We start from the raw sequence: 264,095 nt of genomic DNA, 5'->3' as shown, positions 1-264,095 counted from the left end.
CGTTGCCTGGGTTACGTATGTGTGGGGCAGAGTTATCTAAATAGGGCCGAGACCCTTTTTGGGGGTATGTTTGTTTTGGTGATTTGAAATATCAACAACGGCTTCCAGATAGCACTTACCCCAGTAAAGGTTCACAAAACAGACCTGACACTTTTCTCCACCCATTCCAACCTGCCTGCACACGCTTCTTCACCTCTTTTCCACACTCCCCATTGCTCTGGACTGTTGACCTCTTCTCCCTGTAACCTCACTGTTCCACTTGGTTCTCTCTCATTCACACACATGTATTCTGTCTTGCTGCGACTAACCTTCATTCCTCTTCTCTCCAGAGCAAACCTCCACCTCTAGACTTTCCTCCACCTGCTCCCTGCTCTCACTACAGATCAGAATGTCATGCGCAAACATCATAGTCCATGGAGATTCCTTTCTGACCTCATCTGTCAGCCTGTCCATCACCACCACAAACAAGATGGGGCTTAGAGCCGATCCTTAATGCAGTCCCATGACCGTGAAGTCCTCTGTCTCACCTACGGCACACCTTACCACTGTCCTACTGCTCTCATACCCTGTACCACTGTAACATATACTTCTCTGCCACTCCAGACCTCCTCATACAATACCACAGCTCCTCTCTTGGTACTCTGTCATTCTCTAAATCTACAAAGACACAGTGCAGCTCTTTCCGACCATCTCTGTACTTCTCCTTTAACATTCTCAAAGCAAATAATGCATCTGTACTGCTCTTTCTTGGCATGAAACCATACTGCTGCTCACAAAATGTCCACTTCTCCCCTTAGCCTTGCTTCTACTACTCTTTCCCACAAATTCATTGTATGGTTCATCAGCTTAATACCTCTGTAGTTTCCACAACTCTGCACATCTCCCTTGTTCTTAAAAATCAGCACCAAAACACTTCTTCCCCATTCCTCAGGCATCCTCTCACTCTCTAAAACCTTGTTGAACAACCTAGTTAAAAACTCTACTGCCATCTCTCCTAGACACTTCCATACTTCCACTGGTCTGTCATCAGGACCAACTGCCTTTTCTCTCTTCATCCTCTTCAAAGGAAGCTCTACTAAGTTCACCCTTGCTAATACTTTCTACTTCCTGCTCAACAATATTTGCCTCTACAACTCTTCTCTCCCTGTCATTTTCCTCATTCATCAGTTTCTCAAAGTACTCCTTCCATCTTTCCCTCACCCTCCTGTCACCTGTCAAAACATTTCCATCTCTATCTTTTATCACTCTAACCTGCTGCACATAGTGGACCTATGTTGGTATAAATCTGAAATAAATCTAAAATATCAATAGCCACTAGATGGCAATACTGCCATACAAAAGCAAGAAGGCAGTAAATACACAGAGTGCAGAAAGAGAAAAAATACTTTAAAGTTATCCTGTCAATTACTGGACACATGGCTGTCTTGTTACTTTATATTAGCTTATTCTTTGTACATATCAATTATCATTTATAATTTGATATTTTACCCCTATTTTGCAGGGAAAAGGCAGTTACTACAGATTATTTGCCACAACTTGGGCTCTGGGTGTGTTAGATACCCTTCATTTGAAATAATTGGAACCATTTGTTTTCCTGAACATGGACATACCAAACCCAAACTAATTTGACAATTTTAGGTCAATATTTTTTACTCTGATCAATATATGTATATTGGTGTCTGCACTGTAAAAAAATATGTTCAATAAGTTATGACAACATATGTTTTTACATTGTTTTAACTCATCAAAATAAGTTAAGCAATGTTAAACTTGTTTTTATTAGTTATACAAGATGTAACTCATTTTTTAAAGTCAGTTTAACATAATTTAAGTTGAAATAACTTAAACATCCAAGTTCAAAATTTGCCTTTTTTTACAGTGTGTATATCCTAATATTTCATTGTACAGGGAATAATAAAATAGGTCCATGACAAAATAATCCAATAATCCATTTTGCATCCTTAATGAAAATGGAGAAAGAAAAGCCAAAACACAAAAACACAGCCTGGCTTTATAAGTTAGGCCTTCAATAATGGGATAAAACATAGAAGCTTGCAGTCATGCAGAGTGACAACATTTTCATAGGTTAATGTAATTAAGGGGAATCCAAATTAAATATATAAATGCTCTGCAGAAGTTTGTTTTTGTTGAAAGAATGGATGCTTACAGTAAAGAGAAAGATGTCAGTTTTGCTCACAACTTGCTAACTTCTCTAAAGAGCGGACATAGACTTTAATGTTACACCGATAGTTGTGATTATGGACAGTTCTATTCTATTCTATTCTATTCTATTCTATTCTATTCTATTCTATTCTATTCTATTCTATTCTATTCTATTGAACATTGTAGCCGGAGCTCTGTTTATGTCTATGGCGAGTCACGCAGGGACTGTGCTCCTCCGCAGTGGCACCTACCAGTCTGGCCTGAAATAGTACCAATATAAAAACTTATTATAAGTGTACCATAATTATTCAGGGTAAGGCAAAAACGGATTTGGAAAACGGACTCATGTTGTACATTCTCAGTATATAATCTTTGTAAATCTTGAACAAAAATTTTTTTTATTAAAATTATTATTAATTAAAATACTGAATGCATCTCATCTACAAATTTCTAATCAATGAATATCTATTGCACTACTCGCACAGGATTAGTATTATGTAAGGACCTCTGTGATTTAGAAATTACTCCCCCACATCCGTTTTGTGTGGCGCATTCGCACGGGATAAGCAAAGCTTGTGATTTTACTCAAATTTACTGACTTCTCCCGGATATTATGTCAAGACTTCGTTATAGATATATAGCTGTATGAAATCATAAACAGGCATCGATATCGTTTTGATTATTTTATAGTAATAAATAAACATAATTTTGTTCAGTTAGCGAACAGACCAGCGGCAGGAATCAGATTTCATTTTTCACGAGTGATCAGCTGACAATATACGGCGGAAGATTCATTTTCAAAACTAAATGTAAAAGCGCCCATTTAAACGAGCTTGTCATTGTCATAGACAGTAAAAGAAATGGACCGAGCGATCCCATTACGTCAACGGCTAAATAATGAAGTCAACCTAGGGGCACTCACTTCCTGATGGCTGAGCGAACTGCGCAGGCTCAGACGGAGCTTGAGGACGTAGATGTGACGTGAGCCTCCTGTCTGACAGCTGTGAGTCTTCTAGTAGATGTGGAAAGTGAAAGCTGAATCACGTTGTTTAAATATTTTCTCCCGTTGCTTTTGGTTCACTATGGGCTTCTCCCCATTCTTCCCCCTTGACTTTATCAGACTTCATGTCTCCACGTCCCCCCGACTGTTTCATAGACAGTAAAAGATTGCCTGCGAGCGTCTCCTCAGGTCTATACGGTAATTTCTCAACTGTGCGACAGAGTCACGTTGGTTATGACGCAATAGTTAGCCTATTTTTACAAAAACAGCTTCTGCGGGGCAATAGTGTAAGATACAAGGTAATGGAGCCTTTTATGCATTGTCGTGTTTCTTTAGAAATAAACAATGGACAAATGGAGTCTTTAAATGTCTCAGATGTAAAGTTATTCAATGCCAAAGTGACTCAAAAATGAATGGGAGTCAATGGGATGCTAACAGCAGGTGATGGCTTGGTTAGCAATGGCAGCCCCTAGGGGTGGAACGCTTTCCGAGCGCTAGATTACCCCCTTGGTCATTGTACTGTTCTGTTCTTCATTAAAGGGTTAGTTCACCCAAAAATGAAATCGATGTCATTAATGACTCACTAATGTCGTTCCACACCCGTAAGACCTTCGTTCATCATCGAAACACAGTTTAAGATATTTTATATTTTAGTCCCAGAGGATAATGCAGTCAATGCCCACTTCACTGTCCATGTCCAGAAAGCTAATAAAAACATCATCAAAGTAGTCCATATGTGACATCAGTTGATTAGAGTCTCATGGAGCATCGAAAATTCATTTTGGTCCAAAAATATCAAAAACTATGATTTTATTCAGCATTGTCTTCTGCCTCCACAAAGAATCAAACGGTTCATGAATCAGTGAATCGATCAATGATTCGGGTCGCCAATGTCACGTGATTTCAGCAGTTCGGTTTGCATCAAACTGCCAAACTGCTGAAATCACGTGGCATTGGCGACCCGAATCATTGATTTTTACTTTACAAAACACTGACATGGCCGATTCGCACGGGATTAAGATCACAGACGTTCTCTGCAATTATTACAAATCACCAGAGGTCCCTAGATAATACTAATTCCGTGCGAATGGGGCTTTATTAGACATATCAAATCTTACTCAGAAACACTTTCACTTCAAATCAGTCACACAGTAAACTTCTGTCTGGTCAGATACTCAAAACTGTTACATATTAGCCGAATTCTGTGCCATGATGTCTGGGACTAACCTGACATGGAAATGTGTAAAATTATTAAACAATTATGCAAACTAAACAATTATGTAATACTGGAGATGGAAGTCACATTTTTGGGGTTATTAAATCGACAGCAAAAACTGTGAGAGCCGAGACGAGAAAAAATGGAAAAGAGGATTAGTAACCTACTTGGTGTGGTCTATATTTGTCAGAATCATATACTATTTACAGTCTTTGTTTGTTATCCCTAAATTAACTCAGATTCTGAACTACTGTCTGAAACGAGTCGGTAATTCCAGTCTTGCTTCCTGCATGAACCGATGTACTGTAGGTTTGAAACAAATTTGCATAATGCCAAAATGTCTTCACTGGCCATGTTGAGAAGATGCTGTTTTCTGCTCTGGGAGAGCAAATCTTACTTTGAATGATATCTACTTTCAAAGGATGAGGACTTCAATTTCATGAGGATGAGGTTTTAAATTGATACGGTAAAACCGATGTCATCATTAGTTGTATCATTGTGAAGCCTATACAATTGCTGAAGAAGCTTTTGGAGCTGAAATTCAGGTATGATAATGGGTGTTTAGTTTCTGACACACACTATTCGTTGGAAAGGAAGGGTTTAAAGAGACATTATCCTTTATCAACCCATTTCAGACACTGTGAGAAACGAGGCAATGCTGCATTGAATAGTGTGTAAAAAGTGCTTTTATTATTACTTTGGATGCATGTAAACCTATTGTAGGTGACCTTTAAAAAAAAAAAAGTAATCTCTTTAAAACACTTTAACCCCTTCTGCTATAAGCATCATGAAGAAAGCTGCAAGTCCTCAATAGACAACCTGATATCTGGTGGTCAAGATCTCTTCAACTGAGACCAAACAATATGCCCCCCAATTTTTGGACACAAACATATTCATGCATGAATGCCTGTATTAGTCATTTTAAATGCCACACGCCTGGTGCGCAATTCTTCAATTTATAAGAAGCTTCAGTTTTGAATATTTATTAAATCATTTATAAGAAATTAAATCAAGACAAAAACAAAAAGGATTATGTTTAAAGGGGGGGTGAAATGCTGTTTCATGCATACTGAGCTTTTTACACTGTTAAAGACTTGGATTCCCATCCTAAACATAGACAAAGTTTCAAAAACTAATGTTGGACGTTTGATGGAGTATTTCTGTTTTAAAAATACTCCTTCCGGTTTCTCACAAGTTTCGGAGAGTTTTTTTCGAGTATGGGTCTACTTGACGTTAAAAGATCGGAAGGTCCTTGTATGGGCCGTACGGGCTCTTCTCCCGGTAGGGTGCGCGCGCGCGTCACTAGCGCGAGAGAGGAAATGCACGCTGTAAACAGTAAACTGCTCTCAGCTGCAGATCCAGTCGTCCGTGAACACTAATGTCGGTTATAGTCCGTGCCGCGCTCCACTTCCCCAGCTAACAATTTTAGGTTATAAGAACGTTTCCCTAACGTTCCCATTAAGTTCTAAAAACGTTTTTGAATGTTCTAGGAATGTTGAAATGTCCAGTTTGTGGAACGTTGTATTAACGTTTTCATTAGGGTCTAAGAACGTTAAATAACATTCTTATAAGGGTGTGAAGTATGATCAAATAAAATATTCCTGTTAATGTCCTTTAATGTACTTGCTTTTGTTTATTGACATCTTATTCTTTCTTAAAAAAGCTAAAACCACTTTTATAATTGACTTTTATATTTATATTACGTTTATATTTAATACATAGTTTAGTAGATTTTTCTTCTGATTGTAAAAAAATAATTATATACACGAAAAAAGCATTTAAGTGTCATTAAGTTGTCTCTGGATATACAAATTATGTATCTGAAGTTTGAGAAAAAAGCTCTATGACTAATTTATAATTATACTTTTTTAATGTAGTAACGTTTTTAAAACGTTTCACTAACAATGTAAGAATAACGTCTTATAGCTAACGTTTTTAGAACGTTACTCAATAGCAAATAACGTTGGCACAACGTTCTAATAACGTTACTGCAAGAACATTTTTTGATAACTTTGAGAGAACTTTTAGAGAACGTTAGCCAACGTTCTGAGAACGTTCCCTGTTAGCTGGGTCATTCCTCCACTTTGACATTAAGGCGACTTCAATGCTTCAGCACAGCATTCCGGGAAGGCAGCGCTGCATTTGAACCGTTTTGAACGCAGAAATGCTTCAGTCGCATCGCAAAGTGGATCTCCACACTCCAAGAAGTGTGTTTTTGACGGAGCCGTCCCAGCGATAAAGGTTCGGTCCTGCTTTGGAAGCAGCCGGTAAGTAAAACTGCTTCAAATGTCTGTGCTGTGCTTATCGTCGCGTATGTAAACATCAGTAAACGACACGATCGCGTGCTTCGTCATTCAAATGCACTAACGGACTTCATTGCTGTTCTATGTAACTTATAACGTTACACTACTCTGACGTGCAAAACCGTTTTGCTTGCTACTAAGGTTTGGTCGCATACAATAGTCCATAAACCGAATCATGTCATGTTGACAGGCCTCTAAATACAGTACATACCACAGAGACGGACGTCCTGCTGTTGCTGTTTCTATTTCAGCCTCCGAATTTGATTCTGTATCATATCTATTAGCTGAGATAGCCATGGGTTTCTCCACGCTTGAGGACGTCACCGCTTTGCGCATATGTCATTCTTTAGCTCCGCCCACACAATACGCCTCCAAGCGCTCGGTTTTTTCCGGAAAGACTCGGTACAGCCCATATTTCTTTTACAAATATAATAAAACGAAAGACTTTTCGGAGATATGAAGGATGCAATACTACTCTACAGGTACTCAAGATTGACATGAGATTGACTGAAACTGAGTGTTTCACCCCCCCTTTAATTTCAGTGATTGTAAAATCAATCAAACTAAACAGGTCACATTAAAAAAATTCAAAGTTCAACAAATTGTTTGTGGGCGAAATCCAGTTATTTCTAGGAATCCAATTTCTTGTGTAGAAATGAAATATTTCCCCATGTTGATTTTTTCAAGCTGCTTTAATATTCACAGGTGTTCCTTGTTGGTCATTAGTGTGTGTGTGTGTGTGTGTGTGTGTGTGTGTGTGTGTGTGTGTGTGTGTGTGTGTGTGTGTGTGTGAGAGCCTGTTTATGTGGTTTATGAGGACACAAATTTGTATAACTACATGGGTATTACACTGGTATTACACTATAAATGTGGTTTATGAGTACATATCACATGTCCTCATAAATCAAATGGCCTTAAAAACATACTAAATGATGTTTTTTTGAGAAAGTAAAAATGCAGAATGTTTCCTGTGATGGGTAGGTTTAGGGGCAGGGGCAGTGTAAGGGGATAGAAAATACGGTTTGTACAGTATAAAAACCATTACGCCTATGGAGAGTCCCATTAAACCACATAGACCAACATGTGTGTGTGTGTGTGTGTGTGTGTGTGTGTGTGTGTGTGTGTGTGTGTGTGTGTGTGTGTGTGTATATATATATATATATATATATATATATATATATATATATATATATATATATATATATATTAGAGATGGGCATAGATAATTTTTTTAAATCTAGATTCATTTTGATATTAATCTAGATTAAAAGGGCTCATCTGAATTCTCCCGAAGGCTTTCAGAATGTGTGTGCTAAACTCTCACATACATTACGTTAGTAGTCTGAAGTACGGGCGGCAATATTTGAAATTTGATGTGTTCATGATCTTCGGCGGATGGAGATGCTGATCGCTTTTGGGGATTTTCTTCATGCAATCAATCGTTTGATCTCGAAAATCTTGGATTATTTAACTTTTTTGAATAACTCGTGGATGCAGTCGTATGTTATATCCTGTGTTTTATATCATGTTCACACAAATGGGTAGGTTTAGGGATGGGGTGGGGTTGGGTTACATGTTAAAATGTGTCTAAATAGCGTAAATAAAATAAATGTTAATGAAATCATGTTAAAGTGTGTCTAAATAGCGTAAATAAAATAAATGTAAATGAAATTATGTTAAAATGTGTCTAAATAGCGTAAATAAAATAAATGTAAATGAAATCATGTTAAAATGTGTCTAAATAGCGTAAATAAAATAAATGTAAATGAAATTATGCTTGCTGATTAATAAATTTCACCATGACGATCCCATTCCCAGTGCGTCTGTGTATGACGCCAAAGGTTTCTCATTGAAATGAATGGAGCACCCAGCGCGTCGAAAATTGACGATAAAGGTAAGCCCAGTTCGTTGAAAAGTGACGACAAGGGGTCCTGGTCAAGCGTCCATATGTGACGAGTTGGGTGTGAGAATGTGTTGGTTGGGGGTGTAACGGTACAGATTGCTCACAGTTCGGTTTGTATCACGGTTTTAGGTTCATGGTTTCGGTACGGCTCTGTATTTACTATGTTCAGGGAAAAAAGAAAGAAAGAAAGAAAGAAAGAAAGAAAGAAAGAAAGAAAGAAAGAAAGAAAGAAAGAAAGAAAGAAAGAAAGAAAAATTAAGAAAATAAGAACAAATAACTTCAAGCAGTAGCACAAATAAATACTATTGAGCAAAGATACTAATAAAATAAACAATGCTTTTCAGGTTTTTCAGGTAGGTCTGAGAAAATGAATAAAGTAATCAAATGTAAAATAATTGCATATTTCACTGTTTAAATTAAAGATGAATCCTTATTAAACTTACACAAGCAAACTCAAGAGTTTTTGTTTGACATTAAACAAAGTAAAGGTTACTGCCCCTTTAAGATAATGCAGGAATAAGCGTTGTCTTTCTCAACTGTTTAAAGTTCACTTAAGGCATATTCAGACTATGTCTGCTTGGATACTCATCAAGATGGACTTGTTGACATACTTTTTGTGTGAGTTTGTCTGTTCAAGTGAAAGACTTGAAAGATAACTCAATATTTGCGCACTGTGAGACGTTTGCACGCTCTCGGATGATGCGCAGAGGCAGATCTTCTCACAGCTTGCGTGAGTCCTCATTCACGTCTTCTGGCTCTATACACACGGGTGATGACGGAAAAATGACTTGTCATATATATGACTTGTCATATATATATATATATATATATATATATATATATATATATATATATATATATATATATATATATATATATATATATATATATATATATATATATGACAAGCCAAGCCTTTGTTTATTTGTTCACATTAATGTTAATAAAGCTAGACCGATAATAATTTATCCAGCAGGTTGTTTACTGCGAATTGTCCCCTGGAAGGTTACTTGGAGGAATTTTGTGGACTGTGTCCACGTGATGGGCTTAATTTAACTTTAATTGAAGTGGCTCTGAGGCTATGTTTACTCGTAGCCTCAGAGTCTATTTTAATAAATGTTTCAACCTCTCCGTTTTCAAAAATTACATTGTGCACACATGTCAGTTTTCAGAAAAGTGTTCATTTACACATACCATTACACGTTACATGCAATCAAGAGCATGCCAAACCTGTAGATGGCGGTGTAACGAGAAGCTCAAGCCCATTTAAGCCAGTCAGAATCCCAAAAATAGCTGCGGGGCTGGCGGTGACACAGACAGCTTTGGGAGTAGATATAGGGAGGAGATATAGACTATAGCCAAGGGGGTAATCTAGCGCTCGGAAAGCGTTCCACCCCTAGGGCCTGCCATTGCTAACCAAGCCATCACCTGCTGTTAGCATCCCATTGACTCCCATTCATTTTTGAGTCACTTTGACAGTGAATAACTTTACATCTGAGACGTTTAAAGACTCCATTTGTCCATTGTTTATTTCTAAAGAAACACGACAATGTATAAAAGGCTCCATTACCTTGTATCTTACACTATCGCCCCGCAGAAGCTGTTTTTGTAAAAATAGGCTAATGATTGCGTCATAACCAACGCGACTCTGTCGCACAGTTGAGAAATTACCGTATAGACCTGAGGAGACGCTCGCAGGCAATCTTTTACTGTCTATGAGACAGTCGGGGGGACGTGGAGACATGAAGTCTGATAAAGTCAAGGGGGAAGAATGGGGAGAAGCCCATAGTGAGCCAAAAGCAACGGGAGAAAATATTTAAACAACGTGATTCAGATTTCGCTTTCCACATCTACTAGAAGACTCACAGCTGTCAGACAGGAGGCTCACGTCACATCTACGTCCTCAAGCTCCGTCTGAGCCTGCGCAGTTCGCTCAGCCATCAGGAAGTGAGTGCCCCTAGGTTGACTTCATTATTTCGCCGTTGACGTCAATGGGAACGCTCCGTCCATTTCTTTTACTGTCTATGACTATAGCCCTATTTGGACGGTAATTGTTTCTCATGTTTTTTTCCCCCATTGTTTACAGAGGCTAGTCTGTGATTTTATTGCCGTCTGAAACCAGAATGTCAGTGTTTTTCTCCCACCACCCACGTAAAAATCCCCAACCGAATTACCTACTGTTTTTAGACAAACACCAAGGTTGTGTGGTGATTTAAGTTTTTAAGAAGAGATGGCTTCAAAATTAACTGTTTATATGCCTTTTGACCTCAGCGGAGCACCATATTGTTGCGCTTCACTGTAATTTGGATGCATTTTAAAGATATATAGCCACTTTTATTTCTGAAATGCTGTAAATTTTTTTTTTACAAGAATAATCTCTCATCACCGCTCAAAAGAAAGAGAAAAAAGTAAACATTTGAAATGAGCCGTTATTATGGCAGTAATTATTAACGTTATATAGGTTACATTTGCAGCATTATATTAACTTATTTCAGCTTATTTACACATTTTTCTAAAATTACATATTTCCTAATCCATCATCAGCTGTAACTGAATGCTGCCCCAGATAGTCATGCAGTGTGAAAAGAACTGTGATCTGATCTGATCGTGCAGTCTGAACTCTGCTGTAAAGTATTTACAAGAATAATCTCTCATCACCGCTCAAAAGAAAGAGAAGAAAAAAGTAAACATTTGAAATGCGCCGTTATTATGGCAGTAATTAACGTTATATAGGTTACATTTGCAGCATTATATTAACTTATTTCAGCTCATTTTCACATTTTTCTAAAATTACATATTTCCTAATATTAAATTAAATATGATTTTATTCTTATTATTCCAAGCATATTACATTTTTAGACCAGACAATCATTCGACTGACCACATGAGCAGTGTTCCAGGGTGCGGAGGATCACAAAACTCACTCTTCCACCTTAAAATAAATCCCCATCCGAACGCACATGTTTTATCACTGAGGTGGCATGCAAATGTATTTTTACAGACATCCACATGAGAAACAATTACCGTCGGAACAGGGCTTATCATTTTTTTAATAGATATTTATACAACTATATAAAAATATAAAAAAATAAAGCACAAACATTTACTTGACCAGCTGCAAAAGCAGCACATTGCAAAATTATTTCCAACTCTTTGCAGAACACAATCCTTGATCCCTTAGTCTACCCAACCATTTCCTCCTCCAACTTTTTTCTCATTTTCACTGCAAATCAGCACACAGACAATTTGGATCGCAAGCTTTCTGGAGACTTTATTTTTAATAACAATTTCAGTCTTGCGTGAGAACTACGGTTTGATGCACGCGTGATCTTGCATTGTTTCCTTGATGCTTCTTGTATGTGTTTGGTTGTGAAACATAATTTGTGGACATGACATGGTCGTCAGCGATTCTTCCTCTTTTACAGTCATGCAATGTGAAACCCCCTGTTGCCGATCCATCATACAGCTGTAACTCAATGCTGCCCCAGATAGTCATGCATTGTGAAAAGAACTGTGATCTGATCTGATCGTGCAGTCTGAACTCTGCATCAATGTCGGAATTGCGGATGAAGGGCCCCGCAATCCCTTAGTACCAGCCCCACCAGAGCCTGTTCTCATCATGCCTGCCACATCAGAGACTGTTCATGTCATGCCTTTCATCCCAGTCTGTTCACGTCATCTCAGCCACGCCGCCACACCGTTCCACGGCCCAAGTCTGCCACCGTTACATGGTCCATGCTATGCTCAAGGTCTTTGTCCTCTGCAACTAAAAGCGTATTTCTCACAATTCAGACTTTTTCCTCCTAATATTTTGCAGAATTTTGATAACTCGCAACTACGATTAAAGTCAGAATTGTGAGGAGATCACGTGACCCACTGACAGGAATGGCCGCTTGAGTCTTGAGCTCCGCTACTCGGCGTCAATTAATCATCCGTTCTCGGCACTACCACGATATATTTGCTTCCTGTGTTCATTTATTAGTGGATGATGGCTAAACGTCAGCTTTTACCAGCCTCTCCGGAGAAGAAACGGCTGAAAGATCCTGATAACGAAGCGCTGCGCGTCATGATGGCCGACGAGCTAAAACTACAGCTTGGCGTCGTCAGGGAAATTTTTAAAGAGGAATTTCAACCGATTGCTGAAAGAATTGGTTCCCTGGAGAAAGAGATACGAGTAATCAGCAACAACTTCGATAATATTCAGACGGCAGTTCGGAAAGTTAAGCAAGAGTCGGCAGAAGTTAAGCTGGCCGTGGACGCACTTCAAGACAAGATGGCGAGACTTGAAGACAAGAGCCGTCAATGCAACATACGTCTCGTTGGTCTTAAAGAAGGGGAAGAGGGCAGTGACCCCGTGGGTTTTATGCAAACTCAACTACCCATCTGGATCCCTTCCCTTAAAAATGGACCGATAGAGATATAAAGGGCACATCGCATCTATACCGGTGACAACAGCAGAAAGGGTCCGCGAACATTTATCTTTAAACTGCTACGTTTTCAGGACCGAAACGCGATCCTAAAAGGAGCCCGCGCCGCAGGTCAGATACTTCATAAAAACAGCTCTCTTCTCTTCTTCCCGGATAACAGTAACCAAACTGCCATGAAAAGACGTGCGATGAACCAGTCGAGGAAAAAACTCACGCAGCTTGGAATATCTTCCTTCTTGATTTACCCCGCTACGATCAAGGTGACGGATCGCGGATCGACTTCTCTGCTCGAAGTGGATTCTTATGTGGACCAACACCAGGCATTCGCTACACCTCTGCCCACAGGAGATGAAACGCCAGCCGGAATGTTCATAGACGCCAGCAGCCCGTGACCGCTATAAAAGGATATAGAGGAGGCTCGTCTATCGCCGCAACAACGCCTAGCACTACTTTTGAAACTGTGATGCTGAGTTGGCTTTAGCCTTTAGGACTCGAGTGATCGACTGTTACTATGGCCACGTATCCAGACGAGTTTATTGTTCTGGCAGGCAGGAGAGTTCGTTCTAACTCTCTGCTTTCTGCCTTCTCTTTTATTTTTTCTTGTTGTTGTTCATTTAAAGTTCTAGATGCCATGAATTATCCATGTGAGTCCACAAATTTTGTTTTATATTCAGAATGCATGTTACGACTGATTTATGGCTCTTAATATAGTATCTTGGAATGTCAATGGTTTAAATGGTGCCATTAAGAGAACCAAATGTTTAGATTATTTAAGATCTAAACGCGCATCTGTTGTATTAATACAAGAATCTCACTTAAAAGCCTGTGACGTACATCGTTTTCAGAATAGGCACTATAAATTAGTCTCTTTTTCTTCATCTGCTAATAAATCTAAAGGGGTCCTGGTTTTGATAGCGCGCCACCTCCCCTTTTCCATACATTGTTCTAAAAGTGATGCAGATGGGCGCATTACTTGCGTATTCGGCACATGGTCAAATATTAAATGCGCATTTATTTCAGTATATGCCTCCAATGAATATGATAACGAGTTCTATCAACAGCTTATCCGTATCATTCTAAGTATTAATGAATACCATCTAGTGATAGGCGGGGATTTTAATACTGTGCATAATCCCCTACTTGACAGGTCTCAAATATCTTACTCTGATTCTGCCTCTTCAAAGTTATTTAATGATTTTATAAAACAGACCAATGTGTGTGACATTTGGCGACTGAGGAATGATAGTGCCAAAAACTATACGTTCTTTTCGGCCCGCCACAAATCCTATTCACGCATTGATTATCTGCTTATATCCCCTGCTTATATCCCCTTTATCGATAACGCTGATATATTACCCCTTCTTCTTTCAGACCACTCCCCGGTAACTTTATGTCTTCTTCCATTTTCTGCTCCCTCTGGGCGTAAACGTTGGAGGTTTAATACATCCCTACTGCATGATCAAGATTTCCTATCACAACTCCGTACCTCCCTATTAGAGTTTATTGAACTAAATAGGGGTTCTACGAATAATCCCCAATCTTTATGGGAGGTAACAAAATGCTTTATCAGAGGGAAATGCATTGGGTTCTCTTCTTTTCGTCAGAAATCTAGGAATAGCCGTAGAAATGAGTTGGAAAGACAAATTCAAGAGTTGGAGCAGAATCTTTAAAAAAACACCTATTGTCAAAAGAAGGTCAAAGAACTAAATGCACTTAAATCGGAGTTAAAGGGATTTCTTTTTCACAGAGCTGCATTTATTATGCATCGAACAAAGCAAAGTTATTATTTCAACGGTGAAAGACCAAGTAAATTATTAGCATTACGAATCAAACAGATGGAATCTAGAGCAAACATAAATGCTGTAAAGAATGACGGTATTTTATGCACCCAACCTGAAGATATAAACCAATTTTTTAAAAATTATTATGAACAATTGTACACTTCTAATTCTTCTATAAACTATGAGCGACAAAAATCTTTTCTGCAAAAGTTTCACCTTCCTAAAATTGATGAACACCATGAGATGATGCTAAATTGTCCCGTGTCGCTTGAAGAGCTAAAACTGGCCCTTGACACTATGCCAAAAAACAAAGCTCCAGGTAGTGACAGAATTCCCCCTGAATTAATTTCTGCTATCTGGGATATAGTATCACCACTTATTCTAAACTCTTTTAATTTTGCAATTGAAAATGGAGCCCTGCATAGGGACCAAAACACAGCTCTCATTACCCTTTTACTTAAGAAGGGCAAGGATCCCACAGAATGTGCTAGCTACCGACCTATTACCACCGATGCAAAACTTTTTGCCAAAACTCTAGCTCTTCGATTGGGTAAATGCATAGATAAGATCATTAACTACGATCAGTCCGGTTTTCTTAAAAATCGCTTCGCATCCGATAACATTAGGAGACTGTTACACATCATTCATAGATCTAATTCTTATACGGCCTCCTCCGCAGTCATTTCACTGGACGCGGAGAAGACCTTTGATAGAATCGAATGGAGCTTTCTTTGGTCGGTCCTGGAACATGTAGGGGCTGGACAAGGCTTTATTAAAATGATTAGAACTCTTTATAATAGCTGCTCAGCCCGTGTTCTTACCGGCTCCTTAGTATCTCTACCTTTTCCTCTTGGTCGGGGTACCCGCCAAGGATGTCCACTATCGCCTTTACTTTTTACTTTATCAATAGAGCCGTTGGCTCAAGCAGTACGTCAGTGGTCAACTATTAAACCCATTATTTGTGTAAACACTTTGCATAAAATCTCTCTTTGTGCTGATGACATTTTGCTCTATGTTTCCAATATTTCCACGTCCGATCCTGAATGTTTAAAACTTTTTGAAATATTTGGTTCTCTCTCGGGTTACAAAATTAATTGGAATAAATCAGCCTTAATACCTCTTAATGACTCAGCGAGACAGGAATCTAATAGCCTGCCTCCCGTGATCCCCATTTTTAAACAGTTTACATATTTGGGAATCACCATATCTCATCCAATTCATCTTATTCCTAAATTTAATTATCAAACCCTTCTGAATAAGATCAAAGAAGATTTAGAGAGGTGGTCCCCCTTATGTTTAGCTCTTCACGGAAGAATATCCACTATTAAAAGGAATGTGCTTCCTAGGGTTAATTTTTTATTCTCCATGTTACCGTTAGCACCTCCTGAGTGTTTTTTCAAAGAGCTCAGCACGGCTATTTCTAGATTTATCTGGAATAAGAAGAGACCCAGAATCCGACTCAAGACAATGCAGCGTAAGAAACTGGATGGGGGTCTGTCATTTCCTGATTTCAAATTATATAACTTGGCGTTTCAAATAAGACCAATCAAGACCTGGGTCAATCTTGATTCTCTGGTTCCTTGGCGAGATTTAGAAGTGAATATTACCCATCCTGTTCGCCTACAAGATCTACCCTTTTCAGGTATCTCCAAATGCTCTAAGAAAAACTATGGACCAATTGTCGTATACTCCCTTGATGTGTGGAAAAAGATTGAGAAAATTATGGGAGGCCCCTTTTTATACACCAAATTAACACCATTATGGCCTAATACTGCTTTACGTACTGGTAACAAACCCTTTGTTTTTAAAGCTTGGTCCAATCTAGGTGTTCACACCCTGAATGATATTTTCGGTGACGAGGGCATCAAATCATTTCAGGACTTAAACATAGAGTTCTCCTTACCTGGATTTTCTTTCTTTTTATATTTAAGATTGAGGTCAGCCTTGAAAGCTTATGGCGTCCCTTGGGTCACTGGCGTCTTGCCACATCCTCTGTGGGAGTGGCTAGACCCTGATACCCCCTATAGTGGCTTAGTTTCCAAGGTCTATAATTCAACTCTTTCATTGCAATACTCTTATATTCCAGCCGTCTACTCTTGGGAAAAGGAAGGTTTAGCTAAACCTGATTGGGCTGTGGTATGGGCCAGATGTTTCACAGCATCTAAGAACCTGGCACACCAAATGATTCATTACAAATGTATTAACAGAGCTTATATCACTCCTAGTATATTATATAAGATGCATTTTAGACCTAATCCATACTGTCATTTATGTACGACATCTACAGTAGGTTCTTATTTGCACATGTTTTGGGAATGCCCAACAGTGGTTCCTTTCTGGACTTTTGTTTGTACGACTCTTTCTGACATTCTACACGTTAATATACCTCAGGACCCTGTGATATTTCTGCTTTTAGACGATTCTGCTCTCTAACTAAACGCTCACCAAAACAGGACCATATTGGCAGCAAGCACTGCTGCCAAAAAGACTATTCTAAAACTATGGATAGAACCATCCATCCCAACAACTTTCCTTTGGCTATCCTCTTCAGAGACATTGTCTTACTAGAAAGTACCACTGCCAAGCTCAACGGCGCAAAGGAAAAAACTATTCAGAGTTGGACAGAAATAGCAATGATATTATTAGACAAGCTGAAATGTTGACATTCTACTTTTTCTTTTCTTTCCTTCTTTTCATATATGTGTATACATATGTATATGTACTATTTATTATTTATAATTACTTATCTACCTAGTTTATTACTTACTATTATTATTATTTTTATTTTATTTTTATTTTTTATTTTTCTTCTCAATGTGGACTGTTTTCATGGCATCTGTCTGTATATAGTTCATTGGAGCTTTGATATGTTCCTGGAATATGAATAAATGTTAAAAATTTTGATCCAAAAAAAAAAAAAAAGTCAGAATTGTGAGATAAAATGTCCCAATTATCTTGTTTATTTTTTTATTCCATGACAGAAACAAGCATGCAACAGACTTTATTTGATTCTCTCATAATGTATTAATTTTGTACGTTCTGGTGCCCGTTGTGTGCAATGTATTTCCCCCCTCAGGGATTGCCGTATTGGTTTGTTCATGCACACTTTTTTACTGGAGTGTCACAGTTTTTTTTAGGTTGGTTGTTACATATGTGACAGAGAATAAAGTGAAGGGAAGTTCGGATGGCTGTCGTTTATTGTTTTCTTATTTCTAAGTATTTTAGGCGAACCCTACATGAATGCTCGTTCACATTGGTGGTAGAAGAAAAGAAGAAAATGCCAGTGACTCAAGAAGGTTACATGCCTGTTAATGCTGCCTACAGTAATTATGAGGGAGGAGCAGTGGCTGCTGTTCACTCTTTGTTAGATAACGGAGGGCTATACAAAGTAGTGGACAGATTAATGGACGAAATGAGAGATATGAGAATGGAACTGATGCGCTTGGGTGACCAGAACCAAAGTCTGAGAGCCAGAGCAAGTCCTAGAACAATGGATGAGTGGAGTGGAGCTCGCTCTCAGTCTAGTGGAATGTTCCAGTGGGGGCCGTGGATGCCAGACACGTGTCTTTGCCGCATGTTCACCTTAGAGAAAATCGTTCCATCAGTATGATGAGCACACATCAGGTAATAATAATAATAATAATAATAATAATAATAATAATAATAATTCATTACATTTATATAGTGCTTTTCTAGACACCCAAAGCGCTTTACATATAGAAGGGGCGAATCTCCTCAGCCACCACCAATGTGCAGCATCCACCTGGATGATGCGACGGCAGCCATTTTGCGCCAGAACGCCCACCGCACACCAGCTGATTGGTGGAGAGGAGACAGAGTGATTAAGCCAATCAGGAGAGGGGGATTATTAGGTGGCCATGATGGACTGGGGCCAGTGGGCAAATTTGGCCAAGATGCCGGGGTTACACCCCTTTATCGAAGGACATCCTGGGATTTTTAACGACCACAGAGAGTCAGGACCTCGGTTTAACGTCTCATCCGAAGGACGGTGCTCTTTGACAGTATCGTGTCCCGATCACTATAATGGGGTGTTAGGACCCACACAGACCACAGGGTGAGCACCCCCTGATGGCCTCACTAACACCGCTACCAGCAGCTACCTGGTTTTCCCAGTTGGTCTCCCATCCAGGTACTGACCAGGCTCTGCCCTGCTTAGCTTCAGTGGGAAACCAGTCTTGGGCTACCGGGTGATATGGCTGCTGGTATATGGTATGGATGATTGTGGGTATCAAGACTCAAACTCTGTTTGGTCCCCTCCTAAACGCAGCCCTAGCCCCAGTCCTCGCAGATGGAACAGCTATGAGAATGACTCCAGAAAGCGGGATGTGTGCTTCATGTCTTTTGGTGGAGCAGAGCACCATAATGTGCTGGGAAACGTGTTTTAGCTGATAAATGGACCATGTTGTTGATATTGACTCCATTTCAAGAGACATTAATGTGGTTTCAGACACAAGCCAGTATGTCCTAGTGTCGTATGTGTGAGGGCTGATCGAAGGTGTGGAGGTTCAAATGTTAGTCAAGTCTGGTTCCAGTGTATCTCTTATAAGTGCAGACTTTCATAGGTCAGTTCCAACACGTTGTAATCATCCACTGAAAAGGACTATGTATCAGCCCGTGCTGTGAATGGACAATTTCTAGATACGCTGAGCACCATAACTATAAAATTTTAGCTGGGTACTGAGTTGTGGCAGCATGTATTTCATGTGCTCGGAGAAACCACACACAGACTGTGTTGCTGGGCTGGGACTTTCTGTTGAAAAATCATACTTTGATGGATCTCAGCCATGCTAAGCTACAACTGTGGGACATCTCAGTTCCTCTCCTTACCAGCAAAGATTTTGTTCCAATGTGCTGCAATGTGTCGCTGGCCACCACTATGAACTTGCCACCCCTCAGTGAGTCAGTTGTGGCACTGTGTTCACCCATTGAAGCCCATTTGGAGAGTGAATTTGTTGGTTATCTGGAACCCAATTTGATGGATTCTTTTGGTTGCTCACACAGTGGCCATGGTTCACAATGGACTGACAAAACCCTGCACAAATGCTCAGTCACACTAACAACCCCAATACTGACAATAAATAATAGATGCATGTCAAATAACCATTACATTTGTCACTTATTTTATTTTTGAGATTCAATAAAAAAAAATCACAATGGCAGTATAATACAATTAACACAAGGCCATCCTTAAAAATATTTTGGTTTGCAGTAACAGTAATAAAAAAAAAAAAAAAAGGTCGGTAGGTAGGTCAAATGTTTTTTTTTTTTTAAATTTTAATGTAAAAAAAAGTAATTTTTTGGTGATGGTAATTCAGTAGGTATGAATTTAAACAAATTAGCATATGTGACGTCACTGACTGGGTCTTCAAGCCGTGCCTTCGGGCACATAGGCTAATTGCAGGTTATATAGACCACAAACAAATTGAATTATTTGTCAAAAACATGTTTATTGCATAAATTTCAGGTGCATTCATTAAGAAAAGGTTCCAACCACCGCTAGCTGTCATTGACTCAAAGCTGTCAACCCTCCCTTTTTTCCCGGGTTTCTCAGGTATTTTAGCTCTTTTCCCGCTGTCTTCCCGTTTTAGTATTTTCCAGTGATATGTTCCATTGGTATTTTTACGCTCGATTGTGTTAACTCAGAACACGCAACTTTCTGTGTCTCTGAAGTGGCTTGTACTTGTTGCTAGACCAACGCATATGGTGATATAGACTAGTGTATTTTAATATTAAAAAGCAAAAAGTTGTTTTTGTGAATTCAATTAATTAAGTAGCTATAACCCACTCTTTACTGGTAAATATTACAATAAACAAACATCACAGACAATGGCAGACCATTTTTTTCAGATGTTATTTTATTTTTGTAATATTATGTATTGTCTCTCAGTTTTTTTGAAGAGACACTGCCCCTCTTTCCTCCTTCTTGACAGCCTACATTTAGAATAATAGCTTTGATTAACATTAATGATGAAAAAGGTTTAAAAATCGTGATTGTTTGTATTGTTTTTCCTGCCGTCGAGCCACAGGCGTTCACTAAATCAGTGTTTCCTAAACTTTTTTCAGTCATGGCACCCTTTGAAAATGTTCTAATTTTGTGACACCCCCATACATATGTTACGCTAGGGGGTGTAACAGTACAGATTGCTCACGGTTCGGTTTGTATCACGGTTTTAGGTTCACGGTTTTAGGTTCACGGTTTCAGTACAGTTTGGTATTTGGTGGTGGTGTCTGAGGAGATTCCCCCCTTCTATATGTAAAGCGCTTTGGGTGTCTAGAAAAGCGCTATAAAAATGTAATGAATTATTATTATTTGCCATGCTCAGGGAAAGAAAGAACTACTGTCAAAAAAAAAAAACAAAAAAAAAAAAAAACTTAAATACAAGCAGCACAAACAATGCTTTTCAGATTTTTCAGGTAGGTCTAACATTAGTTGTTAGGTAGAGAAATTGAATAAATTAATCAAATGTAAAATAACTGCACCTGTTTACTACTGTTTAAATTAAAGATTAATCCTTATTAAACTTACAAAAGCTATATCAAGAGCAGTGAGGACGAGCGCACAGAGACAGATCTTCTACACTGCAGAGAGTTCTCATTCGCGTCTTCTGGCGAATATACTGGGTGATGATGGTGAAAATGACTGGTCATACGGCAGCACTTGCATGCATTGAACACAGTTTACAAAGATAGACCGTTTTGCCCACGTTTTTCTTTTATTATCGCTGTTGTAGTGTAGCCTATCACTGAGGAGCCAGCACGTGTATCCATCGACAGAACCATACATAAAGCATTATTTTTCAAGTTACAACCAGTGCCGCCGCTCGCACCACGCGCTGCGCGTAGTCGAGCAAAACGCACGCTACCCATAGCAACGCGTTACGACAACGACATTTCAGACTGACAGATACAGGATAAACGGCTTTTCCGCCATTTGTTACTGTTTTGTACACGTTGTTATATTAATTATAATTCAAATTCTGTTTTATTGGCCACAATATAGTAATGATGAATGTTGAGAGGGGCACATTTGATTAACTTTCAAAAAGGGCAGGGGCTCAAACCCCCAAAGCCCTCCCCTCTGCAGTGCACTTGCCTGGTGTGTGTAACGTGTCCATGGTCCTGACTCCTGTCACAAAATGCGGCGAAATCTCCGATAGGGCTTTAATAGTCCAACGTTACAGTGAATGAGATATGAGCCGAAACGAACGAACAGGCCATTGATATCCGTTAACCATAGTGTAAACATAGATGATGTCACAGGTTTTTCTATAAAAGAAAGAACGTAGCCTATGTAGGCCTAGGCAATTTATATATTTATAATACTTCCTAAAATATAATTCATATTATTTTATTAGTTTGTATTAGTTGTTTGAAGAGTAAAAAAATAAAGTGGTCGTTCTTTAAGCAAATTTACAACCGGCAAGTCGGTCGGACTAAAAGAAAAAAAATAATAATTTGAGTCAGCCCTAAATTGAAATGGTCGGTCGGGTTACGACAAACAAGAATATTTTTAAGGATGGCCCAACTGGTATCAGAGAACTCAAAAAGGCTACTTTCAATTAAGAAGATAAATAGAAAAATAAATAAAACAATCATCTACCTCTCAAATATTATTAACTTGGGTGGTGGTGGATTAATAAAAAGTGCACTGCAGACAAAGCTCTGTATTTATTTTGCTCATCTGAGTAGTCCAGTGAGCACCTCATTTAACACAATCCCCCCAGCTAGTATAAGCAGCATGAAGAAAACTGCAAGTCCTCGACGAACAACCAGCTGTTTGGTGGACAAAACCACACCAACTGTAACTTTTGTGCTAGCGTCTGTTATTCCTCCTTCTCCTTTACTGAGTCCTTCCAGGTCTGTGTTTGTGTCTGTCTGGCCATCTTCAGTGTGCTTGGACTCTTCTGGCACTTCTGTACAATAATTGGTCAACATAAAACCATGATAAAATATATTTTTTTGTTCATCATTAAGTTCATCATATACAACAGACAGAAAGTACCTTCTGTACAGCCCTTATTTTCCATAGCATAAGAATCATCTTTGGTCTCAGGGGCTTGGACTCCTGCTCTGATCAAGGCCTGAAAATAAGAAGATTACAATAGATCATGTGTCCAAAATAGACTATATATGGATGAGGAAAAATGACCCACCTCTTGAGTCACTTTTTTCCAATCTAGTTTGCAAATGAGGATGATGAAGAACAAAGACTGTAGGAAAACACACCCAAAAAACCCAATCCACAGACCTAACAACAGAGAGAAGAGACATTGATGGAGGTGTTTAGTGGGGTCTGAGTTGTTTTGGTTATTTCAACAAAGCTGCTGTCAAAATTTTCATTTCTTTGTAAGTCACCTACCGATTATGCCCATGCTGAGAGCAAACATCAATGACACTCCAATTGGGAATCCCACAAAATAATATCCCACAATATTACAAAGAGCACCAATCAGCTGCTTTCCTGCACCTCTGACAATGCCACCTGTAATGCCCTGCAGACAGAAAAAAACGTCTTTGTTATGTCTATAACCCTTATTCCTTCAGAAGGGAATGAGACACTGCGTCTTTCGATGCTTTAGGAACCCCCTCTAGCATAGCTTCATCTGAAGCATGAATGAAATCTGTTTCCAATCCTGATTGATGCTAAGGAAGGTCACCGTGGAGGCCATGCCCCTGGTGGAATGAGCCTTTTACAGCCATCGGTGAAGGCAAATTGTGAACTCCTTATCTCGATGACAAACTGCCACCTCACGCAACTGGGCCAATATGAGCCAGTCATCGTTATAATTGAGTACATGGATGCCCTGGACTCTGAGAGGATCCAGTGCTGCATTTATGCACTTGGTGAAGTTGGGAGTGGAAAGAACTAGGCCTAAAAGCGAACCTCAGAAACTTCCTTTGACATGGAAGTATGCGTCCTTTAGATCTATCATAATAAAACAGTCCTCAAACTGAGCGGCCTGGCCGAAGCTAGAATCGTTTGCCAGAAGCCATCTTAGCCTCAAGGACAGTCCTCAGATTGACCTTCGGTTCGGTAGCCTTCTGGCGAGAGTGCCGCCTCCTTTACCAAGCCCCCTTGGGAGGGGCTCGGGAAGCGACACTCTCTTTTTGCTCCTGCCGCTGCGAGGAGCTGGTAGAGGGCCAAAGCTGCCCACTCAAGGCAGCCTTCCCCGAAGAGCCAGCACGGCGAGGGAGGCACTGCTGGAAGGCCGCTGACTGTTGACCGTGCCACCAAAAAGCCCAGGAGGTGCTACCGGAGAATCCAGAAGAAAGGATTTCTCCCTCTCCTTCATCCTGACAGGTTCAGCCACAAATGTCTCTCCATGCACAACATACCATACTTGGTAACGTGGAGAGAGAGAGATCAGTGGCCTTCCACAGCTCCGTAATGTCATCTGGGAACGGACCCTCGTCCTCAACCAACTCTTTCGGGTGCTCAGCTTGGTATGCCTGCAGAACTGCCATAGTGTGCAGACAACTACCAGAGGGCCCAGCCGCCATATAAGCTCTGCCCACCAGCGTTGATGTATTTCTTTGGCTTTGTGGACAGTACTGGGGCTTTGAGGGACGACGCAGTGTCTTGCGAAATATAACTCACAAGAGTTTCCTCCACCTGCGGCATCGTCCAATAGCCATAGTCAGACCCCCCTGCACATTACTGAAGTCCAGCACTGGAGGATTAGACAAACTTGCTGAATATGGCTTTTCCCATGACTTGCACAACTCATTGTGGAGGTTGAGCCCCCCGCTTGAAAAAGCATTCATCCAGCTTACTTTTTGGGAAGCTGGTCTTAAAGCTTTTCCTGTGGCCAGTCAATACTATGCTTGGCCACAGCGTGGGTCAAAACCTCCACCAGCTCCTCTTGAGCAGGAGAGTGAAGAGGCAATTCAGCCTGCTCTTCACCCACCTCAATACTGAGTGCAGCTGACACCTCAGAGCCGGACAACTGCAGCATCAGATTCTCCATCCCCCAGGAAGAAGCTGCTTCGCGGGCTTCCACACGGGGCAGGAGAGCATCTGAATCATCAGACGAGGACTGGGAAGATGCCTTGGCAGTCCCATCTGCCGCTGACAGATCCATCGGTGAGCCCCTTGATCTGCATCATCGCGTTGCCTCAACAGACGTGGGACCAGAACCACGGGGCTTGCAAGCCTGGCCGGCCTCATCAAACAGCCATGAGCATAACACTCTGAGTGGCAGCTTTTCACATTCACTGGCAGCCCCCTCGAGAGCTGCCAGAGCATGCTGCACATCCAGACAATACAGTTGGTGTGTGTCTGTGCCCGTAATAAAGCGCAGACACAGATGCACACATCTACTGTACTGCTCGCTCGCCATTATATTTCGGATGACAAATAACACCAAATAGACAAACAATTCACAGAGTGCCTCGCTGAAGAGCAAATCTCTCTGTACTATGTGCTGCCATTACATACTACGTCATGACACAGCACCAATCAGGATTGGAGACAGATTTCATTCATGCTTCAGATGCGGTATGATAGAGGGCGTTAGTCGAAAGATGCAGTGTGAGTTCCCTCGAAAGGGAACAAACCTCATTATTATTTTCAAACATTAACAATATCTGAAGTGATTTGAAATGAAAAAAAAAAAGATTTTGCTTCTAAAAGTAAAGATATATATATATATATACATATGTTCATATATTTTTACTGTAAAATTGTCAATCTTTTTTATGCTTTTTTTTAATAAAAAATACATAACTCTGTAACAGTTTATTTTGATGGCCCCTTTTGAACATTCCATTGACTATAAGTACCTTTCCAACTACATGTCAACTAACTCCCAGAAGACTATAAGTAGAAAAAAGAAACTTTGCAACTACATGTCAAATTATTCTATCCCTAACTCTACCAATCTACTAATACTCTACTAACCCTCTAATAAGAGAAGACATGTAGATGCAACATTACTTATAGTCAAAAGAATGTATTAAAGGGACTATCAAAATGAAGTGAAACCAAAAAATCTTACCGCAATGGCATCAAATAGATGAAAGAAGCCATACATGATCATGACCTCTGATACTCTGAGCACTATTTCCCTGTGTGTGAGAGAGCAAGAGTTCAGAACACAGATCAGATGTTAATGGTTTTAAAGCTTCAATAGCCATCGATGACACTCTATGTTTACATGCACCCAATGCAATTATAAAGCGATCAATATTTATTTAGCCCTATTATTTATACAGCCTTTTATTTATACAGCATATGGCAGTTTCTCCCATTCATATTGATAAGTGAAATTTTGTAAATAACAAAACCCAAACGTTATAATGTTATATTGCTTTTTAGTAAAGTAGATCTCTTACTCTTCTGTGGTAAATATGTATCCGATAACATCTTTTGTACTTCCCATAATGGTTGCAACCACACAAGAAACAAGTACTAAAATAAAACAATAATAAAAACAGTTATAAGTTATATTATAATTATTGATTTTATAATTAATATTCAGCAAATATTCATAGAAACTATTAGACATCTTATAGCAAAGCTGCTGATGAATAGACTACATACGTCCACAGATTAAAGACACTTTGGCAGATAGCTTGGCTTGTTCTATGTTTCCAGCTCCAAGAGCATTTCCCACCCTCACACTGGCTGCCACTGCAAATCCCAGAGGAAACTGAAAGACAGTGTGAAAGACAGAAGTGAAAACACTTGTGTTGAAGTTAATTGATCTTCTTTGCCCAAAGGATTCAAATATAATTGATCGCATACAGTGTTTCCAGAAACAGAACTTTTGACTGCTTTTGACATGTTTTTTTTTTTTTTTTTTACTTCCATTTACAAAAAACAAAGCAAAACAGAAACATTTTTTGCTCAAACTTGGCAACTTTTACATTTTAATGTATTTATAGGGTTAGATTTAATAATCTCAATTATATAATAGATCAAGGCTATAGTTACTTAATTTCACCTCAAACAACATTCTTCCCTATGAGAAAAAAATTGCATCACACAGCTGCATTCCTGTGCAAGTTCTTCATGCAAATATGCAAGATTACAACTATCAAGATCTAATACTTTGTATACTTGCTCAATTTATTAGAGTGAGTTGTCAAAGAAAATGTATTTGAAAATTAAAGGCTGATGTATTTAGTTACATGTGTGATTTGGTTTTCACCACCCATGCAGAGGATAACAAAATACTATTTGCTAATGAAAAATTATACTCTAAGTACTGAATGTAGAATAACAGAAATGCAACACAGTCCTGTCAGCAGGTTTCAATTTCAGTTTATATTTTGTAATGCTTGACCCATTGACCATCAAACAGCTGGTGCTGTTGGGTTGAGAAGATCCTCAAACCAGTACAAGTGTAGAGTTTCGTTTTTGTTTCAGGTTAGACCGAATAACCTCTGTAAACCTACCATATATGCAATAGTGGCCAGCTCATACACAACAGACTGGGCTCCCAGCTCAACCTCACTGATGAGCCCTACAGTGACAAAATACATGAAGATTGCAAATATATTCATGCTACAATGCAAATTGATTGACATAAAAAGACATAGTTTGCAAACCTGCCAGGAATCCACCAATCTCATATGTCCACCACTCCACACAAAGCATGAGCATGCTGGGAAAAGCTAAGCGAATGAAGGGGCCCCATTCCTGCAGGCAGTCACGAGACCAACCTAATGTGAGACAGATGAAAATCAGCAAGAAAAATATGATGGTTTCAATATTGAGTATAAAGGTAGTATAACATGAACCATGACTCATCAGAAACATTTCAGTGAACTCTCCTCCACACTATCTTAAAGAGTCACATAGTAAACTACTTTCTGGTCACATATTAAAAAAGAAAACAGCATGCTTTTCACCAGGACATAAAACAGTTACATATTACTCATGTGAATGATGTAATCATCTTTTAAATATAATGCTAAGACAATTTTCAAATAAAATAACATAAGTCTTTGTGTAACGGAGTTGGCCGTAACGCATTAAAAGTAACTTGAGTTTCGTAATAAGATTACATTTTTCAAGTAACTAGTTAAGTAACACATTACTTTTACAGCAAAATATATGAGTACATTTAAAAAATAACGCAAGTTACTTTGTTTTCCCATTTATTGACTGACAGCTCTAGACTAAATGAGTATGCATTTATTCATCTAACTTGCACAAAAAAGATTCAATATTCCTCAAAAATTGAATAAATGCAAGAATACTATGCAAACCTCCAATAATTAAATGTAAAATAAAACAAATATTTGTATGCAATTAATCTCACTTTCTTGACCAATTAACTTGCTGCTGAGCTTCAATGGTTTAGTTAAACTACGAGCAACCAATTACTTCAAATGTTTTGTTTTTATTGGTGAAGTAAGTTCAACTTTCTTCCCTTGCATTATATTCTTCTGCCATTCAGAATGGCAGCACCGCTGAAAGGTTTGTTTGAGCTGCGTCCTCTACTGTGCAGGAGTGAATTGGCATTTCCTTCAGCCTTATTATTTAAATTTTGGTGTGAAAGGGCCTTCACATTTTCCCCAAAATATAATTATTTTGTTGGAACACGCCCAGCCCAGGTAAGAAAAGGCATAATGCAAAAGTGACGTAACATTACTGTTCTTAAATAAAATACTTTTCTTAATATGTTACATTTTTAAGGGAGTAACGTGATATTGTAATGCTTTAGTTTTCAAAGTAACTTTCCCCAACACTGATAAACTGTATCCAAACCAAAGGGTTCTGGTGATAACACAGATAGACACTCACCATCCCATGTGGCTTTATGCAGGCCCTTCCAGCGGATGTAGACATAGAGAAACACAGCCAAAGAATACTGGGAAATGGTGTTTGCAGCAGCAGATCCACTGTTTAGAAAGAAAGAATGACACCATGAAGTCATTTTGATCTTGTAATTATTTTAAGTCTTGGGTTCTTTAAAAAAGGTGTGTCCCAATTTGCATACTTATGCACTTTATGCCATTTTGTAGTATAAATGTGTGTTTAGACTAATCAGGGTGATTTACTCCATTAACTGAAGAAAAAATGGAGAAAAATGTTTAGAATGGACATTTCATGCACTCAGTTGTTAGATTTCTTTACGATGTGGCTATCAGACGCCGAAGCAGGGTAACAAAATAGCATTATAAACTTCATACACTAGATGGTAGAGTACATTGTGCGTAGTATGAGTGCAAAGTGTATAGCATGTAATTTGGGACACAACCTAAGATCCTATGAAATGTGATGAATTGAATCTAGACAGCTTCTTACGCCACACCAAGATCAAGCAGATTTAGGAAGATGTAGTTTATTAAAGCGTTGATGATGTTCCCAGCTGCTCCTGTGATGACCTGAGGCCAAATAATACCCTAAACCAAAAACAGATCCTTGAATATGTTATACATAAACAATAAGCTTAGGCAAAATAATAATGGAGACACATTGTTTGGGTTTACCTGATTTTGAAGATACTTTCCCTGCAGTTGATACATAAAGGCAGCCTGAAAAAAAAGAGTTATTACGTATCGGAATAGTTCTTTTTACTGTGTAGTTACTTATAGTTACAGACAATAAATGCATGTGATGCTTAATATGTCACTCACAGGCAGAGCAGGCATGAATATTTTTACATAAAGCTGTGACAGACTGTTGAGAGAGAGAGAGACAACAATCACACGCAGTTAAAGAAACTCCACAGACAATGTCCTTTAAATCCATGTGACTGCGACATGTCCAAGTGATATAACATCATGTCATTTAATAATCATTTACTTCTATCACAATATGTTGACAAGAGACTTTGTTAGTTGATTCGGGTAAGTTTTACTAAACAAGACCATTATTTAAAGGGTTAGTTCACCCAAAAATGAAATTTCTTTCATTAATGACTCACCCCAATGTCATTCCACACCAGTTAGACCTATGCTCATACTCGGAGCACAGTTTAAGATATTTTAGATATAGTCCGAGGGCTTTCTGTGCTTTGAATGTAAGTGTATGCCCACTTGCTGTCCATGTCTAGACGGTAATGAAAACATTATCAAAGTAGTCCATTTGTGACATCAGTTGGTTAGTTAGACTCTTTTGAAGCGTCGACAATACATTTTGGTCCAAAAATAACAAAAAATACGACTTTATTCAGCATTGTCTTCTCTTCCGTGTTCCTCAAATAAAGAATCAAACGGTCATGAATCATGATTCGGGTCGCGTGTTAAACTGGCAAACTACTGAAATCACGGGACGTTGGCGATATGAATCACGAATCAATCTGCTGATTCGCGACCGTTTGATTCTTTATTAGAGGTTTGAAAGAATCAGAAGACAAGACTGCTGAATAAAGTCGTATTTTTTGTTATTTTTGGACCAAAATGTATTGTCGAGGCTTCAAAAGAGTCTAACTAACCAAGTGATGTCACATATGGACTACTTTGATGATGTTTTCATTACCGTTTAGACGTGGACAGCAAGGACAGAAAGGCCTCAGACTATATCTAAAATATCTTAAACTGTGCTCCGAGGATGAACGGAGGTCTTACGGGTGTGGAGTCATTAATGACAGAATTTTCATTTTTGGGTGAACTAACACTTTAATGTGTGTTGAATGTGTCAGACCTGGCCACACGGGGACTTTGTTGTACAGCCAGCAGGATTGACTCTGTGTTGATCAGCAGCGCCCAGCAGGGGAAACAGGCCAACAGGAGGATGAGAATCCCTCTCTGCAGTATCACTCCCACCCGCTTCAGATTATTACCCCCAAACGTCTGCAGGACATAAATCAATTCAAATGACACCTGAGCACAAATGATACTCACATTACTGAACATTGACAATCATACCTGAGAGATGAGTGTATCACACGCAGACGCCAATCCAAAGCCGATGGAGATGCCGGACACATTAATAACCTGAGAGCAAAAATAACTTATTTATAAAGCATGTTGCATGTTTTAATGAACACAACTAAAGTTGAATTTTGTGAACTTACAGCAATAGCAAGAGCCACACCGGCCAGTTCAGTTTTCCCCAAGTGTCCACAGAACACAGTGCTGACAATGCTGATCAGAAAGATCATCAGCTGAGACATAAACTGCAAAAAAGGTTCAGGATCCAATAAAAGCCACAAGACTTTTCAATGTTCAGTGTTAAGTGTCGTCCAGTAAATGTCCAGTGTTCGTGAGACAAAACTGACCAGAGAACTAAGAAGTTGACAATTCATTATTTTAGATTATTCTGCTAAACTATATATTTTTTAAAAATTCATTCAACTAGATTTTGGTGCAACCTCCAGATTTATTTCTTCTTTTTCCCAGAAGTCTCAGAAAGTGTCAATAATTATAGGTCAAATATCCTCTGTCTGTAAATAATGTTTCTTTTAAAGATGTTCATGTGTTCTGTTATATTTTACTTTTTCTATTTTTAATCACCAGTGAAATAAAATAATCAAATTAGTTGGTTATATGATTGCATATAAGCAGTTTAAATTCACCTTAGTAAATCAATTAACACTATTCAAACTTACCACTGGTCCAGCCAGTTTTAGCAGCTCTACAATTTCTTCTTTATAATTCACTGGTAACAAACTCCGAAGTTTCTTTCGACACTCTCCACACACAACCTGTGTACTTGACGTTGACTGAGCATCATCGGTTTTCTCCTGTTTTGAGCCTCCATTGATCTGATTCACGGTGGTAATAATTATACTGTCCATTTTCGTTATTTCTAAAGTCTTAATTCCCACAACACAGCTTATATGTAAATAAAGTACAGGGCTACATCTGCATGAAAGACATTGTGCTAAAGGTCCATTGCAGGGAGAAGTCTGGGAGAATCTCAAAGGGAGACACTTAGAAAAGTGTCTGGTATAAGTTTAGCCCTGCCTGCTGCTGTACTCCACGAGGTTATTGCATAAACAGAAGTCACTTTGAGCTCGGGTCAGGTTTCATTAAAGGAACCCCAGCATTCAAGCAGAAATGTCAAAAGAGACAATATAAACTGTGCAACTTCACTCATATCTTTTTAAATGTGCTGTAAAACCTTTTAACAAGGTCTCTGTAGTAAATGAGTCATGTGAGATTCATCTAAATATACTACTGATTTAATTTACTGCTGTTTTATGATTACACAAATCTTTCTTACCAGGAATATCCATGAGGGCAAACATCAGGGAAACTAGGGAATCCCACAAAGTATTACCCATAATTTGCACAATTTAAAGATAAAAAAAAACAAAAAAAAACAAAAAAAAAAAACAGGAACAATTATAAAGAATCTGAAACAAATACTGTTATTTTTACACCTTTTGCATAATATTTATTTATTCTGTAGTTAATATAGCTTTTGGGGTAAGATAACTCCCTTTTATGAATGTGGATTTACTTTTAAATTGCAACATATTTAGATATAAGTTTAGCATGTGTGTGATGATGATGCATCAGACAACGTGTTATCAGAAAAAATAAATACAAAACCTGATTCCAAGATGGGACACTGTACAAATTTTGAATAAAAAAGGAATGTAATAATTTACAAATCTCATAAACGTAATATTACATATCAAAACATATCTAAATATGACATATCAAATGTTAAAAAGTGAGAAATTTTGAAATGTAATGCCAAATATTTGGGATTTCATGAGAGCTACACATTCCAAAAAAGTTGGAACAGGTAGCAAATAAAAGGCTGATAAAGTTAAATGAACATGTAAAGGAACAGCTGGTGGACCAATTTGCAACTTATTAGGTCAATTGGCAACATGATTGGGTATAAAAATGCCTCTCAAGATTGGCAGTGTCTCTAAGAAGTCAAGATGGGCAAAGGATCGCCAATTCCCCCAATGCTGTGGCGAAAAATAATGGAGCAATACCAGAAAGGACTTTCTCAGAGAAAAATTGCAAAGAGTTTGAAGTTATCATCATCTACAGTGCATAATATCATCCAAAGATTCAGAGAATCTGGAACAATATCTGCATTAGGGGCAAGGCCAGAAAACCATACTGGATACTCGTGATGTTTGGGCCCTTAGACGGCACTGCATCACATACTGGAATACTACTGTAATGTAAATCACAACATGGGCTCCGAATATTTCCAGAAAATATTGTCGGTGTTGGTGAACACAATCCACTGTGCCATTCGCCATTGCCGGCTAAAACTCTATAGGTCAAAAAAGAATCTAAACATGATCCAGAAGCGCAGGAAGTTCTTTTTGCAAAACTGGGATGCCATGTCACCTGGACTAAAGAGGACAAGGACAACTCAAGTTGTTATCAGCGCTCAGTTCAGAAGCCTGCATCTCTGATGGTATGGGGTTGCATGAGTGTGTGTGTCATGGGTATCTTACACATCTAGAAAGGCATCATCAATGCTGAAAGGTTCAGGTTCAGCAAGTTTTAGAACAATATATGCTCCCATCCAGACATTGTCTCTTTCCTGGAAGACCTTGCATTTTTCAACATGACAATGCCAGACCACATACTGCATCAATTATAACATCATGGCTGTGCATAAGAAGGATCCGGGTACTGAAATGGCCAGCCTGCAGTCCACAACTACATTTTGGTGCAGCCTCCAGATTTATTTCTTCTTTTTCCCAGAAGTCTCAGAAAGTGTCAATAATTATAGGTCAAATATCTGTAAATAATGTTTCTTTTAAAGATGTTCATGTGTTCTGTTATATTTTACTTTTTCTATTTTTAATCAACAGTGAAATAAAATAATCAAATCAGTTGGTTATATGATTGCATATAAGCAGTTTAAATTCACCTTAGTAAATCAATTAACACTATTCAAACTTACCACTGGTCCACAATTTATACAAAGCTCTACAATTTCTTCTTTATAATTCACTGGTAACAAACTCTGAAGTTTCTTTTGACACTCTCCACACACAACCTGTGTACTTGACGTTGACTGAGCATCATCGTTTTTTCCTGTTCCATTCATCCTGTTTTGAGCCTCCATTTATCTGATTTACTGTGGTAATAATTATACTTATCCATTTTCGTTATTTCTAAAGCCTTAATTCCCACAACACAGCTTATATGTAGTTAAAGTTCAGGGCTACATCTGCATGAAAGACATTGCGCTAAAGGTCCATTGCAGGGAGAAGTCTGGGAGAATCTCAAAGAATGCTTTCTATTGTTTCACCAATAGAAAACATTTGGCGCATCATAAAGAGGAAGATGCAACAATGAAGACCTAAGACAGTTGAGCAACTAGAAGCCTGTATTAGACAATAATGGGACAACATTCCTATTCCTAAACTTGAGCAACTCTCCTCAGTCCCCAGACCTTTTCAGACTGTTATAAAAAGAAGAGGGGATGCCACACAGTGGTAAACATGGCCTTGTATTGCAAAAAAGATCATGTTTTTATATTAAATCTTATAATATTACGTGGTAGTCTACATACACAATTCCAAATATCACTAATCATCACTATCACTAATTTCAAAGCGTCCATTAAGATTTATTTCGAAACTTTACAAGACCTCTCAAACCGCAAAGCAAGATGAACTATATGGACATTTACAAATAATTAAATTCCTCTTCTTTAATTTGAGTGCACACGTATACCCTTTTTTGTTATTTCGCTTCTTCCCTTTGGCTTCAGTCTTCAATATCTTTGATATGAATATTATCCTTAAAGTTCATCTTACTATACCTGATGTTAATCATTTTATTAATGTTTCATGATATTATGGAATTCTTCAAAGCATTATATGTGAAACATTTGTACCTTCTGAAATGTTAACAGTGCTAATGTCTCAGGTTACATAACCATGATTCTCTCTGAGAGATTACTCTCACTGTGTCAAAGCGCAGCAGGAACACCTCTGTGATTGCCTCGTGACAGAATATCATAGGTGGGTGACGTCATTGAGAAAGCGCCGCAGCATCTCGTTTATATCTCAAACCATAGTTATATGTAACCAAATACCCACGCCGCCAAAATACCAAGTGCCTGTCGCAGCACAAACTTAGAAACAAGCACTCGAGACCCCGGGGTCGATGCCACATCAAGGTTATAAATCCTCACAAACGTGTGTGGCGAGGACCAACCTGCCACATCACACACTTCTTGAAGAGATACCCAGAAAGCAAAGCCCTAGAGGCAGCCATACTCTGAGATGAATGGGCTCGGACCCTTAAAGTTGAAGGTTAACCAGCTGACTATCCACTTACTTAATGTCTGCTTAGATGCAGGGTTTCCCTTGTGAGGGGACCCAATACACACAAACAGTTGATCAGTTTTACACCACAGGGCAACTCTGTGAACATAAGCATCTAAATAAGAATGCTTGCACCATGCCTGGTGCAAACTCAAGACAAGAGGGAGAAATTGACAAAGCTTGCAAATCCCCAACTTTTTTAAGAGACAAAATAGCCAAGAGGAACTTGGCTCTTGAGAGTGAGAAATCTCTCTGGAACCTCCTCAATAGGCTCGAACTGAGCTAGAGATAGGTCTTCCAAAACCATGGGCAAAATCCAGGTCGATACCTTCAAATGTGCCACAAGCCCTCAACCTCAGAGTACCACGAAGGAAGCAAGTAACCCATGTCTACCCCGAGATGCACCCTCCAACGGAATGTGGTAAGCAGAAATAGCCACCAAATACACCTTCAAGGTGGATGCAGATAACCCTGAAGAGAATCTGTCTTGCAAAAACACAAAAACACTGTCTTTCTGGGTTCTACATATGGCCCGCCAATATACCATGTAACAAATACTCTCTATTTAAGGGCAAATAGCCTCCTCGAAAAAGGAGCTCTGGAATGGAGTATGGTCTCTATTACCTCAATAGAGAGACCTGAATCTACAACTGGGCCCCCTCAGAGGCCAAGTCCACAGCTTCGACAACTCCGGGCGTGGGAGAAGAATTGAGCTCACCACCTGAGAGAGAAGGTCTTTCCTGACAGGAATCTCCCATGGAGTGCCATCAAGGAGATATACTATGTCCGAAAAACATACTCGGCCCAGCCAGAACGGGGCTATTAATAACAGACATGCCAGCGTACCTTCTCCAAACTCCTGGGAACAGCACAACCGGGGGGTAAATGATAAAGTATCTTACAAGCTTTCTAATTTATAAAAATGTAATTAAAATTAATTAAAACTAATTCCATAAAATTATCCCATGATGGCAACCCCCAAAATTGATCTATATGTAGTGCCTGAGAGAGCCCTTTAAGGTTCTATAAAACCTTTTCTATTAAGAAAAGAGTGCAAGCATGTCAAATAAAGTGTTCTCATTATGACTCATCAAAATCACTTTTACTCGAATCAGTGAATTACTGTTGGTCAAAGATTTCAAAAACAGAGATCATACTGTGTATGGGGACATAAAATGGTTACATATTATTCTTGGGCTAGTGTCTGGACTTTGCTGACAAAATAATAATTTGCAAAATATGTAAATAATTAAGTCAAAAAGTAAATAAATGAACACCATAAACGGATGTCTAATCCCTTATGTAATTATGTTTCCGCAGTTTAATTAATTGTGAAAATGATAAGATGCAAGAGAGGCAGGGACAAGGTATCTTCTTTTAATGTTATACTGGGAAATGTGTTTGCTGCAGAATATCCTGTTAACATGCATGGGGAGATTGAACAAATAAGAGTTGTCTATCTGTCCGTCCGTCCGCCCGCCCGCACGCCCGCCCGCCCGTCCGTCCGTCCGTCCGTCCGTCCGTCCGTCCGTCCGTCCGTCCGTCCGTCCGTCCGTCCGTCCATCTATCTATCTATCTATCTATCTATCTATCTATCTATCTATCTATCTATCTATCTATCTATCTATCTATCTATCGAGTCCATTTTATCTGTCTTTCTGTCTGTAATCAGTCAAATATAATTTACATCACACCAAGATCAAGCAGATGATACAAAAAAGCAGCCTGTAGTCTCTAACAAAATGCTCAAGAGTAATCATTAATATGCACAAATGAACTTGAATCCTGAAAAAATATGTGGTGAAGAGAAATTGCTGTCTTATCACATTTCTTTTTTTGCAGGACATTTTTCATGTAAAATAAACTTTTTCACCCTTATTACTAAATGATCATTTATTCTCTATTTAGTCTTTTACTTGCATTGTGAAAACAGCTAACAGTAATGTTCTCATTATATATAAATGTGTCATAGTGAACAATGGGGAAAGCTAATCACAAATCATTTGCTTAAAGAATGCTCTTTGCATTCATATTATATTGTCTAAGCCACCCCCACACATCCCATTTTTTCTGTATTTTGTATTAAAAATGTGGGATGCATTTTGAAGAGTGGACCCTTGCACTGAGAGGTATGCTATTGTTTCTTGGATTTATCCAATCTTATCTGCACGATAGGAGATAAAAGATGAGTACTGCATTTATTATGCTAATGCTTAAATAGCTAGTGCTTCAGCATATCATTTAACCATTTCCTCTCTGGCGTATTTATAGCAAAAACAAGTTCAGAACATGAATTTTGAGTGTTGTAGCTTTAAAATGATGCATCGTTTGTGATGGTTGATTTTGTATAAAACAAAATTAGATAAAAGTTAAAACACGCCCACTTCCGTCACCCATTTACATTTTCCATTAACACTGATGCTTTAAATAAAAATAGAAACATAAACATAAATGTCTTAAATAAAACAGAAATGTCAAACAAAATAGATGCAGTGGAACTCTTCATTCATTCATTTTTATTTATTTTTTAACAAAGTGTTTATAGCTTAATATTTAAATGTTACATTTTAAAGTTATTTAAAGGCAAAACATTTTAAAAGCACAGATTGTGATGAGAACAATCATCCACATCAAATACTATTATATTTGCATTGATGACCTGGGCAGTGGCAAAGTTTAAACATTTTAAGAGTAGACAAATCTCTGTTTTTATTGTTCAGTGAGCACGACATTTAACACAATACCTCCAGCTAGTATAAGCAGCATGAAGAAAACTGCAAGTCCTCGACGAACAACCAGCTGTTTGGTGGTCAATATCGCACCAACTGTGACATTTGTTCTAGTATCTGTTATTCCTCCTTCTTCTTTACGGAGTCCTTCCAGGTCTGTGGTTGTGTCTGTCTGGCCATCTTCAGTGTGCTGGTACTCTTCTGTACAATAATTCGTCAGCATAAGGAAAAAGTACATGATGAAAGAAACATATATATTTATTTTTGTTAGTTAATCATTGAAGTCATCATATACAACAGACAGAAAGTACCTTCTGTACAGCCCTTATTTTCCATTGCATAAGATTCCTCTTTGGTCTCAGGGGCTTGGACTCCTGCTCTGATCAAGGCCTGAAAATAAGAAGATAAAGACTAGAGTCATCTGATTTATCATCTGTCAGAAATAAATAAATAAAATAAATAGCAGTGTCAGTGCATTCTGAGGTGCACAGTGTGCAGAAGTCGCCAACTTTCTGCAGAGTCAATAGCTACAGACCTCCAAACTATGTGTGGCCTTCAGATTAGCTCAAGTTCATATGTTTCTATCGCTAAGCAGCTACATCCAAGTCTTACATCACCAAGTGCAATGCAAACGCTGAATGTAGTGGTGTAGGACGACGCCATTGGACTCTACAGCAGTGGAGATGTGTTCTCTGGAGTGACTATGTGGTAATCCAATGGACAAATCTGGGTTTGGCAGTCGCCAGGAGAATGGTACTTGCCTGACTGCATTGTGCCAAGTGTAAAGTTTGGTTGGGCTTGGCACCTTAGTTCCAGTGAAAACAACTTTTAATGATTCAGCATACCAAGATATTTTGGACAATTTCATGCCCCCAACTTTATGGGAACAGTTTAAGAATGGCCCCTTGCTGTTTTAACATGACTGTACATCAAGCAAGGTCCATAAAAACATGGAAGAGCGAGTTTGGTGTGGAGGAACTTGTCAGGCCTGAAAAGAATCCTGACCGCAACCCGACAGAACACCTTTGGGATGAATTAGAGCGGAGACTGCGAGCCAGACCTTCTCGTCCAACATCAGTGCCTGATCTCACAAAATCACTTCTAGAAGAAACACACTACTCAACCTTGTGGAAAGGTTTCCCAGAAGTGCTGAAGCTGTTATAGCTGCAAAGTGTGAGCCAAATCCTGATTAAACCATCCAGATTAAAAATGGGATGTCATTAAATATGGCTATGTGGTGTGGCCAGCATCTACTTTAAGTATTACAGTGCATCTCATCCTCATGGACTGACAGATTTGCCAGATTTTGCTCTGAGATGTAAGGCCATATTTTTATTAATTTAATTAAATAATTAAAGGGTTAAAGGGGATTTAATACAAAGAATAAATAAATAAGAATGGTAAAAGGAGTTTCATTTCGAATTTTAGCCTGTATGGTTCTGAAGTAATCCATTGAACTTTCAAGAATAATATTTTATTTAAAAATATGCACACATTAACTCTTGTTTGTGTCTAATATGTCAAAAAATGTCAAAACCTTTTGAGACAAAACTGAGACAAACAGACACAGTTATTTATTCATTATATTTATGAATGACTTATGAATGATCCAGCAAGCTCACTCTCCCAACAAAGGCTGTGAACCATTTCCCAAAACTGCAACTAACATCCCTAGTGTAGCTTATCCCTAGGCCCTAACACCGGGCCTCTGGTTTCAGGACACATGAGCCCCTTTCACACTGCACGTCGGACCCGCAATATTCCCGGAACATTGTCGGGTCGCCTTCTGTGTGAAAGCAACCATGTCCCGGGATTGATTACCGAATTCGACCCGGGTCGGGGACCTAGTAATATTGCGGTATTCGACCCAGGACGAGCGCTGTGTGAGCAAAAGCCGAAACTAATGCCGCAACGTGTACGTAGTTATCGTGCGACTCCTAGAGCTTGTTTTTTCAATAATACAACCCTGCAGTGCCAGAAGAGCTAGTCGGTGTTTTAAACGCAGAGAGTGTTCGTATACAAAAGAAACAAAAATTAAACAAGCAGAAATGAGCGCAAACTGGACACAAGTCGAGACCACGGAGCTCCTTACTATCCACGCTGAAGCTGAGATCGCTCGCCATTATACGTCACATCAGGATGTCACGTGTCAACTCGACCCGGGACCGTTAAGCGTTGTGTGTGAAAGCGCACATATTACGGTATTTCGCTGGCAGTGTGAATGGACCAAATCTAGCGGCCCGGGAACAAATGCCGGGTCGCATTATCTGTGTATTTGCCGGAATCGCAGTGTGAAAGGGGCTATGGAGTAGAATTTGAAGGAATTTGCAGAGTTGTCACTCTCACTTAATTATTTTTTACAATGACAAATGAACCTTCTTAAAACAATAGTCTATTTATAACCTCTTGAGAAATCTATAAGCATAAACCCATCTCATTAATTTGGCCTAAGTATTAATTTAATCTCTGTTGGATTTATGTTTCAGAATTGCATACTATGTTTAACAGAAAAAAAGGCTAACTCTGTGTCACATTAGTATTATAGGAATCTTAAAGGTTCTTCTCTTTAGTACCCAATCAAATTACATATTCAAATTCCCTTCTGGATGACAAAGGATTGTAAAACTTTCCTTCCAAAAGCCTAAGTGTGATTGGCTCACAGACCCCTTAGAGGAGAGACTATCCTCAGAGGTTAAAAGACCCCCCACACAGATCTTGCTCTCTTCTTCTTTCTACTGCTGCTCCTGTTGGTTGATGGGCATGGATGGACCAGCAGGGCCCACTGGCTCCTGCAGGCCTCAACCACAGCCTGTTATGTCTTCACTTTCCACACAGGAGAGAGGACTCTTCCAACATAGTCAGACTGAAATTTCCTCATTCCAACGCAGAAGGAAATTGCAACTTCGCCATCACTGCACTGAGAAAACATCACCGCTCTTCCTGCCTCTCCTGGTTGCCGTGCATGTGTGGGACAGAAAACCAGCCCGATCACATGGGCTGGCAAGCCAACACATCAAGCCATGTGCAACTTCCTTGACCATGACAGAGTCAAAACTAAGCATGCAAGTTCATCATATCTTCAGTCGAGGTAGAAGAAATCGATTGCAACTTCAACACCATCGACTCACAGAACCATCAAATCAGGTGCAACTTCTTCAATTATTTTAACTAATCAGAGTGTTAAGATAAGCAGAAAAAATAGTTAAATAAGTTGCTTTGAAAATAACAAGCTTTCTTAACTATGTATGTGTGATTTGTGTGTATGCGTTTCTGTTAGTTTAGTCGTGTTTGTGATTTAGTTAATACAAATTGTGCATAATACATATCTGGTTCTGACTCCCTGCCTACAAACAAATTGTCACTTAAATTATTAATTTTGTTACACGCTCCAAGTGCTGTAAATTCTGGCCATGAAAAATACCCTTCTCTTAGAAATAATTAATAATCAATACTGAGTGTTCACAGGATGGACTGATTGATTGATTGATTGATTGATTGATTGATTGATTGATTGATTGATTGATTGATTGATTTATTATAGTGTTAGTGTAACTACAAGTTAATCTCATTAATTGATTCAAATATTCATAATTAATTGTAATTAATAATCGTTATGAGTTATGAATAATTATTACAATTTCCCCTTTGAGCTAACTCACTACAGCACTTTTCGTTTTTCACTGTAAAAACGAAAATCGTTGTGTTGGAATTCACACTCGTCTTCAGTGAACATTAAGCCCCGCCTTCTTTGAGCTGACTGGCCATCATTTTGACATTGTCTAGTGCTGTTAGACCCCTCAGGCACACCAGCCCACACACACACACACACACACACACACACACACACACACACACACACACACACACACACACACACACACACACACACACACACACACACACACACACACACACACACACACATTTGTCTTACTTGATTGTATATTAAAATACCATATATGGTACAGTTTAATTTTAATCAGCATGATTGGATGCTCAAGACATCCTAAAGAAAATGTTTCTTACACCTTTATGACCTTTTTTTATTCATAAATTTGAGAATTTTATAGTAGCCTACTGCACTGTGCCTGTGTCTCCTTGAGCATTCTCCCAATATATCTCGCGCTGCAGCTGCCACACATCACAGGGGTTGAAATATTGGTGTGTACTGTGTACTGTGATGATTGGGAATATTGAGGCTACAGATAATCTACCTAAAAGTTAATCCTAACAGTGTGTGTGTGTGTGTGTGTGTGTGTGTGTGTGTGTGTGTGTGTGTGTGTGTGTGTGTGTGTGTGTGTGTGTGTGTGTGTGTGTGTGTGTGTGTGTGTGTAAAAATGGTCCACCTCTTGAGTCGCTTTTTCCCAGTCCAGTTTGTAAATGAGGATGATGAAAAACAAAGACTGTAGGAAGACACACCCAAAAAACCCAATCCACAGACCTAACAACAGAGAGAAAAATACATGAGGAGACCGATGGACATGTTTAGTGTTAAACTTTAGTTTATTGGCTCACTTTCATAACTTAAAAAAGAAAGAGAAAGAAGCTGCATTCACATAAAAAACAAACAAAAAAAAAACATATTTTGTGTTCTATAAGAAAATCCCAGCTTACTATATTCAATATTTCAAAATTAAAAAATAGTATAGCCAGCCACTTTCTTACCGATTATGCCCATGTTGAAAGTAAACATCAGAGACACTCCAATTGGTAATCCCACAAAAGAATATCCCACAATGTTACAAAGAGCACCAAGCAGCTGCTTTCCTACACCTTTGACAATGCCACCTGTAATAGCCTACAACCACACACACATTTGGGTGACTATTAAAAGGAAAATATCAAAGTGGATTCACAATGTGTGAAATAAAAATAGCAGGCCAATTCAAATTAATAATTTTAAGCGTTGTTTTTTTCAACTCATTTATCTCTAAGCAAGAGGTTTAAAACTAATATACTTACGGAAGTGGCATCGAATATATAAACAAAGCCATACATGATCATGACCTGTGAAACTCTGAGGACAATTTCCCTGCAAGACAGAGAGTTATTTAAACCAGTTATAATGCTATTCTTCATAATCTGATCCTCATTTGATGAAAAACTGCTGACGTAATATAAAAAAACAGTACATAACATAATCAACAGTTGTTAAATGTTGATGCTCTTCAGAATAATAATAAAAAAGCCTTTTGAGATAATAAAAGTTGACTACTATGCAGTGTTCAGCAGCAAATCTCTTTGTCAACTTACTCATCTTTGCTAAAGATGTATCCAATAATGTTGTTAGTACCTCCAATTATTATTGCAATCACACAGGAAACAAGTACTGCAGCAGAGAAAAGAAACAGATATTGAAGGAAAATGACTGCAAAACATCATATGAGCAACAATAATTATAGTGATTATTTTATGTTTAATTTCGACAATACTTGAATTAACGTCCTGATATCTTATATCAACGGGTTTCCAAAAAAATTGCATGTTCAGTATCAGTTAAATCTGTTGAAATTAAAACATACGTCCACAGACTAAAGATACTTTAGCAGACAGCCTGGCTTGTTCTGTTTTTCCAGCTCCAAGAGCATTTCCCACCCTCACACTGGCTGCCACTGCAAATCCCAGAGGAAACTAAATGACAGAGGAAACAAAGATTTGTGTTCAAATTCTACCCAATGGATTCCAATAATACATTTCATCTTTATGTCAAAAAACAGCAACTAGATTATATTAGGCTCAGTGAAAATAGCATATTTTCTTAGCAATAATTGCTATTTACACTAAGTGGAAAATAAGGATAGGTGCTATTTACACTAAGTGAAAATAGCAAATAGATTATATCTACACAAAGTGAAAATAACATTTTAGTTACATATGTAACCATCATTCCCTGAAGGAAGGGAGCGAAGACGTTACATCAGTTACTGACGGAATGGGGGTTTCGCTTAGAAGCCAATCGCCTTCGAGATCTACAAAACAAGCCAATGGCATAAACATGCCATGGGTCTGTGGAATTTGCATAATGCAACTCTGCCCCACCATGTGAGTATATAAGGAGTTGCATTGCAACCTCACATTATGTTTACCTGCTGAGGCTGAGCGCCCCGGCGGTTGTGGCATGGGAATGTAACGTCTCCTTTCCCTTCCTTCAGGGAACAAGGGTTTCATATGTAACCGAGATGTTCCCTTTCAGTCAGTACACTGGCATGGGAATGTAACGTCTCCTTTCCCTTCCTTCAGGGAACAAGGGTTTCATATGTAACCGAGATGTTCCCTTTCAGTCAGTACACTATGAGTTATGTCAGTTACTGACTGAATGGGAGTTCCCAATTCGATCTCGCCACAGCAGCTGTCTTCCAGCAACCTGCACAGACTGGAGATCCTGCCGTGAGTCTTAGCACTACCAAGGTAAACTGGGAAGCATATCCCACATGGAGAAATGCAACACAATGCCTACCCGGACGGTTAGGACTTACTAAACGGTATCCCGGTTAGGGATACTCCACCGTTTTATCATATTAAATTATGTTAATCCCTTAACTAAGACGACTTAATACATACTTCTCTCGTCTCAGTGTGTGCACTTAATCACTATGACATTTTGCTAGCACTTAACTTAGCCCACTAACCCCAGTTCATTCATTCGGTACCAAAGAGAGATCAAGTTAGAAGTCTCCACGTTTTCCCTATTTAAATACAGTTACACAAGTAGTTGAACAACCAAGTATGGTGATACAAAATAAAATGTGGCGCTTCTCTAAGTGGGTTAACAAGGATAACTATAATTTATGGAAGAACTTCGATTTGGTAGATCAACACCCACGTGTAGATTGCATATGGAACACTCTGGCGTATCCAACTTCAGGTGGAATCTTTCAACCCCAGGAGTGGCAAGGGTCTTGCCAAGGGAAGACATATGCTAAGAGAGTCATACCATGGAAATACACATGTGGGGTTGCCCAATGGGGTAACCATGCACATGGAGGCACCTAGTCTAACACAAGAGCTGACCATCTGGGCATGCACTCTGGTGTCAGTATCAACAGTGCTGGAGGAACTCAGGGCTTACTGAAAAGCTCACCTGAGTAGATATGCGCACGTATCCAGTCCGTGGAGTAGAATGCTGCAGCAAGCGAAGACACCTGAGTCTGTCCAGTTACTGGCCACTTGGAGCGAGTACACGGGAGGACACTGGCTACACTCAGACATTATAGAATCTTGTGAATGTGTTAGGTGTCACCCAGCCTGCAGCTCTACAAATGTCTGTTAGCGAGGCACCATGTGCTAAAGCCCAAGAGGAAGCAACACTCCTAGTAGAGTGTAATTTGAACCTGATATCCCAGGGCAATGGCATCCACTATCCAGTGGGACAACCTCTGATTGGAGAGAGCTTTCCCTTTCTGCTGCCCTCCGTAACAGACAAAGAGCTGGTCTGAGGTCCTAAAATACTACATCCTGTCTACGTAAACACAAAGGCCCTCATTTATCAAAAGTGCGTACACCAAATTTCCAGCGTACACCTTGCGTACACCCAAACCCACGGTGACTTTGAGATTTATCAATATGGACGTTGGCGTACGGCACGCTCAAATCCTACGCCAGCTCAGGAGGTGGTGTACGCACGTTTGAGTTAGTGGGAAAATGCGCAGAAAAGCAATTCCTAACACCACAAAACGCACTGACAAGATATGCTATATGACCCACTGTTAAAAACCACAACAACAACATTCGGTGTTTATTTTTGTGCAACATGAACGTCAATGTTTAATTTTTGTGACTTTACCAAAGCGTTTGATTTGTAAGCATATGTATTCCTCCAGTCGCGAGCCTGTGCGCGCTTTATCTGACGTTTCAGGCCCGCCTGGCCCGGCAGCTGCGCACGGACTGGGACTAAAATAATTCAGACTGACAAAATAATAAAAATGACCTTCTTCTTTTAAATAATAATAAAATCAATAAAAACGGCATTCTTCTTCTAAATAACAAGCGTCATTAAGAATAATAATCATAATAATTAGAATCTTACAAATTGTCATGTAATTAATAATGTGAATGAATCTTACTCCACATCACATCATCATCACTATTGTACACCCCAATACATGTGCCGTGATACGAAATTAAATGCTATTTTTTTCAAAACGTGCTGTAAAATAATGCAGTGATGGTAATTTATCATCCAAACAGCTATTTAAACTGCTGGAGTGCGCTTCTCAACCTCCACACTATTAACAGTACTCGTTATTTGTGTCCATATTTTGTTTTTGTAGGTGCCTTTAATTCCACTCTTTAAACTCCCAAATAAAACAATTTCGGGGTTTTTTTTCCACTTCCCTGGTGATCTCGACGGGTGCGTCTCAATCATCTCACTAGTCCACTAGTCAGAGCACTGATCAGGGAGTCAGCCCATTGACTTATGTCCTAATCAGTGCCCTAAATAGTGGACTAGTGAGATGATTGAGCGCGCCCGATCTCCACATCGGAGAAGTTACGCTTCTTTGCCGTCTTCTGTTTGTCCATGGCGTAAAATGAGGGCGTGGGAGAGGCGGAGACTTGAATATATAGGGGCGTGTTATTCTATTGACGATCGTTTTCAGCCGTGGCATTTATCAAGGGCAGGTATTGCGTACACCTGGATTGCATAGGTACGCACAGCTTCATAAATCAGGCGATGAGAGGAGTGTAAGCATAATCTTACGCCAACATATACACCAGTTTCTACGCAAGATTGATAAATGAGGGCCAAAGGGCGTGTACAAGACTGTGCAGTGCCGAGGCTGGGTCTGCCTCCTCCAAAGGCAGCACTTGCAAGTTCACTATCTGATCCCTGAAGGGAGTGGTGGGGACCTTGGGCACGTATCGAGGTCGGAGTCTCAGGATCACATGAGTTAGCTGGCCATAAATACAGGCACACTTCGTCAACCAAAAGTGCCTGCAGGTCTCCTACCCTCTTGATGGAAGCCAGGGCAACCAAGAGTACCACTTTCATTGAAAAGAACTTCAACTCTATGGATTTCAGGATTTCCCGATCGGGAGTTTCCTGGGGTCTTCTCGCCGAGAAGATCATCAGGTGGCATAGAGTTTACACTTTAACAAAAAGTCCTGTCTCATAGACAAGACCCTAGTTGAAGTAATGGTAGCCATCACCTGTGGTGAAAGGGTAGTCAAACCTGCCAGTTCCGTCCAGGGCCCACACATGTAGGTTCCATAGTACGGGACATGGGTGCCATAGGGTGCCCCGTCTCTGAGTAAGAGGTCCTTCCTCTGAGGGATCGACCAGTGAGGTTCAGAAGGAGTATGAGTTCAGAAAGCTCTGAACTGGCCGGGCCAGTATAAGGCGACTAAAAGGACCTTCTCCCTGTCCTCCCTGATCTTGCACAGGACCTGTACGAGAAGGCTCTCTGGGGGAAACGCATACTTGCATGGGCCCCAAGGCCAGCTGTGCACCAGTGCATTCATGCTGAGGGTCCCCTCAGAGGAATAATACTAGCCTGGATGCCAGCCGAATTTAGCCCCGCCCACAACATTTTTTAGGACGGGCAGTTCGGTCTGGCATCGCTCCATAGAGGAGTACATTTACATTTAATCATTTAGCAGACGCTTTTATCCAAAGCGACTTACAAAAAAGGGTAGAGCAATAGTGTAACAAGTTCGATATAGTGAGGAAGGAAGAGGACACGGGGGTCGGCAGGACTGTTGATGCTCTTTATTTTCTCAATAACTCAAATCACAACGTGCACGCTTCAGCGTGTGTTTGTCTCTGTATACACTCAGTTTCGCTTCCGGGTCACGCACTTCCGGGTTCCGGATATCTCGGGGTCTCGCAACAACAGTCCGACTCTCTCTCTCCTCGGTCTCCGGTTCCGCTGGTGTTTTATCCCGTCTCCGCGCTCATTACTAGAACAAGAGACAGGTGTTATTAATCTGCGTCCAACCCACTCACTTACCGCTCGTCCCGTGGCCCTCTCTCCCGCTGCAGACCTCGCTGAACCACGCCCCCCTTGCCACATACCCCCACCGCCCGACCCAGGCCGGGGAGCCGTCCGGCCTGCAGCCCCCCCCCCCCCCATTTCTGGAGAGGAAATCGGCCACAGCCATCTGAGCACCCGGCCTGTGGACCACCTTGAACTTAAACGGCTGAAGAGCCAGATACCAACGGGTGATCCGCGCGTTGGTATCCTTCATGCGGTGGAGCCATTGGAGAGGAGCGTGGTCCGAACAGAGAGTGAACTCCCGCCCCAGGAGGTAATAGCGGAGGGTGAGAACGGCCCATCTGATGGCCAAACACTCCTTTTCTATGGTGCTGTACTTAGCTTCTCTCTTGGAGAGCTTACGGCTAATGTACAGCACCGGCCGCTCTCCCCCCTCCACCTCCTGGGCCAGGACTGCGCCCAGCCCCCTGTCCGACGCGTCAGTCTGCAACAAGAAAGGGAGAGAAAAGTCAGGGGAGTGTAACAGCGGCCCGCCACATAGGGCAGCCTTTACTTGGGTAAAAGCCTGTTGACACGGCTCCGTCCACTGGACCGTATCTGGTAGCCCCTTTCTAGTAAGATCAGTCAAAGGGCTGGTGAGGTCCGAATAATTTGGTATAAACCGTCTATAATATCCCGCCAGCCCCAAGAACTGTCTTACCTCCTTTTTGGTCTTGGGCCTCGGACAGGTTGCAATTGCGGCAGTCTTATCAATTTGGGGACGCACCTGCCCATGACCCAAGTGGAAGCCCAGATACCTTACTTCCACCCGCCCAATCGCACACTTCTTCGGATTGGCCGTGAGCCCCGCTCTCCTCAGCGACCTCAGGACCGCCCTCACATGCTGCATATGCCGCTGCCAGTCGTGACTATAAATCACTATGTCATCTAGGTACGCAGCAGCATATGCAGCATGGGGACGCAAAATCCTATCCATGAGTCGCTGGAAGGTTGCGGGCGCCCCGAACAAGCCGAAAGGAAGCGTGACAAATTGGTGTAATCCGAACGGCGTGGTGAAAGCTGTTTTTTCTTTGGACAATGGAGACAAGGGGATCTGCCAATAGCCCTTTGTTAAGTCCAGTGTCGAATAAAATCGAGCCGAGCCTAACCGATCAAGCAATTCGTCAACCCGTGGCATTGGATACGCGTCGAACTTCGACACAGCGTTCACCTTGCGGTAGTCCACACAGAACCTGACCGAGCCGTCCGTTTTGGGGACCAAAACTATCGGGCTCGCCCAGTCACTGTTGGACTCCTCGATTACTCCCATGTCGAGCATTGCGCCTAATTCGTCCTGAACTACTTTTTTCTTGTGTTCAGGCAAGCGATACGGCCGGCTGCGAACTACCACGCCCGGCTCGGTCTCGATATGGTGCTGAATCAAGTCGGTACGTCCCGGTAGGGGCGAGAACACGTCAGCGAACTCCGCTTGTAACTTCGATAAATCAGCGAGTTGTAACGGTGAGAGGTGGTCTCCCCCAGGGGCCAGCGCGACTGATTGCGCCTTAATGCTCGCCTCTGGCCCGAGATCATCCTCTCCCCCGATCACCGTTGCCAACAACACCGATTCCACCTCATTCCATTTTTTCAGCAGATTGAGGTGGTATATTTGACGTGCCCCGTTCCTATCGGATCGTATCACTTCATAATCGAGCTCTCCTATCTGTCGTGCGACCTCAAACGGCCCCTGCCACTTCGACATTAATTTTGAGCTCGAGGTTGGGAGTAGAACGAGCACTTTCTCTCCCGGTGTGAATTTGCGCAGTTTAGTACCCCTGTTATATGACCGGCTCTGGCGGTCCTGGGCTTGCAACAAATTCTCCCTAGATAGCCGCCCCAATGTGTGGAGTTTTGTTCGCAAGTCCAGCACATATTGAATTTCGTTTTTGGCCAACGACGGCCCCTCCTCCCAAGTTTCTCGTAGGACGTCCAGCACCCCCCGTGGCTGACGCCCGTAGAGAAGCTCGAAGGGGGAAAACCCCGTGGAGGCTTGCGGGACCTCGCGCACAGCAAATAAGAGGGGTTCTAACCACCGATCCCAATTTTTGGCGTCTTCTTGTACGAATTTACGGATCATGGATTTAAGAGTGCGATTAAATCGTTCGACCAAACCGTCTGTTTGTGGGTGATAGACGCTGGTTCTGGTATTGGGATTTAATGCCCAATAATCCGTACAATTCGCTTAACGTGCGTGACATAAACGCCGTGCCTTGATCAGTGAGGATTTCTTTCGGAATCCCCACCCGGGAGATTAAACGAAACAGTGCGTCCGCAACACTCTTCGCCGAGATGTTGCGGAGAGCCACTGCTTCCGGGTATCGTGTTGCGTAGTCCACGATAACTAGCGCAAAACGATGCCCGCGTGCGGATCGTTCTAATGGCCCGATGAGGTCCATCGCAATTCTCTCGAAGGGGACCTGCATTAATGGAAGAGGGCGCAATGGCGCCTTTTGGGGCGGCCAGTGGGTTCACCAACTGACATTCAGGACAAGACGCGCACCACCTGCGCACATTGTCATAAATGCCTGGCCAAAAGAATCGGGTCATTAAACGATTCAGCGTGGCCGCCTGTCCCAGGTGGCCCGCCATCGGGTTCGAATGAGCCGCCTGGAAAAGCATTTCCCGGCGGTTCTTTGGTACTAACAATTGGGTTGTATCCATTTTTGTCTGAGCGTCTTGGGTCACTCGATACAACCTATCTTTAATTATGGCAAAATAAGGATACGTGACGGGCAATGCGGGTTGGAGGGACTGACCGTCGATAGTGCGGACCTGTTGAAACGCATGTTTTAGCGTCTCGTCTTGAGACTGCTCCAGAGGGAAGTCATCGCGGTCCGAGAGAATCAGTCTCTCAACCCCGCTCGGTTCCTCTGAAGCCGTTCCCAAGGGCCCCGTATCAGCCTCGCCAGCCTGCACTCGCACCACCCCGTTCCTAGCCTTGTTTTCCCAAGCGGCATCCGCGCACAACGACCCCAATAACGCCGAAAAGGCGGGCCAATTCGTCCCCAGAATTAGCGGATGCCGGAGGTGGGGACTAACCGCCACCTCAACACTATGCTTTTTTCCCCTAAACTGTATCGTGACTGGGACAACCGGATATTCCACCACATCCCCGTGCACACACCGCACCTTAACCACGCGGCTTGTATCCAACGCCCCAGGCTGAATCAGGCTTTGATGGATCGAGGTTTGGTTACATCCTGAATCCACCAAGGCCTGATATGTACCCCCCTTGATACTTACAGGAATTTGGTACTCTCCTGCTTGATCGGGGGTGGTCCGCTGGACGTCCGGGATCCGGATCATTGTTCCGATGTCCATCATCGGACATCGGTCCACAAAATGATCCGGATCACCGCACCGCCAGCAGGCCAGCCCAGGCCTACCCGCCGCCCCGGCGGCGGGGAGTGGGTTGGAGGCTGAGCGCGGATAGGGGGCGGAACCGGATCCATAGTCACTACCCGTCCCCAGCGGCCCCGCCCCCCTGGGCGGGACCCGCGAACTCCCAGACGGTCCAAGGCCCATCCCACCCCGGCCTCTGGGGGGAACGCGAGGAGGGCCTGGAGGGCGGGACCTGGGGAGAGGGACAGGTCGAGAGAGAGAGAGAGAAGGGGGAGAGAGAGAGGGAGAAGTTAGTGGGGGTGCGCCGACCCCCGGGCACGCCACCAGGTGGTCCTCCGCCAAATTGATGGCCGTCTCCAGCGACGTGGGCCGGTGGCACTGGACCCACTCGGCGGTCTTCCTGGGGAGCCGAGTGATAAACTGCTCCAGCACCACCAGATCGACGACATGGTCCACGTCGCTGCCGCCGGCCAGCAGCCATCTGCGGCACTCGTCCCGGAGCTGTTGGGCCAATGCGAAGGGTCGACCGGACTCGCCCCACTCCAGGGAGCGGAAACGCTGGCGGTGTTGTTCTGGGGTCCGGCCGACCCGCTGAAGTATGGCCCGCTTCAGATCGTCGTAGTCCAGGAGGTTCGCAACCGGTAGATGTTGCGCGGCCGCCTGGGCTTCGCCTGATAGAAGAGGGATGAGGCGCACCGGCCACTGTGCCCGGGGCCACCCGCAGGCCTCCGCGGCTTTTTGGAAGAGATCCACGAAGGCCTCGGGGTCGTCTTCCGGCCCCATCTTCTGTAGGGGCACGTGCACCGGTGCGCTGGCCCGCCCAGCGGCCTCGGCGCGAACCTCCCGGTCCATCCAGCTCCGGAACTGCTCGCGGTCCTCTTGCTGGCCTTGGACTATGGCCGCGAAGCGGCTCTCCTGTTCAGTCCGAAGGTCCAGCAACGCCTTATGATGTTCCTGGTGGAGGACCGCGAGGGAGGTGATGATCTCCGCAAATGGCGAGGCGGAGGGCGTTGTCATGGCGGCGGCTCTGTCCTGCTTCCTTCCCGGGTTTCGGCACCAGTGTAACAAGTTCGATATAGTGAGGAAGGAAGAGGACACGGGGGTCGGCAGGACTGTTGATGCTCTTTATTTTCTCAATAACTCAAATCACAACGTGCACGCTTCAGCGTGTGTTTGTCTCTGTATACACTCAGTTTCGCTTCCGGGTCACGCACTTCCGGGTTCCGGATATCTCGGGGTCTCGCAACAACAGTCCGACTCTCTCTCTCCTCGGTCTCCGGTTCCGCTGGTGTTTTATCCCGTCTCCGCGCTCATTACTAGAACAAGAGACAGGTGTTATTAATCTGCGTCCAACCCACTCACTTACCGCTCGTCCCGTGGCCCTCTCTCCCGCTGCAGACCTCGCTGAACCACGCCCCCCTTGCCACAAATAGAAGCAATGAAACAAACAAGGCCAACAACCTGTAAGAGCTGTAAGAAATCTCAATTAATTAGCACAGTACACAACATTTTTTTTATATAGCCAGCTACAACAAATACTCACGTATGGAAAATACAGAACACTGGATTTTGATAGCTATGATAACAACCCATTAGGACTAAGGCTGATGCCCCAACTGTTGTCGTTAATGCGGATTCAGTGGCCCAATGGGTTGGTTTTGTATGGCATTCTAGCTAAACGCGCAGCAATAGCCATCGACAGCAAAAACTCACGTACGCAAAATACAGAACACTGGATTTTGGTAGCTATGATAACTATGTAACATACCCGCCTGAAGGCACAAATCCGGATGAGAGACGTAGATATGATCCAGGAGTGTGCGCTTTTTGGTCGTTGCTGTGGTGATCAGTAAGTGCTATTCTGTATTGGTCAAGTGCAATAGGAAAAGTGCAATTGGAAAAGATGTGTCTTAAGATGTTTTTTAAAAATGGCTACAGACTCGGCAGCACGAATTGAGATCGGCAGGTCATTCCACCAGGTGGGAACGGTCCAGGAAAATGTCCGTGAGAGCGATTTCATGCCTCTTTGGGATGGAACCACGAGGCGCCGCTCATTCGCAGAACGCAAGCTTCTGGAGGGTGTGTAAGTCTGAACAAGTGAGTTTAGGTATATTGGTGCAGAGCCAGTGGTTGTTTTGTAAGCGAGAACTAGTGCCTTGAATTTGATGCGAGCAGCCATTGGCAACCAGTGAAGTTTGATGAAGAGAGGCGTAACATGCGTTCTCTTCGGCTCATTAAAGACCACTCTCGCTGCTGCATTCTGGATCAGCTGCAAGGGTTTGATAGTGCATGCTGGAAGCCCAGCCAGAAGAGCATTACAATAGTCCAGTCTGGAGAGAACAAGAGCTTGAACCAGGAGTTGTGCAGCCTGTTCTGATAGGAAGGGTCTAATCTTTCTAATGTTGTATAAAGCAAATCTGCAGGACCGGGCTGTTGCAGTAATGTGGTCAGTGAAGTTTAACTGGTCATCAATCACAACTCCAAGGTTCCTGGCTGTCCTTGATGGAGTTATGGTCGATGAACCAAGCTGAATGGAGACATTTTGATGAAGTGCTGGGTTGGTTGAGAAAACAAGTAATTCTGTCTTTGCAAGATTGAGTTTAAGATGATGCTCTTTCATCCAGTCAGAAATGTCTGTCAGACAGGCAGCGATACGAACACTGACTGTAGGATCATCTGGTTGAAATGAGAAGTAGAGTTGAGTGTCATCAGCATAGCAGTGATAGGAAAAGCCATGTTTCTGAATGACGGAACCTAATGATGACATGTAGATGGAGAAAAGAAGTGGTCCAAGGACTGAGCCCTGGGGAACCCCAGTAGCTAGATGATGTGACTTAGACACTACACCTCTCCATGACACCCTGTAGGACCTACCAGAGAGGTAAGACCTGAACCACTGGAGGGCAGTTCCTGAGATCCCCATCTTCTTAAGTGTTGACAGGAGGATCTGGTGGTTAACTGTGTCAAAAGCAGCAGACAGATCCAGCAGGATGACCACTGAGGATTTGGAAGCTGCTTTTGTCAGTCTCAGTGCCTATGTTACTGAGAGCAAGGCAGTCTCAGTCGAGTGGCCGCTTTTGAAGCCGGACTGGTTGTTGTCCAGGGGGTTGTTCTATTCAAGAAACATAGAGAGTTGATTGAACACAACTCGCTCAAATGTCTTTGTAATGAAAGGCAGAAGGGTAACCGGTCTGTGGTTTTCTAAAAGTGCTGGATTCAAGGAGGGTTTCTTAAGCAGTGGGGTTACCCGAGCCTGCTTAAATGCTGTGGGAAAGGTTCCCGTGTGAAGAAAAGTGTTGACAATGTGAGTGAGTGCAGGAGTGATTGAAGAAGAAATGGCCCGAAGGAGGTGAGTGGGTATAGGATCAAGTGGAAAGGTAGTAGGGTGATTGGAAAGGATGAGTTTAGAAATATCTGCCTCGGAGAGCGGAAAGAAGGATGGAAGCATGTTCGTGTTAGTTGTTGAGATGTGCATTTCATTTTGTGGTGAGGAGAACTGGTTGCTGATGAGAGATGTTTTGTTTGTGAAAAATGATGCAGTCATCAGCTGTAAGAGTTTTAGCACTTTGAGATTTTGTTTAATATAAAGTGCATTATAAATAAAATGTATTATTATTATTATAATTATTATTATTATTTTATTATTATTATTATTATTATTATTATTATTATTATTATTATTATTATTATTAAGGAGGGGGAGGAGGAGGACAAAGAAGAGAGGAGAAAGTTTTAAAGAGTGTGCGAGAGTCAGAGCAATTGTTGATTTTGTTGTGGTAGTATGTTGTTTTAGCCGTGGAGACATTTGTAAAGAAAGAAGAGAGAAAAGACTGATAAAAGGTAAGGTCAGTATAGTTTTTAGATTTCCACCATTTCCTCTCTGCCGCCCTGAGTCCAGAGTGATGTTCACGGAGAACATCAGACAGCCAGGGGGCAGATGGGGTGGGGCGGGCTGGTCTGGATGAAAGGGGACAAAAACTGTCTAAGGAGGATGTAGAGTGGAGCAAAGAGTATCAGTAGCACTGTTAGTGTCCAGTACTGAGAACTGAGAAGGTGGAGGGAGTGAAGATGAAACCATAGTCGAGAGGGAGAGAGTGAGCGTAGATTATGCTGAAAGGTAATCTGTGTAGGAGTACGTGTTGTATCAGGAGTCAGTATGAGGTTAAGAGTGATAAGAAAGTTGTCTGAGGTGTGTAATGGAGTAACTAAAGTGTTGTCCGTGGAGCAGTTGCGTGTGTAGACCAGGTCTAATTGGTTACCTGATTTGTGAGTAGCCGTAGTAGATACTGACTTAAGGTCAAATGAAGTCAGTAGAGTGCTGAAGTCTGTGGCTAGGTGTTTAACCAGATGGATGTTGAAGTCATCAAGCAGAATCAGAGGAGTGCCATCCTCAGAGAAGCTAGAAAGTAACACATCCAACTCCTCCACAAAGTTATCGAGGTTACCTGGAGGACGATAGACCACTACCACATGGATTTTAACAGGGTGAGCAATAGTGATTGAGTGTGATTTAAATGAACTGGCCGATAGAGATGGTAAGGGATCAAATTTCCAATCATTTGAAATAAGCAAGCCAGTAGCCCCACCCCTCCCAATTGGCCAAGGGGTGTGTGAAAAAGTTAAATTGGTTGAGAGGGCTGCAGGAGTGGCAGTGTCCTCTGGTTTGATCCAAGTCTCAGTTAGGGCTATGAGGCTGAGCTGAGAATGAGTCCCAATAGATGAAATAGCGTCTGCGTTGTTTACAGCAGACTGGCAATTCCAGAGACCAATTGGAATAGGGAGTAAAGTAACAGAGGATTTCTGTAGACTGCGCAAATTATTAGGATTGCGGCGTCTCGCACGTACAGAGCGTGATTTACGAGTGCTAGTAGTAATAGTTGAGATTTGAAAGCACATGGTGAATACAGATCAAAGAAAAGTCCAGATAGAAATTAGGAAAACCGAACACAAATAATGAAAAGGAAAATGATACTCAAGTGCCTTGTCGGGGTCCTTGCTCGGGAGGAGTTGCACAGGGAAGAATTGAGGTCTTTACTAGGGGTGACCCCGAATAGTCGAAGATTCGATGCATCGATATGCGGAGCCTGATTCGACCACCGATCTCACGGTCGAATCTTCGCGGGTGTTATGAAACGAGGATCATACCATTTTGGCAATATGGGCGTGCTCAATATTTTAAAGACGTGTCGCGGCACTGAGCTGAGCATCGGTGTGCGACCCCTTTAAGGGCGCTGAGCTTCGCACCGCGCCTTTAAAATTAGAACACGTTCAATGAGTGTACACGCACCGGCGGCAGCATTCAGCGTGTGTCCGCGACTCCGCGGCCGCTCAGGAAGTTGTTTAAAATCCTGCCGCACCGAGCGCTTTCGTGCAGCTAATCTGTCAGTCAGTTCAAAATTGAGCTTGCGTGTATAATGTGCGCGTCAGGTGGCGGTGTGAGTGAGATCCTGAGGCGCGTGGGGCTGAGCTTCACGTACGTCTTCACAATCGGCGAACGTGCATGTAAACGCACTCAAAGTGTTCTTTTCCTCTCTAGGCAGGTATTTTTTTAGGTTTATTTATCAAAATGTTGTTTTATATATTTGTGTGATGATCTGTATTTCGATTGCGGCTTTAACATGTTATGAGAAAATGGTTTATCAATGTTTATCCACCACATTACCTTTTATTTAAACCTAAATAAGAAAGCCATTGTCAGTTCGTCTGTCAGTTGGCAGGCAGTTCTGGTCGCTTTATTAAAAGTTGTTGCTGTGTGCAGTGTGTAAAGGAAAATAAAAATAGTTTTACCCTTCTGCTGACAGTGTCGTGCCCCTCCCAACCCATTCACACAAATAGATGAATCGACTATCAGTCGACCATAGAGAGATTCGACAATTCTGAATCGATTGTCTAAATCCTTAGTAGAGGACAGCCCTAGTCTTTACACTCGTAGGTCTTCACACAAGGAGGGCTTCACTCTGCCGCTTCCGCGGACTATCACGCTATTTACACTCACCTGAGTGTCGTTATTGAAAGCAGCTGGGAACGCCCCCAACTAGCGCATTCACTCACAAATGTGGCAATGACCAAACAAATGCTAACTCCCCCACACACACACCGCGAGAATACACCAAAACTAATAATACACACCACTGCACTACACAGACACACTTATCCAACAACAAATGAACAATCAAATGAGAAAAGTTACAAACACTTACAGAGTAGTTGTCTATCAGTCAATCGATGCCTCACCTCACCCGTTGTTTTAAAAAGCTTTATTCTGTCAATATTTTATCATTCAAAGGTATATTGCCAAAAGTATTGGGAAACCCCTCCAAATCATTGAATTCAGGGTTTCTAATCACTTCCATGGCCGCAGGTGTATAAAATCAAGCACCTAAGCATGCAGACTGCTACTACAAACATTTGTGTGAGAATGTCTCACTCTCAGGAGCTCAGTGAATTCAAGCTTGATATCGTGATAGGTTTCCACCTGTGCAATTTTTTTTTTTTCTGTGAAATGTCCTCACTGCTAAATATTCTACAGTCAACTATTAGTGGTATAGTGAGATGTCATCTTTGCTCACATCAGGTGCTTGGGCTTGAGACTAAACTCCAAGAAGAATGTGCCTTCTGACATGGGACTTGACTACAATGCAGGCACACCTGTCTATATATCCACGATCAGGCTAGGCCAAGCCATCACTCTAAAATAGTTTCAAAGACTGTGACAGTTGCATCCAACATGACTACTTTGGGCCATCTTCAAATGAGGTTTTCTTCAAAAGGGTTTTCCCAAGAACAAGGTGCAGGAACATTCCTTTATACCCTAGTGATGTGGAAGAAGCCTTGGTTCTTGGCCCATGGTCCTGTGCTGGGGGCATCCTGTCATCACAAAAAACGAATGACATATACTTCCCTCATGGGCTGGAGTGGAGTCCTAGATGGCCACTCAATCCAGGGTTAAAAGGAGAGGTTATCCTCTTTAATGGCACATCAATTATCTGGAGATGATGGTTGTATTTGTATTTTACTGAGATGTGGCTACCATGTCCTTTTACACTATACAACATTAATAGTCTCATGCATGAACAACTATGGGATCTGCGGTCATGCTGTCTTTGCAGATCTGGCGCATCCCATCGACTTCTGGGTCCAGGGAAGGTTCTCTCTTTGACCAGTTTACATCCCTGGGCACCTGAATTAGGGAAGACATCCTGTCGAGGCAGGGAATGGAGACACCACCCAGAAATGTAGGTGGTTTGGCCAGGCAGAAGTTTATTTGTTTGCATCAGTAAAAATTACACTATCCGCTCTATATCTTCTTTACACACCCAGTTCTGTTGGGTTTGGATGCCATGGTTCAGACATGGTTCAGATCTTCTGTCTCAAGCCTAATTTATCATCCCTGCCTGGATATATGGAAATTGAGGGTTTGGCCCCTGAAGGGGGTTAACTGTTGAACTCTGGTCTCTCAACTGGGAAAAAAATAATATCTGCAAGAGACATCCAAAATGTACAGAGTCCCAGAAACCCAATGATGTGTGTAAAAACAACAATAGTAGTAGTAATCTCTCAGATAGGAAACAGTAGATGGTTAAAAATAATTTAAGGACTATCTCTGATCCCAGCAGAGCAGTCCTATCAAATAAACAGATTTCTCTTCTTTAAAATATACATAGTGTGGCTTAAGATGGAAAATAGGGAATTTAACATTATTTTTATCAACACATTTTAAAGCACTAAAGACGTCGTTACAAAGTCTCACTACAGTGGTACGGCAACTACAATGCGACGAAAATAGTTATTTTGCACACAAAAATCGAAATAACGACATTATTCGCCATGTTATTGACATGAACTCAACGCATGTGCGAGAATATGATGCAGCTCCACCGTTCGAATACATGACCCAGAAGAGGAGAAGCGCCGCTATCGTGTGAGTTCACGTCCGAGACCTACACAGAAAACAATAACTTGGCGGATAAAATCATTATTTAGATTTTTTTTTAGCACAAAAACTATTCTCGTCGCTTGGTAAAATTATTGTACAGCCACTGTAGTGAGTTGGACTTTATAAGGACATCTCTAGTGCCTTTTATGGGTCTTGTGAGTGGGTCTGTGAAATATACTGAATGCCAATGGAGGCCTTTCTGAAGCCTTTCTCAGCCATCTGCTTTCAACAAAAATATCTTCATTTGTGTTCCGAAGATGAACGAAAGGTCTTACGGGTGTCCAACGACATGAGGGTGAGCAATCAATTAAATAATTTTCATTTTTGGGTGAACTAACCCTTTAAGATGGAAAATAGGGAAATTAACATTACTTTTATCAACACATTTTTTCCCTTCTGATTTTAGAAGTAGTTTATGGATAAAGTTAATCATAGAGTTTGTTTTCAGGGCAAAAAAGGTTTATTAAGGAAGACATTCTACTATGCAAAATTAGACAAATCAGACCATGTAATGCTGTTAGTACCATACACATAACACTGGCCAGTTCATAGACGACAGTCTGAGCGTCCAGCTCAACCTCACTTATGAGTCCTGCAATAAAAGTGGGGGGTGGCATAAAATACACCAATATTCATTATATATGTCCAATATTGTTATGACATGAAAGAAATCAATTAAATAAATAAATAAATAAATTGATAGTTTACAAACCTGCCAGGAATCCACCAATCTCATATGTCCACAAATCCACACAAAGCATGAGCATGCTGGGAAAAGCTAAACAAAGGAAGGCGCCCCATTCCTGCAGACAGTCAAGAGACCAACCTAATGGTGTGTGTGAGGCAGACAAATATCAGCAGGATACATGGGACAAATAACATTTCAGACACAAAAACAGACATAATTAAATTAATAATTAAATACTTGAATTTAAGCTAATTTTATTATATTGTTGGTGTCATATGATATCAAATGAATATGACCACACTAGTTAGATTGCTCAATAAAACAATAAAAATAAAATAAAATAAAAATTATAACAGTTGTGCTGTCAGGCTTTTTTTGAATGCACAATGAGTAAACAGAACTCTGCAGAACTGAACAGCAGAGACTCACCGTCCCAGGTGGCATTATGCAGGCCCGAACACTGGATGTACACATAGAGAATCACAGCCAAGGAATACTGGGATATTGAATTTGCAGCAGCAGATCCTCTGTAAACACATCAGGGTAACATACAAATGTGAGGTGAATGGAGAAAACAATAAAATAAGGTCTCAAATATGAGATAAATTAAATCTAGACAGCTTCTTACGCCACACCAAGATCAAGCATATGAAGGAATATGTAGTTTATTAAAGCATTGAGGATATTTCCTGCTGCTCCTGTGATGACCTGAGGCCAAATAATACCCTAAACAAATATACAAACAAAAACAGACCCTCAGCACCACAGCAATATATACTCAAACAGCAGAGCATGATGCTAACACAAAGGTCATGAGTTTGATTCCCGAGGGAAGCATAAATCATTAAATCTGCAACCTAAATACAATATAATATAATATGGATAAATTTAAGAACTGTAACAAAATCGAGTTTACCTGATTTTGAAGATACAATCCTTGCAACTGATACATAAAGGCAGCCTGAAGATAAAACAGGAAATAAGAAAAAAGTTGTTGGAAAATGGAAATAAGAAAACTCACTCTCATTTCATTACAAATCAGATTTTTGTTTCATGTGTTTTTTCGTGTGTAAGGAACAGAGTGAAATTTAAGTTTTAACTGAAAACCACATAGGTATAATGCAGCATTAGCTTTGATGATGTAAGAATCCAAAATTATCAAAGATATTTTGATATTTAACTTTGAACAAAGACATTTGTTTTACTGTGTTCCACCCCCCTCTCTCTTATCAGTGGGACGGTTTGGGATTCCTAAAGACAAAGAGATGTTGAGGGCCTGTAGGCCAAATGTGTGCCACACCTGCACTCAACATTTTTTTTAGGCCCAATAAATAAGATTTATGTATTTTGATTGCATATAAATTTTCCATCCATTTCGATTGCATATTTTTAACATAAAAGAAAGTAATAAACATTATGTGATATGTATGTGTAAGTGATATATAAATCAGACGTTTAAGAATGAGATTTATGTAAAAGTTTCAATAAATCCAATTTGTTTTAAATAAATAAGAAACAGGATTTTGGATTATGTAATAACCCCTATATACTTAAAATGCTTCCCATGTATGTAATTTTAATCATAAACCCAATGTATTTTGTACATTATATTTTATTTTATATGTATATTTTTTATATTTATTCACCCCCCCCCCCCCCTCACCACCACCACCACAACATACAACATACAAAAATGGCCGGACCACCTTTTTTATATTTATTTATTTATTTATTGCTTCAAGGCTGAATACTTTAAACAGTTTTTTTGTGCCACAAACAAACTCATTTCACAAATATATGCAAAGCAAATTACAAAGTACAGAAATAAGACATTTGCTTAAGAACTGTGCTTGAGGTAGACAGATAACAGAGAAAGACAAATAAATCAGATCACATCTGATTCAGTGATAATATTTGTTTACATTACACAAACATTTTTACAAATCTGTGACATGCAATATTTTTGAATTGCAATTAAGGGCATACATCAGTCCAGAAAGCTTCCAAGCGTGACACTTTGCAGGTTTTGCAGAACTTGAATCCCTTCCAGAACGCCCCGAATGGCATATTTTCCTGTTGTTGTCTGTGCAATCCCAGATTCAGCCTCTTCACTTTCACAGTCCTGGAGAATAGACAAAGAGATTGAATCAAATGTATACATGTAAAATAAACGGAACACTTTTCAAAACTCACAAATACAGCCAGAAAGACCTGAACACAGATCAGACCAAATACAGACCAGTTTTCAAAAGCACTCATCACCTTAGGGGAAAAAAACTCAGACAGCTAGTCCTTCCCCTTAAAATGTTCCACCAATATAATAAGACAATTTTGTCAACCTGCAAGCCAACCAATCAAAGTTGTTTCATTGTTGCAAATTTCAAAATTAACATTAAAGGGATAGTTCACCCACAAATACACCCATATATTCCTTCTGTTGAACACAAAATATATTTTTAAGAATGCTGGTAGCCAGACAGTTGACTTTAACCATTTTCCTGCTATACAGTCAACCATTCGGTTACTACAATTCTTTGAAATATCTTCTTTTGTGTTCAACAGAAGAAGTTCATACAGGTTTGGAACAACTTGGGGGTGAGTAAATCATGACAAAATTTAGGCAAACTAACCATTTATATTTACATTTATAACAAAGAGAGAAGGTTGACACACACTTACCACATATTCATGCACCTCACGATACAGTCACACTTGGTGTGGTCTTTATTCTCAGATAAGCATAAGAAAAAACAAAACATGAAATTAGTCATCAACTTGGATTAAATAAGGCTGAATTTTAAAATGATAGTTAAAATTCTGTCATCTTCAGAACGCAAATTAAGATATTTTTAAGGAAATCAAAGATTTCTGTCACTCTGTAGCCAGTCTACATAACTACTTTTTGATGCTTCAAAAAGTTCATAAAGAAATTGTAAAACTAATCCATATGAATTGAGTGGTTTAGTCCAAAGTTTCTGAAAAGACTTTTGTAAAGGGGCTTTTATTTGCATATTAACATTCATCAGCGAATATTAACAGAAGCTTAACCATACTTGCTTGACACATGATAACAAACCTCATTGGTTCTCGCTAAAGCTGCATAACATGAGAATGAACCTCATTGGTTCTCACACTTCAAGCTAACAGGCTTGAGTTTCTGTTTACCACAACAGATGTGTACATTTTTGAATGAATATATGTGAATAAAATCTTCAGAAAATTTAGCATGATTCATTTGAATTAGTTTAACGATCTCATTACAAACTTTTTGTGCATCAAAGTGGTAGTTGCATAGCAGTCTATGGAGGGACAGAAATTTCTCATTTAAAAAAAAATCTTAATTTGTGTTTTAAAGATAAATTAAAGTTTTAGGGGTTGGAGAGACATAAGTGGTAGTAACTGACAGAGTTTATTTTTTTTACTAACTCCAAGTATACACACATAATTATAAATGGTTTATTAAAAATATATATTATATCGTAAATAAGGCAAAAGGGTAACCAGTAGCACATATGCTGCAATACATTAAAACACACTTACTTTAGCTGTCAGTGCCATTATGTGAGGAAAATCTTTCCTGGATATCCTCCTTTGCGACGGAAAACCTGTCAATCAGAAAATCAAGTCATCTGTGTATTTGTCCAGATGTCAGCAGAACCATAGTTATACGCATGAACTCCAAACCTGAAATAAAGATGAAAAAGGACACAACAGAATAAACTTCTCATTAAACAAGATCACGTGTTACTTTTTGTTAAATCATAAACAGAGATTTATTAATAGTAATAATGTATTGAATTTTCTATTTATTGTAAATACATTTTTGTAGCGTACATACAAGGTCAAGGAGGTAGTCCACCATACATTTGTGCCATGTGTATCTGTAAAAGAAAAATAGTTGTAGTTTAAAACAAAATGCATACTTTTGCTTATTAAATAACAAAGCCAGCATTAATTTTTAGAGAATTATTAGTACTCTAATATAGGCTACCACCACCATTATGTTTGGTCTACAATGTGACTCCTCATGTTTTGCCGCAGGACAACAATGCGAGGAGTGTACATTTTCAAAACGTTATAAAGAGAAAAAATGACATACGATCATATCGATAGTATATAGCAAACAATAATCTCAGACAGCTAGTATAAGATTAGTTCAGAGTAAAATCATGCACCCATGGAAAAAAATACGGAAATTCATATAAGCTAAATACAAAACAAATCACACTGGGTTTGATTTAAAGGGTTACTTCAGCGATTAGCATATGGCTTTGTATCAGTAGAAACCCTGGGGTATATTCAAATTATTGTGCTTTCCCACCTCATATCTCCCTGAGACGAGAGATTTATGCATTTTATTTCTGGAAAAATTCCTCCTATGATGCAAATTGACGATTTTTGCATCATAGGAGGAATGTTTGCACAGAGGCTAAAGAGTACAGCCAGCAGAGGGAGCCATTTCCGCATGTTTTGAATCCGCGCATGGGGGATGGGCGATTACACTCAGCTTGCAGGGAGAGCTCAGCTTGCAGACAGGATCATTTAAACAGAGCTATGGTGAGCAATGTACGTCTTTTAACTTCTCAAATTCATTTCTATGAAAGTTAAGCTTGCAAAGGCATGAACTGAAACGCGCCAGACTGAACTTGCGTTGTGAATGTATGCCGCGAGTGTAGTCGCGATTACCTCAGCTCTCATCACTCGTGCAGTTAGTGCTCAGTGCTGTGATACTCGCGCGGTGACTCACTCATTATATTGAACAGACACGTTCAGTTTTTAATGTAGTGTCTCCTCTAACTCAGTCACATTAATAAAGTTGGTGGTGTTGGGAATGGCCTCACAGGGCAGCGAAGCATTCTGGGAATTGTAGTCTTTAATCCCCATGGGACAAAAATACATTTTCTGTCTTTTCTCAGTCTAGAAGGCACCAAATTCAAAAATAATTTCACATTTCTACTGCATTGATGACCCAGTTTAAATACAGATTCATCTTCCCAGCGCTGAAGTACCCCTTTAATTAGTTATATGTGTAATACTGTCCAATGACGAGGGACTTGTAGCTAAAAAAGATGCTAACATTAGCTATCTAGTGGACTAAATTAAAATTTGATAGTCAGCGCAATGGTATTAGTAAAATACGATTTCAACAGCACTATTTACACATATATAAACACTGAAAACAGTCAAATAATATACGATGGATACAGATGTAACTTACCTTACAATCAGGTCCATGAGTTCCATCTGCTCCTGCTGCTTTTTCTTTGTAAGTGCATAACCATAGAAACGTCTATGCGCAGTACTGCCACCTACCTACTGGAGTATGGATCGAGTATGGATCACTTTTCCATAAACTAAACTTTATGCAAACCAATCTCATACAATTTAACTAATTGAATATGGCTCGTTCCACAGCTAGCTCTATTTAAACCATATTCTTAATTTTTAACTGATTAAAAATTATGGGGACCATGTCTATCTTAAGCCGGGTGCACACTGTGCGATTTTGGCCACGATTTGGCCGTCTGGGACAAATTTAGCAAATCCTAAAAGATTCCTCTGATCCTAGGCTAAAATCTGACGTCTTTGGTCTTTGGTTTGACATGTTTACCGGCAACCGATTAATGAGCGCTGCGATCAAATTTTACCTCAGACAAAATTCTGGCAGTGTCAGAAGATTTGGCACACAATCCTGCAGTGTGACTTCTCCTACGTCGACAGTCAAATATCTCCGTTTTTCAAGACAAACTATGACCAAAACGAGAGCTAGAGATTTCTTTGTAGCCAGCATTTCAGCCCCGCGTGTAAAGCAGCTCACTGTCACTGAACGCGTCATTCATTGATGATATAAAACTCCGGGTGAGTTTTCTTGCGCGCATCCGTTTTTAGCGCGCCTTCACTATCGTGCAGTCTGACATTACTGTCAACTGAGATCTTACAGTGTGACATGGCAATCATGTTTGTACAGTCTGACAAGGGACATTCGCAAAGGATTTTGAAAAATCGCACAGTGTACAGGACCCTTTAGGGATGTCTGTTGGGTACACACAATTCTCCTCTATGGATGTCAACACTGCAACAGACACTTTATGTTCCACTTTAACCACTTGTCTAGATACTATCTGCCCTCTGTCTTCTAGGCCAGCTCGCGCTACTCCCTCTAACCCATGGTTATCTGATGTTCTTTGTGAACACCGGACCAAACTTAGGGCAGCAGAGAGAAAATGGCGCAAATCAAACGACCCATCTGACCTGAGTAAGTACCAATCTCTGCTCATTTCCTTCTCACAGGACGTCCATACAGCTAAATCCGCATATTTCCACAACAAAATCAACAGCACCTCAGACTCACGCACACTTTTCAGAACTTTCACCTCTCTCCTCTGTCCCCCTCCACCACCTCCCACCACCTCTCTTTCTGCAGACGATCTTGCCAATTTTTTCACAAACAAAACCACACTCATCAGTAGTCAGTTCACACCTCCACACACACACACACACACACACACACACACACACACACTTCTGAATCAGCCACATCCACAGCCAAACATCTTCTCTCCTCCTTCTCTACAATCACTGAGGATGAAGTATCTAAACTTCTCCTCTCCAGCCATCCCACTACCTGCCCTCTAGATCCCATCCCCTCACATCTCCTACAAGCCATCTCCCCTACACTCTTACCAGCACTCACACACATCATCAACACATCTCTCTCCACCGGCATCTTCCCCACCACATTCAAGCAGGCTCGGGTAACCCCACTGCTTAAAAAACTCACATTAGACACATCACTTGCAGAGAACTACAGACCTGTTTCTCTCCTACCATTCATTGCGAAAACACTTGAAAGAGTTGTTTTCAACCAGATCTCATCTTTCCTCTCACAGTCTAATCAACTGAACGTAAACCAGTCAGGCTTCAAAAAGGGCCACTCAACTGAGACGGCATTACTGTCAGTTACTGAAGCCCTGCGGCTGGCTAAAGCTGCATCCAAATCATCAGTCCTCATCCTCCTTGATCTGTCTGCTGCCTTTGACACTGAGAATCATCAGATTCTTCTGTCCACCCTCTCATCACTGGGCATCACAGGGACTCCTCTCCATTGGTTTGAGTCCTATCTCACAGGTAGGTCTTTTAAGGTTGCCTGGAGAGGAGAGGTATCCAAAACACATCAACTGACCACGGGGGTTCCTCAGGGCTCAGTGCTTGGACCTCTCCTCTTCTCCATTTACACTACATCACTGGGACCCATCATTCAGGCACATGGTCTCTCATATCATTGCTATGCTGATGACACACAGCTCTACCTCTCATTTCAACCAGATGATCCCACAGTAGCTGCACGAATCTCAAGCTGTCTGGCGGACATCTCGGCATGGATGAAAAAACATCACCTGCAGCTCAATCTAGCAAAGACTGAGCTGCTTGTTTTCCCTGCTAACCCCACCATACAACACGATTTTACCATCCAGCTAGGTTCATCTCTGATTACTCCTTCGGGGTCGGTCAGAAATCTTGGAGTAATCTTTGATGACCAGCTGTCCTTCAAAGACCACATCTCGAAGATGGCTCGGTCATGCAGGTTAGCATTGCACAATATCAGGAAAATCAGACCATTCCTTACGGAGCATGCAACACAGCTTCTTGTCCAAGCCCTGGTCATTTCTAGACTTGACTATTGCAATGCGCTTCTGGCTGGACTTCCATCTTGTGCAATCAAACCGCTGCAAATGATCCAGAACGATGCAGCACGTCTTGTATTCAATGAGCCCAAAAGGGCTCATGTCACACCTCTATTCATCTCTCTGCATTGGCTACCACTCGCTGCCCGGATCAAATTCAAAGCCCTGACTCTTGCCCATGGATCTTCCACAAGCGCAGCACCCGCATACTTCGACTCACTCCTACGCGTCTACACACCCACCAGAAGCCTTCGCTCAGCTTATGAGCGAAGGCTTGTGGTACCATCACAGAGAGGCATGAAATCCCTCTCTCGAACTTTTTCTTTCATTGTTCCGGGTTGGTGGAACGATCTTCCGTCCTCCATACGCACAACAGAATCACTCGCTTCATTCAAAAGACAGGTGAAAACTCATCTCTTCCATGAGCACTTAATCTTACATAAAAAAAAAAAAAAAATTCTTTCCCCCTCTATTTCTCCTTTCTTCTTTCCTTTTCTGGTCTTTGCTACTCTGAGCAGTGTATAAATCTTAGTATTTAGGGCACTTTTTGTGTTTCGTTGCCTCTTCTTAACGGATCGCTTCCTGTTCTCCTGAGTTGTAAGTCGCTTTGGATAAAAGCGTCTGCTAAATGCATAAATGTAAATGTAAATGTATGCTCACTGGCAATTGTGGAGTCGTTCCCAGACCTATAAAATAAAATTAAATAGTGTATATCTACAATAACGTTACTGACTATTCTAAAGTTATTATTCTTATTATTGTAACTAATAATATTACTGTTATTATATATTACTAGTACTACCACTACTGCTATTATTATAATCATGAATACTACTATACTTATACTTGTCATTACTACCTCTATCACAACAACTACAACAACTACTACTACAACTATTATTATTATTATTACTAATACTATTATTGTTATTATAATTCACAGATGATACAGCTACTCTTACGATTGTTAAAGGGTTACTTCAGCGATTAGCATATGGCTTTGTATCAGTAGAAACCCTGGAGTATATTCAAATGATTGTGCTTTCCCCCCTCATATCCCCCTGAGACAAGAGATTTATGCATTTTATTTCTGGAAAAATTCCTCCTATGATGGAAATTGACGATATTTGCATCATAGGAGGAATGTTTGGAATAAGGCTAAAGACTACAGCCAGCAGAGGGAGCCATTTCCACATGTTTTGAACCCGCGCATGGGAGATGGGAGATTACACTCAGCTCGCAGGGAGAGCTCAGCTCACAGCTGCAGGCACTCATTTAAACTGAGCTGGCCTTCTGACTAAGGAATGGGTAAGTCTGTTTTCATTGTTTATGAATTGCATGAAACAGAACTTCATCCAAGAAGAAGGTTTTAAACAGCTGTAATAGTCCCATTACTGTACAATCAGAATATCACCTCGGAATGGAAGGGAACATTTCTAATAACAGTGACGTATTGTTTGCTTTATGGAGCGAAAAAGTTGAGCCCACCTTGGCCAAACTCAAGAAAGAGTATATTGGAATTAAAAGTTCAGATGAGGAAATGCTTAGATGGTGGGACATAATTGGCAAACACCAAAAGAAATTAAAACATGGTGAAATAATTGAGGCTTTAAACTTCATAAGTTGTAAAAGGCTACAAAATGTTGTGACACCATTTCTATTATCAAGTCTAGAGGCTAAATGTCAAGAAATGGATTCTAAAATTGCTGAAGTAGAAAAGTCTGAGGCAAAGATTCAAGATCTTCAAGCACAGGATCTTTATACATCTATAAAGAAAATAACGTTTCTTTAGTCGTTCAGCAACCCTGCAGTCAGAACCACTGTCGGCGATCCACCCTTACAATGACGACAGAATTTTCTTTTCTTTTTTTTTCTTTTTGGTAAACTGTCCTATTAAAAACATTTGAAATGTTTAAAAGATGTTTCTTATGTTCACAAATGCAGCATATATATTGTGAAATATTTTTATATTTAAAATAACTATTTTCTATGATAAAATAATTTAAAATGTAATTTATTCCTGTGATGACAGGACTGCTGAATTTTCAACATCATTACAATCTTCAGTGTCACACAATCCTTCAGATAATTCTAATACTGATTTGGTGCTGAAAAAACATTTAGTGTTATTATTAATGCTGAAAACAGTCTAATAGCTGCTTAATATTTTGGTGGAAACCATTATGCATTTTAAGGATTGTTTGATGAATAGAAATGTCAAAAGAAATCGTTGTAAATGTAACATTATAAATGTTTTTAATATGACATTTGATCAGTTCATTGTGTCCTTGGTGAATAAGTGTACATTTCTCATAAATAAATAATTATATTTGAGATAAGGTCCTGAAGCTACGAAAGCTTTTGAATGTTTCAGTGGTATATAATATATAATTATATATATATACAGGTCATTCTCAAAAAATTAGCATATTGTGATAAAGTTCATTATTTTCCATAATGTAATGATAAAAATTAAACTTTCATATATTTTAGATTCATTGCACACCAACTGAAATATTTCAGGTCTTTAATTGTTTTAATAGTGATTTTGGCATACAGCTCATGAAAACCCAAAATTCCTATCTCAAAAAATTAGCATATCATGAAAAGGTTCATAAGAGGCTTTTAAAAACTCCCAGCCTGGTTCATTACTCAAAACCGCAATCATGGGTAAGACTGCCGACCCGAGGTGACATTCCCAAGGTCACGCCACTTTTGAACCAGAAACAGCGGCAGAAGCGCCTGACCTTTGCGCCATTGACAAAATGGCGCCGCCGTGTTCGATCGCCGTTCAGGTCGCTCCTCTGAGACATTGCTTTTATTTATTATTCTACACTCTTTTGTTCTCGATTTTTACTAATCTATCATCAGCCTTGGTCTGCTATGATAGCAAAACACTTTTGGATATAGGTTATCGCTACACTGACCTGGTTCAAGACGCTTTCATCAATCCTCTGTGGCCACCTGAGATTCTTCGGAACGCCAAGTTGAACAAAGGCCACCCAACTCGTAGGCGAAGATTCAAAAAACACAGCGGGAAACGCGCTGGGATCCGCAACAGACTGAGGAAGAGAGCATTCAGTCCTCCTCTCCCGAGCATTCTGCTCGCAAATGTCCAATCCTTGGAGAATAAGATGGACGATCTTAGAGCCAGGATAAGTTTTCAACGAGACATGAGAGACTGCAACATCTATTGTTTGTCCGAAACATGGCTCACGCCCGCGGTCCCGGACACAGCTGTAACGCCGTCTGAGAACTTCTCTGTTTTCCGGATGGACAGAACAGCCGAGGCCGGGAAAACCAAAGGTGGTGGAGTGTGTTTCATGATCAACAAGAAATGGTGCGATCCCAGAAACATCTCCATCCTTTCGCGATCCTGCTCGCCTCACCTGGAACATTTATCAATCATTTGCCGCCCATTCTATCTGCCTAGGGAGTTTTCTTCGGTCATCGCCACTGTGGTTTATATTCCACCACAGGCAGACACGGGACTGGCTTTATCTGGCCTCCATGATGCCATCAGCGGCTCCACAAACAGCCACCCCGATGCGGCTTTCGTCGTCGCGGGTGATTTTAACAAAGCCAACCTTAAGAAAGTATTGCCTAACTTTCACCAACATGTCTCCTGTCCCACACGAGGAGCAAACACACTGGATCACTGCTATTCTCTGTTTAAGAATGCCTACAAGGCTCGTTCACTACCAGCCTTTGGTCTGCTATGATAGCAAAACACTTTTGGATATAGGTTATCGCTACACTGACCTGGTTCAAGACGCTTTCATCAATCCTCTGTGGCCACCTGAGATTCTTCGGAACGCCAAGTTGAACAAAGGCCACCCAACTCGTAGGCGAAGATTCAAAAAACACAGCGGGAAACGCGCTGGGATCCGCAACAGACTGAGGAAGAGAGCATTCAGTCCTCCTCTCCCGAGCATTCTGCTCGCAAATGTCCAATCCTTGGAGAATAAGATGGACGATCTTAGAGCCAGGATAAGTTTTCAACGAGACATGAGAGACTGCAACATCTATTGTTTGTCCGAAACATGGCTCACGCCCGCGGTCCCGGACACAGCTGTAACGCCGTCTGAGAACTTCTCTGTTTTCCGGATGGACAGAACAGCCGAGGCCGGGAAAACCAAAGGTGGTGGAGTGTGTTTCATGATCAACAAGAAATGGTGCGATCCCAGAAACATCTCCATCCTTTCGCGATCCTGCTCGCCTCACCTGGAACATTTATCAATCATTTGCCGCCCATTCTATCTGCCTAGGGAGTTTTCTTCGGTCATCGCCACTGTGGTTTATATTCCACCACAGGCAGACACGGGACTGGCTTTATCTGGCCTCCATGATGCCATCAGCGGCTCCACAAACAGCCACCCCGATGCGGCTTTCGTCGTCGCGGGTGATTTTAACAAAGCCAACCTTAAGAAAGTATTGCCTAACTTTCACCAACATGTCTCCTGTCCCACACGAGGAGCAAACACACTGGATCACTGCTATTCTCTGTTTAAGAATGCCTACAAGGCTCGTTCACTACCAGCCTTTGGTAAATCGGACCATGCCGCCATTTTCCTTACACCTGAGTACAAACAAAGGCTCGTTCAGGAACCCCCCGGTGAGGCGGGAAGTTAAACGCTGGTCGCCTCATTCAGAGATCACGCTACAGGCAGCTCTTGATGACGTTGACTGGGACATGTTCTGGGCGAGTTCATCGGACGTCAGCGAGTTCACTGATGTGGCGCTCTGCTTCATCAACACACTGACAGAGCAAGCCACACAAACAATAACTATAACGTCCTTCTCTAATCAGAAACCGTGGGTGGACAGTTCAATCCGCGCTGCAGTGAACGCCCGCACTGCCGTCCTGTGCTGATCAGCTCGCTGGACTCCTCACATCCATCTTCAATGAGTCCCTTGCTACATCTGTGGTCCCAACCTCATTCAAAAAATCCACCATCATCCCTGTCCCCAAGAACAGTAAACCCTCTTGCCTAAATGACTATCGCCCAGTGGCTCTCACGTCTTTAGTCATGAAGGTCTTTGAGAGACTCATCAAAAACAACATTTGCTCCTCCATCCCTGACACCTTGGACCCTCTTCAGTTCGCCTATCGTCCCAATAGATCGACTGAAGATGCCATCTCTCACGTCCTCCACTCCTCCCTCACATACAACGACAGCAAGAATGGGAACTATGTAAGACTGCTATTTATTGACTATAGTTCAGCCTTTAACACCATAGTTCCCATTAAGCTAACTAACAAACTCCTGGATCTCGGACTGAACTCTTCTCTCTGTCACTGGATTGAAGATTTCCTCACTGGCAGACCTCAGGTGGTGAGAGTAGGACAGTTCACCTCCACCTCCATCACCGTGAGTGTAGGAGCTCCACAGGGCTGTGTCCTCAGTCCCCTGCTCTACTCTCTCTACACGCATGACTGTTTGTCCACACACAGCTCCACCTCTGTCATCAAGTTTGCGGATGATACTGTTGTCCTGGGCCTCATTTCCAACAACAATGAGACCGCATACTTGGACGAGGTGGAGCAACTGACATCATGGTGCCAAGACAACTGTCTCCTTCTGAATGTGAACAAGACCAAAGAACTGATTGTGGACTTCAGGAAGAGACAGCAACGGTCATATTCCCCTCTCATGATCAGCGGGACACCAGTAGAGAGAGTGAGCAGCTTCAAATACCTGGGTGTGAACATCTCCGAGGACCTGACCTGGACTGCACATATCCAGTCTCAGGTGAAAAAGGCCAGGCAAAGACTGTACCACCTGCGCCAGCTGAGGAAATTCCGGGTCTAACCAGCTATCCTGAAAACGTTCTATTCAGGGGCGATAGAAAGTTTACTGACTCAGTGCATCACAGCGTGGTATGGTAACAGCACCAGTCACGACTGCAAAGCCCTGCAAAGAGTGGTGCGCTTGTCCGAGCGCATCTCAGGGTCAGCTCTCCTGTCTCTGCAGGACATCTACATCAAACGATGCAGAGGCAGAGCTACAAAAATCATCAAAGACACATTACACATTACACTCCTGCACTTCTTTTATCCACGTATTTATTTTTATAGTCTCCAGTTTACTTTATCTCACTTATTTTATTCCACATCTCTTATTTCTTTTACTTGATTTATTCATAATTCTACATATGTATATATATAGCACCTTATCCTATTCCTATTTTATCCTATTCCTATTTTATAATTTATAGTGCTTTTTTTGTTAATAGTTATTTGCTGTCCATGGAGTCGACCTGTTTACATTTCACTGCCGGTTGTATTCTGTATAACTGTGTATGTGACAAATAAAACTCTTGAACTTGAACTTGAACTTGAACCTGGGCTACAGAGAAAAAGCACTGGACTGTTGCTCAAATTTTGCATGTCATTTGAAAATCAAGGTGCCAGAGTCTGGAGGAAGACTGGGGAGAAGGAAATGCCAAAATGCCTGAAGTCCACTGTCAAGTACCCACAGTCAGTGATGGTCTGGGGTGCCATGTCAGCTGCTGGTGTTGGTCCACTGTGTTTTATCAAGGGCAGGGTCAATGCTAGCTATCAGGTGATTTTGGAGCACTTCGTGCTTCCATCTGCTGAAAAGCTTAATGGAGATGAAGATTTGGTTTTTCAGCACGACCTGGCACCTGCGCACAGTGCCAAAACCACTGGTAAATGGTTTACTGACCATGGTATTACTGTGCTCAATTGGCCTGCCAACTCTCCTGACCTGAACCCCATAGAGAATCTGTGGGATATTGTGAAGAGAAAGTTGAGAGACGCAAGACCCAACACTCTGGATGAGCTTAAGGCTGCTAGATAGCATCTTGCAGTTGATGGAGATTTGTGGGATGCACATCCAGGGCACAAAGCTCCTGTTCCACCACATCCCAAAGATGCTCTATTGGGTTGAGATCTGGTGACTGTGGGAGACATTTTAGTACAGTGAACTCATTGTCATGTTCAAGAAACCAATTTGAAATGATTTGAGCTTTGTGACATATTGCATTATTCTGCTGGAAGTGGCCATCAGAGGATGGGAACATGGTGGCCATAAAGGGATGGATATGGTCAGAAACAATGCTCAGGTAGGCTGTGGCATTTAAACAATGCTTAGCAAATACTAAGGGGCCTAAAGTGTGCAAAAAAAAAACCATCCCCCACACCATTACACCACCAGCCTGTACTGTGGTAACAAGGCATGAAGGATCCAGGTTCTCATTTTGTTTAGGCCAAATTCTGACTCTACCATCTGAATGTCTAAACAGAAATCGAGACTCGTCAGACCAGGCAACATTTTTCCAGTCTTTAACTGTCCAATTTTGGTGAGCTCATACAAATTGTAGCCTCTTTTTCTTATTTGTAGTGGAGATGAGTGGTACCCGGTGGTACAACCTGGTGGTACAACCTTGAGGTGGATGGGCTACAACAGCAAAAGGGGTCTTCTGCTGTTGTAGCCCATCCGCCTCAAGGTTGTGCGTGTTGTGGCTTCACAAATGCTTTGCTGCATACCTCGGTTGTAACGAATGGTTATTTCAGTCAAAGTTGCTCTTCTATCAGCTTGAATCAGTCGGCCCATTCTCCTCTGACCTCTAGCATCAACAAGGCATTTTCGCCCTCAGGACTGCTGCATACTAGGTTTTTCCTTTTTACACCATTCTTTGTAAACCCTAGAAATGATTGTGTGTGAAAATCCCAGTAACTGAGCATATTGGGAAATACTCAAACCCGGCCCGTCTGGCACCAACAACTATGCCACACTCAAAACTGCTTAAATCACCTTTCTTTCCCATTCTGACATTTAGTTTGCAGTTCGGGAGATTGTCTTGACCAGGACCACACCCCTAAATGCATTGAAGCAACTGCCATGTGATTGGTTGATTGGTTGATAATTGCATTAATGAGAAATTGAACAGGTGTTCCTAATAATCCTTTACGTGAGTATATATATGTAAGATTCTTTTGGGTGTGCAAAAAGGTGTAACTCACAGGCAAAGCAGGCATGAATATTTTTACATAGAGTTGTGACAGACTGTTGAGAGAGAAAAACAATTATAGGTTATACACAGTTAAAGAAACTCCACAGACACATGTCCAAATGATATGGCATTATGTCATTTCACAATACTTACCTCATTTACTTGATATCTCTTCATTTACTCATATACTTCATATTGCAATATAATTACAACAGACTTTGTCCACAGACTCAGGTAAGTTTTACTAAACAGGAGCATTATTTAAAGTGTGTTGAATGTGTCAGACCTGGCCACACGGGGATTCTGTCGAAGAGCCAGCAGGATTGACTTTGTGTTGATCAGCAGCGCCCAGCAGGGGAAACAGGCCAACAGGAGGATGAGAATCCCTCTCTGCAGTATCACTCCTACCCGCTTCAGATTATTACCCCCAAATGTCTGCAGGACATAATTCAATTCAAATGACACCTGAGCACAAATGATACTCACATTACTGAACATTGACAATCATACCTGAGAGATGAGTGTATCACATGCAGACGCCAATCCAGAGCCGATGGAGATGCCGGACACATTAATAACCTGAGCAAAAATAACTCATTTATAAAGGCAATGGGTGTTTTAATGAACACCACTATAATAAAGTTATTTTGTGAACTTGCTCACAGCAATAGCGAGAGCCACACTGGCCAGTTCAGTTTTCCCCAAGTGTCCACAGAACACAGTGCTGACGAAGCTGATCAGAAAGATCATCAGCTGAGATATAAACTGCATTGAGAGAGAGAGAGAGAGAGAGAGAGAGAGAGAGAGAGAGAGAGAGAGAGAGAGAGAGAGAGAAAACATTTAACAGTATACATCAACAACTACACGTTTGCCAAAACTAGTTCAAATTAATTTTCCATTCATCTTTGGAACACAAATGACCGATTTCTCTCCATTGACAGTCAATGCAACTACCACTATGACACTTCAAAAAGTTTATAGAGATTGTAAAAGTTATCCATATGAATTGAGAAGTTTAGCCAAAATTTTATGAAGAGACTTAATTGCTTTATATGATTAACAGATTTATTTAAGCTTTTATTAACATTTAAACATTGATCAGCGATCATAAAAAGCTCACCCGAACCTGCTTGACATGCAAGAATGAACCTCATTGTTTTTTGTGGAAGCTCAAAGGTGCTGCGTCACACGCAAACAATCCTCATTGATGAACGAAAGTCTTGGAACGACACGAGTTGACAGAATTTCACACACACGCACGCACGCACGCATTTTTATTTTTTATTAACATGTACTTAAGTTTCACAGCCTTCACTCAATACTTTGTTGAATCACCTTTGGCACCAATTATAGCCTCAATTCTTTTTGAGTATGATGCTACAAACTTGGCACACCTTTTTTTGGTCAGTTTCTCTCATCGTTCTTTGAAGGACCCCTCAAGCTCCATCAGGTTGGATGGGGAGTGTCGGTGCACATGGGGAGTGTCATATCCATCTAGAGATGTTCAATCGGGTTCAAGCCCGGGCTCTGGCTGGGCCATTCAAGGACATCCACAGAGTTGTTCTGTAGCCACTCCTTTGTTATCTTGGCTGTGTGCTTAGGGTCATTGTCCTGTTGGAAGATGAACTTTCACCCCAGCCTGAGGTCCAAAGTGCTGTGGAGCAGGTTTTCATCAAGGATGTCTGTGTACAATGCTGCTTTCATCTTTCCATCGATCCTGACTAGTCTCCCAGTACCTGCTGCTGAAAAACATCCCCCACAGCATGATGCTGCCACCATCATATTTCACTGTAGGGATGGTATTGTCCAGGTGATGAGTGATGCCAGGTTTCCTCCAGACATGACATTTTCCATTCAGGCCAAAGAGTTCAATCTTTGTTTCATCAGACTAGAGAATTTTGTTTCTTCAGGTGCCTTTTGGCAAACTCTGGGCTGTCGTGGCCTTTTACTGAGGAGTGGCTTCTGTTGGGCCAATCTACCATACAGGCATGATTGGTGGAGTTCTGCAGATATGGTTGTTCTTCTGGATGGTTCTCCTCTCTCCACAGATACCCCTTTTCAACAGAATGAACTTGGGTGATAGTTCAGAGCCAGTGCTATTGTCAGTTGGTTCGACTGACGAGCCTTTAAGAACGGGGTTGTCTTTCCACAGGCTAGAGAGCCACCACAGACCCAGTTCTTACGTCACTGTATATGTCTCATCTTTCTCAGCAACGCTAGCAAGGCAGCGGGAAATAAAAACCAGGGCCGTGCACAGGGGGGTGGCCCGGAGGCTAGAGCCACTGCCCCTATGCCCTCATCGGCTAAGGTGCCCTTCTTGCCCCCTTCCCTCCCTCCCTCACCCTCAGAGGATTCCCATAAAAGCGTTCTGTTCCGCCACTAATTACATTAATCCGTTCCGTGTTTTCCCGCTCGCTCCGCAGCATCGCGGGGCTGTGTCCTCTCTCTGTGGAGACGGCAGTTCCAGAATGTAACAGGTATATTACAAACTACAATCAACATTACAGACAGTGGTTGATCCGCGGAATTAGTAGTTTGTTTCAACAGTGCAAACATGGATTCAAAGCTCCATGCCAGCAGGTAAATCGTCATATACTGAATACTGAATATTTAGCTGACAGTTTGTCAGTCTTTAACTTCTGTAAAATAGATTTCCAATTATAATCCATTTTACGAGTTTATACTAGTATCTATAACATACGTCATATTTATTATATTTTATTTAGAGCATATTAATCGTATACACAATAAAAAAGGTAATACAGGCTATTATATAAATGAGTTGTATCAGGGTACAACGGGGCAAAAGCACACCCTAATAATAACAAATGCATAAGAAAAGTTTTTCTTATGCATTTTTTAGCCCTATTTTAATTCCTTTCTATGTAAAGCACTTTGAATTGCCATTGTGTATGAAATGTGCTATATAAATAAACTTGCCTTGCCTAATAATGTGCTCATTTTTCAAAAAGTTCATACTTGTGCAAAAAATCTCTAGCAACGTTTGCAGCATTTTCTGTTTATTCTGATGAATAAAATAATTAATTATTGTTCAGTAAATATTAAAATGTTAATATAAAAATATTTTTAAAATACAGACACAAATGTTTAAATAAATAATCTGAAAACATTGAATGTATGAGATCCCATAATAATTTAATAAAGTTTTATCGTTGTAACAACTAATTTTTGTATTATATGATATGATTATTATCATATTTTTATTATAAATATGATGTTGCCTCTAAGATGGACACCCAACTTAAGATATTTACCAGCTGAATCTTAACCATGTCATGTCAACAAATGGAAGTCAGTCAGCTGTTTATTATCATGTTAAATATGCCTTTTACCCCAAATACCATACTTTTATATACTCTGTTATTAAAAAACTGTTGTGTATGATTTACATAAATGATAAACAAGACCTTTGTCTCAAAATATATTCAATAATTTTAGTGATTCTCATTTGCTACTTAAATCTCCAATAAAAAATAAAAATAGAAGAGATCAAATTACCACGGAATCAACTTTTTGGAAGAATAATTAGAACAACATAAATTTAATTAACACGAAAGCCTAACAATTGTATTTACAGTATGATTGTAAAAGGTTTGTTATTCATTCTCTATATTAAGATGATACTCAACCCCCTTATAATGCCCCTTTTTTTTGGTTTGGGCCACTGCCCCTCAAAATGTCTGTGCACGGCCCTGATAAAAACACACAAGGCTTGTCTGATCCGTTGACCGATCCGCATATGAGATAGCAAAATACAGCGTGAGCGACTCAAGAGCATAAGGAGTCGCTTGCTCTCGCTGTACTTTGATGTCATACGGCGATCGGTCTGCACAGCGCGCGCCAATGCATCTCAAACAAGCCTTCCATCAACAATGGCTCATGGCTTTATGAAGCTACATCGGCATCAAAACACCGCGAATCCAACTCATTCGTGCAGTTCACCATGATTTGTATAGATGGAGATTACAATCGAGCAACTGTTAGCTTGATTAGCTGCTATTTAAAAAACGGTGGTCTCAAGTTTGTGTTCGTCTTGTTGGTCATGATAACCCTGCCCCAGCCACTGACACAAGCGGTTCTTACTTCTAGCCCAGTAATGTTTTGGTGCTATTAAGAACCACTTTTCCTGGTTCGGAGCTGGTGCTTTGGCTGTGGAAAGACAAAGAACCGATTTTAAAACTAGGCTCTGGCTCCGAACCAGCATCAGCACTGCCTTGGAGGAAAAGGGGTAAGAGAAATGTTGGAGCTCTGTCAGAGTGACCAGCAGGTTCTTGGTGGTTCCAGCCTTCTTCTATTAATGAATAATGGAGGCCATTATGCTCATTGGGACCTTCAATGCTGCAGACATTTTGATATAATCCTGTCTCTGAGGTCTACAGACAATTATTTGAACTTCATGCCTTGGTTTGTCCTCTGGCATGCACTATTAACTGTGTGACCTTATATAGACAGGTGTGTGCCTTCCAGATCATGTCTAATCAAATTAATTTACCACATGACTCCAATCAAGTTGTAGAAACATCTCAAGGATATGTAGAAACAGGATGCATTTGAAGTAAATTCCATGTCATGTGATTGTATTTTTATTTATTTTATTTGTATTTTTCATGTTGTCATTATGGGGTATTATTTGTAGAATTTTGAGGAAAATAATGAATCGAAGTGAAGCACTGTGAATACTTTCAGATCTTGGTCTGAGCAAACAGACGAGCTACTATAGCTCAAACTGCTCAAGATATTGCTAATATAACGCTCTGGAAAAAAAATAAGAGACCACTTAAAGGACAACTCCGGGGAACTTTTACATTTATTTTGATCGCTATACCTTTGTGAGTACAGTCTATAGAGAGAGAGAAAAAAAAAAAAACTAACCAGATTGTTGCCTTCAACACGGAGTTATTACAGTTAATGCCCAGAGCATAAACATAAAGGGTGTCTTTGTGCTTCTTAACAGACACAAAATGTAATTAATATGTCTGTTCAACATGAACAGGTCCCTTACATGACAACGAGATGCGTTTAGCCACTCAGCCATTGTTTAAATGCACCTAAACAGTTTTTAGATGATAGTTTTATTACTGAACATCTTTCCTCAAGCCGTGGGTGCCCAAATGGAAGGATAAATAAAGTTTGCATTACCTCAACAGTGGTTGCATCCGTGGTTGCAACATGACATCATGACTTTGCGTAAACATACACGCCACTTTCTAAAGGCTAGTGGCGTGTTATTTATACCCATTTTGAGCTATCCGCGTGTATGTCTACGCCGTGTGATTCCGCCTGTATGTGTACGCCTAAACGAAGCATAATTTTCGCGTGTATGTCTACACCATGTGATTCTGCCACCCAGATCTCACAGAATTAATATTTATAGCCTAATTTTATATTTTGGAGCAACTAACTCCACTCCTACCCTAAACTTACCCACTCTCAACAATATAAAACACGTAACAGGCAAATACATGTACAGTCACATGTATTTATTGCAAAAACTCTAAAGTATTAACTCATGTTGCACTCCCGGTCTTCTGAAGTCACACGATATCTTCATGTGAAGAACAGAGTTGATAATGTTTTAGTCGTTGAAATGATGATCGCGCCCCTTTGCAAACAGAACACACGCACTCGTTAATATTTTTCATTCAAATGATACACGAGATCGATCACGGGACACACGAGAGCCAATGGCATTTTACAATCAAAGCTGACGTAATGATGCATTTGGTCACGAGACACACGACAGCCAATGCTGTCAAAGCTGAAGTGACGTTTCTTCTGGCGGCAATATTTAAAATGTATTATTAATCTTTGGCGGATGGACTCGACGTTCTGATCGCTTTTGGGGATTTACTTCACACAAATTAACCGTTTTGCCTCGGAACACTTGGAGTATTTGTACTTTCTGAATAAATTGTGCCTGCAGTCATATCTGCCTGTTATCCTGTTTTTTATAATACACAAATGGGTAGGTTTAGGGAAGAGTTTGAGTTACATGATCAAAATGTGTCTGAATATGTGTGTGTGTGTGTGTGTCCACGAGGTAAATGGATTTATAAACATACTAAATTATGTTTTTTTTGAAAATGTAAAAATGCAGAATGTTTCTTGTGATGGGTAGGTTTAGGGGCTGTGTGTGTGTGATGGGTAGGTTTAGGGGCTGTGTGTGTGTTATGGGTAGGTTTAGGGGCTGTGTGGTGTGTGTGGGTAGGTTTAGGGGTAGGGGCAGTGTAGGGGGGTAGAATGAAACAGTGTTGATAAACACGCTAAAAAGGGATTATGCGTCTTTATAGCACGCCAAAATGGCATACGAATTGGCATGTCATACATACGCCATTTCATGAGATCAGTCTGACGACGGAATGGCATTTTTCTTCAACTGGCCCTGCTGTGTCTATGTCCTCCTTGTCAAAGTGTTCGCTGCAAATTTTCGCATTCTGGTGCCACAATACGGAAAGGCACAAATGCGAACAGTTTCTTCTTCACTTGTGAGTCCGATCAGATTATAACTCTAGTGATGTCCGGTTCACAAACGAATCGCTCTTTTGAACCGGTTCTTTTTAGTGAACCGGGCGAACCAGTTCACCAAATCGGACTGAATCGTTCAAAACAGTTCACGTCTCTAACCAGCACTGATCCCACAAGATACTTTAGTTACTCAATTTCTGACATGAGTGACAGTCCCTCCGAATAGAAATAAACTAATGTCTTGAATTATATGTGTAACTCCAACCGTTCACTGAACTGAGACACATTTTGCTGAGAGAACTGATGGACTCACGAGCATGCATGTGTAACTGAACGTGCCGGATCAGCAGTACAAAATCGAAAACCGTTTCTTTCGGACATGTTCAATACTGAGAACCGACGAGCCGATGAGCAGAGCCTCTTCATACATACGACGCTCTTCCCAACTGGACTATTTGCCTTTTTCCAGCTAGAACGGAGTTCTCACTGGACTTCAGCGCGAGACTACAGCTAGCTGTCTAAAACAGGTGAATTTAAACAATGGCTGAGTGGCTAAACGCATCTCATTGTCATGTAAGGGACCTGTTCATGTTGAACAGACATTTTAGTTGCATTTTGTGTCTCTTAAGAGGCACAAAGACACCCTTTATGTTTATGCCCCATAACTGCCGTTTTAGCTGAGTGGAGGCTCTGGGCATTAACCGAAACAGCTCTGTGTTGCAAGAACCAATCTGGTTTGTTTTTTTGTCTATAGACTGTACTCACAAAGATATAACGTTCAAGATAAACTTAAAAATTCGCCGAAATTGTCCTTTAACATTGAGAAATCAAGTTAAGTGGTCTCTTAATTATCCAGAGCTGTATATCGTTTCAAACTAAAAAGTTTGACTTTCTTAGTTTATTCTTAGCTAAAAACACTTATGTGCACAAAATGTGCAAAAAAATATGTGCTCATTAATGTATATTTACTTCTTTCAAGTAATAAAAATATTCTCGTAAGTTTATAATATGCCATTGAAAATACATATGGGTGAGGGGTCCTCCATCTTGAGGACATACCCATAAATGCAAGCTTCGACTTTCGCATTTTCAGGGCTCTCAAGTTTTGAACTGAGTTCAGAGTGAGATTTCGGCCGTGGGTTTGGCTGGGTACGGGGGTCTGATATGAAAAATGACAAATTCGTACAAATAAAATAAATATGTATTTAATTAGTGTGTGTGTGTGTGTTTGTGAGAGAGAGAGAGAGAGAGTGAGTGAGAGAGAATGGTTAGTGTTGTTTATTGGTGTTGGTAGCAGGTTTTTGAGGCCTTCAGCCCAGGGGTTGGTGGCACCTTAACATGAGCACGGTCGCGCTGAAGTGAGCTGTGGTTTACAACAGAGATTATTTTACTCTCAAATAATCTTAGACAAGCTGCCTATGATTATTGTTTGCTATATCAGTATGGTTGTATGTTTTCCTCTCTTTATGACAGCGGAAACAACTCCCACACCAATACACCATCATTTTTTAGCCATACAGAAATAACAACAAAGGCTGTGGATTCAGGGGACGGAGCACCCAACTCCAAACAGTCTTTATTTCAAATATGTATTTTGTTTATTAAAAGCAAAGTTTTTAATTTCAAAAGCATTTCTGAATTCAGTTAAAATAACAAAATGTAAAAAAAAAAAAAATGTTTTGCCACCATGCAAAATGTAATTAATGCTTGAATAACACCTATGTCTCCTTTCCATTAAAAATAATGGCTAGTGCGGTGATGTGGCATAATTTTTGGAATTGCTTGAACATGTTAAACACATCTAATTATTTCTGTAATACATTTTAATTTTAATTTTGCAACTTATATAAAGTATTAGCCTACAATATACAATTTATGTTTAAATTTTATGTTAAAACTAGTGTAGGAAATAGCAAATGTAAATTATATTATTCAATTTGAATTATTATTTTGCTCCAAATGTTGCACACATGATATGGAAAATGTTAATGTAAATTTTGAAATGCATTGCCATTTTACATATTGCATTGTAAATTTTATATCGCTACACTTCAGATTCCATAAATAGGGGTGAGCACGAATATATTTGATCTGTAATTAATGTTAGTAAAATTTCAATATTATTTTTATTTTTCGATATTGCTTCGCAGGCCTAAATGCAGTGAATCCATTATACATCCCTCTAAATCTCGCAGTTTTAACTAAATCCACTGATCACTAGTGTCGTCTGCCTCGTGATGTTTGGAATTACTTAAATGAAAATGATCTTACAAAATGGAGTTACTTTTAATAAATAAATTAATGAAAGTGAGTTTTAAAAAAATCCCATCCAAACACCAGTCGAATGAGGACAGCTGTCCATCACCGCATTCACGAGTGCAGGTGAGCACAGATGTTCACTGAGTGAGAGCGCAATAACGTACAGCAAAATGCATTTCATGCAAATCATGATTGAGATAAGGCTTCCTTTAAGTTTTGTTGAGGGATTAAGAACAGAAAACAAAGTGCTGTCAGAAACTTAACTTAACACCGTTATCTTTGTGTCTCTGCGCCTGTCATCGGGGTTTGTAGTTGCCAACTAACGGTTAGAGGTGGGCAGATCGATACTAATATCGATAATATCGATACCAACGTTGGTATCGGTATTGATCGATACCAATGTGAAAATATCGATACTTAAGTTTCAGTTTCTCTCGTTTTGCAACCTGGCCGTGTTTGTCAAAATGCTTCTGCTGTCACAGAGTAGAGGAAGCTCTCAAAAGAGTGCTGCTCGTGCTCGACACTGCTCTCCTCCCCCTCTCCTGTTTTGTACCGTCACGTGACTCACCACTAGCGCTACCACCAGCAGTCATGGCGCGCGCGCAGCTCAGCCAAGCATTTAAATTTTCAGCATTATATCGTATGACAAGGAGAATTTGTTTTACATGTTTTATATTTATTGTGAATTAAAACTTTGTGACTTTGTTTATTTAAGAAAAAAATCCTGAAAAGAAGTGCACTAAAGAGATTTTTTTTGTTAACATGCTACTTGAAAAGAGTAATCATTTTGTAACTTTGTTTATTTAAATAAAACAGAAGTAACCAAAAGTTGTTTCTGAACAAAAGCTTTTGTAGTACTGATTAATAAGCCAAAATGCAAATCACAAAAACATATTAAAAGTCATGAAAATTCATTTATTTAGGTTGAAGACGCATCCACCTTAATTATTAAAAAGTATCGGTATTGGTATCGATATCGGCAAAACTGGCCCTGTATTTACTTGGTATTGGATCGATACCAAATCTAGCGGTATCGCACACCTCTACTAACGGTAGGCTACTTCAGCGAGCATTTGATTCAATGAGTGAGGCCTTGGCGTGAATCACAGAATGTGACGTTGGAATCAGAACGTAAACATTCTTGGGTGGAGGGAGGAATATCTATATCTTACCCAGATACAGCAAATCTATTTTATGATTGGCTGTTCGGTCTCTATATATTTTATATTAGATTAACTGGTGCGTGGCAGGGCCGTCAGAACTCTATGGGGAACTCGCTTGATTCCTCTAATAGCGGGCGTGTTACCCTGGCAATGTCTCGATTTCTCTGCGTGAGAAATAAGGTGTGGCGTGTGAGCGTGTTGAAATGCGTGTTTCTCACGCCCAATGCGTGAAAATTGAGAGCCCTGCATTTTAACAGCTCTCCCTCGCACCTCCGCCACATCAACTGATCTCTGCTTACGGAGAAAATTATATGGCCTACTTTGCCTTACACTAGTGATGTCGTACAATTTACAGAATAACGATAGCACTGATAAAAGTTACTTTACTAAGATTACCTTGCATTCGTCGGGGAACCTGATAGGTGATGTTAGCAATGAAATGGTACAATAATAACAAAAACTTAAAACTATTATTCATTTTTACGTAGATGTCATTAACTGACACATTAAATAACTGCAAATTATAATAGTTTTCTAAGGTAACCTCATCACTTGAAGGAACACTCATGGACGAGGTCGAACTGGAAGCCATGTTAATCTTGAGCCCCGTTTCCACCAAAATTACCCGGAACAATTTGTACCAGGAACTTTTTTACAGGAACTTTTCTCCCCCCCAGACCTGCAGCTGTCTGCGTTTCGACCGCGATAAAGTTCCGAGAAGATTAGGCAAATTAGTCCGGTGATGTAGGACTGCACGCGACTGTTCCTCCAAGCCAGTGACGGACAAGGGCTGTCACTTTTTATTCGATATTCGAATATGCATTCGAAGATGACGTGAAATATCCGTAATCGAACTATAAATAAACTATCTGGTTTATAGCCATGTAGCGCAATTTTTTTTTTACTGTCGGTGCGTTTACATGGAGCACTGTAATCAGTTTAAAAGTCCAATCTGAAGGAAAATGCTCCATATAAACACCTCAATCGTAATAAAAATGCCCAAACTGAATGAAATTGTAATCGTTTTGAGATGGGTGGATAAATCTTTTCATGAATCGATCAAACGCAACATTTCACCATGTAAATGACCTGACCGGATTACTTTTGAGTGTGCGTCCTTATGTGACAACAGCGCGCGCCCCACTGAAGAGCACACGTCGTGCTCATGCACCAAGCATGTTGACAAGAGAGGAAAATACATTTTTCTGAGGGATAATCTTTTTATTTCATAAGAAGTTATGAAGATAATGTTGGCATAATGACACTGTCCCTAAGCCTATGTAAGCAAACAATCAACTTCTTCAACTGTGCCTGACATTAGAATTAATTTTTTCTGAGATGATTATTACACTTTACAACAAATGAATAGCTTTTATAAAACCGTAAAGTCCTGGTGGCCGTTGAGAGTTGCTATGGCATCCGTAAACACATTCAGCTGCTGGAGATGACGGCGTTGTAGATAATTGAATATATTCGAATGCCTTGCTTGATATTTGATATCCGTTCGAATTAGATTTTTTTCAAAAATGACAGCCCTAGCGGACAGTAATCATTTTTGTGTGTACCGATTGAAAGATTTAGTTGATTTAGTTATTATAAGCTATTTATTTGTTTAAATAATCATCTCAGAAAAAATAATAAATCTTCTGTCAGGCGCAGTTAAAGTAAAAAACTGCCTGGGGCAATATACGCTGTGTCATTACTCCAACATTATCTTCATTATCTTATAACTTACGAAATAAAAAGTTAACCCCTCAGAAAAATTAACTTTCCTCTCTTGTCAACATGAGCGCGGCGCTTTTAAAAATGCCGAGTTGAACCTAAATGCTGCGTCAGCTCAACCAATCAGCATGTTCAGCGCCCAAGTCCCGCCCTCGAAAGTTCCTGAACTTTGAAAAAGTACTACCCCGCGAGCAGGGCCGTTTGGAGGGGGAAATATTTACCCGGAACTTCATTTATACCCTGGTTCCTGCGGTCTAAACACACGAAGTACCACCCAAAGTTCCTAGTTCCTGGGTAAAGTTCCTGTGGTGGAAACGGGGCTTTGGACTAAATCGGCCGGCCACCATAGGAGTTAAAACAAAATCAGAATTGAGAGGAACAGAAACTAATATTCACTGGATGGTCATATACCTTCTGCTAGATGGGGAAAATATCACAGAGTGTAGCTTTAATATTTATATAGATTTGTCATTTGTCAACAAAAAAAAAGTTCTTATAATGTGCAGTGTAAATAAAATACAGATTAATCAACAATTAATCTAGTTGATTTAGATCACACTGAATAACACTTCAATACTTTTGACCACAATACTTTTTAGTCAATTTAATAATCACTCACCACTGGTCCAGCCAGTTTTAGCAGCTCTATAATTTCTTCTTTATAATTTACAGGCAAAAAACTTCTGAGTTTTCTTCGAAATTCAGTAACATTCCGCGAACTCGAAGTCGAATGAGCATCATCACTTCTCTCATGTTTTCGGGATTCACTTATTTGACGTTCTGTGTTAATTCTTTCTGTTTCCATTACTGAAGCAAGTCCCCTGTAATCACAAAGCATTAACCTTTACTTAGCTAACCATAAAACAAATACATTTTGATACAAAAAAATACATTAACAAAAGAAGTATACATACCTTAAAGGTATGTTAACCTTTACAGGTAGGCAGAAGTCTGCCTAGGCAGACTTTTCAAGAGAAATACTTTAAAAATTGTCTGACAGAAGCTTCTTCCCTTTGTAATGCAAAATGTTAGTATTTAAAAAGCCGGTCACTGAATGCTCAGGTCAGACTTTACTAAAGCGACACTAAATCCCTTTTGAAGAGCCCTAAAATAACATCCACTAAACACTAAAAGCTTCCTCTGCACTTGAAGCAGATGATTCTGATGGTCGTGTGAGCTGGTTGTTACATTTGCATTATGAAAATGTTGTAGTGCAGATAACATAAATTTTATTATAGGACTTTTATCTAGGACACTTGTATCTACAGCTCAAGCATTTACTGAAAATAATGGGTACGGTAACCTGAAATGGCAACATCTAAATTGACTGGTCTAATTCACGTTTATCATTATTTAACTTCATTATTTAACATAATTTAGTCTGGATGAAAACACACACACACACACACACACATATATATATATATATATATATATATATATATATATATATATAATCAGGTGGGTGGGCTATATTAGGCAGAATATTCCAATATTCAGGATGACTTCTGTGCTTCATCTCAGCAGCCACTGGAGGGCTTACTTCCCCCTTTTAAGCTTGTAAAAGGCCTGTTGTGATGGTTACTCTAAAAGAATGTGAGATGCTTGTGGTCATTCAATATAATCCTGAGACGATCCTGTGAATATAGGATAGTTCACCCAAAATTGAAAATGATCCCATGATTTACTCACCCTCAAACCATTGATGTATATGACATTCTTCTGTCCGACGAATACAACTGGAGTTATGTAAAAAAAACAAAAAAAACAATGAAACCATGAATTTAAATTGTTACCTTTTTGGAGGGTTAAGACGAAATAATGCAATGAAATTATTGGCTTTAATTTTATTTATTTATTTTGGATTTGGTTTTTGTGTTTGTCCAAAATGCACACATAACCATAATACAAATATTTATAAGATAAAGCATGTAACAGGTGGAGGTAAAGCTGGCAACTGTAAGACATGATATACTGATCAACAGCAATATATGTCACTCTCTCCTTAACTTCTTCTGAAGCCCTTTTACCGTTCTCTCCAGTCGTTCATAAACAGACACATCATTAGGTGCCATAATATAGCACTGTCCAAGTCCTATTCAAAATTTGGAAAAAAGGCCAATTGAAAATTATTTTTCACAAAAATGCTCCAGCCGAAGGGTAACTGGCAGCAAGAGCGTGCTGACTGCCTCATTTTGAGGTTGTGTTCCCATGGGATGGAGCCTGTGGCTGCTGTTGCTGTTGCTGCTCCGCGAGTGCTTGCTGTAAGCGTGTGCGCTTCCTTGAGTAATGCTGCCAGTGCAGGATCTGCTGCTCGTCTATGAACTTGGCACACTGCGCATTCACCAGCTCCTTTCGGAAGTGCTCATACTGCAACAGCTCTAACATGTGGAGACAATGAGGATATCTAAGGGGGGAAAAACAGTGTAATATGACATATGGCATTATCACTATGAGAAGACAATTAATTTATGGGCATTCAATGCCATTATAAAGCTGATTATAACTAAAATAACTAATAATATCCTCCTGGGACCCAGTAATAGACTTTTGTCCACTGCAGTGGACATTATATTTTAGTGAGTTTCTGTGACATCACACACGTCACAGTTTTGAGTGAGGATGAGCACATTCAGGGCTTTGCACAGACACCAAATGTTTGGAGGTTTCACCAGGACAACAACAACTTCTTGGTCTTTAAAAATGGCTGACATTAATGTTTAGCACTCTTATGGAAATATGATAATATTTTGTAATTATAATTTAAATCTGATTAATTTTCTAATTGTTTGTTATAAATCAACATCTCAGGAAAATACTATGGGGTTTCTAATCAAAATATGACTTTTTGTTACAAAACAGGGCACTGATTTCATAAATGTCCACTGTAGAGGACACCAGGACTTAAATCATGTTTATCAGGCATTTTGGAGACACAAACAGGGAAATAAATTACATAATCTTCATATGAAATATTACATATTATTATGAAAAATGTTGCCAATTATTACTCCCCTTATTACAATGCCATGTTGCACCAAGAACACAATAATATGCAAATTAGATGCAATATACAGATACATTGTATTGAATGGGAAAATCCAAGTATGGCCATTTTACCCACATATTGCATAAAGTAAGATGGTATATCAAAGCATTCAGTGATATATTTTATAACATAGCTCAGAATCATCTTTAAAAAAAAGTTTGTTTAAAAAAAATCCTGAAACATAAAAATGTATTCGTGAATTAAAAATAAATCTCATTGTTTTTGCCTATACATGCAATTTCATTTCATTAAAAAAATTTAACAACTGAGTCCTGGTGTCAACTACAGAGGACATATCATAACATATGAATATAATATAATTCTCCAAAAAAATTATGTGTCCATTTGTTTCTTATGGTCTAAACAATCTAATGACTTGAAAAAATACAAAATTCAAAAAACTTTTTTTTTCTGGGTCCCAGGATGATATAATAATAATAATAATAATAATAATAATAATAATAATAATAATAATAATAATAATAATAATAATATAATAATAATAATGTCAAGTAATAATAACATAATAATACAATTTTGGGGTAAACTATCCCTTTAAGGGATTTATGTCCGAGGATGGGATTTCTTTCTGCAAAAACTTTTTTGCAACCATGTTTACATAATGGAGAAGAGAGAGACTCCTTACTTTAGGTTACATCAAAATGAATCGAATAAATAATCAAATGTACCACAGCAATGTGTGTGTGTGTGAATGCATGTTTTATACAGCGTAAAAAACATTACGTCTATGGACAGTCCCCACAAATATAGTTAATCAGGCATGAGTGTGTCTGTATGTGTGTGTAAATATGCATGTAAAATGAAAATAAATTAAGATTAAATTTGCAACATAAAAAAACACACAAAAAAACACCATAAGACTTACTTGAGAAATTTAGCATATTCTGGTTCTTTCCAGTAAAGTAGATACTTTAAGTAATTGACAAAAGGCTTCTCTCTCAGGTATCCTCTTTGAGCCAAAACTGTTGGATGAAAAACAGAATATAAAAAAATGCAATTATAAGACACATCTATGAACTAGAACCATACAAACAAAATTACCTAAGATTTAGGGATTCAAACTGCTATAGCTAAACTAATAACTGAAATATCTAACCTGCATTTATATATCTAACGTTAAATCACTGTTGCAAAGTATTCCAAATACGCTTGTAATAATGTCAATGTTTGTTCTTACAGTTCAGATAATTTGGGTTCGCTAGGCATTGAACAAACTCCAACTCCAGCTGGAAACGGTTTTTTGCTTGCTCATCTGCGAAAGTATGGATTAAAAAAGGTTAACGTTATCAACAATTTTTATAAGAAAAAAAAGCGAAATGCAGTTACATCTCAGTACAACAACCCTACTTCACATAATAAATGGCACATAATACATAGGTAATTTTTTAAGAGTAAACTTACGACAATGCGTTTTTATAACTAATGTTACACACAATCAGATCAAACTTGTCATAACGTTTCTGCAGTCGTATAACATTAAAATAACACGTTCATAGTCAACATCAATAATTTACAAACCTGTTTCCATAACGCCAGCCATGGCATACGACGGGCGAGCAAACGGTGTTGTAATACCTCGAAAATATCTATATTTAAACGAATGTAGAGATCGCTAAAACCAAAACATCCAGGTTTTGTTTGGCACTGGGAAAGATCTACGGAGACGCCATTTTTGCCAGAAAACCAATGTTTGTGTCGTAAAGCGCTTTACGACATTATCACTTTACGTCGTTGTGCAGAATGTGAACGTGAGGTGTCACACTTGCTAATAATACATAACTTAAGGTGTTCGCCTACCTTTTATGTCATTAAATCTAATTTCAGCACATTTCTTAAATAGGTATGTTTTTTTCTCATTTTAATCCTTAATTCATCTGGTTGTCTCTCTATCCCTCCAAAGTCTTCAGTTAGTTTAAATGTAATTACATCTAATGTAGTTCATTTTTTAATTTGTGTATAAAATATTTATTTTATGTGAATGACAATTATTTTAATAAAATAAAATGACAACAGAAACAGGTAACAGAAGCTTTCAATAGAAAAATGACTTAATATGACAGCAAATATGTTTCATTTTCTACTGATTCCTCATATAGTCCAGACAATTTGGATGACACATCATCTTTTATGCTAAACTCATATAGTTAAACAGTATAACAATTTATTTGTTAATACACATTGTTTTTAAACTCTTACCTCTTACCCTGTCTTTCCCAATCAATGTTTTATTTACGTGGATGCAAATAAAACCTTTATAACTGTCCTTAACAAATGTAAATTTGACTCAAAACATAAACATACTAATTAAGGCTATAGATTTAAAACATTATATATGGTATAAGGAACAAACAGCGTATTTAAATTTATTAGTAGGAAATATGAACAAAATACAATATTTTAATTTGCATTATGTACATTGCAATAGTGAGTTTTAATTAATCTTGAACTGTACATAATTACACTATTCTGTCAAAACTGTCCTGCATGTGTGTACACTTGTCCACTGTTCAGAGGTACTATATGCATTTGTGTGTGTACGCGTGTGTGTTTAAAAGTCCACATGGTATTTAGGTGATTTTAGCCTTTTGGCTTTCCACATATTCCTATAAAGCTGCCTTTGAAGCAACTGTATTATATAATTTTTATGAAGTTATACACATTTACATTCAAATAAACAACTGAACTGCACAGCTATAGTACAAATGATGACACACTATCATCTCCAGTGAAACCAGCCACTGGCTCTAATCCTGCCCGGTGCTCTCAGTTGGAAACATGGTGAGAATAGTGCTGAATGGTGCAGTTTGACCGCAGACCGATGGTGGGATTCAGTCTCTCACACATTTGTAGTGTTTGCCCAGCTGGGGAAGGTGTCTAAACTGAAGATAGCTTTGCCCCAGCTGTTAATGGCTAAGGTAATGGAGAGGATGCCGATGATATTCATGACAATCCCTGTCCTTGCCTGCGGATAAAAGTAAATATTTGCATAACCAACATTTTGAAAGTAAATAATTATGTACTTTTATTATGTTGAGGCCTGGTTTCACAGAGAGGCCTTATATTAAGCCAGTATTAGGCCTTAGTTAAAATAGGACATTTAAGTAGCTTTTATTAAATGTCCTCAAAAACATCACCGATGTGCATCCAGAGACAAAATAATGACAAGTGGCTTTCAGTAAGTAGACTAAGCTTAAGTTTTGTCTGTAAACCCAGGCATAATAGTTCACATTAATAATATATATATATATATATATATATATATATATATATATATATATATATATATATATATATATATATATATATATATATATATATATTATTAATGTGAACTATTATGCCTATATATATATATATATATATATATATATATTAACGCGATTCATTTCCAAAGCATTCCATTTCCATCAGATATCACTGTGGATTTTGGATTTAATCATTCCCAGTAGTGTGACGGTTTATAGTTTTAAAGAATATTTCTGGCTAAAACTCACCATGTCGGACACTTTCAGGTATCCGTATGAGAAGACTATGGCGTTTGGAGGGGTGGCCACTGGGAGCATGAAGGCAAAAGATGCACTGAGGGTGCAGGGGATCATAACATACAGAGGGTTGATACCTATAGACTGGGACTGAAAAAAAAAAAAAACAATAAGTTAGAACAGCTTCTTTTACTAAGACATATGGGATTGAATTTAATGAGCTGAAATTGTTTCAATGTTAAAAGTATCACTGGGTAATTTTCCCCAAAAATGTAGGTCTTTGGTCCCTTCAAAATATTTTTAAATAATAATTTATATAGAATCCCGACCAGTCCGACACAGCAACATCGGCTCGGTCAGAAGCATTAATGCAGTATCATTTATTTTTCAGATTTGTTTTTCTGTGCCTGTTATTATGGAGGACCAACCCTGCAGAAATTAAAAATAAATAAATGAACGAATGAATAAGTGAATAAATAAATAATATACACATATGTAAATGAATAAACAGAAAAATAGATAAATAAATGTGATAATAGGAAAATAACAGAATAAACAACTTTTTAAAATATGATTCATTTTTAATAAAAACATTTTTTTATCGTTCCCTTAATTTATTATTTTCTGCTTTTATAAAAAATATAAATACTTTTAACTTGTATTTATTTGTTAATTTATTTTAATATTTATTTTTTACATTTATGTATTCCCACGTGTATTTATTTTCACATTTATTGATCGATTTATTCATTTCTTTTTATTTTTCCGTGGGCAACATGGAAATGAGGAGGGCAGTCCTTGTGTATCATTGGTTGAGAGCTCAAGCACAGAATTGTCTGAGGTCAGACCAGCTGAGGAGAGTTATCATTAAATGATGCCAGCATAGTTCTTTCACAGATAGACACCAAACAGCTTATCAATAGGCTTGTTTGAGATGCGCCTTGCCTCGCCTGAAATAAAGGCAAGACTAGGCGGCTGCAGTGAGGGGAGGAGTGAAAAAAGTGCAGGCAAGCCGGACAGTTCTCTCCTCTCGTAGTGGATCAGACACCTGCGAGATCAGTTGCGGATATCGCGGGATTCACACTCGTGCGCTCTGTTGCTGATAAACTGGATGTCATTTAAGTTCTGTTGCTTTTATATGAAAATAAATATTATGAACAAGACACCCAAAGTTTTTGTTATTTATTTCCTTTCGAAAGGCCTGTTTATCAAGCATTTTTACTTTAATTACACATGTTTTTATATATATTTATTATTATGACAACAATCACAACCAACAGAGAGATCGCACTGTCCGAGATTTTGGGAATATTCACACATAATTTATACACATTAAAACATGATCATGATTTAAAATCAAATATTTTAAAGAAACAACCTTACATCACTGTTGTTTAATCCAATGAGCATTAAGCTGTGTCGTCAGCAAGACGTTTCCCATCATGCTTTTGCTCAGCGCAGTCGATGGAGAGCAACTGCGCACGACTGCAGAATTTGACACATCCGCCTCGCCATCGCGAGAGATTTTTGACATACGTCAGCATGACATCAGAGCAAGGCGGACCGCCCTCGGACACATTTTTAACCGGCATGCATCTCGCGCTGATCACCGGTGATCGGTTCTGCACAGATTTTGCTCATCTCAAACAAGCCTAATGTTTCCAGTAGTTTGACCCATTGAGAGATAAGTTTCAATGGTACTTATCGGAAGAAAGTATGATGGTCGTCCTCGTCCCACCTACCATCTTTAGATTTATTCAGACACCTCTCTTTAACTAGCCTGACAAACCAGACCCACATCAAGATGTTTGGTCTGGAAATGTCACAGTTCAGGAATTCACTTTCTCATTCTCCCTGTGTGTGTGTGTGTGTGTGTGGTTGTGTTGGAGGCGTGGTCTCTGATTACTACCTCTCATTATCACCTCCAGCTGCACCTCATTTCACCTGCCTATATATTGTCTCACCACACATTCCTGATTGTCAGATCGTCACAGTTTGTTCGGTGGTCCAGCGGGTGCAGTGGATTCGGGCTGCTCTTGAGTTCTTCCTAGTTCCTGTCTCTGATTACCTCGCTGGTGGAGTTTGCCCATTGTGTCCCTTTGTCACCTGGCTTCTTCTGTGCCTGCCTTCCTGTGCCCCTTTTACACTGCGTTTCCGGCAAATACATAATGCGACCTGGCATTTGTTCCCGGGCCGCTAGATTTGGTCTATTCACACTGCCAGCGAAATACTGTAAATGTGCGCTTTCACACACAACCTGTAACGGTCCCAGATCAAGTTGACACGTGACATCCTGATGTGACGTATAATGGCGAGCGATCTCCGCTTCAGCGTGGATAGTAAGGAGCTCCGTGGTCTCGACTTGTGTCAAGTTTGCGCACGTTTCTCATTGTTTGATTTTAGTTTCTTTTGTATACGAACACTCTCTGCGTTTAAAACACCGACTAGCTCTTCTGGCACTGCAGGGTTGTATTATTGAAAAAACAAGCTCTAGGAGTCGCACGATAACTACGTACACGTTGCGGCATTAGTTTTGGCTTTTGTTCACACAGCGCTCGTCCCGAGTCGAACTCCGCAATGCTACTAGGTCCCCGACCCGGGTTCAATTTGGTAATCAATCCCGGAACGTGGTTGCTTTCACACAGAAGGCGACCCGGCAATGTTCCGGGAATATTGCGGGTCTAACGTGCAGTGTGAAAGGGGCTCTGGATTCACCTGTCTGCCTGGACACTGTCTTTGTTTCCACCCTGTGGTTTGTGTGTGTGTTTTGTGCTCTATTTTCTGGTGTCTACTAAGAGTAATAAATCTCTTATTTGACTCTCTATTGGACATTTTGCAGTTATTTCTTCACAGCAGCGTGACAGGAAACTCACCATTGACAGGGCTCAATCTGAGGGGCGGGATAAACGGTTTTCATTTAATTTTCCTCTGCATGCAACCGGATAGCGCTGCAACCAACCAGAGCAACGTGAAGTGGAGCTAGTTGATATTTAAACTTTCGCCGTATCTGGTTGGCAAAACTCCAAAGACATCTTCCCTTCTTAAGAATGATTTCAGTGCTGTTCTTTATTTATTTTTTTCTCAAACAAAAGCTAAACTCCAAGTCTTCCAGAGTCGTGGCCAAAGTTGATTCGAAAGACCGCCGTTCGCCAGCTTCTTTGTTTTCAAGTATTACACGGAACCTCTGCAACTCTGCCGTCATTATGTTAAGCCCACCCACCGACTCTATACTCGATGTGATTGGCCTGACCAGAGTTTATTTTTTCCAGCTCGCAAGTCTATGGAGTTGCTAGACGACACTTGCTGCAAATTAGACTTGCTGCCGCTAGGGTGCGTCTAGATTTCTAGGCTACTCTTTTACAGTTTTGTAACTGGATCGATGACATTTGCCATCAATCCATGCACTATCTGACAAAAACAACGAACATATTTTTTATCATGTATGCCTATGCAATTAATTTCTGAAGTTCCATCTATAATTCAAACTCAGTTTTGGAGGATTTACTCGCTGCCAGTACTCTCACATGCAGCATTTTTTATTGAGGAGCCTGACGATGAGACTTAGGACAAGCAGCTACATTTTCCGGAAAGAATCACCCCATATTTTTACGAACCTCTGCTGGCATAATCAGTATAATCAGCATAATCTATTTATCATAATCTCAGTATAATCTATTGGACGCAAATGACAAATCATCCAATACCATTTTACGTGTCTTTATAGTATGTGTTACTTTATTCACTATGGAGAGCTTGGCTAATCTGTTCAATAAAAGACCAACTGAAACACTTATTTGCTCATAAATAGGGTGGCTGACCCTATTTATAATACAAATGTGTAATAAAAAATAAAGTAAAACTTATAGACAGTGAGATCATCATCCAGCTGTTTACTAAAATCATGTCTCTTTGGCAGTTTGATACGCACTCCAAATCACTGTTTTGAAACAAATTATCCACAAAGCTTTCAAAACTTCAAAAATCGTGTTTCGAAAAAGCCCATCATTAAAGTTTAGTGCCTGTTATTGGTTGCCTTTGTAGTTACTGATGAGTAGTTACTAGAGTCTACTATATATACTAGCGTATCTGCCTTCAGCAACAAGTGAATTAGTGAGGGAAGTTGAAAGCCCTCTCCCCCCAATGCCCGTTCTTTCTCATTCTTCCTTTCTCTTTCTTTTTTCAACCAGACAACAATGACACATCTCCATGGTTCTCCCATATGAGCCACTTCAGCTTACAAATCCCTCCATTCACAGGCTCTCTTGCATAGACTAATTCATGAGAAGAGGGCAGGATGTGCCAACTGCACAGCTAGAGACAAGAAAGGTACAACCCTGTGAGAGATTTATGGAGGAAAAATCTGTGCTTATAAATAAATATGTACAACAACAAAAAAACCTTTTCACAATTACGCAACTTGTTCATTGTGTGTGGTATAATATAAATTACATGAACAAATAAATCTTAATTCCTTGTAAAATCCAATGTGAAGGCAACATGTGAGTTTGACAAAAGTTAGTTGTCTTGCAAAATCGACATGACAATAAGTTTACATACGTTAAGAATATTTAAATCAGTGATTAAAAAATATAAAAAATGGATTGTACCAGCTAAATAAATAAAATAAAATTGCCATTAGTCTGTAAGATTTTTTTTTTCTAAGTCTCATCCAAGACTGCATTTATTTGATCATATGCAGTAAATATTTTATATACTTTTATACTTTATTATAATTCCTGTAATGGCAATGCTGACTTTTAAGAAGCCAATACTTCAGTATAAAGAACATTTATTTCAAATATAATTTTTTGTAACAATATAAAAGACTTTAATTCAATGAATGTGTCCTTTTCGAAAAAACAACAACAAAAAACAAACAAACAAATAAAAACCTCTTAAAACAAAATTGACCAGTGGTATCAGACTTTTTGGATTAAAATGAATGTCAGTACTTAATTGCTGAAAAAGTCATGCAAACTGCCAAACTTTATTAAAAAACACAATGTTGTGGTCAAAGATATATTTCCGTAAATGCCTGCAGACTTTCTTTCCATTTTATTGACTGGCTCCTACGCACTTTCTGCGACTAGGAGCATGCATTTATTTATTTGTGAGCTTTAAAGTTAACGGCCCAGATTTACTAAACAGGAAAAAATAACGTGAGAGCGCAATTCAAAAAAGCGCCGATGGGAATGGAAAGTTCAGCACATGATCTGCTGACGATGCACAAATTAAAGAACACAGACACAGCCGGAACATTTCCATAATGACCAACGCAATCTACCAGGAGTAACGCAAATTACACACAATACATTTTGTTTGGGCGGTAAATAATGGCGCAAGTACCAGTAATTTGACATTTGGCAAACCTTATTAAATCACCTTGCGTGATTCATTTAAATACTCTCCTCTCATAAATGATGCGTCTGTAAGGGAAAATTCAACAAGTGCATATGCAACAAGATAGCATATTCGCCAAAATAACCCTGTCCAATTTTTAGCTGCATGTCTTTAGTAAATCCTAACAGAAGTTTTGTAATGCCACAAGAAGGTTTGCACTGGTGCAAGCTGTTAGTAAATCTGTCCATAAGAATGTGAATCAAAGTGAATATTAAAAGTGTACGTACCATAGTTGCGAGTATAGGCAGAAATAATGTTGCTGTGGCAACATTGCTGGTGCATTCAGTGAAGGTTGCTATCATCAGACACACAACAATGGCAATCGCCCAGGGAGGAATACTCTGGAGAGGTGACAACTGATCTCCAAGCCATTTTGACAGCCCTGAAACCTGAGCATTGACCCAGTAAAAAGTAAACAAAAACAGGACACGTGATGATTGAAGATATGGAAGCTATTTAATTGAGAACTGCGTATTATCTTTAGTCTTTCTCATGTCCTCTCATTAAAGTTTTGGCTTTCTAGCAGTTCTCGAAGAGGTGGCTGACCAAACTCTTTACCACAATATAAGTAATTCTCAACCACAGTAAGGAACAACATCACAATAAAATGATTCTGCCTGAAATCAAAGATTTTACTAATTGAAATAAAAATTCTCTGTTGCTTAAAGGGATAGTTCACCTACAATTAGCCCATGATTTACTCACACTCAAGTCATCTTCTCTCAGACGAACACAATTAGAGTTATATTAAACTGGCTCTTCCGAGCTTTATAATGGCAGCCCAAAATTTGAAGCCCAAAATCAATCAAATTAATCCATGAGGGCTCTGGGAGGTTAATATGGAGTATTCTGAAGTGAATCGATTGGTTTTTGTAGGAAAAATATCCATATTTAACACATTATAAAGTAAAATATCTTCCGTCAGAATGCCTTTCATATTTTTTTGGGCTTATATTATAAAGCTTGGAAGAGCAAGGACATTTCTTTTTATATATAACTCGGATTGTATTCGTCTGAAAGAAGAATGTCATATAGGATGGCTTGAGGGTTAGGATTAGGGTATTTGGGATAATTTACCGGTGAACTATCCCTTTAAAATTACTGCAAATAACATTTGGGAAATGTTAAACTCATTTCAGTCTCTTTGACAGTTTTTTTTTTTTCTTTTTGAGAATTGCACAGAACAAAACCATTATATAAATCTCTGGTTACACTTTATATTAGGTGTCTTAGGGACAGGTTTGGTGTGATGGGCGGATTAAGGAGTAAGGGACGTGTCAACAGTGTAATTATAGATGGAATTTCATAAATTAATTAAAGCTGTTATTGCATTCAGGTATTTATTAAATATTTAAAACTGTTTTTACATGTGACAAAAATGTAAATTATAATTCATTTTTAACAAAAGCCATATTTAAATATTTTATCAGAACAATACAGATTAATACTTAAAAATACATTAATACTTTTGTATGGGGAACACATTCACTATTAACTCTGACTTTTGTCTCAATAAACCCCTAAATTGCTGCTTATCAGTAGTTAGTAAGGTAATTTTTGCATTTGAGTTTGGTTAAGTTTTGGGTAGGATTATGGGATGTAGAATATGGTCATGTTGAATAAGCCATTAATATGTGCTGTATAAGTACTAATAAACAGACAAAATCCTAGTAATATACATGCTAATAAGCAACTAGTTAATAATGAGAATTGAACCCTAAAATAAAGTATTACTAAATAATAATTAGACAACAATATAAATATAAAATAATAGCTAGATCTAAAATTGGAAGAACATTGTTATATATTCTCATAAAACTTACTCTGTGGGAAAGCACTAAGGGCAATACAAATATATTTGATTTGACTCTCAAATACACAAAGATACATTTTGAAAAGCATTTGTTGTACCTCACTGCCCTTAGCCAGGGCAAATCCTCCCCCCAGCAGCAGGATAATGCTCCATGGCATCTTCTTCTGTGTCACCTTCCATGTCAGCAAAGTTGGAGTCGGGCCACTTTCTTCCTGGGGCACTGACATAGAGCACATATTTATTAAATATTTATTATAGTCATATTTATTCATGTTATTTATTTATGAACTTTATTGATATTTTTATGATTAAAAAATCTTTAAAAAAAACAACAACACTCTACCTAAGCGCTCTACTTAATGTTATTAAAATACAGAGAAGATGATTATGAAGCAACAACAACAAGGCATTCAGATAATGGGGAAAAACATAAGTACTTGCGAGTACTTGATAAGTTACTTTAGATTTACTTAGTATGGCTACCATTAGTGTTACCATGGTTGTGTTATGCTAAATGTTGAAGTCCGTGTGTGATTCACGCATGGTCAATTGCTAGATATTGTGATATTGTCACAAATATATAGGGATTATATCAAACCAATAAAAGTTTCACAAGGCGCTTATGGCATAAGTGTTAGCAATAAATGATTATTATTGTCATGAAAAATAGACTTTAGCGCTACAAAATTGGCTCTACAATAATTTTATGAAGTGACAGAAATAGTTTTTTTGGTCAAAAAAACTACATGACGACTTATATAGTGGAGGGCCGATAAAATATAATAAAATGTTTTAAACTGTAATGAATCAGCGTTTTGTTTCATGATTCGGATCAACAAAAATATCTTCATTTGTGTTCTTGTCACATGCCTGTCCTGTCTTGTGTGCACATGTGGGTTTTGTCATGTTGAGCACGTGCTCCTGCCATTGTCTGATCCCTCCCCCTTGTTATCTGAGGATTGGTTTCATTTGCCCCACCTGTGCTCCCTGATTCCCTGCTTGATATGTTCCTTTTTAAGCTCTTTGTGTTTGTCAGTCTTTGTCGGATCATTGTACTGTCTACGTCTCCCAGTTTCCTGTGTTGGTATGTCTTTAGTTTCATGTATTTCTAGTTTATGGGTTTCCCCCTCGTGGGTTTTGTTTTGTTTTTTGTTTGTTTTATTTTGTTAATAAATTATCAATTCTGCACGAGTCCTTGCACCAGTTTTCTTTGTGTTCCTGACTGTGACAGTTCTGAATATTACGGGAGTTGAACGACATTAGGGTAAGTCATTATTTACAGAATTTTCATTTTTGGGGTGAACTAACCCTTTAACTTGGGTTTTCTGGATAAACAGTATAGTATAGGCATAGTATGTGAATAGTACAGATTACTAGATTTGTACAATTAAGTTAAGACATTAAGTACAGTTAACTACAAAGTCTTATTTAGAACAACTGTTGGATTTTGCAGTGTGGCTTTATAGACAAACAAGACATCAGCTAAGCAGGTGTTAAACTGACCTGTGTCAAAGCTCTGTGCTCTCCAGAAGCACAAACGTGGAGGTTTAGAGGGAAAAACAAAAAGCAGGGCAGCTATAAACACCGCCACTGTGGCATCTGTCACAAACCTGCACAGAGGTGAGCCATGAGGTTGAACAAGGGGGTTAAAGGTCACAACACAACAATTTTTTTTTTTTTTTTTTTTTTACCTCACATTGGGTTAAACTTTATTTAAGGGTGTCCTTGTTACACTGCAGTACATTTAAGTAATGAGTAATATTAATTAACTACTTGTACTTACTGTAGGGTTAAGATTAGGATTAGGATTGGTTTTGGGTTAGTTGCAAGCAATTATGCATAATTTATAGTAATTATTACTATAGAAACTACATGTAACTTGTAACAAGGACACTATAAAAGTGTTATCACATTCTGTTCTCGTTTCGAGAACACATTCTGTTCTCGTCTCGATAGAGCATCTCAGTGTTTTCACAGTTTTAAATCCTTATAATCTTAACATGTGACCTTCATCAGGAAATGTACACAAATGTTGTTTGCGATGTGGGGAAACTCCATTCACATTTTTTCTGAACATTTGGCCTACAAATAAAGGAACACGCCACAGCTGATAACAGGAGAACATGCTGTGTGTGTGTTTAGCAATGGTTCAAACTGACAGCTGAACATTTCTTTACTTTGATAAATTTAGCATTTTGCAATTTAATGTTTTTTTCAACAAAACATTGTTTGTAGCTATAGTTTGGAGGATCCTTAAACCGGAAATTGTTTGAAGTTTGTTTACCCTAAAATGGTATCATAGGACATTTGCACAAAATATAATTGTGTTTCATTACAATTAATGATTGGCACAGTTTGATCAGTTTAAAATGTAATGTAAGCACGTTTTGATAAAAACAAGGTACAAAACTGAACTGAACACACACAAAACATTCAGCATTTTTACATAAAAACAAAACAAAAACATAATTTAATATGTTTATGAATCCATTTACCTTATGGGGATATTTGGTCCCCACAATGTAATATAAATAAGGACACATACACACACACACACACGTTGTGTTTCCATGTTTTATGGGGAATTTCCATAGGCGTAATGTTTTTATACTGTATAAATTGTATATTTTTAACTTACACTTTTCCCCTTACACTGCCCATACCCCTAAACCTACCCATCACAGGAAACATTCTGCATTTTTACTTTTTTCAAAAAACATCACTTAGAATGATTTATAGGATGTTTTCCTCATGAGGACCAAAAAATGTCCCCACAAGGACATGGATTCCGGATATTGCCATCTTTGTGGGGACATTTGTCCCCATAACGTAGGGTTTACCAGGCCACACACACACATTGCTATACACAATTGTCTACATTGCTTAAAAACGTAAAAGGATGAGAAATATATTACACCACTAAAATGGTTTCTGTGTCTAATCAATGATATAGTGTTTTTATCCTTACTCTTTTTCAGCATTGAAAAGGTTTGTTGCCCAGCCATCCACAAAGCCCGGCTCCCGAGTGAACCAAAGCACCACCAGGAGGACGAAGAGGGCAAGGACACTCAGCTCCCCAAAGGTCATGGGACCAAGACTCCGGTGCTCCTCTTTGATTACATTATAGGCAGCAATCTCCTTCTCTGTCTTCACCGTCCCACAGCCCCATGTCTTTCTGAAGCTTCATTTACACATGAAATGTTAGAATAACCTACTGTATATGATAGCAGAAGTATATCATGCAGCTTCATTTGTTTCATTATGAAAGGGCTCTCACTTTAAACCCAGAAACACAATCTGCAGCCACAGCCAGGCCAGTGTGAGCATGATGATCATGTTGGGGAAGGCAAATCCAAACCACGAAGCAAAGTTTATGATGTCAGGGTTGTCTGGGAAAAGTCTGTAGGTCAAACAAATGTTGATTTTTTTTTTCTTTTTTTTTTTTTAATATGCTAATAAAAATTAAAATAAGCAAAAGGTACGAATGTCATGTGGTACGTTTATCTTTTGCCTTGGGGAAAAAAACTAGAATGTGAGGTACCTACTGGCTCATCTGTCCCATGAGAACAAGGTTTGGTCCAGTGCCTGTGAGCGTGGCTGTCCCACCAATGCTGGCTGCATAGCACACACACAGTGTCAAGCCTTTACACATCTTTAGTCTTTCTTCTGCATCTCGAGAATGTTCTTCTGTGTCTGTTTCAATTGAGAAGCTGTGGCCATTCAGAGCAACTGGACACAAAAAAACAGGTTTGGTACATTTTATAAAACTTGAAACCTTTACATCTTGCCCATATAAAACATGAATATGCCATTCGCTGAGAAACGTAATCATGTTAAATATGTTCAGTATATTCAAAGCAAACTTTGGTAGTCCTAAAAACATTTTAGGTTGTAACCTTGGTTCCCTGTGAAGGAAAAGAGATGCTGGGTAATTTGCTGATGCTTTGGGAATGCATCCTATGGAGCATTCACATGGAGCACCCAAGCATACAAAAGGTGCCTGCATTACATGTCATCAGATTTAAAATGACTGAAGGAAGATACACAGGCATGCTCGAAGCAACGAAAAGCAAAGGGCTTGTATCATCTCACCATAAGCAACACTTTCAGTGGTCCTCAGCAGACAATACATTAGAGGAGCATGCTGGACAACTGCATGGCTCTGAACCAAATAAGAAAGCAGATCACCTCACCACACTTTCTCACTTAAAGGAACTGTATGTAAGAAATATATTTCAATGAATCATAAAATGGCCCTGATATGTCACTAGACATTAATAAATCATGTTATTTTTCAAATACTTATATCACTGACAACAGTAGTCTGACCAGGATATTTTCATTTAAAAGTTGTTGTTGCAGCCCTCAACTGATGTTGATGTTGTCATGTTGTGTTTTGGCCTGAAGCTCCACCCTCTACCTATCGACCAATCACAAAGTTAGTAGTGTTTCGGCATCTGGGTTGCCAGCTCTGCTCTAGTTACCACAGCTGCAGCTACAAATGTTCCTCCTGGATTCTGCAGCTTATCTGGACACCTCGAGTCAGGGGGGAGGGGGAGAAGGGATACACCGCTCTACAGTCATTTGAAAGTGATTGCAGTACCAGTTTTAGCCACAATCTGACATACGCTTCCTTTAACATAAGACTATTTCTCACCCAGGGTTTCAGTTTGTTTCTCAGTGCTTTTCTCTTCATTCTCTGGAATGGAGGTTGGCTCTTGTTCTGCTGTGTTGTTGAGCTGCTCAAGCACAGCTTGAACGATGGGCACCATCATGGCTGTTGTGGCCGTGTTACTGATCCACATGGAGAGGAAAGCTGTTACGCCCATGAAACCCAGCATCAGCCTACATAAAGGCAGAAGGGGAAGGCTATTACTGATACTGCTTTTTTTAATGAGAATTATTCCCAGAAGATTTGAATTGCTTACAGAGCTGGTCGTACGCCCACGATAAGCAACACCCGGAGTGCGATTCTCTTGTGTAGGTTCCAGTGCTCGACAGCTACAGCCACCATCAGTCCACCCAGAAACAGCATGTTGGTGTCCTTTAGGTACTGCATACACACCTATCATACAGATATCAGATAGTTGGGATGCAAAGTTTGAGTCACATCCATAATAAAAAACACAGCAACAACTTATAAAAGATTATACAAGTTTATGAAAAAACAGAATGAGTAAAAATGAGGGGTGTATAACAACAGGGGTGTATAAAGTTATATGTTAAAGTAGGAGACATACTCAGGTAAAGTCAATTATGCTAATACACTGTACAAAATATTGTTGGTTTATCTTTAAAAAGTAAATAACCTGGTTGCCTTAAAATGTATTTATTTATTGTTTACTTTAATATGAGTTTATTGAAATAAAAATGTTGAGTTGATACAATGAAGAAAATTGGTTTAATAAATAGAAACTCAAAATATGATTGTATCTGAACCACATAATTTTGATAAATCAATTTGGTGTGTTTCACAGCATCATCACATGGCAAGTCAAGTCAACTTTATTTATATAGTGCTTTTACAATGGAGATTGTTTCAAAGCAGCTTCACAGTGTTAAACAGGACAATAGTGCAACAAAATTTGATTCGGCTGTACAGTCGTTCTGGAGAAAACAGTGATGTTGTCAGCTTATTAATGTTGGCAGATCAGTATTATAGTTTAAACAATTAATTAAGACCTAATAAAATAATTTTATTTGTATATATAGTTGAATAACTTACATACAAATTTTAGTGCCCCCAACTGAGCACCCGAAGCCAAAGGCGAGAGTGGTAAGGAACCAAAACTCAACCAGGGCATGATGGAGAAAAATAAACCTTGGGAGAAACCAGGCTCAGTCGGGGTGCCAGTTCTCCTCTGGCCTATTACACACACCTCTGGCTTATTACATACACTAACAAACAGTGTATGATTATTATTCTGACAACCTTACAGGTCAGAAATCACACTGGATCAGAATATTCAACATTTCTGGGTATCCAACGGAGACAGGTTTATTGAGGATGACGTGCCGATGAGGCAAATTTAGAGGAGACACCATTTGACACATACGCTTACAAAATCTTTTAATAATATATGAATAAAGGTTGTCGATTCTAAAAACAATTTTCATTGTATTAATTCATTTTTTTTTTTTTTTTCAATTTTAAGGCAACCAGGTAACTTATTTTTTGAATATTTTTTACAGTGTAGGATGACTTTTAGGACCTTAAACCTACATCTTTGGAGTCCATGATTCTGAAGAGTGGAAAGAGCACAGCAGGCAGAAGAGCAGTGATAGCCAGTGGCAGCACCTCTGTACACCAGTACACTGCCATCAGTGCAACTACATAGGCACAACCAGCCTCCTGCAAATGAAGAACAGAACACAGCCAAGAGTATGAATATATAACTCATTCTAAAGTTTGGAGTCAGTATGTTTTATTTAATAACACAGAAGACTGGAGTAATGGCTGCTAAAAATTCAGCATTGCATTTTAAAATAATATTCGAAACGTTTCGTGTTACTTGACTGCTCCTTGAAAACGCCGGAATGATGCTGCATTTCATTCATTGATATGCCAAGCTCACCTGTTCCACATCTATTTGTAGCCTCTGATGAACTCGTGTTCAAGTGATTTCACTGTCAGAGATTCAAGTTCAAGGCCAATTTGTACGTTTGTACAATTTCATTGACATGTTTGCACACATTCTTCACAACAGGTCACACACAGCGTTCCCATAGCGCTTCAACTCAGACCAGCATTTCATTATTGCTTTTTCAGTGAACAGGGTTACAACCTGAGACTATTTTGCACATGTTCATAATTGTTGTTGTTTTTTTTTTTATTACAGCCTGGGCAAAAATTATGTCCACACAATGTGGCATGTTTCATTGCGTTATTACAAATAAAACAATTAACTCTAAAAGGTTTATAAAATCGTTATGTGGTGTCATCTGAGACATTTTTGAAGGGAGGCTTAAGACTACAGCCAGCAGAGGGAGCCATTTCCGCATGTTTTCAACCCCCGCATGGGGGGGTGGGATCTCACTCCCAGCACTCAGCTCAGGCAACCGCGGGCATTCATGTAAACGGATCGGGTGCGGAGCAAAGTGAGTTTTTCAACTTCTCAAATTAATTCCTATGCAAGTTAAGCTTCCAAAGGCATGAACTGAAAACGGCCCTAGACTGCACACACACTGTGAATCTATGCCGTGGTCACGATTACCTCAGCTCTCATCACAAGCTCATTCAGCTCATCAAGAATGTATGTAATTTGACTCCTGCTGCGTTTGTGCTAACACTTCCTCAGCGGCTAAATCACATATTGAACAGACACGTTTAGTTTTTAATTGTAATGTCTTTTCTCTAACTGAACTGATTTTATGAAAATGTACGCGGTCACGGTGGGAAAGTTAAAGTGATCCAGTAATCTAGTAGCGAGGGCTTTGGGAGTGACCTCATAGGGCAGTGAAGCATTATGGGAATTTTTGTCTTTCATCCCTATGAGACAAAAAAAAATTCTGTCTTTTCTCAGTCTAGAAAGCACAATAAAAAAATAATCACATTTCTACTACATTAATGACCCAGTTTAAAGGTGCACTATGCAGCTTTCGTCCACTGGAGGGCGCCTATTCAAAACAAATCGTAGTTTGATGACGCAAAGTGTGAGCGCAGCATCTTGGGAGATGTGGTCTTCTCATCACAGCCGGTGGAAAATAGGACTCGGGCAGAAATCACGTTCATGCATGCGGTTATTAACGTTACTGTAGTCTAAAGCAGAGCAGGACCGAGTGTTGTGGACCTGAGCACAGCTGCTGGAGCGAATGTTAAACAAATACCCGCCTCGCGAATACCGGGACTTTTATTATGACGGGACGGGACACAGTCGCCGGGCGCCTGTAAAATTTGGATATTTTACTGCAAAAATACTACATAGTTCACCTTTAAATACAGATTCATCTCCCCAGCGCTAAAGTAGGCCTACCCCTTTAACAATTTTGTAATAATATTTGAATAAAGGGTGATCATGTCAATGTTTCTATAGGAAGGGCAACACTTTTGTCCACTGCTGTGTCTAGCTGTGTTTAGTCATATTTAAAGTGTTTCCCTCAAATGGGATTATTACATTCGGTTGTCAATAGAAATAGAGCGTATCCAAACACTGTTAAACTTTTCACCTTGGTAACAAAATTGTAATGTGTAACTGTTGGCAAGTTTAGTTTTAAACAATTCTAGACGTACGTGGATGCTAGCATTCTTTGACTTAAGAAGGGCTTGAGGTACAAAGTTCCTTTCTTTAGTTACTCACTCAGAAACACTCTAAATCACAACACAGCAAAAAGATCTGATAACAATCATGCGTGTCAAAATAATGCCATAAAGATTTTTAACATAACCTATTACACATTATCTAATTATGAAAATTTGCTACTGAGATGAGAACATGCACATGCATGTTGCTGTTGTGAATAAGAACTTCCAGCCACTTATTTTTATTATTATATGTTTTATTTGATTTAGTAAAAATGTTAATGAAGTAACTGAACAAGGTTGGGCTATCATTTTGTTTTTATAAGATTGTAAAATGTATAATTAATTATCCTGCATAACTTGTCAATTTACTTATAATTATTTGGTAGCTTGAAAAAAACCTTCCTGCTAGTAAAGGGTTAAGACAAATATAGGGCATTGTGTGTTTGTGGTGAAGGAATGTGTCTCCCCCAGTGTTACGCATGGTCTCGAACCCTTGTTAGACAACGCACAGAGAAATCCAACTGAAAGAACCTCGAAAGATGTGTAAAAAATCCGACTCTGAGACTTTCTCGACTCTCTTTGACATGTAGACACACTTGGCTGTCTAATTAAATCACACTGGCCAGTGTGAACAGCACGACACATATTCCGCTTTTCAGTTACCGGTAAGTTCATTATTGCCTATTTTAAACATTGTACATACATTATAAAATTAGACTCACCTTTGTTCCAATGATAAGTGGCAAAGGAAGGAGAAGAAATGGGGTGCAAAAGAGAATCAGTCCATTTTTCATCCTCCATATAAGTTTCAGAATATGTGAAGCCATTATCGGCTTAGGATAACTTTACAAAGAAACTTCTGTGTACTGATCTGTGGACAGTTCATGGGCTCGAGCGCGCTCTCTCTCTCTTTCTCTGTCTTTTTCTCTCACACGCACGCACGCGCTTGCACACACACACACACACACACACACACACACTGGAGCGCATAATTAAGCACGTGCGAGGTCCGTTCTCAATTTTTAAATATTAACCTATGAATTTCATCACCAAAGTTTCGTTAACATACCTTAGGCTGCTTATCAGTCGAGTGTATTTTAAACCAATAGCATGTGTATGTCTAGTTTATACATAACAGACCAAACGATTTGATAATAAATTGTAGGCCTATATTTTGGATAACCTTCAATAAAGATATACAATTTATTCAATAACTTTCATAAGGGACAACGTAAAACAGACTACATTTTAAACCAAACTTTAAAAAAATTACTTGCAACCTATGTAGCTAAATGCTTGTAAAGTTATAAATGATTGAAGTAGCTAAGCTTATTTTCTTTTGTCCAGCAAGGAGTAGCCTATGTTGCTAGGTTACCTCCTCAGGCTCGACTTCTATTCTTGAACGTTTAAAGGGATAGTTTACCCAAAAAAACAAATATTTTATTAATTATTCACCCTTATGTTGTTCCAAACCCGTAAGACCTTCGTTCTTCTTCAGAACACAAATGAAGATATTTTTTGATGAAATCCAGGAGCTGTCAGACCCCACATTAACTGACATGTTATTAATACTTACAAGAAAATACATAGTTTAAATAGTCCATGACTACAGTGGTTGAACCTTAACTTTATAAAGCAACAAGAATACAGAATACATTTTGTGAGCAAAAAAAAAACAATACAAAACCATTTAATCTCTTCCATGGATGCATCCGAAACCTGGTAAATTCTGCCTTCGGAGGACAAATTTCAAGGCAGGAAGGCATCAAGCCATGTCCGAATCTAATGTTTGCTTCCCTTCCTGTCTCCTGAGATACCTTCATCCGATTGATTTTTGAAGGCAGCATACATGTATCTTTCACTGCCTTTAATATTATCATTTCAGTAGGACACTCCAAATGCAACCTTTGAATGTGCCCTTCTTTCACAGGAATTCGGAGTGTGCATGAGGTGTATCCTTTGCTGCTGCAGATAAGCCACAATTCTTTGCATCGGCGGTAACAACATCATATTTTTTTTTAAAAATATTAGCGTATTTGAAAAAATGGCACCACTGTCAAATATACATGCAAGCGTAAATGTAATTAGTTTAAAGCTTGTTTTTGTTTTTTTAAGCTTTATTATCTCAACAGATAGTTGTGGTAAACAGGATTACAAGTGTTTAGTGTTTTTTAAACGTTTAGAACAGTACTGTCATTGCAAGAAACATTTCATAGTCATTTCAAATTATAAATAATTTTCATTCATTTAACTGACGTGAGAGCACAACGAGGCTGAACGTGTTGTCATAGCAACGGGATACTTTCTGCCTATGTATCCTACAAAGGACGTCTCATTTAATTCTGATTGAGGACACTCCGTATACTGCATCCTCTACAGGATGTGTCCTCTGGAGAATGCAGCCTTCGAAATGAAATGAAATGAAATGAGACACAGCTCATGTGAGTCTCCAACAAGCCTGCTGAACTCATGTTAAAAAATGAAGCCAAAACCTCTCTATCGCCCCCAGGGAGTTGGTCCCAGTAGGTAGGTCATAACCCCCGCCCCTCTGTGTATTCTAATGGACACAAATGAAGCAATCGAATTACACTTCATGGTTTGTCATTTTAGGCAGTTTTTATCACAATGATTTCATTTTAAGTGTTTGTTTTTGAAAATACGTTCGGTTTTAGTTAGTTATTTGATGCTATAAAAACGGGGGGTGTGACGTCATGATTGACAGCTGAGATTCACGACTTCTCTGAGTGAAGTCGTCACTGAAGCCACAGAAGACTTTTTTTCAGGATTTTTGGGAGGAGATTGGAGCTGTTTCCATAACTGCTTAGTTCACAAGGACATAATGAATTGTTCTGCATCTGCGCGAGTGTGGGCAGACTTTTTATATCGTGGCTACCTCTTGCTCTCGCAGACTACAGTCCCGAGGTCACTACTACGCAGACTCTGTCCCAAATCTGTGCAAGATGTCAGAGCCCTCAGGTGGTTTCAATTCTCTTCATTAGAATATATATATATATATATATATATATATATATATATATATATATATATATATATATATATATATATATATTACAGTCTCCAATGCTGTTCACATGAGCATGAGGCCATAACCATGTCTTTATGCTGCATTCACATGCTATCGAAATGATCGTAAATACCTAGTTAAAAAAATGCCCTCTCAAGTCAAAATGTGATTGGTCCAATTGTCCAGCTTTGGACTTGTTTGTGTTGTCTATTGTTACTCCGCCCCTATTGTTACATTGTTACCTCATTAGGGCTCAGCTCACACCTGTTTTAGTTCATTTGTCACCCTTTATATTCTCCTCTTGTCTTCTGTCCTGTGCCAGATTGAATCTCTGCTTTGCTGAGTTACCTGGATCTTGTCTGTGTTTACTGAGACTGTGAGCGTCCTTCTACTACAGTATTAGTCTTGTCTTGTTTTCCTGCCGTCTTTCTGCAGTTTGGTTGTTTCTTTATTTGGTTATTTTTCCCTGTTTTGCTACTCGTGTTTTTTAACTCCCATCTAGCTAGTTTAGTTTTAGTTTGCTTTCCCCTCTCCTTTTCTTTTTGCTCCCAGCTTCCCTGTCTACTTTGGCTGCCAGATCCCGACCATCCTGATACTCCATTTTGGATCTCTCTTGCCTGTCTGCCACCAAGGATTTCAGCCTCCACTGCCAGGTCCCTACCTCCATTCTCCAGGTTTAATCTCTCTCTCCCCCTGCCATTGTGACATTACGTCATCAAGTGTTTGTCTGAACTCGCCTACCTTCCTCATTGTCTTTGGACTATACTCATTACTACCTCCATTCTCCATTGGACCTGCTCTGCCATTTGCTCTGAGGACCCTTTCTTCTATGCCCCCTGTTGGGCAGATGTAGTACTTCCGTGTATACCCGGCTGGCATCATCCCTGTTTCCCCTTCTGACCGAGGATTTTGATCCTGATTTTTGTTTGCTCTTCTCCCTTAATAAGCACCGTTACCCCTGCAACTGATTCCTTATCTTTTACCACCCTAACACCAATTGGTTTATTTAAAGGAATTAACTTAGTAAAGGATTAAAGAGGGATTTAAAAAAAGTTCCAGTTCTACTGTATGTATGAAGTAAAGTATTTGCTATATATTTTTTTAAAACAAAATATTCACTGACACATTTACTCTTATTTGTTTGCCTAATATGTAAAACTGCTAAATGTTTCTTGTTCAAATTCAGTTATAATTTATGTAACTAGTGTCATTTTCATTTAAAAATTGTGAAATGTCATAAATTCAATTACTGTTGTTTGCTGAATGTTTTTATTGTAAAACAGTTGTCAAATATTTAACATTTAGCTACTTACATCTGATGCACTCTACTACTAAAGTGTTGTGCTGGATTTTGCTCTAATGCAATCCATGCTAATAACATTGCAGTCTATGGGAGGTCAGAAAGCTCTCGGATTTCATCAAAAATATCTTAATTTGTGTTCCAAAGATGAATGAAGGTCTTACGGGTTTGGAACAGCGTGAGTAAATCATGACAGACTATTTTATTTTTGGGTGAACTTTCCCTTTAAGATCTATGTTAATTAAATGTTAGTTTAAAGCTGCTGTCCATAGCTTTTTTTTGTTTGTGTGTTCAAGTTTTACAAAATTATATAATCAGAATTTTACAAAAAAATCAAAACATTACCCTGAATCATTATGGTTCACTTATAAGTCTTTATATTGGGACTATTTCAGACTGGTCTGGTAGGTATACCGCTGCGGAGGAGCACAGTCCCTGCGTGACTCGCCATAGACAAAAACAGAGAAGTAGCTCCAGCAGCAATGTTCTTACGTGAAGTTCTGTTTATTAACCGCTACACTGTAAAAAAAAAAAAAAAAAATCAGGTCTCCAGTTGAGAATTTTCAAGTGACTGATCACATTTTGCAGTTGGCTGAATTGAAATTCTATGACTTAAATTGCATCAGTTCACAGAATTTCAATTCGGCCAACTGAAAAATTTAGATGTGATCAGTCACTTGAATATTTTTAATTGGAGACTTTTTTTCTTTTTTTTTTTACAGTGTAGAGTGCAAAAAGTTAAGGAATGCAGCTTAAAAAAACTTTCGCAAGCACTGACAGAATTCGATAGACTGGATTCATGTTGCCGATTTACAGAAAAGTTGTTTATAACAACTCTATTCAAGATCATTAACAGCAACGTCAAGTCAAATAGCTATTTTCTGTCTTCTCAACAGATCCATGAAGCATTGTTTAAGAGCTACTTCTATCTTTCACATCTCCTTTACTGTTCACAAACCCCAAAATTCATGATTGATAGTTCTCACAAATGTCTTTGAAAGCAAGGGACCACCGCTTAAATGAACTAGGAAGCTGATATTGGATGCGGGGGAGCAAGGAGAAGACAAAGATGTGCTCTTGCCTGAGTAGAGTTGAATGACAGAGAAATAAACAGAGGGTACACTGCTGCTTTAGCTGAAATTCTACGCAGAACCAGCGGGGAGTCAGACTCAGAGACCCGCTGAGAGGCTGACAATAGTTCTCTGTGAGAAGGAGAGGATGAGGTTTCCTTAAATCAGTGAGCTGTGGGAAATAGTGATGAACCTAAGTTTTGTGTTTCAGGTGAACTTTTTGCTGCTGCTGTGCTGTTAAAACAACTAAATTAAATGAAACTTTAATGACAAGACTGATCAGAACACTCATAAAGGGATGGTTTATTTATGATACAGCCGAACTGTGTAATAAAAGAAAGTTAAAGTGATGGATCAAGCTCGACTTTGGACAGATTGGATTTATTCGACAATGGTCACAGATGCATGCAAGGACACCTTCATATTTTATAGATTTACAGCATGGAATTGTGAAATATTTACCAGTCAAAACAAAGACAATACAAAGTACACCAGAATGTCAAAGGAACACTAAACAAAATCCAAGTCTCTTAAGGGATAATGTTGCACAGCGTGGTGGAGCAATTCTTAGCCAGAATTGTTCACCTGATCTATACCTGGAATTTGTATGGTGTAGAATGGTTTATATACTTATATTCAGTTCTAATTGGATTCAAATGTATTAATCCAGAATGTAGATATGGAGTTTAAAGTATTGGAATAAAATTGAACTGACAATTAAAACTGAAATACTAACTTTAAAAATTAACTTTAAAAATTCTAAACAGTTTTGAGTAATATAAAAGTTGTATTAAACACATTTTAAATAAATGTGCTATTAAGCAGATAAGAGATTAAAATATGATAGATTATGATTCCCTATCTTTTGCCTAGGTATTTAGCAAGTTTTTTTCAGTCTGTTCTAATCTACCATCCGATTACTCATTCATGAATTGTTATAATAAATCAACCTTGTTTGAGTACTTTTACCTTTACTAAAATAACAGACCTTCTAAAGGTTATGAATCAGTTTAGCGCTAATAGTGGCGCTAGACCTGATGGAATTGAGCCCAGAGATATTAAAATCATATCCTCATGTATCCACCGGCTGATCTCTTTAACATGTCTTTACTTTCTGGAAATATTCCTGAATTACTGCAATTTATAAAGTAAGTGATATTCCTGATCCACAAAATCATAGACCTTTATTGATAATTTGTGTTATTACTAAAGTATCAATTGCATTAATATATCAGATTTTATTTTCAATCATGATCCATATATCCACTGATTGAATTCAAAAGCAATTTTTGCAAGTTCAGAATGATTCAATAAAATGCATTTAAATGATTTTGTATACTTTCTCTAATGTGTCTTAATAAAGAAAAAAAAAAAAAAACGTTTTTATTGCACCAAAAGTAATTTGAAAGGCAACATTTACAATACATTTGAGGCCAAAAGTTTACCTTTGCAGAATCTGCAAAATGTTAATAATTAAAAAAAAAAAAAAAAAAAAGTACTGTGCATTGTAAACATTGACTGATGTTCAAGGCGAAACATATTAAAATACAGAGGTTGCAAACTTTTGGATGATTGTAATTGTCTTTTTTTTCGTACTGCCCTAAGATATTTACGTTTCCCAGAACACAACATTTACCTTGATTATCCTGTAATAAAAACCTGTGGCCTTTTTGACCATGATGTGAATGTTTTTATCTTTTGTAATATGAGTCCTCTGTGTAAAAAGATGGATCTCAAAATCATACAATTACTGTTTCTGGAATTCCTGGAAAGAGTTCAAATATGCAGAAGATGCTGGGAAACTAACAAACGTGCAGAACCTGCAGCTGCAGTTTTTTTTCTTCTGAAGAGCAGTGGAACAAACACTGGGACTTATGAACAATTATAAAAAATAAAACAAAGAGTTGTGGCTCATCTAGGTAAGGAGTCACAGTATTAAGATATACATTTTTGAACGGGTCATTTGTGTAAATTCAGCTATTATTTTGTGACCCTGGGCCACAAAGCAGGTATAAGGGGTATATATATATTTTTTTTTCATTGAGATGTTTACATAATCTGGAAGCTGAATAAATAATATGTCCATTGATGTATGGTCTGATTAAAAATCTGGAACCTTAAATGTGCACTATGCAGCTTTCGTCCACTGGAGGGCGCCTATTCAAAACAAATGCATAGTTTGATGACGCAAAGTGTGAGCGCAGCATCTTGGGAGATGTGGTCTTCTCATCACAGCCGGTGGAAAATAGGACTCGGGCAGAAATCACGTTCATGCATGCGGTTATTAACGTTCCTGTAGTCTAAAGGTCCTTGTGGACCTGAGCACAGCTGCTGGAGCGATTGTTAAACAAATACCCGCCTCGCAAATACCGGGACTTTTATTATGATGGGACGGGACACAGTCGCCAGGCGCCTGCACTGATCCGCTCTTCCGGTTATGATTTTGAGGTAATGCAGCTCTGTTTATTATATTAGATACATTTAACTGTGTTTAAAATGATGTTATGGCGTTACTCCATGCGTTCACTTGTTCACACTGCTAAGAGTAAAGCGCTCTTAAAAGCCAAAACCGAGGGTAGCGCAGATATGACGCGATTGACAGGCGACTCCCTCAAACGCAATGCTGAAACATCCCTGTCCTTAGTTAAAATAGCAATTTTCTCACAATTTACAAATAGTTGGAAACATCTGGGATATTGTAGGTAGGCTACTGAACCTGGCTAGTGCACCTTTAAGGTGCAACAAATCTAAATATTGAGAAAATCTTTAAAGGTCCCATGGCATGAAATTATCATATTATGAGGTTTTTCAACATTAATATGTGTTCATCTGGCCTGAATATTGTCCCCAAGTGGCTAGAAATTTGGATTGGTGTAAACCGAGTTCTGGAAGTCTTTCTCTGCCTTTAAGAAAATAAGAGCTCAGATGAGCTGATCCTGAATTCTCCTGTTATGACGTGATGGCAGGAAAGGTTACCGCCCCTTCCTCTGCTTTGCCCGCCCAGAGAATTAGTAGAGAATGGATGCAGTTTATCAGTCAATGTCAGCAGCACAGGCTTTACCATATGGATTCGACAGCACCACCACATGTTCATTAATGCCTGATCTGGGATCAGTGATTTCTGATGTAATAATACATGTTCACACAGACTTTCTTTCTAAATTGTTTAATACTGTCAGTCCCGCTGACCATCTTGATGTATCAGTGAATCAGTGACTAAAACCATCAACTTCATGTCATTTCTGTTAGTAGCATGAAACAAATCTATATTTAAATGATTAAAATACAGAGAGCGATCAAAGAACACTCTTTCTAATGTTCGGATCTGTCAATCACGTATATCTGCAGTGTACACGTGTCCAAACTGTTATAATGAATGATGCTGTTAACCTGCACAACAGAAGCTCTTACTGTATTCATGTCGCGTGTTTGTTGTTAGTTGTGGTGAAAGCATTTTGTGGGAGAAATAACATTGCAAAGTTCATAGAATAAGGGTCGGCGTGACTGCGACTCTTGGGACTGGTGTTTATTCCGAGCTCACGGCGCTCTCAACAACTCGGTACAATAACACTTTCTCAGCTTCCCCAGTTTTCTGTCTCTGGACTGGCAGTGCTGTTCACCTCACTAAACCACACCCCCTTCGCCACATAATCTAATACTAATTTCAAATGCTAAAATGTCAGCCAATCACAACAGTGGGTGTTTTCACTGAAGTTCATAGTAGACACGCCTCTTGAAACAGAACATTCCAGTCAGAGGGCTAATATCAATAGAAAAGATGCCTTTTATTTCTAAATTATGCTAAAAAATGTTTTTTAAACATTTTTTTATTTAAAAAACCATACTAACAATATAAGTACACAGGAAATATTATAAAATAATAAATAAAATCGGACCTTTAAAGTTGTCCAAATTAAGTCCAAATGAAGTCCATAGCAATGCATGTTACTAATAATACATTTTTAAAATATATTTATGTAGGAAATGTATAAAATATCTTCATGGAACATGATATTTACTTAATATCCTAATGATTTTTGGCATAAAAAAAACAAATTATAATTTTTACCCATAAAATGCATTGTGTGTTATTGCTGTGCGATTTATGACTGGTTTTGTTGTCCAGGGTCACATATATAAACATCTGCTATGTGAAATATATATATTCCTCTTATTATTTATTTATTAATGTTTTCACCTTTTACAGATTATGCAAATTGTATGTAAACTTATGATCTTACTTATGCAGGCTACTTGGAAAACAATAAAGAGTGCAATAGGCCGATAAAATATTTTGTTGAGCAAAACTAAGCAAAGCTGAGCAAAGCTATTCCATATTACACACACACACACACACACACACACACACACACACACACACACACACACACACACACACACACACACACACACACACACACACACACACACACACACACACACACACGTTGGTCTATGTGGTTTACAGGGACTCTCCATAGGCGTAATGGTTTTTATACTGTACAAACAGTATTTTCTATCCCCTTACACTGCCCCTACCCCTAAACCTACCCAATCACAGGAAACATTCTGCATTTTTACTTTCTCAAAAAAACATAATTTAGTATGTTTTTAAGGCCATTTGATTTATGAGGACATTTGATAGGTCCTCAAAAACCACATTTATAGTGTAATACCAGTGTAATACCCATTTAGTTATACAAATTTGTGTCCTCATAAACCACATAAACAGGCTCACACACACACACACACACACACACACACACACACACACACACACACACACACACACACACACACACACACACACACACACACACACGTACGTTTGTTTTTGTGACATATGGGGACATTCAACAGGCGTAATGGTTTTTATACTGTACAAACAGTATTTTCTATCCCCTTACACTGCCCCTGCCCCTAAACCTACCCATCACAGGAAACATTCAGCATTTTTACTTTCTAAAAAAAAACTCATCCTGTATGATTTATAGGCATTTTGAAAAGTGAGGACATGGCCAATGTCCTCATAAGTCACAATCTCCTTGTAATACCTATGTCATTATACACATTTTTGTCCTCATATGTCACAAAAACATGCCCCCACACACACATATTTAATTTTATTTATTTCTATGATTCTTCATGACCTGCAAATCCCAATGTTAAAATTCCCTGATATGTCCAGGTTTTCCATGACCATGTATCACTGCATCAATGGTTTGAGCATTTTGACACGTGAGCACAATTATGAGACAGCTGTCATTTGATCATGTGACAGTCAATTGCCGTCCTGAGACGCTACTCCACATGACATTCTAAGCCAAGCCACAATATCTAAGAAGCAATTTCGGAGTGAACACTGTTTGTTTATGTGTGTGTGTGTGTGTGTGTGTGTGTGTGTGTGTGTGTGCACCAAGAGACCCATATGAGGACAGGGCCTGGGTTCCCAGCTTCAGACATCTAATTTGTTTAGCTTTGGCGCCCTCTAGGCTCTTAGGCGGTGCATAACATTGTCAATGACCGCATATCTAAAATCCAACACGATCACACATGCAGGCATTGGGAGTTTGCACTTTTGGGTATCAGTTACACTCCTGTTTTATGGTGGATTCTAAAAGTGATCTGTTGATGAACATTGTTTATATAAGCATCAATGACAGATCATTTTGATTCATTTTTAATATTATATATGTATAATAGTAAAGTAGTATATTTGTGATAATTCCAAGAGCTCATTAATTGCCATCATTGATATAACTACCAAAAGTTACGAATTATTTGATAACCTTTAAAGACTTTTTGCAGGTTGAGGCCTTGTTCTAGATTAGTATGGTGGGCATTGAGTCTAACGGGGCGGGAGTAGGAATTCAAGGTTTTGTGTAGGTGGACAGTTGGAACAGTACAGGGTACACTGGACAAATAAAAGTCCATTCGAGGCTTTTGAAACTACTCGCAAACATTACAAATTCTAGTAGTGCAACTGTGATAGAATTTAATAACATCTAGAAACTTTGCAATAAATGGTTTGTCTCTTTAAAGTATTAGATACGTATAATTACACAAAAAGATTATAACATTTAGCTAGATATAATCTGTTTATATAAATTTGATAATTAAAAAAATAGTTGTTTGTTTGTTCATTGTTCATGGTCAGGGAATTAACAAGTAATTCAGTGCAATACTTTTTGTTTGGTCATTTCTTTTTCATATAATTGAAAATGTAATTATTTTTAACATTGCTCATTTGTCTTTGGATGCAACCTCATTCAACAAACAACTGAATTAATGTTTGTACTTTGTTTTTCGTGTGATATTGCAGTTTTGCATTTATATCATAAACTGAATGGTATCTATTTTGGTGGTGATTTGGTGGGCTCCTTGACCCAGGATCACATATATTAATATTTACATTTTAAAACTAAATGGTGACAGAAGTCAGTGTATGATGAAACATTAACCAGCAGCACAGTGTCTGAGAGCATTCTACTCCAGTCATCTGTTCTGGATCTACATCATTCACTCTCCCTGTATTTATCACCACTTTCCTATCCACATTTTGGTAAGTTTATATAGAATTTTTAAACACGTTGTCAGATGCCTACATTTTGCATAGTCTGCGGCTTACTCATAAATCGTCTGAAACACAGGCATGCATGGTAGAACATTTCTAGGCTGGGAAAGTCAAAAGTTATGGGCTAATAGTTAATCTGTTTTTGCATAGTATATTTTGCTAAACTATCTCTATTACTTAATTTTTAAATAATAATTTACATAAAAGTGGCAACAAAAAAAGTTTAAAATTAACATTTTAAGCGGTAGCATGTGTAATCATATGATTTTTATGACATGTAAATATATTTGAAGATATAAAAAACTTTTATTTTATGAAGATTTACAGTCTAAGACAACTGATACAAACATTGACACTTTAGCCCTGAATTTTGCAAGCAAGCTGAAAATATCTTTTAGGCTATTACAATTCTATAGCATTATTTTATATTATACAATATTATATTACTATACAATTTAGTACACTGCAGTAAATAACATGATTTTTCATTAGTAAGTTCAAAGAAATGACTCTTATTTCCCCCCCTCTCGGTTAAATCACTGCTGGCTTGGGCCTTTTATTCACTATGTGCTACGTGTGTTTTGTCTCTGAGAAACTTTTAATGGGTTGTCAAAGAAGCACTAACACTTGGCATGCAAATTCGAAAATGGTAACAACGAGCGGCATAATTTGCATCCACATTTATTCATGTCGCAGTACTTGCCTGAAACCTAAATAACAAATAATGTGTAAATATACAAGAAATTACTAAATATACAATGCATAACTACTACATAACAATAGATGGTATACAGTTGTCATTTAGTTGTTTAAGCATTTTTCAAGTCTTTTACATGCATTTTGTAAAGTTCACTGTTCCATTACATTGTAGTGGTGAGTTTTTTTTACCTTTGTGCACATGTGGCTGTCTCTGGATATTTTGTGTATAGCTGAAATCACACATGATGTTGCTATAATTGTGGTGTAAAAAACATCTGAAGATAATATTATTTGATCTCTTTTGTGTTTTCCAGGCCAAAAGTAAGAACATGAAGCACAGCCTTTTAGTGCTTATATTGCTCTGTTTCTTTAGGTCTGGACTGGTGGTAAGAAACTCTTAGATGGAACATAAATCTTGGTCATCCACATTGTTTATTTAAAAAAATGCCACACAAAAAAGCAGTACTTACATATTCTGGCCCTTTCTTCAATCCAGGCTTCTAATGAAACAGGTGATGGCAAAGGGAACTGCAATGATGTCTTAAGCCTGGAGGCTCAGCGAGCAGTTGGTGGAGCGGTGGCTAAACTAGGATTGGCACTTTTAGAAAAACTACAGCCTGGGTCCGAGCAACCGAATATAATCATATCACCGCTGAGTGTTTCTCTTGCACTTGCTGAGCTTGCTTTAGGTGAGCACAGGCAAACACAAGAAATCAGTGCAAACCATGCAAACGGGTGAGTTTATACTGTACAAGTGATGCTGTTTGTTATGTGTCTGTGTATATTCCTTGTAAATCACTAGGTGCAAGGAACAAGACAGAAGAGAAGTTGTTGGAAATCCTTCAGGCAAAAGAGCTGCCAAATTTTCATGAAACCTTGAGCTGTCTCCAAGAACAACTAACTGCCAAGGCTGTCAAGATAGCATCTCGTCTCTACCTCATACCAGGTGAAAAACTGATGGCATTTAGTTGGATCAGGTTTAACCTGACATCACTGGATATCATTATTTTGAGCTTGAGGTTCAGAACAAAAAAATGTCTGACTTATGTAATATGTACGTTTTTTTTAAATGTTGTTTGTGCTTTTTGAAGCGCATTTTATTGTTGCCTTTGTCTTTGAGAAGGTTTTAGGGTGAACCAGGACTTTGTGGACAGAGCTTTGAACCTGTACAAATCCGAACCTGCACATCTGACCTCCATTGAAGAAGTCAATCGTTGGGTGGAGGAAGCCACCAAAGGTCACATAACCAACTTTATGTCTGGTCTTCCGCCTAATGTTGCTCTAATGTTGATTAACGCCATTCATTTTAAAGGTTGGTCTGCATTTAAGCTGTCATAACTTTTATATGTATATATAAACTTGTATATCATAAATCACTGATAGATAGCAGAAGGATCAATGACCTAATGCTCATTATTGGTCAGATTTATTAATTATTATTATTATAAATACATTACAAATAAATACAGCGACTTGAATATACAGTACCTTTTCTATGATGTGCATGTCTGTAAATTCAGAATTAAAATCATATTTTGGAGAATGTAACTGTGCTGATATAATGAAGAAAAGGCCTCTTTAAAATAATTAAAGGGGGGTGAAATGCTGTTTCATGCATACTGAGCTTTTTACACTGTTAAAGACTTGGATTCCCATCCTAAACATAGACAAAGTTTCAAAAACTAATGTTGGACGTTTGATGGAGTATTTCTGTGTCAAAAATAATTCTTCCGGGTTTCTCACAAGTTTTGGAGAGTTTTTTTCGAGTATGAGTCGGCTTGACGTCGATAGAGCGGAAGGTATTGCATGGGCCGTACGGGCTCTTCTCCCGGTAGGGTGCGCGCGTGACTAGAGTGAGAGAGGAAATGTACGCCCATAAACACTCGCTCAGATGCAGATCCAGTCGTCCGTGAACACTAATGTCGGTTATAGTCCGCACCGCGCTCCACTTTATTCCTATGGGTGACATCAAGCGACTTCAACGCTTCAGCACAGCATTCCGGGAAGGCAGCGCTGCATTTGAACCGATTTGAACGCAGAAATGACGGGAAGCTTCACAACATGACTTCACTGCTGTCACAGGACTTCACTAAATCATACCAAAGAAGTGTGTTTTTGACGGCGCGGTCCCAGCGATAAAGGTTCGGTCCTGCTTTGGAAGCAGCCGGTGAGTAAAACTGCTTCAAATGTCTCTGCTGTTGGCTATCGTTGCGTGAATTAACATCAGTAAACGACATGATCGCGTTCTTCGTCATTCAAATGCGCTAACGGTTACTCCATTGTTGTTCTCTGTATAACGTTACACTAGTCTGACGTGCAAAACCGTTTTGCTTGCTACTGCTAAGGTTTAGTTGCATACAATTGTCCATAAACCGAATCATGTCCTCATAAACTGCGAGTAAACACACACAAACGTTGACAGGCCACTAAATACAGTACATACCACAGAGACGGACGTCCTGCTGTTGGTGTTTCTCCTGTTCAATTTATTTCAGCCTCCGAATCTGATTCTGGATCATGTTTAGCTGAGATCGATAGCCATGAGTTTCTCCACGCTTGAGGACGTCACCGCTTTGTGCGCATTCGTCATTCTTTAGCTCCGCCCACACGATACGCCTCCAGGCACTCGTTTTTTTCCGGAAAGACTCTGTACAGCCCATATTTCTTTTATAAATATAATAAAACTAAAGACTTTTCGGAGATATGAAGGATGCAATACTACTCTATAGGTACTCAAGATTGACATGAGATTGACTGAAACTGAGTGTTTCACCCCCCCTTTAAATTCATGAAAAGTTACCTTATAGTAGTTTCATAAAATTATTATTTATTGTTATTATTATTACTCCTCAAAATGTATATTTTTGAATTAATGTAATTATATTTGTATTAAAAAGTACTTTTAAAATAATACATTTTAAAATATAAAGCAAGTGTGAAATTTCTCCAATCCTATAGGCAGACGGAGGTCAAGTGAAAAAGCGTAGTGCTTTATCAAGACCATAAAAGGTCATCTACATCACGTATAAGAGTCAGGCATCAGCGTCCCATGGCTTGGGTTCCACTTTTGCCAGCTGAGCTTGAAATGGGTGTTCCCCCTTCCGTAACTCTTTCTTCCATCTCTGTGTCCCATTTTGGATCTGGAAGCTTTTAATGTAGCAATTAATGAAAATAAAAAATAAATATAAGATGTGTGCAACTATTCCTTGGCTATATCTTACGAGGGATTACGCCTACAATGTGTTAGACAAACGAACAGTTCAGGACCCATCTGTGAATGATATTTCCCGTTGTGTACATATTTGCACAATGAGGGGATTTGGTTTTAGCTCCACTCCTATCTGACCTTCTTCCTGAGAATGGCTCAAGAGCAGGGATTTTACTCTTGTGACCATCTACGAATTGTCGCAGGATTATTGCGGTGGATGCCTCTTTTGCAGGGGTGCTATATATTTCTAGCAATAGACTTTCTCCCATATCTGAGGGACAACCATGTGTTGGTCCTGTTGGCCTCTGTTCAGAGAAGTGCAGCAGTACCTGCTCCGGACCAAGAACAAACTGCTCTCACTTAGGGCATTCTATATTCCTGGGCATTTAAACATGGAAGCAGACATCTTGGCACGGATGGAGCTGAGGCCTGGGATCGCTCTGCTGCTGAGAGTTTTGGCAAAGGTCTATTAGACAGGGTACGACTTCAAATAGAAAACCCTGTTCTGATAATGTCTCCCCTGGAAGGCTCTCCTTGGGAGATTCAGACCATGAGGGATCTTCTGTCCCAGGTATGGGGGACAGTCTTTTTCTCCCCTGGCCAAAGATTTAGAAGAGTGAAGGGTTCCAGCTCATAGATTCTGGTCTCTTGACTGAAGTTGTTGACACCATTCTTAACGCTAAGGCTCGCTCTACTATGAAAGTTTATGCTCTTAAATGGCATCTCCTTTCATCATGGTGTGATGAAAAGAGTGTCATCTTAAACCAGTTGACTGCCCAGTTTATTCAGTACTGGAGTTTCTTTAAGAGCGTCTCTCAGCAGGAATGACCCCTGCTACCCTGCTAAGGTGTGCATGGCTGCTATTTTTGACTTGCCACAGTAACATTGATGGGACTTTTGTGGGGATTAAGGTGGCTCTGGTAGAAGTTATAGGAGATTTGCAGGCCCTGTCAGTTGCCTCTTCTTGTCTTGATTTTTCCCCAAGTACTGGTCAAGGTGATATTTTACCCTAGGCCAGACAACATTCTAAAATTTCTTTCATCATTATTTCATCCTGTTGTTCAAATCTTCTCTCCTTCGCCATTTGACTCATCAAAGCAGGAGAGGTTAAATAGATTATGTCCAGTCCATGCCCTTATTATTTTTGTCCACAGCTCAGACACCAGTGGCATAAAAACTCTTGAACTGTTTGTTTGCTTTGGGCAGCGCAACCTACTTTCCGTCACTTTCAAACAGTCTATATCACACTGGGTTTCGGATGTGTTTTCTCTGGCCTATAAGGCAGACACGGTATGGCTTCGCCTCTAGGAGTCAGAATCCATTCTACTCATGTGGCTGCCTCAAATGTGTTGGCAAGAGGTGGCCTTTGCAAGATGTTTGTACTGCAGCACACACATTTATCAGGTTTTATAGTGTGGATGTGAATGCTACCCTAGGATCTCAAGTAATTTCGGGCTGATTCTTCCTGTAAGTACAGTTTTGTGCTTGTGTATGCTTTTTACAACCTGTGGTGCAGGCATCCTCTTACTATGTTAGTGCTGGTATTAATGTTCCATAATTGTCAACATAATGACAGCATCGAAAAAGGAATGTTTCAGTGTTACCCATGTAACCAGATTCCCTGAGATGGGAACGAGACATTGCGTCGTGTTGGAGTTTTTCAAGTACGCCTTCGTGGATAATTCACACAATTAGAATCTGGGAATTCCATGATGTAGGTACGTATTTATGGTCTCGCGCTATGCCTCGTCATCTGACCTCTGTCAGCCAATAGGATTGAAGCAACCACAAACGTGCTTTAAAATCCGGCTCACGTTGGAGGCAATCCCATAACATCCGCGCAATGACATAGCGTCTTGTTCCCACCCGGAACCAGGTTACATATGTTACCCTGAGATGTTATTACTTTTTACCTTGATGGTTATGCCATATGGCATTTTATAGTCATTAAATGTTTTTAAAGGGCATATGAAACAATGTTTGATAACTTGACAGGTCTAATTGAGATTTTTAAAGATTGGATTTTTCCCCTTTTATTATAAGATAATATTAATAATAACTAAAGTAAGTAGAGTAGAGAAGCAGAGAAGTAGAGAATGTTCAGCTTCATGTTCAAAATAAGCAAATAAACATGTTTTAATAAACAAATCCTTTCTCTTAGGAGAGTGGCAATCCCGCTTTGATTCCAAGTTCACTGTAAAAGATATATTTTACATTGACAAAAAAACTTCTGTAAAAGTGGACATGATGATGGGATCCAAATATCCACTCAGCATGTTTGTAGATGGAAAAGATGGCACACAGGTAATCTAGCTGTTTTGTAATTTTGTTTCATAATTGAAATTAGTAAAAAAAATGTTTTTAATTTAGCCAAATGCCTGTAAATAGAGATTTTTTTATATATATTCATACTGCCTTTAGGTTGCAAGATTTCCTTTTCAAGGAAATATGAGTCTTCTGGTGGTAATGCCAATTCCGGTGCATGGAAATCTGTCAGACGTGGCTGCCAAGCTCAACATATCGGACCTGTATAAACAGTTTCAAAGTGAGAAGTCCATGCATGTGAAACTACCCAAATTCAAACTTGAGTACAAGCAAGATTTGCAACAAGCACTCACAAGCATGGGTAAGATAAAACAAGAGCTAAATCTACAAGTTCTCGATAAACTTTGGCTGTGAATTCCATCATGTGGTAAAATCTGCCCTTATAAGGCGATGTCCTTTGGTCTACATGAAGTCGATCAATGTTGTTGTGAAGTGAGAGTTAATAAGTAAAACAGAACTGTCATCCACACTCGTCTTTTTCATTTAGGTCTGGGTATGCTGTTTACTGGGCCTGATTTATCCAGAATGGCACCAGGTGCATTAGTGGTTTCGGGTGTACAACATGCCTCAAGCATGGAGCTGAGCGAGGAGGGGGCCGAGGCTTCAGCCGTGACCGCTGTCACCCTAGTACGCACCGTCCCTACTTTTGCAGTTAACATGCCGTTTATCTTCGCACTGGTGGACGATGCCTCTTACACGCCTCTCTTCCTGGGTATTGTTACCAACCCTAACCCTGGAGCAACAACGGAACAAAGCGATGATCCAAAAACTGAAACAGAAAGCAGCATGAAGCCAAGCAAAGTGCCCCTGAGCGACGGGACACTAAATGACGCTCCACATATGGAAAATATGCTAAGTTACATGTTAAATATGTGGAAGGACACAGTTCCTCAGCAGTTCCTTGGACATCAGGAGATGGAGGATGGGAACTAAAAGGAGACGATGAATCTGTCCATATTTCATGTTTTACATCTTTTGCACACAGTAATGTGAAATGCAGGGTGTTGCTGTTCATGGCCTGCCCTATGATTGATGTATGCCATATTGAGTTTTATATGAATGAAAATTGTGGCTGTTCAATGGTATCTACCCTGACTTAGGTTTATGTAAGGGATAATGTATAGTCAGTCGGTCACTACTGCAAAATAACCTCAGACGGTGATCAGGAGCCCAACATGGGTTCATTTTGCAATAATGATCAATTAACTACATTTTCTCAGGTATTGCATGGCTACTTGCCAAATAAATAAATATATGGACATTACAATTTTATTTGAGTTGAAATTATTTTATAGGGTGTTGACGCTGGCGAATGGCCATTATTTGGTAATATTTTACCACTAAATGCCACAATAGAACAATCAGAATCAAATATTCCAGGGATCCGTGTAATAAATGCACCTGACCATTCAAACCTGTTTCTAAATAAACAACATGTGCACCCTGGTCAACAAAACCAGTCATTAGTTGCATGGGTATGGGGCAATGGCCAACAATACACTGTATGGGTCAAAATGATACATTTTTCTTTCATGCCAAAAATCATTAGGATATTCAGTAAAGATTATGTCCCATACACATATTTTGTAAATGTTCTGCCGTAAATATATCAAAGGCCTTTAAAGACAACTTTAAAGGCATTTTTCTCAATATTTACATTTTTTTGCACCCTCATTTTCCAGATTTTCACACAATTGTATCATAACAAACCATAGGGGACTGTGGGGCACAACCTAACGCATGGCTAGTTGTAATACGCATGATTTAAAACTTTCCACACATGCCAGAATGACGAAACTTCGTGTATTTACTAGTCGCCATATCGACATTATTTAAAACAATCTTTGGAAGATATCACTGAACATTTATTTAACCATAGCAAAAGTAAATTTCTGGCTTAAGTTTATTTTTCATCTCTGTTTTTTGTGATTATTTAAAATAAGACAAACCTGATATTATATCTGTTATTTAGCATGGACACGAGCCGGGGGTTTAAATCCCAGTTATGCAGGTGGGGTGGGTTGTAACTGCGTTACAAAGAGCCCCTATTAGAAATATGCTATTACATTCTATACTTTTATTAATTATTTTGAGAATGAATTATGAATGAGCGTCAATGTTTAGAAATGATGCATTATTATGTTGAAATATGCTGTATAATAGCTGTAGTTAGTGATGTGTTTGTTGTCAATCTCAAAAATCAGTATATTTTTTAATTTTTAAAAAATACCATTATTTTATTTTTAAAAAGTTAATACTTTTTTTTTTTTTGTCTTGAATATTTTTGTGATTATATCAGGTAAAATGTTAAAGTCTTATGGTCTTATGGTCATGTTACAATGAACCTATGGGGCATGTCACATTTTACTTCCATTCTTTCGGGGTAAATCAAGAAAAAAGTAAACACTGCATTAATGAAACAAAACCACATAATTGTACTAGACATAGGGGAAATAATATGGGAAAAAATAAACATTCTGAGTTTATTTGATACAAACTGAGTCAAAAAGCGTTAGGTTGTGCCCTGCGCTCCCCTACATCAATGGAAAGCTTTATGCAGCTTAAATGCATCATGATGATGTATAATTCTCAATTTCAAAAAAATTGACCCATGACTTTTGCTATGAAGCTAAATCAAACTATATCGCCTAAATAAATTTAAGCATTATTGTATTCTAAAGTTATACTATGTTCTTTATTTGGTCGAATAGTAGCTAGAATCAAAGTATGTTCCTTATTCTCAGTAGGCTACTATTTATAAACAGCTACAACAAAACGCTAAAAATAAACGAAACGAGAGATTTTTTTTTTTTTTGACAAGTTCCTTGTTATGACCTGACGCTACTGAAGTAATAATTTAAACTGCAAGAAAACGTTTCGTTTGGGAATCGGTAGACCTATTTTGTTTAACGATTTAAAAAAGAAGAAGAAGAAAACGTTCTTGTTTACGTTCATGTCACGAGCGAAAAAAATTGTTAAGTGAACGGAAAGGATTCGAGACGAGTCGACCCTCACCTCTATCTCTTCAGAACCACAGACCACCTTCTAGCGTCAGCAAAGGGCGGGATTCTTCACTAAAACTGCTGATGCATCTGCTCGAGCACAGTTGGCGAAGACAGCTGTGAGCTGAGAATCTGCACGGGACGACAGTGAAGTAAAAACACAGGTCAGACCCTTTTAAAAACCAATATATCTGCTTTAATCAAAGAAACACACAGTTCTTTCATATAAATTTTAAAATGTATTTATGTTTTTGTTAGGGCAGATTTCTTCTCTTGTTTAATAAGATTGGCTGTTTGTTAATTCAGCATATTGTAGCTATAAGTAATAAACAAAACATCGTGTTTGATTTTAGCGGTTAAAAATGTGAATTCAGTTTAAAAAACACTACTGCTATAGCTTTTAATTTCTTTATTCTTCCTCCAATAGCCCCCCCCCCCTTTTTTTTTACCCATATCATATTTATTTTTGACTGCATGCAAAGTTTCACAAATGTGTCTTTTTCAGATTGTAGGTGTGGAATGCGAAGCTCTTAGACTTATCCAGTATGGAGCTCAGCTCTTTAACTGCGTGGCAGATGCAGTGAGGGAGCCGTTTAGATAAATGTGAAAATATTGGTGTTAGGATTTTTTTCCATTGATGAACAAGAACTCAGCTCAAGGAAGTTTAATGGCAACCAGATGTGCTGAATGGAACATGGGAAAGTTTTAGGCCTTGTTGGAATCTGTTGCTGGAACAATTCTTGAACATGTGCCTGAAGTTAAAAGTTATGTAAAAGCTGGAGTTACTTCATATTTTTTTATTATATTTTTTTAGTTTTTATTGCAAATGTTTGTAGATCAATATTATATATATTATTACAAAAATAATAATAATTTAGACCAAACATTTTATGAATAAAGTCAGATTTATTTTGAATGGATCAATATCGTATTTATTTTCAGATGATATTTATTATTATTCTTTCATTCTGTTTAATACAAATTAGTTTATCTAATAATGTTTTGTATATATTGCTACATAGTTTGTGTCATGCTACAAATAATTATTTTTTTCCAGATCATAAGCAGCACACTCTAATAGTTTTTTCTTGTGTTCATACCAAAAAGATCTGCAAGTTTTCCATCTGTCACAAAACATGGAATAGCCATCACTGATTCAGACCTTCTGCCTTTGTATTTATCAGGATGAGGAAGGTAGCCCTGCTGTTTGGTTTATGGAGTCTTCTCTCCTTCTCACATGCTCAGTTGGTAAGTACTCAGAAACTTTCTCTTCTTTTGCCATTCCACTGTCTGCAACTGTCCACTCCTGCTACAGACAGATACAGCCGATCTTGAAGGTGAAGAAGAGGTGGTGGACCTTTTTACCACGCCACGCACCAAGCTGGCTGCCGCAACGTCTGATTTTGGCTACAACCTGTTCCGTCAGCTGGCAGCACGCGACCCCAAGGCCAGCGTCTTCCTGTCGCCCATGAGTATCTCGGCAGCATTCACACAGCTTTCAATGGGTAAGGCTCTGCTCTGTGAATGGCCATGCTTTTTTACTGTATAGGCCAATCACCAAAGTTTAAGGCTTGAGATCAACAATGTTAAATTTGGTGTCATCTGTCATATAGGGGCATCCGAACGGGCAGAGAAACAGATTTACAGGGCCCTCCGATTTCACACCCTGCAAGACAGTCAACTCCATGACACGCTGAGAGACCTTCTCTCTTCACTCAGGGCTTCTGCCAAGGGCTTCAAGTCAGCGGAAAGGATACTTTTAGCTAGAAGTGGGTGTTTTTCATTTTTAAATGGGTGTTTTTGTGTGCGTGAAGAGTATGTGTTGAACAGTACCATTTCAGTGCCACAAAAAAAACAAAAAAACATTCTAAGATTAAATTAATAAAGTCAATATTTTGAGGACAACGTTTAAATTTACACGAATAAAGCAATATGAGGACAAAATCTGAGTGATATATTTTTTTAAAATTAAGATGTAGCATTGTAAGATTAACATCGTAATGTTTTGAGAATATAGCTTATTATCAAAGCCGTAGAAATATGAAAGTTTAGCAATAAACTTAACGTAATATTTTGACAATAAAGAAATAATTATAAAAAGTCAAACCATTCTGAGATACAATTAAAAATTACAAGAACAAAGTTGTAGCAATACAAGAATTAAGTATTTATTTATTATGGACTCTATTCTCAAAGAAAATACAACTGTTCTCTTGTAATGTTTTTTTTATGTGCCCCTAAAACATGTAAGATCATCATTCATCCTGTGTGTTTCAGAACTTCGTCTCAGGCTGGAATACCTCAACAGTGTAGAGAAGCAATATGGGGTCCGGCCTCAAACTCTTGCTGGTGGAGCGCGGGACCTCAAGACTGTTAATGATTGGTTTAAACAGAAAACAGGCGGAAAAGTGGAACAAGTTGTTCCTTCCCCTTTTTCTCGTAACACAGCCGTGCTGCCTGTGGGAGCAGCCTTCTTTAAGGGTAAATGGGATCTGATTGGCCAACCTGAAAAATATACTTTTTATAGTAAACTATTGATTTATTGTGACATTGCTGTGACATTTAAAATGTTATTGAAATATAATCTTGACAAACTGTTTTGGAGATTTGGTTATTGCGATATGAGTGCTTTGACTCTTTTTGCAGGTAAATGGATAACTAGGTTTAGCAACGTTAATAAGATGGAGAACTTCCAAAGAGATGGAGAAGCGGCGACTCTCATTCCCATGATGGAGCAGGAGAATTACCCAGTGAAGATGGGGATTGACCCTGACCTTGGCTGCACGGTACCAATACCTGTTGTTTTATGTGTGTACAAGTGGTGGTTGCAGCAGTGATGAAAAAAGAGCAGGATCTAAGCACAGCAGTCATTTTATCAAACGCAAACTCAAAATAACTAAATATAATATGGACCCACTTTATATTAGGTGGCCTTAACTACTATGTACTAACATTTGAATTAATCATTTGATACAATGCACTTATTGTGTACATACATGTTTTTACATTGTATGTTTTAAAAAAATATCTTCATGTAATTATGTCTATAATTCATTTCTGTAGTTACATTTATAATTACACAGTTGGCACTTCCCTTACACCTAACCCTACCCTTAAACTGACCCACACCACCACACCTGTCCCTAACTTTATCCGTATCCCACCTCAATATCAGCGAAGGTGTTTTGCAATACAATTTGAACACAGTAACTACATTGTACTTATTTTTTGATGTAAGTACATAGTACTTAAGGCCACCTAATATAAAGTGGGGCCCATAATATATTTATAATAATTGTTATCAATTATTATTGGTGTTCTATCGATGTTAAAAGCATTTTTTGCTGCTTAAAGGTGCCCTAGAATGAAAAACTGAATTAACCTTGCCATAGTGAAATAATAAGAGTTTAGTACATGGACAACACATACTTTGAGTCTCAAACACCATTGTCACTTACTTCTTATTTAAATCTCATGCATGAAAAACACCACGACGGAGCAGAATCATCGGAACTGCAGGTAAACAAGCGATTTTAAAACTATTTTATTCAAAATCGTTCGTTTGCTCTGCCCATTTCTACCAAGCTTCGCTCAGCGTCTAAAACTGAAGAAAGGGGGGGCAACTATATTCCTGCAAGCAGTAAGTAGTGATTTATCCACTTTATCCACAACAATTTCTGATTAAATTGAACGTTTCTTAGAAAGACAGCATTGTCTAGATAACGCAAGATGCTAGTACAGTAACAACAGGAAACTCCAAGTACCATGTATAACCAAAACACCAGATAGTATACTGGTTTTGGTTTTATCTAAGGGAAAGAAGAGCGTTCGTGCTTGCGGTTGCTGGATTTCAGTCATTTAAATCCCCCAATCAGAGCTTTTCTGTGAAAAGAACCCATATACAATCTGGTGATTTACCTAAACATTTTAAATCTGGCAACCACATTGCAGATAATCTGAAAACACCAATAAACAAGTAATCTGCATTTTAGCAATCTTCGTTTGAGATGTTCTGCTTAAAGTGTCATTCAGTCGGTCTGTGTTCTGTCAAGACTCACGAGCCGCTTCACTGAACAACTGAACTGCTGTGTGCTGCTGAAATAAGCCAATCAGAGCAGAGCTCAAAATTAATATTCATGACTCTTCCAAATAAGGCATAAACAGAGCATTACATCCTAGGGACAATTTCTAGCCTTGTAAATGGACCTGTAGAACTGTATCTGGACAATTTTTGCACTTAATAAAGCCACATACCCTCTATGTAGATATCAGAGAACAATTTAACATATTTTTTCAGCTCCTTCTAGGGCACCTTTAATATTTTTGTGAGAAACATGATAAATCGTTTCTTGGATGAATAGAGTTTATTTAAAAAAAAGAAAGATTCTGTAATATTATAAATGTTTTTACTGTTACTTTTTATCAATTGAATGTGACCTTGCTGAAAAAAAAGCATTATTTATTTTTCCTTTAAAAAAAAAAAAAAAAAACTTTTACCACAAGCTTTTCAAAAGTGACATCACAATTTCCTTAAACATATTAAGTAGCACAACCTATACAAAAAGGTTTCCATACATTCCATGCAACTACACACAAACGTCACACAATTGTATTCTCAACATTCCACTTTTGAACATGCGGTAAAGTAAAAAATGATTGTGCTGCTAGGGGTGAAGTCAATATTTTTGGTGGATAACAAGTTTAAATTTGGTCTGTTCCTCAAAATAACAGAGCACAAATCATAGTCATTTTGATGATGTATAATTAAAAAAAGTTCTGTCTTGAAACTCTAGATGGCGTAGGCTGATAGGTCCTTAACTCAATCTGCTTGCAATCACATCATTCTCTATAGGGCACAGCTGATTGGTTCCTGCTATATCAGTAGCCAATGGGCTTGCTGCTCAACCTTCAAATACTGGTCAGCATTTGCTGTAGCAGTTGCAGTGTGATTTCAGAAATCTTCTGAAATTCATCATCTAAGATAAGTGAATGGTCTTTCTTATGCTATATCACTATGCATATTGCGTGCTCTGCCTAATTCCTTATAAAGAAACCATACACAAGGTTTAAAATCATGTGTCATGTTAACAGTTCTGTTTAATGCTTATAGTGAATTACTAAGCATATTTGCTGCTAGCAGATATACAAATTTGCATTTATACAGCAGCAGCAGCAGCAGCAGCAAACAGACAATGTATAGTTGCCGTGAGGATACAGTGACAAAGCATTGTAATAGACAATCTCTTTTTTATTCACAAACTTTCAAAGGAGCTTACAGCAATTCTATGTACTTTTGTACAGCAGAAGCATGTATAGCAAACTCAGATTATATTGTTAGTGAATATTATCAACAGCACACTCTAGTGTCTTGCTTAAAGGTAGGGTAAACACATTTTGTTATGGTTAAAATTCTCTTCACTTCCTGAGAGAAATCAATAATAAAAGTTGTCTAAGTTTTTAAAACATACATATATCTTCTGTGGAAGTATCAGGACCAAAAATGTTTGGTCTGAAATATGCAATGATATAATGTCCTACCTGTATTTACATACCTCTTCACACCCTGTTCGCACAGACATCACACATCATCGGCACATTCTGTAAGCCTATGCAGAGTTGTAGACAGACAGCCACAAATTGTCAAAAACAAACAGCAGGTTAACTAAAAAAAAACGCTTATGCTGCATTTACACCATGTTGTAAACACAATGGCAACTGTGACAATCTACCTGGAGCTTTTCACATCTTTAGACTTTATCCGTTTTTCTCTGACAGCACTATCAGTGCCAACAATTAATCTGAAGCAGTCAGGTGGTACAAGTCTGCACTCTGTAAGTTGTGTACTTTCATTATTATTGTAATTTATGTGCTTGGAGACATGCGGCCATTTATTGCTGCCTCTCATCTCATGATCTGGCGAATGCTTCAGTGTGTTTTTGTGTTTGCGCTCTGGTGCTTGCGCTCTGGAGAATGTCGAATGTTGCTATTTGCAGCATGTTTTTGGAGCGCTGAGCTGTGTGGCCAGTCACAGATTATTATATTGATCCTTGAACGTGGTGGCTATCCAGAGGCGTTTCATTTTGGTTTAGAAGGTGATATTTCCCCTGATATGACCAGCTCGCTTCAAGCCGCAACATAAAAGAGGGATCATAAAAAACAACAACATCTTAAACAAAACAAATACATTGGCCTCACTTTATTTTAGGTGGCCTTAGCTATGTACTTAACTGAAAAAAAGTACAATGTACTTATTGTGTTCATATTGTAATGCAGAAATCTTTTGTTGATATTGAGGTGGGATACAGGTAAAGTTAACATGTATATACACACAACAAGTGCATTGTATCAAATGATTAATTAAAATGTAAGTACATAGTAGTTAAGGCCACTTAATTAAAGTGTGTCTCGAAAAAAAAAATGCCATAACAAATTCTTAAAACTACATGATATAAGAAATTATAAGATGAGAAATCAGTGAGATGTTACATCCTGGTTGAGAGCTACTCTGGAGAGAGCTAATCCAAATGAAAACCCTCAAATAAACGAAAGAAAAAGGGGTACACTACATGTAGGGCTACACTGCAAGCTGCTTCACGTGGCTGCTTCACCTCATAGCAGCCCACATGTGTAACGGTTAGATCTGCTTGGGGTAATACTTGCGTAGGCAGATCTAGTCCATCAAGACCAATCATATGCTCCATTTCTTGTAAAAATAAAACTAAAGGGCCAGGCACACATAGCATACACATTGTTTTATGACTCTTCAGAGCAGCAGCAGTACATACACTTTGTTGCCAAACGTTTTGGGACATCTGCCTTTACATGCACATGAACTTTAATGACATCCAATTATTAACCCATAAGGTTTAATATGGAGTTAGCCCACCCTTTTGCAGCTAAGACAGTTTCAGCTCTTCTGGGAAGGCTTTCAACAAGGTTTAGGAGTGTATTTATGGGAATTTTGACCATTCTAGAAATGCATTTGTGAGGTCAGGCACTGATGTTGAACGAGATGGCCTAGGGCTGGGCGATATCGCCAAAATTTCATATCCCGATATAGCTCATTTGATATCCCGATAACGATATACATAACGATATAGCAATTTTTCTGTTAATTAAGTTTATGAATAATCTATACAAAATTGCAATGTGGAAATGCAGTTTGAAATGATATAAAAAAACAAATAAAGGTAGTATGGACTACATTTTTATTTTATTTAGAACCTTTTATTCAAGCAAGACAGTTGGTAATGTTAACACCTGCCTAGGGATGTTAACCGATGACCGTTTGACCGATGGTTGACTGTATCAACGTTAACCGATCAAAGTTGTCAGTAAAAAAAAAAAAGTGATCTCGAAATTAGGCTATTATACAGTGGACTAAACGCTACTACAATTAGCCATCTCATTCCAAAATATTTTTGTGTGAAGTGAGCATATCCCTCGCACTCATTTTTTCATAACTCGCCTGTTTGTAGGCTACTTAATAAATCAATAAAAACATTTGGCACGCGCTCACAAGGTTTGCAAAAAGTAAACAGGCTAAACACTCGAGGTTAGAGCCAGGGCAGACGACAGTATGAAGCGTGCATTTCGCTTAAGATGGACTTACATTTGGAAATATTTTACATCTACATTTCAGCGGTAACACATGATCGTTGATGTTGATCGTCTTTCTTTATTATTGTTAGCACTACCTCGAACTAAAGCGGGTCTCTTCGGAGCTGTCATTTTCCACAAAATGGAAATGCCGCGGCAATGTTTCAAATGAGCTCATAACGCTAGACAAATGCCTTTATTTTCAACGCGATCACCTTGTACCCAAACCATTTCGAAACTAAGGAGCCAGTGTCCTCAGATTACAAACAAGCTCCACGGCGGCGCGTTTGCGGGACTCGTGTTTCGCGCTGTGGGGGATTTAAAAAAGTGACGTGAGTGGAAGGGAGGCGAGTGAGTGTATGTGTGTGTGTGTGTGTGAGAGAGAGACAGAGAGACACAGAGAGAGAGGGAGCGCGGCTCGCGGCTGTTATTTCAAATAGCGCAGCATATTTTAAACTAATCGGTTAACCGGTTTCAACCGGCTAATGAGGCTCGGTGGTCGGTCAAGAAAATGCTTAGTTTTCGCCATCCCTACACCTGCCATTAAAATATTTCAATATATGGCTATATGGTGTGCCACGCGTAAAAGCCTAAAAGCCTGTTGCAGCGTCTGTGTCTGAAGTTTGTTTTGCGCGCTTATGCCACCACTCTGGCATAATTATTACCCTGGTCTGAACCGCGTCTACTACCGTCTTCCTCCATGTTTGTTTATGTATTGCAGCGTGCATGGGCATGCCGTGGCGTGAGGTGCATCTTGACGTAAAATTCTGCTGTAAACGCCTTATCGTGGCGTAAGCGATAGAGCCTAAAATAAAACGATAGACATTTTCTATCGTCCAGACGATATATTTCGTCATATCGCCCAGCCCTAAGATGGCCTGGTTCGCAGTCTCCGTTCAAATTTATCCCAAAGGTGTTCTGTCGGGTTGAGTTCAGGACTCTGTGTAGGCCAGTCATAGCCTGACAAGCCAGACCCACATCAAGATGTTTGGTCTGGAAACTCACCATTGACGGCTCAATCCAAGGGGCGGGATAAATGGTTGTCTTTCAAACTCCCTCTGCACGTGATAGGATAGTGCTACAACCAACCAGAGCAACGAAGGTGAATCGGAGCTCGTTGATAGATTAAACATTCGCCGTATACAGTTGGCAAAATTCCGAAGTCCGAACACATCTTCCCTTTTTAAGAAAGACTTTAGTGCCATTCTTTGTTTTTTTCTCAGAGAAAATTTAACTCCAAGTCTTCCAGAGTCGTGGTCAAAGCTGATACGAAAGACCGCCGTTCGCCAATTTCTTTGTTTACTAGAAGCACGCAAGCGCAACTCGGCCGTCGTCATTCTGGCCCCGCCCACCGACTCTATACACGATGTGATTGGCCCGACCAGAGTTTGGCGTTTACAGCTCAGAAGCGTATTGAGAGTTGCTAGACGACACTCGCAGGCAGATTAAAGGGTTACTTCAGCGATTAGCATATGGCTTTGTATCAGTAGAAACCCTGGAGAATATTCAAATTATTGTGCTTTCCCCCCTCATATCTCCCTGAGACAAGAGATTTATGCATTTTATTTCTGGAAAAATTCCTCCTATGATGCAAAATGACGATTTTTGCATCATAGGAGGAATGATTGCCCAGAGGCTAAAGACTACAGCCAGCAGAGGGAGCTATTTCCGCATGTTTTGAATCTGCGCATGGGGGATGGGGAGATAACACTCAGCTGGCAGGGAGAGCTCAGCTTGCAGACAGGATCATTTAAACGGAGCTATGGTGAGCAATGTAAGTCTTTTAACTTCTCAAATTAATTTCTATGAAAGTTAAGCTTGCAAAGGCATGAACTGAAACGCGTGCCAGACTGAACTCGCGTTGTGAATGTATGCCGCGAATGTAGTCGCGATTACCTCAGCTCTCATCACTCCTGCAGTTAGTGCTCAGGGCTGTGAGACTCGCGCGGTGACTCACTCATTATATTGAACAGACACGTTCAGTTTTTAATTGTAGTGTCTTCAACTCAGTCACAGTAATGAAGTTGTTGGCGTTGGGAATGGCCTCACAGGGCAGCGAAGCATTCTGGGAATTGTAGTCTTTCATCCCCATGGGACAAAAATACATTTTCTGTCTTTTCTCAGTCTAGAAGACACCAAATTCAAAAATAATTTCACATTTCTACTGCATTGATGACCCAGTTTAAATACAGATTCATCTTCCCAGCGCTGAAGTACCCCTTTAAATTTGCTGCCGCTAGGGTGCATCTAGATTTCTAGGCTAGGCCAGTCAAGTTACTCCACACCAAACTTGCTTATCCATGTATTTATGATACTTGCTTTGCTGGAAAAGGAAGAGGACATTCTCAAACTGTTGCCACAAAGTTGAGAGCATGAAATTGTCCAAAATGTCTTGGTATTCTGAAGCATTAAGAGTTCCTTTCACTGGAACTAAGGGGCCAAGCCCAACACCATAATCCCCCCTCCACCAAACATTATGCTTGGCACAATACAGTCAGGCAAGTACCGTACTCCTGACAACTGCCAAACCCAGACTCGTACATCGGATTGCCAGACAGAGAAGCATGATTTGTCACTCCAGATAACACATCTACACTGCTCTAGTGCAATTGCAGCATGCATACAACACTACATCCAACACTTTGCATGCACTTGGTGATGTAAGGCTTGGATGCAGCTTCTCAGCCATGGAAACCCATTCCATGAAGCTCTCTACGCACTGCTCTTGAGCTAATCTGAAGGCCACACAAAATTTGGAGGTCTATAGCTATTGACTATGCAGAAAGTTGGTGAAATTTCATGAATGGACTTATTGCGCAAGTGGCAACCTATCACGGTACCATACTTGAATTCACTGAGCTCCTGAGAGTGACTCATTCTTTCACAAATGTTTGTAGAATGACTAGGTGCTTGATTTTATACACCTGTGGTCATGGAAGTGATTGGAACAACTGAATTTGATGATTTGGAGGGTTGTCCCAATACTTTTGGCAATATAGTGTATGTTTTGACGGTAGATCTGCTATGGGTGCCTGAAAAATCTCCTTTGTCATCTCCATCACATGAATCAATGGAAAAATACAAATATACAGTGTTTTTTATGGTGACTATTATATTGGCTATTTTTTTTGGCATCTATATTGGCTATTACTGGATGTGTGGTCATTGTCATTATAAACAGCAGTAACCACTCTTATTGGTGAAATCCATGAATGTTTTTGAATTTGCTGATACTTTTGCATATTTTATAAGCCTAAGTAAGGTCAATGGACCTAAACATTAGTGATGATGTAGTATGTATGGGATCTATATATATTTTTTTATTATACTTTTAATATTTATCTATAATTTGGTATTTGCTCATCATCAGTGTCTCTCATACAGATAGCCCAGGTTCCTATGGAGGACGGAGTGAGCATGTATTTCTTCTTGCCGGATGAGGTGACTCAGAATCTGACTCTAATAGAGGAAGCACTTACAGCCGAATTTGTCCAGGACCTCGCCAATACTCTCCACGCAGTGCAGGTGCAGCTTACACTTCCTGTTTTCAAACTCAGCTACAGGACAGACCTGTTGCCTTCCCTCTCTGACCTGGGTGAGACAACCACCATTCCATAGTTTATGCTGGCTAAATCAGTTTATTGTTTTCTTATAAAATTGTTACTGTTAATAGTTACCAATTATTTTTCATTTTTAAGGTATGTCTGAATGGTTGGAAGACACAGACCTAATCAAAATCACCAGTCAGGCTGTCAAGTTAAATGGCGTCCATCATAAGGTAGTCATGGAAACGGCTCCAGAGGGTGCAGAGTATGCCAGCACCACCCCCACTGCCAAAGGCCAATCGCTGGCTCTAAAGTACCGTGTGGACCGGCCTTTCCTCTTTTTAGCTAGGGATGAGCCATCAGGGGCACTTCTCTTCATTGGGAAAGTGCTGAACCCAAGTGACCTGACAAGGGTATGAGACAGACACACATGTACATACACACAAACAAACAAATGAGAGACCAGCGACTTTATATGAGCTCATTTTAGCCCAAGTCTATTAACACAAAATAAATATTTTACATATGTTCACTTACAATGCCATTGGGAGCAAAATCAGAGCCCATTGACATTTCCAGCATGCTTATGTAATACAAACTCAAACATTAGTATGTGTACACATTCACAGTAGCTAAAGCTACTTATGATGATATGGCCCACTTATGCTTTTCGTTAAGGACATTTTATGGATGTTCTTGATATTAGCCATGCAATCTAAATTAGCTTTGACACATGTTGACTTAATGCTCATAAATCTTGACACTCCTTAAAATGTTTCACATGTTAGCAGTCCTTTAAAAATCCCTGGGTATTAACAGCTGCTGAAACAAAAGCATACTGTAATGGCAAACATCTTCTGTATAACATTTTATTTGAGTTTTTGATACATTTGAGTGGTCGATGCCTCAAATTAAGTTCAGTTGATATTCCCATATGTATGTTTACTACCAGCAGGAATTCTCAATGTGTATTGTAAGTTGGCTAAAATAATAAAAAACAAAAAAAAACAAAAAACACTTGCAAGCAGGATATTCTTGTCCATTGAATTTTGTTTATTCAACTGTTTGAACCACTGAAATGCATAAGATAGATAAAGAAGCTTTTTGGCGAGCATTCAAACCACCGTAGGCAAGGCCAATAAACTTTAGTGCAGCAGCTGACTCTCACTCCCTGTATTTCCAATGTGGCCACTGTTGGCACGACAACCTTTAATACAGATAAACAATGTTCTTTTGGCTTTACACTTAAAAGATGTTGAACTATAATTTGAACTGGAAAGACTGGAAGAGGAGCTAACTGAATTGCAGCCGTCAAAGAACTTGTTATGTGTTTTGGCCATTCATTTACACAAAAACAGGGTTTTAGGTGCCTGACAATGCAATTTTTTAAAAACAGGACTCATAATTTATATTTTTTAAAAGAATACCATTATTGTCTCTATGTAAACTACAAAAATGCTTATTTCTGAAAACGGTGACATCATGGGCATGCATTTAGAGTGGTTTAAGTAAGATGTCACTTTGTAGGCCAACTGGCATCACAATGCTTCCCTTAACAAAAACCCAATAGGATTTTCCCATAGGCATTTGGATTATTGCAAAAAAACAAGCTCTGAATAAACAAACTACACCATGGTCCCAAGACTTCAACGTCACCATCACTAAGTTACCGACTCTTAAAGGGTTACTTCAGCGATTAGCATATGGCTTTGTATCAGTAGAAACCCTGGAGTATATTCAAATGATTGTGCTTTCCCCCCTCATATCTCCCTGAGACAAGAGATTTATGCATTTTATTTCTGGAAAAATTCCTCCTATGATGCAAATTGACGATTTTTGCATCATAGGAGGAATGTTTGGCCAAAGGCTAAAGACTACAGCCAGCAGAGGGAGCCATTTCCACATGTTTTGAATCCGCGCTTGGGGGATGGGAGATTACACTCAGCTTGCAGGGAGAGCTCAGCTCAGCTACAGGCACTCATTTAAACGGAGCTATGGTACGCAATGTAAGTCTTTTAACTTCTCAAATTAATTTCTATGAAAGTTAAGCTTGTAAAGGCATGAACTGAAACGCGCCAGACTGAACTCGCGTTGTGAATGTATGCCGCGAGTGTTGTCGCGATTACCTCAGCTCTCATCACTCGTGCAGTTAGTGCTCAGTGCTGTGAGACTCGCGCGGTGACTCACTCATTATATTGAACACACACATTCAGTTTTTAATTGTAGTGTCTCCTCTAACTCAGTCACTGTAATCAAGTTGGTGGCGTTGGGAATGGCACAGGGCAGCGAAGCATTCTGGGAATTGTAGTCTTTCATCCCCATGGGACAAAAATACATTTTCTGTCTTTTCTCAGTCTAGAAGACACCAAATTCAAAAATAATTTCACATTTCTACTGCATTGATGACCCCGTTTAAATACAGATTCATCTTCCCAGCGCTGAAGTACCCCTTTAACTCAAAAATCATTTTCCAGAAAGTTTGAGTTAGAATAGTTTATAAGAGCACAATTATGTTCATAATGAAGCTGTAAAAACAGACTGAGTTTACCGTTGATGTTTAATCTCCTCGACAGCCTCTGTAGTCTCATTTAGCCACTTGTAGCCACATTTTAACAGCTTAAAAATAAATCACAAGTAGGGTAATACTGATATGTATTTAATGTTGTAGAATAAAACATGAAAGTATCTTATTTCAGACCTTATTTCAGCCATTTACCCAAGAACCCATTACAAAAACGCACTGACTTCGGGACGTTGGAACCGGAAGCATAATCCAGCATTTTTAATCGTTTTCATGGACCCGTGGGAGCGGGGTCAGTTTGACAATGTCGTCTTTCCACTAAAGTTTTTAGCTAACCGCTGTTGTGTAAACATACTCTCAGTCTTAGTGTCACCTTTTGTTCTAGTCATTTATTAGTTGTCCTCATTCCTAATAGAGGGTATGCATTGACGTCAATTTCCCGCCAGAGTACGCTCCCTCAGCTGGGACTGAGTGGCAAAAGAGTCTGCTGCATGACTGGATTTAACAGGATAAAACTGCAACAACACGAGTAAAACAAACAATTGTCAGTTTAAACTTAAAGTTGGACTCAATAGTGTTCCTTCCAACTTACCAAAGATCCAGTGATCCATGGATATTGACACGCAGCCTGGAATACAGCTGTCATACAGATGTCATGTTTCATTATGAATGTATTCATTATGTATTCATTATGTCAGTATGAGCCTGACTCAGGCGCTGGGGATTTTTTTTACCACAGACAAAACTCTTCTTTTTTAACAGAGACAAAATGTTTCTTAACCCTTAACTGTCACTGTCCCACAGGGACGCTTGACACTTTTTTTGATGGCCTTTTTTTTCGTATCCTATATTTTAGTAATCATCATACATTATGCATCATTGGAAAGCTTACGAACTCAAAATGAAAACCGTTTTGAAATCGGATATGAGTTACCATGGAAACTGTACTCAAATTTCTTCTAGCAGGCTCCTCCCCTTTTGTGATATCCATTATAAATTTGGAACCCAACTCGGTTAGACATATGGCTTTGATCTTATAGTAATTTTAGAGTAAAAATGTTTTTGTAAAATATCTATTTTATAAAAAATTAAAATTATTTAGTACAGTATTTTTCATTTACAGTTAATTTAACTTTCCATAACTTTTTTTAATACTTTCATATTTTGAAATACTTTCACTTCAGTAATAATCTGCCTCTGTTTTCTTTTACTTAGGTTTTACTTAGACACTTAGGTTTATATTCCAATGTATTCCTGAATTACAGCCATTTAACGTTGGGCAGTGCATTTTCATGTCTATTCTCAAAAGCGTAGCGACTTCAGCTGACAGTGATGTCATGTGCATACCCTCTTAGTTCTCACCTGTACCCTGTTATGTTATTCATCATCATCCTCCTGTGTATTTTCTTTCATATCATTGTCTTGTGATAAGGTTACATTGTATATGTAATATTCTTGCTCTCTGTTGATTAAATATATCGTTTATATTGTTCATTCTGTGTCATGCATCATCCTTTGAATTTTACTGACAATATTGCTCATTGTTGATTAATATTAGTTCATACATTAACTAACGTTAAAGGAAAACACCTATTTTTGGGACTTTAGCTTATTCACCATATCCCCCAAAGTTAGATAATTCCACACATACCATTTTTATTTCCATGCGTTGCATAAATCTTTGTAAGTGTAACTAACCATAATATAAAGTTTTACCAGAATTTCTGTAGGGGGCATTTCACAAATATGTCATTAATATAATCTAATGTTTCTGGAGGGAAATGACAATAATGTTGTAAAGGAGGTAGGCTACAGCTGTCTTATTATTAGAAATGGATGTACAATCTCATATAATCTTTCAACACAAACATTAGTTTGGAACACACTTCTGGTCCTTTTCCCTTTCTACTTTTCCCACATGTCATTCTGTGTTTTCCTTATAAAAATCTTATAAATTGGTCTCAAAGTCTATACTGCACAGTGATGATTTTAAACATATGAAGCCTGTGTGTCACAACAAATATCTAGAGAATTGACATTGGAACACATGTACTAAGATGAATCAAAAGGGTTTCTGGGGAGAAACATGTCTGAATGAATTTCAACCGACTTTATAACAGTGGTTCCGAAACATGGTACTGAACATATGAGAATGTGCCAGGGCTTGCTGTTTAGCCTGCATTAAATTATTTTAGAGCTGTGTCTGTGATGCCCTTTACAACCAATGGATGGCGCCATAAGGTAGGAGATAATATAACGTCCAGACAAAGACAATAAATTATATCTAAATAAATAATAAATACAGATAATTGGTTCTGATTTATAGCCTATTATGTACTTTTATGACTTTTAATTTGTAAAATGTTTTAAATTTGTTTTTCTACTTTTTTATACCATGAAAATTGTATTGCATTGTGCATAACATTTTTTTAAATATGTAAATTAGGCTATCCATATATAGGAGTATCATTCAAACAGCTAATACATATTTTCAAGTTAAGGAAAATAATACATGGCAAAAGTCACAATTTGACACGAAACACTTGACACCAAAATGTTTTTTTCAACCCTTGAACTGTCACAACGAAACATTCTGTGTTTTTGTTTCCTTTACAGGAAGCACAGGAAAGTCCTCGTGAACTCTTTCACAATAGGATGAAATAAGGAAACCGTCTGGATAGTTTAGTTAAAGCTGTGTTCCAAAAATAAAAATCAGCCAACAAGACAGCTTATCTAAATCACTTGTTTTAAAAGAAAAAAATGGTCAACCATCTTTACCAGAAAGACCATGCTGGTAGGAACAATGTGACTATGTGGATTTTTTAAGATAAGGATTTTTATTATTGTAGGGGAAATTAACCTGTGAATGGTTTACTTATATCTATCAACCTGGGAGAGAAGAAATGTAACGTTAAACACTTTACCATTAAGTAAGTGAGCTGAGATAAATTACTTTTAAGTATTTGGCATTAGAGCAATCTTATATAAGCCACCAGAGGTAAAAAGAAAAAAGAAAAAACAGAAATGTGCTTGAGATTTCTAGGGGAAAGTTTGAGAGCTTTTCTTGTTCTGTGAACAATGGGCTTTTCACTCTTTAATCTTTCAGCAGTTCCTCATTACCTGTTTTGTGGGTGAAAGGGAGCTGACATACTAATGTCGATTTCAAGTTTTCTTTTGACGACCTGGCAAGCCTGCTGGTTAATGTGTCTAAGTTTGGTAGGTGTCGTAACTACACCATCTGGAGACAAAATCTTTTATCCAGATTCGACAACAGCATTCATTTGACTGCATTGACTCTATTGGATGAGAAATGAATGCAGCTGGATGGTGATATCACGGTTTCCTGCACAACTGCTTTAGATTAAATTAACTAATTTAATAAGTGAGGCTCTTTACAACAGAACTGAATCAATATTGAACTCACTTTAGATGAACGATGACACTATTTTCTTTTAGAGCTATACTACAGACAAAATTAATCATGTTTGCATCACTGAATCATTTTCCTGTTGTCAAGATAAAGCTGCTTTGAAACAATCTGCACTGTATGAAGTGCTATATAAATAAAGGGGACTTACCTTAACCACCTTCGTTTTAACATCCTGACTAAAAAATGTTTCCAACTACTTTTCAATGGAAAGTAACTAGACCGAATCTGTGCTCACACACTGTATTTTAATACAATATGTTGGTATGTGGAATGCAGTGGAATGAGTAAGACTGACTACATGTTCACCAGCAGTCCAAAACCTTGTCTCTAGTCTCACTAAGTTGGCCGGTTTAATCGTGAAACAACTTTGGGATTTTAAATCAAAAATCTGTGTTTTTGGTATGTAAAAGTTGCAGGACTGCAAAGGCAGCATATGTGAAAGCACAACAGGGCGTGCGGATCCTGCAACGCACACGCAACGCAACACGCACCGCACACTCACTGCAGACGGAGTATGTGTGAAATGGGCGTTAGAGTTAACAAGAGGGGTCACATATGTGCTGTGACCTGGATTGGAGTGAGGTTTAGGAGGTAACAGAGGCCAGCTAGTTCTCTAAATCTCACTACTCTGATCTCAAGAGACGCTCTAGCGATGGATACTAGGGGTTGTTTAGCCCCTTTGTTAGAGCATCCAACTCTCATGTCGGCGGACCCGGGTTTGAGTCCCGCTTAGGTGCAAACTGCTGGGGTCACACCAACCCTGGGTTTTAGGCACCATGAAAATGGTTTGGTTTTAGCTGTATTCATCGCTATAGTAACTTACACTCCACAGCTAACCTGCACCGGAGCAGGTTATGTTCTGGGTTAGAGCTCTCAAAACTAAATTGGACTAATAAGCAAAGTTAAAAATTTCTAATACAATACAATCACTCCCCTGTTTCTAATTAAAAGTCTAAATAATTTAGTTAAAGTTTTAATCATTAGTACGATTTAAATATTATTATTAATCACTTAGTTTAAATGAATATAGACTCAATAGATAAAGCTAATAATTTGTATGTTTTAAATATTATTATTAATCACTTAGTTTAAATGAATATAGACTCAATAGATAAAGCTAATAATTTGTATGTTTTAAATATTATTATTAATCACTTAGTTTAAGTGAACATAGACTCAATAGATAAAAATGACTACATGTGAGCTTAAGTGTTTAATTCTCTCTGTAGCTTTCACAGTCACCAGCTCACTCTGCCACTTCTGAACTACACTTTCCAGCATCCTGCTTGGCTTTTACCTGCATACCAGCGTGCAGCTGATGCGCTCATCTGTAAACATTTTAGAATGACTTCCTACAGTTGCTTAAAAAAAATGGGCTCTCCACACAAACAAACATACGTGTCATTAGTATATGAGGAAATAGAATAGATTTTAACTGTCGGGCTCGGGTTGGACTTGGACATAAATATCTTAATACCTGTCAGGCTCGGGCTGGGTTCGGTTACTGCTCTGTCGGACGTGGGCTGGGCTCGGACAGAAAAATGCGACCCGATCCGCACTCTAGTGTGGTGCGTGCTCTGAAGCAATATGGCCGCCGCCACATCATCCAGGTGGATGCTGCACGTTGGTGGTGATTGAGGAGACCCCCCCCCCCCCTTCTAAACGTAAAGCGCTTTGAGGACCCAGAAAAAAGTGCAATATAAATGTAACAAATTATTATTCACTGGAATTCTATTACCGGCACCTGCACACCCTCATCAAGTCATCACCGCTTCTTTCATTTCCTTGTCTGGTCTTGTCAAATGATGACACTACAGACCCACAGATATTCACCTGAGATTACATACTTGTTTACCCAATCTGTCTACTGTCTGCGACCACCCTGCTTCCTGTGTTATCTGTCTGGATTCTCTCTGCACCAGCCTTCAGTCCTGTGTCATCTTCTGCCAGCAAGAAAGATCATATTATGACCAGATAAACCTTCTGTGAATGATCATCGGCATTACCACTCACCTGTTTGAATTCTCCAATAAAGCCTTGCTAGTTTGACTTACCTTGTCTGCTGACTTCTGATTGTGACAGAAGACCAAACCATGCAAAAAACAACATGAGCTGGGAATTTGTGAGGGACAGATCGCGGCGGTACTCAATCCAGCCATGATTTATTTACCTACACAGAGGTTTTATTGTCTCGTGCAGACCAGCTCCTTGTCTGACGAGACTCTCAAGGCATTGTACCGGACTGAGGCCAACTTTGTCGATCCCCGGGAACTCCCCAATCTGGTTAGCCTGGTTAAAACCAAACCATTCTCAGTAGTAACTGAGTTATGGTCTGGCAAAGCTTCATAGACAAATCATTTCCAAAGGGGCGTCACCAACAGATGTTGCTCAAACGCCTCTGTATCCTCAATTGGATAGACCTAAAACCAAATATAGCGATGAAGGAGATGATTGAAGAGCGACGGAGACAAATGTGAGGCTCTGACAGTAATTCTCTGTTTGTGATTTCGAGGAAGATTTTGCAATGGCTTCTGATGACTTTTGCAATTGTTTTTAAATAAATATGATAGTAGCGGGTGTCCACCGCCACTCCATCAACATTTTTTTTGCAAAATTTGGAAAACCTAATAGTATCTCAGACCGACTGAAACATCTTGGAGTGACCGTTGAACAGAAAACATCAAGCTCTGATCGTATTTGCAAGACATTGTAAGATTAAAACAGACATTTGTATTGTGATTAAAACACTATTTGCAATATTTTGAACATAAAATATAATATTGATGAGTTTTTTTCCAAAAATTGTGTCTCACAAACTTTATTCAAATTCAGTCATTTCAGATGCGTAAGAACATTTTCAGTCTAAAGCATAGTTACGCTAATCATTTATTTATCAACTTATTTACAATTATTTACATGACTAAAGTTACCAAATCTAGTGTGAGGAAATAAGCACATAAAGGCCAAATCTAGAGCTGCTGTGTGGTGTTAGCACATGATCACACTCTCCATCCTCCTATCAACTATATAAACATTTTACACATTTTACTTCCACTGCTATAGCAAGATGTCCTCTTTCAGTGACAGCCCTTTTCTTCTTGCTGTTTAAATGAATACTTTTTTTAGTCTTGTAATAATTTGCATTTAGTATTTTCGCCCAATTTGGTCAGTTATCCTTTGGTGATATATTGCACACTGCTTATGCTAAGTTTTAATAAAAGAGCTCACATGAGCTAAAAGGCTCTGTGCCAGTGATATATATATATATATATATATATATATATATATATATATATATATATATATATATATATATATATATATATATAAGGGGGGATTCTGAAATCCACTGCCACTTCAATATACCTATATATACATAAATCCTAATTAACTTCATAATCAAAACCTTAATCAATATTTATCCTATATTATTATAATGATTCTATCCAGTTATGATTTTGCTTTTAGTTTCTTGTTTTCTAAGGTGTGTATTTGGTCTTTTGAGGCATCACACACCCCTAACATGTCAGGAGTGCAGTAACAGCGTTTGCTCATGAAGGGGGGGATTCTGAAATCCACTGCCGCTTCAATATACCTGTATATATTTATATCCTAATTAACTTCATAATCAAAACCTTATTTAATATTTATCTTCCTATATTACCTATATTATTATGATGATTCTATCCAGTTATGATTTTGTTTTAGTTTCTTGTTTTCTAAAGTGTGTATTTGGTCTCTGAGGAGTGACTGAGGGTCTGGCCTAGAGATGTGTGATGTGTCACTAAACACTGGCAACAAGGTCGTGTGTTTGGATTTGAGGTATCACATACCCCTAACATGTCAGGAGTGCAGTAACAGGGTTTGCTCACTTAGCCCGGCTTCCAGATATGAAATATGGATTTGTCTTTCATTTAATTTATTATGTATTATTCCTTTTATATTTTCTTTTACTGAAACACTAAAGACTCAAGATGAATATTGCCTGTACTATTGTGTGTCCCTCTCACTAAAAGAAAGCACATGTTATCAGTATGTTTTGGTAAGAACTGGAGCTTAATCAGCTCCAACCTTGGAGAGACTGTGTATCTGTGTATGTGCGCAATATTCTGTGTTACAGATCAGAATGGTGTACAATGGGCACCCTAAGAAATGGGTGGACTTGTTGTTCTGGGCAAGCTGGCGCCTGCTCCAGATCTGGAAGGTCACTACGGGCCTAATTCTGGGTGAAAGCATCAACAAGTGACACGTCAGTGGAAACGTGCATCAGATCAACTGACATGAGTGGAAATTTACCATGACTGTGCATTGTCTCTGAGCCAATCAGAACCATCCACATTGCAGTAATGACGTGGATAAGACCTTGAAAACGGTATAACTGTTGGGACAATTGTATGTACAATAGGGCGAGGCAACGAGACGGTGAGAGAGGGAGCGCGGCCTACGAACTCCTTGTGAGACTTGAAGCTGGCTTCTGCTTTTGAAACTGCAAACTATTCTTAAGTAAATTTTTCTTTTATTTAATTGGAATCCTGACTCTGTCTTCATTTCTTCACTACTGGTCCTGGGTCATAAGCTGTTAACCCCTAACACTCACTTAGCCCGGCTTCCAGATATGAAATATGGATTTATCTTTATTTAATTTATTATGTTTTATTCCTTTTATATTTCCTTTTACTGAAACACTAAAGACTCAAAAGATGAATATTGCCTTTACTATTGTCTGTACCTCTCACTGTGAGAAAGTGCATGCTATCAGCATGCTTTGGGTAAATTTTTTGTTTATAATTAGTTAAGATGTTCTCAACCTTGGAGGAAACCAGTATTCTCTGGAGTTTGTGTGTGCGTGTACCAGATCTGTGCAGGCCTAATGTTGGAGATGGACATTTCTGCAGAAAACGCCTATGAGGTCACTGTGATGTAATTATGGTTATGGGGCAATAACTTGTCTACCTAGTTTGGCGATATGTGCTCCTATCTGAATGTTGCTTACATTGCATTTTATCTGAGCCAATCAGAATGACGTGGATAGACCTTGAAAACGGTATTACTATTAGGACAATTGTATGTACGATAGGGCTAGGCAATGAGACGGTGAGAGCGGGAGCGCGGCCTACGAACTTCTTGTGAGACTTGAAGCCGGCTTCTGCTTTTAACACTGCAAACTATTCTAAGTAAATTTTTCTTTTAATTAATTGCAATCATGACGCTGTCTTCATTTCTTCACTACTGGTCCTGGGTCATAAGCTGTTAACCCCTAACAATATATATAGGCAACTTTTTCCACACAGAAAGTGCTTGTAATCTTTACTCGGGCTATTCTAAGTAATATTTACTTACTAGAACCACTTATTTTTTTATGTAAAATACACAAGTAAATTGCACTGGCAATACTCATTTATAGATTGTAACTTTCACTCAGATTACCATTGCATCCAATTTTCAAAACCCAAGTGAACATTGCTGAGAGTTTTGCATGATGCTCCCAGAATGCATTGTGGCATTAAGCATGTCACCATTGTTGAGATTCTTAGGCTGAATCTGGATATCTGTGTTTGAGAAAAGCTTTCAGGAGTTCAAAGTGCTTAGTGTACAGTCTGTTATGAAACGTAATCAACTTTTCTGGTTAAAACCGTGCTGGATCTTTTCTAGAATCAAACAAGGTTAATAGTATATTGCTCATACTCAGTTATAAGATCGGTGAATTAATCCACTACACAATGATCATATTCTGATCAATAAGCAGCCAACTGCATCTGATTGTGTTTTTTCTTGCTTTTCTTGCCATAGCAAACCCAGATACAGCAGTGAGAGAAACACTAACATTAAAAAGTCATCAAACTGCCCAACTAAAGAAAACACTAATCACATAATAGTGACATAAAAATACTCTATTAATTCTCAATAAGAGCTTATGTAGCTTTAGCTACCGTTATTGTGATTAAAACTCACGTTTAGTTAAAGGACAACTCCGGTGAGAAATGAACCTAGGGGTAATTAACAGATGGTTACAGAGTAGATCGTTCTCTGGGATGCGTTGGAAATCGAATGTAAAGAGTTTTATCTTTAAAAACAGATCAGCTTATAACGCTAGTCTATGGGGCACCGGGTAGTGAAATTAAATCGCTAGTTAATACCACTAACAAGGCTAAAAATAGCCTCACACTAACCCGGTAGCATAATGAGGGTCCCTACATGCAAACCGAAGCATTGAGAACTTTGTAAGTGTACAAACAGTTTAATAAGAAGATACTTTATAAACAGTGCCTTACGCGTTCACGGACAGGCACCATCTTGGAAAACAGTCTCGACTCATCGAGTTACGAACGCTGTGCTAAGTGATGAACTGTGACTTGGAATCTCATATGGTCTGTTGTTTCCGGAAGAAAGCACTGAACGCGACAGAGAAAATAAATAAATAAAAATAAAAATATCCATGTTATTACATTTCACAAACTTAATTCCTATCGACCAGCTCACTTAGAACAGCGCTTGTGGATTGATGAGTCGAGACTGTTTTCCAAGATGGTGCCTGTCCGTGAACGTGTAAAGGCACTATGTTTATAAAGTATCTTCTTATTAAACTGTTTGTACACTTACAAAGTTCTCAATGCTTCGGTTTGCATGTAGGGACCCTCATTATGCTACCGGGTTAGTGTGAGGCTATTTTGAGCCTTGTTAGTGGTATTAACTAGCGATTTAATTTTACCACCCTGTGTCTACCCTGTGCCCCAGACTAGCGTTATAAGCTAATCTGTTTTTAAAGATAAAACTCTTTACATTCGATTTTCATGAAAACGCATCCCAGAGAACGATCTACTCAGTAACCATCTGTTAACTACCCCTAGGTTCATTTCTCACCGGAGTTGTCCTTTAAAAGTCAAAACTTACTGAGGTTGAATAAGTCAGCTACATAAAGGCAACATCCCAAAATGACTGTCTCTGCCACCACTGAACAAGTGGGATCTTTTTGTAAAAAAAAAAAAAAATCTGTGCGCATTTTCAAATGCACTTTGCTTTTCAGATTAAAATTTACTTAATATTTTAGGTGAATGTGCTGTGACTATAATACATTAAATATTATTTGTAAATATATGATAAAATGTACTCTTTTTTTCTCAGTTAAGTTATTACACGAATAGACTGTGTACATTTTACTTAAGATATATAGTTCCAACTTAAAGGGTGTGTGTGTGTGTGTGTGTGTGTGTGTTTGGTGGTGGTTCTGCGTCTCTTTGAATGAAGCTAAAGTTACCATTGTCTCTGAAGCTGTAATCACAGAGATTAGCTATGTCATGTTCTCTATGTTTCATTTTTAAGTAATAAAAGTGCTCTTCTGAACTGTACAGGCGTTGGGCATTTTCGGGTTAAAAATAACAAGCTCTGGTTTTTGTGAATACAATAACAGACAATGGTAACTTTAGCCAGATTAGCATATTCAGAAAGGTGATTTGATATTTCCGTGAACTGAACTATTTTATTGTTTTGAGTTTAATTAAATTATTTATTTTAATTTAGACAAACTTAACTTTAACTGAAACTGGGCTGAGATTACTATTTCCTAGCATGCTTAAAAGGGAGAGTAAATGCTATTATATTTTTTATATAATGTTTTGTTTAATGTTACGTGTGAAATTTAGTAGTAATTTCACTAGTTCACACTTACATCAAATTAAATAGAGTAAAGATTATGCGTATTTGGCGTGCTGTCTGGGGGAGGGCTCCGGGTTAGAATTTGGCCCGAACCCAGAGTTGATTTGAGAGCAAGTATGTTGAATGCTTTACATTGCTGCATTTATTCAGTAAATGCTATAATATTAACATTTTAGCAAATTAGCAAATTCTGAATTAGCTTAATAATTTGTTAGGTTTATACTACTACAATTTTTTTTTATGTTAAGATTACATGAACATTTTAAGTTAAATGTATGAATTTGTGTACTCAAACATTTCAAGTTTAGAACAACTAAAATTTTAAATGTATAAGTACAAAATAAAAATATGCAGTTCTGCTTACTTAAATTTGAAATTTCTTAATTGAAAAGTTTTGAGGCAATGTATTGAAAGCTTACTGAGATGTGACAGACATCATAAAGTTATCAGTTCTTCTGGCAGGATCCTTTTATATACCACAATATCTCACCGTTCACCGATACATCCAGGTCACTCACTAAAACACAACTCATCTCATATTTTGCCGCAAGACAGCAAATCGAAATGTCATAAAAATCAGTTTCAGTTCAGTTCAGTTTCTTTATAGAGCACAATTAAAAACTGCAACTAGCTGACCAAAGTGCTTTACATATAGATAAAAAGCCAATAGTAATTAGAAACATAGATAAAAAATAGAAGACAGAACACTAAAGACGCAACAGAAAATACAAAACTTTTTAAGACATGACTTGAACTCAGAAAGAAAGGAAGTCAATCTTATACAAAGTGCAAGCCTGTTACACAGTGTGGGGCCAGCCACCTCAAAAGCTTCATTACCCCTTGATCTAAGACTTTAAGACAAATGTCCTCTGTCCTGGAATTTCGCTGCAGCATTTTGACCAACCTGCAGGCACGTTTGGGATTTTGATATACTAAAATAAAGGGAGTTACAGTAGTCCAGGCACGAGGTGATAATAGCACACTTTAAAAAATGCTGGGTTAAGTTAAGTTGAAAATGGACAAACGCAGAAATTGGGTTGTTTGAATGGGTCCATTCACTGGGACCAAACAACCCAATTTCTGGGTTTGTCTATTTTCAACACAACTTGGGTTGTTTTTAACCCAGCATTTTTTAGAGTGCATGGATCACTTGGGAAGATAAGATTACATTTTTGCTAGGGAGCGAAGATAGAAATATAGATCTTCTTTCAGTGGCTAGATCCAATAACACCACTAATTTGCTTATCAAATTTGAAGGAACTATCTAATATCACACCTAAATTCCTTACTTGGGGAGAAATAGATAGATCTAGAGATCTCAGGTCAAGATTGTGTCTTGGCCTTGTTTCAAAACCAACAACTTCTGTTTACTCTGAGTTAAAAATAGGAAATGCTTTGCAAGCCAAGCTTTAACCTCTTCAAGACATGCTGTCACATTTTTCCTAGACAAAGGCATATAAATCTGCATGTTGTCAGCATAACTGTGTTTTCCACCGTGAAAGACAGTGTGGCCGTGAATGAATGATAGTACAGCGTGAATGAACGACAGAGCGCCCATGTTTATTGTACTCTTGGTTTAGAATTAGCTCCAATGTTTGGGTGGGTTGCTTGAATGGAGGGTTTATTAGCCTATTTTTCTATTATTTGAAAAACAACAACAAAACAGTACAATGACAAACTCATTTAAATAGGCCAACTCTTTCGCCATTATCTTTCATTATCTTTCCTGTAGCTCAACCAGTAGAGCGTGGCGCTAGCAACACCAAGGTCATGGGTTTGATTCCCAGGGAAAGCAAGAATTGACAATAATGTAAAAATGTGTACCTTGAATGCAATGTAAGTCGCTTTGGATAAAAGCGTCTGCCAAATGCATAAATGTAAATGTATTGTGGCTCACTTCAGTGAAAAATGTAAATCTTGTCAGTCTCTCGTGATAAATAAAATCTGACTCCTGCTGCTAGTTTGTGCTGTGACTCTCGTTCAGCTCGATGCACAGAGCAGACACATCCAGTTTTTAATTATCTGTTTGTAACTGAACTAAATGATGTATTACTACAAAAAATACAAAAAGACAGTGGGGACAGTGCCACAGTGGGCAAGTGATGTAACCGGTGTTTCGCCAGAACACCGGTAATACCGTCAACACCAACAACACCAACTATCGCAGCAAGCCCAGTACTTGCTTGCCTGTATATTTTATATAAAACATGCAGTGTTTGTTGCTTATGCATGTCTTGTGACTTTGTGTTCTCTTTAATAAGTAGTAACATTTAAAATTAAATATGTCATATAATTAGATAAATGTCCAACAAAAACATTCCAAAACTTCTTCCATTAATACAAATTTACAAATAATGAATGTTGTATTCAGAAAGTTTTATTGATAACATTATAAAAACATTCAGCAAATAATAACATTAAAAGGAAATTCCAAGAACATTGTTCTAAGAACATTTTCTCTCAACATTATGAGAACGTATCTTTTTTCTTTCGGCTGTTCCCATCAGGGGTTGCCACAGCGAATCATCTGCCTCCATCTAGTCGTATCCTCTGTATCCTCTTCTCTCAGAACAACTACCTTCATGTTCTCCTTCACTACATCCGTAACCCTCCTCTTTGGTCTTCCTCTTGACCTCCTGCCTGGCAGCTCTAACCTCAGCATCATTTTACCAATATATTCACTCTCCCTCCTCTGAACATGTCCAAACCATCTCAACCTGGCCTCTCTAACGTTGTCTCCAAAACATCTCACATGTGCTGTCCCTCTGATGTACTCATTCCTGATCCTATCCATCCTCATCACTCCCAAAGAGAACCTCAACATCTTCAGCTCTGCTACCTCTACCTTCTGTCCTTTCCTCAGTGCAACTGTCTCCAAATCATACATCCTCATTCATCAGTTCCTTAAAGTACTCCTTCCATCTTTCCCTCACCCTCCTGTCACTTGTTAAAACATTTCTATCTCTATCTTTAATCACTCTAACCTGCTGCACATCCTTTTCATCTCTATCCCTCTGCCTCGCTAACCGATACACATCCATCTCACCTTCCTTACTATCTAACATTGCATATATGTCCTCATATGCTTTCTGTTTGGCCTTTGCCATCTCTATCTTAACCTCACGCTGCATCACCCTATATTCCTGTCTACTTTCCTCCGTCCTCTCACAGTCCCACTACTTCCTAGATAACCTCTTCCTCTGGATACTCTCCTGGACTTCCTCATTCCACCACCAAGTCTCCTTGTCTTCTTTCCTCCTTTCAGATGAAACACCTAGCACCTTTCTGCCTGTCTCCCTCATCACTTTGGCTGTAGTAGTCCAGTCATCTGGAAACCCTTCTTGACCACCTAAAGTTTGTCTCAACTCCTCCCTGAAAACCACACATCGCTCTTCCTTTTCCAACTTCCACCACTTTGTCTTCTGCTCTGGCTTTACTCTCTTCATCTTCCTCACCACCAGAGTCATCTCACACACCACCATCCTATGCTGTCTAGCTACACTCTCACCTACCACTACTTTACAATCGCTAATGTCCATCAGATTACATCGTCTACATAAGATATAGTCCACTTGGGTGCTCCTGCCACCACTCTTATATGTCACCCTGTGTTCCTGCCTCTTCTGAAAGCACGTCTTTACCACTGCCATCTTCATACTTTTAGCAAAGTCTATCAACCTCTGTCAGTCTGGGTTCCTTTCCTGAAGACCAAACCTGCCCATCACTTCCTCGTCCCCACTATCCCCTTCCCCAACACGTCCATTCAAATCTGCCCCTATCACTACCCTCTCACCTCTGGAAACAGTCTGTATCACTTCCTCCAACTCGCTCCAGAATCTGTCTTTCTCACCTTGCTTACAACCTACTTGTGGAACATAGGCACTAACAACATTCAACATCACACCTTCAATATCAATCAATATAGCAATCAACACCTTCAATATAGCTTCAGACTCATCAACCTATCTGACACTCTCTTAACCTACAGAACATTCTTCACAAACTCCTTCTTCAGGATCACTCCAACTCCATTTTTCTGCCTTTCCACACCATTATAAAACAGTTTAAACCCTGCTCCATTGCTTCTAGCCTTGCTCCCTTTCCACCTGGTCTCCTGGACACACAGAATGTCAACTTTCCTCCTCTGCATCATGTCTACCAGTTCTCTGCCTTTACCTGTCATTGTACCAACATTCAAAGTCCCTACTTTCAGTCCTAGACACCTGCCTTTCCTCTTCTCTCTCTGCCTATGGACATGCCTTCCTCCTCTGACAAACTTTCCTCCTCTCCTTCTTTGACTAACAGTAGCCTCATTTCCACCAGTGCCCTGTAGGTCAACGGCACTGATGGTGGTTGTTGTTAACCTGGCACACAACCGATCCGGTATGGAAGTCATGTTCGTGATTCGCATAATAAATTTGGCAAAATAATTACGAATGTATATATGTATTTAGACTATTAATTATGTTAAGACAGTTCCATAAACATTATTTTAAGAAAGTTTTGTTCTAACATTTACATATCTTTTAAAGACTGTGTTAGTGGAAGTAATGGGAACATTTCTTGTTACGTAGGTGAATGGCAGTTTTCAGCTGTGAAAGAGGACCATTTATTCTTGTGTCCTTGCTGCCTTTGCCCTCATTCCAGTGAGCCAAGAGGAGGGTACGGTTATGTAATTTTGTTGCATTGAAGTGCAGCACAAGCTGAATAAAGAGTAATTACTTCTTCTATAGAGGAACAAAGATGCCTTTGGGGGTAGATTTCAAAATCACAGCTTTGTAAATAATGAACAAGATGTTTGGCTAAACTAGCCCAGCAATATGGGTTGCACATTTACTCAAATAATAAAATTCAAGTTCATCTGCACTTTTCACAATACACATTGCTTTAAAGCATCTTCACGGAAAATTCATGTTTCAGTGTTACAGTCAGATAAAATTATATCACCCTTACGAAAAAGTATTTAAGTATTAAGTATACATATACTATGTTTAAGTATATTTTTAAGTATACTTTATGTAGTAAGTATACTATTTCAATATTGCTTGGGAATATATTGGTTCAAAGTGTACTATAAATATAACTCAAATAAACATTAAGGGCCCTATTTTATCAATCTGAGCGCATGGTCTGAAGTGCATGGTGTAGGTGCACTTAGGGCATGTCAGAATCCACTTTTGGTAGTTTAACGACGGAAAAACATCCAACATGCAATAAACTAAATCTCATCTCCCATTCCCTCTAAAAGCCAGATGTGCTTGCACCATGGTGGATTTGTTATTTACATGGCGGAATTTGCAAGAGGAAAGACTGAACACTTCTCCAGAGAGGTATCCTTTTATTTTTTAAAAGTCGCTCCTGGCTTTGAATTGCACTGGGTGTATGATAGGGCATTAAGTGCACTAATTCATATAAGTGCACTAAATTTGTTAGACTTGTACTGCACCTTTCCTACAAACAGTGATGGGAATAACAGCATTATAGATAAATGCCGTTCCCTTTCGAAAGGGAACTCGCGCTGCGTCAGCTGACGCTATGGGGACAGCCTTCAGCGTGACAGGTGTCTGAAATCGCTATCAAATCACAATCCTACTGACCGTCGGCAGCTGGTGATGTCATCACCGTGCGACCAGGAAGTATAAAAAGGCACCGTGCCAACATGACAACATCCTTTCGTCTTCAGGGACTGTTTTGTCTGGTTCGCTAGAAAGTCTTTCTAAAATGAAGTGCACACGTAAATCTAAGGGAGCGTACAGGAAAGTGCGCTGATCCGTGTCCCAGGTTTCTCACGCCTGGGGACGCGCACACCCTTTGTGTGCTCTGCCTGGGGGAAGAGCACGCGCGGGAGGTTCTCGAGGGGGCTTCCTGCGCAAACTGCGAGCGTTTTCCGATGAGGACGCTCCGCTCTCGCTTGGTCTTCTTCTCGAGGGAAGAAGAGCCAGCATCTGGGAGCGGTCCCGCTCATGCCGAGGCTGAACGGCGCCGTTTGTCCTGGGGCTCCCAGATGGATCTGGCTCATCGTCTGGAGAACACAGTGCTCGCGGACGATCAGCCAGGTCGCGAGAGCAGGCGGACGGAGGAGGAGTCGGATGGAGACTCCTCCTCTTCGTCAGCCCGTGCTTTTCCAGTCGATCAGAGGATGGCTGTGGATGAGGAGGAAAATGAGGCTGAGGCCAAATCCTCCCAGCCATCCTGCCCCGTGTATGGGGAGCTGCTGGATGTGATACATAGCCGCCCAGCCCCCGGGAGCCTTCCATTCCTCCCCGACCTTCACGAGCAGGTCGTGGGGGCATGGAAGAAACCCTACTCGGCGCGAGTCCATCGACGTCAGCGCTTTAATTTTGCTGATGTCGGGGGATTGGCCGAGGCAGGGTATGTGTCGATGCCGCCCATCGACGATACGTTCACGAACTGTCTCGCGTCCGGGCGGCCGTCGACACTAAGAGCTCCAGCCCTGCCATCGAAACCATTAAAGACGACTTCACGTCTTAATGGCAGGGCATACACATCGGCGGGTCAGGCGGCGGCGGCCTTGCACATAATGGCTGTGTTGCAGGCTTATCAAGCTGGCCTGCTGAGGGACCTCGATCAGGGGGAGGGACTACCCCCTGATGCGATGGCTGAGTGGCGCACCACGGATCTCTCTCTCCGGGCGGCCAAACACATAGCAGTCGCCATCGGGCGGTCGATGGCGGCTATGGTCGCCACGGAGAGGCTTCGGTGGCTAAAACTTGGTGGACATCGGGGTGAAATAAAAGGCTTTTCTCCTCGATGCCCCGGTCTCGCCCTCTGAGCTTTTCGGCACCTCCGTCGAGGCGGTGGTGGGAAGGTTCAGAGAGGCGAGGGCGCGCTCAGCGACGTATAGAACGTGTATTCCGCTGAGGTCTGGGGTGGCGCCCAGGCAGGAGGGTGTCCCTGGCCCATCAAAAAAAAAAAAAAAAGGAAAATGGGCCAACGCAGTAGCGTGGCCTCTCGTGCGCCCCCTCCGTGGAGGAGTAGGACGTGGAAGAGGCGGGACACCCGCAACAGGAGGAGGGACATCGGGGAGAAGAACCGCTTCCAGCGCCGGAAGGGAGGTGGTGAGTCTCCGCCCCCGAGGGCGCGGAAGTGATGTTGTGTCCCCTCCTTTGTTTTTCTGTTGTTTTTCTGTTTTCTCCCCGGGCGCGCTTTACACCAGGCCGCGCGGGCTGATGATGAGCGGAGGTGAGACTCTGACGAAGGCCTGCCAGGCCGGTGTGTGCTTTGCCCGCACACAGGGCATCGTCTCTGGGAAAAGCGGGATTTCGCGGCCGACTCCTCGGCCTTACATGTGAGAATAAAGCGCCCCGCCCTCAGGTTAGTGCGCCGAAGCATGCATGTTACATGAAGCGATGAGGCACTGAAGACAGCGGGTGAGTCCCGTTTTAGGGCAAACATTCTTCTTTTCAATGCCGTATGTTTGGACTCTATGCTTCCCTGAGGGATATTTTGTCTACAAAAGATGAAGAAAAGTGTAACAGTTGGAGAAGTGGGCCTGTAGTTCCCCGGTAAAGGTGGCTAGAACGATGTTGGTATAAACACAGTGTGTTTATGTAGGCTGTATGTTTGCTAGTGTAGCAACAGTAGTTTATAAAGGCTGTTTTCTCTTCTGGATATGTGTAATATGAGCAGTTGAGGCCACCGCACATGCCGCGGGCATGTAGCGGCGATATAAACTGACATATGTTCTCCTGGCGAACGTTTTTAGCTGTAGCCACCTCTGGGTAGCGTTGGCACCTCTGCTAGTGAAATATCTAGATGAAGTTGTGAGGTTAGGCTAGCGCATGAACTACAGTAAGGTCTGTCCCAGTCCTTTTTAGGGCCGTTGTTGTGGGATTATCAGACCGATGCTAGTGCATCAAGTTGGCCTAGGCTGTTGATGGGATGACGGTGGCGTCTCGCGGTGGCATATCGCCCTGGCGGTTGCCCCGGGCTCCTGTCGGTATCCCCGCAGGTGCTTTGTATCCCTACCAGGCCTCCCCGTAGTAGGGTCGTCCGGCCAATGCCCACCCCCCTTCTGCATTTGGGGGTTGTTTTTAATGCAAAAAGGTGTATAGCAGAATGAATCGCGACTCAGCCAGTGGTCGTGGGGACGGGGTAGGCGTCTCTTCGCGGTGCGCAGTTAGACTGGTTTTGCTAGCCCCGCCCCCCAGAGCTAGTGCGGCCGCCACTTCTGGGCGGCCCCCCGGCTTGGTTCAGGAAATGGCCGGTTATGTGTGTGTGTGTTCAATATCTTTCACTTTTTGCTCTGTGTCTTCTGCTTCACCTTTTAGGCTCGGGTCGAGCTGTACTTCGCAACCATCTGAAAGCATCGGTTGGTAGGATGCTCCCCTGGAGTCGAAACACTGTCACGGCTGATGCCCTTGCGCGGACGGCGGACCGCTGGACGACCAGACGGCCGCCCTGGAGGCAGGTGGCGTAAGTTGTACTCCCCTCGCTTTAGAGGGTTCAAGGCGCTTTATGCTGAGTGCACTGCTGTGGGCATTGTGTTTTAGGTCCACGCTGGTAGGCGCTGCCTGAGAGACTGTGCCGTCGCAGAAGGCTGCTATGGGCCGCTGGGGCGGACCGACTATAGAAGGCTGGCTGGCGGGAGACGCCAGCCGAGGCAGTCCGGGCAGTTAACTCTGGGTCAGGTGGTAGGCCTCAGTAGGCCTCCCTGCGGGTGAGTTCCGACATCGTGGCCCATGTGAGCGGGGAGAGTTCTCCCCCAACGATGTCGGCTGCAGTAGAAACCTCGTCATAAGTAGGCCCCTAACGGCCTCCCTGGGGATGAGTCCCCAGGTAGTGACTGGATACCCAGTCCTCATTAGCCAGCAGACAGCCACTGTCAGCCCGACTTTAAGGGCTCGCTGAGTTTCAGCACGCCTCACATGGCGTCCCCTGAGGGGGTGACCTAGGGTTCCGACCATTGGTTGACAGGATCTAGGCCGATTGAGGCTGCCTGTAGGGTGAGCCCCGGTTCCCAGGTCTTGCAACAGTGTGCGCAGGTGCTAGCCTGGCGGCTAGCATAGTCTGCTATCAGGGACGGGCCGCTTCAGGCCGTCCTATGGTCGTTTCCCGGCCCTGCGGGGTTTCCGGTGGGATTTGCCATCGGATAAGCACCGTATGTCACCAATCTAATAGGGAACTGCCATTCGGCAATAGGCCTCTCCGGGCCGCCCTAAAAAGACCGGACTGTACGTAGGCATCAAACAGGCCTCCCTGGAGGCGAGCCCCGGGAACACAACAGCTCCCAACAGTTTGCACGTTGGCTGGCAGGAAGTAGGCCGCTCTAGGCCGCCTGAGGGTGAGCCCCCGAGCTGGGACGCTCGGTAGGCCAGTGTATTATGCTGTCAGGCCTCTTTTGGCCTTTTTGGGAGGGATTACCGGACCAGGTCTCGGTGACAAGCTAGCTATTAGCATGGGTGGCTTCTGGCGCTATAGCCTCATGAGCCCCCTGAGGAACCAGTAAAGCCACCTGCCTGCAGGCCGCCTGAGGGTGAGCCCCGAGCTGGGACGCTCGTTAGGCCAGTGTAGTATGCTGTCAGGCCTCTTTGGGCCTTTTTGGGAGAGGATTCCCGGACCAAGGTCTCGGTGACACGCTAGCCATTAGCGTGGGTGGCTTCTGGCGTTATAGCCTCATGAGCCCCCTGAGGAACCAGTAAAGCCACCTTCCTGCGGCTTTTAACAGCAAACAGCTAACACTAACGGTGCTGGGTGGAGGCGCCTCATGGCCTCCCTGGAGGGGAAACGGTTCCTTGGAACAGGAACTTATAACTGGCTTTGGGCTGACAGCTAGCGGCTGCCCGCCGGTGGGTCCCGGCCTGCGCCGGTATAACTCAAGGGCGGGCTTATGCCCTAGCACAACGAGACTCCGTTTCTGCTGCGCAGTCCCTTCAGGACAGGGACTGGCTAGCCTACAGCATGGGTTACCTACCAAGCTGGCTTAAGAGCTCCCCTCATTGAGGGTCGTCTGCGAGCTTACGGCCGCTTGAGTCTGATCAGACGGGCAGGCCCCCCTCGGGGCCTCCCGGGTAGATCAGTCCATAGGCCTTTTTTAGGCCTCCTGAGCACCCCTGTAATAAATGTGCTCAGTAGATCCTAGGATCGAGCAGAAGAGACTCCCCTCGATGGCAAGGGTAAGAAGCACTAAGCTGAGTACTGCTCTCCAGGATTCCCGTCTCCGAGTTCCGGTCTGAGGAGGACACTGCCACTTTGCAGTCCCTCAGTCTGGATGCTCATAAGTAGAGCGATGTCCGGAGGCTCTGTTTGACAGACAGGGTTGGCCAAGCTGGGGTGTCCCACAGAAGTGATGCCAGGTGGGGCCTCCCTGGTGGCATTCGGTGAAGGTTTTTCCCGAATTAGTGACGGCTGGTGGCGCCCTCGGGTCCCCTAGCCACATTCCCTTAAGGGACTCCTTCCTTCGAAAGTAGTAGGTCCCAGGCCCTCGAGCAAGCCGAGAGTAGGAAACCTCAGTTAAAACTTGTTTAGGTTCTCTCTTAGGCATATAGCTTGGGCTATGACCGTAGGGAATGATGTCACTGGCAGCCTGTGTGGCTAGAGGGGGAGTGGTTCAGACTTTCCGCGAACACTCGTCCAGGCAGTTCTCACTGCCAGTAAGGGGCGTGCACTCCCCTCAGCATGGCGGCGTGGGTATATCGTTCCCCATAGCGTCAGCTGACGCAGCGGGAGTTCCCTTTCGAAAGGGAACGTCCCCGGTTACGTATGTAACCTTAGTTCCCTGAGAACAGGGAACGAGACGCTGCGTCACATGGCCATGCTTCAAGGTGTGCCTGCCCACAGTCCCTTCAGACGAAGCGGATGTTGTCATGTTGGCACGGTGCCTTTTTATACTTCCTGGTCGCACGGTGATGACATCACCAGCTGCCGACGGTCAGTAGGATTGTGATTTGATAGCGATTTCAGACACCTGTCACGCTGAAGGCGTTCCCCATAGCGTCAGCTGACGCAGCGTCTCGTTCCCTGTTCTCAGGGAACTAAGGTTACATACGTAACCGGGGACGTTACTAACGGAATATTTTTTTTTTCAGTAACGAGTAATCAAACAAATTATTTCTTGTCTGGTTGATGTGTGTGCGTGTGCGTGCATGCATGCATGCTTATTGGGTGGTGGGTGGGGTTCACAATTTAAAGGTTAAGCAGTCAGTCTACTAAAACTCTAATGAGAGTTAGTTGACATGTAGCTGCAAAGTTACTTACAGTCAACAGAATGTTCAAAAGGGACCTTCAAAGTTTGACCCTAAATGCTCCCTCATTTTTGTACAGAATTGATTTTACCTCAACAGGTTGGACAGGCAGCTTCAAGGTAACTCCATAGAGAAGACAAGTGATAGTGGCCATGATGACAATTGTACTAAAAGTGCCTACAATGGCTTGTGCGCACACTGTCTGGACCTGCAATGGAAGAAGGTTGCCTACACTCTTAGAAGAAAAGGTTCTATATAGAACCTTAAAAGTTTCTATCAGTGCTAAATTTTTGGAACCCCAAGTGAAGACGAAATTTACATAAAAAGTAGTGAAGGGGGGAGTGGGCCGACACCCTTGCCTCTTCATCATATGCATCTTATCCTTTTGAATGATTTTTAATAACCTCATGAATTAAATAATCAGTTATTATCCTTTCAAAGTAATGAATTATTGACAATCAATTGTATGTGATCATTAATACATTTAACTATTATTTAATCTGATTTTGACTCTATGTCTGCTGTATGGTGTCTAATTTGCTTTCCAGAGACGGTCTGACAAAGACCGTCTGACCCCTATCTATGTGCCCTGACATAGATAGCCTGACCTCTATCTCTGGGTCCTGACCAACAGGGCCTTGGAGAGAAAGTTAGAACTTTAGAACTAGAAATACTAGAACTAGAAAGTTAGAACTAGAAATCCTGCCTGTTGTTAGTAACCCCAGGACAGGAAAGGGGTGGGAGTATTTGAGTATCCCAATTGTGATTTCTTCCCATTTATATAGTGTGATTTTTCCCATTGATAGAAGTACATTTTTGTCTTTATATTTCTTTACATTTCTTTATAGAATGAGATAGATGACATTAGTCATACTTTTCTTTTTGGAGATTCGTTTGTCATGTGGTGTTGATATCTTGTCCTGTTGATAAGCTCACTGCTGCACTAACCTTGGAGGAGAGATGTGCCCTAGAGTCTTGTGTGTGTTACATGTTCTGTACAAGTCAACACTACCCCAATCTTGGGATTGTCTGATGTATACATCCTGATTAACAACAACAACAACATCTCCTATCTATTCTCGCGTGACACATTGTTTAGACTTTATGCCAATCAGTAATATTCCATGTGTTTGTAATGATGTAAATCATGCCCTTGAAATTGGTATGACTGGTGTGGTAATTTTGTGTAAGGTAGAGTAGAGTCTGGCCTGACACCGCCCTGAGAGACTCTGAAGCTGACTCTACTGATGAAACTGCAAACTATTCTTCAGTAAAATTCTCTCCGATGATTGAACATCCTGACTCCTGGTCTTCATTTTGCATATCTGGTCTATGGGTCAAAACTGTCAACACCTAACAGTAGTAATACAGTATTATCAAGATTAACATCCTTAAGGCCCATTCACGGCAGTAATGATAACTATAAAGATAACTATTGTAACAAAGTTTGTATGTCGAAGGAAGAGGACAAGGGGTCGGCGTGACTGCTGACGCTTTCTTTATTTCTCAATAACTCAAAACAATGTGCACACTTCAGCGTGTGTCTTTCTCTAGCTCAGATCACTTCCGGGTTCCGGTCTCGACATCCGTTTCCGGTTCACTCAGAGTTCACTCAAGGTTCAGGGTGGAGCATCAGCAGTCCCTCTCTCTCTCCCGTGCTTCCATTTCCCCAGGCGTTTTATCCTCTCTCCATGCCCATTACTGGAACAAGATAAAGGTGTTATCAATCTGCATCCAACCCACTCACTTACCGCTCGTCCCGAGGCTCTCTCTCCTGCTACAGACCTCACTGAACCACGCCCCCCTTGCCACATACCCCCACCGCCTGACTCAGGCCGGGGAGCCGTCCGGCCTGCAGCCCCCCCCCCATTTATGGAGAGGAAGTCGGCCACAGCCATCTGAGCACCCTGTGGACCACCGTGAACTTAAAAGGCTGAAGAGCTAGATACCAACGGGTGATCCGTGCGTTGGTATCCTTCATGCGGTGGAGCCATTGGAGAGGAGCGTGGTCCGAACAGAGGGTGAAATCCCACCCCAGGAGGTAGTAGCGGAGGGTGAGAACGGCTCACCTGATGGCAAGACATTCCTTTTCAATGGTGCTGTACTTAGCCTCTCTCTTAGAAAGCTTACGGCTAATGCACAGCACCGGCCGCTCTCCCCCCTCCACCTCCTGGGCCAGGACTGCGCCCAACCCTCTGTCCGACTCATCGGTCTGCAACAAAAAGGGGAGAGAAAAGTCAGGGGAGTGTAATAGCGGCCCGCCACACAGAGCGGCCTTAACTCGGGTGAAGGCCTGCTGGCACGGCTCCGTCCACTGGACCGTATCTGGTAGCCCCTTTCTAGTAAGGTCAGTCAGAGGGCTGGTGAGGTCCGAATAATTGGGTATAAACTGCCTATAATATCCCGCCAGCCCCAAGAACTGCCTTACCTCCTTTTTGGTCTTGGGTCGTGGACAAGTCGCAATCGCGGCAGTCTTATCAATTTGGGGACGCACCTGCCCATGGCCCAAGTGGAAGCCCAGATACCTTATATCCACCCGCCCAATTGCACACTTCTTCGGATTGGCTGTGAGCCCCGCTACCCTCAGTGCTCTCAGGACCGCCCTCACATGCTGCATATGCCTCTGCCAATCGTTACTGTAGATCACGATATCATCCAGGTAGGCAGCGGCATATGCGGCATGGGGACGCAGAATCCTGTCCATGAGACGCTGAAAGGTAGCGGGAGCCCCGAACAAACCGAATGGAAATTGGTGCAATCCGAAAGGCATGGTGAAAGCTGTCTTTTCTTTGGACAATGGAGACAAGGGGATCTGCCAATAGCCCTTTGTTAAGTCCAATGTCGAATAAAAGCGAGCCGTGCCCAGCCGATCAAGCAACTCGTCAACCCGCGGCATTGGATACGCGTCGAATTTTGACACAGCATTCACCTTGCGATAGTGCACGCAGAACCGGACCGAGCCGTCGGTTTTAGGAACCAAAACTATCGGGCTCGCCCAGTCACTGCTGGACTCCTCTATTACCCCCATGTCGAGCATCGCACCTAATTCTTCCTGAACCACCTTTTTCTTGTATTCAGGTAATCAAAACGGCCGGCTTCGAACTACCACGCCCGGCTAGGTCTCAATATGGTGCTGAATCAAGTTAGTATGACCCGGTAGGGGCGAGAACACGTCGGCAAACTCAGCCTGTAACTTTGATAAATCAGTGAGTTGGGACGGCGAGAGGTGATCTCCACCAGGGGCCAGCGCGACTGATTGTGCCTTGATGTTCGGCCAGCAGCCACTTGCGGCAGGAGTCGCGGAGCTGCTGGGCCATCGCGAAGGGCCGGCCGGCCTCGCCCCAGTCCAGGGAGCGGAATCGCTGGCGATGTTGCTCCGGCGACTGGCCGACCCGCTGGATGATGGCCCTCTTGAGGTCGTCATAGACCAGGAGGTTCACCACCGGCAGTTGTTGGACAGCCTCCTGGGCTTCTCCAGACAGCAGTGGTATCAGGCGCACCGGCCACTGCGCACGGGGCCACCCGCAGGCCTCCGCAGATTTTTGGAAGAGTTCGAGGAAGGCCTCGGGATCATCTTGTGGCCCCATTTTGTGCATTGGCACGTGGACCGGTGCGCCGGTCTGCCTGGCGGCCTCGGCGCAAGCCTCCCGGTCGAGCCAGCTCCGGAACCTCTTGCGGTCCTCCTGCTGGCCTTGGACAATCGCCGCGAACCACCGTTCTTGATCCGTCCTAAGGTCCAGCAGAGCCTGATGTTGTTCACGGTGAAGGACCGCGAAGGATGAAATGATGTCCGCAAGTGGGGTGGAGGACGATGTTTGCTTGGCGGCGGCGCTGCCCTGTTTCCTCCCGGGTTTCGGCACCAGTGTAACAAAGTTCGTATGTGGAAGGAAGAGGACAAGGGGTCGGCGTGACTGCTTACGCTTTCTTTATTTCTCAATAACTCAAAACAATGTGCACACTTCAGCGTGTGTCTTTCTCTAGCTCAGATCACTTCCGGGTTCCGGTCCCGACATCCGTTTCCGGTTCACTCAGAGTTCACTCAAGGTTCAGGGTGGAGCATCAGCAGTCCCTCTCTCTCTCCCGTGCTTCCATTTCCCCAGGCGTTTTATCCTCTCTCCATGCCCATTACTGGAACAAGATAAAGGTGTTATCAATCTGCGTCCAACCCACTCACTTACCGCTCGTCCCGAGGCTCTCTCTCCCGCTGCAGACCTCGCTGAACCACGCCCCCCTTGCCACAACTATAAAGATAGCTATATTAGTGTCCACACCAGCTGACAAAATCGTTCTGTTTATTCAAAGTGTGAGTTTGTCTGCCACTTTAAATGTTCAAGCTTGTTATACAGCAGGATGGATTCTGATTGACTGTCAATGTTTTTATTGTTCATCAGCTGGATAAAATCATTTTCTGCTAGAGTTTTAATGGATATTTGCACCCACATTTGAACCTTACTGTGTTAAACACACCGCATACTCAAGAACATCACAAGTTGGCACATTCCCGGAATGGACCTTCTGCGTCTTCATTCATTGTTTCGTCCATGGTTTCTAAATCTGACCATGGAGTTGACTTTAGTGAAAAGCTGAAGGTGATTGCTGATAGGCTGTTCCAATCAGTGGCGCCTGCACAATCCAATCACGTTTGAGACAACAAGTTAGGGTTTCTGAGAATTTTCTTTGTTCCTTTTTTTTTAACGGTAACGGGTACTTACGATTATGAATAAAAAAATTAGAGGAGTAAATAGTACAATATTTTCTACACAAATGTACTTTAGTAAAGTCATGAGAACTCACCAAAAAAGACACTTGAGTAAAGTACAGATCCTCAAAATTGTACTTAAGTACTGTACTTAAGTAAAAGTATTCTGTTACTGTTCAGCTCTGGCTAATTAATTCAAAACACCTGCAAATGCCTTTAAATGGTCTCTCAGTCTAGTTTTCCCTTACGCAACAAAAATATATTTCTCAATATATTAGTTGACAATATATTTCATGTGTCTCCATATATTGTGAAATTTACATGGTAATATATCATATGATATATTATATAATAATATATTATATATGCAAGTTATATATTGCAATATATGGGACAATACTGCAATTATTGCCGTTTTCATATATTGAATATATACCTATTATTATAACTTTACTATTCAATATATTGCTATGTATATTGAAATATATCCTACAATATATGAAATTATATATTGAAGAGTCATTATATATATATGTAAAATTATATGAGATAATATACCTCAATGTACTGGATAATATAATCAGATTTATATGGGAACATATGTCTTAAATATATTGATTTGTATTACATAGTATATAATTATCATATATATTGTATACATGGTAAATATGAAATAATCTAATGTACACTGTCTGTCATATATTTTAAAATATAACAGATTAAAATATAATATAGAAATTAGGGCCGGGACTCGATTAAAAAAAATAATCTAATTAATTAGAGGCTTTGTAATTAATTAATCGAAATGAATCGCATTTTAATTGCATATAAATATTTGACCTGCGAACAATGAGAAGTAATTTTTCACATGGATTTTTAGTATCCCATTGAATAATGACTGAATACATAAGCTTAATCAACAAAATATTGTTTATTTATTTCAGTCCAGCAGACCAGCGCAATGTTTGCCAGTAAGTGTAGCAAAAGCATATTTGTGATATTTGAGGCTCGATGTGATGCGGTGATACGCAAATTCCTTGTTGTGTAGCTTGCTCACAACCGTGCTCTTGACGACGCTTCCATCCTTTCGTTTTTTAAAACAAACTTTCCCATCCACGGGCCAAGCAAAGCAGTCTCATCAGCTTCTTCGTTCCATAGCTTCGTTCATGTTCAGACGGTTTGTTGTAGTCGTGACTCCGGAGCGCTAGTTGGTGTTCCAGTATAATTGGTCCGTCGAAACTCATTCATTGAAAAAAGTTCCGCGGTGCAAAAATAAGTGTGGTACATTTTTTTTTTTTTTTTTTTTTTGCGTAATTAATTAACGCGTTAAAGTCCCGGCCCTAATAGAAATATTTTCTAAATATAGAAAATATATTGAATGTCATGCACCATCTGATTTGGGCTATTGTTAATCAACCTCTGTAAACATATGCAGGAGCTTGCTTAACTCATAAAAAATACTTTGTTTCAATAAAAATACATGAAATAATTCAGTTTTGTTTGTATATCAATGTATTTTAATATATGAATCAATATATAGCAATACGTTGTCCATCCATATATTGCTATATATTTTCAAATATATGAGGAAGTTTCTGATACATTGAAATATATTTTCTAATGTATTGCAATATAAGTTCGAGTATATTGCAATATATTTTTGTTTCGTAAGGGTTGTAGGCTACACAATCATGGGGAAGACTGCTGAATGGACAGTTCTACAAAAGAGACACCTTGTACAAGGAGGGCAAGACACATAAGGGGCTGGCTGTTCACAGAGCTCTGTGTCCAAGCACATTAACAGAGAGGAAGGAAAAGTTGTGGTAGAAAAAAAAGTGTACAAGCAACAGGGATAACCACACCCTGGAGAGGATTGTGAAACAAACCCCATTCAAAAATGTGGGGGAGATTCACAAAGAGTGGACTGCAGCTAGAGTCAGTGCTTAATTTTTTAACAGGATTTGGAACCTGCACACAGTGCCAAAGCAACCAGTAGGAACATGGTATCTCTGTTCTTAATTAGCCAGCAAAATCGCCTGACCTTAGCCCCATAGGAAATCTATGGGGTATTGTGAAAAGGAAGATGCGATATTCCAGACCCAACAATGCAGAAGAGCTGAAGGCCACTATCAGAGCAACCTGGGCTGTCATAACACCTGAGCAGTGCCACAGACGGACTGACTCCATGCCACGCCTGCAGTTATTCAGGCAAAATGAGCCCCAACTAAGTATGCTTAGTTATTTTACAGCTAAGTGCTGTACTGTACATGCTCATACGTTTCATGTTTATACTTGGACAAGATTTCTAAACATCCTTTCTTTGTTTGGGTCTTAAGTAATCAAATTTTCTGAGAGACTGAATTTTTTGATTTTCCTTAGTTGTCAATTACAATCATCAAAATTAAAGAAATAAACATTTGGTATGTACTATGTATTAGTCTGTGTGAAATGACATATTGAATGGAATTAGTAATTGTATTCTAAATTATATGACCAGCAGCTGTATAGGTGGGTGCAATACACCCATCTCATTAAGAGTTTAAGTACAATCCTTTTGGACCATGCGTCTGGCATTCTGACCACATTTTTAGTAAACTAGTCAGTAAACTAGCAAAAGTTAGCCTAGAAATCTAGACGCACCCTAGCGGCAGCAAATCTAATCTGCCGCCAGTTTCGTCTAGCAACTCTCCATACACTTCTGAGCTGTAAATGCCAAACTCTGGTCGGGCCAATCACATCGTGTTTAGAGTCGTTGGGTGGGGCTTAACATAATGATGGCTGAGTTGCGGTTGCATGCTTCTAGTAAACACAGAAACTGGCGAACGGCGGTCTTTCGAATCAGCTTTGACCGCGACTCTGGAAGACTTGGAGTTAAGCTTTTCTCTGAGAAAAGAACAAAGAACGGCACTGAAGTCATTCTTAAAAATGGAAGATGTGTTCGGAGTTTTGCCGACCAGATACAGCGAATGTTTAATCTATCAACAAGCTCTGCTTCACCTTCGTTGCTCTGGTTGGTTGTAAAGCTATCCAATTGAGTGCAGAGGGAGTTTGAAAGACAACCATTTATCCCGCCCCTCGGATTGAGCCCTGTCAATGGTGAGTTTCCAGACCAAACATCTTGATGTGGGTCTGGCTTGTCAGGCTAAGCAAAATTACACTTGGACACGCCATAGTAGAAGTGCACCTGCGCCATGTGCTTCAGACCATGTGCTCAGATTTTTAAAATTGGGCCCTAGATCTTTATCATTATCTTGATAGGTATGGTGTGAACAGGACTTTGGAATGAAAATCTTACCAAAAAAAAAGATTATGTCATTTGTGTCTATAGGCATGTAAGTGTGGCTTCAGTGATTGAGTCTTTCTTTACTAAGTGACATCGGCAACTACTTGTCTGTCATGTTTTCACAGATCGGTGTGACTAGGGATTGTTTTGATAACATTGTCATCTGTTAAATGAAAAGTTTTTTTTTCCTTCACATTTTTAGTACATCATTATCCTGTAAATATGCCCTTAGATTGCGTGGATAACCTTGTTGTTTACCTGGGGAAGAAATATGGCAGCAGAGTGCACAATGGGATGAAGTCAGATGCCAGATCCAGGCATGTTATTTTGACATACCACCACACATAAAACATTTTTCCAGACCCTTTGCATGTAATGCAGAAAAGAAAATCCAGTCAAATAAAATATGTCAAAGGGCTCATAACCAAACACATTTTGACACAAACCCGTTTTGGTAAGTATTTTATTTCTGGGTGCAGATGCGACAGAAGCCAATCAGATTGTGCCATGTATTGGGGACCCATCAGCCTTTGCCATCTAGAATTTAATGATATGGTATTTCAAATCAAAGCCCCTTCACTATAATTATGCTGATTAAGCCCTTCGACTATAATTATGCTGATTATTTGTGTCACAAGGTGTTTTGGTGTAGGTTCATGTTTCATGTTTTAAGGTTTCATGTTCACTGTCATGTTTTGTCATGCACTTCCTGGTCTTGTCATGTGGTCTATTGTCATGTGATTCCATGCCCTCATGTGTTTCTGCCTCGTGTTCCTGTGGCTTGTTGTCATTGGTTTATTGGTTAATCGTTGTTCCCTTTCGTTCAGTCACTCCGACGTAACGTCAGTGACTGACGAATGGGGGTTTCGCCTAGAAGCCAATCATCTTCGAGATCTTAGAAAGCGCCCAATGGCAGTGCCAATGCCATGGGCATGCGAATTTGCATGCGTAACTCCGCCTACCCACCTGGGTATATAAGGAAGTAGCTGGCATGAATCGCATTATGTTTCTGCTTGGGAGCCAAGAGCATCTCTTCACTCCGGCAAGCCTGAATTCTGAAGTCCTCTCTTCAGTCTTCGAGACGAGCGGTTCTCCAGGGTGTTGGTGTAACGGCGCGTTCCAGCGATCTCACATTGCCTGCCTGCTGATCTGTGCAGTGATCTGCAACAGCTGTGTGTGTTTTCCCTGGGCGCTTCGGCACTCTGCAGAGCTTCCTCTCACAAAAAGAGCTTGCGTGTGGCACGTCTTTTTCAAGACGGGTTGCCCGCGCACTTCCGGGTGCGGTCGATATCTGTTGCTGTCTTTGGGACGCATTCACTGCTCGACGTGTTTGGGCCCAGCACGTTCGGACAGTGTTTGTGGATGTGCTGTGTTCCCTCTGTGGGAACATGACCATCGCGATGTTGTGGTCGAGACTCAATGATCTCTGTAAAGGGAGAGAGTCCCCTCTGCCACACCCCGATCTACCATCTCCGAGAGAGGTGGTACTTTGGCTGGTGGCCAGGGTGACCTGAGGGCGGTGCTGTGGTATTAAGAACCCCGACGATCTTTCCTCGGGCAACTCCCGCCCTCTTGCACATCGCTTCCAGTGAGTGTTGGACTGAAACAGCGGGACCGTCTGCTGACGCCCCGTTTGTTTAGTTCATACTCCAGATAGCGGCGAGAGGTCGATTGCCGCATCTCAAGGTGGGCTAGAGTCCTTTGGGGATGACGATTCGGCTATGCTCCGCCTCCGGGTGTGGTAGCACTGTAGAATCTGACCTAGAGTTGACAGCCATGTTATCTCGGGCAGCCGCGAGCCTCGGGCTGGTGTGAATCTCCGCCCTGTCACGAGTGCTCGCGGTTGGGCGATTGGTTTTTGGAGGTGGCACCCGACAGCTGCGGGCCCCGCCCCCAATGCCATTTCGCTCCCGAGTTGCATGAGGAGTGCACGCAGTCCGGGAGATCTCCGGGTCTTCCCGCGACCGTTTGGTGGCCTCCTCCGCCTTCTCTGCCCTCGAGGGGTCGCGGCCTAAGGGTACACTGGGGTCCCTCCCCCTCGGTCAGGTGCTCTGTTGCGCACTTCGGTGTCCACTGAGTGCTTTGACTTGACGCGGTGAGGCTATCCTAAGCGCCCTCCCAAGCCTGCTGGCTCGTCTACTTCGGTGGCGTAGTCCAGCAGTGTTATGGGGTAAGCTGCCGCCCCGATGCGTATGCACGAGGACAGAGCTGATCCAGGGCTTACGAGCCCCCTCGCAGAGCAGACCCCAGTGGAACGCGAGTCCTTCCCTGGTCTCCTCTGTCAGGGCGCAGTCGTTACCAGTGCCTCGACACCGGGCCGCTATACCACCCGAGTCCGGGCCGGTAACACTGCCTCGAGGAAGGTGTGCCGCCACCGATCCCGCCCAGCGCGGCATAGGTGACCACACGCCCCCTGGGTCAGGAGATGTCCACAGCTGTGGTCCGGGAAAGACAACTGGCCTTACTTGGTCGATGTGGGACGGCTGAGTGAGCCCGCCTCCTCAGCTCGCCCATATCCCAGGGCGGCCTTATCGGCGGCACAGTCAGGGACTGCGCCCAACAGTTCTTGGCTGTCCCCAGAGGCAGACTGAGGCCATCTGCCCCGGCGGCCCGCTGCTGCACCTAAGCGCCGCCGGCACAGTTGCCTCAGCCTCCTCGCCGCCTGGGCGACTTCCTGCGACCCCCTCCCGCGTGGCCACAGCAGCAGCCTTCACCCCGGCCACGCCACAGGGCGCGCTGCAGGAAGCCGTCCCAGTCCGCGCCAGCCCCGCAGCCTGCTGAAAATAGGCCAGCGGCACTCCGGACGCGGACAGCTCTGGGATGGGCAGTTCTTTCATGGGACGGTGGCAGGTCCGCCCCTTCCCCCGGTGGAGGGCCGGGGGAGAATCCTTTTGTCCAGCTGCTGGCCCACGGGTCAGCAGCAACCTTTGTAGAAAGAACTGATTAACCCATCCCTGAGCACCCAGAGACCGGTGACGGCAGTGTGCGCCGCCCCCGGGCCACGCCGCTCTCGTCCCTCTCTGTCGCCAGCCCCCTCTCAGAGCAGACCCCAGTGGAACGCGAGTCCTTCCCTGGTCTCCTCTGTCAGGGCGCAGCCGTTACCGCCGCCCCGACACCGGGCCGCTACGCCACCCGAGTCCGGGCCGGTATCGCTGCCTCGCTGCCTCACCGAGGGTACGCCGGTGCTCCGCGTGACCCCGTTGGTACACTCCCTGGGAGCGTGGCTACAGCTGCCGGGTCTGTCCCGCTGGGTCGCTCGGACCATCCGGCTCGGCTACGCAATTCAGTTCGCGCGAGCTCCTCCCCGCTTCCGGGGTGTCCGGTACACCGTGGTGGGGTCCAATGCCCCAGTCATGCGTGCGGAGATCGCGACCCTACTGGCGAAGGTTGCGGTCGAGCTCGTCCCTCCAGCCGAGATGAAGTCCGGCTCCTACAGCCCTTACTTCATTGTACCAAAGAATCCGATGGGTTACGACCGATCCTGGACCTTCGCGTCCTGAACCGATCCCTGTTCAGGCTTCCGTTCAGGATGTTGACTGCGAAACGCCTTTTCGAATGCGTTCGTCCATGCGATTGGTTTGCAGCGATCGACCTGAAGGACGCGTACTTCCATGTGTCCATCCTTCCGCGACACAGACCGTTCCTGCGGTTTGCGTTCGAAGGGCGGGCATATCAGTATGCCGTACTACCATTCGGGCTAGCTCTGTCCCCTCGCGTCTTCACAAAGATTGTCGAGGCAGCCCTTGCGCCACTCAGGCAACAAGGGGTTCGCATCCTGAACTATCTCGACGACTGGCTCATACTGGGCCACTCTCGGGACCGGGTGTGCGAACACAGAGACCTGGTTCTCCACCACTTAGCTCGTTTGGGCCTTCGGGTCAACTGGGAGAAGAGCTTACTCTGCCCCGTGCAGAGGATCTCTTTTCTCGGTATGGAGATCGACTCGGTCGCCGTCGCTGCTGACTTGCCTCAGGCAGATAGAGAGCAAGAGTGCGGTTCCACTGAAACTATTTCAGAGGCTCCTGGGGCATATGGCATCTGCAGCCGCGGTGACGCCGCTCGGATTGCTTCATATGAGACCTCTTCAGCACTGGCTTCGCGATCGAGTCCCGAGATGGGCATGGCAGTCTGGCACGCTCCGGGTCCCAGTGACTCAGGCCAGCAGACGGACACTCACCCAGTGGTCGAACCTCAGCTTTCTACGGGCAGGAGTGCCCTTAGAACGAGTTTCCCGGCATGTTGTTGTGTTAACAGATGCGTCCACCGCGGGTTGGGGTGCCATGTGCAATGGACATGCAGCCGCCGGTTCTTGGTCAGAGAGCCAGAGCCGCCTGCATATCAATTGCCTCGAGTTGCTGGCAGTACGGTTCGCCCTGCACCGCTTCCGAGCGTTGCTGAAGGGTCAACACGTACTAGTCAGATCGGACAACACGGCCGTAGTAGCGTACTTCAACCGCCAGGGCGGTCTACGCTCCCGCCGCATGTCTCAACTCGCCCGCCATCTCGTTTTATGGAGTCAGAAGCGCCTGAGGTCCCTTCGTGCTGTCCATATCCCGGGGATCCTGAACCGTGCAGCCGACGAGCTCTGACGGGTTCAGCCAATCCCTGGGGAGTTGAGACTCCATCCCCAGTCGGTCCAGTTGATTGGGATCAGTTCGGGGACGCACAGGTAGTTCTGTTTGCCTCTCACGACTCGTCCCACTGCAGCCTGTACTATTCCCTGACCGAGGGCACGCTCGGCACGGATGCACTGGCGCACAGCTGGCCGCGGGGCCTACGCAAGTATGCGTTTCCCCCAGTGAGCCTTCTTGCACGTTTTCTGTGCAAGGTCAGGGAGGACAAGGAGCAGGTCATCTTGGTCGCCCCGCACTGGCACGGCCGGACCTGGTTCCCAGAACTAGTGCTCCTTGCGACAGCCCCTCCCTGGCCAATCCCTCTGAGACAGGACCTACTCTCTCAGAGACGGGGCACCCTGTGGCACCCGCGTCCCGATCTTTGGAACCTCCACGTGTGGCTCCTGGACGGGACGCGGCAGGTTTGAGTACTACCACCTCCGGTGGTGGCTACCATCACTTCCGCTCGGGCCGAGTCCACGAGACAGGCCTATGCGTTGAAGTGGAACCTCTTCGTCAATTGGTGCTCTTCTCGCCAAGAAGACCCCTGGAAATGCCCGATCGGGTCCGTGCTCTCTTTCCTCCAGGAAGGGTTGGATCGAAGGGTGTCTCCATCCACCCTGAAGGTTTATGTGGCCGCTATCGCCGCCTACCATGACCTCTTGGACGGGAAAACGGTAAGTAAGCACGACCTGGTCATCAGGTTCCTGAGGGGTGCGAGGAGACTACTTCCTCCTCGTGCTCCTCTCATACCCTCTTGGGACCTCTCAGTAGTTCTAAGTGCTCTGCAGAGGGCCCCATTTGAGCCTTTGCGGTCAGTAGATGTTAAGTTCTTGTCTATGAAGACAGCACTCCTGACCGCATTGGCCTCCATCAAGAGGGTAGGGGACCTGCAGGCATTTTCGGTTGACGAAACGTGCCTGGAATTCGGGCCGGCTGACTCTCACGTGATCCTGAGACCCCGGCCTGGATATGTGCCCAAGGTTCCCACCACTCTGTTCAGAGACCAGGTGGTGAACCTGCAAGCGCTGCCTTTGGAGGAGGCAGACCCAGCCTTGGCATTGCTCTGTCCAGTACGCGCCCTTCGCGCTTACGTAGACAGGACGCAGTGTTTCAGGACCTCAGACCAGCTCTTTGTCTGTTATGGTGGGAAGCTGAAGGGAAGGCTCTCTCAAAGCAAAGGCTGTCTCACTGGATAGTGGACACCATTGTTTTGGCTTACCAGCAGCAGGGACGCCCATGTCCCCTTGGGGTCAGGGCCCATTCCACCCGGAGTGTGGCCTCCTCTTGGGCTTTAGCACATGGCGCTCCGCTGACAGACATCTGCAGAGCTGCAGGCTGGGCGACACCAAACACATTCGCCAGGTTTTATAACCTCCGAGTGGAGCCTGTATCCGACTATGTACTCGCCTCTACAAATGGCCGGTAATGGATTGGCTCAGGTGTCTTCGCTTGCTCGCCATTCCACTCCACGGACTGGATACGTGCGATATTCTTCTCAGGTGAGTTCCCCGAGAGCCCTGAGCTCCTCCAGCACTGACGACGCCGACGCCAGTAAGTCTGCCCTTAGCCCAGACACTCGTGTCCGGCCAGGTGCCCCATGTGCATGGTTCCCCTCCGGCGACCCCCACATGTGTATTTCCACCGTAAGCCTCCCTGAGCGGGTGTATTCCCTTGGCAACCTTGCCACCTCCTGGGGTTAAAAATCCACCTTCGGCTGGTACCCCAGTGATCTTCCGTATGCAGCCCCCCGGGGTCATACGTGTTTCCCTAAGTCCTCCCTACGGGTAGGCATCTTGGCGCATATCTCCTCCTGGAATATGCCTCCCAGTGTACCTTGGTATTCCTGCGTTAAGTAGAGGCCTTTGACCGTTCTGCTTGCATCAGGGTTCTCACGCTTGCGCAGGGCACTGGAAGACAGCCGAGTGGCGTGATTGTATTGGGACCCCCATTCGTCAGTCACTGACGTTACGTCGGAGTGACTGAACGAAAGGGAACGTCTCGGTTACGTATGTAACCCTCGTTCCCTGAGGAGGGAACGGAGACGTAACGTCCCACTGCCACTTCCGCTGTACCGCTGGAACGGCCGAGAGTTCAGTCTTGGCTCCTCAGCAGGTAACATAATGCGATTCATGCCAGCTACTTCCTTATATACCCAGGTGGGTAGGCGGAGTTACGCATGCAAATTCGCATGCCCATGGCATTGGCACTGCCATTGGGCGCTTTCTAAGATCTCGAAGATGATTGGCTTCTAGGCGAAACCCCCATTCGTCAGTCACTGACGTTACGTCTCCGTTCCCTCCTCAGGGAACGAGGGTTACATACGTAACCGAGACGTTCACAGGTGTCCCTCGTTTTGTCACTAGCCCTTGTGTATTTAAGCCCTCATGTTTGCCATAGTCTTGGTGAGTTATTGCTGTTGTAACCCACGTTTGGTGAGTGTTTGTTTGAAGCCTAAGTCAAGCCTAAGTCAAGCCTAAGTCAAGCCTATTGTTAATGTTTGGATTTATGTTAAGTGTTCAAATAAACTGCACTTGGGTTCTAAACCTTGCCTCTTCAGTGGACGCCATGTTACATACAGTCACTTTGACGGAAAATGTTAGTAACAACTGTAATAACTGGATCATTTTGCATGTGATTATTTGTCCATTAAGTATATGTAGGATATTGTTCAGAAGAAAAACTGGTAACACTTTACAATACGGGTGCACAAATATGCATTAATTCATGCTTAACTAATGCACAGATAATCATGAGTTAATGTATTACTAATGGTGAACTAACCCATTTATTAATGATTACTGCATCAACAACTAATGAAGAGTCTACCTGATTAATAGATTAAGTAATAATTAAATTATTATTAGTTAAATGTTTCATAATGTATTAATTCCTTAATAACATATTATATTAACTAATAATGTAAATTAATGTGTTAATTACCACAACGGGTCAAAGCCATGCTTTTCAACTTCCAGTTGTCTGCTTTAATGAATCATTAGCTAATGATTTATAAAGATATCATTATGTATTATATCATTAAGGTATCATTATGACTTTATTTGTAGGGGCACATTACTATTAACTTATTGATTAAGTAATATTTAGTTGTGGTTATGGGTTTTGAATTAATTTTGAATTAGTTAATAGTCGTGTGCCCCAATAAGTAAAATCATAACATAATGATTCCTTTATAATTCATTATTACACAGCTCTGTGAAATGCTTGATTCTGATTGGTCAATCGCGCATTCCAGCGGTATGTTATTTCACGATAACACCCGCTCATACGGGTACTACGAGTTATCTTGACCGTTACTACTTCTATGCTTAACGCTGGCGCCATCTTGAGGCTTAAACAGCTGTGGGTTACAATGGAAAACTTCAAGGCAGGTTTCCTTTCTAACGTTTTTAATATAGATATTTTTCTTACACAAACGCATCGATTCGAATCAGAAGGCTCTATTAACCCATCGGAGCAACACATTCTCACACCCAACTCGTCACATATGGACGCTTGACCAGGACCCCTTGTCGTCACTTTTCAACGAACTGGGCGTACCTTTATCATCAATTTTTGACACGCTGGGTGCTCCAATCATTTCAATGAGAAACCTTTGGCGTCATACACAGACAAATTTAATTCTTTGCGTTTGTAAAAGCAGACATGATTTTATTAATATTTAAAGGCTACTTTTATATTTTGGAGCAACTAACCCAACTCCTACCCTAAACCTACCCACATCTTAACAATATAAAACACATACCAGGCAAATAAATGTACAGTCACAAGTATTTATTGCAAAATCTGACCAAAACAGTATAAAAGTATTAGCTCATGTTGCATTCCAAGTCTTCTGAAGTCATACGATGTCTTCATGTGAAGAACAGAGTTGATCTTGATGTTTTAATCGCTGAAATGATGATCCCGCTGCCCCGTGAACGAACTTGAACTAAATCTGAAGTACGGGCGGCAATATTTGAAATTTGATGTGTTTGTTCGTGATCTTCGGCGGATGGAGATGCTGATCGCTTTTGGGGATTTTCTTCAAGCAAATCAATCGTTTGGCCTCGGAAAACTTGGATTATTGAACTTTTTGAATAACTCGTGGATGCAGACCTATGTTATATCCTGTGTTTTATATCATGTTCACACAAATGGGTAGGTTTAGGGATGGGGTGGGGTTGGGTTACATGTTAAAATGTGTCTAAATAGCGTAAATAAAATAAATGTAAATGAAATCATGTTAAAAATGTGTCTAAATAGCGTAAATAAAATAAATGTAAATGAAATTATGCTTGCTGATTTAATTGAGAAGCACACTCCAACATGTCATAATGGCAAAATTATAAGCCAATAAATAATTTCAATAAATAAATCAAAAAATAAATTTCACCATGACGATAATATTCCCATTCCCAGTTCGTCTATGTATGACGCCAAATTGGTTTCTCATTTAAATGAATGGAGCACCCAGCGCGTCGAAAATTGACGATAAAGGTACGCCCAGTTCGTTGATAAGTGATGTAACAACAATGACTCATGAGTTTAATGTCTCGGGGGAATAATTAACTCAAAAGGGATTTAATATTCAATATTCATGAATTTATGAATATTATTTGCCAGTCATTCATTACGTATTAAAATTTTCCGATAGGGAAAATTGTTTAATTAAATACAAGTAACCCTTTTTGAAATTGCTTGAACTTATCCTACTAAGTTTGTCCTGCAAATTAGTTATAGACTTTTCAAATCAATTCTCAATAAGGGATTACTGCTTTACGAGCGCATAAGAAACATTAACTTTACTGATCAGGATAAGTTCAATATTTCAAATGGTCATACAGTTTACTTTACTAACATAGTAGCATAAGCAGTTAGGTAATGTTAGATCACAAGTTTCATTGACTTTGTGTATGTGGCAGAATAACAGATTCAACTCATTAAATGTCTTTTGGAGGTTTAATAAACACAGACTAAAAATAACACTACAATTCACACAGAAGGTACATACTAAATATGCATCAAGATAGTAGAAATATAGATATTAACGAAAGAATACATAAAAGAGAATAATGAATAGAACGAAATTAGAGGGAGATAAAAGAGAGAGAGAAAGAGAGAGAGATGGTACAAAGCATTAGAGGTAAGGAGCAGCTTTCCTTCAGTTCATCCAATACGACCTTCACGGAGTTAACTTGTCCCAACGGGGACATAACACACCCTCTTTACAGCAGTAAGAATAAGAATACTTGCATTCTTTTTTTTGGTTTCGTTTTGGCTTCTCGCTTGTGTGCGTGTATCTCTGCGTGTCCGGCGGTCCTTTCCGAGGTTGGGAGGGAAGCGGCTGTTTGCTTTAGCGATGCTTCGTGTTCTTGAAGATCGGATTGTAGAAGAGAAGATTTTTGGAAGGGCTGAGGCCTGCTTGGAGGGCCTGCATTGGTGGCATGGCTTAAGTGCCAGCCCCCCGTGGGTGTTGGCTCCCACAGGGAGAGAGTTGGAGAAGTAAGAGCAAAAGATTTTCGGAGAAGAGAAGAGAGAGAAGATTGTCTCCACTGGTCTTTTAAGGTCTGGAAGAAGTCCCACCCTCCAGGGTTAGACTTAACCAATGAGATTGTTGGGATTTCCAGGCGGGAAATTCCTCAGCAGATTTATGGCTCTTTGTTTGAAAGTTCGACTCAGTGGGTCTCTGAGTCTTCATACTATAATTAATGCAACAAACACACACTGCATTTTCTGAATAAGTGATATACATGGAAGTGTAAGTCGTGAAGTGAGCATTAATTTGATAGGAGACATGACATATATGAGGTTATCTGAACTAGTACTTTGTTGAGACAAAGACAAAAAGATGCAAAATACCATACAGAATAAACATTTTACAAGACAGTTATGTGTTGACATATAATGTCCTGGGGTGCATGTTCATTTATAGATGGTTTGTCTATAATTTGAGGCAAAAGCTCTGTGTCTTAAACTCTTTGTGTCTGAAACTTCATGTGGCCAACTTCTTTTGGGTCATAAAACATCTTATCAGATGGTTTCCAGGGTAACGAAGAATCTCCCTCTGTTGTGTTGGGGGAAGGTCTGCTAGTGAGCACAACTTTCAAAACATATTTGTTAAATGTAACTGGCGATTGTGTGTTTGATTCGCCTGAGTCGCTACATAATCCCCCCTTTCGCTAGTTGTTGTCCCTCCTATGGACAACAACGAGTGATATCAAAAGTTCAGGAAGATCAGACACACCATAGCCATGTTAGGCTCCAGTTGTTTGTGTCTCCTGAAGTGATGTTCGTTCCATGGCAGATAAGGCAGACAGTAGCCAGTTCAGGTCTCTGTGCTTGTGCAGCAGGTGTCGAGGCAGCAGGTGCCCTGACGGTGCGTCACCTGTCATCCAGAAGTCCGTTTGTGTGGTGCAGGTGTGCTGTGGGCTTTCTGCAGCCCTGGGTGGAACCATGTTCCTCGCAATGGCCAGTCAGTCCTTTAGGTCTCCTGCCTAGGAAGATGGACTGTGCATCTTGACACTTTTATGTCCTATGCTGACTAGGAACTTTTCCAGAGGGTGCCTCGCATTGTGGCCAGGCTGGGTGCCTTCTGGTGATCCACTTTGGTTTCTCTGTTTCAAAGTTCAAAGTCATTGGGGTTTTGAGAATCCCTTCAGAGGCGGCCTTGTGTTCGTTTAAGGCCTTCTTTCTCAAATCACATGCATGACATAGTGTGGGGCTTGGCAGTATTGCCTACAAGGTGACTAACTGGTGTTGGAGGAGAAGGTTCTTGAAGCTGGTGTAAGGTTAGGCAGAGGGCTTGGGCTCCTCCCCCCTTTTGCGTTTGTGTGCAGGGCTGGAGGAGCTTGCGCTGCTGATGTGAAGTTCAGGAGAGTACGTCTTTCTTTTGAGGATTCATTGGCAGTTGGTGATCAGCAGTCCAGGTTGCTCTCTCAGAACGATGCCCGAGGCTGGACCCGGTGTGATGATGTCTGGTGGTGGCTGGCCTCTGATTGTCTGGAGGCACAGGAGCATGATCACGGCCACGTTTCTTAGGCATTTCCAGATCTGTCTGAGTTGATTCTCAGTGGCAATCTTGACAGGAAAAAGATGTGATTCATCAGGTGGTATGCCGTGGTCTGGGCGGTGTCGTTGGGTGCTGGTTGACACTCCACCCACTTGGTAAACTGGCACACCACTGTGAGAAAGTACTTTTTGCCTTTTGTGGACCTGGGCAGGGGTTCTACCCGGTCGATTTGTAGGTTTGACCATGGGAACGTGGTCCCTCTGTGTTGCAGTGGGGCTCTGTGGTTCGGGTTTGCTGGTTGGAACTGGCAGCGAACTAGCCATTCTCTAACATACTCTGCCGCATCTTGATGCATCCCAGGCCCATATGCCACCTGTTTCAGTGTGTCATACGTGGCTCTGGTGCCGTGGTGTCCAGCACATGGTGTGTTGTGGGCGTACATTAGCATCACCCCCCTTTGCGACTGTGGCATTACAAGCCGTGGCGCTGTGTTGCCATCGGGTGCAAACCAGAGAATGGTGTCCAGAATACGCATCATGTGTCTGGAGTTATGTAGATGTCTGTGGCTAGAGTCATCAATGAGCTCAGAGTCAGTGATAGGGTGGTTGGAGGGGTCTGAGAGGTGGTCAAGAATTGTCTTGCAGTGTCAGAGGCTTGCGTATCCGCAATATCGTTGTGTGAAAACTGCGGCGTTAGCGATAGCAGCTGCAAGGGAGGCATTGTAGCCGGTGTCGATCGCTTGCTGTGGGTTAGCACTGCAACAATGGGTCTGGATGTGGGGTTTGGGGGTGCCCACATGTCGCCGTGTGGTGTGTTTTTACACATTGCATCGCACAGTGAGAGACTTTTGGTTGAGTTGTCTGCCCACAGTGCAGGGATACTGTTCGTTGTGATAATGTCATTCAGCTGTAGGTCATTCATGACCTGGGGGCAGAAGGCATCAGAGTCTTTGGATAGCTGAAATGTGCCGAGTAGCGAACTTGAACTTGGCTTTGGGGCTGAGGCTGTGTTGTCACAGTGTGCTGCAGGGGGTCCCGTGGCCTTTGTGACCTGGTAGTCTGGCTCTGCGGGAGTTCCCGTGACCTCTGTGACTTGACAGTCTTGCTCAGACGATGTGTGTGTCTGAAGGGGCAGAGGGTCACGCACTTGAGCCCAGACTTTCAGCTGTTTGAAGTCCAGTACGGGTTCGAAGCGGTCCAGCAGGTCTTTTCCGATGAGAAACGGATAAGTGTTCATAGGGGAGATATAGACTGGGTGTATCAGCCTCATAGGTCCAATTGTCAGGTGGATGGAAGCTACGTGCTTGAGCTGGATGTCGTTTTGGCTATACGACTGCACATTGAGCTTACAAGTGTGAAGGTTAAGGGTGCGATTTTTCCTCTGTGCTTCAAATCTGAGTCTTTCAAACAGTTGGGCGGATATAAGCGTGAGGTCGGAGCCAGTGTCAACTAGGGCTTCGAGCTTAAATTCCCTTTCCATAGTGATAGTCAGATAGAGTTTTCGAGCCATCCCCTTCTCGATTAGGTTTCCCAGGAGTCTTGGTGTGGGGACCTGTGTGTTGCTTGATAAGCCGTCTGGATATGTGTCAAGTGTCTCATTATGCGTGCAAACAACCAAAGCAGCGCTTTCTGGTACGCTGGGCTGTCCCATGATGCTGTCTTGATTAGAGGCTGTTGCTGTCAGCTGTCGTGTGGGTGTGCTGCTGACGTGTGGGGGTGCAACAGTTAATACACTAGTCCGTGATTGGGGAACAGTGTTCAGGGTGGATGATTCAGTTGCAGGAAGGGCGGGAAGGTTGATTTCAGGTATCATGTCTAGTCGTGCTGTACCTGGTCCGTCCTTCTTGTCTTCCTTGTGAGGTTTCTGTCGGAGGAGCTCTTTCAGGATCTTTATGAGCTCTGTAACTTCAGAAGCAGCTACACTTTCTTTGCCAGACGTGGGTTCAGGTCTGGGCCTACCATTGTCCCGTCGAGAGTGGCCTCTTCGCTGGCTTTCTGGGCGAGGCGGGTCCCAGGATCCTTCAGAGCGATCGCTCTGGTACCGTGGACGGTCGCCATTATGACCACGCTGCCCTCTGCTGGCTTGGAGTGGTTTGGACTCTCTGTTGAGGGGTCGGTACCTGTGGTTCTGTTTGGCGCCCTCTAGGGTTAGCTCTGGGCGGTGCTCAGAGACAGGGCAGATGGTGGGCTGTTTTACAGTCTTTTCAGAAATGGTTTTCTGTTTGACATAAGCTTTGTGAGCCAAGTCTCTTAACTGTTGCGTGCCCATGCTGCGCGGGCACGCCAGCACCCCCAGGTGGTAACTGATGGTACGGTGCAGGTTTCGGAGGAAAAGAGTTTTGAAGTTGATGTCCTCCTCCATGCCTGGGTCGTTACGTGCCCCGAAGTAGGCACGTCGCAGTCTGTTATAAAAGTTCTGTGAGGTCTCACGTCGAGCTTGCTTGAGGTCCATGGCAGTGATGAGCCCCTGGTCTGACTCGGGGTCGGAGTACTCACGAATTAGAGCTTGTCGTAGATGCCAGTAGTCCGCTTTGATGGCCTCTGGTTGTCGATCCAGAAAGCTGCGTACGTCACGATTAGACGTGGCCCTGAGCAGGTACAGTCTGTCCCAGTTGTTCGCGTGAGCGACAGTTTGCAAGTAAAAGTCTATGTCTTTTAAGTATGCGTGGACGTCGTGTCCTCCTGCCGGGTTTGGGCCGAAGGTAGGAATATTTCTGGCCAGCTTGTCAAGGTTCTTTGAAGCTTCGTGGCTGTTGACCTTGACTTCCTGGAAGGGCGTCCTTTCCTTTGCTGCTGACGGGGATTCGTGTAGACTGGCAGGTGATCTTTTAAACAGGGGGCTGTCGTCCCCCTTCGTAGCTCTTGCTTCTTGGCTAAAATGTGCGGAGTAACTGGTCAGGGGAAACTGTGTGTTGTGTGTTTCCCCCTTCCGGTAACGTTGCACTATATATGATTGTCTCAGTTCTCTTTGCACCATGTCAAGTTCATCTTTGAGCTCGTGTCTTTGCTGGATGAGCTCGTCGATCTCGGCTTGTGCCGACTGCAAATGTTTTGCATAGACTTTAGCTTTAATGTCTCTGTCTTTAAGTTCATCAGTGGTTCTCTCCAGGAGGGATTCGCCACGCCGAAGCTTTTCGTCGAGGTGTTTCCTGGCGTCTTTCTCTGACTGTACTCGTCGGTCGGTGTCACGACGGAGCTCCTTCAGGGTCTTTTGAAGTCTTTCTATTTCTTTTCTTTGTTCTTTGTCTGTTTCGTCGTCTTTCTCTGTGTCTAGAAGCTGATCTAGACGAAGCTGGGTGAGGGCTTGGTCTCTACGGGCCTCCTTGGCTTGAAGCTTTAGCGTTGCTGCCTCCTGTTCCAGGTTGTCGTAGCTCCCTTCGCTTAGACGTGCCTGTGCGATGAGGACGTGGGCGAGGCTTCCGAGGATCTTGGCCACTTCCTTGTTGGAGTAGCTGTGCGTGGGGTCGTGTGTCATCAGCTGGTCTAGCTCGGTGTCTAGTTGCTCCTGGCTCGGCTGCCCCAGACTTCCTTGACTGGTGGCCGTTAGCGCTTCCAGCCATGTCGTTAGGCGATCCCACGGGACGGCGGAACTGGGTGCACGGAACATTACTGCGGACGAGAGAAACACAGCACACACACACACACAGAGAGAGAGCCAATGCAAGCTTGTTCTAAGCTGACGAGCTATCGTACGGATAGCTGGGAATTTTGGCTAACTGATGTAGACAGTTAGATAATTAGACAATTTAGACAATTAGGTGGGCGGTAGCCCTGGGGGGTCACTTGGTGAACTGCTGCTCGGTCGTCCCGGGACTATCTAATTCTCCTTGGGGTCTCTTGGTGAACTGAAAGAAACACAATCGTGATAGTCCAACAGTGAGGATAGGAAAGAGCACAGTGGAAACAAACACAAGATGAATTGGTCTGTAATGAAAGGAATGTCAGCGTGCGCGCCGGGAGTGTTAGGGAAAATTAATAGGCTTAATGCTCAAGATATACTAAAATTCGGCTTGTACTATGGGTTGTCCCATTTAGCTCATCCGGGGTGAATTGAGGTCACTTAAGTGGAAGATTAAATATCAAGAGCAATTTAGAAAAAGGCAAAAGTTTCTGTCAAGTAATCATAAAACAAAAAGCACTTTTGATACCGTTTGTAATTACCAGACTGAGCTTTATTCCCCATGGGAGGGGAAAAGAAAAACTTTTGCAGAGAAAAAAATAAAATAAAAATAAAAATAAAAAAAAAAATTAATAATTTTTTTTTTTAATTAAAATTAAAAATTAAAATTAAAAATTAAAATAAAATTATAACTAAAATAAAAAAAATAAAAAAAATTAGAAGCTCAACTTAATTCAAATTAAATCCAAAGCAAGTTTAAATGAAATTTAAATAAGCCTGTAAGGAAAATCAAATAAAAGAAAGCCAATCAAAAATCCTATCCTATAATGATTAATCTCTAAGTGGGAGTTATCCAAATAAAAGAATTAATCGGAAAGGGATTAGGGAGTTAGTGGTGCGCTGAATTAACAGGGTATAGCCACACGGTGGCGTCCTTCCTTTCAATTGGACTGTCTGTGACTTAAACCTAATTTCACTTTGAGTTAGAGGAAGTTATGTTTCCTTTTTAAACTTCAAATTCGAATAAGGGTGTTTAATCAGCGAGAAAGGAGACTTGGTTGTTGCTAGAGAAATTGTATAAATGAAACTGTGTACAACAGTAAGCAATAAACAATTTATAGGCTCAAACTTATTTTGTTAAGGCAGAATCAAATAACGGAGAGTGAAACTATCCGAATTTATCCACACGATGGCGCTGTTGCGCCCGCCCTAGACTAGAGTTAGTTAGGCGGAAATGCTCACCAGATGGCTTTGTCTGGTTCTAGAGTCGCCCTCCGGCGTGCTGCAAGCGGCGTTGCAATTCTTGAGTCGCCCTCTGGCGTTTTGCAAGCGGCGTTGCAATTTCTGAGTCGCCCTGGCGTTCTGCAAGCGGCGTTGCAATTCTTGAGTCGCCCTCTGGCGGTTTGCAAGCGGCGTTGCAATTTCTGAGTCGCCCTGGCGTTCTGCACTTTACTGGCTTTTGAAGATCATTTACAAATGACTGGTGCTCTAGATGCACGAGTAACAAAACGGGTGAAAGCAGGGATTTTCCGTCTGCCTATTCACGCATTTTACATGGACTCCAATAGACATTTATCAATATGGCTGATGGTTTTCAGCATCTTTGATCAAATGTTTTAGGTCTCAGGTCTTTGGTTAGCTAAGCCAGACTTAAACCAGGAGTTATCGTTTATCTTAACGATTTAATAATTATTCTGAGGCCCCTTATATTGTACAGGAGAGTCTCGCCCTGTCCCAATCTTCCGCACAGATAGAAACTTTCCGTAGTTCAGATCAAGCGGGATACCGCAACGTACGTGTCTACAGACTACATCAAAATCTCATTATTTTGATGGAACACATAATATATTGCTCGAGTCAAATGTATGGGTTTCCTACAATACATTTGTTTGGAAATCACGCGGATAAACCCTATTGCGCCTACGGGCTGCAGAGTTTGTCGGAGATCACGCGGATTTTCGTACCGTTCATATTTTTATTAATATAATCCGGCTACTTCAACATTTCTCAGCATCTGTTTATGCTTGGGTTCGCTTTGCGCGTACCGTTCATATTTTCATTAATATAATCCGGCTACTTCAACATTTCTCAGCATCTGTTTATGCTTGGGTTCGCTTTGCGCGGTACCCAGCATCTGTTTATGCTTGGGTTCGCTTTGAACGTTACCCAGCGTCTGTTTATGCTTGGGTTCGCTTTGCGCGTTACCCAGCGTCTGTTTATGCTTGGGTTCGCTTTGCGCGTTACCCAGCGTCTGTTTATGCTTGGGTTCGCTTTGCGCGTTACCCAGCGTCTGTTTATGCTTGGGTTCGCTTTGCGCGTTACCCAGCGTCTGTTTATGCTTGGGTTCGCTTTGCGCGTTACCCAGTGTCTGTTTATGCTTGGGTTCGCTTTGCGCGTTACCTCACAATTCTCCAACCAACAACAAAACAAAAACGAAACAAAACGCGCGTGCAGGTTATTAATACCTCAAAAATACACAATGAATAGAATATGAATATCATTCACACATACACAAACGTTTGAAACTTGCCCGATATTTCTCCACCAAATACATGTAACAACAATGACTCATGAGTTTAATGTCTCGGGGGAATAATTAACTCAAAAGGGATTTAATATTCAATATTCATGAATTTATGAATATTATTTGCCAGTCATTCATTACGTATTAAAATTTTCCAATAGGGAAAATTGTTTAATTAAATACAAGTAACCCTTTTTGAAATTGCTTGAACTTATCCTACTAAGTTTGTCCTGCAAATTAGTTATAGACTTTTCAAATCAATTCTCAATAAGGGATTACTGCTTTACGAGCGCATAAGAAACATTAACTTTACTGATCAGGATAAGTTCAATATTTCAAATGGTCATACAGTTTACTTTACTAACATAGTAGCATAAGCAGTTAGGTAACGTTAGATCACAAGTTTCATTGACTTTGTGTATGTGGCAGAATAACAGATTCAACTCATTAAATGTCTTTTGGAGGTTTAATAAACACAGACTAAAAATAACACTACAATTCACACAGAAGGTACATACTAAATATGCATCAAGATAGTAGAAATATAGATATTAACGAAAGAATACATAAAAGAGAATAATGAATAGAACGAAATTAGAGGGAGATAAAAGAGAGAGAGAAAGAGAGAGAGATGGTACAAAGCATTAGAGGTAAGGAGCAGCTTTCCTTCAGTTCATCCAATACGACCTTCACGGAGTTAACTTGTCCCAACGGGGACATAACACACCCTCTTTACAGCAGTAAGCAGAGGTGGAAAGTAACGAATTACATTTACTCGCGTTACTGTAATTGAGTAGGTTTTCTGTGTACTTCTATTTTTTAAGTAGTTTTAAAAATCTGTAATTTTACTTTTACTTAAGTACATTTTGATTAAAGTATTGTACTTCGCTACATTTTAAACCACATCCGTTACTGAGTAAAAATAAATCATTAATGCAAAGAGAGGAGGAAAAAGACAGCGATCTGGAAATGACTAATATTGAATAGAGGGCGCGGGGCGCGGGAGAGAACATGTCTATGTACTGTCTATGTACTGTCTATGTACTGTCTACTACATACTGTCTATGGAGAGAACATGCGCGCAAATATCAGATGGAGACGAACAAGACGTCAGTGACGCAGACCCAGGTAAAAGCAAAACGCCGTCGTGAACTCCTGGCTAGTATGGAAATACTTTGGATATAGAAAAAAATAATGTGGTGTTGTCCTGGAGGATATCAAATTTGCACAAAATGTGGATGCAAATGAAGAAACACATAGAACATGTTCGGGCACACATCCCTCTGTGCAAATAAAGGTATGTTTATAACTTACGGCCGATTGATTTCTGTGACGCAGAGGGAATCCCGGAATCCAGTCATGAACATTAACTTAACATCATAACGTAGATTTGGTGTAATACACGCAAACTGGTGGATGAACGAAAAACTCGAATGTAGAGCTGTAGGCCTTAGAAATAAATCAAATCGCGACATGGTCTGTGAACATTAAAGCACAACATTTGTAACGCTTGTGTCCGGGTGAAAAATGCGGAAAGCTCACTATATATATTTGGAGTGGATGCAAACACGGAGGCGATTGACGTCAAACAGATCGCGCTTTATTTCCTGCTGAACTCTCATCACAAACTCCATTTCCGTCCACAGCATTACTCAATAAAACTAAATAATAGGGATGGCTGACGCGAACCTGACGTTTCGACACTGTGTCGAGATCCCGAAGCGCAGATGTTTCGAAACGCTGCTCCGAGCTGTGATTCGACACACCCATGTCACGTGACTGCCGCTAAATGAAGCACTGAAGTGTTTCATCAGGTGCGCCTGTCGAAACTGCTTTGATTAAAAGGGGCAGGAACAAACCACACAGTCACACATCTGAATGAACCTCATTCCCCACAGTTTAAAAGTGAAGATAATCCATTTTGTGAGAGAAGATACATTTTGTGATATAGTGAGATTTATAGTGCACTTTGGGTAGTTATATTTAGGCTAGATTTAAATGACTGATAGGTATTGACAGCGACAGATAGTTAGGATAGATAAAGGCTAGTGACACATTCATATAGGCTACGTTAGACTTATAGATATATAATATAGAATATATAGATATAGAAGATATTCTTAAGTGATATATATAGATAGTCTAGATATGGAGGCTCCACATAAGAGATGTCACATAGACACTAGCCTACATCTGGTGTGGGAGCATTTCCATTTGGAAACACCACATAAAGTGAGATGTGTGTAGTGTGTATTTTATTGGCCCAGAATGCATGATCCATTAACTTAATTTTCAGTAATTTTCCCTCATTTGTATGTACTTGCAAAAAAAAATAATAATTTTTTTTTGCATGCCAGCAACAAATGTCCCGTCTTGTGAGAGATTTTTTTCAAAGGCTGGAATATATATATACACACACACAGTATATTTGACTAAATCCTTCACCAGCAGAGCAATTCATATTTTTGAATAAAAATGTTATGTAACAAATGACACATTTTATTTTTTTAATAATCTTAATTTTTCATGTCAAAAAACTAAAACAAAAGACTAAAGTTATTTACAATGAGGAGGCTACAGGTTACAAAGCCAAGTAGTTGTCAGACAGATGTTAACAACGTGTTTTTTGTTTTGTTTCGCTAGTAGTTGATCACTGTCAAGGTTATTTCAGATAAATACACGCAAGTGTCCACTAGATGGCGTCATGGAGACGAGTGTCGGGTGTTGTTTCGAAGCTTCGGCACATTTGCTTCAACTGTTTCGGTGCTTCACGAAGCCTCGGCCTGCCCATCACTAATCCCCACACATGGGAGCTCAAAACTCAGTGCGCACATACACAAGATGCAGAACTCGTTTTCAGGGAGCGCGCGCAGCTCTTAAAGGGGCCACACTATATTTCTACTCGTTACACATTGAATGCTATATGAATATATGATCTGCTTGTTCTCTCTCTGTGAATGAGCTGCTCCGTCTACTACATATGGACTCTATTATTCTTAAACATTTTTACGAATTAATGATAAAAATAAGTTGTTAATCTAATTCATAATAATTTATTGAATTTAGTTTATTAGACATGTTTTATTGAAATTTTGATAAACAAAATAAACAAATGGTTTTAAATTTGTTATAATAAAGCATTTGTTCAACCAAATAAAAAAAGACCAATCTTCTTCATTCATTTAACATCATTTTAACAAGTGATAATAACCATCATTTAATAATAGGTACAGTAAATGTTTAATTGATGTTTTCTGAGATAGTTGTCATATCGTGAAAATCTCATTCTATCACAACCCTACAGGGGAGAGTCCCCCCACCCCCACTGTTAAAAAAGTAACTAAGTAACTTTTACTCTGAATACATTTTAAATGAGCTACTTTTTACTTTTACTTGAGTAAATTTTTAGACCAGTAATTTTACTTGTACTTAAGTAAAATTTCATTGAAGTAACAGTACTTTTACTTGAGTAGAATATTTTGTTACGCTTTCCACCTCTGGCAGTAAGAATAAGAATACTTGCATTCTTTTTTTTGGTTTCGTTTTGGCTTCTCGCTTGTGTGCATGTATGCACCGCGTGTCCAGCGGTCCTGTGCACCGCGTGTCCGGCGGTCCTTTCCGAGGTTGGGAGGGAAGCGGCTGTTTGCTTTAGCGATGCTTCGTGTTCTTGAAGATCGGATTGTAGAAGAGAAGATTTTTGGAAGGGCTGAGGCCTGCTTGGAGGGCCTGCATTGGTGGCATGGCTTAAGTGCCAGCCCCCCGTGGGTGTTGGCTCCCACAGGGAGAGAGTTGGAGAAGTAAGAGCAAAAGATTTTCGGAGAAGAGAAGAGAGAGAAGATTGTCTCCACTGGTCTTTTAAGGTCTGGAAGAAGTCCCACCCTCCAGGGTTAGACTTAACCAATGAGATTGTTGGGATTTCCAGGCGGGAAATTCCTCAGCAGATTTATGGCTCTTTGTTTGAAAGTTCGACTCAGTGGGTCTCTGAGTCTTCATACTATAATTAATGCAACAAACACACACTGCATTTTCTGAATAAGTGATAAACATGGAAGTGTAAGTCGTGAAGTGAGCATTAATTTGATAGGAGACATGACATATATGAGGTTATCTGAACTAGTACTTTGTTGAGACAAAGACAAAAAGATGCAAAATACCATACAGAATAAACATTTTACAAGACAGTTATGTGTTTACATATAATGTCCTGGGGTGCATGTTCATTTATAGATGGTTTGTCTATAATTTGAGGCAAAAGCTCTGTGTCTTAAACTCTTTGTGTCTGAAACTTCATGTGGCCAACTTCTTTTGGGTCATAAAACATCTTATCAGATGGTTTCCAGGGTAACGAAGAATCTCCCTCTGTTGTGTTGGGGGAAGGTCTGCTAGTGAGCACAACTTTCAAAACATATTTGTTAAATGTAACTGGCGATTGTGTGTTTGATTCGCCTGAGTCGCTACAGTGACGACAAGGGGTCCGGGTCAAGCGTCCATATGTGACGAGTTGGGTGTGAGAATGTGTTGATCGGAGTCGTGTGGAGCACGTTATTTGATGTACAGCTGCATTTTTTTATGGACTTCAAACACAACTACAACTACTGCTTGGATTAACGTTAGCCTGGACTTTTTAAATATAATTCCGATTGTATTTGTCTGAAAGAAGAATGTCACAAACACGTATAATAACTTGAGGGTGAGTAAATCATAGGCTTGGTTTCGTTTTGGGGTGAACTAACCCTTTCAGCATTCATTTTCAACATTTAGCAAGGGCATATGCGCTGTAAAAAAATATTTAGAACAAAAAGTTACCTGGTTGCCTTAAAATTGAGTTCTTTGAAATTAGAATTTTGAGTTAATACAATGAACATTTTTTGAGATTCGACAACCTTTATTCAAATATATTTAAAAGATTTTGTACCCATATTGGGTAATTGTGTGTGTTTTATTTGTTATGACACAGTGAAACATGCCAAATTGATATATGATTTATCATATTTTTTTAATGTGGTTCAGATACAAAAATATTTTGAGTTTCTATTTATTAAACTAATTTCCTTCATTGTATCAACTCAAATTTTTTATTTCAATAAACTCAAAATTTTAAGGCAACCAGGTTACTTACTTTTTTAAGTTAAACTAACAAAAAACAACCAACATTTTTTACAGTGTGGCAAATCTTCAGCAATAGATAAAGGCTTAAAGCAGTTTGGAACTGTTTTTCTTCGCGGAAGCTTTGCGTAAGAGCTAATAAAATATTTAATCTCAAGACAATATTTTGTGTCTAATAATTATTTATTTGAGACTAGTAGCCATGTAATGATAATACCCAGTCGCTTGTTATCGCAGAATAAACCACTTCAGAGTGATGCAAGACCCCTCCGCTTCATTTTTCATCTGCGATAACACCCGGCTGGGTGTACATTATCCCTTACTTAGCTAATGATTCATTAAAGCAGACAACTGGAAGTTGATCTTCGACCCGTTGTGGTAATTAACACATTAATTAACATTATTAGTTAATATAATATGCTATTAAGGAATTAATACATTATGACACATTTAACTAATAATAATTTAATTATTACTTAATATATTAATCAGGTAGACTCTTCATTAGTTGTTGATGCAGTAATCATTAATAAATGGGTTAGTTCACCATTAGTAATACATTAACTCATGATTATCTCATAACTCATGATTATCTGTGCATTAGTTAAGCATTAATTAATGCATATTAGTGCACCCGTATTGTAAAGTGTTACCGAAAAACTGTATTTTAATTAAATCAGAAAACATTACACAAGCCATTTGGAAATTTGAAATGTGTATTTTCATTTCAGCCTGTGAAATGTGCATTTCTATAGCACAACACGTATACAAAAAATGATATAAAATCTTGATTAAACACATGTACAGAATATTTATACAAAGGTAAATCCCACATATGATAATGTGAATGGTTATCCATAAATGCATCATATAAAAATCATATAAAAGCTTCAAATGCACTGTAACAAAAACAAACAAACAAAAAAAAAACAAAAAAAAATGTTATAAACACATCACAGTTGAAGAAAATAATCACCACACCGCAGAAATTCTTCGTATACATACTTGGCTCTTTGACTTAAGTAATGAGTTCAAATAACACTACTCAGATTTTCACATTGTAAGCATATAAAATGTGTAAAGTACAACTGAGTCCTTACAAACACAATATAAAAACTCCAAGGAAAAGCAAGGAAAATATTTTTATGATAATAATCTGATAATACAGACACAATTATATGTATTGTAAAGTGGACTTTGTTTCCTTGGATTATTACGTTTGACCAGTGACTGCTATCTGCAGAAACTAGCGTGCTCACAGTTTGGTTTCGTCCTGTGTCAGAAACTTGGACTGTTTGAGAAGCTGCATATGTGATAAGCTGAGTAACTCCACATTTCTAAAGCTTTACTTACTTACGTCCCACAAGTAGACATTCCCATCATTCTATTCAGTTCTGTCTTTGCCCTCTAAGGACCATTTGTGTTGCACTGTCCATGTGATACACTGACCAGCTGTTTGGCATCTTTCATTTCTTGGAAACTTTCACTTTTCATTTGTTTCATTTTCTCATTCTGTTTCTGGGTTGATTGTATCTTACAAAGAACAATAAAAGACAGCAAGAAACAGACAAAGCCACCGAATATAAAGAATATCTGGAGTCCAAGGAATCTGTAAACCAAAAAATATTTAACACATGTAAGTTTACCTGCTGGAAAAAAACAAAAACAAGTATCAAACTGGTAAGGCTGGTCTAGTTTAATGGTTTTAGAGGGGAGTTTGGGGAATTTTGAAACTCGGTAGGCAAATGGATCATTTGCGACCAACAAATGTTTTTTTTTTTTTTGTATAAAAGCCATACTAATACATAGTACACATACATAGTATACATAGTATACATATATTCATGTATAATTCATAGCAGTGTAACTAAAAATTGTACCTTTGTCTGAAAAGGTCTAAATCGTAGTACAGACATGATGTTGTGTCATTGCATTTGGTTCCCCACTTAATGCATGCAGTATCAATTGCGCGGCCATACAGCACTGGTGCTGGGAGGAATGCTGTCAGGAAATTAAAGCTCATTGTTATTTCCTTGCACTTAATATAACAGTACATCAGCGCAAAATATATGCACTGTGAATCTTTACCACACACACATTCATCACTGTCAGAAAAAAGGTGCATTGCTGTGGCTATGTACAAAACCGAAAAGATACTAATATGTAAGGTACTGATATGCACTCTTAAAGTTCTGATATTTAAGGTACTAATATATATCCTTTAGGGGTAAGTAAGGTACAAAGATGGACCCTTTCCCTTTTGTACCTTAGGGAACCGCCCCAGTGACAGTACTGTACTTTTTTTTCTTTCTGAGAGTAATGAGTTACATAAAACATAAAAGACCAGGAGACTCATAACTAAAAATCTCAAATATTGATGTCTTAACACACCTCTTCCTGTCAATGATATGATATCTGTTGATGGTTGCTGAGATATTAGGCTACAGTTTTTTTAAGAATCACTGAATCATAGCAACTTTCACAATACTAGGAAAACTTGTTATATACACAAAGACAGATAACACTAAACGGGTCTGAATATGCCCTTAAAAAATGCACCGGTATGTCGAAACACCATCACTTTTTATTTACTTTATCATAGTAGGTGGTGTGTGCCAGACTCAAACCTGCATTAACTTCATAAGCATCATGACATGTGAACGGCTGCACAAAAGGCTCTGCTTACTACTCGTATCTTTTGTTCACTTGAACTCAGCGCCTCGTATTATGTTTTGGCCGTGACAAAAAATGTGACGTGGGTTCAGCATGATTGACTTGTTTTGCTTACCGAGTACTCTAAAGAGCATGAACTGAATTCCCAGGGCAAAAGACTTGTCTTCTGGAGTCACAGTCCTTAACACAAACAAACAAACCATATTTAGCATCAGTTTGGTAACACTTTATTTCAATAGCCCACTTTAGACATAGTAAACTGCCTGCTATATATCTGAAAAACACTTTATTTTGATGGTCCGCTAGCCACATTCTACTGACAATAAGCAACTGTGTTCTAGGGGTGTTCTAGGGATGGACTAGAGAGGATAAAAAACCCCCAACAAAACAAACAAAAACCTTCTGTGTCCAATCTCTAGAGTGGATCTGGAATCCATCAAATAGACTGCGATGTAAAACCAAGGGGCCAACTGAAAAATTCCTGAACAAGGCAAATTGCCTTCTTGCTGTAAAGCTTTCACTTCCTTTCCCTAGGCCCAAGGCCCAGATAGGTTAATCTCCTAGACAGGTGGTATAGTATATTTCATATTCATCCTACTTCAGGTTTGGAGAGCTGTTGTAATTTACTATTACTATTTACTACTAATACTCCAAAGAGAGTTAGTTGAAATTTAGTTGCAAATAAGCTTAAGTTGACATGCAGTTGCAAAGTCCCTTATAGTAGAATGTCTGAAGAGGGCGACTGAAATAAACAACCTGTCCTCCAAAAAAATACGACTCTATAGGTCGTTTTTCAAGCACCTTATTACGACCTATATTTACGTTTTAAAGTCATGCGCCCTCTAGCTGGCGTAAAGTTAATGACCGTGTCTTGTTACGTCTGACGTCATGAAATGACGTATGACTATCATTACCAATCAAAATGCGTGTTCATTTTAATGCAATGTGTGGACTTTTTACCACCATTTGTCCTATTTCCATTTAGCAAAAATATTGTTTTTAATTTACAACTACACCCACCCCATCCCTAAACCTACCCAGTGATTAATAGTGCATACACACTTTTTATGGGCACATGTGTTCCCTGGGATCGAACTCACGATCATATGATGACGTTGTTGTTCTAGTACAATGCTTTACCAACTGAGCTATGCAAAACCTGAAATATTAAGCAGATAAAAGGGAAAAATGCTTTTAAATGAAAGTGTCCTGCTGTCAATAGGAGGAAAACTTTAGAAAATGTTCCTGTGCGTCGTACTTAATTGATTAAAATATGGTCGATAGTGGCGCAACTTTAGTAAACGCTCATATGGGTCGTATTTCAAGGAAGTGACAAACGACCTATATAGGCGTATTGATGGAGGACATGTTGGAAATAAAGTGTAATCCAATGGTTTATACATAACTTTACGACATTTGGCATATGAATAAGACATGCCACTTCCATTTCATGAATGTACAAGCTCTTTGAAATCTTTTTGAACATATCCCTTGAGGCTTTTTCCAAAAGTAAGGTCTGTTTAAGAGCCTGTGGTCTGTCATTACGCTGATGGCAGCTTTTGGTGAAGTTGACAGGGCTTGCACAGGCAGGTTTTTCACTATGCTAGAATGATACTATGACGCATTATAGCTGAAGGGCATAAGCATGACAGATGAGGATCTTATCTGGATTTAGAAGGCAACATCAATGAACAAATTAGTCATTAAAGAAAATAAAAGGTCAAACAGGGTTATGATTTAGTGCTCACAACATAATTTTAATTTCAAAGGTTCTATTTTTTTAGGAAACTTCTTAAAGAGTTTATTTTATTTTTATGGAAAATGTATTAATGCTAATTGCAATTTTGATTTCATGCATAATTCTTGCACAAAAGGAAAAAAATATTCATTAATTGCAATGAAGTTCATTGCTCTAATAGAATTAAAAAAATATATTACTAGCATTATAAAATATACATATTTTTAGTATGCTGTAGGTAGCAACTATGCAATTATTGCACAAGCTACAACCTGTTAAGCGAGTTCACCTTGTCATTCTTTCTATCAGACAAAACATGCATGTTCACTGACATACATTTTCACAGTAGCAACCTTAATTCAATAATTTTTTTCACATAAATGTATTTTTTATTTGATTTTCAAATAACATGACATTATCACTCATTACACCTAAAACCATCTGTCTTAAGACTTAAGAAAAACATAGATTTGTAACTTAAAAAAAAAAAAAATGTATATGTTATATATATATGTTAAATATGTTAACGGGTTAGTTCACCCAAAAATTTAAATTCGGTCATTAATTACTCTCTAATGTCATTTGACACCTGTAAGACCTCCATTTATCTTCGTAACAAAAACGAAGATATTTTTGTTAAAATCCGGTCCGAGAATATAAAACGTCTCAGTTACGTATGTAACCCCATTCTTACGGGGAGACGTACGTCAGAACTGAGCCGACGAATGGGATCCCATTCGTCGGTTCAGTTCTGACGTACGTCGAACGTGACCGACTGAAAGGGAACTATTCTCGTTGCTTCATAAAATTATTGTAGAGTCACTGTAGTGAGATGGACTTTGTAAGGATGTCTTTAGTGCCTTTTATGGGTCTTGAGAGAGGAAATGACATTGGTGTCAATGAAGGCCTGTCTGAGCCATCGGATTTGAAGATGATGAAGATTTCGAAGATAAACGGAGGTCTTACGGGTGTTGAACGACATGAGTAATTAATTACAGAATTGTCATTTTTGGGTGAACTAACCCTTTAATAATAATGTTGGCATGTAAACACTATTTACAAAACAATTCGAAAAATTAGAAAGTCAGACCTGATTCAGATTCTTTAAATAATTTTAAGCAATTGCCCTTTTATTTTCCTATGGCCTATGGTGTGAACAAAAATGTTTTGGATTTTAAAGATATTTTCCCTCACTATATATTTGTCAGATATTCACAATGCCAAATTTTTATAATCATGAAACTTCTCCACTTTTTCAAATAAGCAAATATTTTAACATAACTTTCAATTCAGGTCATATTTGCATGCAATGCACTGAAAATAAAGGGAAATACCTGAGGATCATCATAAAAGATGTAGTGTGTGAAAGTGAAGCCACAAAGCATGTGATGGAGGACAGGATCATGAAGGGAATTAGGCGATTGTTACAACCATTTCCACATGGTCCTGGTAACGCAAAGCCTGGAAAACCATTTTCCAAGCACTTACAATCTGTGTAGTTCTGTGGGAGATATAAAGACATTCAATGTCATATCCTGACAAGAGAAATATAGTAGTTTTATTAGGTTATTGATGCCATTGATTTAGCGTCATTGTAACCATTGCCGTTAAACGAGTTCACCTTGTCACTCTTCCTTTCTTTTTTGTGTGTATGTGTGTATCTCATATTTGCAGTGAATTAAAAAAAGAAAAGAAAAGGATTGTTTGGATAAACTTGTTTCACTGATAGATAGTAAAATCGAGCAGCTATTTTTTTCTTTCTGCATTATAAATGAGTAACAGAGACTTCAGCTATCAACCTATATATCCAGCATCAAAGGAGGTTTGCCGTATGACATTTGTCTAATGGCCATGACCGGGAGTTAACCACCGTGCTTATCAGGAGAAAACATTGTTTATTTTGAGTGCAATTAAAAGGAGAAAGCATGCAGGAAGTGTTTGGGCTTTTTCATTTTATGTGAGGCCAATGAAACTCTTTAAATGTAAAATAAAGGAAAACATCGATCCAAAACACATATCATACATATACAGCCACACACAATTTGAAGTGAAAGTGTAACAGATTGAAAATGTCCAACAATTTGATCTAAACATGATATCTGCGAGAAACAGAGCTAGAATTCATTCTCTGCAATGTGTTTCATGTGCAAAGGTTAGTCTGGTTGTTTGTCTGGGTAGTATGTTGTTTTACCATAATTGGTGGCCAGGCCACTAGAACTAAAAGGAAATGGAGATGAGGCAGAAGAGGTGGGATTCGGAAGAGATTAAAAAACATGGGAAATAAATTTACTTTGTCCATGGTTTTACTGAGGCCCAATACATGTGGGGAAAAAAAGACTGCAAATCTTCTCTACTTGCATGAATACAAAAAGCATTCTGTCAAGTGAGGATGAACCCACTGGCTTTAAGGTGCATCAGTGGGCCATTAAGGAAAAGTCCTGCTGCGGTGGAATTTGTCTTCTCATCAGGGAAAACTGGTGCAGCCGAGTGGTGGTAAGAGAATCTCTACACTCCATCTAACCCCATTCTACCTTCCTCTGGAGGTCCCACAGCTGTTTTTTTACACTTGTTTTTATACATCCTAAAGCAAATTCAGCTTAAGTATTGAATGTGTTATTTCAACTCTCACAAAGGTCTCCTGATGCTCTCAAATTTATTTTAGGAGATTTTAACTGTTCTTTGAAAAATTGTTTAAGGACTTTGTTACCAGTCACGAGTCACCAGTTTGTGGACTGTTGCACTAGGAAATATAAGACATTTGACAAGTGTTATGGCAAAAGATTAAAGGTTAAAGATGCCTTTTCTGCCTCTATGCTGCCCCCATTGAGAGCTGATCATATTATCGTTAATCTTCTGCCCAAATATCAAAGACTTCTTGAAAGAGAGAAGCCTCAGGTTAAGACTGTAAAGATTTTGAATAAAGAAAGAAGTATGTGCCTTTAGAGATGTTTTGAGTGTACTATGTGGGAAACATTTGATTCCCCAGATCTAGATACTTATGTGGTCTCAGATTATATACATACTGTAATTCCTCAAATAAAGACCGGGGCCTTTATTTACCTGAACTGCCGATGGGAGCCAGATTTTTTTGAAGCAGGCTTTTATTAGAGGCAGGGCTGTATTTCTAATTCCATCTGTTTGAAATATAATTGCTTTATGTAAACCGTTTTCAATTTAAAGTGATCGTTCCAGTGGACAAATATCATTGATTTTTTTAAGAAACATTTGCAAAAATATCACCATACAACAAAATAATATGCATTTTTTGTAATTCCGCACGCAGCTCCGCATCCGAAGATGAACGAGTTCTCAGCGAATCTAGCCGAGCATGACGTCTCATCACACCGGCCCCCAGTTTGCACATACAAATTAGGTGCTTATATTTACTGAATGAGCCTACAAAAGCAGAAGTGAAGTTAATAAACGTAATTTCGGGAGGAGTACGCCCATCTAATCTTTCAATTAATACCAAGGTATAAAACCAGCAGCTTACCTCTTCCCCTTTTTGGTTCCTGAAGCATTTGGCCTGCCCAACTCTGCTTGACTGGCTGCGCTGCTCATTTCACCTGTTGATCTCCAGACCGCCGGTCTCTCCGCTCCATATAACACCTCGCTCAAGAAAACCTCTCTCTTCTTCCATCTAGAATCATCACGGGGCCCGGTCGATCCTCATCGTGATGCATCGAGGCCTTCATCATCATCAACATCATCCTCTTCAGCAGTAACGTTAAGCCTCGTACCTCCTGCTGAGAAATGGTCCGTCAACGCGCTCAGGCAAGCGTTATCCAGCGCGGGTTTTCCATTTCACCCAGAGGAATTCAAAGCGCAACTTCACGATCTGCTCGTGTGTTTTCACCAAAAACTCTCACTTTCACGCCGCATTCAGCGTTCTCGCAGCAACACGCAAACAACAACACAAACAACTGCACGATCTATACGGTCCGTTTCAGTTTCAGTTTCAGCCGGCAGCCGCAGCTGCCGACGCTTTCACGTCCGCCCCTTAATTCGGCCGGCATTATCGCGGCCGCAGACATTAGTTCCGCGTCTGCTCGCAATAGTTCCACGGCCTCTTCGACTGTTACCTTTCACCCTCCCACAGGTAAGTATAGCTTCTTCTGTTCTTCTTTCCACGCTTCCTTTATTTCTGTGCTTTCTGGCTTTTATTCTCTGTTAAATCAAGAAAAGCTATATAATACATTTCTCCTCTGCTATTGGAGCAGGCCCAAAGCGTGAGGCTGCCTCCGCAAACGGTCCTGCCCCCCCTCCCTTAATTTCTTCTCTGCTATAGGTGCAGACCCAAAGCGTGAGGCTGCCTCCGCAAACGGTCCTGCCCCGCCCCCTTTAATTTCTTCTCTGCTATAGGTGCAGACCCAAAGCGTGAGGCTGCCTCCGCAAACGGTCCTGCCCCGCCCCCTTTAATTTCTTCTCTGCTATAGGTGCAGACCCAAAGCGTGAGGCTGCCTCCGCAAACGGTCCTGCCCCGCCCCCTTTAATTTCTTCTCTGCTATAGGTGCAGACCCAAAGCGTGAGGCTGCCTCCGCAAACGGTCCTGCCCTCCCCCCCCTTAATTTCTCCTCTGCTATAGGTGCAGACCCAAAGCGTGAGGCTGCCTCCGCAAACGGTCCTGCCCTCCCCCCCTTTAATTTCTTCTCTGCCTTAAAATTTTTCTCTGCTATAGGTGCAGACCCAAAGCGTGAGGCTGCCTCCGCAGATGGTCATGCCCCTCCCTCTCTTTTCTTTTCTCCGCCGCCATTGGAGCCAATCCAAGCATGGGGTTGCTCCCCAAGCTTTCTATTCTCCAACCTTATTCCATCCAGCTTCTGCTTCCTCTACAGTTTATTGCCTCCTTCTCAGCTGCATTGCTCTTACAGTTCCTACTACATCATTGCTATGGATCCATCACCTGTCTCCCCCAAGCCTCCGCGCCTCAATTACCCCAGGTGGTTGGTCCCAGTATAGCTCATAAGCCCCTCCCCTCCATGGTTTCTAATGGATACGACTTGAACTAAACAATCAAATTACACTTTATATTTTCCAAGATGTTTCCTGTCCTTTAAGGCAGTTTTATCACTATGATTTTCAAGTATTTGTTTTAAATAAGTTTAGCTTAGTTAGTTGTTTGACGCTATAAAAGTTGTCACTGAGGAACCAGCAGACTTTTTCAGGAGAAGAGTGGAGTTTTTATCTTAATTTCTATATTTCCCAGATTTTGGCATAAATATTAAGAGCATTAGCCCAAAGGTGGACACCGTTCCAACCCCAGCATTGCAATCCTACTGGACAACTTGGAGAGCTTTTTCAAATAATTCCTACAACCAACTTGTTTTCCCAAATTCTCCCTCTTTTTCAATTTTTGATGTCATACGAGATGTCCACCCAATCTAGTACCATCAAAGTCTATCTCGGCTGCTTTAAATTTCTAATCTACAACCATCCATCCGACCATCTATGATCTCTAAGTTTTAAACAAGAACACCATCCGTTTCCTCATCAAAAGCAATAAACGGATCAATTTAAAAAACTGCCTTTTTATTCCTATCTTCAATCTCCCGACACCCATCCAGCAATATCAATATCTTTCCTTCTCCCTTGCCACAGGGAGGTGCTGATCTCCTCACTTCTCGACCCGCTGTTTTCTGATGAGAACAACCTTCCTGTCACCAGGCAGTGAAGTTCATTAAAAAGCTTCAGCAGATCCCCACCCACTCTGGTAATTAGGCTTACTTATATTCACCTCACTTCTTCCGCAATGGAGCAGACACCACCGCAGGCCAAAAAAGACTGCCACACCATCAATTAAACTATTGGGTTGGTGGTCCTCAGAGGCCTTTCGATTTTACTTTGTTCGGACCTCAGCCTCATCAAACAAGCCATCTTTGCTTGACGCTGCAGTGCTCTGCCAATTTGATACTGCTGCTGCAGTATTTGGATTTACTAGATATCACCATTGTAGTCCTTCACTTAATGCCACAGTCCCTGCTTGATGCTCCAGGGCTTCGCTTGCCACTACAGTGCTCCTCCAGTTTAATGCTGCCACTGCAGTGCCCATTATTATTATTTAATGCTGCCACTGCAGTGCTCCGTCATTTTGATGCTGCCACTGCAGTGCTCCTACTATTTAATGCTGCCTCTGCAGTGCTCCTCTTATTTGATGCTGCCACTGCAGTGCTCCTCCAGTTTGATGCTGCCACTGCAGTGCCCCTACTATTTAATGCTGCCACTGCAGTGATCCGTCAATTTTGATGCTGCCGCTGCAGTGCTCCTCCTATTTGATGCTGCCGCTGCATTGCTCCTCCAGTTTAATGCTGCTGCTGCAGTGCTCCTCCTATTTGATACTGCCACTGCAGTTCTCCTCCTATTTGATGCTGCCTCTGCAGTGCTCCTCCTATTTTGATGCTACAGTGCTCCTCCAGTTTAATGCTGCCACTGCAGTGCCCTTACTATTTAATGCTGCCACTGCAGTGCTCCTACTATTTTATCCTGCCACTGCAGTGCTCCGTAATTTTGATGCTGCCACTGCAGTGCTCCTCCACTTTGATGCTGCCACTGCAGTGCCCCTACTATTTAATGCTGCCACTGCAGTGATCTGTCATTTTGCCGCTGCTGCAGTGCTCCTCCTATTTGATGCTGCCGCTGCGTTGCTCCTCCAGTTTGATGCAGCCGCTGCAGTGCTCCTCCTATTTTGATGCTACAGTGCTCCGCCACTTTGACACTGCCGCTGCAGTGCTCCTCTTATTTGATGCTGCCGCTATAGTGCTCTTCCAGTTTAATGCTGCCACTTGCAGGGCTCCCCCCTTTAAATGCTGCTGCTGCAGTGCTCCTCCAGTTTAATACTGCCACTGCAGTTCTCCTCCTATTTGATGCTGCAGTTTTCCTCCTATTTGATTCTGCCACTTCAGTTCTCCTCCTATTTTATGCTGCCGCTGCAGTGTTCCTCCTATTTTGATGCTAAAGTGCTCCGCCATTTTGATACTGCCGCTGCAGTGCTCCGCCACTTTTACACTGCAATGCAGTTCTCCTCTTATATTGATGCTGCAGTTTTCCTGCTATTTGTTTCTGCCACTGCAGTTCTCCTCCTATTTGATGCTGCCGCTGCAGTGTTCCTCCTATTTTGATGCTACAGTGCTCCTCCTTTTTGACACTGTCGCTGCAGTGCTCATTCTATTTGATGCTGCCGCTACAGTGCTCCTCCAGTTTCATGCTGCCACTCCAGGGCTCCTCCTTTTAATGCTGCTGCTGCGATGTTCCGCAATTTGACGCTGCTGCAGTGCTCCACCAATTTGATGCTGCAGTTCTCCTCCAGTTTAATGCTGCCTCTGCAGTGCACCTCCTATTTAATATTGCCACTGCAGTGCACCTTCTATTTAATACTGCCGCTGCAGTGTTCCTCCTAATTAATGCTGCCTCTGCTGTGCTACTCCTATTTGATGCTGCCACTGCAGTGCTCCTCCTTTTCGATGCTGCAGTGAGCCGCAATTCGATACCACCGCTGCAATGCTCCTCCAATTTTATGCTGCCGCTGCACTGCTCCTCCATTTTTGATGCTGCCCCTCCAGTGCTCCACAATTTGATACTGCCACTGCAGTGCTCCACCATTTGATGCAGCCGCTGCAGTGCTTCGCAGTTCGATGCCGCAGTGCTCCACAATTTGATTCTGCCACTGCAGTGCTGCGCCAATTTTATGCTGCAGTGCTTCTCCTATTTGATGCTGCTACTGCAGTACTTCGCTAATTCGTGACTTCCGCTGCAATCCTTTGCTTGATACTGCCGCTGCAGTGCCCAGTGCTCCACAATTTAATATTGCCACTGTAGTGCTCCTCCAATTTGATGCAGCCGTTGTAGTGCTTCTCAATTTGATACTGCCACTGCAGTGCTTCGTTATTTGTGACTGCCATTGCCATGCTTTGCTTGATAATGCTGCTGCAGTGCCCCGCTAATTTGAGACCGCTGCTACAGTGCCCTGCCAATTTGAGACTGCCGCAGCAGTGCCATGCCATTTTGAGACTGCCGCTGCAGTGCCCCGCCAATTTGAGACTGCCGCTGCAGTGCCCCGCCAATTCGAGACTGCCGCTGCAGTGCCCCGCCAATTCGAGACTGCCGCTGCAGTGCCCCGCCAATTCGAGACTCCCGCTGCAGTGCCCCGCCAATTCGAGACTGCCGCTGCAGTGCCCCGCCATCTTGAGACTGCCGCTGCAGTGCCCTGCCATGTTGAGACTGCCGCTGCAGTGCCCCGCCATCTTGAGACTGCCGCTGCAGTGCCCTGCCATCTTGAGACTGCCGCTGCAGTGCCCTGCCATCTTGAGACTGCCGCTGCAGTGCCCTGCCATCTTGAGACTGCCGCTGCAGTGCCCTGCCATCTTGAGACTGCCGCTGCATTGTTTTGCTCAATGCTGCTGCATTGCACCGACATTTTGAGACTGCCGCTGCAGTGCCACACCATTTTGAGACTGCCGCCCCAGTACCCCGCCAATTTAAGAATGCTGGAGGCTGCTGCAGTTCCCCGCCAGTTTGAGAATGCTGCTGCAGTGCTTTGCTTGAAGCTGCTGCAGTGCCCCGCCAGTTTGAGAATGCTGTCACAGTGCTTTGCTCGATGCTGCTGCAGTGCTTTGCTTGAAGCTGCTGCAGTGCCCCGCCAGTTTGAGAATGCTGTCACAGTGCTTTGCTCGATGCTGCTGCAGTGCCCCGCCATTTTGAGAATGCAGCTGCAGTGCCCCGCCAGTTTGAGAATGCTGTCACAGTGCTTTGCTCGATGCTGCTGCAGTGCCCCGCCATTTTGAGACTGCCGCTGCAGTGCCCTGCCAATTTGGGAAAGCTGCTGCAGTGCCCCACCATTTTTGAGACTGCTGCTGCAGTGCCCCGCCAATTTGAGAATGTTGCTGCAGCGCTTTGCTTGATGCTGCTGCAGTGCCCCGTCAATTAGAGAATGTTGCTGCAGCGCTTTGCTTGATGCTGCTGCAATGCCCTGTCAATTCGAGAAAGTTGCTGCAGTGCTTTGCTTGATGCTGCTGCAGTGCCTCGCCAATTCGAGAAAGTTGCTGCAGTGCTCTGCTTGATGCTGCTGCAACCCCTCACCTATTTCATAAACTGCCACAGCAGTTACCTACCTCAGTACTGCTACAGTGCCATCTTCCATTCAGTCTATTTAACAATTTTGGGGGGTCTTCGGGAATAATTATGCAGACTCCTCCCGTAATCATGAGCTGTTCAAATTTCCATGATTCTTGCTTGCTGTCTATTTCTGCATTATGTTTTTGGGGGCAATCGGAGCTCGGGTAGAATATCCTCTCCGAGCCCCTCTATAGCAGACAGCAAGCCAAATCTGTTTACCACTTTCACTAAGATTATATGGGCACACAAACTCGTGAAGTGAAGTTAATAAACGTAATTTCGGGAGGAGTACGCCCATCTAATCTTTCAATTAATACCAAGGTATAAAACCAGCAGCTTACCTCTTCCCCTTTTTGGTTCCTGAAGCATCCCTCCTCCTCCCCTGCTCCTCCTTTTGTACACCACATTGGTGGTGGTTGAGGAGAGATCCCTGACATGAGTGTAAAGCGCTTTGGGTGTACAGTAGTACATATGAAAGCGCTATATAAATGACTCATTCATTCATTATTTTATTCATTCAATTTGCCTGTTATAGGGGGGCAATCGGAGCTCGGGTAGAATATCCTCTCCGAGCCCCTCTATAGCAGACAGCAAGCCAAATCTGTTTACCACTTTCACTAAGATTATATGGGCACACAAACTCGTGAAATAAGCCATTTAAATAAAGATCCAGGTTTAAGCAAATAAATAAATCAATCATGACATTAAAGTTTAGTGAAATTAGGAAATATTTAAGAGATCGTTAATTTAGTGCATATTTTGTTCTCATGTCACAAGTAATAATATCAAGCCAAGGTTTACTGAGTTTTACACGATTCTTTTGTAGTGTGGTTTTTGGTGAAATGTACTAAAATAAATATCATCACTTGACACGTTAGCCCACTTCTTCTCGACGCGTTGGTTTATAGAACAATTACTCCGAATCGCCCTCTGTCGTTTCAAAGAATAGCACAACGGTGAGCGCGTCAAGTATAAACGCCTCGCCCGTTTGGGGAGGAGCGCGCGCAGTCAGCGGAGGCTCGCGCAGCAGAGACAGGCGAGATGGGGCTGCGCGGAGCTGAGCTTTGAGGCTTGGGTGCGACCCCCTTAAGAAGACATAATAGAGACGAGAGGCTAATATTAGGTGCGTCTTAATCAGCTCCCTAGTTCAGTAGTCAGGGCACTGATCAGGACATACCGGTAAGTCAATGGGCTGACTCCATGATCAGTGCTCTGACTACTGACGGAGCAGATTGAGATGCACGCATTGTGAAGAACGATATTTGTAGCCTGCCTGACACGGCATTTTCACAGACGTCACATCTCTCATAGACTACAGTAGCCTATTTAAAATGGCACATGCATCCGTTATATTCTCAATTTAATTTACAGTTTTAAGGTTAACTATAGAAGAGACCGATTAGTGTGTGTCGCACTGGCATGACTCGCATCGGGGCGTGTGGCATTATAACAAATATATCACACCAAATGTCTCATGAAAATTAAATGAGATAATAGGCATTTTCTGTTTATTGAGGTTGAGGGATTCCTTAATACCACAAGCAGTTAATTGCTTAAATGGAAGATAGTGTTGTTGCAGTGTCTACTGAGCAGGTCTCAGTGGTGATGAAGTTTGTTGGGTGTTTGTGGATGGGTAGTGGATGGGGCAGTTTTTACTGTTTACTGTTTTGTTTGTCTATTTTTCTGTATGCATGTTGAAGCAAATTGCAGCAAAATTCCCCCAAGGGGATATTAAAGTCAACAACAACAGAACTATCTAATAATTCTTACATTTTTCAAAAGCAAAACACCTAAATAGTCAAATTACTATCCTATTATGACATTAGAGACATATTCCAAAATGAACACTGTCCGTTTGTTTTCCTTTCTAACTTCTGTTACTGCTCTTTTTATAGTGGATACTCCCAGTGGGCAGAGGCTCTTACTCAACATTTCTAGAGCTTGCGGGTCTGTTTCGGAAGGCTGAGGCAGTTATTTCCCGGCTGTGTTGTTTATAGTAATGTATCTGTGTCCTCATCACTTTATTCTGCCAGAATGCTCTACATTCACTTCCAACACCGTTGTCGGTAAAACAGAAAAACAAAATATGGCGACCGTCAGGTCATTAAAATCATTATTCATTTGTATTCTTCCTAGACCAGGAATACTGATGCCTGGTACATGTTTTGGCCATGTGATATTCTAATTAACATATTTGCATGATAGATAAAAATAATAAAATAATCTGCAAAAATAAGTAAAATTTTCTCCTTTCTCAAATAGTTTTACCTACACAGCAAAAAACTGTTAAATTAACACTCCTCAGAGTTTATTTGACTCCACACTTAAGTCTGTTAAAAAAAAAAAAACTTTCAAGCAGTGTTAAAGTTAATAAGATAATTAAATGATTGAGTGGTGATTGACAATTAGTGATGAACACATGCTGTCAACAAGTAGATTTTTTTTTCTTCTTCATATATGCGGCTGCCTATTAAAGTGCAGTGTATGTGTGTGTTCCTTTCTTGTGGATTAGAGACTGACTGACTGATGCTACAGTCATTTTGCTTAGCATTATCTGTGGTTAAGTGTGAATTTTGGTTGATTTAGACACTTTTTCCTAATCATCGCAATGACAATAAGTCTCCCATTCAACCTGAATTCACTTTGTTTTATTCGTTTTTTTTTATTATTATTTTTTTTATAAAAACTGGGTCTGAATGGGAAAGTTCTGTATTTCTAAATATAATGTCCCCAGGTTATATTTTTGAGACATGTACTTGCCTATGTCAGTGTCTTTTTTAAAATAATTGTATGTTCTTTCAAACATTTAAATAGTTCTTCCTTATTCTTAACCCTCACATTTTGGTTGTCATTCACACCCACAATGATATACTGTGTTATTTTGGGGGATCATGTTAAACCTCCACTGGGATCAGGAATTCCTTACTTTTTTCATCATTCACATAAACTCCTTTACCTTGTTAAATTAGTTCAAGGAATGTACAGTTCTTTCAGAGATCTTACTAGTAGCCCCCCTTTTTGTGTCGTTAAAATAGAACCATGCAGTTCCAGTAATAAAAGTAAAAACACCTTACCAAAACTTTCTCTGTATTGTTTATTTCTGTCCTACATCCTGCATGACAGGGAGAGCGAAACTCCACTCCGTTTGAGCCACACACAGGATTAAAGGCTTCTTCAGAACAGGAACATTTATTGCTGCACTGCTGATTCGTGAAATCATTTCTGGGGGGAAAAGGAAGTAAAATAAAGCAAAGGTTTAATGGATATAACACAGGGTACCTTGCGACATACACTAACATTTGCACACGAAAAAACCACACACCCCCCCAAAAAACACCATAAATCCATTAAGGAATGTATGACAACGTGACCGTGCAGATTTCAGCCTGCAATTTAAAGCTTTGTAATGAGAAACAGCTGTCAGAGAGTTTCTGCAGATTGAGATGCTGAAATCATGCTGTTTAAACTGGAATCACAGAACCACATAGATTTGGCAATAACTAATAAACAACCATATTTATTTGTTCATATCTGTATACATTTTTTTTCGATATTAGTTTTTGCTGTCATTCCCTTGAGAAAACTGTAATGCTCAATAGTTTTGTATTGAATTTTTAGCTAGGGTTCTATCACATATGAACAAAATATCAACTTTAAATCACAAATCTGTACTGTTTCCTTAGGAGGAAAAAAAAAACACACATAAATACACCATTGGCAATATACACTCACCTAAAGGATTATTAGGAACACCATACTAATACTGTGTTTGACCCCCTTTTGCCTTCAGAACTGCCTTAATTCTACGTGGCACTGATTCAACAAGGTGCTGAAAGCATTCTTTAGAAATGTGGGCCCATATTGATAGGATATCATCTTGCAGTTGATGGAGATTTGTGGGATGGACATCCAGGACACAAAGCTCCCATTCCACCACATCCCAAAGATGCTCTATTGGGTTGAGATCTGGTGATTTTAGGGGCCATTTTAGTACAGTGCAACTGTTGTCATGTTCAAGAAACCAATTTGAAATGATTCAAGATTTGTGACATGGTGCATTATTCTGCTGGAAGTAGCCATCGGAGGATGGTGGTTATAAAGGGATGGACATGCTCAGAAACAATGCTCAGGAAGGCTGTGGCATTTAAACAATGCCCAATTGGCACTAAGGGACCTAAAGTGTGCCAAGAAAACATCCCTACACCATTACACCACCAGCAGCAGCATGCACAGTGGTAACAAGGCATGATGGATCCATGTTCTCATTCTGTTTACGCCAAATTCTGACTCTACAATTTGAATGTCTCAACAGAAATCGAGACTCATCAGACCAGGGAACATTCTTTTCCTATTTGTAGTGGAGATGAGTGATCTCGGTGAGGTCTTCTGCTGTTGTAGCCCATCTGCCTCAAGGTTGTGGCTTCACAAATGCTTTGCTGCATACCTTGGTTGTAACGAGTGGTTTTTTCAGTCAAAGTTGCTCTTCTATCAGATTGAATCAGTTGGCCCATTCTCCTCTGACCTCTACCATCAACAAGGCATTTCCGCCCACAGGAATGCCGCATACTGGATGTTTTTTTCCTTTTCACACCATTCTTTGTAAACCCTAGAAATGATTGTGTGTGAAAATTCCAGTAACTAAGTATACTGTGAAATACTCACCAACAACCATGCCACGCTCCTATTCTGACATTCAGTTTGGAGTTCAGAAGATTGTCTTGACCAGGACTACACCCCTAAATGCTTTGAAGCAACTGCCATGTGATTGGTTGATTAAATAATTGCATTAATGAGAAATTGAACAGGTGTTCCTAATAATACTTTAGGTGAGTGTACAGTAAGAGTACAGAGCTATAAAATGTTTTTGTTTCATACAGAGTGTGCGGTCAGATTAATTTTTGGCCATAATTGAGTTATGAGGCATGATAGCACTGAAAATGCAGAACATTTAAATAATAATGTAAGGACAAAACACAACTCACATTCCAAATATATTTTTTGTGGGGCAGCCAATGAAGAGAAGTGGAATTGCGAACGTAAAGCTAACGAAAACCACTACTGTACACATTGCCGCTGAGGACTTGACAGTCAGACCCAACTTGCGTAGTATAACCCCTCCAGCCATTATGCCTAACATGGCTGAAGGAATATTTATGCCACCTGTGGAAAAAAAAGATGCATAAAATGTATAAAATAAATAAACCATTTTGGTAAAGGAAAATACTGCGTAAGTAAAGCAAATGTACAGCGTAACTTTGAGTAATTATAGTGTAACTATATGTTAAGTATGTGTAGGTATAAAGGAACAATATGTAACATTTGGTGAATAAAGGGGTGGCTATCAGAAAAATTAGTTCATTAATTATTATTTATACTGTATTTTTTTTTAAATTAAGGAGTATTTATCCATGTATACAGGGTAAGTACAATAAAAAAAAAAAACTTAATCTTTATAAACTTAAAAATTTTCATTCAAAATAATAACGTCCTGACAGAAAGAGGCATGTTTTGTCCTTTTTTATTTCTCTTGCTTGGCATATTCACTTCTTATTCCTCTTCTTCTTTTTCATTATTTCCACCTATGGATCAAGAAGAATCCCATGTCTTTTGACATTCTGTATAATTATTTATTAAAAAAGAAAAAGTACACCCAGAAATGATCTCATCATTTACTAATCTTTTCGCATCCGACCAACTTTTATTAGTGCGTGCATGAGTAGCTTCAAGCTTTCATGATGCTCTTGCGCAAATTTAATCTGAAACTACCGACCCTGTTTTCTAGTCTTGTTTGTTTATCATTGCTATTATCTTATATTATGTAATTGTTTGTATACTGTTATGAGCATTAATAAAATAAAATAAACACAAAAACACAGACATTCGAGAGTTTCTTGAGCGTGCTCACGTCACGCTTCAAGTTATTTCAAGCTTGAACTTAATCCTCTTATGCATGCACAGCGATAGTCTACAGTTTAACGTTTTTTTTTAATGTTGGCATTTTTCTTACAAACACTTACCGTTTCACTTTAGAAGACATTGATTCATCAACTGGGGTTATATGGATAACTGTAGTTATTTCTGTATGTACTGTTTGATGCTTTAACTTTTAGGAAGCCAAACAAGTTTTCTTTAGCAGAGATTATTTATTTTTCTATGTTAATCTGAAGAAAGAAAGTCGTATAAATCTCAGGTGGCATGAGGGTAAAAGACAAATAAATGGTGAGGACATTTTTAGGTGTACTGTATTTTCTTTTAATAGCTACATAGTACAGAATAGCTAGAGACACATAGGATTCCTTCTTAAGATTCATTTTTGGCACGAACAAAAAAGAAGAGGAACAGGAGGAGGATGAAGTCAAGCAAGAGAAACAGTTGTAAATCTGTTTAAAAAAGTTGTTTTTCAAATAAAGATTTTTGATTTCTGATATCAGATTGTGTACATGTTTTTATTGTACTTACCCTGTAACTACATGAAACAAGAGGGGAACCAGAGCCACTTTAATTTACAGCCCACAGATTCATACTTACCCTATAACTACATGGATAATTACCCCTTATTTAAAAAAAAAAACTAACAGTATATAAATATATTTTTAATTTTACTGATAGTTACACCTTTATTCCCCCAATATTACATGTTGTTCCCTTATGCCTACATGTACGTACTTTATAATTACACTATAATTACTGAAAGTTATGCTGTAAATTTGCTTTACTTATGCAATACTTTCTGGGCTATAATCTAAAGCGTCACCAGTACAATACATTCCATTATTAATGCCACAGAACAATAAATTGTGAAAGATTTTACTCTCAGACAAAAAGCTTCAATCTTGCCATGCTCGTTTCCCAGGACTTTGCCATTGAATCTGATTGTGTTATAGTGACATATTGTATTGTGTGTGGATTAGTAGGAGTAAAAAATTTGAATGAGTAATGTGTACCTTTAAACAATATGACATGCTTTCATTGGCCTCCAATACACAACACATATTGAATGATATGGCTTTGGCAGAGCCAAATAATTTCTTCTTGCATGTAACACCTTAAAAACGGCATGCTTCTTTCAATAACTTACCCATCATCGTATTGGAAAAAGAGGCAGTTTGTGAAAACTGCTTCTCTATGAATTTGCCCATAAATGTTGCCAGTCCCGCAACCATGGCAGCAAGATTCACCTGAGCCAACACTACCAACAAATAAATTGGGTTCCGCAGAGTCCTCATGATGATATTGGGGAAGCCTGAGGAAAGATAAGAGACATCAAACTATTTAAAAGAATTTGAAAGTTTCTACATAATAGCACAAAAACAACAAAATCACCCTCAATAGGGCATTATTTGAGGGGAAAGCCATTTGTATAGTGTTCAAAACCATAGTATACGTAATCGAGTACACTCATTCTCTCCCACACTGCACCGCAATAATGAGTGCACATTTAATGTACACTCAACGGCTGTCCGAATTCAATCACTCCTTTTCATTCACGCTTTCAAGTTATCTGTATTAGTGGACTAATGTAAGGAATAGTGATTTCCCTTTTAGGGGGAAATTTCAGATTCAGCCAAGAACATTATATTTTTGTATGGATTCATGAAAACAGTATCCAATGTTCTTTAATATTAAGATAAGTCAGTGGTTCTGAGTTGGTTTTGTTTCAGAACCCATATTTTACATTGGACATCAGGTGAAGTCAGCATCATTTATTCTACAGAAATCTCCTTAAAAACCAAACACAAAGGACCAAATTTATTAACAGATTGCACCAATGCAAACCCTCTTTTGACATTAAAAAGCTACTGTCAGGATTAACTAAAGACTTGCAGTGAAGTAAATTGTGCTTGAAAGGTGTGGACAGAGTTATTTTTTGAGGCTCACTTTATTTATTATTGTCACATTCAGTCAAATTTAGTTTGCCATATGTTCCTTTGTTCTGGTTCTCACAACTCGTCTGTCTCCCTGTTTACTGTCGTTATTAGCACATCTGTGTCAGCTGTGTGTCATCATCATAATCATTGTGTTCACTATTTAACTTTCCACTCCCATCTACACTTCATTTTTTGGAATTGCACACTCACAGGAAATCTGGCCCTAACATTGCAGCATTAATCTTACCAATAACATTATTTTCAGACATAATACACAAGTTACAAAATACCGTAGAGTTTGATTGGATGTACACCTTTTAAGAACAAAACATATGGAGATGGTTCTTTTTTCCTGCTTTGTGTAGCCCACCCATTAAGAATAAATGTTCTAAGTTCATGAAATGCAACTGTTAAAGTAACAACATTTGAATGATGCATTTGTAGTTGAGACAACTAAGGGCCAGATTTACTAAACAGGGCAAATTAGCATGAGCACAATTCCAAAAAAGGGCCAGTAAATCACATGCAGACTATCTGCACTTTTTTGTAATTAAAGAACACAGACACAGCTGGATCATTTTCATAATGACCAACACATTCTACCAGTTAGCGTCTGGTTTAAGACATGCCTTTTTGGGGCAGTGCAATGCTGCAAACAAACACAAGTAAACTGACTAGCACAAACCATAGTAAATGCATCTTTCATTTAAATAATCTCCTCCCACTAAATCTTCCGTCTGAAATGGAAACTCCTAGAAATGCATATGCAATAAAGACAGCCACAAAAAGAACTGTCCATGCCTTTTCAGCAGTGCATGTTTCACTCCATGTCTTTAGTAAATCCTTTTAGTAGTTTTTTTTCATGCCAAAAGAGGATTTGTGCTGGCACATACTGTTAGGAAATCCGGTCTAGGAATTTAGGTCATTATGTAGCTTCGCATCAGACAACTGGTTCTGAAGTAGGTCAAACATGGCATAAACTTTCTTTACTTCACTTATCATGAGCAGCATTACAAATGCAAGAGCAGATATTTTTAAAACTTGCAATGATTATGTTAATTATATCTCATTATGATCCTAATTTAGTGTGACTTAACAAGTAGAGTAATAAAGTAGGACATAAACCTGCACCTTACTCAGTAATCACCCAAAATCCAGTTTGTCCAGATGCTGAATGAGAAGAGATTTTGTGTGTTTGTTGTATTATCTCTAATCTGGCTTTTAAAACAACACAGACAGCATGCATATAAACAACATTATCAGCAGACCCAATTTAGTTTTAGTTAATTCCCCTAGGTTTGTCTTTGCCATCTAAAATTGGAAACATTTCTTGTACTTTATTTTGTGATTCATAAAATAACTGATAGGTAAAAGGGCAAACACACTTTTTAGGAACTCAGTTAGAGAAACCTCTTCCATCTTGTCAGTTCCGGGCTTCTTGTCCTCCATCATTTTCTCTGTTGATGGCTCCACAGGAGTCTCCTCGGTTTCCTGAGAAGATTGAAATCTAAATTTGTTTTTTGAAGTATTGCATTATTTGATCAAGATTATGGTGCAGCAATTTTAGCAAGGCAGATATCTCAAATTGGTTTACACCAGAAAACCATCTTAATCTATTTAGGATTTTATGAAGCCTGTTTTCATACCTCTATTTTTAATTTTGAGATTTTGCATTTGATATAAGAACATGCTTATTTACAGCATTCATAAAATGAACATTTTGTGCAAGAACATTCATGAACACATACACTTTGTATTTTATTAGTGGTTAGCATGTTGAGCAAGAGGGGCAAGAACAGGCTGAGACAAGCTCCTCTTGGACTCAAGTTTCTTTCCTTGTTTATAGTTAAAAAAATAATAATACAAAAAGTAATGTTCTGTGAAACTGAGTGGGCTTCAGGAACAATGCCAGAGTCTTAAATGACAGCAGAAACACTCATATTCAACTGCTGTACATCAAACTCACCAGTATTGATTAGTCAAAATTTACACATTTTCCTGAATCAAAAATTTTCCTGAATCAAAAAGGCTAAAGATGAGGTTTGTGATATACATCACCTCTCTGGACATATTCCTAGGGAAAAACAGGTATGGCAAAGAAGTCAGGAGAAGAAGGGTGGCCGCTATTAAGAATCCCAACCACCAAGCTCCAACCCATCTGGGGTCATCATTTTGCATTTTTTCTGAAAAAGTGTAGATAACAGCTCATTGTCATAGATCTCCCACATACTAGAGGCATGGAGCCAAAATTATTAAAAGCTCCCATCTGTGTATGGTACATCAAGCAACATCGCTAAACATGTTGAATCTTGAAGTCAAACTATATATTTAAAATCAGTACAGCTTGTCAAAAGGCACTTGTCTAAACACGTTTAGTACAGTTGCTAAAGTAATTATTTATAATGGCATCTCATGCTGTTTAAACAGAGCAAAATGTGTAAATGTGACCACATTTAGGAAGGTGTAGACTCACCTAAAGACGTCTTGTCAAAGTCAACAAAGAAACGAAGCACAACAGATGACATCAGGTAACCGAATGCTGGCCCAATTACGGTAACTGCGAAAAGTATGCCTGTAAAAAAAGATAAAGTCTGATTATTTCACGAATCACCTACTGTTTTTTGGGAATTGATAATCAAAAACAACTCAATATTTAATCAAACCTAGGTAAAAGGGTGAACTCTTTTCTGCGTAATCATCTATGTAGGAAATTCCAAAAGGTTGTATGGGGACACCACCAATGCCAAGCAGTAACTGGCCAAGTAGAAATATTGGATACACTCCAGTGCCATTACGATTTGGATTGCATTCTTCCTTAGGGGGAATGTTATCTTGGCAAAGGCCAGAGTTGTTGCCTTTGCTCTCTATGCAAAAAAAGCATACATGTAAATACAATAAGTAGTTAAGTACAACCAGTTGTTATTTAATAAGAATCTGCTCACTCACTGCTGATACCTGTGTAATTGTACTTTCCACCAATGAAGTGAGGTGTTGCTATAAGGAACACCCCCATGCTTGCGATCATTGCTCCGATTCCAATACATTTCGGCCGATGTACGCGACTCCCAAAATAACTCACAAAAACGATGAGAATCGTGTTTCCCACCTTTGTTAACAAAAACAAAACATACATTACATCGCATTGTTAAAATAGTCGCCTTTGCTGATTCAGTACCATTTGTTATTAAGACTTTGTGCCTGAACTTGTAGTTTAAATGGTGAAATAATTGCTACCCAGGTGCTTACAGGTGTCAAACAACTTGAAAATAAGTGATTTGCCTTCAGGTCATGCATGATATTGTGTTAGCACAATTCAAAGTTAGCATTTTACTCTTGCCTCATTGAAGGATGCTAGTAGTCCAGACATCTGACTGGAAAATCCATATCGTTTCTCAATAGTGGTTATGGAGCCCTTCAAATAACCAGACACCAGGAGCTGAGAGAGCTGCAGCATCCCATGACACAGAACAAAAAACTGAAACACACAGAAAAAGTGATAAAAATGTATATAAAATCCTTTAGTAAAAATTCTGTAAATATGCATGAAAACAAATCCAAAAAAACAGCACAAACATTTAAGTCAGTTGACAAATAATCAATGGAGGTTTTTAGCTCTGTTTGTGTTATTATTTATTGTAAAGATTTTTTTTATTATTATTGGTTTTAAGTGTTTAAGTCAAGCTGTCTCCTTTGAAAGTCAAGTTGAGTATGTTCAAGTTCATACGATTTTTAGCCGTTACTTCAATAAACCTTGTTGTAGGCTACAGCTTTCAGAGCATTTAGTAATTGGATTAACGCAAGAATAAAGAGAACAGTATAAGAATGTGCAGTGAATATACGGAAGGTAATATTGTCCAGGCCCATTCTATGGAGATGCAAAGTCAGTAAACTTTACTCAGTTACACCTCTAATAAAATAGTGCATTGTTAAAAGAAACTTCCATAGAGCTCTGAAGGTTGACGAAACAGCCTAAATTCCGCCATTTTGGTAAGCAATAAGGGGAGTGCTAGAGCCGCTGTAGCATTGATATCTATAAAATAGACCGTTTAAGCCTTATTTCAACATGATGGACAGCTGATGTGTGCCAGGATGCAGAACAGGTGGCAGGAGGCAAATGGTAAATAACTTTTATTATAGTAAGTTGTTGAATGGCATGAACTACTTTTGCCTCACATAACTAATGATAAAAAAGTTCCCATTAAAGACGATACTTAAAGGCCAACTGAAGTATGCAATTCGTTGAAACGCATCACATTATTCAATGTGTTGACGTAATTTCCCCTGAAACGGCTCAAGCTGTTAACAGCCCCTCCCCTTTTTTGAAACAGCCAATAGTGTTTGTTAATGCATTTTGACTAGAGCCTTTCTGTTTGGTAAAGCCAGTTTCCTCTAACCATTTATCATCACAATTTCCCCCCATATCGCTTTGAAATGCAGCATTCTGTACAGAATTCAAATGGGTCCGATATGTTTTGTTGTCTGCGCAGACTCGCGCATATGATCCGTGCTGTGCTCTCATGTCTGAAGTATAACTTTAGACCAGAGCCGTTGCTGTGTGTGCTTCTGCGGTGCATGAAACTAACGTGAAAACAGACTTCATTCGCCTCAACTGAAAGCATATTTACACTAAATCATGTCCTATGGCATATATAGTGTGCTATGTGCCTTTCATTATGTAGAAATTAGTAAATGTGTGAACAACTGAACAATTTCAGTTCAGTCTGCCAGCTATTCTATCTGTTAATGTTACTCCTGATCAGAGGCTGATGTAAATATTTTGTTTATACGTAGATTTAGGTTTCAACTAAGTTTAATGGTGCATACGCTGTAACTTAATGGCCATTCACGTCAAAACTAGGCTAGTTGTAACTTGTGTACAGCTGGTGAAACAGCTGTCCTGACAGGAAAGCTATCCGTTCCTTTATCCATACATGTGAAAAGCACCGCGGGGCCATCACAGGGATCTGTTATGTTTAATCGATTAAGGTTTACTACAAGTCTCTGTTGAATTCGCAGTGAACTCTGCTGCCTTGAAACTCATCGCCGGCTGCTCCTGCCTGTCAAAATGGTGTTATAAACAGAATGGGTCACGTGACCCCCAGAGCTCTATTGCTACCTCTAACATATAACATAATGGGTTTACATTGGCAAATCATGCCTCAGTGAGGTAGAGGCCCAGCGTAAAGTTAAATTTATATATTGTCAGTAGTGTTGGGGTAACACATTTATAGGTAGTGTGAATTGCATAATCAAATGATTTTTAAATTTACAAACAAAACATCTGAGTTAATTTTTCAAATACAAGATACTTTGTATCCCCATTTATTGACAGACGGCTCTCTTGTCCCCATTTTGAGAGAAATTGTAAGTGCAGAAGCATTGTGTGCAGTGTAAACATAAAGGCTGTTGTAGTTCTACACGGAATGTGCACAGGCATTTACTCATCTTACTTGAACTACAAAGTTTCAGTATTCCTAAAATTAATAAAAACAGTGAAAAGCAAACTTTATTCATGATTCCCGCCACTTGATTGTTACTGTGGATAGTCATTTAATCACAGAGTTCCTGTGTGTCCTCACTTGTTGGATGATGGATATTAGTTTATTTCTTTATTACATATATTCATATTGGAACTTTTTGATTCATAGTCATCTTTGGACCTTTATTACTGTGAGAGACTAACCAAAAATGGACTGTAAAATTGGTTATGCAGCTGAATTTGCTACACCCTTCAATTCTGCCACCTTGCTATTCATTCGCCATTTGATGACAAAACCATCAAATCTCTGTATTGGATTTGGAGCGAACTACAAACATCAAGTAAATTTCCCAGACATGCAAGGATTCAACTGAAGGGGTGCAATTCTGCTGTCTGGAGAGGTTCTACTACTGAACAATCTCATCACGGACCCAGAGCTGAACTCACTACCAGCCTACGACAAGGACAGACTGCCAGAGCCCCGAGCAGATGGAGTGCCAGGTCCTGCCACAATGAAGCTGCCAATGGCAAGAGAAGTGGATATGCAATTCATCAGACTGTGGCCTGAGCCCCTTACATCTGACCTGCCGTGCAAGCAGACCACCGAGGAAATACTAGTGGAATTTGAGGGAATGGAGGAGTTCCCCACCCACAACTGCAGTGAGTACCTGCGTGCTGGACTGCGAGATTGATATGTTGATCCCCACCATCCGTCCCTCTTCCATTACTACCTTTAGTACTAGCCCTGTCTTCTTCATTGTCTACCACATTGTTAATACCTTACCTCCTCACTCTGTCAGGGATTCACCTGGGCCATTTCAAGAGCCATCCTCGACCGACTCCGTTACTGGCTTCTGTTCCTGCTAAGCCATCAGTGCCCGTTGCTCTCTGTTGACCATCAGGCCTCTGACAGCACTGAGCTTCGCAACCTGCCAGATTCGTCTGAGTCAGACCTCACCAGCCTACCACCATGGACTTGTGGGCCATCTGTTGCACTCCGGCTTTACACCCCTACAGCTCAGTCCGGCTCCGCTCTGCTCTCCCTACTCAGTCACACTGTTTTCCAACGCAGTCGTCACGGTCGTCCATGCCATCAGTATCATGCGGATCCATCTACCCTTTATTTGCGCCCAGGACTCCTTCCACATCTGCTATGTCCCCATCATCCATATGTAGCGTTAAACTCCACACAACCTTGATTCCTCCCTCCGACAACACCACTGTGGGGCGCTAGGCTGGCCATCTGGGACTCATCCTATAATTACCTCACTCTGGGTTCCACCACATTCTGCTGCGCCCTGGTCACACCCATCATCACATCCCTGGTTTCTGGAACCTTCGGTTCCTTCCTGGCTACTCCTGCCAACCAGACCTCCCAATACCAACCCTTTACCTGCTTTTTGTCTGCCTCCTAAACGGCCTCCTCTCAGCGTGCAGGGGGAGTGAGTTTAATGTCACAAACTCCCAGTTTAGTTTTTATTTCATTGACCTTTAGTTTGCTTGTCATTATTCCCCATTGTCTTTGTTCATGTTTCCCACCACTTGTTTGGACATTCATTTAACAGTTTTAATTCTTTCCCCGCCAAACACAGAATTTTCTGTTATTTGTGAGAAAACGCTTCCCCTGCCAAACACAGAATTTCCTGGGTTTCACTTTTTTTACTGTTCGACACTAGGGGGCACTATAATGCATCTTCTGAATGAGTACAGAATATCCTGATCAAAACACACATGAGGAAAATGCAGTAAAACAAGCGTATGTAATCAAATGTATATGTAAAATAACATGATCATCAAAATTAAACATCATATAAATCAAAACTTTCTAATGTTACTGAATGAAATGTGGACCCAGTACAATCTACAGGACTGTGCAGGCTATAGAGGGGCTGATAGACTCTATCTACTCCACCTGTGTTTGATCATCGCTCTGAATATGATCTGGATACAGTTTTTCACAAAAACGTGATTTTCTCAGCTTTTTGTTCAAAATGTTCCTTTTTTATGAAACATACCCATATTCAAGTGTTGATAAAAAAGGAATATATTAAGCTAGGATGAAACTTGTTTAAAAGAAGAGGGTCAGCTCTTTCTTTTGATATATTGCATGGTTAGATAATTATAAAAGTATTGCATGCTTAGATAATTATAAAAGGAGGTGAAGCATTGATTGAGCGATAGACAACTACTCTGTAAGTGTTTGTAACTTTTCTCATTTGAATGTTTGTTCATTTGCTGTTGAATAAGTGTGTCTGTGTAGTGCAGTGGTGTGTATTATTAGTTTTGGTGTATTCTCGTGGTGTGTGTGTGGAGGAGTTAGCATTTGTTTGGTCATTGCCAAGTTGTGAGTGAGCGTTTGTTGGGGGCGCGGCCAGCGAGATATTGAAAGCCTTGTGTGTTTGTAGCATTTGGCTAGAGGTGAAGCAGTAATTGACTGATAGACAACTACTCTGTAAGTGTTTGTAACTTTTCTCATTTGATTGTTTGTTCATTTGTTGTTGGATAAGTGTGTCTGTGTAGTGCAGTGGTGTGTATTATTAGTTTTGGTGTATTCTCGTGGGGTGTGTATGGAGGAGTTAGCATTTGTTTGGTCATTGCCACATTGTGAGTGAGCGTTTGTTGGGGGCGTGGTCAGCTGCTTTCAATAACGACACTCAGGTGAGTGTAAATAGGGTGATAGTCTGCGGCAGCGGAAGCGGCAGTGTGAAGCCCTCCTTGTGTGAAGACCGACGAGTGTAAAGACTTCAACTCTTCCCTGTGCAACTCCTCCCGAGCAAGGACCCTGACAAGGCACTTGAGTATTATTTTCCTTTTCATTATTTGTGTTCGGTTTTCTATCCGGCTTTTTTTCTGATCTGTATTCACCATGTGCTTTCAAATCTCAACTATTACTACTAGCTCTCGTAAATCACGCTCTGTACGTGCGAGGTGCTGCAATCCTAATAATTTGCGCAGTCTACAAAAATCCTCTGCTACTTTACTCTCTATACCAATTGGTCTCTGGAATTGCCAGTCTGCTGTAAACAAAGCAGACTTTATTTCATCTATTGGGACTCATTCTCAGCTCAGCCTCATGGCCCTAACTGAGACTTGGATCAAACCAGAGGACACTGCCACTCCTGCAGCCCTCTCAACCAATTTAACTTTTTCACACACCCCTCGGCCTATTGGGAGGGGTGGGGGTACTGGTTTGCTTATCTCAAATGATTGGAAATTTGATCCATTACCATCTCTATCGGCCAGTTCATTTGAATCACACTCAATCACTATTGCTCACACTGTTAAAATCCATGTGGTAGTGGTCTATCGTCCTCCAGGTCACCTTGGTAAATTTGTGGAGAAGTTGGATGTGTTACTTTCTAGCTTCCCTGAGGATGGCACTCCTCTGATTCTGCTTGGTGACTTCAACATCCATCTGGATAAGCACCTAGCCACAGACTTCAGCACTCTACTGACTTCATTTGACCTTAAGTCAGTATCTACTACGGCTACTCACAAATCAGGTAACCAATTAGACCTCGTCTTCACACGCAACTGCTCCATGGACAACACTTTAGTTACTCCATTACACACCTCAGACCACTTTCTCATCGCTCTTAACCTCATACTGACTCCGGATACAACACGCACTCCTACACAGATTAGCTTTCGGCGTAATCTACGCTCACTCTCTCCCTCTCGCCTATCCACTATGGTTTCCTCTTCATTCCCTCCACCTGCTCAGTTCTCAGCATTGGACACTAACAGTGCTACTGATACTCTTTGCTCCACTCTAACATCCTCCTTAGACAGTTTTTGCCCCCTTTCATCCAGACCAGCCCGCCCCACCCCATCTGCCCCCTGGCTGTCTGATGTTCTCCGTGAACATCGCTCTGGACTCAGGGCGGCAGAGAGGAAATGGCGGAAATCTAAAAACTATACTGACCTTACCTTGTATCAGTCTCTTCTCTCTTCTTTCTCTACAAATGTCTCCACGGCTAAAACAACATACTACCACAACAAAATCAACAATTGCTCTGACTCTCGCACACTCTTTAAAACTTTCTCCTCTCTCCTTTGTCCTCCTCCTCCCCCTCCTTCATCAACTCTTACAGCTGATGACTTTGCATCATTTTTCACAAACAAAACATCTCTCATCAGCAACCAGTTCTCCTCACCACAAACTGACACGCACATCTCAACAACTAACACAAACACGCTTCCATCCTTCTCTCCGCTCTCCGAGGCAGATATTTCTAAACTCATCCTTTCCAATCACCCTACTACCTGTCCACATGATACCCACTCACCTCCTTCAGGCCATTTCTTCTTTAATCACTCCTGCACTCACTCACGTTGTCAACACTTCTCTTCACACGGGAACCTTTCCCACAGCATTTAAGCAGGCTCGGGTAACCCCACTGCTTAAGAAACCCTCTCTGAATCCAGCACTTATAGAAAACTACAGACCAGTTTCCCTTCTGCCTTTCATTGCAAAGACATTTGAGCGAGTTGTGTTGAATCAACTCTCTGTGTTTCTTGAACAGAACAACCAAATCCTCAGTGCTCATCCTGCTGGATCTGTCTGCTGCTTTTGACACAGTTAACCACCAGATCCTCCTGTCAACACTTAACCACCAGATCCTCCTGACGACGGGGATCTCAGGAACTTCACTCCAGTGGTTCAGGTCTTACCTATCTGGTAGGTCCTACAGGGTGTCATGGAGAGGTGAAGTGTCTAAGTCACATCATCTAGCTACTGGGGTTCCCCGGGGCTCAGAGCTTGGACCACTTCTCTTCTCCATCTACATGTCATCATTAGGCTCTGTCATTCAGAAACATGGCTTCTCCTATCATGGCTATGCTGATGACACTCAACTCTACTTCTCATTTCAACCAGATGATCCTACAGTCAGTGTTCGTATCGCTGCCTGTCTGACAGACATTTCTGACTGGATGAAGGAGCATCACCTTCAACTCAATCTTGCAAAGACAGAATTACTTGTTTTCTCAACCAACCCAGCACTTCATCAAAATTTCTCCATTCAGCCTGGTTCATCAACCATAACTCCATCCAGGACAGCCAAGAACCTTGGAGTTGTGATTGATGACCAGTTAAACTTCACCGACCACATTACTGCAACAGCCCTGTCCTGCAGATTTGCTTTATACAACATTAGAAAGATTAGACCCTTCCTATCAGAACAGGCTGCACAACTACTGGTTCAAGCTCTTGTTCTCTCCAGACTGGACTATTGTAATTCTCTTCTGGCTGGGCTTCCAGCATGCACTATCAAACCCTTGCAGCTGATCCAGAATGCAGCGGCGAGAGTGGTCTTTAATGAGCCGAAGAGAGCTCATGTTACACCTCTCTTCATCAGACTGCACTGGTTGCCAATGGCTGCTCGCATCAGATTCAAGGCACTAGTTCTCGCCTACAAAGCAACCACTGGCTCTGCACCAATATACCTAAAATCACTTGCTCAGACTTACATACCCTCCAGAAGTTTGCGTTCTGCGAGTGAGCGACGCCTCGTGGTTCCATCCCAAAGAGGCATGAAATCACTCTCACTGACATTTTCCTGGACCGTTCCCACCTGGTGGAATGACCTGCCGATCTCAATTCGTGCTGCCGAGTCTGTAGCCCTTTTTAAAAAAACATCTTAAGATATCTTCCAATTGCACCTGACCAATAAAGAATAGCACTTAACTATCCATTAATTGTTTGTCCCCCACAAAAAATTGCTTTGGATAAAAGCGTCTGCTAAATGATTAAATGTAAATGTAAAATAAAACAGAATATTCTTATGGGCTATTACATTTTTTTAAAGGTCCCATGGCATGGGTTATTTTATTGTTTTATAATGTTTCCTGGGGTGTATTTATATTGATAGTATGGTTTTTACATTAAAAAAATGTCATCATTTAGAAATAAAAGGCATTTTTTCTATACTGATATTAGCCCTCTGTTTAGAATGCTCTGTTTCAAGAGGCGTGTCTGCTGAGAAAACACCCACTGTTGTGATTGGCTGACATCTTTGCATTTAAAATTAGATAACGTGCGGATGGGGTGGTTTAGCGTGGTTTAGCTGGAGCAGCTGCAGCGCTGCCAGTCGAGAGAGAGACAGACAGAAACGGAGCTGGGGAAAGATTGCTGAGGAAGTGTTATTGTACCGAGTTTTTGAGAGCGCAAGTTTATTTTGTTTGTATCTGAGAGCTCTGAATAATCATGAGTGAACTTTGCAACGTTATTTCTCTCACAAAAATCTTTCACCACAGCTAACAGCAAACACAACATTGACATGAATACAGTAAGAGCTTATGTCGAGCATAATGAGCAGCGTCATTCAAACGGCAGTTTGGGCAAGTGTGCACTGCAAATGAATGCGTGACAGACCGATCCGAACATTATAAAGAGTGTTCTTTAATTTAATCAATTAAATAACAGATTTGTCTCATGCTGCTAACAGAAATGGCGGGAAGTTGATGGTTTTAGTCACTGGCTTGATTCACTGATGCATCAAGATGGCCAGCTGCAGGACTGACAGTTTTAAACGATTTAGAAAGAAAGCCTGTGTGAACTTGAATGATTAGCTACACATCAGAACTCACTGATCCCAGATCAGGCATTAATGAACAGTGTTAATCACTGTTTGTGGCGGTGCTGTTGAATCCTTATGTTAAAGCCTGTGTTGCTGACATCCACTGATAAAACTGACTCCTTTCTCTACTAATTCTCTGGGCAGGCAAAGCAGAGGAAGGGGCAGTAACCTTTCCTGGTATGACGTCATAACATGAGAATTCTAGATCAGCTCATCTGAGCTCTCATTCTCTCAAAGGCAGAGAAAGACAGCCTGAACTCGTTTTATACTGATCAAAATTTCTAGCGACTTGAGGACAACATTCAGGCTAGGGGAACTCATATTAATGTTGAAAAACCTCATAAAATAAAAAGTTCATGCCATGGGACCTTTAATGAAAATGTTCAAAAACCCTGGTGGTGGCTGGCAACTTTTTTTTTTAAACGGTGGTGGGGAAAGAGTTACTCATCGCAGCTGTTCCTATTTGAGTTTATTACCATTGCATACTTAATTTTCTGTTTCTACGGATCATTGTTCTGTTTGCGTAGACACGCTATTATGTTTTGGTTTTGAGTTTATTTCTTTATTAAATACATTCATATTGGAACCTTTTGACTCAACTTCATCTTTGGACCTTTATTATTGTAACATTAGAATTGTGTTTATTTTATTTTTTATTGCTGAAGTAATTGTTGAACTTTCTTCTCCATCATATACTTCTGTGATCCAGAATGGCAGAACACCTGAAAGTTTTGTTTAAGCTGTGCACTGTACTATACAGACGTAAATTCACATTTCCATCCTGAGCCTTATTCATTTCACTTTTGGTAGGGTCTTTGCATTTTCCAAAAATAGAACTTTTGTTTCAAACTAAAGTTTTTCTTATCTGAGCGAAACCCAGCAAAAGTAACAGAGAGCATTACTTTCCATCAAAATAAATTAAGTAAAGTAGCCTAACTCGATCAAATTTGCCACACGACCAACCGAAAGCTGAGCTTGTTTTCACCACTAAATACAAAATTAAAAAGGTAGGCCTAATTGGGACTTTTTATCTCACAATTCTGTGAGATACTACAGACCTGTTTCTCTCCTACCACTCATTGCGAAAACACTTGAAAGAGTTGTGTTCAACCACAGTCTAATCAACTGGATGTAAACCAGTCAGGTTTCAAAAAGGGCCACTCAACTAGAGACAGCATTATTGTCAGTTACTGAAGCCCTGCGGCTGGCTAAAGCTGCATCCAAATCATCAGTCCTCATCCTCCTTGATCTATCTGCTGCCTTTGACACTGTGAATCATCAGATTCTTCTGTCCACCCTCTCATCACTGGGCATCACAGGGACTCCTCTCCACTGGTTTGAGTCCTATCTCACAGGAAGGTCCTTTAAGGTTGCCTGGAGAGGAGAGGTATCCAAAACACATCAACTGACCACGGGGGTTGCTCAGGGCTCAGTGCTTGGACCTCTTCTCTTCTCCATTTACACTACATCACTGGGACCCATCATTCAGGCACATGGCCTCTCATATCATTGCTATGCTGATGACACACAGCTCTACCTCTCATTTCAACCAGATGATGACCGACTGTAGTTGCACGAATCTCAAGGATGGATGGAAAAACATCATCTGCAGCTCAATCTAGCAAAGACTGAGTTGCTTGTTTTCCCTGCTAATCCCACCATACAACACGATTTTACCATCCAACTAGCATCATCTTTGATTACCCCTTGGAGTAATCTTTGATGACCAGCTGTCCTTCAAAGACCACATCTCAAAGACAGCTCGGTCATGCAGGTTTGCATTGCACAACATCAGGAAAATCAGACCATTCCTCACAGAGCATGCAACACCGCATCTTGTCCAAGCCCTGGTCATTTCTAGACTTGACTATTGCAATGCGCTTCTGGCTGGACTTCCATCTTGTGCAATCGAACCGCTGCAAATGATCCAGAACGCTGCGGCATGCCTTGTATTCAATGAGCCCAAAATGGCTCATGTCACACCTCTATTCATCTCTCTGCATTGGCTACCACTCGCTGCCCGGATCAAATTCAAAGCTCTGACTCTTGCTTATGGATCTTCCACAAGCTCAGCATCCGCATACTTCGACTCACTCCTACGAGTCTACACCCCCACCAGAAGCCTTCACTCTGCAAATGGGCAAAGGCTTGTGGTACCATCACAGAGAGGCATGAAATCCCTCTCCAGGACTTTTTCTTTCATTGTTCCTGGTTGGTGGAATGATCTTCCGTCCTCCATATGCACGACAGATTTACTTGCTTCATTCAAAAGACAGTTAAAAACATGAGCACTTAATCTTATCATAAAAAAACCTCTTCCTCCTCTATTTCTCTTTTCTTCTTCCCTTTTCTGGTTTTTGCTACTCTGAGCAGTATACAAATCTTGGTACTTAGGGCACGTTTTGCGTTTTCTTTGCCTCTTCTTGACGGATCGCTTCCTGTACTTCTGAGTTGTAAGTCGCTTTGGATAAAAGCGTCTGCTAAATGCATAAATGTAAATTCTGACTTTTTTCTTGCAGCTGCGAGTTTACATCACAACTTTTTTGCTGAGAATTGCGTGACATAAACTCGCAATTGTGAGTTATCACAATAAAAAAGTCTGTCTTTTTTCCTCAGAACTGGATGTTATAACTTGCAATTTCAAGTTTATATCTCACAATTCTGAGAAAAAGAATCAGAATTGCTAAATAAAATCTGCTGTAAAAAGTTTTGTTTTATTTCTCGCAACTGTGAGTTTATATCCCATAATTCTGAGACAAAAGTCTGTAGCATGGAACCCGATCTCACAGCAATTCCTACATATTTAAAGGTCCCATTCTTCGCGTGTGTTCGAAGCTTTGATTATGTTTACAGTGTGCAATATAACATGAGTTCATGTTTCGCGTGTAAAAAAACAGTATTTTTCACACAATTCACTTATCTGTACAGCGCTGTTTCCTCTGTCCTAAAAACGGCCTGATGATTTCCTTGTTCTATGAAGTCCCTCCTTCAGAAACACTTAATGAGTTCTGATTAGGCCAGCACTTCCGGCGCTGTGTTTGGACAGCAGCTTAGCACACTTTGCCCGGAAAGGTCCCGCCTCTTACCATAACGGGTAGATACGCGCGCTCAATGTTATTGCAAAAATGTCTATATTGCCTTATCAATTTGAGCCGGAATCAGACCCGGAGAATATCGAAGAGGATCGATTACAACCTGCTCAGGAAAGACTTTTGCTGGATGTTTCAGAATGGTAAGCTGTCTATTCAGTAGTTTAAACTGATCATTACTAACACCAACAATCGATGGTGTCTGAATGAATTACTACACTTTTATATGCTAAGTTTTTCGGATTAGTTTAAATTACCATCTAACGTTAGCTAACAAAGCTAAACAGCGTTGCACTTTGTGTCATGAGTTACATAAACTGTTAAACGGACCAACTTAAATAATAAAATACACTTGCCGGTTGTGGTCCATATAAACAACACCTTCTCCAGACAAAGAGGGAACTGCGTCATCTTTTATGAATAATCTTACTGCGAATCCGGCATTCAACTGTTTGAGATTGAGGAAGCAGTCCTCAGCAAAATGTGCTACACATAGTTTTAAATTGTGATTATAATTTTCCGGAACCGAGTTAACCATAAACTGTAGCCATTGATCTCTACATACATCGTCCGTGGGAAGGCCAATCAAAGGTGATTTGACTCCGGGATGAAAATAACAGCGTTTCAGTGGCATGGCGACAAACACACTACAAAAACAACGCTTCCTATTCTCGACCTGCTAGAGCAAAAGGACAACGCCCCCGAATTTGCATGTTCTTGTGGGCGGAGGGTTCGTCAACAGACGGTTTTAGTTGCGTTATTAAAGCAGGAAGTGCAGGGCTGTAGTCCAAACCGGCAGTTCGCTGTAGGCTTTGAAAGGGAACTTCTGTTAAATAAAATATCTCGCTTGGCATTTAACTTTGAGCTTTATAATTTTACAGGTATTATTTATGCTCTAACAGCAACATTACACACTTACTAAAGTTTGAAAGATGGAATCGCAAAGAATGGGACCTTTAAACGAGTTGTCTAATTTGTATGACCTCACTCGTACACATTTGTACGTTTAAAAAAAAAGCGTTATCAGGAAGGACCACCCCTAACACCGCCCCTAAACCTACCCATCACTGGGGTCAAGATAATTCATACAAAAACGTACGAGAGACAAATTCCTACAATATAGCGACCTTGTAAAATATTGTTGTAAAGATTGCGTTGGCTTGACAGTGACTTATGTGTGAGATGTGCTTCATGCATCATCAAACCATTGATGATAGACAATGGACTTTTTGCCACTCAACTTTCACTGAAATTGTGCTAATGTGACCACACTTTGAGAGTGGTCTTCTTTGACTTCTTTGTGAATAAAATATCAATATAATATATATATATATATAATAAAATATAAAATATCTTCTCTGTCTTTGTGAATAAAATATCAAATGTTAAATAGAGGTAAAAGTTATAAACAGTCAGTGTCAGTTGATAGCGTAAGCTGTAGCCTTTTTTCCCAGATTTTATAATTTTTTATAGTTTGATATATATATATATATATATATATATATATATATATATATATATATATATATATATATATATATATATATATATATATATATATAGTTAGTTATATTTATGTTATGAATCTTACCTTGATATTGTTAAAGAGACCCATTGGTCTGCGAGGTTTCGCTGTCTCGATTGCTGTCATTTTGTGTTATCACAAGATGCAACAAACTCTGGAGAAATAAAATCATAACCATTAAAGGTATCTTGCTTTTCCTCAGCAAAACAAATCTAGATATCTTTACAGCTTGCTTTTTATCTCTCATTTTATGTTGCAATCTGCTAAACATTACAATCAATTACCAGTTTTTTTCTTGCAAGCTATTTAAAGTGAACAGGAAATGCTTGAGTTCTTAAAGGGTTATTTCACCCAAAAATGAAATTTATGCGATTAATGACTCAGAATACAGTTTAAGATATTTTATATTTAGTCCGAGAGCTTATGCAAGTGCATGCACACTATACAGTCCATGTTCAGAAAGGGAATAAAAACATCATCAAAGTAGTCCATATAACATCAGTTGGTTAATTAGAATGTCTTAAAGCATTGAAAATACATTTTGGTCCAAAAATATCAAAAACTATGACTTTAATCAGCATTGTCTTCGGCATTAATAAGACATAATCGGCATTTGTTTTCAATCCTCAAATAAAGATTTAAATGGTTATGAATCAGCGCATTTTTATCCAAAATGTATTTTCAATGCTTCAAGAGATTCATTCACAACTAACTGATGTCACATATGGACTACTTTGATGATGTTTTTATTCCCTTTCTGGATATAGACAGTATAGTGTGCATACACTTACATATGCCCTCAGACTAAATATAAAATATCTTAAACTGTGTTCCGATGATGAACGGAGGTCTTACGGGTGTGGAACGACATTCGAGTGATTAATTACATACATTTTTGAGTTTTTGGGTGAACTAACCCTTTTAGGTTACATGTGGTTAATGATGATTTTTATTATATATATATATATATATATATATATATATATATATATATATATATATATATATATATATATATATATATATATATATATATATATATATATAATTTTTTATTTTTTTTTAAATGGGTGACGTGTTTTATGTGCTTAGCTGTTCTCACTAAAACAGCTTTTTATTTTCCAGTTTTTTTTTTCTTAGGAACTTGGGGAGCAGAAATTCATTATTGTGCAATACTTCACAGTGCTTTTTGCTGGTTGATTCAGCACTTTCATTTAATTAAATTCAGCTCCAAACTGATATATATATATATGGCAGGTAAAGAATAAGTTAATGTATACTTTAAGTGTAAAACAAATATCTATAGCAATATATATTTAATTTACTACCTCAACATTTATATGTCCACATTTTGATTAGTATAACCATGAGTTTTCCTTTACTCTCCTTGATTTATTTCCAAATTATGACACATTTCCATTAGCATAGCATGCAAAAGCTGTTTGAGCAACTTGAGTTTATGAATAAATAAAAGTGTACTTACAGCTGGCTGAGATTGAAGAGTTGTAGAAAGTCAAACCACTTTCACTTTAGGAAGATAAGCATACTACTTAAGAAGTTGGGTGGGCGGGCTTTCAGGATTGTGAAATCTCAGCTAGGGGGGTGATATCGTGGAGAAGGTAAAAGAAAGAAAGAAAGAAAGAAAGAAAGAAAGAAAGAAAGAAAGAAAGAAAGAATATATATATATATATATATATATATATATATATATATATATATATATATATATATATATATATATATATATAATTTATTGTCAGCGATTGATGTGATAAAATGTATTACATCTGAAAGCAAGAAAAACCTTTTAAACGAGCACTGAATCATTAATCACCGACGATAGCCAGTCAACCGACGACACGCGGTGCTCATCTTGTCCTTACTCTATTCCACACGTTGTCTGAATTTCCCAGCCTAGCATAACCAGCAGATGGAGACAAAGTACAGTTTACTAGAAAAGACACAAACAAAACTCTATCTGTTCGATTTTAGATCATATTTAGGCCTAAATTATATTGGTGGAAATTTCATTGCTCACTCTACTTAATGTTTCTAAAAATATGAAAGACATGTAGCAACTCATGATGTAATAACTCCACATAATGTTAAAACTGCAAAAAAAAAAAAAAAAAAAAAAAAAAAAAACTATATATATAAAATTAACATACTTTTATGAATTCAGTCTTATTATTATTATTATTATTATTATTATTATTATTATTATTATTATTATTATTATTATTTAATACTACTACTACTACTACTACTACTAATAATAATAATAATAATAATAGCATGAATATTTAACGATGTTGGCTAAAGGCAACATAGTCCATTTTTGTTTATTTTTAATGAAACACCAATTTATTGGTTAAACCTATCTCAGGGAAGAAGAACTCAAATAATTAAAGTGCAAAAAAAAGAAAAAAGTGGTCACATGACCCACAGGGGTCCATTTTGTGTCCTGTTTCTGCACGTGTACAGGTCACATGACCATATTTTCCATATTTTCTCCAATAACAGGTGCATTTTTCACTCATTTGCGTCCAGTTAATCACATTTTTTTAATGCATTTATGAGAATAGTAATTCACATACTATAACTGCCAATATTATGATTTGCACATTTTCTATAGCACTTATAAAAGGTCCAAAACAACTGCCAGTTAATGAGGGTGAAGATGAGGTGTCATACTGTAATGAGGAAGATTAGGTCATAGTGACAATCCGGCAGGGATAGAGTGAGGGTAAGATCGAAGATCAAGATGGATATGATTGACATTTTTGGGTGTTCCATAATGGTACAATGTTTCCTGAGAGGAACAGCTAAATTTGAAATGTTACTTTTTTATTGAATATGAAATCTACATGTAAAATGTTTCAATTAGTCTATTATGGTATAATGTTGCTTTAAAGCAACAAACTTGAAGCTACAACCCATGGTAATACATAACCAGTTTTAACTGGTCATTCAAATGGTATGATCACACTTACGTTTTTCAAGATATATGAATTACTTATTTAGTCAACTATTAGAATGCAGGTTTTTTTGTGCCATGCATAACTGTAGGCCTTACATTTTATTTTACCATGTTTGTCATGATTAAAACAATTATATTAAAGATTCACTTTGTTTAGTAGCACAGAATTAGTTACTAAACATGTAGGGACAGAAATTAAACAGGGAAGTGACCAAATAGATACACATATTTAAATTGTGGTGGCAGAAATATGCTCTCATTTGATATGCATTACATAACATTCTTTTACCACAGTATGTTCATGGGGGAAGAAGGTGGTGGGAACCGGTGAACATTCAACAACTTTTAATCAAATAAATAAACGAACTGAAATTTAAAGGCAGCAGCCCCTCACAGACAACTGCCGCACAACATAACAAAACAAACAAAACCATAACATAAAGTCCAGGCCTGGTCCTCTCTTGTCTTGCACTGTTTTCGCTCCTCCTGTTATGCTCCTGTCACTCCTCTGTGAGACGAGACCGGTGTGGCGTGCAGCTGGCACTCGTTAACACTCGTCACCGGCCTGCTCTCATGGTCACTCGCGTCACTGCTTGCCACATACCCGCAATGCCCTTCGCAGGCCGGGGGACACTCCTGAGACTACGCTCTACTAACAGCCCCCCAAAACCGGCCGTGGTACCTGAGGGTAAGGACAGAGAGGCGAGAGAAACAGAGCCAGGAGCATGAGGAGCGACAGAACGAGAAAGGGGAGAGAGGAAAAAGGAAGAAATACAAATTCTGTTCTGGTTCCCTGACACACTGCCATTCGGTCCTTAGCCAGCCGTGAGGTTCTTCCTCGCGTTGCCATGCGGTGGCACTTGACACTTGGTGGACGGCTCGATCCTCCTTCGCCCCCTGGTGGCCGGCGGTGAGTCCCGCGACCCCTGCTCTTAAGGCTGCAACATACTCCGCAAGAACAGAGAAAAAAGTTCTCGCTCCCAGGACTGCGAGAACAAAATGACGTAATTTTGTTCTCATAGCCCTGGTTTGGGAGTTCTCGCAGCTTGTTCTCGACACATCGCCTGAGCAGAACTTTTTTCTTGCGGGTGTCTGAGAACTATTGTGTGATTGGTCATACATTTAAAGTGGGTGTGATTAATGCAGAGAAACATAGATGATCGGCACCTGCTTTTCTCGTGAAGTATGAATGCACTGGCCAGAACGAACTTTGTTCTTGCCGCTTCGAGAAAACGAACAAATTTCTTTGTTCTTACAGAGTATGTTCCAAGCTTTACCCTAAATGGCAGACGGCAGCAGGCTCCGGCTCACAGCAAGTGCCGGCGACTCCTCCACTCACTCTCGGGTGGCCGCCAGCCCACCTCGACCCAGGGGCACGGCAGTTAGCTCTCCGTCCCACCAGCTCTTCTCTTGCTCCAGCACTACCGCCTCGGGCAGCCACTCGCTGTCTTTTCCCATCCGCGCTGCCTGACCGTCGCAGCACCATGATCCCCTTCAGCAGCTAGGGCTCTTCAACAGCATGTCCTTCCTTCCTCCCGGGTTTTGGCACCAATGTAACGCAGTATGTTTGTGGGGGAAGAAGGAGGTGGGAACCAGCGAACATTTAAAAGACTTTAATCAAACAAAACAAACAAAAGGAAAGTAATGCAGGCAGCCCCTCATGGATGACTGCCTGCACACACATAATAAAACGTAAACAAAACACAAAATAAATTCCAGGCCTGGTCCTCTCTCGTCTTGCACTGTCGTCGCTCCTCCTTTTATGCTCCTGTCAGTCCTCCGTGAGACGAGACCGGTGTGGGGCGCAGCTGGCGCTCATTAACACTCGTCACCGGCCCACTCTCACGGTCCCTCGCCTTGCTGTTTGCCACAATTCTGTTTAGTGCTAGGGGAGAGTGGGGTAAAGTGAGAGCGTTTTTACATTTGCTCCCCTCTAAGCGAGCTAAAATGATATATCAGTAACATTGACACATTTCCAATTAAATCAGGATGTTTCCTAGCAATGGAAATTATCAGAATGCATTCAGGCTGAAGGTCAGTGAAAATATGACTTGTTTTTAAAAAAAAGTGGTCTTGTGTTTCAAAGTGAACAACTTACCTTTTCTACTTTTCAAAGTTTGAATCCTGACAGCTAGCTTGACAACCACACATTCCAGAACTAATGTCGGATTAGTAACAGAATCATGGGGATTGGTCAATTAAGCACATTTTTTTTCTGAACACTGGAAAGTAGCTCTGAACAAAATCAAATACAACATAATATAATTCAAAATGTTTTAATTAATATTCAAAGGACAGATAGAATGAGTTAGATTAGAACACAGTCTGGGGGCCAGAACACAAGACCCTTAGAGCCAGCAATAGAGTCTGGGGGTCAGAGCAAAGGACAATCAGAACCAGCTAGAACAGCCTGGGACTCAGAATACAGGACTACACCCACCTGGATTAGAACATCAGCCTACTGTCATACTCTACAACAGGGCTATTCAAATCTTACCCTGGAGGGCCAATGCGGTGCAGAGTTTAGCTCCAACCCTAATCAAACACACCTGAACTTGCTAATCAATGTCTTCAAGATCATTAGAAAATCACAGGTGGGTGTGTTTGATCAGGGTTGGAGCTAAACCCTGCACCGCATTGGCCCTCCAGGGTAAGATTTGAATAGCCCTGCTCTACAACTAGGCCTATGCTACATTCCAACCCTGAAGGTTACAGTGAAATATGAAGAGTTGCTCTCTCCGTGTAATTCCTCCATGCCTTTTAGGTTAAGGAGGCTTCTTTACCACATCACATGTGCCCCAGGTTGTCTTCCTGGTGTATTGTCTTGGCATGATGGCTTTTCTACTATGTTTATGACATTAAAAATAAAACATATTTTAATGTAATATAACATTACATATGTTTAAGACTAAACTTAACTTGTGCCTTATGTCTCACTTTACCCTACAGCATTTGTCCATTTGTCTCAATTTACCCCACCACCACATTTTTAGAAAAAACAATATCTCTAGCAATTCAGGCTAATCTTCAGCTAGCATGATCAAACAGTTTTATATATTGGTAGTTCATCAACATGTATGATATAAGTTTTTCTACCTAAATCAATTTGCTTTGGCACAACAGTTGATTAAGTTGACAGCAAAACAATTTAATTTTACATGCAAAAATACATTTTTGTGAAAAAAAAAAAAAAATGCTGACCACAACACCATGAGGTCCTCTCCTTCATGGCCAAGGAGAAATTGGAGAGGCTTGAAAACATAATGGTCATATGACCACAAATGTGTTCTGTTGACTAGATACAGGTGTCTCACATTGCCTGATACCTCATGTTACCCCACTCTCCCCCTATGTGTTTAGTGCCTTTACTCTGGCCCTGTCCCAAATGGCACCCTAAACACTTGCAGTCTTCCTTCGAGTCCACAATTTAATGACATAATGCCACTTTGACTGCTGGGTAGATGTCTGCTGCGGAGCTCACTTCAGTGCGAAAAAGCAAAAGTAAGCATTAAGGATGCATATCAGCCACAAAAAGGGTGCTTGCAAGCACCCCTCTGAAACCTAAAATAACAAATGGGAGACCATATACCTACAGTCTCATGGACTTCATGATCACTTGCTCTCAGTGGCCAATGTAAGTCCACAATAGCATAAGTGAAGTGTGCTATTTGGGGTAGGGGACCAGGGTCCTTATCCCATTCTATATATAGGTATAATGAACGGCCTATGTGGAGAGAGACTAAATATGGCCTTGTTGCCCGCGTTCATTTGTTTCAACAGCTATAGATAATTTTCTATTGTATAACAAATCAGAATCCTTTTCAGCATCTACATTGTGGGAGACACTAAAAACAGTTATAAGGGGAGAAATAATTGCATATACATCAACTCTCAACAAAAAGCATAACCAAAATATGACGATTTAATTAATTCTATAAAAAGACTAGATTGTCAATATTACACGTCTCCATCACCAGAACGTTATCAGGAAAGGCTGAACCTTCAAGTTCAGTATAATCTGTTATCAACATTTATTACACGGCTCTGTGAAATATTTAATTCTGATTGGTCAATCGCGCATTCCAGCGGTATGTTATTTCTAGATAACAACCGCTCAAACGGGTACTACGAGATATCTTGACCGGTACTACTTCGATGCTTAGGGCTGGCGCCATCTTGTGGCTGTTAAATACTTAAACAGCCATGGCTACAATGGAAGACTTCAAGGCGGGTTTCCTTTATAAAGTTTTAAATGTGGATATTTTTCTTACACAAACGCGTCAATTCGAATCAGATGGCTTTTTTAACCCATCAGAGCCGTGTGGAGCACGTTATTTGATGGACAGCTGCATTTTTTATGGACTTCAAAAACAGCTACAACTACTGCTTGGATTGACGTTAGCCTGGACTTTTTAAATAAAACTCCGATTGTATTTGTCTGAAAGAAAAATGTCATATATACCTATAATGACTTGAGGGTGAGTAAATCATAGGCTTGTTTTAATTTTTGGGTAAACTAACCCTTTCAGCATTCATTTTCAACATTTAGCAGCAATAGATAAAGGCATAAAGCAGTTTGGAACTGTTTTTCTTCGCGGAAGCTTTGCGTAAGAGCTAATAAAATATTTAATCTCAAGACAATATTTTATGTCTAATTTATTTGAGAATAGTAGCCGTGTAATAAGCTGGATAATGTACACCCAGGCGGTTGTTATCGCAGAATAAACCCCTTCAGAGTGATGCAAGACCTGATCACTCTGTCAGGGTTTATTCTGTGATAACAACCGGCTGGGTGTACATTATCCCTTAGGTAAAACAGAGTGGTATTTATTACATTCTAGAGGATATATACAAACATGGAGAAAAAGTTTGTTGTGCCATTTGTAAAGCGGCTCACTCTGAAAATAGCAACATGTTGTCACATTTAGTTTCAAACGATGTTTAAAAAAACTGGTTTGAATTTTGACAGTCACTTTTTAGCACATTTTACAACAATATTTGTCAACTTAGAGATATTTTAAATAGTTAGATCTAAATATTAAATGTTACAACTAAAATTAAATGTTAAATCTAAATCTAAATGTTAAATCTGAATCTAAATTTTAAATCTAAATGTTAAATCTCAATCTAAATCTAAATGTTAAATCTAAATATTATATCTAAATGTTAAATCTAAATGTTGAATCTAAAATTTTCGATATAAATATAAATATTTAACTAATATGCAAATTCAAAATTCACTCTCTGTCATGTTCGCCAGCAAGAGCCTATATCTCCGTCCTCCCCTGACCAGGTACGGTAACTGTTAACATAGCGCTGTCATTCAAAATGTCGAAAAAATCATCGTTAGGTAGTTACGTACCTGAACATTCAACCGTTCATTGAAAATATTCCGATGTGTTATTATGGAAATATTTAATATTTTCCCTGGAAAATTCACGATTTTCCAGGGAAAAAGTGAAACAGTACACTTGAAACAGCTTCACACTTTTATCTAATTTTCTTTAGTAAAACAAATGCATATTTAAACATTTAAAGTAAACATATTCAGGACATTGATATTACCAACAACAACAACAAAAAACTTTCCTTGCAGTAGATTTCCCTGAAGTGGAAAGTTACTACTGGAACAATATGATGCAATACTTGAGGATGGTTGTGTAGCACCAGAAAGCATCAACTCATGCCAAGGCAACTATGATCAAGGGACACTGTGAAATAAACAATCTAGGATTACAAAAGGTCAATATAAAATATAATATGTTCATTATAATAGAATAAAAGTATATATATATATATATATATATATATATATATATATATATATATATATATATATATATATATATATATATATATATATATATATATATATATATATATATATATATATGAAATAAAGATTTAAGATAATAAAGTGAGATAACAATACTGAGTGAATGCTCTCCGCATATACATTCATAAAATACTTTCATTTCAAACTCACTAAATCCCAGCCTCAGCCCATTCAGAATTACCGGTACTTAGGTAGAAACCTATACATCGAAGCCTGAGGCTTTTGCATCTGAACTCTTTATATATATATGAATACTCTTCATCTATATATGTAAATTTATAGTTAAATTAGTAGCTATTTCTGGGCAGTTTGTCCAATACTTCTTAGATGGACCTCTAAAGCTCCATTAGGTTGGATGAGGAGTGTCGGTGCACAGCCATTTTCGGATCTCTCCAGAGATGTTCAATCGGGTTCAAGTCTGGTCTCTGGTTGGGCCACTCATGGACATTCACAGAATTGTCCTGTCTTTGTTATCTTGGTTGTGTGTTTAGGGTCATTGTCTTGTTTGAAGAGAAACCTTCACCCCAGTCTAAGGTCTAGAGTTGAACAGGTTTTCATCAAGGATTTCTCTGTATATTGCTGCATATATATTTTTCTTGGTCTTGACTAGTCTCACAGTTCCTGCCGCTGAAAAACATCCCCACAGCATGATGCTTCCACCACAATGCTGCACTGTATGATATGGTCCAGGTGATGAGCATTGCCTGGTATCCTCCAGACATGACACTTGCCATTCAGCCCAAAGAGTTCAATCTTTGTTTCATCAGACCAGAGAATTTTGTTTCTTATGGTCTATGGCCAGGCGGCCAGCTCTAGGAAGAATCCTGGTGGTTCCAAACTTCCATTTTTTGGATGATGGAGGCCACTGTGCTCATTGGGACCTTCAATGCTGCAGAAATTTTCCTGTACCCTTCCCCAGATCTGTGCTTCAATACAATCCTGTCTCAAAAGTCTACAGACAATTCCTTAGACTTCATTTTTACTGTTGAGTTTAACGTTATTTGCTTTTTTATTTATTTACTTATTTACAAAATATATAATTTTTTAAACCTGTAATATCATTTTTCAGTCAATTCACTTTAATTATTTATAAGTCATTCAGATCGCTTAATGGTATTAGGTAGTCTTTAAATATGAACTAACATTTAAATTAATCATTTGATACGATGTACTTAATGTGTACCTACAAGTCTATATATGTACGTTTAAAAACAAACAAACAAACAAACAAACAAACAAACAAACAAACAAACAAACAAATTTACAGCTGTAATTGATTTATGTGATTTTTAATTACACTGTTGACCCTTCCCTTATCCCATTAACCCACCCATAAACCAAACCAATCCTAACCACCTGTACCATCTCAACAGCAGCAAAAGTGTTTTGCAATTAAATATTAACACAGTAAGTACATTATTATTATTATTATTATTATTATTTTTTTTTTTTTTTTTTTTTTTTTTTTAATATACAATCATCATTATATATATATTTTTAACATTTTATGGAAAACGCAACAAAAAATGTCACTGAATCTCTACTCTTTTTAGTTTTTCTTAAATCATTTGTAATTTGTAATCTGTTTGTAATAGTTGTTAGCTTCATCTTCCACTTGACATGTCCACAATATTTGGATGTGTAATGCTTTATTGGAGACCCCAGGATTTGTAAATGTCCTTGCAGTGATTAAATCCTTTTCAGGATTTACACCTCTCCTTGTTATGATTTTTTTTCCTACTAAATAAAAAGCCGAACATTTGTTATCCAGAGTGTGAATTAAATGTATTATTAGGCCTGCTGTATATTTAAAGATGCTCCTCGTACCTCCATAAATAAACAGTCTTTGGGTGATTAAGATTCAGAGTACAAATAATTCATTCGTCAACAGCCAAGACTTTGACATGAATTGTAAACTTTAATCTGGACATCCAAGTTTTGAAAGTTTAATTTCATATTAATAAAAATGTAATTAAGTTGATGCAGTCTAACAGCTGATTTCCTCAAATACATAAATATGCTTGCCAATCTAAGGGTCATGTTGTAAACAGTGTTTGTTGATACAAAGTAATTGGAACACCTTCAGGACAACAGTTACATCACCCAAACCAATTGTTATTGTTCACATTCCAAAGTATATTGTTGAAACAGATGAGGATTATGACACTTAATTAGACACTTGTGGTATTATATCCACAGAGGGACAATGAAACAGTTGCATTTCCATTAATGAGTTCTAAAAAAGTTTGCTTTTAAGGGACACATTAAAATGTCAAATAATAATTAATCCTCTGGGAGCTAATTGACAGGCTAATAAATGTTTATCAGACACATCTGCTAATGAAGCGAGGTGATAATGAAGTCCCGAGACGTTCCAGATCCCCCATGACTCTAATTCATAATGGGGCAGTTTATTATTCTTTCTTGTCCAAAACATCTCAATCAGTTTCCAAATAAATTATGCAACACTTGAATATAGGCCTGTTTGATTTTTCATGATAATATTTATTTTATCCAATATATTTTTTTATTGGCTTCAACATCAACATTAAATAATTGTATTTGTATATAAACGATAGAGAATTCAAAGTTTTATATCTATAAAGTAGTATAAAAATAAGCACACTGCATTGTCTTAAAACAAAGGGGGGTAAAGAGAAATTATGAAAACACTAAATTAAGTCTGATGACTATAAGAATAATAGTAGTTCAACTGCTCTGGCCTCTCCACTGCAGTAATTCAATTACAGTCTGGTCATCGGTGGTGTGAGTGATTCACAAAGGATTTATAGCAAATGCCCCAGTGCTTTTCTAATTAACTGCTCATTTCCTGTAGGTATGACCACAACAACAGCATCTGCTGAGAGACACACATGCATTGTATGGTGGGAAAAAATGATCACAGAAGAAAAGTTAACCATTAGGCATGAGAATGTATTGTTCACGTATACCCATATATCAAATAATATTATGCATGTGTTTCTGAATCAACAGTCACAGTGACCAGTTCATGACCTTAGAGGTCACTGTCCACCTAAATGTGGGTATCATGACCCTAGGGGTCAGAGCAAATCTAAATCTGAGGGTCCAGGTGTCGTAATGAAACTTTTACCATGTGTGGAAAATTATTATCTTATAGTGGAAACTATAAGAACCAGAGGATTATTTTGGCCAGGACACACTCTAACAGCTACTCGCTGAATGACTGTTGACTCTTTTCTTGCAACAAAATAAATAGTTAAAAAGACAATTTGATAAGGTTTGTCTCTTATTCAGTGATGCAGCCACAGAAATTTTCCCTCAGGAAATTTGGAACATGTTGTATATATATATATATATATATATATATATATATATATATATATATATATATATATATATATATATATATATATATATATATTGTTGTATATATATATATATATATATATATATATATATATATATATATATATATATATATATATATATATATATATATATATATATATATATATATAGTTTTGTTTTTTTTTTTTTTGTCACAGGCCGGCTCATAGCCTGTGGCAAATAATGAGGGGACACCAACAATAGGTATAGGCCAAACCAGATTCTTTATTGTAAACCAAATCTATTAACTATAAACAATGGAAACGGAATGAGGTGTGAACATGTCATAATGTACGAAGTGCAGGGATGCGTGAATCTGTGTGAAAATGTCTGAGTGGAAACTAAATAAAGCTACAAAGGAACAAACAAGACCTGGAGGAGCAGAGAGAGCGAGAGACAGGTTAATGAGGCAGTTTAAATACCCTGAACTCAGATGGCTCCAATCACTAACAACCCTCCTCTGCCTGCAGGAGGCACCACAAGGCAGGGGAGCGGCCGTGACAATATATAAACTTCCGAAAGCAAAAATCTACTTCAAATGATATGGACAAAAAATACAAAAGAAATCAATGGAAGTTAAACAACTTTAGTATTTCCAAAACTAAACAAAACATATGGCGGGCCTTGCAGATGAAGGGACACTGACAACACAGTGGAGCTATAGGTGTCACTGACCAAGGCAGAGCCAGGGAGAAGGGATACTGCGTCAGGGTCAGGAAATATTGGGAAGAGATGAAGGGACATGGTGATGCCAGAGGAACGGAGGTGGATACAGGAGGTCTGAGGACCAGGGATGGAGGCATCCTCCTAAACCTCAGCAACAGTTAGAGGAGAACTGGCCAGCCAAAATGCATAGTTGATTTATTAATCACATAATATCTCAATGGGCAACAATTGAACGAGGTGGTCAATGTCCACCATTTCAGGGATGTCACTTTGTAAAGAAAGACTACTCGCCCACAAACATACGCATTCACATTATAGACTAAACATGAATAACACGTGCATGCCGTTACTGATTTCACAGATTCATGTTTTTTGAAGTTTACACTGAGATGATAATGGTATCATTTTCAAAAACTTGCACTTTGAAACCACTTTGAAACCTATTTCAAAGTTTGCATTTTCAGAAAACACAGTTGTGTAAACGGCCTCTAAATTAATGATTTTTTCTAACCCAAAGAAATCAGTCAAAAATGTTTCAGGTTACGCATGTAACCATGGTTCCCTGAATGGAAACTGAGACAGCTGAAACTTTGGGGAACGCCTTCAATGTGACTGCATTAAAAATACATGTGCAACTAGTCCAATCCTGACTGGTGATGCGTAACCTGGCGTGATAAATAGTAAAACTATGCATTCAGAAGCTGAGGATGTCATAAGTTATATGCCTATGTCATTTGCTTCCTCAGGGGGTGCCCCCCACCATGGCCCTGGTCCAGGTTTATCAGCTTTGTAGGCTTGCAACACAACCATAGTGTGCTGAGCTGCCCTAGTGTTATGCCCCGTGGCTCAAAGGGACGCAACAAAGATTGGGACACACGAAGGCCAAAATAAAATACGAAATTTATTAACAAAATAGAACTATACAAAAAAGAAACAGTATTAAGGGTAACAGTCAGGAATCAGTGTTTTGTGTAAGGAATGCATGAAAGGGTAATGTGCTGTTGTAGTGTTGTATGTACCAAAGAAACAAAGTCAAACAAATGCAAAACAATAATCAAGTCCAGCCTGCCGACCTCTCTGGGCCTTTTCCTCAGACTCCTTTTAACAAGGCCCAACAGGAAGTCAGTATCAGGTGTGCTTAATCAAACTCTGAGAACAGCCAGTTGAGGGCGGAGCCAGCAAACGATCCTCCTCAGCCTGGGAAAACCCCGCTAAACACAGGAGTCATCACACCTAGCCAGAACCACTTCCACATAAACTCTATAATCCAGGCGTATACACTGGCTGAGTGGGCAAGCACGCTTCTCGCGTTTCCACAGCAGATCTAACCTTTCTGCAGCAGAAGACATAAAGTCCAACAGCTTGTCACATGCTGGGCAGGCGGGCTGAGAGAGCTCAGACACATTGTTGTCCTCATCAGCCTCATCCTGCATGGCTTGGCCTGGGGGCAAGGAACACACTTGCAGCTGAATCAGATGCCACAAGAGAGACCTTGTCATCATTCAGCAGCTTGCTTTGTTGCTGAGATACTCAAAGGCGCAATCCAAATTCTATTTTCTTTTCTTAAAACAGAGTGGCAAGACATAGGGGTGAAACTATTCCCCTAAGAAATGGGACACAACTATTATACCATCACATATCATTGTGATGGCCGACAACGTGGCTACACATCAAGGCGGTAACTAAGCCACACCCACACAGACATGCATCTTTCTCTTTTGTTTGTTTACACATTATTTTGGTTGTCTTTTAGTATATTTCAGAATTAAATATTTTGTTGCATGCATACCATAAAATATCCAAAACCCACTAGGCCAGTGTTATATATTTTGTTCAGTTGAGTACTTAGAATATCCCAAATGTTTCCAACTATGTGTAAATTGTGAGAAAATTTTAACTAAGGATGCGGGACATCTAAGCATAGAGTCTGAGGGAGGCGCCTGTCAATTGTGTCATATCTGCGTTACCCTCGGTTTCCTGTTTTATTTGGCAGAAGTACTTTACTCTTAGCAGTGTGTACAATGGTCACAGGAGCCACTGAGCGAATGCACAGCGTAATGTCATAACATCATTTTAAACACACTTAAATGTATCTAATATGATAAACAGACGCTTTTCCATCGGGGTAAACTGTTCTCTTTGTTTATTAACCATTCCATTCCGTACTGATCCAAGCCAGCTGGTACAAATATGGTTTAATTTTCTACTGTTGTGCAGTGATAATGGAGTGGTTTGCAATTTATTAGAAATGAGTCAGTTACCTTAATAACACAAGAGTTTACAGACTATAAGATATGTAAATAGCGACTGCATTATGAAGGATGACCAGATATTTATCCACATTTAGCAAGCTACAGAGGAACTGGCAGCCAGGCTACACACAAGTGATCGATCCCGAGTGGCAACATCTCTAACAGGCATTCTAGCAGTATGGTACTCTGTGTATGCCGATAAATTCCTCATACCCCTTCATTCGAAGTGTGGTCCTGAAAAATCTTTGTTTGAAGGAATATCTGGATCTTCCCCTTACCCCTACTACTGCAGCCAAAAGAGAATCTAGACACCCCAAACCCTTCATGTGAACGTGCAAAGCAAAGGGGTAGGTGAAAGACAAGGGCTGAGGGGTAAAAACTTGACATGGAGCAGGCTGAGATATCTGTGTTGGTGGCTGGGTGGAGGCAGCAGTGGGCCACCAATGCAGTATATGTTATTATCATCACAGTCTGCTGCTCTACGGCTGAGAACTGTTGGGCAAAGTCCTCAACTGCTCTGCCGAATAGGAGTTGAGGAAACACCCGCATATCAGCCAGATTGAGCCATAGATGTCATTCCTGGTCCACGGTAGTTGACATCACCTGACCGATAGATTGTGCAGTAACCTTTGTCACCCGTAGGGCGAGGTCAGTAGCCGCACACAGCTCTTGGATTAAAGCAGGGTCAGCATTGCCCATGTGCATGTTTGAAGGATGGCGATAACATACGAAGTGGATGCGGCCTGGCCCGCAGCTCCACAGGTCTTCGCCACCAGAGTAGACGTATGTCTACAGGGTTTAGATAGGTGCTTTGGATCACCACCCCATGTCTAAGCACTCTGTGGATGTTCAACAGGGGGAACCCCAGTGTACACTTTTACCACAACACCGATGAGAGCAGTGAAGGCAGAAGTGGCTTCTGAGCGGTCACGAAAGGTCAATGGAGACCTCCATGACTTCAACACCTCTTCATGCACTTTTGGGAAGAAGGGCACTCGGAGCTGATGGGTGCTTTCAGCATGGGCCGCCCTAAGATATCAATCATCCAGCCTTGAGCACTCTGTACATGGTGGAGAGTTCCACTCAAACCTGAAGCTTTAGTTGCCCAGGCAAGCATGGCTGTGAGGTCCGGATCAGACTCGGGCAATGCTGGGACTCCCAAGGGAGGCGGTGTAACAGAGGCCAGCTAGTAGTCACTGTCAGAGTAAACCTCACTCCTCTGACCTCAAAAGACGCTCTAGTGACCGACGCTAGGTGTTTCTGTCTTTAGCCTCCTTGTTAGAGCGTCTGGCTCTCACGCCGGCGGACGTCCCGTAAGCGAGTCCCGCTTGGAGCGGACGGTTCGAACAGGAGGGGTTACCAGTCAAATCCAGCCTACCCTGTGATGTGGTTATCGACATGGCATCATCCGCCAGAACCACGAATTAGACGCTTGGTCAAGAACTGGAAACACTCGCACCTTTACCTGGCAATAACAGTGTAAAATAGTGGCAAAAAATAGTGTGCCTTTACCTGGCAAAATAGTGTGCTAGAAGGGGGTGTGGCCCGAGGAATGTTTCATTTACTTTCATTTTAAAGCTGTAAAATTGTCTAAACTGTTGGGCAGTTTAAACTAAACTGTGGGGGGTACCGGGGTAAAAACAGGTTTTAATTTGGAAACATGAAACACGGGGTGAATTCTCCCATACGTGGGAGGTAGTTTGAGGCGGACTGTCACCGGGCTAAGAATCTTGGTGACAGTAAACAGGTCAATGACTTTAGGGGCTAGCTTATTACTCACGAAGCGGAGAGGAATGTACTTAGAAGAAAGCTTGGCGATCGGCTTGGGCCTTGTTGCGTCTACCCACCTGGAGAAGAGTCTCACGGGCTCTACTCCAAGTGTCTCGACACCTCTGGACGAAGGCATACGCGGAGGGGACCGCAACCTCGGATTCCAGACTGAAAAAGATAGGTGGCTGGTACCCTAAACTACATTCAAAAGGCGAAAGGCCCGTACCTGACACTAGTAATGAATTATGTGCATACTCAATCCATGAGATTGCTGGAGGCCAAACATCGTAATCCCTCTCTCAAGGTCCTGGTTGGCCCACTTAGTCTGGCCATTGCTCTGAGGATGAAACCCCGAAGACAAACTAACTGTCGCCCCTAATAATTTACAAAATTTGGACACGAATTGGGATCCCCTGTCGGAGACCACATCCATCGGAAGGCTATGTAAACGAAAGACGTGATCGACGACTGCTGAAGGTAATTTGGGCAAGGGAACAAAATGTACCATCTTTGAGAATCGGTCCACGACGGTTAAAACAACCGTCTTGCCCTGGGAGGACGGTAATAAAATCTAGAGCGATATGGGACCAGGGTCTCGAAGGGACAGACAGCGGTTGAAGGAGCCCATCGGGAGGGCGGTTAGAGGTCTTCCCCATGGCACAGACTGACCAGGCCAAAACAAAATCTCGGATGTCACAAGCCATACCGGGCCACCAGAATCGTTGTTTAACCAAAAATTTGGTTCTATTAACTCCTGGATGACAAGCGACATTGAAGCAGTGTCCCCATTGAACAACGTCGGACCGAACTCCCTCCGGAACGAATAATCGGTTCGGTGGTCCACCGGGCAGAGGCGTTACCCCTTCTAAGGCCGTCTTGACCTTCGATTCGACCTCCCATACAGGTGTGGAGACTCTAAGTCTCTCAGGTAAAATGCATTTGGGTGTAGACAGGCGTTTGGAGCGGTCAAAAATGCGTGACAAAGCATCGGGTTTGATGTTTTTGGAACCCGGGCAGTACAAAAGAGAAAAGTCAAAACGTCCGGAAAAATAGGACCACCAAGCCTGCCTGGAGTTGAGTCTCTTGGCAGATCTGATATATTCCAGATTCTTATGGTCGGTCCAAACGATAAAAGGAACCCCGCGACCCCTCTAGCCAATGATGCCACTCCTCCAATGCCAAATTGACTGCCAACAGCATAATTGCGTTCGGCTGGCGGCAAGCGATGAGAAAAAAACGTGCAAGGGTGCATCTTATCATCCGAGGAAGGGCGCTGGGATAGAACCGCTCCTACCCCCACCTCTGACGCGTCGACCTCTACCTCAAACTGGTGTGATGGATCAGGGGTCACTAAAATGGGAGCTGAAACAGGTTGGTAAATGCAGGTTGGCTCTTCAGGTTGGTAAATGCAGTCTCGGCTGCAACCGACCACCTGAACGCCGTTCGGGTAGAGGTCAAGGCAGTCGGAGTAAAATAAAAGTCACAGTCAATAAAAATTGGCAAACCCCAGAAACATCTGTAGGGCCTTACGGGAATCCGGACTTGGCCAATCTATCACAGCCCTAACCTTATCGGGATCCATGCGTATTCCCTCGGACAAGATGATGTAACCTAAAAATGGTACAAACTGTGCATGAAACACGCATTTTTCCGCCTTGACAAAAAGACCATTCTCTAGCAACCTCTTTAACACTAGTCTGTCGTGCTGGACATGTTCCTGGAGAGAAGAAGAAAAAAATCAGTATGTCATCCAGGTAAACATAAAGAAACTGATCTGCCATGTCTCCCAGCACGTCATTGACCAGTGTCTGGAAGACTGCGGGAGAGTTGGACAGCCCAAAGGACATGACCAAATATTCAAAGTGCCCCCTGGGGTTGTTAAATGCAATGTAAATCCAATTTCGTGAATATGGATGCTCCCTGTAACCTCTCGAAGGCTGAAGGCATCAACGGCAAAGGATAAGTATTCTTTACCATGATGTTATTCAGCCCTCGGTAGTCAATGCAAGGTCGCAGAGAACCATCCTTCTTACTCACGAAAAAGAGCCCCGCCCCCGCTGGAGAAGAGGAAGGACGGGGAAGCTAGAGAATCAGAAATGTATTCCTCCATGGCCTCCCTTTCAGGAGTAGAAAGTGAATATAACTTGCCCTTAGGCCGAGACTTGCCTGGAAGTAGATCTATAGCACAATCGTAGGGACGATGAGGAGGAAGAGAAGGAGCCCGGGACTTACTGAACACCTCCTTCAAGTCGAGACACTCCTTGGGCACGTTAGATAAATCCACCATCTCCTCCTGCAACACAGAACTAGACATACACGAGCGAGCAGACACAAGACAAGAGGCATAACACTGATTACTCCAGGATGTGATGGTATTATGTCCCCAGTTAAGCCTGGGATTGTGTTTCTGTAACCAGGGATGACCGAGGACAACAGGTGCATGTGGAGTGTCAGTGAGGAGGAATGCGATAGTCTCTGTGTGGTTCCCAGAAATGGTGAGTGTAATGTTTTCAGTGATGTGGGTGATGGTGGGTAAAGTCTGGCCATTGAGGGCATGAACAGTTGTCGTGCCAGAGTTGTCGTGCCAGAGTCTGATCAATGAAGTTACCCTCTGCTCTGGAATCCATGAGGGCTTGGCAGATGTGAAAACTGGCTGCCCACTGCAATCTTCCTGGAAGGAGAGTTGCGGACGAGGATTTCCCCAACGCAGCTCAACCCGAAAATAACCCCCTTACTACTGCCGGGCTCGATCTTTTACTGCACACTGGTTGAGGAAATGCCCCGCCGCGCCACAGTAGAGACAGAGACCCCCCGATCTGCGACGCTCTCTCTCCTCCCGGGAAAGCCGAGCTCTACCCACCTGCATGGGCTCTGGATCGTTGGCGGGGCTGACCGTGTGGGTGCTACTGAACTCTCGAAACTCTGATGTCCTCCGCATATGTGAGCAGGACTCAAGGCGTGAGTCAACTCAAAGTGCCAATGTCATCAGTCCATTGAGATCCGTAGGTAAATCCATGGTGTACACCTCTCACTGTACACGGTCAGCCAGCCCATGCAAGAAACGGTCCTACTGCGCTTCCTCGTTCCAACCGCACTCAGCGGCCAGGGTGCGAAAGTCGATGATGTAATCAGAAACGGGTCTACTGCCTTGTTGCAGATCAGCAAGACAAGATCGGTCAAAGACCCGTTTCATCTCTTCCGTGAGTGCGAGGAACGAGGAACAACACGGATGGCGATTCTCCCAAACCGTCGCTCCCCAGCGTGCCGCACGGCCAGTGAACAGGTTGATTAGCAACACCACTTTGGAAGTCTCTGAAGCGAAAGTGGTGGGTTGCAGAGAAAAGAACAATGAACATCTTGTTAGGAAAGATCTACAAAGATCGGGCTCACCAGTGTAGCGTTCTGACAATGGGTGCCAGTGAGAGCGCGGTTTAAATAGTGAGACTGATGAGTGAAGCAGGTGAAGGTGATGAGTCCCATAATCAGTGGCCATGGCTCCAACACAACCTCACAAGACAGAGAAAAGAGACGATGAATTCATAAACCAATGCTGCGTTCCACTCCACTTTAAGACACGCACTTGCAAACTTCCCTAAGCACTTCCCCTTGGGGGAATCCCTGCCACCATTTTGAAGTGCGTTCCACTTCGTGAAGTGGACAAGGGAAGTTTGTATTGACAGACCCTTGCTCCCTCGATTTTGACCGAGTGAGCGAGTCTACTTCATATGTACACTTCAGACAGCTTCATATACCACAATGCAACGCGATTGTGACGTCACCACATATCACGTTTAATTTACCCCACCACAAATAACTACAACTATTTTTAAAAACATTTAAAACAACCCAAACACATCCATATACATATAGAATGCTGCATTAAACAATTTCGTAAAGGAAAAAAATAAATAATATATCAACTCCAAGTGATCAAGGGCTTAGGGCATTCCAGTTCAGTGCATTTGCAAAGTTTCTGCCAATAGTGGGCACTCATGCAATGTAAGCATGATGCATATCCGAGTGAACGAGACGGAGGGAAGTTTGCGAGTGAAGGGCATGATAAAAACCAACTGGAACGCAGCACATGACACATACATAATACATACTATGGTTACTTTCACAGTTGTTCTGTGGTTTGAAAGTGATTCAATATATATATATATATATATATATATATATATATATATATATATATATATATATATATATATATATATATATATATATATATATATATATATACATATATTGATGGGATCTTCAATAAAAGGTAAAAGGTAATATAGCCTTATAACTTGAGACTAATAACTGATCGACTAATATCCCCCCACTGTGGAAATTTTGTTGTGTTCTTTATGTTTTCGTTATAGGAATTACACAGCATCCTCACCGGGCCAATCCACACTTCTTCATGTAATTCCTTTGTGTCTTGGTTTTTCGGAACCTGAACGGCGAGTGTCCCTGAATAATTGGCAGTACCACTCCATGTAGTTCTTCAAAATACAAACCTGTTTTTATTTTCAGTCAATTACGCCATGTAGTTTGAAAAGGTTTAATTAGTTCTTGACCTTCAGACCATCTTTGGCAGCTAACTCCAAACTTGTTTTAAAATTTTAATATGATTAGTTTAATTTCTTACAAACTATGTCAAGTTCACACAGCTGCTGGAGATATTAAGATGGTCTGCATGGCACAAAAATGAAAAGATCTCGAAGATGAACAGAAAGGTGAATATCATAACCTATTTATATGGTACATAATGAGAGGATAATATGTGTCCGTAGTTTTCCCGCTTACATGTTGGGATATGCTTTGGTTTGTAATATTTTATTATTTATATCACAACAGACATAATAAAAAGAATATTCTAAATCAGATACCAATGACTATAAGCTATGTATAGGCCCTACAGAAATTATTATTGATGGTTTTCAAATGTTATTCAATGGGTCTCACATGGCAAATGTTTCACATGTGATCTCATGGATTTCACATGCGATCACATGGGAATATACATTTCTCATGGGAATTCCCATGAGTTTCACATGAGATCACATCGGTTACACATGGGAATTTAAAAGTTTAACATGTGATCACATGGGTTTCATATAGGAATGTAAGTGTTTAACATGTGATTATATGGGTTTACCATGGGAATACATATATATATATATATATATATATATATATATATATATATATATATATATATATATATATATATATATATATATATATATATATATATAAATATATAAATAAATTTAAAGGCTGATGAAAGTTAAACTATACAAAAATAGCACATACGCTATACGGCCTAAACACAAATAGCAAGAGTAATTGCATCTAACATGTCTAACATCTAACAATATATTTGTTTTTAAACAAGACACAGGTTGACACTGGATTTGCAGACATAGTGGCCCTCATTTATCAATCTTGCTTAGAAACGTGCGTATATGTTCGCGTAAGATTATGCTTACACTCCTCTCGCCGCCTGATTTATCAAGCTGTGCGCACCTCTGCAATCCAGGTGTACGCAATACCTGCCGTTGATAAATGGCGCGGCTGAAAACGATCATCATTAGAATAACACGCCCCTATATATTCAAGTCTCCGCCTCCCCCACGCCCTCATTTTACACCATGGACACACGGAAGACGGTAAAAGAACCGAAACTTCTCCATGGAGATCAGGTGCGTCTCAATCACTTTACTAGTCCACTAGTCAGGGCACGGATTAGGACATAAGTCAATGGGCTGACTCCCTGATCAGTGCCCTGACTACTGAACTAGTGAGATGATTGAAATGCACCCATCGAGCCGAGGGAAGTGAAAAAAACGAAATTGTTTTATTTGGGAGTTTAAAGAGTGAGATTAAAGGCACCCACAAAAACAAAATATGGACCTAAATTACGAGTACTGTTAATAGTGTGGGGGTTGAGAACCGCACTCCAGCAGTTTAAATAGCTGTTTGGATGAGAAATTATCAATGCATTATTTTACAGAACATGTTTTAAAACAATTAGCATTTAATTTTGTATCACGACACATGTAGGCTATTGGGGTGTACGATATAGTGATGGTGATGTGATGTGGAGTAGGCTACCATTCATTCACATTAATAATAGCATAACAATTCGTAAGATTTTTATTATTATTAGGCTATGATTTTTATTATTAATGACGCTTATGTCATCAATGTCGTTATTATTTATTTTATTATTAGTATTATTTAAAAGAAGAAGAATGTCCTTTTTATTATTTTGTCAGTCTGAATTATTTTCAGTCTCAGTCCGTGCGCAGCTGTCAGGCCTAACGCTGAACCGTCAGGTAAAGCGGACAGGCTCGCAGCTGGAGGAATACATGCCTACAAATCAAATGCTTTGGTATAGTCACACAATTTAAAGCAGCACTAGGTAACTTTTCTACCTTCATAATATATTTTTTAAGACTCTTGTGATGATAAATCGACTTACAATAGGTTGAATGACACGTCTGCCATAGCCTGATGGGCTCTGTATCGTTTTTAATCGTACTTTTAAACTTCGGGTTTCGGGTAGTAACCCGAGAAAAAAAAGAACTACAAAATTCGACTGCTTTACGGCATATACGTTACTTCCACCACCACCCACACTTCCTTAAATTCGGACTTGCGAGCCCAACTTTGTTCGTCGGATAATATAGTCATGTCCGAAGCAGCACAGACAAATAAGAAAGAAAAGGTTTTGTTGGAGGAAAGCAATAAGAGGTAACGAAAAATGGATGGGATTAAAGGCAGGACGAGGATCAACATGTGACCAGCGTTTGCTCGTCGGAGTGAGCTGAAGGAGGCGTGCCCGACCGATGCTGTCCTGCTTGTTACGGTGAGCTACCACTCAAACATTGAACTGAAGTATCATATAGATTCTGTAAAACGGTAACCAATAGACTACTATAATGACGCTGGCTTTTAAACGTGAGCATCGTGATTATTTGGCGTTTGAAAAAAATAAAACCCATGAAATTATATTCATATGACATGCTGAAACATATGCCACTGACTGTAACGTTACCTGGGATGAAGACATTTCACACGCGACGCCAGAAGAACTCTGAACTCCTCTTGCAGTGTTCAATGACCCGTGGGGACGATTTTATGAAGTCATTTGGCCCGCACCGCACCACTGTATATATTTTTACAATCCGCCGCACACCCGCGACCATTAAATAGGCATACGGGGTCCGCGGGTTATGAGACGACCCTGTCCTTGAGCAGGGCTCGGAAACGGTGCAGGGCAAGACATACGGCCAGCAACTCAAGGCAATTGACATGCCATAGGCGCTGAGGTCCTTTTCAGGAGCCAGCAGCAGCATGATAATTGCACATGGCACCTCAGCCCGTGGCAGAGCCATCCATGGTTACCACTACATGACAGGAAACTTGTTCTAAGGGAATTCCCACCCGTAGAAACTGGAGGTTTCTCCACTGGGTGAAGGTCTGACGGCAGGCCCGGGTCATTTATACCCGGAACCACCTCGAGAATCGGTCGAAAAATCAATGCTGAAGCGGTCTCATATGAAGCAACCCGAGCAGCATTACTGCGGCTGCGGATGCCATATGATCCAGATGCCTCTGAAGTAGTTTCAGTGCAACCATGTTCCTGCGTTCGATCTGGTGTGTTTTCGTAAAACAGCTCTTGAGAGTGGCTGAGGATCTGCCAGTCGTCGAGATAGTTCAGGATGCGAAGGATCTCCGGAGGATTTGATCACCCTCAGATTGCCTTTTGATGCGTTGATCGACATGGCGTCATCCACTGGCTCCCCGAATGAGATGCTGGGCCCAGAACGGGAAACACCAGTGCCTTCATCCAGAAGCACCATGGGCAGTGTGACAAAGAGGGGTGTGGCCCGAGGAAGGTTCGTCGGGTTGCTCCACACCATCACCCTCAGATCACCCTGACCACCAGCCAAAGTACTGCCTCTTGTGGAGACAGTAGATTGGGGTGTGGTAGAGGGGACTCTCCCTCTTGCACGGAGATCATTGAGTCTCGATCTCAACATTGCAATGGTTATGTTCCCGCAGTGAGAACATGACGCATCCATGAACACCCGCAGAGCATGCACTAAGCCCAAGCATACCAAGCCGCGCTAATGCCCGTCAAGCGGACTGACCTGACAACCGGACCCAGGAACGGAGCAAAGGCGAGACACCTTTAAAAAGACGTGCCACATGCAGCTCTTTTAGAGAGGAGTTTTTTCTCAGGCAGAGTGCGGAGATGCCCAGGGAGAACACACAGACTTGTACAGACCACTGCACAGATTGACAGGAATGCTGAACTCACTGGAATGCGCCGTATCACCAACAATCTTGGGAGACACTCGTCTTGAAGAGATAATGGCTTAGGAAGGCAAGTTGAACTCAGCTCAAGAGCAGAAACATATATGCTTAAAAATGCATTAAAAAATAAATAAATGCATAAAAGAAACTTACGTGGACAAATAAATTTAAGTCCATTTAAATTGTAAGTCTTACTAATATTATATAGCCTGTTTGGGAGCAGAAAAAAACAGCACAAATATAGAGACCAGAAATACACCAATCACAGCCAATTGTTTGACCTCTTGGGATTGCAGCAAAAAACTTGACACACATTTAAAATGACCAAGCAAACCAAACTTTATACAAAGACAAGGAGATTATGCTCTTGTAAGGTGTTATATTTTGTATGATATAGTATATATGTAAGATATAGATTTATATCTTATTATATATGTTATTTATATGTTTTTTAGATTACAAATGGACAACCTGACATTCAGATACAGTGTGCTACAGGTGGAGGGACTGCAAGTTACACGTGCCTCAAGCTATCCCGCATTTATCCTTATTTTGATGGTTTACATATTTATTATGGTATCTAACATTGGAATGATGATTCAGATCACAGCAGAAAAAAGTTTACACCAGCCTATGTATGTTCTGTTCTGTAACTTGACACTGAACGATGTATTGGGGACAACTGCTCTTCTGCCATATTTGTTGAGGAATATTTTAACAGACCCCTCTGAGCACTACATCACATATGTGGGGTGTGTTATACAAGCTTATATTATGCATTTGAATGGTACAGTATCTCACACTGTGATAATAATCATGGCTTTTGACAGATATGTGGCCATATGCAATCCATTGCGATATCCATCTTTAATGAGCAATAATATGGTGGCAATACTGTCGGCAGGAGCCTGGGGTGTTGCAGTAGTGCTGGTGGGAATTCTGATTGGCCTCAGTGTCCGTCTGTCTCACTGCAGATCTTTGATTCAGAACCCCTATTGTGACAATGCTTCGATATTTAAACTGTCCTGTGAAAATATAGCTGTTAATAATGTATATGGATTAACTTTTACAGTGGTTTTATTTGCTTCCTCAACAGGTAGCATTGCATTAACATACTTCAAAATAGTGATGATCTGCTTCAAAAGTAAAAACAAAGCAACCAACAGCAAAGCCATAAAAACCTGCAGCACTCATTTGACTGTTTATATAATTATGTTGGCCACTGGATTTGCTGCAATTTTTCTCCATCGTTTTTCTGTATTTGCTGAAATTAGGAAAATATCCATTTTATTGTTCCATGTTATTCCTCCAGTCTTGAATCCTATAATATATGGATTACAAGCCAAGGAAATAAGACAACGCATTTTTAAACTTTTTAGAAATAAAGTAAACACAGACTGATTTTATTTTATGTGACGCTTTTCTTGTACTGGTACTCTGAAAAGTCTTAGAAGAATTAGTATGTATGCATGGTATGTCTCAACAGAAAAATAATACTGTAACGTACAAATGTTATCGCATAAGCAGCATCTAAATAGATGATAATTTGTCATTGTTGCAATAAACTGGGATTATGTAATAGAGATACTATTGATAAAAAATAAAATAAAAGTATCCAGTAAATTATAGTTCATGTGTTAATTTTATTAAAGGCAAAACAAGATTTGACAGGTTTTGATAATTGAATAACCATTAGACCTTTTTTTTTTTTTTCATTTGTAAAAAAAAGAAAAAAGACAAAGATTTAAACAATGGCAAAAAAAAAAAAAAAAAAAAAAAACGCTAAATAAATCATTAACTTGCAGGAGGAAGGCAGCTTTTATTTAATTGGCTGGGCCAGAGCATCTCCAAAATGTCAAACCTTGTGGGGTATTCCGGTATGCAGTGGTTACCTAGCAAAAGGAGTGCAAGGAAGGACAAACAGTGAACCGTCAAAGGTGTCATGTAAAGTACATTACATTGTATCACTCAAATCTGGACATTCTGCCACAGTCGGTCACAATTAATGCTTACTGATGTTTTAAAACATTATCATCCAATGTGATTGCAAATAGGCTTTCCAACAACTAATATGTACATAGCATGAAGTAACCCTCACACGTTCAGCATTGTCCCACAAAACCACATCTACTGTCTTGCAACAAAGTAACAATAACCATGTGGTCACTCAAGGTTCAGCAAGAGTAAAAGAGAAAACAAGAACAAATTCCATTGCTCTTGTGGTAACACTTTATAATAAGGTTTCATTAGTTAAATACATTAGTTATCATTAACTAATAATGAACTGTACTTCAACAACATTTATTAATCTTTTTTAATGATAATTTCAACATTTACTAACATATTATCAAAATCATTTAATGTTTTTTTTATTTTTTTATTTTTTTATTTTTACATTAGTGAACTAACACTTTAGTGCACTGTGAACTAACGTGAACCAACAATAAACAGCTTCATTTGTATTAAATAACCTTAATGAAGATTAAGACAACAGGGGGCCTATACCATGAAACCAGTTTCTGGCTAGCCAGATATGTTTAAGCTTAATTTATGCCAATCCTAGGTTTTAGGTACCATCAAAGTTGATTGGCTTTTAGCAGTGTTTATCTCCATAGTAACTTAACCTCCATGGCTAACCTGCTCCAGGGCAGGTTATGTTCTAGATAATAGATCTCAAACAGATATTAAACCAATCAGCTGTGAGCAAAGTGAAACACCTCTGATGCAAGTCACTCCACCTTTTTCTACTCTAAATTAAAGGTTACTAAATAGCAAATAGTTTTTAGCAATGCTTATTTATAATAATATTACAAATCATTTTTAAATGATTTAGATATCATTTATGTATTTATTATACCCATACTCAATTAGACGTCATTTTAATTAATCAATAATTAGGAACTTTGTTAAAATTAATATAAATAAAATAAGCTTTAAAATCAGTAAATAAAGCTATACAATTACTACATAGAGCTTAAATGTTAATTTTTTTCTATATATCAACTAAACTAACATAACTTTTACTTGCATTGATATAGTATAAGTTCCCGCTGGCCGCTGGCCGCGTGTACAAAGAGGTCGGCACGCCCCATGGTTCTGTCCCGCGTCTGTATAGGTAGTGCGGCAGCGTAGATCAGTGGGCTCGAAAATTAACTTGTCAGCGGGTCTTGTGACTGCTGAGGCACCTTCTCAGTCCTAGTTGACAGTTCAGATTTTTTCCTTCCTCGCATGGAAGCCCGCAATGCGACTTCTTCCCCCGGGGTGGAGAACCCGATGCTCGAGGGGATCAGACGTGCACAGCATCAAAGCAGATCACGTTAAAGCACCAACATGCTGCTTCATACATAAAACAAGGGCGCTCGGGCAACTCTCGAGGGGGCTGCCTGTAGTAACCCGGTGTTCTCCATCCCCATGCGGAAGCCCGTGTTGCGGCTTCTTCCCCCGGGTGGAGAACCAGATGCCTGAGTAGTTTGATTCAGAGGAATCAGACGTGCTCAGCATCGAGGGAGTGAAGTAGTAATGAGAGCTCGCCACTTCATAATGCAAGGCTCAATCTCGCATTTGCCGATGAGCATGTATATTACGGGTCTGCAATAAAATAAGAGTGAACACACGCAATCTGTGTACATATGTGATACTGTTTGGTGTGAGGAATGCACTCAGCTCCTGAAGGTGCTGGCTGTGTTTATTGAAAAATGAAAAGTGCGCTTTTCGGGCGTTTCAGCCTCGCACCTGTGGTCTTTCAGCTTGAGGGATGAAAGCCAAATGTGTTGTAATCAGATTGAATCTCGCGTTTGCCAAGGCAGCGTGTAGATGACGATTCCGTATGAATAAATATTAAAACAGTGTCGTCTGGTGATTATGGCTGAATTTAATTCTGAGGAATTCAAA

General features: G+C 40.5%; 9 protein-coding genes and 1 long non-coding RNA gene across 10 annotated transcripts; 4 read left to right on the top strand and 6 right to left on the bottom strand.

The window, feature by feature from the left end:
- Positions 1-21,169: 21,169 nt before the first annotated feature.
- LOC137046380 (multidrug and toxin extrusion protein 1) lies at positions 21,170-31,688 on the bottom strand. The gene is made up of 17 exons (XM_067423573.1): positions 31,320-31,688; positions 30,786-30,887; positions 30,637-30,705; positions 30,413-30,561; positions 29,404-29,446; positions 29,257-29,301; positions 29,072-29,169; positions 28,568-28,665; positions 27,367-27,480; positions 27,214-27,281; positions 26,357-26,465; positions 26,149-26,224; positions 25,812-25,881; positions 23,174-23,306; positions 22,968-23,062; positions 22,817-22,895; positions 21,170-22,727 (listed from the first exon to the last, which is right to left on the bottom strand). The coding sequence occupies exons 1-17, from the start codon at positions 31,506-31,508 to the stop codon at positions 22,492-22,494; spliced, it is 1,773 nt and encodes a 590-aa protein (XP_067279674.1). The 5' UTR covers positions 31,509-31,688; the 3' UTR covers positions 21,170-22,491.
- Positions 31,689-37,682: 5,994 nt separating this feature from the next.
- LOC137046041 (multidrug and toxin extrusion protein 1-like) lies at positions 37,683-87,739 on the bottom strand. Its single transcript, XM_067423093.1, has 17 exons — positions 87,554-87,739; positions 75,968-76,069; positions 75,815-75,883; positions 75,591-75,739; positions 75,315-75,357; positions 60,556-60,600; positions 60,268-60,365; positions 60,069-60,166; positions 59,664-59,777; positions 59,476-59,543; positions 43,225-43,333; positions 42,956-43,031; positions 42,665-42,734; positions 42,368-42,500; positions 42,049-42,143; positions 38,014-38,092; positions 37,683-37,903 (listed from the first exon to the last, which is right to left on the bottom strand). The coding sequence occupies exons 1-17, from the start codon at positions 87,737-87,739 to the stop codon at positions 37,683-37,685; spliced, it is 1,755 nt and encodes a 584-aa protein (XP_067279194.1).
- On the bottom strand, positions 47,485-52,218 carry LOC137046446 (uncharacterized). The gene is made up of 2 exons (XM_067423663.1): positions 50,917-52,218; positions 47,485-47,599 (listed from the first exon to the last, which is right to left on the bottom strand). The coding sequence occupies exons 1-2, from the start codon at positions 52,030-52,032 to the stop codon at positions 47,597-47,599; spliced, it is 1,119 nt and encodes a 372-aa protein (XP_067279764.1). The 5' UTR covers positions 52,033-52,218; the 3' UTR covers positions 47,485-47,596.
- A 1,037-nt stretch (positions 87,740-88,776) lies between the features above and the next one.
- On the bottom strand, positions 88,777-92,202 carry med31 (mediator complex subunit 31). The gene is made up of 4 exons (XM_067423666.1): positions 91,523-92,202; positions 91,182-91,256; positions 90,870-90,966; positions 88,777-89,341 (listed from the first exon to the last, which is right to left on the bottom strand). The coding sequence occupies exons 1-4, from the start codon at positions 91,542-91,544 to the stop codon at positions 89,125-89,127; spliced, it is 411 nt and encodes a 136-aa protein (XP_067279767.1). The 5' UTR covers positions 91,545-92,202; the 3' UTR covers positions 88,777-89,124.
- Positions 92,203-92,342: 140 nt separating this feature from the next.
- slc13a5a (solute carrier family 13 member 5a) lies at positions 92,343-109,878 on the bottom strand. Its single transcript, XM_067423658.1, has 12 exons — positions 109,664-109,878; positions 106,923-107,051; positions 105,628-105,764; positions 105,357-105,544; positions 104,245-104,428; positions 103,977-104,099; positions 103,668-103,880; positions 102,203-102,309; positions 100,798-100,919; positions 99,114-99,275; positions 93,499-93,636; positions 92,343-92,966 (listed from the first exon to the last, which is right to left on the bottom strand). Exons 1-12 carry the CDS (start codon positions 109,766-109,768, stop codon positions 92,841-92,843), a joined length of 1,734 nt encoding a protein of 577 aa, XP_067279759.1. The 5' UTR covers positions 109,769-109,878; the 3' UTR covers positions 92,343-92,840.
- Positions 109,879-112,035: 2,157 nt separating this feature from the next.
- On the top strand, positions 112,036-113,529 carry LOC137046451 (uncharacterized). Its single transcript, XR_010898966.1, has 2 exons — positions 112,036-112,342; positions 112,519-113,529. It is a non-coding gene; the product is annotated as an uncharacterized lncRNA (long non-coding RNA).
- A 7,245-nt stretch (positions 113,530-120,774) lies between these two features.
- serpinf2a (serpin peptidase inhibitor, clade F (alpha-2 antiplasmin, pigment epithelium derived factor), member 2a) lies at positions 120,775-128,414 on the top strand. Its single transcript, XM_067423472.1, has 8 exons — positions 120,775-120,898; positions 121,924-121,995; positions 122,106-122,298; positions 122,412-122,555; positions 122,733-122,921; positions 126,979-127,121; positions 127,239-127,443; positions 127,630-128,414. Exons 2-8 carry the CDS (start codon positions 121,939-121,941, stop codon positions 128,073-128,075), a joined length of 1,377 nt encoding a protein of 458 aa, XP_067279573.1. The 5' UTR covers positions 120,775-120,898; positions 121,924-121,938; the 3' UTR covers positions 128,076-128,414.
- A 1,600-nt stretch (positions 128,415-130,014) lies between these two features.
- Positions 130,015-142,962, top strand: serpinf1 (serpin peptidase inhibitor, clade F (alpha-2 antiplasmin, pigment epithelium derived factor), member 1). The gene is made up of 8 exons (XM_067423662.1): positions 130,015-130,308; positions 131,329-131,392; positions 131,460-131,649; positions 131,758-131,913; positions 132,422-132,625; positions 132,791-132,930; positions 141,128-141,338; positions 141,442-142,962. The coding sequence occupies exons 2-8, from the start codon at positions 131,330-131,332 to the stop codon at positions 141,705-141,707; spliced, it is 1,230 nt and encodes a 409-aa protein (XP_067279763.1). The 5' UTR covers positions 130,015-130,308; position 131,329; the 3' UTR covers positions 141,708-142,962.
- Positions 142,963-198,114: 55,152 nt separating this feature from the next.
- On the bottom strand, positions 198,115-236,609 carry slco2b1 (solute carrier organic anion transporter family, member 2B1). Its single transcript, XM_067423355.1, has 15 exons — positions 236,496-236,609; positions 235,079-235,166; positions 221,676-221,813; positions 221,294-221,444; positions 221,002-221,202; positions 220,812-220,910; positions 220,397-220,521; positions 219,724-219,829; positions 217,549-217,713; positions 215,453-215,630; positions 213,545-213,692; positions 202,697-202,863; positions 199,740-199,804; positions 198,832-198,952; positions 198,115-198,560 (listed from the first exon to the last, which is right to left on the bottom strand). The coding sequence occupies exons 2-15, from the start codon at positions 235,136-235,138 to the stop codon at positions 198,359-198,361; spliced, it is 1,926 nt and encodes a 641-aa protein (XP_067279456.1). The 5' UTR covers positions 235,139-235,166; positions 236,496-236,609; the 3' UTR covers positions 198,115-198,358.
- Positions 236,610-260,660: 24,051 nt separating this feature from the next.
- Positions 260,661-261,605, top strand: LOC137046039 (olfactory receptor 52D1-like). Its single transcript, XM_067423092.1, has one exon. It carries the CDS (start codon positions 260,667-260,669, stop codon positions 261,603-261,605), a length of 939 nt encoding a protein of 312 aa, XP_067279193.1. The 5' UTR covers positions 260,661-260,666.
- Positions 261,606-264,095: the final 2,490 nt, after the last annotated feature.

The sequence above is a fragment of the Pseudorasbora parva genome, chromosome 18 (assembly GCF_024679245.1).
Source record: "Pseudorasbora parva isolate DD20220531a chromosome 18, ASM2467924v1, whole genome shotgun sequence".
Classification (NCBI taxonomy): Eukaryota; Metazoa; Chordata; class Actinopteri; order Cypriniformes; family Gobionidae; genus Pseudorasbora; species Pseudorasbora parva.
The sequence above is the reverse complement of the archived record's forward strand: the minus strand, read 5'-3'. Positions and strand labels throughout refer to the sequence as shown.

Coding starts and splice junctions, on each gene's coding strand:
- LOC137046380 (XM_067423573.1), bottom strand. CDS start 31,508: ATGGACAGTATAATTATTACCACCGTGAATCAGATCAATGGAGGCTCA. Junction 30,562..30,636: donor GTGATACACTCATCTCTCAG/GTATGATTGTCA, acceptor TATGTCCTGCAG/ACGTTTGGGGGTAATAATCT. Junction 25,882..26,148: donor TACATATTTACCACAGAAGA/GTAAGAGATCTA, acceptor TCTCACACACAG/GGAAATAGTGCTCAGAGTAT.
- LOC137046041 (XM_067423093.1), bottom strand. CDS start 87,739: ATGGAAACAGAAAGAATTAACACAGAACGTCAAATAAGTGAATCCCGA. Junction 43,334..59,475: donor TGGCCAGTGTTATGTGTATG/GTACTAACAGCA, acceptor TCTGTCATTTAG/TTTCCTCTGGGATTTGCAGT. Junction 37,904..38,013: donor AAATAAGGGCTGTACAGAAG/GTACTTTCTGTC, acceptor ATTATTGTACAG/AAGAGTACCAGCACACTGAA.
- LOC137046039 (XM_067423092.1), top strand. CDS start 260,667: ATGGACAACCTGACATTCAGATACAGTGTGCTACAGGTGGAGGGACTG.
- med31 (XM_067423666.1), bottom strand. CDS start 91,544: ATGGCTGGCGTTATGGAAACAG. Junction 90,967..91,181: donor GAACCCAAATTATCTGAACT/GTAAGAACAAAC, acceptor TTCATCCAACAG/TTTTGGCTCAAAGAGGATAC. Junction 89,342..90,869: donor GAATATGCTAAATTTCTCAA/GTAAGTCTTATG, acceptor TTCCCCCCTTAG/ATATCCTCATTGTCTCCACA.
- serpinf1 (XM_067423662.1), top strand. CDS start 131,330: ATGAGGAAGGTAGCCCTGCTGTTTGGTTTATGGAGTCTTCTCTCCTTC. Junction 131,393..131,459: donor CCTTCTCACATGCTCAGTTG/GTAAGTACTCAG, acceptor CTCCTGCTACAG/ACAGATACAGCCGATCTTGA. Junction 131,914..132,421: donor AAGGATACTTTTAGCTAGAA/GTGGGTGTTTTT, acceptor TGTGTGTTTCAG/AACTTCGTCTCAGGCTGGAA.
- slco2b1 (XM_067423355.1), bottom strand. CDS start 235,138: ATGACAGCAATCGAGACAGCGAAACCTCGCAGACCAATGGGTCTCTTT. Junction 198,953..199,739: donor CATGCTCTTTAGAGTACTCG/GTAAGCAAAACA, acceptor ATTTCCTGACAG/CATTCCTCCCAGCACCAGTG. Junction 198,561..198,831: donor TTAGACCTTTTCAGACAAAG/GTACAATTTTTA, acceptor TTTGGTTTACAG/ATTCCTTGGACTCCAGATAT.
- LOC137046446 (XM_067423663.1), bottom strand. CDS start 52,032: ATGACAACGCCCTCCGCCTCGCCATTTGCGGAGATCATCACCTCCCTC.
- serpinf2a (XM_067423472.1), top strand. CDS start 121,939: ATGAAGCACAGCCTTTTAGTGCTTATATTGCTCTGTTTCTTTAGGTCT. Junction 121,996..122,105: donor TCTTTAGGTCTGGACTGGTG/GTAAGAAACTCT, acceptor TCTTCAATCCAG/GCTTCTAATGAAACAGGTGA. Junction 127,122..127,238: donor ATGGAAAAGATGGCACACAG/GTAATCTAGCTG, acceptor TACTGCCTTTAG/GTTGCAAGATTTCCTTTTCA.
- slc13a5a (XM_067423658.1), bottom strand. CDS start 109,768: ATGGCTTCACATATTCTGAAACTTATATGGAGGATGAAAAATGGACTG. Junction 105,765..106,922: donor GAATCATGGACTCCAAAGAT/GTAGGTTTAAGG, acceptor TCTGTATGATAG/GTGTGTATGCAGTACCTAAA. Junction 104,100..104,244: donor CTCATGGGACAGATGAGCCA/GTAGGTACCTCA, acceptor TTTGACCTACAG/ACTTTTCCCAGACAACCCTG.